General features: G+C 47.1%; 3 protein-coding genes, 1 non-coding gene and 1 pseudogene across 4 annotated transcripts; 1 reads left to right on the forward strand and 4 right to left on the reverse strand.

The window, feature by feature from the left end:
* The first annotated feature begins 35,742 nt into the window (after window positions 1–35,742).
* On the forward strand, window positions 35,743–144,572 carry ZNHIT1 (zinc finger HIT-type containing 1). The gene is made up of 5 exons (XM_063929475.1): window positions 35,743–35,992; window positions 142,755–142,922; window positions 143,175–143,254; window positions 143,968–144,137; window positions 144,446–144,572. Exons 1-5 carry the CDS (start codon window positions 35,743–35,745, stop codon window positions 144,465–144,467), a joined length of 690 nt encoding a protein of 229 aa, XP_063785545.1. The 3' UTR covers window positions 144,468–144,572.
* On the reverse strand, window positions 50,414–50,532 carry LOC134938012 (5S ribosomal RNA). Its single transcript, XR_010180685.1, has one exon. It is a non-coding gene; the product is annotated as a 5S ribosomal RNA (ribosomal RNA).
* A 50,853-nt stretch (window positions 144,573–195,425) lies between the features above and the next one.
* On the reverse strand, window positions 195,426–196,335 carry LOC134933934 (olfactory receptor 5AP2-like; annotated as a pseudogene).
* Window positions 196,336–217,535: 21,200 nt separating this feature from the next.
* On the reverse strand, window positions 217,536–220,437 carry LOC134933936 (olfactory receptor 5AP2-like). Its single transcript, XM_063929476.1, has 2 exons — window positions 219,498–220,437; window positions 217,536–217,582 (listed from the first exon to the last, which is right to left on the reverse strand). The coding sequence occupies exons 1-2, from the start codon at window positions 220,420–220,422 to the stop codon at window positions 217,536–217,538; spliced, it is 972 nt and encodes a 323-aa protein (XP_063785546.1). The 5' UTR covers window positions 220,423–220,437.
* Window positions 220,438–256,264: 35,827 nt separating this feature from the next.
* On the reverse strand, window positions 256,265–257,194 carry LOC134933937 (olfactory receptor 5B12-like). Its single transcript, XM_063929477.1, has one exon. The coding sequence runs from the start codon at window positions 257,192–257,194 to the stop codon at window positions 256,265–256,267; it is 930 nt and encodes a 309-aa protein (XP_063785547.1).
* Window positions 257,195–288,358: the final 31,164 nt, after the last annotated feature.

The raw sequence follows: 288,358 nt of genomic DNA on the forward strand, positions 1-288,358 counted from the left end.
CCAGTCAGTGTATGTATTCCCTCCTCTGCCCCTCATACCGAAAGTATTGAGAATCATAAGAAGGAGAGGAGTAAGAACTATACTCGTGGTTCCGGATTGGCCAAGAAGGTCTTGGTACCCGGAACTTCAAGAGATGCTCACGGACGAACCGTGGCCTCTACCTCTAAGACAGGACCTGCTACTGCAGGGGCCTTGTCTGTTCCAAGACTTACCGCGGCTGCGTTTGACGGCATGGCGGTTGAACGCCGGATCCTGAAGGACAAGGGCATTCCAGAAGAAGTCATCCCTACTCTGGTAAAAGCCAGAAAGGAAGTAACCGCAAAACATTATCACCGCATTTGGCGTAAATATGTTGCGTGGTGTGAGGCCAAGAAGGCCCCTACACAGGAATTTCAACTGGGTCGTTTCTTGCATTTCCTGCAAACAGGACTGTCTATGGGCCTAAAATTAGGGTCCATTAAGGTTCAAATTTCGGCCCTGTCGATATTCTTCCAGAAAGAACTGGCTTCAGTACCTGAAGTTCAGACATTTGTGAAAGGGGTGCTGCACATACAGCCTCCTTTTGTGCCTCCAGTGGCACCTTGGGATCTCAATGTTGTGTTGAGATTTCTAAAATCACACTGGTTTGAACCATTGTCTACGGTAGATTTAAAATATCTCACGTGGAAGGTGTCGATGCTGTTGGCCTTGGCTTCAGCTAGGCGTGTGTCAGAATTGGCGGCTTTATCATGTAAAAGCCCTTACCTAAATTTTCATTCTGACAGGGCGGAATTGAGGACTCGTCCTCAATTTCTACCTAAGGTGGTTTCTGCATTTCACATGAACCAACCTATTGTGGTACCTGCGGCTACTAGGGACTTAGAGGACTCTAAGTTGCTGGACGTTGTCAGGGCCTTGAAAATATATGTTTCCAGGACGGCTGGAGTCAGGAAAACTGACTCGCTGTTTATCCTGTATGCACCCAACAAGCTGGGTGCTCCTGCTTCAAAGCAGACGATTGCTCGTTGGATTTGTAGTACAATTCAGCTTGCACATTCCGTGGCAGGATTGCCACAGCCAAAATCAGTAAAAGCCCATTCCACAAGGAAAGTGGGCTCATCTTGGGCGGCTGCCCGAGGGGTCTCGGCTTTACAACTTTGCCAAGCAGCTACTTGGTCAGGGGCAAACACGTTTGCTAAATTCTACAAATTTGATACCCTGGCTGAGGAGGACCTGGAGTTCTCTCATTCGGTGCTGCAGAGTCATCCGCACTCTCCCGCCCGTTTGGGAGCTTTGGTATAATCCCCATGGTCCTTACGGAGTCCCAGCATCCACTTAGGACGTTAGAGAAAATAAGATTTTACTTACTGATAAATCTATTTCTCGTAGTCCGTAGTGGATGCTGGGCGCCCATCCCTAGTGCGGATTGTCTGCAATACTTGTATATAGTTATTGTTACAAAAAATTCGGGTTATTATTGTTGAGCCATCTTTTCAGAGGCTCCTTTAAATTTATCATACTGTTAACTGGGTTCAGATCACGAGTTGTACGGTGTGATTGGTGTGGCTGGTATGAGTCTTACCCGGGATTCAATATCCTTCCTTATTATGTACGCTCGTCCGGGCACAGTATCCTAACTGGCTTGGAGGAGGGTCATAGGGGGAGGAGCCAGTGCACACCACCTGATATCTCAAGCTTTTATTTTGTGCCCTGTCTCCTGCGGAGCCGCTATTCCCCATGGTCCTTACGGAGTCCCAGCATCCACTACGGACTACGAGAAATAGATTTATCGGTAAGTAAAATCTTATTTTAATTACCTACCGGTAAATCCTTTCCTCGTAGTCCGTAGAGGATGCTGGGCGCCCGCCCAGCGCTGCGTTTTCCTGCATTGGGTTTATAGCTCAGTGTTACCTGGTTCCTAGGTAAGTTCTGCGTTATTTATGTTTCAGCTGTTGCTGAGTTGTTCCGGCATGTTGACCGGATTCGCATGTTTGTGTGAGCTGGTGTGAATCTCACCACTATCTGTGTAATTCCTTCTCTCGAAGTTGTCTCCTCGGGCACAGTTTCTAGACTGAGTCTGCTAGGAGGGGCATAGAGGGAGGAGGCAGCCCACACTATTAAACTCTTAAAGTGCCAATGGCTCCTGGTGGACCCGTCTATACCCCATGGTACTAATATGGACCCCAGCATCCTCTACGGACTACGAGAAAAGGATTTACCGGCAGGTAATTAAAATCCTATGCCACAAGGGATCCGCAGCGCCCAATTACACAGTACATAATCACATGACTACTCTACCAAGGGGCAAACGCAGGATTTATAGGGGGGGGGGGTCTGTGTGTATGTATATCTATCTCTCTATATACATACACACACACACACACACACACATATATATATATATATATATATATATAACTCCAACCAAAAAACGGCACTCAGAGACAATGTAGCAAAAAATCAGAATTTACTCACCGGTAATTCTATTTCTCGTAGTCCGTAGTGGATGCTGGGTACTCCGTAAGGACCATGGGGAATAGACGGGCTCCGCAGGAGACTGGGCACTCTAAAGAAAGATTAGGTACTATATCTGGTGTACACTGGCTCCTCCCTCTATGCCTCTCCTCCAGACCTCAGTTAAGGAAACTGTGCCCGGGAAGAGCTGACAATACTAGGAAAGGATTTGGAATCCAGGGTAAGACTCATACCAGCCACACCAATCACACCGTACAACTTGTGATAACTATACCCAGTTAACAGTATGAAACAACAAATGAGCCTCAGTAACAGATGGCTCATAACAAAAACCCTTTAGTTAAGCAATAACTATATACATGTATTGCAGAGTGTCCGCACTTGGGACGGGCTCCCAGCATCCACTACGGACTACGAGAAATAGAATTACCGGTGAGTAAATTCTTATTTTCTCTGACGTCCTAGTGGATGCTGGGGACTCCGTAAGGACCATGGGGATTATACCAAAGCTCCCAAACGGGCGGGAGAGTGCGGATGACTCTGCAGCACCGAATGAGCAAACTCAAGGTCCTCCTCAGCCAGGGTATCAAACTTGTAAAATTTTGCAAAAGTGTATGAACCCGACCAAGTAGCAGCTCGGCAAAGTTGTAACGCCGAGACCCCTCGGGCAGCCGCCCAAGAAGAGCCCACCTTCCTTGTGGAATGGGCTTTTACAGATTTAGGATGCGGCAGTCCAGCCGCAGAATGTGCAAGTTGAATCGTGCTACAGATCCAGCGAGCAATAGTCTGCTTTGAAGCAGGAGCACCCAGCTTGTTGGGTGCATGCAGGATAAATAGCGAGTCAGTTTTCCTGACTCTAGCCATCCTGGAAACATAGATTTTCAGGGCCCTGACTACGTCCAGCAACTTGGAATCCTCCAAGTCCCACGTAGCCGCAGGCACCACAATAGGTTGGTTCAAATGAAACGCTGATACCACCTTAGGAAGAAATTGGGGACGAGTCCTCAATTCCGCCCTATCCATATGGAAAATCAGATAAGGGCTTTTACATGACAAAGCCGCCAATTCTGACACACGCCTGGCCGAAGCCAACGCCAACAGCATGACCACTTTCCACGTGAGATATTTTAGCTCCACGGTTTTAAGTGGCTCAAACCAATGCGACTTTAGGAAATCCAACACCACGTTGAGATCCCAAGGTGCCACTGGAGGCACAAAAGGGGGCTGAATATGCAGCATTCCTTTAACAAATGTCTGGACTTCAGGCAGTGAAGCTAGTTCTTTTTGAAAGAAAATAGACAGAGCCAAAATCTGGACCTTAATGGAACCCAATTTTAGGCCCATAGTCACCCCTGACTGTAGGAAGTGCAGAAATCGACCCAGCTGAAATTCCTCCGTTGGGGCCTTCCTGGCCTCACACCAAGCAACATATTTTCGCCATATGCGGTGATAATGTTTCGCGGTCACATCCTTCCTAGCTTTAATCAGCGTAGGAATGACTTCCTCCGGAATGCCCTTTTCCTTTAGGATCCGGTGTTCAACCGCCATGCCGTCAAACGCAGCCGCAGTAAGTCTTGGAACAGACAGGGCCCCTGCTGCAGCAGGTCCTGTCTGAGCGGCAGAGGCCATGGGTCCTATGAGATCATTTCTTGCAGTTCTGGGTACCAAGCTCTTCTTGGCCAATCCGGAACAATGAGTATTGTTCTTACTCCTCTCTTTCTTATTATCCTCAGTACCTTGGGTATGAGAGGAAGAGGAGGGAACACATAAACCGACTGGTACACCCACGGTGTCACTAAAGCGTCCACAGCTATCGCCTGAGGGTCCCTTGACCTGGCACAATATCTTTTTAGCTTTTTGTTGAGGCGGGACGCCATCATGTCCACCTGTGGCCGTTCCCAACGGTTTACAATCAGCTGGAAGACTTCTGGATGAAGTCCCCACTCTCCCGGGTGGAGGTCCTGCCTGCTGACGAAGTCTGCTTCCCAGTTGTCCACTCCCGGAATGAACACTGCTGACAGTGCTATCACGTGATTCCCCGCTCATCGAAGAATCCTTGTGGCTTCTGCCATTGCCACCCTGCTTCTTGTGCCGCCCTGGCGGTTTACATGGGCGACCGCTGTGATGTTGTCTGACTGAATCAGAACCAGTTGGTTTTGAAGCAGGGGTTCTGCATGACTCAGGGCATTGTAAATGGCCCTTAGTTCCAGAATATTTATGTGTAGGGAAGTTTCCTGACTCGACTATTGTCCTTGGAAGTTTCTTCCCTGGGTGACTGCCCCCCAACCTCGGAGGCTTGCATCCGTTGTCACCAGGACCCAGTCCTGTATGCCGAATCTGCGGCCTTCGAGAAGGTGCGCACTCTGCAGCCACCACAGCAGAGACACCCTGGCCCTCGGGGACAGGGTGATCAATCGATGCATCTGAAGATGCGATCCGGACCACTTGTCTAACAGATCCCACTGGAAGATCCTCGCATGGAACCTGCCAAAGGGAATTGCTTCGTAAGAAGCTGCCATCTTTCCCAGGACTCGCGTGCAGTGATGCACCGACACCTGCTTTGGTTTCAGGAGGTCCCTGACCAGAGATGATAATTCCTGGGCCTTCTCCTCCGGGAGAAACACTTTCTTCTGTTCTGTGTCCAGAATCATGCCCAAGAACAGCAGACGCGTCGCAGGAATCAGCTGTGACTTTGGGATATTTAGAATCCAGCCGTGCTGAAGTAGCACGTCCTGAGATAGTGCTACGCTGACTAGTAACTGCTCCTTGGACCTCACCTTTATAAGGAGATCGTCCAAGTACGGGATAATTATAACTCCCTTCCGTCGAAGGAGTATCATCATTTCGGCCATTACCTTGGTAAACACCCGCGGTGCCGTGGAAACGGCAACGTCTGGAATTGGTAATGGCAGTCCTGTACCACAAACCTGAGGTACTCCTGGTGAGGTGGTTAAATGGGGACATGCAGGTATGCATCCTTGATGTCCAGCGACACCATAAAATCCCCCTCTTCCAGGCTTGCAATAACCGCCCTGAGCGATTCCATCTTGAACTTGAACTTCCTTATATAAGTGTTCAAAGCTTTCAAATTGAGAATGGGTCTCACCGAACCGTCTGGTTTCGGTACCACAAACATTGTGGAATAGTAACCCCGTCCCTGTTGAAGGAGGGGTACTTTGATTATCACCTGCTGAAGGTACAGCTTGTGAATAGCCGCCAGTACCACCTCCTTTTCTCTGGGAGCAGCTGGCAAGGCTGATTTGAGGTAACGTCGAGGGGGAGTAGCCTCGAACTCCAGCTTGTGTCCCTGAGATACCACTTGCAGAACCCAGGGATCCACCTGTGAGCGAACCCACTGGTCGCTGAAGTTCCGGAGACGCGCCCCCACCGCACCTGGCTCCGTCTGTGGAGCCCCAGCGTCATGCGGTGGACTTAGTAGAAGCAGGGGAGGATTTTTGTTCCTGGGAACTGGCTGTCTGGTGCAGCTTTTTCCCTCTCCCCCTGCCTCTGGGCAGAAAGGAAGCACCTTTGATCCGCTTGCCTTTCTGAGGCCGAAAGGACTGTACCTGATAGTACGGTGCTTTCTTAGGTTGTGAGGGAGCCTGAGGTAAAAATGTCGATTTCCCAGCTGTTGCTGTGGATACGAGGTCCGAGAGACCATCCCCAAACAATTCCTCACCCTTATAAGGCAAAACCTCCATGTGCCTTTTAGAATCAGCATCACCTGTCCACTGCCGGGTCCATAATACCCTCCTGGCAGAAATGGACATTGCATTAATTCTAGATGCCAGCCGGCAAATATCCCTCTGTGCATCCCTCATATATAAGACGACGTCTTTAATATGCTCTATGGTTAGCAAAATAGTATCCATGTCGAGGGTATCAATATTATCTGACAGAGTATCAGACCACGCTGCAGCAGCACTACACATCCATGCTGAAGCAATAGCAGGTCTCAGTATAGTACCTGAGTGTGTATATATAGACTTCAGGATAGCCTCCTGCTTTCTATCAGCAGGCTCCTTCAAGGCGGCCGTATCCTGAGACGGCAGTGCCACCTTTTTTGACAAGCGTGAGCGCCTTATCCACCCTAGGAGATATCTCCCAACGTGGCCTATCCTCTGGCGGGAAAGGGTACGCCATCAGTAACTTTTTAGAAATTACCAGTTTCTTATCGGGGGATCCCCACGCTTCTTCACACACTTCATTCAACTCATCTGATGGGGGAAAAAACACTGGCTGCTTTTTCTCCCCAAACATAATACCCTTTTTAGTGGTACCTGGGTTAATGTCAGAAATGTGTAACACATTTTTCATTGCCGTAATCATGCAACGGATGCCCCTTGTGGATTGTGTATATGTCTCATCCTCGTCGACACTGGAGTCAGATTCCGTGTCGACATCTGTGTCTGCCATCTGAGGTAGCGGGCGTTTGTGAGCCCCTGATGGTCTTTGAGACGCCTGGGCAGGCACGGGCTGAGAAGTCGGCTGTCCCATGGCTGTTACGTCATCCAGCCTTTTATGTAAGGAGTTGACACTGTCGGTTAATACCTTCCACATATCCACCCACTCTGGTGTCGGCCCCGCAGGGGGTGACATCACACTTATCGGCACCTGCTCCGCCTCCACATAAGCCTCCTCATCAAACATGTCGACACAGCCGTACCGACACACCGCACACACAGGGAATGCTCTGACTGAGGACAGGACCCCACAAAGTCCTTTGGGGAGACAGAGAGAGAGTATGCCAGCACACACCACAGCGCTATTTAATCAGGGATTTACACTAACACAAAGTGATTTTTCCCTATAGCAGCTTTACATATACAGTTTGCGCCTAAATTTAGTGCCCCCTCTCTCTTTTTTACCCTTTGAGCCTGGAAACTGCAGGGGAGAGCCTGGGGAGCTGTCTTCCAGCGGAGCTGTGAAGAGGAAATGGCGCCAGTATGCTGAGGGAGATAGCCCCGCCCCTTTCTCGGCGGACTTCTCCCGCTCTTATATTTATATTATGGCGGGGGATTTTTGCCCATATATAGTTTTTTAGACTATATTATGTGCTGTTTGCCAATGTAAGGTACTCTAATTGCAGCCCAGGGCGCCCCCCAGCGCCCTGCACCCATCAGTGACCGGAGTATGTGGTGTGCATAGGGAGCAATGGCGCACAGCTGCAGTGCTGTGCGCTACCTTAATGAAGACCGGAGTCTTCAGCCGCCGATTTTCAGGATGTTCTTCTTGCTTCTGGCTCTGCAAGGGGGACGGCGGCGCGGCTCCGGGACCAGACGACCGAGGCTGGGCCTATGTTCGATCCCTCTGGAGCTAATGGTGTCCAGTAGCCTAAGAAGCCCAAGCTAGCTGCAAGCAGGTAGGTTCGCTTCTCTCCCCTTAGTCCCTCGTAGCAGTGAGTCTGTTGCCAGCAGATCTCACTGAAAATAAAAAACCTAACAAATACTTTCTTTACTAGAAGCTCAGGAGAGCCCCTAGTGTGCAACCAGCTCGGGCCGGGCACAGATTCTAACTGAGGTCTGGAGGAGGGGCATAGAGGGAGGAGCCAGTGCACACCAGATATAGTACCTAATCTTTCTTTAGAGTGCCCAGTCTCCTGCGGAGCCCGTCTATTCCCCATGGTCCTTACGGAGTACCCAGCATCCACTAGGACGTCAGAGAAAACAAACTATTATTCCCAAAGGTCAACGTTTCGAGGCTCAAAGCCCCGTCGTCAGGACAAAACAGCAGCAGTACACAAACATAAACATTACACTTACCCTCCTAAATACCCGAATGCCGCTGACGCCGCTGTCCTCCTCGTCCACGCCCGCAACTCCGGACCCGCTTCCGCATACGTCACTGCACATCCACCTCCGTTTCTGGCCGTCGCCTAGGGACAGTGGCGGTTCTTGCCACGGGCAAGCGGTACTTTTGCCCGGGGCGCCGCCTTCCGGAGGGCGCCGGCGCCATCCGGAGGGCGCCGCACCAGGGCAAGATCCGCCACTGTGCCCCCCGCAGTGCCCTGCTGTGCCCCCCGCTTTGAAGGGAACCAGACGCGTAGCGTCTAGTTTCCCTTCATTGAGAGGACCTTAGTTGTGCGGTGCGCGATGACGTCATCGCGCACCGCACAGCAAAGGTCCTCTCCATGAAGGGAAACTAGACGCTACGGTCTAGTTTCCCTTCATGGAGAGGACCTTTGCTGTGCGATGCGCGATGACGTCATCGCGCACCGCACAACATACTGGCACAGACACTAGGGGTCATAATTGACCTCTAGTGTCTATGCTGTTCTATGGGAGAGACGTTATAACGTCTCTCCCATAGATCGAAGAGAGGAGAAGAGCGGCGGCGCCGGCGGAGGCGGTCTGGATCAGGAACGGGGATGGTAAGTATAATTTTTTTTTATTTTATTTTTTCTTTCAGCGCCGTGGCCACGCCCCCATTTGAAGCCACGCCCCTATATTTTGCCCGGGGCGCCACAAGGCAAAGAACCGGCCCTGCCTAGGGAACAACCTCATGCGTTCCACCTGACTCCGGGCTGCGTTCCAAAAGGCAGGAAGAGACGCATGCTGATAACACGGGGGCGGAGGGGCTGCAAACAAGAAAGAAACAGTGACAACAGTTAAAAGGCATCAATACCAACAAATATACATACACATAGTGTCAAAGTCAGAAAAATATCTCTATGCACACTACCATATTTGCACCTCACACAGGTCCGTGCTGCGCATGCGTACGCTCTCCCGTACGTGCGCATACTCACAGTCGCGGGCACCCGCAGGCGCATGGTATGCGTATTTACGGTAGAGTTTATGTGGTTGTAGCGTGCGACTCAATCGTAACATATTTTCAGTAATAATGTATTTTGTAGATCATGGTCCCTTTGATAGATTCTGAAAGTTTGGTTAATATAGAATGTTTATGAACAGAGGAATCCCTCTTTGTTTGATACAAAGGGTCAGACAGGAGTAATACAGTGGTGTTTAGTATCCATCGGAAGAATATTTAATTAGAAATATTCCGGTGTTGGCTTGAAGCAGATCAATCGCTCGTGCGAATAGTTATGGACATAAGAAGTTTATGAACATTTACTTTATTTGCACTTTATTACCCATGCGGCGGGAAACCCAGTTTCCCTCCCACCTGAGCAGTTGGAAATCGTCACAGCCCACCTGTATGAATTAACCTATGACCTTTTGTTATAATGCGAAGCCGAATTCCTGTGTCCAATGGACGATCAGATTGTAGGGACCATTAGATTGCATTGTGTGTGGGGCATAAATAGGCAGGCCGACCACATCCAGCTCTCACTCTTCAACGGTTCTCATTGCTGAAAATCGGGTGCTGGATGTCCAGGCGCATGCGATCGTTTCCCCTTGTGCGTAAGTTTTTCTCCGTAATCATATTGTCTTACTGTGAGCCATTTCTCTCATCTCTCTCTCTCTCTCTCTCTCTCTACTCTTTCACTCGTATTTTCCCTTGATTAGATTGTATTGTATTGTATTTATAGTGTAGTTATTTGGTTAGGAAGTCTCTGTTATATTGTAGTGTATCATTTGTACTGTGATTCCTTTTTACAAGTATATTAGTTATAATACATTTAATAGGCTTTGGACCCTAAACAAGTATCTGTGTATTTTCTCATAGTGTTAAGAATTCTCTGAGCGTCGGTGACGCTCAAACAGCTTTGTAGTTAATTAGGTTACACAAGGTTGCACTTACACTTTGTCTCTACATACAGGTTTACTGTGTATTTCATTGTTAAGGGTATAGATATAAAGGTTTTGCGTTGTGAGCATCTGCGCCGCTGGTGATCTCCTCGTGGTCTCGAGCGTCCGTTACGCCATAGCGAATCATTACGTTAGTCATAGCCAATAGCGTGCTTGTCTGTGATCTCTGGGCCGTGAGCGAACGTGACGCTTGAGCGTCTCGCCTACGGCTGAGCGATCGTTACGCAACTTGCGTACCCTTACGGTACTTCTTAAGTAAACAGCGTACAGTGTTCTTAGACCTCATAAAGGGTTATATATACGATAAATATTTAGCTTTATCAATTGGCGGCTCGTCCTGTCCTTCACATATCTGCACTAGGTAGATCAGCAGACATTATCCCTCAGCAAAGGGCGGGAGGTTGTCTCGTAGTGCTGACGGGATAAGCGTCTGCTTCGCTTAGATAACGAGTGCTGAAGGAATCCGGGAACCGGAGGTAAGAACAAAACGCTTGTGTTTTTTTTTTTTTTTTTTAAACTGTTTATTTTTCTTCTGTCTTGCGTATATACGCACGCATACATATATATCTGCATTTCTTTTCCATCTGTGTATTTCATTTGTCGTATATCACCATCCTGTCTGCCAGTTTTATAGTTGATAGAAAAGTGCTAAAAGAGACTTGCTGTTATTTCATAGTTTAAGAATAGAGGTAATAGTTAAAAGTGTAGACAAACACACAGGTTTGCCTGGGAGATAAGGCAAAGCCAGTGGGGTACGCGGTAGATGATCAGGGATCGTTTACATTGATAAAAGTATATTGTGTTACGGTGGATCTTTGTTTTGCGTACACGTGTCTCTAACAAAGACTAGCGTACGCAATCCAAAGGCCGACGCACGCAGCGTTCATTACGCAACGTAGCGTCCGGTTACGCCCACGTAGCTCAAGTCACGATAAGTTGATTTTTAACGCAAAGCGGTAAATAGCGCAACAGGCGGTAAATAACGCAAGTCTATTTTTTGGAAATCCAAAAATTTAAATTAACAGATCCTGCTCCTAATTGGTAACACAGCTGGGCTAAAGAAAATTTTCTGCGCAGAAATAGAAATAGAAACAAAAGTGTACATGTGATGAGTGAGTGTTTTTACAATTTTTAAAGGTTGAACCACAAGAAAAGTCGAGTACTCGTGAGGTACATGCGTGTAAGTGACGTGCACGGTGGCTAGGGAGGCATCTCTGGTTAAATACAATTTTGAGCATTAGAGTATAGCGGACCAGGAGGTCATACTGTAACAAGACCAGGAGGTCACACTGTAACAAGACCAGGAGGTCATAACAGACCAGGAGGTCCAGGTACAGCCGACAAGGAAGTCCGCTATACAGTTCACAGGCACAACACCGGAAAGGGTTGGTGCAACACCCATATAGGCCATATAAGCTCTGGCTGAAGGAATTCGCAGTCGTAAGTTTCGATTCCATTGGTCTTTCCGTACATAAGCTTAGTTGTTTGTGTACTGAACGACTGGACCGCACGTAAGTGTGTGCAGTAGTTAGTAATCTGACCTAATACCATTAGAGTAAAGGGGTCACAAACGCTATCTGTACACTCTAACGTGATTTGTGTCATTTTTTTATTTTAAGGGAAGTTCGCTGCTCACTCAGGAACTATCCAGCAACCAATAGTTACTGGAAAGAGTAAGTGTTCTTCGGATAACCCTCACAGGTTCCAGTAAATAGAGGTTCAGGTCGCAGGGGCCCTAGGTCGAGTACGCCAGCACCATATCGGTGTGATCAGGTCGTATAGGTCGGCGTGGGCGAGTGAGTGGGGTACTCGGTAAACCGCCACCGTCAGCCTATTGTTGGCATTTGGTTTTTCGTAAAGGGTTGGCTAAATAAAGCAACACTTTCGAACTATGGGGGCCACTTGTTCAGGTAGGGGGCGATCAACCTCGGTTCGGGTTGATTCAGTGGTCCGGCCAATTGGGTCGGCCAGGTATATCATGTGTGAGAAATATGGAAGTCACACAGAAACTTTATGTGATGAATGGGAGAGAATGACTGTGCATGACGGGGAGAAATTCCCAAGAATAGGGAGCTTCAGCTCAGAAGTGTTACAAAATTTAAGGAGGAGGATATGTCTCATAAAATCAACAAAGAGACGAATTCAGCATTATGATTATTTACAGTTGTGGCAACAGGAAGGTGAGATACAGAGAGGTTTGGCTCAGGCGGCGGGATCTGGCTCTGACAGAAAATTAATTGCCACGGCCCCGCCGCCACCATATATATCAGGAGAGAAGTTGATTACGGAGAAAGACGCACTAAGGTGTAACAAAAAATCACTTAGTAACTGTGTAAATGTTAATGATAATGTTAACCCATTAACCCGTGCAAGTTGTACCCTGTTTTGAACTTTCCTCAGGAGTGTGATCAAGAGGACGAATCGGCAACGATTTCAGCGCTCTCTCTAGCAGCCACCATAGCAGAGACCACAGTAGGCACAGCTCCACCCACGAGATTAGTAAAGGCCCCTAGCGGAGGGATAGGTGAGGTCGTATCAACTGGTAAGTACGGCACCATGCATTATGCTGAAACTATTTCACCACAGCCTGTAGAATCTACACAGAATGAGGTTGTTAGAATTACACCTGTTAGAGTAATAGCAGTGCCAAATGGGAAAACAGACGCATCAGGAGCCACTCCCATTAGGAACATTGCCATGTATACTCCATTTTCCCGAATGGAATTAAGGACCATAGTGTCTGAATTTCCTGACCCTAGAAAAGACTTAGTTGCCAGTCAAAAATACATCAGAGACTTAGGTAACACTGTAGAGCCCAACAATAAAGACTGGCAGATATTGCTGAGAGCATGTTTACCCTCAAATGTCGACGCAACTCAATTTTTAGCTGATTGCGGACTAGATCATGATGTACCTCTTACAGATGTGTACAACCAAGATAATGTGAAAAGAATAAACTTGCAGCTAAAAGAGTACTTCCCAGCAGTAGCTAAATGGAATAAGATATTCTCCATTAAACAGAAGGAGTCAGAGACAGCTGCAGAGTATTTTCACAGAGCATTATTAGAAATGGCAAAATACACAGGTATAGAGGACATTAAAACAGACACAAACCATCGGGAAGTAGCAGTATCGGTACTGATGGATGGTTTAAAAGAGTCATTGAAGACTAGGGTACAGACCACGCAACCATGTTGGCGAGGTCTGTCTGTGGCTACTTTGAGAGAGGCTGCTATTGATCACGACAGAAACATCACCAGACACAGGGAACAACAAGGTGACAAATTAATGTCAGTAAGTATACAGGCTCTGACCACAAGGCAGCCTTTGTTTGTATCACCAAATCCTGTGGGTAAGTCAAGTATGGTTACTTGTTATTCTTGTCACAAACAGGGACACATGGCACGAGATTGTAGATTAAAGAATCCACGAAACTCATACCAAACCCCTAGACAACGACACGACACACGACATTGGGAGCAAGGTCCGCAGAAACGGAGTTATGAGCCACATACAGGGGAAACAAAAAGATATCCCCCAAACAGAGACTGGCATGCCTCTGGTAGTTCCCAACTATCTCCCTCACAAGTAGTTGCTGCCAGCGGGATTCAGGGAGGTCACCATACCCAATAGGGGTGTGGCCATACCTGTAATCTGCAGCCAGTAAAATTGATTGCCAACCTTGAAAGTGAACCCGAGGTCGCAATCAATGTAGCTGGTAAAACTTTAAACTTTCTTGTAGACACAGGGGCGGCCAAGTCAGTGATAAATTCGACAGTGGGCATGAGAACCACTGGTAGGACAATTCCAGCCATGGGAGTAACAGGAGTAGTCCAGCACTACCCTGTTAGCAAACCAGCCGAGATTACAATAGGGCCTTTGCATACCAAGCATTCCTTTTTGCTGGCTGCATCGGCACCAACCAATCTCCTGGGAAGAGACTTACTGTGTAAAATGGGGTGCGTCATTTATTGTACTCCTGAAGGTGTATTCTTGGACATACCTGAGAAACACGCTCAGGAAGTGCGAGACATGTTAGACTCCCCATCAAAATTAATGTCACATACCATTATGACAAATAGGAATCCATCCCAAATAGAAGAGATGACATCTCAGATACCAGAGTCACTTTGGACAAAAGACGGACAGGACACTGGATTAATGGCAAACGTAGCTCCAGTAGTGGTACAAGTAAAAGATGGTAGGATAGCTCCAAAAATCCCACAATATCCTCTGAAGCCAGAGGTGGAGTTAGGAGTTTACCCAGTAATAGAGCGCTTGCTACAACAGGGCATTCTGGTAAGAACGTCCAGCACTGCCAATAGTCCCATCTTCCCTGTTAAGAAGAGTGGGGGGAGGGGTTACAGGCTAGTGCAGGATCTAAGGGGGATTAACAAAATAGTTGAGAGTCAGTTCCCCGTAGTGCCAAATCCAGCTGTCATCCTAATGCAAATCCCTCCCACTGCCAAATTTTTCACTGTTATTGACCTCTGCTCCGCTTTCTTTTCGGTACCTCTGCACCCTGACAGCCAATATTTGTTTGCATTCACATACAGAGGAGTCCAATACACGTGGACTCGATTGCCCCAAGGTTTCATAGATAGTCCAAGTATATTTTCTCAGGCTTTGCATGATTGTTTACAGTCTTTCCAACCAGACAGTGGATCAGTATTGATACAGTATGTGGACGATTTATTACTGTGTTCAGATTCACTGGAAGCATCTCTGAAGGATACGAAACAGCTCCTGTTTCATCTTTCAGACACCGGACACAAGGTGTCCAAAGACAAGTTGCAATTATGCCAAACTAAGGTAAAATATTTGGGACACTGTCTAACACAAGGACTGAGACACCTGACCGCTGATAGAATCCAAGCAATTAGAGACATGACTCTACCACAAACCCAGCAACAGATCAGAACGTTTTTAGGAATGTGTGGGTATTGCCGTAATTGGATCCCAGGGTTTTCCATATTGGCGCTACCTTTGCAGGAAATGGTCTCCTCAAACAAACCTGATAGGATTTTGCATACAGACGAATCCGAAACAGCATTTGAGAGACTCAAACAGTGCCTAACGCAGGCGCCAGCGCTAGGTATGCCAGACTATGGGAAACCCTTTGAACTATACGGAACAGAAAGTGCTGGTTGCGCAGCAGGTGTACTAACCCAAAAACACGGTGATGCCAGCAGGCCAGTTGCATACTACAGCGCTCAGCTAGACACGGTAGCGCGATCCCTCCCCACATGCTTGCGAAGCGTTGCTGCGATAGCATTGCTAGTGACAAAAAGCGAAGACGTCGTGCTAGGCCACAACCTCACAATCCATACGCCACATGCAGTATCAGCCTTATTGAATTCTGCCCAAACCAGACACGTCTCATCAGCGAGGTTTACAAGATGGGAATTGGCACTAATGGCCCCCGTAAACATCACCATAAGGAGATGCAGTGCATTAAATCCTGCAACATATCTCCCAGGTGTGCCTGGTCAGGCACAAAGGGTGGAAGGTGAGAGTGCTGGGGAAGGAGGATTCAATACAAAGGAAGATACACATGATTGTATGGAATATTTGACCCAAAATTTTACCGCAAGGCCTGACATCAGTGACAACCCACTGGAAGATGCAGAACTCACGTTCTACACGGACGGTAGTTGTCACAGACAGTCAGACTCGGGAGACTTGTGTACTGGATACGCAGTCGTAGATGACCAAGACACCATAGAAGCGGAACCGCTAGGCCCACCTCACTCAGCCCAGGTTGCTGAACTGGTCGCCCTAACCAGAGCATGTGAGCTGGCTAAGGGTAAGTCAGCCAATATCTACACCGATTCTAGATACGCATTCGGGGTAGTCCATGATTTCGGAGCCCTATGGCGCCTCAGAAATTTCATGACGGCAGCTGGTACACCGGTAGAACATGCAGCTCACATAAAAAGGCTTCTAACAGCGATACAGGAACCCGACAGAGTGGCTGTTATCAAGTGTAAAGCACACACATATAGCCAAGACCCGGTATCACTTGGTAACAGCCGAGCAGACGAAGCTGCTAAGTTAGCAGCTGCTACCCCCATACAGACAGACACCACACAATTGATGGTATTTAATACCATTAACACACAGAAGTTGTGTAAAATGCAAAATTTGTGTTCCACACAGGAAAAGGCAGTCTGGAAGGCAAAGGGATGTAGCCAAGAGTCCTCAGGACTCTGGACGGATGGACATGGTAAACCAGTGGCCCCCAGAGCATATCTTCCATGTCTGGCTGAAGCAGCTCACGGGCTGACTCATCTAGGCAAGGAAGGGATGTGCAAATTGGTAAGAGCCTATTGGTGCGCCCCAGGATTCTCCTCTCATGCGAGTAAAAGAGCAATGTCATGCCTTACCTGTCTGAGAAAGAATATTGGAAAGGCAATACCTACAGAACCATCCCATATCCCACCTGCCGGCGGCCCTTTCCAGGTAATACAAATTGACTTCATTCAATTACCCCCTTGTCGGAATTTGAAATATGTACTTGTTTGTATAGATGTTTTCTCAAATTGGGTCGAAGCATTTCCTGCAGCTACAAATACCGCTATGTTTACAGCTAAGAAAATTGTGCAGGAATTTGTATGTAGATATGGTATCCCTAGAATAATCGAAAGTAATAGGGGTACCCATTTTACAGGTGATGTCTTTCAAGGAATGTGTAAGTTGATGGGAATTGATAGCAAGCTGCACACTCCGTACCGTCCACAGGCGAGTGCGAAGGTCGAAAGAGTGAACAGCACTATTAAAAATAAATTGAGTAAAGTGATGGCAGAGACAGGATTGACATGGCCAGAAGCTTTACCCATTGTATTGTACAGTATCAGAACCACTCCCAGGTCCCCTCTTAATCTGTCCCCTTTTGAAATCTTGTTTGGTCGACAGCCGCATGTCATGATTAACCCTCAGGATGATTTGAAATGTAACAATGAAGTGACTGTAAAGTACTTGATTAACATGAGTAAACAGTTAAGGAATCAAAATGATAATCTGAAGTTGGTGATTCCTGATCTACCTGATAGTAATTGTCATGACATTGAACCTGGGGATTATGTAATGATACGAAATTTTCTACGCTCAGGTTGCCTTATTGACAGATGGGAAGGACCATACCAGGTCTTATTGACTAGCACTACAGCATTGAAGGTTGCTGAGAGAGAGACTTGGGTCCATTCATCCCACTGCAAGAAGGTTGCTGATCCAGAGAAGTCCCGTGATAAGGAACAGACGGTAGAGGTTGTATCACTGGAGTGTCTGTTCCAGGAGGACTGAGGCGGCACCTGAGCCTTGAAGACCGAGAGCTGTTGTCGACTCCCCACTCCCTTTTATTGTTTTTCTCCACTTCCCATCCCCTCTCCCTCAAATGTATTTTTCCTCCTTCTCATTCTTCTTCATCTCCTCCTCAAAGATGGACTTGCCCCAAGAGACTGTGATCCGGATTTTCCTGTTGACCATGATGTTAACCAGAGCAGTCTGTTCCGGCGAGAGTACCATGGAGGTCGATAGAGGTTCTGGAATGGGTTCTGATGATAAAGATGGAGGCGTAGTTTTCCAAGATCAACCTAACCAACAAGCAAAGGCGAGTATCAGAAAACGATCCGATAGCATTGATCATAGAAGAAATTGTGACGGATTGTTAGCTGAAGAAAACTGTATCTGTAGGCTCTGTAACAATGTCATTGAGGATGGGTGCATAAAGAAATGCCAATCCAGTTTTAATATCCATATGGACCGGCATCCATTGAGTGACTATCACTCCTTAGTGGGTAACGTATTAAACAAAACAGATTGTTGGGTATGCTCTCAAGTACCTCAGGGTCATAGCAAATCAGGGCTAGTACCATTTCCTTTAACGATAGGGGAGGTACTTGAGTTAAATGGTGGGAGACCGGTGGACCGGAGGTTTAATATCTCCAGCCCTCCTAGTTTGAAGCTCCACCAATACCACGTGGATAGGTCCCTATTATGTTTCAACATCTCCAATCCCAGAAAGCCGGGAAATTGGGAAGTGTCATGGAGTAACCACACCATGACCTTTTCACATAGAGCTGATAGAATGCCTACAGATACAGAGCTTGTACGCCACATAGCCAGTAGAGGAAAATCTTTCCGGTATAGATACACCTTAGGAAATAGGATTACTAGAGTTGGAGAAGTATCACCAGGATACTGTGCACATATCGTACAACCTGATACGTGCATTAAGCAGATGGAAGAATTAGGGCTAGGAGATTTCACCTGGAAGGTGTGTAATATGGTAATGTCTTTCTCCGTCCCATATGTTCTCCCCGATGATGCATATTTCATATGCGGGAGAAAGGCGTACAAGTGGCTTGCCCCAAACTCTGAGGGATTGTGTTATATTGGAAAAGTATTGCCTGAAGTGATGACTGTAACACATGACAAAATGAAAGACATACACCGTGGTGCCCAAGCTCCTTATACTCACACTCATTACGAGCACCGAGTTAAAAGACAACTGTCAGAAAGGTTAGAGCATCCGGCCTCTGATCTGATCCATGAATCCACCGGGATTCAGGTTCTGGTGGCGTTAGATTTCACTCGCACCGCTCGAGGAGTGATGAATTATAGATACATTTCCGCACTCGCCAATTTGTTAGATAATATCACTGAAATGTATGATGACACGTTTAGATACACTGGAAGAGAACTTCAAGCTTATAAAACAGAACTGGTACAGCATAGAATGGTTCTTAATTACCTCACAGCAGTGACAGGCGGATATTGTGTTACATTGGCAACACAGTACGGCGTGAAGTGTTGCACGTATATCACGAATAGCACCGAGGATCCGGTAGAGGTCATAGACCAAAAGATGGACGATATTCTCCAATTAAAGTGGGAATTTCGCCGAAAACACAATCTCACTCTTGCTGCTGTAGGTAATGAGCTGACTGGTTGGGTGTCATGGTTGAACCCGCGAAATTGGTTCTCCGGTTTGGGAGACTGGGCTCAAGGAGTCATAATGGATGTTGGAAAGTTTCTTCTATGTATTTTTGGTGTTGTTATATCTATTGGATTGATATTTAGATGCGGGCAGGCTTTAATGAGGTGCAAACAAAGTAAAAGAGTGATGAGTTTGAGGAGTGAGGAAACTGTAATTAACCTGGATTTGATTTACGACCCAATGATAGAAACAATGATGTAATGAAAATGCGATTTCTACGGTCCGTTTCTTTCACCTGTTTTTCTGGTTTTTCTCCAAGATAACAAGACCCCCTTGGACGAGGAAGTTGATGAGACGCTATACAGACAACGGATAGACCAAAGACGAAGTTTTGACCACTTGAGATATGGACACTTGATGAACTTTGCCATGGATCCCCAGTTTCCCTAGAATTCTTAAAATTACGCTAGCCCAACATTTTTTGTAAATCTAATGGCATTGACAAAGCTTATTGCTCACGCTTAATGAGCAAAACAGCGCAAAGAAGACGACTTTCAACTGATACCGAACAAAACTTCGACGACAGATGTACATTTACCTGACATAGAATATCATTGCATTTTCCATAAGTATTCTTCATCTTCATCTCTACAACCCCCAGGTAATAACACACATAGTATAGGGAATACAGGCACAGATATCAGCAATCACATATCCCCCCATTCATGTATCATCAACTAAAATGTGCTCCCCATTTTGTTCAAAATCCGAAAAGAGCTCGGTAAAGTTTGACAGCCCATCCACAGACCTGTACCACAGGATAAGAAGGAATTCAAATGTATACTTCGCAATACCTCGAAGCTTGATTTACAACACGTACGGCACGATGATACATGACCCCCCCAAACATGGACTCATACACACATGCTTCTGCTATCACACTAGGTCATACCCTCTTCACACCTACTCCTCTCTCCTCCCTCACCCAACCATGGAAATGAATTAACCCCTGACATATATTTTTCTCCTTTTGAAATGTTTTCAGGAAGTGGCAGTTATTATTGACTGCCAAAGGGTGGACTGTCAAAGTCAGAAAAATATCTCTATGCACACTACCATATTTGCACCTCACACAGGTCCGTGCTGCGCATGCGTACGCTCTCCCGTACGTGCGCATACTCACAGTCGCGGGCACCCGCAGGCGCATGGTATGCGTATTTACGGTAGAGTTTATGTGGTTGTAGCGTGCGACTCAATCGTAACATATTTTCAGTAATAATGTATTTTGTAGATCATGGTCCCTTTGATAGATTCTGAAAGTTTGGTTAATATAGAATGTTTATGAACAGAGGAATCCCTCTTTGTTTGATACAAAGGGTCAGACAGGAGTAATACAGTGGTGTTTAGTATCCATCGGAAGAATATTTAATTAGAAATATTCCGGTGTTGGCTTGAAGCAGATCAATCACTCGTGCGAATAGTTATGAACATAAGAAGTTTATGAACATTTACTTTATTTGCACTTTATTACCCATGCGGCGGGAAACCCAGTTTCCCTCCCACCTGAGCAGTTGGAAATCGTCACAGCCCACCTGTATGAATTAACCTATGACCTTTTGTTATAATGCGAAGCCGAATTCCTGTGTCCAATGGACGATCAGATTGTAGGGACCATTAGATTGCATTGTGTGTGGGGCATAAATAGGCAGGCCGACCACATCCAGCTCTCACTCTTCAACGGTTCTCATTGCTGAAAATCGGGTGCTGGATGTCCAGGCGCATGCGATCGTTTCCCCTTGTGCGTAAGTTTTTCTCCGTAATCATATTGTCTTACTGTGAGCCATTTCTCTCATCTCTCTCTCTCTCTCTCTCTACTCTTTCTCTCGTATTTTCCCTTAATTAGATTGTATTGTATTGTATTTATAGTGTAGTTATTTGGTTAGGAAGTCTCTGTTATATTGTAGTGTATCATTTGTACTGTGATTCCTTTTTACAAGTATATTAGTTATAATACATTTAATAGGCTTTGGACCCTAAACAAGTATCTGTGTATTTTCTCATAGTGTTAAGAATTCTCTGAGCGTCGGTGACGCTCAAACAGCTTTGTAGTTAATTAGGTTACACAAGGTTGCACTTACACTTTGTCTCTACATACAGGTTTACTGTGTATTTCATTGTTAAGGGTATAGATATAAAGGTTTTGCGTTGTGAGCGTCTGCGCCGCTGGTGATCTCCTCGTGGTCTCGAGCGTCCGTTACGCCATAGCGAATCATTACGTTAGTCATAGCCAATAGCGTGCTTGTCTGTGATCTCTGGGCCGTGAGCGAACGTGACGCTTGAGCGTCTCGCCTACGGCTGAGCGATCGTTACGCAACTTGCGTACCCTTACGGTACTTCTTAAGTAAACAGCGTACAGTGTTCTTAGACCTCATAAAGGGTTATATATACGATAAATATTTAGCTTTATCAATAGTTAAAGAGAACACAAACACACATATACATACATGAAGGAGCAGCACCATAACATGTAGATATCAAGAACATTCTAACCACACTCAAATGCATAAACTACAGCAGCATATTCCAATTGATTTTTTCATTTAGACCACCCGGAGCACAGGTACCCAATCTCAAAATCCACTTGGTTTCTTTGGTTAAAAGGGGCTTTGCCATATCACCACCCCGCAAGCTGAGAGGTACGTGGTCTATCATGAAGTACCGGAGAGACTCTAGAGTATGTCCAGTACCCTTAAAGTGTTTCGCTACCGGCTGGTCAATAGGTTTGCCCTCTAAAATGAGCTTAATGGCTGATCTATGTGCAGCCATCCTTTCTGAAAATTTGCGGATTGTCTGGCCCACATACATTAACCCGCATGGGCAGGTAATGATATAAACTACATGTGATGTAGAGCAGGTTAATACAAATCTAATATCATAGATCTTATCGCAGTGGGGGTGTTTAAAAGATTTACAATTTAACATGAATTTACATGTGACACACCCACTGCAACGATAGCATCCTGACGGTTTGTAATATACATTAGGGGGTCTGGGGTTACCCATCCCCGTAATATCGGTTCTCATAATTCTGTCCTTGATGTTCCTCCCACGACGGAAGGACATCAGCGGAGTGGTATGATGAAAGATTGGCCCCATCGTACGCCAATATCTTTATGTTTGAGCAGGAACATCAAATCTTTTTCTCTGATTCTGAGATTAGTAAGAATGTTTTACTTTACTGTCGTTTCATAGACGACATATTTTTGTTGTGGGGTGGGGGACATGATGCTTTGGTTGATCTTATAAGTAGGATCAATGGGTCGGGGTCCCCAATTAAATTCACTTATACCTGTAGCTTCACTGACGTTCATTTCCTTGATGTGAGTATTCATCTTGAAAATGGTCGTTTGTCTACTCAAGTTTTCCATAAACCCACTGATCGGAACACCCTTTTATTAGCATCCAGTCACCACCCTGAGCCCCTTAAGAAAGGGCTCCCACGGTCTCAAATGATGAGGATAGCCCGTATCGCATCTGATCCGTCTGGGATTCCAGAGGAGATAGATGCGCTCGTTTTGAATTTCGCTGCCCGTGGTTATGACTTGAATCTTCTTAATGCACAAAAGAGGAAGTATTAGGCATGTCCCGACAGTCTCTACTAGAACCTACTACGAAACATCTTAAAAATAGGATCCCGTTTCCCAGTGAGTTTACTTCCTCAAGCGCAGGGATTAGCAGAGCCACGAAGACTCTTTGGCCCATTGTGTCCTCTGACCCTGAGCTAAAAATCTTTCATCATACCACTCCGCTGATGTCCTTCCGTCATTACCTGCCCATGCGGGTTAATGTATGTGGGCCAGACAATCCGCAAATTTTCAGAAAGGATGGCTGCACATAGATCAGCCATTAAGCTCATTTTAGAGGGCAAACCTATTGACCAGCCGGTAGCGAAACATTTTAAGGATGCTGGTCATACTCTAGAGTCTCTCCGGTACTTCATGATAGACCACGTACCTCTCAGCTTGCGGGGTGGTGATAGGGCTAAGCCCCTTTTAACCAAAGAAACCAAGTGGATTTTGAGATTGGGTACCTGTGCTCCGGGTGGTCTAAATGAAAAAATCAATTGGAATATGCTGCTGTAGTTTATGCATTTGAGTGTGTAATTAGAATGTTCTTGATATCTACATGTTATGGTGCTGCTCCTTCATGTATGTATATGTGTGTTTGTGTTCTCTTTAAATTATGTGTATGTATATTTGTTGGTATTGATGCCTTTTAACTGTTGTCACTGTTTCTTTCTTGTTTGCAGCCCCTCCGCCCCCGTGTTATTATCAGCATGCGTCTCTTCCTGCCTTTTGGAACGCAGCCCGGAGTCAGGTGGAACGCATGAGGTTGTTCCCTAGGCGACGGCCGGAAACGGAGGTGGATGTGCAGTGACGTATGCGGAAGCGGGTCCGGAGTTGCGGGCGTGGATGAGGAGGACAGCGGCGTCAGCGGCATTCGGGTATTTAGGAGGGTAAGTGTAATGTTTATGTTTGTGTACTGCTGCTGTTTTGTCCTGACGACGGGGCTTTGAGCCTCGAAACGTTGACCTTTGGGAATAATAGTTTGTTTTTTGCTACATTGTCTCTGAGTGCCGTTTTTTGGTTGGAGTTATATTCATTTTTTGTTTCTGGCACCTGAGCACATTGGAAAAGGTTATGGGAGTGCCGGCTGTTGCTGTATATATATATATATATATATATATATATATGTGTGTGTATATATATATATATATATATATATATATCATACTTGCCTACACTCCCGGAAGCTGCGGAAGGCTCCCGTTTTTTGGGGTAGCCCCCCGCACCCCCAGAAGAGTAGGCAAGTCTCCCGCATCCTGCTCGCATACTAGTGATGCGGGCAGGATGGAAAGATACTCTCCTGAGTTTGCGGGTCCGTGGAGTGGGGAAGGGGTTAAAATTACGCGAATTGCAGCATTTTAGCCCCGCCCCCTTCCCGCGGACCGGCAAAACGCTGCGTTTTCCGAATGTGGGGAAGGGGGCCTGATGATGTCACAGCCCAGCCCCGCCCCCTGAAAAGAGAGGAGACTTTAAAAGTAGGTAAGTATGATATATATATATATATATATATATATATATATATTGCACAGTCAGCGGCACTCAGGTTAATAAATGTCAATGACACGCTGTTCTGCAGACATTTCAATGTTTATTCCACCATCGTCATCAGTGGAATGAATACAAACACATAGACACAGCTATATACCTCACACACCAGAACAACCCACTGTGGACTATATGTGGTCCCAGCATTACCATACCTACAGAAAGCACTGGGGATGCTGCCGAGATTGTAGTGAGTGCCGTCCTGTGTGGAGGTATATAAATATATCTATATATATATATATATATATATATATATCTACGTTGCAGAACGGCCCGGCACTCGTCCGCTCACCAGCGGTCACAGCTTGCTCCCGTGCCTTCCAGGATCGGAGTGTTAACTCCGTAATGCAATGTACCAAGCAGGCGGCACTTGGAGACTTGCAAACGTTTGCAAGTCTCCAAGTGCCACCTTTTTGGCACATTATCTATCTATCTATCTATCTATCTATCTATCTATCTATCTATCTATCTATCTATCTATATATATATATTTTGCATTCATTACAAAATACCACACACACTATAATAAAACTCTTGGTTTACCTAAATGTACCAAAGTCACTATTAAGAAGCAGCCCAGTAGCAGCTGTTGTGAGGCTTTTAAAGGGTACTAATATCACCACCAAAATGGCGCTGTCCATGCATTTATATAGACTACATGAAAATGGCCACCGCTGTTTTCCTTATAAATGTCCTATAGTGAGGTACAAGTTGAGTATCTCATATCCAAATATTCAGAAATATGGAATATTATGAAATACGGAATGTTTTGAGTGAGAAAGTGAAACTTTTGTTTTCTGATGGCTCAATGTACACAAACTTTGTCTAATACATAAAGTTATTAAAAATATTGTATTAAATGACCTTCAGGCTGTGTGTATAAGGTGTATATGAAACATAAATGCATCCTGTGCTTAGACTTGGCTCCCATCGCCATGATATCTCATTATGGTATGCAATTATTCCAAAATACAGGAAAATCTGATATCCAAAATACTTCTGGTCCCAAGCATTTTGGATAAGGGATACTCAACCTGTATATACAGTGGGGCAAAAAAGTATTTGGACAGCCACCGATTGTGCAAGTTGACCCACTTAAAAAGATGAGAGAGGTGTGTAATTTCCATCATAGACTTCACCTGTGAGAGACAGAATCTGGAAATCACATTGTATGATTGTTTTTTTTTTTATTTAAACTGTTTTTATTGAATCATTAGACAAATCAATAAATCAATAGTACAGCATTCAGCGTCCCCCCCCCCAGACAATAAGATCTAACGAAAAAAAACATCTCCAGACATACATATCCATTAGCTGCATTTTAAGCATTTAAAATATATAGAAGAATTGTCCGTACAACAATCAAACTTTGATAAGAAGAGAGAGGAAGAAAAAGAGAAAGGAAGTAAAGCAGGGGGAAGAGAAAGAGAGCTCTACAGAAGAAAGGTGGAATAAAACTTCCATTTGGAGATCTATGAGATACTGAGGATTCATCTGAGTGAGTAATAGAAGAAGGTCTAGTTAACTACATAAGACCAATAGACTGAAGACTCCTTAAAGTCACACCTGGGGAACCCCATGGCAGTAAAATCGACGGTTCTTCCCATCGAGAAGGAAATAAGGTCTTCCATTTCCAGGAAGTGATCAATCTTTTTAAACCATTGTTTGATCGAGTGCGGGGAGACTGATCTCCAAAGAGTCGGTATAACGGCCTTTGCAGCGTTGCTAAGTTGTCTCAGTAGGGAGCATTTGTAGGAATGCATACTTGCTGAGGTAAGGGGTAGAGACCGACCTGCCTGCGTCCCTCTAAATCGGCTATGACCCCCCCATGAATAGACGACTCGGAGGCAGGATTTTTGGATGAATAATCTGGTCACAGCTTTATTTTTGTTACCTCGTTACCTATGTTGCAGGGCACCAAAAATAAGCAGTGGGCAAGGCAAGCTTTCGTTATCCCCCTTATTATTTCCCGGGGGGTGTGCCCGCCTACCCGGTAGGCGCCACAGCCACACCCCTCTAGGGAACCCGCCCCCTGTGGCGCATCTCACGCTCGCTTGGCACGCAGCCCACATGGCCCAACCGTCCAAAGCTGGTGCCGAGCGTGCGCCCATTTTCCGAGGGTGAGTCTGCAAACCTTGACTGGTTCCCCCTTTACCTATGCCTTGCGCGCTGCTTGTTTCCGCCACCCGAGGCTCTCAGGCCACCCTGAGAACCGAAGCCCCCCACCCAGCAACTAATGCTCAACCATTGCCTCCAAAGCCTCCTGCACTGCGTTGTTAAATAAATCAATGCCTACGTCTGACAGATGCACCCCATCCCGCCTGTACATCCCCTCCCTACAGCTCGTAATATCCCTGTGTCGTATTGTGCTGCCCCCCATCGCCGTGACCAGCTTACTCACTGCTGCGTTCACTTTTTTTCTTGCTCTATCCACACCCGCCCCCCTCCAAGCTCCATACCACGTCAGCCTGGGGATGATGCTAGACCAAACCAACTCGGCCGAGCTCCAGCGGTTCTTCACCCTTGCCAAGTCTACCCCAATGGCCTTAAGCAGATCAATAGATTTTACCTTGCCTAGGTCGTTGCCCCCTAAGTGCAGCACTATCACATCTGGGCGACCCGCAAACTCTTCCGCGAGCAAAAGAGCCCTTCTTAGTTCATGCCATCTCATTCCCCTCCTCCCGAACCAGAATACCTTTCCGACCATGGCCGGGAGCCCCAGCTGCGGTCCATAGGGCCTGGCAGCGGCCCTGTTTGCCGCCCAATAAACGTAGGAATGCCCGACAATCCATATGCGCCTCCTTCCGTCGCGACCTGTTGGGGGGGGGGTGGGGTGGAATACTTATGTTAGCGAGTTTGCCGGTACACCTCCTACTATGGGCCTGATATATGTCTTATAGCTTTCGGACCGCCACCGACCTAGCGCCTTAATATCCTCTACTGGCCGCCCCTCGTTGGCTGCTGAGGTTGCAGCCCCTATCCTGAACGAGTGCGTTCCAAATTTCCGCACGTCCCGCCCCAGCTTCCTAATGCATTTCTTAAATGCCGCCGTGAACTGGAACTTAGTTAGCGAAGTCGCATCTCCGTGTACAAGGAAATTCTTTCCCGCCATAGGCCCGACGCCCAGATATTCTCTGACTGCAAGCACTGGGCACACCGCTGCTTTGTGTTGTGCCCTCAACCGAACCCATCTACCCTTGCCCCCCTGATCTGTCTTGGACTTCTGTATCTTGCACAGCACCGTGTCCTCCGTGATTGCTACGTTCTCAGTCTGCAGTCCCGAGCCGAGTGCCTGCTTGCTCTCGGCCACCAGCTCGCTCACCCTGAAAGCTCCGCTGAATGCCATAATGAAAGCTGTTCTAAACAACATAGCCTCATGCGTGTCCCTGAATATCAACGGCACCGCGCTGACCAGCTTTTCTAGCCTTTCTATAGTCACTGGCTCTCTACTGCTCGGTTTCTTCCCCTCCGCCCTGGCCCAGCCCTTCATTATTGTGCGCACCACGAAAGTCTTGGTCTCGTCCTGGCCGCCCTCAAGTTTTGTAAAAAAGGAAATACCGGCGAGTGTAGTGCTAACCTTATCCCTGGAAGCTCGCTCCTTTCTTAACATACCCAGGAATGCCAGTAATCGCTGTCCTGCGGCCTCACCCTCCTGGCCTGGCGTGCTTCTAAACTGTTGCCACTTCTGCCAGCCGGCCTCGTATGCTCTCCACGTTTTCGCCGCCAGTGATTGCTTGATGAGGTCACTCAAATTGGCTCGACTATCTGCCAAAGACGGGAGGGGCATGTTAAGCCTGACGTATGCGCCTGCGGCGCTAGTGCCTTTAAAGACCTCCCACTTCTGCCTGGACAATACATCTGCTAAAACATTTTGCTCCCCTGGTACGTGTTTTGCCCTGAATGTGATATTATGCCTGAGGCAGGCCGCAACTAGCCTCCTTACCAGCCTGATAACTGGCGGGGATGACGCACTTTGATTGTTGACAATCTGCACCACCCCTAAGTTGTCGCACCAGAACAGAATGCGCCTGTTGGCCAGCCTGTGCCCCCAGATGTCTACTGCCACTACTATTGGGAACAATTCCAAAGCTGCCAAGTTCTTGGTCAGCCCTGTGTCCGTCCACCGTGCTGGCCACCGCTCGGCGCACCACTCCCCCTGCAGATAGGCCCCGAAGCCAGTGGCCCCGGATGCGTCGGTGAACAGCTGCAACGCGTGATTGTGCGAGGTTGCTGTTTGCCACATGCACACTCCGTTGAAGTGTAGGATAAATTCCTCCCATACTTGCAAATCTTCTCTAAGCTCCCTGGAAATGCGAATAAAATGGTTCCTTTTTCTAACGCCTGCCGTGGCTTGCTCCAGCCGCCTTTTAAAGATTCTTCCCATGGGAATTACCCGGCACGCAAAGTTCAACCTCCCTAACAAGGCCTGCATCTGAGCCAGCGTAACCTTCGTTGCTTTCACGCAATGTGCGACCTCCCTGCCTAACCTCTCCACCTTGTCTGCCGGCAACCTGCATTCCCCCTTTACCGAATCGATCTCTATGCCCAAGTATGATATTACTGTCTTCGGGCCCTCGGTTTTTTCCTGCGCAATGGGAACCCCGAATTCCCTTAGCATGCTCTGGAGCTCCTGCAACAGCCGTCCGCACTGACTCGACTGCGGTGGACCTGCCAGCAAGAAATCGTCCAAGTAGTGCACTATGGCTTTCGCCCCTGTGCGTTCCTCCAGACACCATTGTAGAAATGAGCTAAATGCTTCGAAGAACGCGCATGAAATTGCGCATCCCATGGGCAAGCATTTGTCTATGAACCAGTACCCGTCAAAACGGAAACCCATGAGCCTGAAACTTTCTGGGTGCAGGGGCAGCAGCCTAAAAGCGGATTCAATGTCCAGCTTTGCCATGAGCGCGCCCTTGCCCTGCTTCCTCACCATCTGTACTGCGCTATCAAATGATTGGTACTGCACCGAACACTGACCCTTATCCAGCGCATCGTTTACTGATGCTCCTTCTGGATACGATAGGTGCTGTATGAGCCGGTATTTCCCCTGTACTTTTTTAGGGACCAGGCCCAGCGGTGAAATCACCAGCTCTGGTACTGGCGGGGAACTGAATGGTCCCGCCATCCTGCCCAGCACCAGCTCCTTTACGATTTTTTCTTGAACTACGAGCGGTTGCTCCGCGATGGACTTTAAATTTCTGCTATTAACTGTTGGTGGCACACTTTTTGATATAGGAATCCTGAACCCCTCGGCAAACCCTGCCCGCAACAGCTTGGCTTCGTCAGGCTTGGGGTACCTGGAGAGCCCCTCCAGGACCCTGCCCAGGTTGACAGGGCTAATTGCTTTTGCCAGCCCCCCTGCTGCGGGTAACTTTTGTGTGTAACTAGCCCTTTTCTTGTTGCAGTTTTTTCCCGAGTGATTCGCGTTGCAGAAATTGCAGGCATGCTTAAACTTGCACTGTGCCCGTGTGCACTGTGACTCGTTGAATGCCCAGCATTTGAATTCCTGCTTCTGCGTGCTAGGCCTCCCCGCACCGGGCTTCTGCCCTGGCAGGCCTTTCTCCAATGAGCCGCTTGCTTGCGCTCTGAGCCACTCATCTAAATCCCTGATTCCAAAGTTAATGGGCTTATCGCCTGCCACGTTCCGCCTAAATGCCTCGTCGTATGTGCGCCACACCGCGCCCCCGCACTCCTTGTACGCTGAATAAATAAGATCTGTATACTTTAGCATGCCCATGGCCGCTTCCGGATAGGCCTCCGTATAACAACCGTGTAGGCAAACATGCCGCTCAACCAATTCTCTATTGTCTTGTAGGAGTCTGATGGCTCGCCCCCCTTTGGCGTGGCCTTCTCTTTGTCCCTCAACCCTGCCACTGTAAGCGAGCAAATATCTACGAAAGCTCCTCTCACAATTTCTTTCTTAGCCTCCTTCGGCAAGCGCCTGGCCACTGACCCCAACTCGCATCCTACCACCACCCCTACTTACAGGAACCCCCCTGTCCTTTTCTTCACGTGGCCATCTGGCTACCGGCCGCATCTACCCCTGGGTTGCTAGTCTTCTTCTTTTTACTATTCTCCCTTGCTAGCTTCAGCTGTTCCTTTAACACCTTCACTGCCTCGTCCTCTTCAGATTCTGAAGAACTACTGTCCTGCGTATGAACCCGCACTGGTGACCTACTACCGCGCACGCCTGTAAACCTAACAATAGCATTGCTAACGTCATGCACAACCCCCGCATTAACCTTCACAGTATCAACATTGCAATTATTACTGATGTTCTCACCATCCTTGCGCGAAGAAGAACCGTCTGTCCCGCTGCTGGTGTCCACTGCGACTCCTGGATTGCTCTCGCTGGCTGCGGCGTGAGGAAGCTGCGTTGCTGTCGCTGAGGCCACGCTGAACAGAGCGCTGGCCGTGCCGTTTAACTCTTGAGCTGGTCCGCTGGGCTTGGTGACGTATGCGGCCGCTGGAGTAACCGCCAAGGTTGCTGGCTGTTGCGCTGCTGTGGTAGCCGCGCTGGGTGCCGCGTGGGCCGTGCTGCGATTCCCCGACGGTGTCTGACTGGACCCTGATGGCGCTCCCCCCTGCTGATGCTCCTCCTCTTGCGCTGGCCCGGCGCCGTGATGGTGTAGCCGATTGCCTTGCTGTTCGCTCCTGCCGCTGCGTAAAAATTGATGAATGTCCTCTCGCATGTCCCTATGATAGTGTCCCTCAGAACGCTCCCAGCAGCAGCGGCAGCCGTGATCCTGCATGCTGAACTCCTGCGGTGGAGGAAAAGCGTAGCAAGTGGCCCCGGCTGGCGACCTTTGCGCCCTAGTGTATCCGTAAGGGGAAGGGCAATGCGTATGCTCCTGGGGGGGGGGGGGAAGAACTGGGGGGAGCTCTGCTGCTGATATGGTGACCTGCCTGCTCGATCTTCATGCTGTCTCTGCCCCCTGCTATAACGGGTCTCAAGCTGCCCTCTGTCCCTTGGTGTAAACGGCGGTGGCTGCACCGCCTTTTTAAATAGTTGCGTGGAGGCCAGATACACCCATGCCCCCTGCGAATCTGCCGCCGGGTCATGCTCAATGCTAAGCTCTTCCGACCCCTGTTGCTGCCCCCCTGCCCCGCTTTGATGGACCCCCCTGCCCGCTGAGTATGCCGGGGAGGGGGTATGTGACACTGTCTGTGCTGCTGGGGAGCTGGGGATAAAAGGCTGCTGCTCATTACCGATCTCCTGCTCCTCCCCTCCCGCCCCAGGCACGTCTGCGTCCCTAGCCACGGGCCTCTTCTCCGCTATCCCCGGGGTGGCACTCACCGATTGCTGCCTGGTGCTGCTGGGGGGCTCCCTTGCTTGTCCCTTCTTCCTCGCCGCCTGCGCTCTGTGCTTAACCCTGGACCTCTTCTTCTTTGGGTCCTGCCGTGGATGTTCTTCCCTCCGACCACCAGGGGGAGCTCCGGCCGGCCGAGCTCCTGCTACATGCTGCTGCTGGCTCCTTCGTCCATGGTCCGCTCTGTGCTGCACGCTTTCCTGCCCGGCTGGCTCCCGAAAACGCTGGGGCAATGCTCTCCTCCTTGCTGCCCTGGCTTGTGGGATCCCTTGGACCTCCATGCTTGCGGTAATGCCCTCTTTTGTTCCCCGCCTTGTGTGATGCAGCAGCGTGTTGAACGCTGCCCGTGCTGTTGTACGAATCCTCCCGTCCCCCGCCCCCGGCTTTTAACCCCTTCTGGTCCGCCCCCTCCCTTGCGGCTTCCTACTGGCCACTTGATCCCCAGGTGTGAAAGGGGGAGTGCCGGGCATACCTGCCCGTCCCCCCTTTCTCCCGCCGTTGGCCCGCGGGCCGCACGGCGCCCCTCCCCCTTAGCCTGCTCCGTCGCCATTTTGTCTCCTGTGCTCCTGTAAGATTAAGGAGCCAAAACTCTGATTCCCTGGGGACCACGTCTCCCACTATCAACTCAGAGCATTTGAAAACGTCCGACCAAAATGTGGTTATAAGAGGGCAGTCCCACCAAATGTGCATAAAACCCCCTGGGGCTCCTCTACATCTCCAGCAAAGATTCGAGAGAGTGGGAAACATCTTATTAAGGACATGGTGGGTCCTGTACCATCTATATATGAGCTTGTAAAGAGTTTCCATTGTTGATACACATAAGGAACTCGCCTGGGTGTTACGAAATATAGAATCCCAGTTAGCCTGTGTAGCTAATCTAGGCATTTCCCTCTACCAGGAAATCTTAAAGGCAGGGGATTGAGGAAATAGGTCTTCCATAAGTGCATAAATTTGGGAAATGGCATGTGTAGGGGAACGAGTGGAAACGCATAATTTTTCAAAAACGGTGAGATCTCTAGATATATCAGAGAGATTCTTGGATGACGTTAGAAAATGGTGGACCTGAAGGAACTTCCAGAAATCAGCACTCGATATATTTCAAAGGAATTGAATATCTGAAAAGGACCGCACCCTGCCCGATCTCACCAGCTGACCGACCCTGAAAAACCCAGTCTCAGCCCACGGAGCAAAGGCCTTCCCCTGGAGACCTGGGACAAATGCGGGGTTATAAAGAAAGGAAGTTAAAGGGGACCATTTGGAGGATATATGGTTCCTCAACCTAAGCTTGTTCCAGAGATTAAGCGTGGGGGAGACCGTGGGGTGGGCGGTCGTCGGAAGGGTAGGCAACCATGGAACGATTTCGATATAATGTTGAAGACATCCCTCTTCTAGGAGTACCCACTGTTTACAGTCCTTAGCCCGCGTCCATTCCAAGACTCTATTTAACTGCACAGCATGGTAATAGCTGGGAATATGAGGGAGCTGTTGTCCTTCCTGATGTTTTCTCAGAAAGAGAATGTCGTGTTTGAATCTAGGTGTGTTTCTGCCCCAAACAAATACTCGAATGAGATTCTGAACGTCCCTGAACCACAAAGGAGGGATGTGTATGGGGAGGGTTTGAAGGAAAAATAATATCCTGGGAGGGCATTCATTTTGACTACATTGATCCTACCAAACCAGGATAATTGCAATCTCCTCCATCTCTGAAAGTCCAGGCGAAGTGTTTTTAGTAGAGGGCTGAAATTTAGGGAAAATATTTTAGATAAGTGGTTGGAGAGCATTACCCCCAAGTATTTTACTCTGTCGTCATGCCAGGTGAAAGGGAAGGAGCATTTCAAACCCGCAACTACATCCAGGGAAGCAGTTAGGTTCATCGCGATGGATTTGGAGTAGGAGTAGGCTGTATGCTGTGCATTCTTTGCACAGCATACAGCCTTGACAAAAGCGTCCTGCGCGGCGCTGAAACGTTGGCAAAGCTATGCCACTTTGAGATGTGATTTTTTCACTAAACTTTGGTACTTTTTGCATTAAGTCCCCAGAGTGCCGCCTGGTTCTTTTTCTGTTTGGGAGAGTGATATCTCTCCCTAGGGACCATAGTGACTATATCATTTACATAGGAGGGCCCCGGGGCAGTTGACTCTGATAACACGGAGTGCCGACCTACCGAAATTTATATATATATATATATATATATACACACACACACACAGACCCATATATCACACAGCCCCATATATATATATATATATATATACACACACACACATACACCCCCCCAAAGCCCCATATATTCACATACACTACCCCATGTATATACACACACAGACCCATATAGACACACACACAGCCCCATATACTGTATATACACACACAAAGCCCCATATATACACACACAGCCCCATATACTGTATATACACACACAAAGCCCCATATATACACACACAGCCCCATATAGACACACACACAACCCCATGTATATACACACATACAGCCTCCTGTATATACACACACAAAGCTCCATATAGGACACACATAACCCCATGTATATACACACAGAGCCCCATACATACATACACACACACACACACAGTCCCATATAGACACACATATAGCCCCTGTATATACTGTACACACACACAGCTCCATATAGGATACACACACAACCCTATGTATATACGCACACAGCCCATGTCCCTAACACTACAGCCACTGCTGCTGCTTCTCACCAATAGAAGAGGCATCTTCTGGCAGCAGCTCACGAGTCCCGACTTCAAGCTGACCCTCTGAGCCGGGGGTGGGAAGAGAGCTGGCGGGAGACGAGTGAGCAGGGCTGTGAGGAGGCGGGCGCATTGCCTGACCCACTGACGGCAAACCCCTCCTGCCCCTGCTGAAAGTATGACATGTGCCGCGCTGCTATACACGGCAGCGCTGATCGGAGCGCTCTCCCGCTGCGCACGGAGGCTGGAGCTCAGCAGAGGCAATGGAGACGGTCGGGGCCGGGCCAGGTGTCCTCTTCAGAGCTGGAGCCCGGCGGCGACCGACTCCGTTGCCTCCGGAACTTCCGCCACTGGATAAGCTCTCCGAATATTGCTGTCGGAGAATTCGTCAGGTCAGCCTGCTGGACACTTTCAGGAAGGCCTCTAACCCTAATATTATTCCGCCTCCCACGATTATCCATGTCTTCAATACGTGACTTGAGAAAAGAAATATCACTCCTCTGATGGTTAATCACTTCTTGAAATTTAGTTAGAGTGTCCATACTAGATGTCTCATGGCGCTTCAATACGTAAACACGAGCCGCAATTTGAGACATGTCCTGTTGGAGTGCTGCCGGTCTACCATCAAACCTCCTGTTTGATGGTAGATAGCAAGTGATTCTCTAGGGCCGAGAAATCTTGTTTTGTGGGAAGTGACATGACGTGAGATAGGATTTCGCTAATTTCTGAAGATGAAGAGGAGGCCAAAGGGGATCGCGTGGTTCCGGTACACCGACATCTCGTCCCCCAGAGTATTTAGAATCGGGGATCCCGAAGCAGCTAAAACGGTGGTAGGGCCTGTGGTCGTGGGAGTTAAGAACTGACGCAGGTCTGACGAATGACGTGTCGGCGGTTTTGGAGTCTCGTCCGGCTTGGTTTTGGCCTTTTTCTTCCGTGTGCCTCTCACCATGAGGTCGGTCTGTAAGGAAAAGTAGTGTAGTGCTCCACTATCACATATCCCTGGTAACGTATAAATGCGCTGGCCGTCGCCGTGCCATAGCCCCCCACGTGGCTTCAGGCAAGCATCAGGTAGACAGAAGCATCATCGGATATATGGACAGGGGTCCTCACATATCCACAGGTATGCCCCCGGCCGGGGACATCCACGTGGTGCTGACAGGAGAAGCAGAATGTATGGCTGCTAGGAATGGTGCAACTGCACAGTGAAAAGCGAAGGGAGCAATCAGGTTAGGTCAGAGGCAGATGCTGTCTTGCAGGGAAAGGGAGCAACCGTCGCAGGAGCCAATGCAAGGGCCAGGTGATCTGGTAATGACCGACGTGCAGTGGCAGGAGCCGGTATCAATAATGCAGCCTCACAGCCGATCGTAGTGGCGCGGCAACAGGGCACTCTCCAATCTGGATGTGGGAATGGGACGCTTTGCATCAGGGAGTTTGCGGATGCAACCCAGCTCCCAAGTCCCGAAGGCGCGCAACAAAGATGGCCGCCGGTCTTCCCGCGGCCCCGTCCAGCGCAGAGAGCTCCGGCGCCCCCGGGCAGCAGAGGTAGGCAGCGGGGTGCGTCTCCCAGCCACCGCCAGCAGCAGAGTGAAGGTCGGAGGTCTGGGAGCAGTCCGCGGCCAGATCCGGAAGTCCCCGGAGCTGCCGCCGGTCTGGGGGCTAAATCGAGGCCCCGGCTTGTGGAAGCCCTGTAGGCCGCAATCTGCAGGAGCAGTTAAAACCACTCCCCGATTCTGCGGCGCAAACGGGCTCTGCAGGGGGAACAGGAGAGACAGGGGGGCTGCTTAGGGCACCAAGGGAGCATAGAGAGGGGTCATATAAAGAAATAGTAGCCCCGTTTCACAGGAGCTCTTCCAAGGCGTGTCTGTCTCCTTCAGTAGCCAGGCCACGCCCCCATTGTATGATTGTTACACTATTTATTTGTTTATTCTTGTGGAAAATAAATATTTGGACAATCAGAAAGTTGAACCTCAATACTTTGTAATATAACCTCGGTTGGCAATTACAAAGCTCAAATGTTTCCTGTAGTTCTTGACCAGGTTTGCACACACTGTAGCAGGTATTTTGGCCCACTCTTCCATGCAGATCTTCTCTAGATCTGTCATGTTTTGAGGCTGTCACCATGCAACACGGACTTTCAACTCCCTCCACAGATTTTCTATTGGGTTGAGGTCTGGAGACTGGCTTGGCCACTCCAGTACCTTGAAATGCTTCTTACGGAGCCACTCCTTAGTTACCCGGGCGGTGTGTTTGGGGTCATTGTCATGCTGGAAGACCCAGCCACGTCCCATCTTCAATGCTCTTACTGAGGGAAGGAGGTTTTTGCCCAAAATCTCACGATACATGGCCCAATTCATCCTCTCCTTTGCAGAAAAGCAGCCCCAAAGCATGATGTTTCCACCCCCATGCTTCACAGTGGGTATGGTGATCTTGGGATGCCATTCATCATTCTTCTCCCTCCAAACACGGCGAGTGGAGTTTATACCAAAAAGTTTGATTTTGATCTCATCTGACCACATTACATTCTCCCAATCCTCCTCTGTATCATCCAGATGGTCACTGGCAAATTTTAGATGTTGCCTGGACATGTGCTGGCTTAAGCAGGGGGACCTTTCGGGCGCTGCAGGATTTCAATTCATGACGACGTAGTGTGTTACTAATGGTAACCTTTGTGACTGTGGTCCCAGCTCTCTTGAGGTCATTGACCAGGTCCCCCCGTGTAGTTCTGGGCTGATTCCTCACCATTCTCAAGATCATTGATACCCCACGAGTTGAGATCTTGCATGGAGCCCCAGGTCTAGGGAGATTGACAGTGATCTTGTATTTCTTCCATTTTTTAATTATTGCGCCAACAGTTGATCTCGTCTCACCAAGCTGCTTCCCTATTGTAGAGTAGCTCATCCCAGCCTTGTACAATTTTGTCCCTGGTGTCCTTAGACAGCTCTCTGGTCTTGGCCATGGTGGAGAGGTAGCAGTCTGACTGTTTGAGTGTGTGGACAGGTGTCTTTTATACAGATAAACAGTTCAAACAGGTGCCATTAATACAGGTAATGAGTGGATAGAAGAGCTTCTTAAAGAAGAAGTAACAGGTCTGTGAGAGCCAGAAATCTTGCTGCTTGGTAGGTGTCCAAATATTTATTTTCCACAAGAATATACAAGTAAATTGTTTAAAAATCATACAATACAATGTGATTTCCTTTTTTTTTTTTTCTTCCAGATTCTGTCTCTCACAGTTGAAGTGTACCTATGATGGAAATTATAGACCTCTCTCATCTCTTTAAGTGGGTCAACTTGCACAATTGGTGACTGTCCAAGGGGGTAATTCTGAGTTGATTGCAGCAGGATTTTTGTTAGCAGTTGGGCAAAACCATGTGCACTGCAGGGGAGGCAGATATAACATGTGCAGAGAGAGTTAGATTTGGGTGGGGTGTGTTCAATCTGCAATCTAAATTGCAGTGTAAAAATAAAGCAGCCAGTATTTACCCTGCACAGAAATAAAATAACCCACCCAAATCTAACTCTCTCTGCACATGTTATATCTGCCTCCCCTGCAGTGCACATGGGCCCTCATTCCGAGTTGATCGGTCGCAAGGCGAATTTAGCAGAGTTACACACGCTAAGCCTACGCCTACTGGGAGTGAATCTTAGCTTCTTAAAATTGCGACCGATGTATTCGCAATATTGCGATTACTAACTACTTAGCAGTTTCAGAGTAGCTCCAGACTTACTCTGCCTGTGCGATCATTTCAGTGCTTGTCGTTCCTGGTTGACGTCACAAACACACCCAGCGTTCGCCCAGGCACTCCCACCGTTTCTCCGGCCACTCCTGCGTTTTTTCCGGAAACGGTAGCGTTTTCAGCCACACGCCCCTGAAACGCCGTGTTTCCGCCCAGTAACACCCATTTCCTGTCAATCACATTACGATCGCCGGAGCGAAGAAAAAGCCGTGAGTAAAAATACTTTCTTCATAGTAAAGTTACTTGGCGCAGTCGCAGTGCGAACATTGCGCATGCGTACTAAGCGGATTTTCACTGCGATGCGATGAAAAATACCGAGCGAACAACTCGGAATGAGGGCCCTGGTTTTGGCCAACTGCTAAAAAATGTCCTGCTGCGATCAACTTGGAATTACCCCCCAAATACTTTTTTGCCCCATTGTATAATAGGGAAAGTAGAGTGCCATTCAGAACTCCTCCACACAGACCCGAGATCGGGAGGGGCCTAATATCGGGAGGGGGCGGAGCTACGATTGTGGGCTTTGGGAACACGGTAAGCTCTCTAAAAAAACATTTGGTCCATCAGGGGGAGTTTCTGGGTACTCAGAAACCCCCCCTCTGTGCGCCACTGCTACCCACCTATATACGTCAGTGACATAACTACCTCTTCCTGCATATAGGAGTGACATCACTGCTTCTGGTTGCCGGTGGCCGGGCTCCCGGCGACCACCATACCGGCGCCAGAATCCCAACTGCCGGCATACCGGCATCTTTTCTCCCTCTTGGGGGTCCATGACCCCCCTGGAGGGAGAATAGATAGCGTGGCGTGCTTAGCACGCCACCGTGCCCGCAGGGGGGTCATTTGCACTCGCCCAGCTGTCAGTATGCCGGCGGTTGGGATTCCAGCGCCGGTATGCTGGTCGCCGGGATCCCGACCGCCGGCAAACCATACTACACCCAAGTGACATCACTACCCCCTCCTATACACAGCAATGACATCATTACTCCCTCTATATACAGCTGTGACATCACTACCCCACCTATATATAGGAGTGACATCACTACCCCATCCTATACACCGCAGTGATATCACTACTCCACCTATATACAGCTGTGACATCACTACTCCCCTTACATACACCTGTGACATCACTACCCCCACCTATATATAGGAGTGACATCACTACCCCCTCCTATGCACAGCTGTGATATCACTACTCCACCTATATACAGCTGTGACATCACTACCCCTTCCTATACACCGCAGTGATATCACTACTCCACCTATATACAGCTGTGACATCACTACTCCCCCTACATACACCTGTGACATCACTACCCCCACCTATATATAGGAGTGACATCACTACCCCTTCCTATACACCGCAGTGATATCACTATTCCACCTATATACAGCTGTGACATCACTACTCCCCCTACATACACCTGTGACATCACTACCCCACCTATATATAGGAGTGACATCACTACCCCCTCCTATGCACAGCTGTGACATCCCTATTCCCCCTATATACACCTGTGACATCACTACCCCACCTATATATAGGAGTGACATCACTACCCCCTCCTATGCACAGCTGTGATATCACTACACCACCTATATACAGCTGTGACATCACTACTCCTTCCTATACACAGCAGTGATATCACTACTCCACCTATATACAGCTGTGACATCACTACCCCTTCCTATACACAGCAGTGATATCACTAGTCAACCTATATACAGCTGTGACATCACTACTCCCCCTACATACACCTGTGACATCACTACCCCCACCTATATATAGGAGTGACATCACTACCCCCTCCTATGCACAGCTGTGATATCGCTACTCCACCTATATACAGCTGTGACATCACTACTCCTTCCTATACACAGCAGTGATATCACTACTCCACCTATATACAGCTGTGACATCACTACCCCTTCCTATACACCGCAGTGATATCACTACTCCACCTATATACAGCTGTGACATCACTACCCCCTCCTATGCACAGCTGTGACATCATTACTCCCTCTATATACAGCTGTGACATCACTACCCCTTCCTATACACCGCAGTGATATCACTACTCCACCTATATACAGCTGTGACATCATTACTCCCTCTATATACAGCTGTGACATCACTACCCCCTCCTATACACAGCAGTGATATCACTACTCCACCTACATACAGCTGTGACATCACTACCCCCACCTATATATAGGAGTGACATCACTACCCCCTCCTATACACCACAGTGACATCATTACTCCCTCTATATACAGCTGTGACATCACTACCCCCACCTATATATAGGAGTGACATCACTACCCCATCCTATACACGGCAGTGATATCACTACTCCACCTATATACAGCTGTGACATCACTACTCCCCTTACATACACCTGTGACATCACTACCCCCACCTATATATAGGAGTGACATCACTACCCCCTCCTATGCACAGCTGTGATATCACTACTCCACCTATATACAGCTGTGACATCACTACCCCCTCCTATACACAGCAGTGATATCACTACTCCACCTACATACAGCTGTGACATCACTACCCCCACCTATATATAGGAGTGACATCACTACCCCCTCCTATACACCACAGTGACATCATTACTCCCTCTATATACAGCTGTGACATCACTACCCCCACCTATATATAGGAGTGACATCACTACCCCATCCTATACACGGCAGTGATATCACTACTCCACCTGTATACAGCTGTGACATCACTACTCCCCTTACATACACCTGTGACATCACTACCCCCACCTATATATAGGAGTGACATCACTACCCCCTCCTATGCACAGCTGTGATATCACTACTCCACCTATATACAGCTGTGACATCACTACCCCTTCCTATACACCGCAGTGATATCACTACTCCACCTATATACAGCTGTGACATCACTACTCCCCCTACATACACCTGTGACATCACTACCCCCACCTATATATAGGAGTGACATCACTACCCCCTCCTATGCACAGCTGTGACATCCCTATTCCCCCTATATACACCTGTGACATCACTACCCCACCTATATATAGGAGTGACATCACTACCCCCTCCTATGCACAGCTGTGATATCACTACTCCACCTATATACAACTGTGACATCACTACTCCTTCCTATACACAGCAGTGATATCACTACTCCACCTATATACAGCTGTGACATCACTACCCCTTCCTATACACAGCAGTTATATCACTACTCCACCTATATACAGCTGTGACATCACTACTCCCCCTACATACACCTGTGACATCACTACCCCCACCTATATATAGGAGTGACATCACTACCCCCTCCTATGCACAGCTGTGACATCATTACTCCCTCTATATACAGCTGTGACATCACTACCCCTTCCTATACACTGCAGTGATATCACTACTCCACCTATATACAGCTGTGACATCACTACCCCCTCCTATGCACAGCTGTGACATCATTACTCCCTCTATATACAGCTGTGACATCACTAAGCCCTCCTATACACAGCAGTGATATCACTACTCCACCTACATACAGCTGTGACATCACTACTCCCTCCTATACACCACAGTGACATCATTACTCCCTCTATATACAGCTGTGACATCACTACCCCCACCTATATATAGGAGTGACATCACTACCCCATCCTATACACGGCAGTGATATCACTACTCCACCTATATACAGCTGTGACATCACTACTCCCCTTACATACACCTGTGACATCACTACCCCCACCTATATATAGGAGTGACATCACTACCCCCTCCTATGCACAGCTGTGATATCACTACTCCACCTATATACAGCTGTGACATCACTACCCCTTCCTATACACCGCAGTGATATCACTACTCCACCTATATACAGCTGTGACATCACTACTCCCCCTACATACACCTGTGACATCACTACCCCCACCTATATATAGGAGTGACATCACTACCCCCTCCTATGCACAGCTGTGACATCCCTATTCCCCCTATATACACCTGTGACATCACTACCCCACCTATATATAGGAGTGACATCACTACCCCCTCCTATACACCACAGTGACATCATTACTCCCTCTATATACAGCTGTGACATCACTACCCCTTCCTATACACAGCAGTGATATCACTACTCCACCTATATACAGCTGTGACACCACTGCCCCCCCCACCTATATATATATAGGAGTGACATCACTACCCCACCTATATATAGGAGTGCTACCCCTCCTATACACAGCAGTGACATCACTACTCCACCTATATACAGCTGTGACATCACTGCCCCCCACCTATATATATATATATATATATATATATATATATAGGAGAGACATCACTACCCCACCTATATATAGGAGTGCTACCCCTCCTATACACAGCAGTGACATCACTACTCCACCTATATACAGCTGTGACATCACTACTCCCCCTACATACACCTGTGACATCACTACCCCCACCTATATATAGGAGTGACATCACTACCCTCTCCTATGCACAGCTGTGACATCCCTATTCCCCCTATATACACCTGTGACATCACTACCCCACCTATATATAGGAGTGACATCACTACCCCCTCCTATACACCACAGTGACATAATTACTCCCTCTATATACAGCTGTGACATCACTACCCCTTCCTATACACATCAGTGATATCACTACTCCACCTATATACAGCTGTGACATCACTGCCCCCCCCCACCTATATATATATAGGAGTAACATCACTACCCCACCTATATATAGGAGTGCTACCCCTCCTATACACAGAAGTGACATCACTACTCCACCTATAAACAGCTGTGACATCACTGCCCCCCACCTATATATATATAAGAGAGACATCACTACCCCACCTATATATAGGAGTGCTACCCCTCCTATACACAGCAGTGACATCACTACTCCACCTATATACAGCTGTGACATCACTGCCCCCCCACCTATATATATATATATAGGAGAGACATCACTACCCCACCTATATATAGGAGTGCTACTCCTCCTATACACAGAAGTGACATCACTACTCCACCTATAAACAGCTGTGACATCACTGCCCCCCACCTATATATATATAAGAGAGACATCACTACCCCACCTATATATAGGAGTGCTACCCCTCCTATACACAGCAGTGACATCACTACTCCACCTATATACAGCTGTGACATCACTGCCCACCCACCTATATATATATAGGAGAGACATCACTACCCCACCTATATATAGGAGTGCTACCCCTCCTATACACAGCAGTGACATCACTACTCCACCTATATACAGCTGTGACATCACTGCCCCCCATCTATATATAGGAGTGACATCACTACTCTTCACATACTGTACAAATAATGAAATCACCAACAATTTGTCTGATAATATTAATACTGAACTGTAAATATAGCTAGGAGACGCACTGATCTCTGACCAGAGACTGGGGCCGCAGGAAAAAACCCAGCTTAGTAGTAACATTTATAAAGTGCATTCTCTAAAATTATACAGAACGGCTGATTGGTTGCCATGGGCAACTTCTCCACTGGCTCACATCTCCGCTCTTTTCACTGCGTCATGACTCTACCTGTAAATCTCTGGGGGGTATTTATTAACGAGCTGCAAAAGTACAAAATCCCACAGCGACCAATCAGCCATTCGCGTTTGTCTAGTATCAGTGGTACAATGAAAGCAAGCATCTGATTGGTTTGCTGTGTTTCATTCTGCACTGTGAGTAAATAACCTCCACCGATTAGATCTACGGAACAGGTCCCTTGTAGCTTTGTGTCGCTTAGGGGCTATGGTCCGGTATATACAGTATATATGGTGTAGTGCAGGATCTCAGGTGTTATTCAGCGACTCTGCCTGAACAGGACTCCATTACCCTCCCCGCTACACCACACATCCTCCGTGCCCAGGCCCCAGGCACAGCAACACCCAGCCTCATTACTCTCACATTATCCTGGCTCAGTACCCACATACTCTATGCCCGCTGCCTCCCTGCTAAAGCACCTCTGAGTATGACTGACATCAACTCTCACCGACAGGCCTGCGACACTCCAACAACGCGCCTAGAGGCTGGGGGTAATATTTACTAAAGTTTTCTGAAGTGGGGATGTTGCCTGTAGCAACCAATGAGATTCTATCTATTGCCTTCTAGAAGGAGCTAGATAAATGATAAGTAGAATGATTGGTTGCTACGGGCAACAGCTCCACTTCTGAGAACCGGCACTTTAGTAAATAAACAGTACCCCTGTGTGAGAGTGGCAGATGGTGGCCTTAGCTCCAGTGAGTACGTCTGTACCTGCGGGTGTGGATTCACAGATCGTCAGTCAGTCGGTCGACAGGGGTACAAAAGATCAACAGGGTGAAAAGGCCGATGTGAAAATAGTCGACACAAAAAAAGATTTGCAGATATATTTTTGTTTTTGGGTGGGGAGAGAGAGTTGGGTCCTGAGCGCCGGCTCCTGCGTTCCCCGCAGCCGTATGACCTCTGCTTACTGGTTCAGCCCTTTGTATAAACTCCTCAAAGTCTGTTTTTGTTGTGTTGTAAACATACAAGATCTCGTATCCCCCATCTGGTTCATCGCAGCGATTGTACTGCCGCTTAGGGAGTTTGTTTACCCGGCGCCGCCTTGGACGGCGTCCAGGAGACCTCATCTCATTCATTTTCCTTACTGGACTGTTTCGTGTCAGAGGCTGACGGACGGGTTTGGCAGCTGGTTGTTTTCCCCGTCCTTCCCGGGCCTGTCCGTGTTAGATATCAGGCAGCGGAACCACAAGTCAGAGTTGGAACATGTGTGGCGGGCCAAGAGGAAAGCCATTTGCAGGATTGCCCCAGCCATATAGGACTGTTGCCTCTCCTAGACTATGCTGGATAAAAATGGGCTCAAGCTCATGCATCTGGCCGTATACTGCTATATACTGCCATATAGGTGTGCAGAATTACACATAGGGGGTGATACAGACCTGATCGCTGGGCTGGTAACTTTGCTGTCCTGCATTCGGATAGTTTCAGTGGTGCAAGTAGAAAAAATGTCTTATAAGTACTGTGTGCGCGCGCCCAAAAAAATGGGTGTGGCCAAATGCCACATGGGGCATGGCCAATGAAAATGGGGGCGTGATACACATATGGGGGGTGCAGATACACATATGACCCCAATAGTGCCAGATACACGTTGCCCCACAGTGCCAGATACACATTGCCCCACAGTGCCAGATACACATTGCCCCACAGTGCCAGATACACATTGCCCCACTGCCAGATATACATTGCCCCACAGTGCCAGATATACATTGCCCCACAGTGCCAGATATACATTGCCCCTCAGTGCCAGATATACATTGCCCCACAGTGCCAGATATACATTGCCTCACAGTGCCAGATACACATTGCCCCTCAGTGCCAGATATACATTGCCCCTCAGTGCCAGATATACATTGCCCCACAGTGCCAGATATACATTGCCCCACAGTGCCAGATACACATTGCCCCACAGTGCCAGATACACATTGCCCCACAGTGCCAGATACACATTGCCCCACAGTGCCAGATATACATTGCCCCACAGTGCCAGATACACGTTGCCCCACAGTGCCAGATACATGTTGCCCCACAGTGCCAGATACACATTGCCCCACAGTGCCAGATATACATTGCCCCACAGTGCCAGATACACATTGCCCCACAGTGCCAGATACACATTGCCCCACAGTGCCAGATACACATTGCCCAACAGTGCCAGATATACATTGCCCCACAGTGCCAGATATACATTGCCCCACAGTGCCAGATATACATTGCCCCTCAGTGCCAGATATACATTGCCCCACAGTGCCAGATATACATTGCCCCACAGTGCCAGATACATGTTGCCCCACAGTGCCAGATACACATTGCCCCACAGTGCCAGATATACATTGCCCCACAGTGCCAGATACACATTGCCCCACAGTGCCAGATATACATTGCCCCACAGTGCCAGATACACATTGCCCCACAGTGCCAGATACACATTGCCCCACAGTGCCAGATACACATTGCCCCACAGTGCCAGATACACAGTGCCCCACAGTGCCAGATATACATTGCCCCACAGTGCCAGATACACATTGCCCCACAGTGCCAGATACATGTTGCCCCACAGTGCCAGATACACATTGCCCCACAGTGCCAGATATACATTGCCCCACAGTGCCAGATACACATTGCCCCACAGTGCCAGATACACATTGCCCCACAGTGCCAGATATACATTGCCCCACAGTGCCAGATACACAAATGTCACCAGAGTGCCAGATACACATTGCCCCACAGTGCCAGATACACAAATGTCCCCACAGTGCCAGATACACATTGCCCCACAGTGCCAGATACACATTGCCTCACAGTGCCAGATATACATTGCCCCACAGTGCCAGATACACAGTGCCCCACAGTGCGAGATACACATTGCCACAGAGTGCCAGATACACATTGCCCCACAGTGCCAGATACACATTGCCCCACAGTGCCAGATCACAGTGCCCCACAGTGCCAGATATACATTGCCCCACAGTGCCATATACACGTTGCCCCACAGTGCCATATACACGTTACCCCACAGTGCCAGATACACATTGCCCCACAGTGTCAGATACACATTGCCCCACAGTGCCAGATATACATTGCCCCACAGTGCCATATACATGTTGCCCCACAGTGCCAGATATACTTTGCCCCACAGTGCCAGATACACATTGCCTCACAGTGCCAGATATACATTGCCCCACATTGCCAGATACACATTGCCCCACAGTGCCAGATATACATTGCCCCACAGTGCCAGATACACATTGCCCCACAGTGCCAGATACACATTGCCCCACAGTGCCAGATACACATTGCCTCACAAATCCAGATATACATTGCCCCACAGTGCCAGATACACAGTGCCCCACAGTGCCAGATACACATTGCCACAGAGTGCCAGATACACATTGCCCCACAGTGCCAGATACACATTGCCCCACAGTGCCAGATACACATTGCCCCACAGTGCCAGATACACAGTGCCCCACAGTGCCAGATACACAAATGTCCCCAGAGTGCCAGGTATACATGTCCCCACAGTGCCAGATACACAGTGCCCCACAGTGCCAGATACACATTGCCACAGAGTGCCAGATACACATTGCCCCACAGTGCCAGATACACAGTGCCCCACAGTGCCAGATTCACAAATGTCCCCAGAGTGCCAGATATACATTGCCCCACAGTGCCAGATACACAGTGCCCCACAGTGCCAGATACACAAATGTCCCCAGAGTGCTAGATATACATTGCCCCACAGTGCCAGATACACATTGCCTCACAGTGCCAGATATACAAATGTCACCAGAGTGCCAGATATACATTGCCCCACAGTGCCAGATACACATTGCCCCAGAGTGCCAGATACACAGTGGCCCACATTGCCAGATACACAAATGTCCCCAGAGTGCCAGATATACATTTCCCCACAGTGCCAGATACACAGTGCCCCACAGTGCCAGATACACAAATGTCCCCAAAGTGCCAGATATACATTGCCCCACAGTGCCAGATACACATTGCCCCACAGTGCCAGATACACAAATGTCCCCAGAGTGCCAGGTATACATTGACTCACAGTGCCAGATACACAAATGTCACCAGAGTGCCAGATACACATTGCCCCACAGTGCCAGATACACAAATGTCCCCACAGTGCCAGATATACATTGCCCCACAGTGCCAGATACACATTGCCCCACAGTGCCAGATACACAAATGTCCCCAGAGTGCCAGATATACATTGCCTCACAGTGCCAGATACACATTGCCTCACTGTGCCAGATACACATTGCCCCACAGTGCCAGATACACAAATGTCCCCAGAGTGCCAGATATACATTGCCTCACAATGCCAGATACACATTGCCTCACAGTGCCAGATACACAAATGTCCCCAGAGTGCCGGATATACATTGCCTCACAGTGCCAGATACACGTTGCCCCACAGTGCCAGATACACATTGCCTCACAGTGCCAGATACACATTGCCCCACAGTGCCAGATATGCATTGTCCCACAGTGCCAGATATACCTTGCCCCACAGTGCCAGATACACATTTCCCCACAGTGCCAGATACACATTGCCCCACAGTGCCAGATACACATTGCCCCACAGTGCCAGATACACAAATGTCCCCACAGTGCCAGATACATATTGTCCCACAGTGCCAGATATACATTGCCCCACAGTGCCAGATATACATTGCCCCACAGTGCCAGATATACATTGCCCCACAGTGCCAGATACACATTGCCCCACAGAGCCAGATACACATTGCCCCACAGTGCCAGATATGCCCACAGTGCCAGATACAGATATGCCCCCAGTGCCAGATACACATGTCCCCGCAGTACCAAATATGCCCCCATTGCCAGGTACACATGCCCCCCCCTTTCCCTGTTGCTTACCGTGCTACTGCTGTGCTGTGTGTGAGGGGAGGAGAGCGCAGCATCTCCGGTGGCGGTGCAGGTGTCTACCTTCAATTAGGCACCGATCCGTGAGCCAATCAAAGCTTGAGGTCCGGCAGCCAATCAGGAGCCTTGTCTGCCGGTCCGCGAGCTCTGAATGGCTTATAGGCTGGCGCCAAATTGAAGGTAGACACTGAGGGGCAGGAGAGGCGCACGCTGCGCTCTCCTCCCCTCACAGCAGCAGCACGGTGAGCAGCAGCGAAGGGAGGGAGCGGTGGCCGGGAGGCTGAAAGAGCCGCATGCGGCTCGAGAGCTGCTGGTTGGCCAACGCTGGTGTAGTTGGTGAGTGCAATGAGCGGCAGCCCGGCGGCGGTGGGTACGGAATACCCACAGCTAAATTCTTAAGGGTAGGCTGTACCCACGCGTACCCGCCCATTTGCACTGCTGGATAGTCGCCACCTCCAGGGAAGTGTAAATTTACCATGCAAGTGTGAGGTCCCATGTGTATGCCGAGCTGCAAAAATCCAGTGTGTGCACAGCCCAGGACTTACTCCTCCAGTGCGATGAGAAGAGGCTGATCGGGGGCGGAGCTGACGTCACACACCCGCCCTGAAAACGTTTGGACACGCCTGCGTTTTCCCTGGCACTCCCTGTAAACGGTCAGTTGCCACCCACAAACGGCCTCCTCCTGTCAATCACCTTGCAATCAGATTTTTCGCACCATCCCGTCACTGACCAGCGATGATCTTTGTTGCTGTCCGACGCGCGTGCACATTGCGGTGCATACACGTGCGCAGTAAGTAGTTGATCACTCGCTGTGTGAAAACGCACAGCAGCGATCAGATCTGAATCCCCCCCCATAGATCTGGTCTGACACCCCCGGTACACTACAGGGGGGGGGGGAGGTGTGTTCCTTCTGCGGCCCGCGTTTAGCTGAGCGCACAGGGCATCCATTACGTTTGGCTCAGATTAATGTTTGGATGCATGGGGGCTAGATTTCCTGGGCGGCGTTTTTGAAAGGCGCCGCGTCTTCAAGTATTTCAGCCGCTGGATTTAAAGGGCCAGTACAGTTACTTACAAAACACATATAAAAACCTAGAGCGATCCGGCACCGGATTGACTAATTAGGAATAATACTGAAATTAGAGAAGAAAAAAACAAAATTGGACAATAGGTTACCCTTAATCAGACAGGGAGAGAAGGGGCAAAAATGGCCCTTTAGGTGTTGTGTATAAAAATATACGTATAGATGTTAATTTTGTCCTCGTTGGTGGTGCACCCAGAGCCAGAAAGTATGCAAACTTTTGAAAATGGGGAGACGAAAGAAGGCTCTTGTGTGGGCGCACTCTTGTAGAAGAAATAAATTTGATATGATAATTGAGATGAAATATTTAAAACATAACTTTTATTAGTTTTTTTACAATATAAGGTTCTTCCCTGAGATCTATCCTTCAAAATGCAACATAGAAAGCATCTTGGTAAATAAAATGTTCTGGTCTCTTATTGGTAAAGAGTGTGTGGAAGGGTTGTAGACATCAGTGGGTCATACCCCCGTTCCCCTTGACCAGTGCAGACTTGCTGCATTAATGGAACCACGGGGTGGTCAAGACACAAAGATATATAGGACTATGCTCTTTGGCTTATATGAGATTAGAGTAATGATCAGAAGTCACTCCTCTAAATATGAAAATGATGATACAGAAAGATTTGCATGCATCTATCTGGATGCGAGACAGTGATAATGGTAGAGAGAAGTATTTAAAATCACGAAAATGGTGCCAGTGACCAATAGGTCTAAAAGTTACTGGATAGAAGAAAGTGGTGATACTGCTGTTGGTGTTGCTGCCACATAAATGAGGAAAATCCTGCTCTACAACACCAGGTATTCACAGGTGGTCTCCCTTCCTGGTACTGACCTGGCCCAACGCTGTTTAGCTTCCAAGATCAGACGAGATCGGGCGCTGGCAGCGTGGTATGGTAGTAGAGAGTTTAGTGTGAACCCCAATGAGAGTGCACCTATTTAAGAATGTTGAAGATTTAGGACCGACAGAAAAGTAATAGAGACAGGATCGTGGAAATGTGTGGATCTGCTTTTCACGTTAGACCCGATTCCAAAATTCCCACTCACGTGGTGCAATGTACCGGGAATCGTGAATGAGAGTCCACGAAAATTGGTGATCTATAGAAGATGAGGTTATAAGAATTGGCACTGTTAATTACAGTCAAAGAAATCCCTGACTGCTGGTATGTTATGATTTGTCCAAGCAGACAGTAAATGATAAGGAATATTAGATGAACCAGGTGAATATGTAGTCACTGTAGAGATACAGTTTTTTTCTCAAATTAAGGAGGAGGTCCCAAAACTGCACAGACATATATCTGTTAACAAAAGGCATTAACTAATGAGTCATAGGATGTTTGCCTCTTGACCTCAGATAGGATGTTAGATGCTTAACACATATGGTAGATACATGCTATTTATATTCATACATCAATTACTAAATAGGCAGAAATAGGAAGAAATAAGAGCCAAAAACACTCTTAAAAATAACAAGTATATATTAATTATATGCATAAATTGGTGAGACTTTGGATATTAACTGCTTAACTTCCAACAGGGTGCTAAATGTTAGGTATATGATAATACAGACCCCTCATAATTTACCACTATAATACACACTAAATGCAAGATAATTAAAGCAGCTCTGCTGAGATTTGCAGTGGTAATTGCTATCCGTGGCATGCAGCCACAGGATAGTGGGGCTTACGGTTTCACCAGAGATATGAGAAAGCCAAAAGGAGCAAGGAGGTAGAATTGGCTAAATGCCAAGATGCGGTTGTGTCGACGAGACCCCTATTCCTGGATGCGGAAGACGCGTTTCGCCCTAAGGCTTGTTCACTTCCGGGTTTTAGACCTATTGGTCACTGGCACCATTTTCGTGATTTTAAATACTTCTCTCTATCATTATCACTGTCTCGCATCCAGATAGATGCATGCAAATCTTTCTGTATCATCATTTTCATATTTAGAGGAGTGACTTCTGATCATTACTCTAATCTCATATAAGCCAAAGAGCATAGTCCTATATATCTTTGTGTCTTGACCACCCCGTGGTTCCATTAATGCAGCAAGTCTGCACTGGTCAAGGGGAACGGGGGTATGACCCACTGATGTCTACAACCCTTCCACACACTCTTTACCAATAAGAGACCAGAACATTTTATTTACCAAGATGCTTTCTATGTTGCATTTTGAAGGATAGATCTCAGGGAAGAACCTTATATTGTAAAAAAACTAATAAAAGTTATGTTTTAAATATTTCATCTCAATTATCATATCAAATTTATTTCTTCTACAAGAGTGCGCCCACACAAGAGCCTTCTTTCGTCTCCCCATTTTCAATACTTACAAAACACGCCTGGGCCAGTATTTACTAAAAATCCGAGTTTTGCCGATTTGTGTTTTTTTTTCTAAGTCCCAATCCGGGAATTCACTAAGCAGAAAACTCGGCAGTGTCTGGTCTATTTGTAATGGTTTGATTGGCAAAGTTCAGAAATAGGAATGAATAGACCATCGGTCAAACGCGGCTGTTTTCTCTAACGTCCTAGTGGATGCTGGGGACTCCGTAAGGACCATGGGGAATAGCGGGCTCCGCAGGAGACTGGGCACTCTAAAGAAAGATTTAGTACTATCTGGTGTGCACTGGCTCCTCCCTCTATGCCCCTCCTCCAGACGTCAGTTAGAATCTGTGCCCGGCCAGAGCTGGGTGCTCCTAGTGGGCTCTCCTGAGCTTGCTAGAAAAGAAAGTATTTTGTCAGGTTTTTTATTTTCAGAGAGCTTCTGCTGGCAACAGACTCACTGCTACGTGGGACTGAGGGGAGAGAAGCAAACCTACTAACTGCAGCTAAGTTGCGCTTCTTAGGCTACTGGACACCATTAGCTCCAGAGGGATCGAACACAGGACCCTAACCTTGATCGTCCGTTCCCGGAGCCGCGCCGCCGTCCCCCTCGCAGAGCCAGAAGAACAGAAGCAGCAGAAGCATGAAGACATCGAAATCGGCGGCTGAAGACTCCTGTCTTCACTTAAGGTAGCGCACAGCACTTGCAGCTGTGCGCCATTGCTCCCACAGCACACCGCACATTCCGGTCACTGTAGGGTGCAGGGCGCAGGGGGGGGCGCCCTGGGCAGCAATTAATTACCTTTTTGGCAAAAATAGACATATATACAGTCTGGGACTGTATATATGCCCGAGCCCCCGCCATTTTTTACACATTAAAGCGGGACAGAAGCCTGCCGCTGAGGGGGCGGGGCCTTCTTCCTCAGCACACCAGCGCCATTTTCTCTTCACAGCTCCGCTGGAAGGACGCTCCCCAGGCTCTCCCCTGCAGTATACAGGTGCAATAGAGGGTAAAGAGAGGGGGGGCATATAAATTTAGGCGCAGAGATATATTTACAATACAATTATATAAACACAGGAACGCACCGGACCCACTTTATTAGTGGACTCCCTTGCGTCCGTGTGTATACATAAATTCAGGCGCAGTCGTATATTCACATGCAGTGTCAGAAATTAGCTATTCACCACCACTTAAAATTTAGGGCATTCTGCTAGTGCCTTTGGAACAATCTGCATTGAACTGTGAGACAGACATCCTGGCCGTGCACCTGGAGGATCAAATTTACACTGCAAAGCTCTCAATTGCCTGGGTAAAGAGGAGTCAGACGGCGCCAGCAGAAAGGGAAAATCCAGCGGCGTGCTGCCGTGAGCTGAGTGCCATATGACCTAAGGATACCCCGCAGCAAGATCTACTTACTCCGTTAAGGGGAAAGCCGGGCGGCTTCAACAGTGATCATCTTTGTGATTCTCCGCTCCTGCTGGGCACTGCACGGGTGTGTACAATTAGTTGTATGTGGATTATAGCAACAAGGAGAAATCTATGGTGACCGGTCACGGCTATACACAGAGCGACAACAGTAACATCTGTGAATGGTGAGGTGAGATACATCCTCTATATCCCTTATCATCCCTGCACTACTAGACACAATACCATCCAAGTGTCAAGGGTTTTTAGAGAGGAAATCCCTGCAGGTGAATATAAGTTTGTCTATCTATGAATATAATCTACACCATTTGAATCTAACCATGGATATACCCGTTATAATAAATTCATGATTAAGAGACACAATATATGAAGTTCCACCTGTAACAATATAATATAACACTACTGTGGATAAAAAGCTTAGAATCTGTTGATGCGGGACATTGGACTGTATTCTAGCCACAAAGTGTCAAAAAAGGAACGGAGTGGATAACCCTGCAAACTAGTGGCAGGTGGTGTCAATTAATCTATTAATAATGGACACATGGTTCTAATCTATGGTAGTTTTATTGTGCTGAAATAGCAATCTTACGTTTCAAAGGCATTTAGCAATTCATGCATATAATGATGTTATATTAAAATTTTTTTATATATTTTTAATACAAAATAAAATTGTTTAAAATTTGCTTGCGCTCTCTCACATAAGTGATTTCTTCTGCAGAGATATATTTAACAGCAGCTACGGGGTAAACACTAAGGTACAGTGTAATCCCTGTGTTATATAGCGCTGGGGTGTGTGCTGGCATACTCTCTCTCTGTCTCCCCAAAAGGCCTTGTGGGGTCCTGTCCTCAATTAGAGCATTCCCTGTGTGTGTGCTGTGTGTCGGTACGCCTGTGTCGACATGTTTGATGAGGAAGGATACGTGGAGGCAGAACAAGTGCAGCTGAGTGTGGTGTCGCCGCCGACGGTGCCGACACCTGATTGGATGGATATGTGGAAGGTGTTATATGATAATGTAAACTCCTTGCATAACAGATTGGATAAAACTGTAACCTTGGGACAGTCAGGGTCTCAACCCATGCCTGATCCTACAGCGCAGAGGCCGTCAGGGTCTCAAAAGCGCACACTATCCCAGATAGTTGACACAGTTGTCGACACGGAAGCTGAATCCAGTGTCGATGACGATGAGGCAAAGTTGCAGCCTAAAATGATTAAAGCCATCCGCTACATGATTGTAGCAATGAAGGAGGTATTACACATTTCTGAGGAAAATCCTGTCCCTGACAAGAGGATTTATATGTATGGGGAGAAAAAGCATGAAGTGACTTTTCCCCCTTCACATGAATTAAATGAATTATGTGAAAAAGCGTGGGATTCCCCTGACAGGAATAATTTCCAAGAGATTACTTATGGCGTATCCTTTCCCGCCAACGGACAGGTTGCGCTGGGAATCCTCCCCTAGGGTAGACAAGGCGTTGACACGCTTGTCTAAGAAGGTGGCCCTGCCGTCTCAGGATACGGCCGCCCTAAAGGATCCTGCGGATAGAAAGCAGGAAGCTATCCTGAAGTCTGTTTATACACATTCTGGCACATAAGAAAGCGCCGTATTACCAAATGCAGTCCTTTCGTTCTCAGAAGAGCAAGAAGGTCAGAGGTGCGTCCTTTCTTGCCAGAGGCAGGGGTAGAGGAAAAAAGCTGCACCATGCAGCTAGTTCCCAGGAACAAAAGTCTTCCCCGGCTTCCACTAAATCCACCGCATGACGCTGGGGCTCCACAGGCGGAGCCAGGAGCCATGGGGGCACGTCTCCGACATTTCAGCCACCAGTGGGTTCACTCACAGGTGGATCCTTGGGCTATACAAATTGTGTCTCAGGGATACAAGCTGGAATTCGAGGTGACGCCCCCTCACCGTTACCTAAAATCAGCCTTACCAACTTCCCCCATAGAAAGGGAGATAGTGTTGGCGGCAATTCACAAACTTTTTCTCCAGCAGGTGGTGGTAGAGGTTCCCCCCCTTCAACGGGGAAGGGGCTACTATTCCACTATTTTTGTGGTACCGAAACCGGACGGTTCGGTCAGACCAATTTAAAATTTAAAATCCCTGAACATTTATCTGAAGAAATTCAAGTTCAAAATGGAATCGCTCAGAGCGGTCATTGCAAGCCTGGAAGAGGGGGATTTTATGGTGTCTCTGGACATCAAGGATGCTTACTTGCATGTCCCCATTTATCCGCCTCATCAGGAGTACCTCAGGTTTGTGGTACCTCAGGTTTGTGGTAACTGTCGTTACCAATTCCAGACGTTGCCGTTTGGCCTGTCCACGGCACCGAGAGTTTTTACCAAGGTGATGGCGGAAATGATGGTGCTCCTTCGGAAGCAAGGGGTTACAATTATCCCATACTTGGACGATCTCCTCATAAAGGCGAGGTCCAGGGAGCAGTTGCTGATCAGCGTAGCACACTCTCAGGAAGTGTTGCATCAGCACGGCTGGATTCTGAACATTCCAAAGTCGCAGCTGATTCCTGCGACGCGTCTGCCCTTCCTGGGCATGATTCTGGACACAGACCAGAAGAAGGTGTTTCTCCCGGAGGGGCTCGTGACTCTGGTCAGGGACCTCCTAAAGCCAAAACAGGTGTCGGTGCATCACTGCACGCGAGTCCTGGGAAAGATGGTGGCGTCATACGAAGCCATTCCCTTCGGCAGGTTCCATGCGAGGAACTTTCAGTGGGATCTGCTGGACAAGTGGTCCGGATTGCACCTGCAGATGCATCGGATGATCACCCTGTCCCCCAGGGCCAGGGTGTCTCTTCTGTGGTGGCTACAAGGTGCTCACCTCCTCGAGGGCCGCAGATTCGGCATACAGGACTGGGTCCTGGTGACCACGGATGCAAGCCTCCGAGGGTGGGGGGCAGTCACTCAAGGAAGAAACTTCCAAGGGCGGTGGTCAAGTCAGGAGTCTTGTCTGCACATAAATATCCTGGAGCTACGGGCCATATACAACGCCCTGAGTCAAGCGGAGCCTCTGCTTCGAGACCAACCAGTGCTGATTCAGTCAGACAACATCACGGCAGTCGCTCATGTAAACCGCCAAGGCGGCACAAGAAGCAGGATGGCAATGGTGGAAGCCACCAAGATTCTTCGTTGGGCGGAGAATCGCGTGCAAGCACTGTCAGCAGTGTTCATTCCGGGAGTGGACAACTGGGAAGCAGACTTCCTCAGCAGACACGACCTCCACCCGGGAGAGTGGGGACTTCATCAAGAAGTCTTCACGCAGATTGTAAATTGATGGGAACTGCCACAGGTGGACATGATGGCGTCCCGCCTCAACAAAAACTTAAAGAGGTATTGCGCCAGGTCAAGGGACCCTCAGGCGATAGCTGTGGACGCACTGGTGACACCGTGGGTATTCCAGTTGGTCTATGTGTTTCCTCCTCTTCCTCTCATACCCAGGGTATCGTAAGAAAAAGAGGAGTGAGAACAATACTCATTGTTCCAGATTGGCCAAGAAGGACTTGGTACTCGGAACTGCAAGAAATGCTCACAGAGGACCCATGGCCTCTGCCTCTCAGACAGGACCTGTTGCAACAGGGGCCCTGTCTGTTCCAAGACTTACCGCGGCTGCGTTTGACGGCATGGCGGTTGAACGCCGGATCCTAGCAGAAAAGGGCATTCCGGATGCAGTTATTCCTACGCTGATAAAGGCTAGGAAGGACGTGACAGCAAAACATTATCACCGTATATGGCGAAAATATGTTGCTTGGTGTGAGGCCAGGAAGGCCCCTACAGAGGAATTCCAGCTGGGTCGATTCCTGCACTTCCTACAGTCAGGTGTAACTATGGGCCTAAAAGTAGGGTCCATAAAGGTCCAGATTTCGGCCCTATCCATTTTCTTTCAAAAAGAACTGGCTTCACTGCCTGAGGTTCAGACGTTTGTTAAGGGAGTGCTGCATATTCAGACCTAAAGTGGTCTTGGGTTTCCTGAAATCCCACTGGTTTGAGCCACTTAAGACAGTGGAGCTAAAGTATCTCACGTGGAAAGTGGTCATGCTGTTGGCCTTAGCCTCAGTGTGTCAGAATTGGCGGCTTTGTCATGTAAAAGCCCCTATCTGGTTTTCCATATGGACAGGGCAGAATTGCGGACTCGTCCGCAGTTTCTGCCAAAGGTGGTGTCATCTTTTCATTTGAACCAACCCATTGTGCTGCCTGCGGCTACTCGTGACTTGGAGGATTCCACGTTGCTTGATGTAGTCAGGGCTTTGAAGATCTATGTTGCCAGGACGGCTGGAGTCAGGAAAACTGACTCATTGTTTATCCTGTATGCATCCAACAAGCTGGGTGCTCCTGCTTCAAAGCAAACCATTGCTCGCTGGATCTGTAACACGATTCAGCAGGCTCATTCTGCGGCTGGATTGCTGCATCCAAAATCAGTGAAAGCCCATTCCGCAAGGAAGGTGGGCTCTTCTTGGGCGGATGCCCGAGGGGTCTCGGCATTACAGCTTTGCCGAGCTGCTACTTGGTCGGGTTCAAACACATTTGCAAAATTCTACAAGTTTGATACCCTGTGTCACAACTGAGGGCCTGAGCTGACGGGAGGCAGCCTCAGTTGTAGGGGCTGAGATGTACCGGAACCTGGGAGGTTGTATCAGACCCCTGGACATGTAAGTAACATGAATAATAACTGCCCGAAGGCGTGACCACGACAACTTAGATAAAAGTCAATGATGTTTATTATGACAACTCCGCATCACAGCAGCAATAAAAGAAAACGTAAAAGTCAGCAAAGAATAAATACAGTTCCTGAGTACTACAGCATGGCAGGAGCCACAGGGCACTGGTAGTGTGAGATAGTTCTTATGATCTTCTAGATGGAAAGTCCTTACCAGGCCCGGCTGTAGCAATGGAGATAACCCAGGATTATACCAGCTGGTGTTCCAGGAAGAGCTGGGTTGCTGAAGGTAAAACAGCTGCTGTGGATACTGGCTGGAACCAGACTGTTGTTAGCACGGAGTGGATACTGGCTGGAACCAGTTAAATAATAAATGAACTTTGGGAGCGATGAAATGATAATTCCGGTGGAGAGTGGTAAAGTGTAGAAAGGACACCGGCCCTTTAAGGGAAGCTGTACTCTGCTGGAAGCTGAGGCTGGAAGCAGGTAGTGTTGTAGCTGGAAACAGATGAATCCACAATGGATTGGAGAGTCAGGCTACACCGCAGGTGGAATGCTGGTGCGGGTCTCTATGGTGGAAGTCTTGAGACAGGAGCTGGAACCTGGAAGACAATCATAGAAGAGAGACAAACAGGAACTAGGTTTGACAACCAAAGCACTGACGTCTTCCTTGCTCAGGTACAGCTTACTTATACCTGCAGCAAGGAAGGGGTTGGCTAGGCAATTATGCAAATCAACAACACAGACAGCAGATTGGTGGAAATGATCAGATGACAGAATCCAAGATGGCTGCGCCCATGCAGACACTTGGAGGGAAGTTTGGTTTGTAATCCATGTGGTCTGGGAAACAGTAATGGCGGCGCCGGCCACCGGAGACAGGAGACGCCAGGCTGATAGATGCACATTTAACCACGCGGGCACAGCGGAGGCCGCGGCTGATGAAAAGACCACTCTGTATGTGGAAACTCAGGAACAGCGGAATCCGGTCCTGGAACGCTGAGCCCGCCTTAGGAGGCATCTGAAGGGTAAGTAATGGCGTCCAGATACCCGGATCGTGACAGCACCCCCCCCTTTAGGAGTGGCCCCAGGACACTTCTTAGGCTTTAAAGGAAACTTTGCGTGGAAATTTCGGACCAAGGCAGGAGCATGGACGTCAGAGGCATTGGTCCAAGAGCGTTCTTCAGGACCATAGCCCTTCCAGTCAATGAGATACTGAAGTTGACCGTAACGGTGACGTGAGTCCAGGATCTTGGCCACTTCATACTCAACGCCTCGTTGAGTTTGGACTTTCGGAGTTGGTGGAAGTGAGGAATGAAACCGATTCAAGATTAGCGGTTTCAACAGGGAAACATGGAATGTCCTGGGTATTTTTAAGAAGGGAGGTAACTGGAGTCTGTAAGCAACAGGATTGATGACTTGATCAATTTTGAAAGGACCGATGTAGCGAGGTGCAAACTTCATACTGGGAACTCTTAACCTCAAATTCTTCGTGGATAACCATACCCGATCACCCACCTTGAGAGCAGGAACTGCTCGACGCTTCTTATCCGCAAACTTCTTGTACCTGAACGATGCCTTGAGCAGAGCTGATCGTACGCTCTTCCAGATATTGGCAAACTGATGCAAGGTGATATCCACTGCGGGAACAGAAGTTGCTGGAAGCGGTTGGAACTCAGGGACTTTAGGGTGGAATCCAAAGTTGGTGAAGAATGGTGTTGAAGAAGATGAAGAATGATACTGGTTGTTATGACAGAACTCGGCCCAGGGAAGTAATTGAACCCAGTCATCTTGAGAGGAGGACACATAGATGCGGAGGAAGGCCTCCAAGTCCTGATTCACCCTCTCAGTTTGACCATTGGTCTGAGGATGGTAAGCCGTGGAAAACTTTAACTTGACTTGGAGGACTTGACATAAACTTCGCCAGAATTTGGCTGTGAATTGAACTCCTCGATCTGAGATAATTTCTTCTGGAAGACCGTGGAGTCGGAAGATCTCTTGTATGAATACTTGAGCCAACTTGGAAGCTGACGGAAGACCGGTGAGAGGAATGAAGTGTGCCATCTTGGTGAACCGGTCAACTACCACCCAGATGGTATTGAACTTGTTGCACATGGGCAAATCTGTAATAAAATCCATCGACAAATGGGTCCATGGTCGACGGGGAACAGATAGTGGAACCAGTTGCCCCGCAGGCGACTGGCGGGATACTTTATGTTGAGCACACTTTGGGCAAGATGCAATAAACTCCAAAACGTCCTTTTTCAGAGTTGGCCACCAATAGGACCTAGAGATAAACTCCAGGGTTTTTTGGATACCTGTATGTCCGGCAAAACGGGAAGCATGGGCCCAATGCATGAGCTTCTTCCTTAGTGTCGGCTTCACAAAACTTTTCCCTGATGGGGGCGTAGAGTCCATCCCTACCGTGGAGAATGCCAACGGATTTATAATAGGATGCTTGTCTGAAGACTCTGACTCATTTTCTTGCTCCCATGAGCGGGAAAGGGCATCGGCCTTGCGATTCTGAGAGCCCGGACAGAACTGGAGTTTAAAGTCGAACCTGGAAAAGAAAAGTGCCCATCTGGCCTGACGAGGGTTGAGACATTGTGCGCCTTTTAGATATAGAAGGTTCTTGTGGTCTGTAAGGATGGTGATTGAATGAGAAGCTCCCTCCAACAGATATCTCCACTCCTCTAGAGCGAGCTTGATGGCTAGCAACTCCTGGTCGCCAATGGCATAGTTGCGCTCCGCTGGGGAGAACTTCCGTGAGAAGAAACTGCAAGGATGTAAATGACCATCTTTAGCCCTCTGAGATAACACCGCTCCTACTCCAACGGAGGAGGCATCCACCTCTAAGATGAAAGGAGAGTCGATGTCAGGCTGTTTCAGGACAGGTGCAGAGATGAACCTCTGTTTTAAAAGATGAAAAGCTTGCATGGCTTCTTCAGACCACTTGGACGGGTTAGCACCCTTCTTGGTGAAAGCAGTAATAGGCGCCACAATGGTGGAAAAGTCTCGTATAAACTTTCGGTAATAATTGGCGAACCCTAAGAACCTCTGGACCCCTTTGAGGGTTAAGGGTACCGGCCAATTCTGGATTGCTTGTAGTTTCTCAGGATCCATCTCTAGTCCGGAACCGGACACAATGTACCCTAGAAACGGAATGGACTTGACTTCAAAGACGCATTTCTCTAATTTGCAGTAGAGATGATTGACACGGAGACGGGACAGAACCTCCTTTACCCAGAAACGATGTTCCTCTAAATCGTTGGCAAAAATGAGGATATCATCTAGATAGACCACGACATGACGGTATAGAATGTCTCTGAAGATCTCATTGACGAAATGCTGGAAGACAGCTGGAGCATTGCTCAATCCGAAGGGCATGACGAGGTACTCATAATGTCCGTCACGGGTGTTAAATGCGGTCTTCCACTCGTCACCCTCACGGATCCGGATGAGATTGTATGCACCTCTCAGGTCCAGCTTTGTAAAGATGGTAGCTCCGCTAACTCTGTCAAAGAGCTCAGTAATCAGGGGTAAAGGATAGCGGTTCTTGATGGTAATGTCGTTCAAACCTCTGTAGTCGATGCACGGCCGCAGACCACCATCTTTCTTCTTTACAAAAAAGAAGCCTGCGCCGGCTGGAGAAGAAGAAGGTCGAATGAACCCCTTTGCTAGGTTCTCTTTAATGTATTCCTCCATAGAATGTGTCTCGGGGAGAGACAACGGATAAGTTCGGCCTCGAGGTGGAACCTTCCCTGGAACGAGATCAATCGGGCAGTCCCATTCTCTATGAGGAGGAAGGATATCAGCAGAAGCTTTACTGAACACATCCGTGAAATCTTGATATGGAGGAGGTGGAACATCAGACGACCTGGGGGAGGAAGAACAGACAGGCAACACTTTAAACAAACATGTCTTAGTACAGGAGGAACCCCATGCCAGGATTTGCGTAGTCGTCCAATCAATTGTAGGATTGTGAAGACGGAGCCATGGAAGGCCCAGGACCACAGGATGTGTGGCTCTTGGAATCACTAAAAATGAAATAAGTTCGGAATGAAGAACTCCCACTCTCAGACGAACTGGTAGAGTCCTTAGAGAAATAACTGTATCAAAAATTTTACTGCCATCCACAGCAGTTAAGGAAAAGGACGAAGGAAGTCTCTCGGTGGGTAGGGACCACCGTTTAACATAGGCTTCAGTAATAAAGTTCCCAGCTGCTCCGGAATCCAGGAGGGCAATGACGTTCTGATAACGTTGAGCAACTTGAAGCGAGACTGGGAGGTTACAATCTTGAGGAGATGGAGAGGAGATCATTACTCCTAGCCGGCCCTCTCCTTGGCGAGCTAGGATTTGGAGTTTCCCGGACGTTTGGGACAGGCATTAATGGTGTGAGACGGAGCTGCACAATACAGACAGAGAAACTCGGAGAGACGTCTTCGGCGCTCAGCAGGAGTTAAACGGGAACGGCCAATTTGCATGGGTTCATCTGTAGTTGGTGACAGTTGGCGAGGAGGAGGAGTAGAAGATTTTGGAGCAGATGATCTTCCACGCTCAGTTGCTCTCTCTCTGAAACGCAAGTCAACTTTCGTACAAAGTGAGATTAGCTCATCTAACTTGGAGGGTAAGTCTCTGGTAGCTAACTCATCTTTAATACGCTCGGATAAACCATGCCAGAATGCAGCATACAGGGCCTCGTCGTTCCATGCCAGTTCGGATGCCAGGATCTGGAACTGTATAAGATATTGTCCTACAGTACGTGATTCCTGGCGTAAACGGAGAATCTCAGACGAAGCTGAAGTTACCCGGCCTGGCTCGTCGAAGATGCGCCTGAATGTTGACACAAATGCAGTGTAAGAAGATAGCAGGGTGTCGGACCTCTCCCATAACGGTGATGCCCAATCAAGGGCTGAGCCACTGAGAAGAGAAATAATGTAGGCAATTTTTGTACGGTCACTGGGAAAATTGCCAGGTTGTAGCTCAAACTGAATCTCACACTGGTTGAGAAATCCCCTGCAGAATCTTGGAGATCCGTCAAATTTTGCTGGCGTTGGAAGATGAAGACGTGGAGCAGAAATGGGTAAGGTGGGTGGGGTTATAGCTGGAGTCACTGTGGTTGACGCACCAGACGCGCCTGATCCACGGAGAGTTGTCTGAATCCCATCCAGCCGAGTAGAGAGATCCTGGAGACAGCGGATGATGTGGCCCTGTGCAGCCTCCTGATGTTCTAGTCGGGCTGCCAGTTCTTGCATCGGCCTGGCCGCTTGATCCTGGTCTCCGGCTGGATTCATTAGGTCAGTGCTTACTGTCACAACTGAGGGCCTGAGCTGACGGGAGGCAGCCTCAGTTGTAGGGGCTGAGATGTACCGGAACCTGGGAGGTTGTATCAGACCCCTGGACATGTAAGTAACATGAATAATAACTGCCCGAAGGCGTGACCACGACAACTTAGATAAAAGTCAATGATGTTTATTATGACAACTCCGCATCACAGCAGCAATAAAAGAAAACGTAAAAGTCAGCAAAGAATAAATACAGTTCCTGAGTACTACAGCATGGCAGGAGCCACAGGGCACTGGTAGTGTGAGATAGTTCTTATGATCTTCTAGATGGAAAGTCCTTACCAGGCCCGGCTGTAGCAATGGAGATAACCCAGGATTATACCAGCTGGTGTTCCAGGAAGAGCTGGGTTGCTGAAGGTAAAACAGCTGCTGTGGATACTGGCTGGAACCAGACTGTTGTTAGCACGGAGTGGATACTGGCTGGAACCAGTTAAATAATAAATGAACTTTGGGAGCGATGAAATGATAATTCCGGTGGAGAGTGGTAAAGTGTAGAAAGGACACCGGCCCTTTAAGGGAAGCTGTACTCTGCTGGAAGCTGAGGCTGGAAGCAGGTAGTGTTGTAGCTGGAAACAGATGAATCCACAATGGATTGGAGAGTCAGGCTACACCGCAGGTGGAATGCTGGTGCGGGTCTCTATGGTGGAAGTCTTGAGACAGGAGCTGGAACCTGGAAGACAATCATAGAAGAGAGACAAACAGGAACTAGGTTTGACAACCAAAGCACTGACGTCTTCCTTGCTCAGGTACAGCTTACTTATACCTGCAGCAAGGAAGGGGTTGGCTAGGCAATTATGCAAATCAACAACACAGACAGCAGATTGGTGGAAATGATCAGATGACAGAATCCAAGATGGCTGCGCCCATGCAGACACTTGGAGGGAAGTTTGGTTTGTAATCCATGTGGTCTGGGAAACAGTAATGGCGGCGCCGGCCACCGGAGACAGGAGACGCCAGGCTGATAGATGCACATTTAACCACGCGGGCACAGCGGAGGCCGCGGCTGATGAAAAGACCACTCTGTATGTGGAAACTCAGGAACAGCGGAATCCGGTCCTGGAACGCTGAGCCCGCCTTAGGAGGCATCTGAAGGGTAAGTAATGGCGTCCAGATACCCGGATCGTGACACCCTGGCTGAGGAGGACCTGGTGTTTGCCCATTCGGTGCTGCAGAGTCATCCGCACTCTTCCGCCCGTTTGGGAGCTTTGGTATAATCCCCATGGTCCTTACGGAGTCCCCAGCATCCACTAGGACGTTAGAGAAAATAAGAATTTACTCACCGGTAATTCTATTTCTCGTAGTCCGTAGTGGATGCTGGGCGCCCGTCCCAAGTGCGGACTTTCTGCAATACGTGTATATAGTTATTGCTTAACAAAGGGTTATGGTTATGTAGCATCGGTTGAGTGATGCTCAGTTGTTGTTCATACTGTTAACTGGGTAAGTTTATCACAAGTTGTACGGTGTGATTGGTGTGGCTGGTATGAGTCTTACCCTGGATTCCAAAATCCTTTCCTTGTAATGTCAGCTCTTCCGGGCACAGTTTCCTTAACTGAGGTCTGGAGGAGAGGCATAGAGGGAGGAGCCAGTGCACACCAGATAGTACTAAATCTTTCTTTAGAGTGCCCAGTCTCCTGCGGAGCCCGCTATTCCCCATGGTCCTTACGGAGTCCCCAGCATCCACTACGGACTACGAGAAATAGAATTACCGGTGAGTAAATTCTTATTATTTCATACAACACGGGCATTCACTATTCATTTGTATTTGGGTGTTAGTCTCTGAGTGCTCAAGTGCGGATGTGTTTTTTTTCGATTCGTTAAAAAAAGCAGCAAAAAAATAGACCTGCTTTTTTCAGTCGAGTTTGGATAACCATGCACGGATCAGTGAGATCTGTGCATGGTTATCTATGGGAAAGGGTCTGTTTAGTGTAAAAACAGAAAAAAAAATTGCGTGGGGTCCCCCCTCCTAAGCATAACCAGCCTCGGGCTCTTTGAGCCGGTCCTGGTTGAAAAAATATGGGGGGAAAAATGACAGGGGTTCCCCCATATTTCATCAACCAGCACCGGGCTCTGCGCCTGGTCCTGGTTCCAAAAATACGGGGGACAAAAAGCGTAGGGATCCCCCGTATTTTTGAAACCAGCACCGGGCTCCACTACTCCTGTCAAAGAGGGTCCCTTCAGCCAATCAGGGAGCACCACGTCGTGGCACTCTCCTGATTGGCTGTGTGCTCCTGTAGTGTCTGTGAGGCAGCACACGGCAGATATACAATGTAGCGCCTATGCGCTACATTGTAGCCAATGGTGGGAACTTTGCGGTCAGCGGTGAGGTTACTCGCTACATTGTATCTCTGCCGTGTGCTGCCTCACAGACACTACAGGAGCACACAGCCAATCAGGAGAGTGCCACGACGTGGTGCTCCCTGATTGGCTGAAGGAACCCTCTTTGACAGGAGTCAGGGGGGGTCCTGGCAGTCGGGGAAAGGGGTCCCATGTGTAAACATGGGACCCCTTTCAGTGCGTGGTCGGGTTTCCGTTTTTTTGTTTTGCCAAGTACGTGGATTATACATTGGACAGAATCTACACTGGATTATGTGAGTATAATTTTTTTCACAGGTCCCCCAAGGATTCGACATGGAGAAGAGGACCGAGCCTCGTGGGAACATAGGTAAGTACCGTATATACTCGAGTATAAGCCGACTTTTTCAGCACATTTTTCTATGCTGAAAAAGCCCCCCTCGGCTTATACTCGAGTCAATGGCTGCAGCAGACGCCGTGGGCTGTGTGGGCGTCTGCTGTAGCCGGCTCCAGGACAGACACTAGAGGTCATTATTGACCTCTAGTGTCTGTGCGCGTTGCTATGGGAGAGACGTCATGACGTCTCTCCCATAGAGATGATCGGGTGCCGGGGAGCGGGCGGCCGGACAGAGCGGCGGCCGGACGGAGCGGACGGACGGACGGAGCGGAGCAGCGCAGCAGCAGAAGAAGCGGTCGGGAAGCAGGAGCGGGGCAGTGGTAAGTATTGTTTTTGTGTGTGTTTGTGTGTTTGTAAGCGGCGACGGGGGCACTGCAACAGGGGGCAAAGAACGAAGGGGGCACTGCAACAGGGGGCAAAGAAAGAAGGGGGCACTGCAACAGGGGGCAAAGAAAGAAGGGGGCACTGCAACAGGGGGCAAAGAAAGAAGGGGGCACTGCAACAGGGGGCAAAGAAAGAAGGAGGCACAACTACTGGGGGCAATGAATGGGGGCACAACTACTGGGGGCAATGAAAGGGGGCACAACTACTGGGGGCAATGAAAGGGGGCACAACTACTGGGGGCAAAGAAAGAGAGGGCATAACTACTGGGGGCAATGAAAGAGGGGGCACAACTACTGGGGGCAAAGAAGGGGCATAACTACTGGGGGCAAAGCAACGGCGGCATGTTTTTATCTGGCACTGTGGGGGGATATCTGTTACTGGGGGTATATGTGGCACTGGGGGCACAACCCTAGCAACAAGCATTACCCCCTGGCAACAAGCATAACACCTACCGCATGAAACCCCTGGCAACGAGCATGACACCCTGAGCATGAAAACCCCTGGCACCGTACATTTCCCACCCTAGGCTTATACTCGAGTCAGTAATTTTCCCCAGTTTTTTGTGGTAAAATTAGGTATCTCTGCTTATATTCGGGTCGACTTATACTCGAGTATATACGGTATGTATGTATGGAGGTGTGCATGTATGTAATAAACTTATACTTTCACGGTGTGTGTGTCCTATTTTTTGGGGGGTATTTTTTTAGTAGTAGTACTACAGGTACCAGCGGGACAGGTTTTCCACCGCATGCTGGTACTTGTGGTTCTCCAAGTACCAGCTTGTGGGGGAGGCTTGCTGGGACTTGTAGTACTGCTACTAAAAACAATATTCACATTTTTTACACATGGCTATCAGCCCCCCATCCGCCACCCTTGGATGGGGGGGACAGCCTCGGGCTTCACCCCTGGCCCTTGGGTGGCTGGAGGGGGGGGGACCCCTTGATTGAAGGGGTTCCCACTCCAGGGTACCCCGGCCAGGGGGTATGTAATGCCAGGGCCACAGGGACCAGTATAAAAGTGTCCCCCGGCTGTGGCATTATGTACCTGGCTAGTGGAGCCCGGTGCTGGTTTAAAAAATACGGAGGACCCCTACGCTTTTTGTCCCCCGTATTTTTGGAACCAGGACCAGGCGCAGAGCCCGGTGCTGGTTGATGAAATATGGGGGAACCCCTGTCATTTTCCCCCCCATATTTTTTTAACCAGGACCGGCTCAAAGAGCCCGAGGCTGGTTATGCTTAGGAGGGGGGGCCCCACACAATTTTTTTTTCCTGTTTTTACACTAAACATACCCTTTCCCATAGAAAACCATGCACAGATCTCACTGATCCGTGCATGGTTATCCAAACTCGACTGGAAAAAGCAGGTCTATTTTATTGCTGCTTTTTTTAACGAATCGAAAAAAAAACAGACCCGCACTTGAGCCCTCAGAGACTAACACCCAAATACGAATGAATAGTGAATGCCCGTATTGTATGAAATAACAGCCGCGTTTGACCGATGGTCTATTCATTCGTATTTCAGAACTTTGCCAATCAAACCATTACAAATAGACCAGACACTGCCAAGTTTTCTGCTTAGTGAATTCCCAGATTGGGACTTTGAAAAAAAAAAACACAAATCGGACAAACTCGAATTTTTAGTAAATATTGGCCATAGTGTCTACATCCCCCTACAAGTCTTTTGGTGATAGACTAACCAGAACATTTTCAAATCTTTTCTTGTGATAATAACCCAATTTGGGGTTCTTATTCATTTCTAAATAATACAAGCACAATTGTGTGTCAGTATAATAATTTTTAGCATTGAAACATGGTGGAGTATGAGAGTGGGGTTTCATTTTAAAATGAGTTAATAAAAGTTATGTTTTAATTATCAGTCATATAACATAAAAAAGAGTGCACCCACAGAAGAGTCTTCTGCAAAGTTGTTTTTCCTCTAGTTTCTCCCTGACTCTGGGTGCACCACCAAGTACAATTGATAGGAAGCACACCTATATATGAATATAATTCTGGTTCCATAAACTATTACTTGAATTTTTAGGACTGGTGCGGAGTCACACCCTTGTTTGTGGATACGTGACACTGTCCCAGCAGATGCGTCACACTTATGCCGCTTTCAGATCGCAAATGCCGGATCCCACCCGGTAAGAGAAACGTGTCCTTACCGGGTGGGATCCGGCATTTGCACTCCTTTGCTGGCTTTCCGACCCAGCAATATACCGGGTCGGTTGCCATAGCAGCGGGGGGCGCAGCAGGGGCAGGGGTGGAGGCGGCGCTGGGAGATGAGCTCATCTCCTGCGCCGCCTCTCCCTATGCTGTGAATGCGGAACGGCTCCCATTCACACTGCACCTGACCCGGTATTCAACCCGGTAATAACCCTTCTTTTTTACCGGGTTGAATTAACGGGTCAGGCGACCCGCTAATTCGGCAAAGGAGCTTTCACATCGCACACTGACCCGTTTCGACACGGCAATATGCCGTGTCGATATCGGGTTATTTGTACGATGTGAAAGGGGTATAAGTGGCTATGGGTGGGTCATTCCGACCCGTTCCCACGCAGCGGTGCGGAGGGGTCGGTACTGCAGCTGCGTGGCGGCCACATTGCACATGCGCGTTGTTGCCTAGCGACGGTCGTCGCCGGGCAAAGACGAAAGGGCCGATGAAAGCGATCGCAAGAAGATTGACAGCGGGAAGGAGGATCGGGGCGTCCACTCACCGTTTTCCCGGGCGTGGTAAGGCGAATGCAGGCGTGTCCAGGCGTTTGGAGGGCGGATGTCTGACGTCACAGCCGGGACCTTCATCGCTGGATCCGTCGCACAGGGTAAGTAACTATAGGCTAGTCTTGTTTTGCGTGAAACATTTTTAGCATAGCGGGGCTGCACAAGCGATCGCAGCCCTGCTATGCTAAAATACACCCCCCCATAGGCGGCGTCTAGTTGATCGCACCAGCAGCAAAAAGTTGCTACGTGCGATCAACTCGGAATGACCCCCCTGGACTATAGTGAATGATGTTATACCCGGAGTGGCAGGGACTGGTATTTACTGGTCTGTATTCCCAGCCCCATCTCTCTGTGGGCTCCTGGGAAGCAGATACCCCCCCCAGCTGCACCTCATACGAGCGGCTATGTTTACACTGTACGGGGTTCATGGCATTCCTCTATTCCTCAGACAGGACCCTTACGCCCTCCTGTCTGTATGCATCCGGCAGTAACGCCCTGGTGTTAGGGCTGCGGACCCTCCTCTGTTATTACTGTAGCAGCCGCATGCTGTTTGCTCATTGCACACACATACATTCTCCTCCTCTGTCACTACAGACCTCACCGAGAGCAAGCAGAGGGGGTGCAGCACCGTCCCAGGAATTTCTACAGAGACTCAAACTAAGCCTCGTCTATCACCCACCATTGGGCTGCGGACATGTTCTGCCCTAACCCTATAATTCAGCGCTGCCCCATCTAGGGGCAATATTTACTAATATTCGTGTTTGAGTCTTTTTGTGTAGTGTTTAAACTCGTTTTGTATCGGGTGCATTTTCATGCAACTTTTTGAAACTATATACGCCAAGTTACGAAGCAGTCGACTTTATGGTTTTCGTGTTTTCCGATGTTGATGCCAGTCGTTTTTTTTTGGACCATTTTCGGCCGTCATTGTCATTTGCGGACGTGTTTTGGTTGTTTTTTCCTGTATTTTTTCTAAGTTAAACGCGGCAGGGTTTTTTTAAGACCCCGGCCGCATTTTCACTTTTAGTTTCGTTTTTCATCCCCGTTCGTGATTGGTTGTGTTTCAGATGTAGGAGTGTCTGTGCACAACCATATAGATACGCCCCAAACCGTCCGCACCTCGTGGGTTTAGTTAGTGGTGAGGAGGGAGGTTGTGCTGTGGAGGTAGGTGAATTTGTGGTTTGGTGAGGAGTGTTGGTAGCGATTTCTGAGTGTGGTATTGTGTTTGAAAGTCGTCTTGTCATTCTTGTTGTCTTGTTTTTTGTGGTTTTGTCTCATTTTTTGTCCAAGTTATTTTTCTTTATAGTCCCTTGTCAGTGTGTGTGTGTGTGTGTGTGTGTGTGTGTGTGTGTGTGTGAGTGTGAGTTGTGCAGTGGTAGTGGAGGAGTGTGTTGTTTGTCTATTTTTCCCCCCTGTGTTAAGTGTTTAGACACACAATTATGTGTGACTCAGAGGTGGGTGAGGTGGAGGGTGTGAGTGAGGGGGAGGAGGTCGGTCAGGTGGAGGAGGTGAGTGAGGTGGAGGAGGTGGGTGAGGGTGCTGCAGCAGCCTCAAGTGATAGTGACAGTCAGAGTGCTCCGCAGCCACGCACCACTACTAAGACTGGGCGGAATGTAAAGTTTAGTTTTGCTGAAAATGTGGCATTGGTGCGTGAGCTGATGAAGTATCAGAGGCAGCTATTTGGGCCTGAGTCCGCCAAGGTGCCAACACGGAAGAAGACGGTGTTGTGGGCGAAAGTTGTTGCTGCTGTGAATAGTGAGGGGGTGGTCAAGCGGACGGAGGACACGTGCCGTAAACGGTACTATGACATAAAGCGACGTGTCAAGTCCAAAATGGCCAAGGAGGCGAAGTCGGCTCGAAAAACCGGTGGTGGGCAGCCCTATATTGCAAGATATCTGGAGTATGAGGAGCCCATGCGGAGTGTAATACCTCCTGAAGTAGTCTCTGCAACCCATGTCCGGGATTCAGATAGGCCCAGGAAGAATGGTGAGCATGTGTATTTGCATTTACATTCTATGACCTTATTTTTTTTATTTTATTTTTTTTAAATGTGTGTCATGTCACGTTGCATATTGGCCCTCATTCCGAGTCGTTCGCTCGGTATATTTCATCGCATCGCAGTGAAATTCCGCTTAGTACGCATGCGCATTATTCGCACTGCGACTGCGCCAAGTAATTTAACAATGAAGATAGTATTTTTACTCACGGCTTTTTCTTCGCTCCGGCGATCGTAATGTGATTGACAGGAAATGGGTGTTACTGGGCGGAAACACGGCGTTTCATGGGCGTGTGGTTAAAAACGCTACCGTTTCCGGAAAAAACGCAGGAGTGGCCGGAGAAACGGAGGAGTGTCTGGGCGAACGCTGGGTGTGTTTATGACGTCAAACCAGGAACGACAAGCACTGAACTGATCGCAGATGCCGAGTAAGTCTGAAGCTACTCTGAAACTGCTAAGTAGTTTGTAATCGCAATATTGCGAATACATCGGTCGCAATTTTAAGAAGCTAAGATTCACTCCCAGTAGGCGGCGGCTTAGCGTGTGTAACTCTGCTAAAATCGCCTTGCGAGCGATCAACTCGGAATGAGGGCCCTTACTCCCATCTTCAAGTGTGTGTCAGCAAATACATTGTTTTGGGTAATGTTTTATCCAAAAGCCAATGTAACATCTTACTTTATTGTATGTCATGTGTTTTTTTCCAGTATATTTTGGTGTGTCATTGAATTGTCCAGCAATAATGTTTTCCTTTTGGACATTTTTAATTATTTAATTTGGACTATGGGGGTCATTCCGAGTTGTTCGCTCGCAAGCTGATTTTTGCAGATTTGCTCACGATAAGCCGCCGCCTACTGGGAGTGAATCTTAGCTTCTTAAAATTGCGAACGATGTATTCGCAATATTGCGATTACACACCTCGTAGCAGTTTCTGAGTAGCTCCAGACTTACTCGGCATCTGCGATCAGTTCAGTGCTTGTCGTTCCTGGTTTGACGTCACAAACACACCCAGCGTTCGCCCAGACACTCCCCCGTTTCTCCAGCCACTCCTGCGTTTTTTCCGGAAACGGTAGCGTTTTTTCCCACACGCCCATAAAACGGCCAGTTTCCGCCCAGTAACACCCACTTCCTGTCAATCACATTACGATCGCCAGAACGATGAAAAAGCCGTGAGTAAAATTCCTAACTGCATAGCAAATTTACTTGGCGCAGTCGCAGTGCGAACATTGCGCATGTGCACTAAGCGGAAAATCGCTGCGATGCGAAGATTTTTACCGAGCGAACAACTCGGAATGACCCCCTATGTTTTATATTTAGGTTATCCATGTGCAATGTTTCAAAAACAGTGGTTGTCATGTTAGAGGCTGGAGTAGTGGAAAGTGCTTTGGAAACCACTTACATGTGTAATATCATTATTACTGAATGTAATATATTTTTTAAAAATACAGGTTGAGTATCCCTTATCCAAAATGCTTGGGACCAGAGGTATTTTGGATATGGGATTTTTCCGTATTTTGGAATAATTGCATACCATAATGAGATATCATGGTGATGGGACCTAAATCTAAGCACAGAATGCATTTATGTTACATATACACCTTATACACACAGCCTGAAGGTCATTTTAGACAATATTTTTTATAACTTTGTGCATTAAACAAAGTGTGTGTCCATTCACACAATTCATTTATGTTTCATATACACCTTATACACACAGCCTAGGGGTCATTTAATACAATATTTTTAATAACTTTGTGTATTAAACAAAGTTTGTGTTCATTGAGCCATCAAAAAACAAAGGTTTCACTATCTCAGTCTCACTCAAAAAAGTCCGTATTTCGGAATATTCCGTATTTCGGAATATTTGGATATGGGATACTCAACCTGTACCACTATTTGTTTGTTCAGTTTGAGTTTGTATTTGCACCGTGACACAACACTGCAGTGTAATTTTTTAATTTTTTTTTTTTTTTGGTTTGGCTCATATAGTGGTAATGTGTGTTTGGAGTGCCACATCACAGAGCAATTTATATATTGCATCTGTAATATATTTCCTTTCATTACAAAATGAAGATGTGTGTGTTTTTGGTTGTTAATGTATGTATTTTTACTTGTGGCCTATGTCACATACTTGCCTACTTTTGAAAACCAGTTTCAGGGAGATTCCAGGTGGTAGCAGAATGGCACACAGTTGCAGAGGCGTGTCATGCTCTGCCCAAAGGGTGTGTCTAGCTCCGCCTGTGGGCGTTTTTATTGCCACTCAGGGGTGTGTCCTGCAGTGGCAGGTGAAAGCTATAGTACTAAAAGCAGCAATAAAGAAAAAAAAATTGTAATAATAATATAGGTGCGCTATATATTAATGTACTGTGTACATTTGTTAGAAGAGATGGACAAACAGAAAATCTATGTACACTGGTTCGGGGGTGTAGTATGTCTGACCGCCGTCGCTGCGCTTGCCACGCTACGGTCTCGGGGTTCCATTCCTACTCTATGGGTGTCATGGACACCCACGAGTGGAAATAGTCCCTGTTGGTCGGCATGCCGACCATCGGGATAGTGAGGGGGCGGGATGTTGGTGGAGGTCATGTGACTGTTGGTCTCCCGACCGTCGGTCACATGAATACCACCCCTGGTGAGGGACTGTGTGTTTGTATACACACATTCATAACATATGTATATATATTTGTCCCAGGTCGGGCACTCCAGGCTCCATAAGTTACTTTGCCAGTGCCTTCTCAAAATTAATAATAAACTTGTGTAAACAGGTGTGGCACTCAGGCTTAGCGGGAGATTGCAGGGAGCGTGCATACGCATGCTCTTGCTTCCCCATATCCATGAATGCGACAGCCGGCAGCAGCAGACTGTGGGAGACAGTGATGTGTATGTGAGATACGCTGCTTCCCACAGCCAAGATATACAGGGACACATCCCTTCATGCAACTTATCCCTGCCCCCTCCTTCCCCACAGCCTAACCCTAACCCCGCCCCCTCCTTCCCCGCAGCTTAACCCCGCCCCCTCCTTCCCCACAGCCTAACCCTAACCCTCCCTGGTGGTGCCTAAACCTAACGGTAGATGCTAGAATTAAGTGGGCTAAGGGACCTTTTCCGTCTGGGGGAGGAGCCACGACACAAGGGGGAGGAGCTAGGCCAGCGGGATAGTTCCTCTACTATCCACGCCACCAACTATCACCTTTAGTAATCAGGTGGCGAGCGAAGCGAGCCACCGAGCCCGAAGTGTGGCGAGCGAAGCGAGCCGGCGAGGGTACTTTTCGGGTACCCTGTTCGCCCGTAGCTCCTCCCCCTGGTGACGTGTCTCCTCCCCTAGATACGTCAGAAGGTCCCTTCTCCCACTCCGATATAGAATCAACCGCATCCTGACTGCATCCTGAGAGGGGGTAGTGCCTCCCCAGCACAGTGCCTCCCTGTATTGTTGCCCTTGCAGGGGACCTGGGTAGATTTCAGACCTAACACAAGTCATTTTAACGTCAAAATACTGAGCCCATACACTGTCAATGTGCTGAGCACTGGACTAGTCATATTGGTGGCTGTGCTGTGGAAATGGGGACTACACTGAGCTCTTACCTATAGGAGCTCTGTGTTGGATCCTCATAGTTGGTGGTGGAGGGAAGTAATCGCGGGCCGTGGTAGGGGCGGAGCCTGTGAGAGGGGCGGGGCCTTGACTTCCAGATGGTACAGCAGCGGTAAAAGAATCAAGTAAAAAAAATATTTAACGTCTCTGAGGGGAAGAGGGCGGTCGCAGGCAGGGCCTCGGCTGTGTGTTGGCTGCCACTGCTGTACCCTGTCTCTGAGGGGGGACGGTAGGGAGATCGGCACTTGAGACAGCTATCTGCAACAGCTGATCGTTGCTGAGCAGGGAGAGCGCCTCACAACACAGCGTCTCCCTGCATTGCTAACCCCGCCCCCCTTCAGCCCTCACACGGATCCCTGATGACAGCTGCAGTGCAGAGCCTCCGCTCATTCACAGCTACCCACAATGACGGCACGGACTTCTCCCGTGCAGGTCCCGCCCCTGGAATTTCTGGACTCGCACATGCGCAGTCCAGATTCTCACAGGGAACCATAAAAACCGGGAGTCGTAGCAAGGTTTGCGGGGCAGCGGGAGGCTCAAGGAAAAAACGGGAGCCTCCCGCTGAATGCGGGAGGGTAGGCAAGTCTGCTATGTCAGTGTCCTGTACATGTTTTCCTGTGTTGAACTTTCCATAGTGCATATGTCTATTGGACAATGTTTATTGTTTTATGTAGTGGTTTTTTGGTTTCCGGTCCTTATGTTTTTATTAAAAATAAAGCAAGCATTTCTTAAAGAATAAATGTTTATAAGCATAATGGGTGGATGTATCAACAATAGCATGAATACATGAGTTTTTATTTTGTTTTTACAGTGTTTGAAAAAAGCAGTACTACTCGCCGTCCAGTAACTCCCATCACATCTGATGATGATGATGACGCTGCGGAAGCAGGTAAAGTGTCCATTGTAGTATAGGGTATGTTTGTAAAGGAATGGCCATAACAAAATTTCACTTTCAATAATAGGTCCATCCAGGGCCGGCGCTTCCATTAGGCAGCTTTAGGCAGCTGCCTATGGGCGCCAGGACCTGAAGGGCGGCCCGCTGAGGCTGTCTGGAGGAAAAATGAAGGTCTTCTTCCAGACACCCGGAGATGGCAGACTACACTCAGTCTGACGAGTGTGCGCCTGCCCATCTCTTTTCCTATTTGCCAGAGGTGGTCAGCGTGTGTAGGTCAGGTGGTCGTGTCACTCCCCCCCCTCCCAAGTACATGGCGCTCCTCCACTTCCGAGGGCAGGCTGGACAGCCACTCCCACCGACATCCCTCCTGCATGATGACCGCGCTGATGGATCCCTGCAGCTCTTCGGCCAGCACAGCAGCAGGGGCACCAACAGGAGAGCCGCGGATCTATGGTGAGTCATGTGATTATGGCAGCGCTGGCGTTTCTTCCCTGGAGCCTGGCCTGGCCTGGCTCTGTAGTGCCGGCTTGCTGTGTATGTATGCAGCAGGGCCAGATTATAGGGAAGACGGGGCGGGGCGGTCATCCAGGGGACCCCACAATGTGGCAGCAGGGGAATGCATTTCCGCGATTCGCGGGTGGAAAGGGGGCGGGGCCGAATTCCGTGACTTGCCCGCCCCCATCAGAGACATGCCCTGATGCCTAGCAAGGCTGGAACAGGTAGTGTGTCTCTCCTCCTCCCCCTCTATCTCTCTCCCCCTCTATCTCTCTCCCCCCTCTCCCTCTATCTCTCCCATCTCTCTCTCCCTCTATCGCTCTGCTCTCTCTCCTGCTCGCTCTCCCTCTATCGCTCCCCCCTCTCTCTCCCTCTCTCGCTCCCCCCCTCCCTCTCTCTCTCTCTCCCCCTCTCTATCGCTCCCCCCCTCTCTCCCTCTCTCTCTATCTCTCTCCATCCTCTATCCATCTCCCCTCTCTCTCCATCTCTCCCCCTCTCTCTCCCTCCCCCTCTCTCTCCTTCCCTCCCCCTCTCCCTCCCCCTCTCCCTCCCTCCATCTCTCTCTCTCCTTCCCTCTCTCCCTCTTCCTCCCCCTCTCTCTCTTCATCTCTCTCTTCCCCATCTCTCTCTCTCCCTCCACCCCTCTCTCTCCCTCCACCTCTCTCTCTCTCCTTCCCCCCCTCCCCCTCTCCCTCTCCCTCTCACCATCTCTCTCTCTCCCCCATCTCTCTCTTCCCCACCTCTCTCCCTCCCCCTCTCTCTCTCCCCCCCCTCTCTCTCTCCTTCCCCCCCCCCTCCCCCTCCCCCTCCCCCTCTCCTCCCCCTCTCCCCATCTCTCTCTCTCCCCCATCTCTCTCTCCCCCATCTCTCTCTTCCCCACCTCTCTCCCTCCCCCTCTCTCTCCCTCCCCCCTCTCTCTCTCTCTCTCTTTCCCTCTCTCTCACCCTCTCCCCCCCCCCCTCTCTCTCTCATTCCCTCTCTCTCTCTCTCTCTCTCTCTCGACAGAAAGAAACTCTTGTTGGGCACCCTTGTCTATGAAAAAATGGATTTAGTTAAAACGTAACTTTTTTTAGTTCTAATTAAAATAGATATACAATAGCCTCTGAGATACATTTTTCATGGGGCATAACTCTAGAAAGACATTTCTAGTGTTGGCGAAAATGTCAGGAATAATATTAAGAAATTTGAGTTGAATTACTCAATTCAAAACAGGGCGCGCTGCTAACTCTCTCCAATCCAAAGTGCTGTCATTGGATCATGTGTCAGCAGTGTCCCTGCACTGAATTTAATTCATTAAATTCATCAGGGACAATCTGACAATTTTTTTCTAATAGCAGACATTCTGTATACCCCCGTCTCCTCTCTAGAGTGCTAGCTCTGCGGACATGGTCACTCTGTCATCACTGCGACCCTTTGCATATGACAGAGCAGCAGCTGCCCTACAGAGCTCATACACAGTGAGACCTTTTCTATCACCCCTGAGTGTACCCATGCAGGGTTTTATTGATACTGTACATGACTGAATCTAAACTAATCAGTAATATTTTCACTGCTAGCTAACATATATTGTATCCATCTATGCGGCAGACTTATTTTGAACTGTACTTTAATGATTCTGATTTGTTTCTTTCATTACCCTTACACAGCAGTATTGTATCACATTAAGTTTTACATTGACACATTGTTAGCCAGTTCAGCAACACACTATTGTTTGTTACCATATAGAGGGAATCTGTTAGGTCAGTGGTTCTCAAACTCGGTCCTTAGGACCCCACACAGTGCATGTTTTGCAGGTCACCCAGCAGGTGCACAGGTGTATTCATTACTCACTGACACATTTTAAAAGGTCCGCAGGTGGAGCTAATTATTTCACTTGTGATAATGTGAGGAGACCTGCAAAACATGCACTGTGTGGGGTCCTGAGGACCGAGTTTGAGAACCTGTGTGTTAGGTTATTGAGATGGACTGCATATTAGAGATGAGCGCCTGAAATTTTTCGGGTTTTGTGTTTTGGTTTTGGGTTCGGTTCCGCGGCCGTGTTTTGGGTTCGAACGCGTTTTGGCAAAACCTCACCGAATTTTTTTTGTCGGATTCGGGTGTGTTTTGGATTCGGGTGTTTTTTTCAAAAAACACTAAAAAACAGCTTAAATCATAGAATTTGGGGGTCATTTTGATCCCAAAGTATTATTAACCTCAAAAACCATAATTTACACTCATTTTCAGTCTATTCTGAATACCTCACACCTCAAAATATTATTTTTAGTCCTAAAATTTGCACCGAGGTCGCTGTGTGAGTAAGATAAGCGACCCTAGTGGCCGACACAAACACCGGGCCCATCTAGGAGTGGCACTGCAGTGTCACGCAGGATGTCCCTTCCAAAAAACCCTCCCCAAACAGCACATGACGCAAAGAAAAAAAGAGGCGCAATGAGGTAGCTGTGTGAGTAAGATTAGCGACCCTAGTGGCCGACACAAACACCGGGCCCATCTAGGAGTGGCACTGCAGTGTCACGCAGGATGGCCCTTCCAAAAAACCCTCCCCAAACAGCACATGACGCAAAGAAAAAAAGAGGCGCAATGAGGTAGCTGTGTGAGTAAGATTAGCGACCCTAGTGGCCGACACAAACACCGGGCCCATCTAGGAGTGGCACTGCAGTGTCACGCAGGATGTCCCTTCCAAAAAACCCTCCCCAAACAGCACATGACGCAAAGAAAAAAAGAGGCGCAATGAGGTAGCTGTGTGAGTAAGATTAGCGACCCTAGTGGCCGACACAAACACCGGGCCCATCTAGGAGTGGCACTGCAGTGTCACGCAGGATGTCCCTTCCAAAAAACCCTCCCCAAACAGCACATGACGCAAAGAAAAAAAGAGGCGCAATGAGGTAGCTGACTGTGTGAGTAAGATTAGCGACCCTAGTGGCCGACACAAACACCGGGCCCATTTAGGAGTGGCACTGCAGTGTCACGCAGGATGTCCCTTCCAAAAAACCCTCCCCAATCAGCACATGATGCAAAGAAAAAGAAAAGAAAAAAGAGGTGCAAGATGGAATTGTCCTTGGGCCCTCCCACCCACCCTTATGTTGTATAAACAAAACAGGACATGCACACTTTAACCAACCCATCATTTCAGTGACAGGGTCTGCCACACGACTGTGACTGATATGACGGGTTGGTTTGGACCCCCCCCAAAAAAGAAGCAATTAATCTCTCCTTGCACAAACTGGCTCTACAGAGGCAAGATGTCCACCTCATCATCACCCTCCGATATATCACCGTGTACATCCCCCTCCTCACAGATTATCAATTCGTCCCCACTGGAATCCACCATCTCAGCTCCCTGTGTACTTTGTGGAGGCAATTGCTGCTGGTCAATGTCTCCGCGGAGGAATTGATTATAATTCATTTTAATGAACATCATCTTCTCCACATTTTCTGGATGTAACCTCGTACGCCGATTGCTGACAAGGTGAGCGGCGGCACTAAACACTCTTCGGAGTACACACTTGTGGGAGGGCAACTTAGGTAGAATAAAGCCAGTTTGTGCAAGGGCCTCCAAATTGCCTCTTTTTCCTGCCAGTATAAGTACGGACTGTGTGACGTGCCTACTTGGATGCGGTCACTCATATAATCCTCCACCATTCTATCAATGTTGAGAGAATCATATGCAGTGACAGTAGACGACATGTCCGTAATCGTTGTCAGGTCCTTCAGTCCGGACCAGATGTCAGCATCAGCAGTCGCTCCAGACTGCCCTGCATCACCGCCAGCGGGTGGGCTCGGAATTCTGAGCCTTTTCTTCGCACCCCCAGTTGCGGGAGAATGTGAAGGAGGAGATGTTGACAGGTCGCGTTCCGCTTGACTTGACAATTTTGTCACCAGCAGGTCTTTCAACCCCAGCAGACTTGTGTCTGCCGGAAAGAGAGATCCAAGGTAGGCTTTAAATCTAGGATCGAGCACGGTGGCCAAAATGTAGTGCTCTGATTTCAACAGATTGACCACCCGTGAATCCTTGTTAAGCGAATTAAGGGCTCCATCCACAAGTCCCACATGCCTAGCGGAATCGCTCCGTGATAGCTCCTCCTTCAATGTCTCCAGCTTCTTCTGCAAAAGCCTGATGAGGGGAATGACCTGACTCAGGCTGGCAGTGTCTGAACTGACTTCACGTGTGGCAAGTTCAAAGGGCATCAGAACCTTGCACAACGTTGAAATCATTCTCCACTGCGCTTGAGACAGGTGCATTCCACCTACTATATCGTGCTCAATTGTATAGGCTTGAATGGCCTTTTGCTGCTCCTCCAACCTCTGAAGCATATAGAGGGTTGAATTCCACCTCGTTACCACTTCTTGCTTCAGATGATGGCAGGGCAGGTTCAGTAGTTTTTGGTGGTGCTCCAGTCTTCTGTACGTGGTGCCTGTACGCCGAAAGTGTCCCGCAATTCTTCTGGCCACCGACAGCATCTCTTGCACGCCCCTGTCGTTTTTTAAAAAATTCTGCACCACCAAATTCAAGGTATGTGCAAAACATGGGACGTGCTGGAATTTGCCCATATTTAATGCACACACAATATTGCTGGCGTTGTCCGATGCCACAAATCCACAGGAGAGTCCAATTGGGGTAAGCCATTCCGCGATGATCTTCCTCAGTTGCCGTAAGAGGTTTTCAGCTGTGTGCGTATTCTGGAAACCGGTGATACAAAGCGTAGCCTGCCTAGGAAAGAGTTGGCGTTTGCGAGATGCTGCTACTGGTGCCGCCGCTGCTGTTCTTGCGGCGGGAGTCCATACATCTACCCAGTGGGCTGTCACAGTCATATAGTCCTGACCCTGCCCTGCTCCACTTGTCCACATGTCCGTGGTTAAGTGGACATTGGGTACAGCTGCATTTTTTAGGACACTGGTGACTCTTTTTCTGAGGTCTGTGTACATTTTCGGTATCGCCTGCCTAGAGAAATGGAACCTAGATGGTATTTGGTACCGGGGACACAGTACCTCCAACAAGTCTCTAGTTGGCTCTGCAGTAATGATGGATACCGGAACCACGTTTCTCACCACCCAGGATGCCAAGGCCTCAGTTATCCGCTTTGCAGTAGGATGACTGCTGTGATATTTCATCTTCCTCGCAAAGGACTGTTGAACAGTCAATTGCTTACTGGAAGTAGTACAAGTGGGCTTACGACTTCCCCTCTGGGATGACCATCGACTCCCAGCGGCAACAACAGCAGCGCCAGCAGCAGTAGGCGTTACACGCAAGGATGCATCGGAGGAATCCCAGGCAGGAGAGGACTCGTCAGAATTGCCAGTGACATGGCCTGCAGGACTATTGGCATTCCTGGGGAAGGAGGAAATTGACACTGAGGGAGTTGGTGGGGTGGTTTGCGTGAGCTTGGTTACAAGAGGAAGGGATTTACTGGTCAGTGGACTGCTTCCGCTGTCACCCAAAGTTTTTGAACTTGTCACTGACTTATTATGAATGCGCTGCAGGTGACGTATAAGGGAGGATGTTCCGAGGTGGTTAACGTCCTTACCCCTACTTATTACAGCTTGACAAAGGGAACACACGGCTTGACACCTGTTGTCCGCATTTCTGGTGAAATACCTCCACACCGAAGAGCTGATTTTTTTGGTATTTTCACCTGGCATGTCAACGGCCATATTCCTCCCACGGACAACAGGTGTCTCCCCGGGTGCCTGACTTAAACAAACCACCTCACCATCAGAATCCTCCTGGTCAATTTCCTCCCCAGCGCCAGCAACACCCATATCCTCCTCATCCTGGTGTACTTCAACACTGACATCTTCAATCTGACTATCAGGAACTGGACTGCGGGTGCTCCTTCCAGCACTTGCAGGGGGCGTGCAAATGGTGGAAGGCGCATGCTCTTCACGTCCAGTGTTGGGAAGGTCAGGCATCGCAACCGACACAATTGGACTCTCCTTGTGGATTTGGGATTTCGAAGAATGCACAGTTCTTTGCTGTGCTGCTTTTGCCAGCTTGAGTCTTTTCATTTTTCTAGCGAGAGGCTGAGTGCTTCCATCCTCATGTGAAGCTGAACCACTAGCCATGAACATAGGCCAGGGCCTCAGCCGTTCCTTGCCACTCCGTGTCGTAAATGGCATATTGGCAAGTTTACGCTTCTCCTCCGACAATTTTATTTTAGGTTTTGGAGTCCTTTTTTTTCTGATATTTGGTGTTTTGGATTTGACATGCTCTGTACTATGACATTGGGCATCGGCCTTGGCAGACGACGTTGCTGGCATTTCATCGTCTCGGCCATGACTAGTGGCAGCAGCTTCAGCACGAGGTGGAAGTGGATCTTGATCTTTCCCTAATTTTTGAACCTCAACATTTTTGTTCTCCATATTTTAATAGGCACAACTAAAAGGCACCTCAGGTAAACAATGGAGATGGATACTAGTATACAATTATGGACTGCCTGCCGAGTGCAGACACAGAGGTAGCCACAGCCGTGAACTACCGTACTGTACTGTGTCTGCTGCTAATATAGACTGGTTGATAAAGAGATGTCTATGTAACTATGTATGTATAAAGAAGAAAGAAAAAAAAACCACGGTTAGGTGGTATACAATTATGGACGGACTGCCTGCCGAGTGCAGACACAGAGGTAGCCACAGCCGTGAACTACCGTACTGTACTGTGTCTGCTGCTAATAATATAGACTGGTTGATAAAGAGATGTCGTAGTAGTATGTATGTATAAAGAAGAAAGAAAAAAAAACCACGGTTAGGTGGTATACAATTATGGACGGACTGCCTGCCGAGTGCAGACACAGAGGTAGCCACAGCCGTGAACTACCGTACTGTACTGTGTCTGCTGCTAATATAGACTGGTTGATAAAGAGATGTCTATGTAACTATGTATGTATAAAGAAGAAAGAAAAAAAAACCACGGTTAGGTGGTATACAATTATGGACGGACTGCCTGCCGAGTGCAGACACAGAGGTAGCCACAGCCGTGAACTACCGTACTGTACTGTGTCTGCTGCTAATATAGACTGGTTGATAAAGAGATGTCTATGTAACTATGTATGTATAAAGAAGAAAGAAAAAAAAACCACGGTTAGGTGGTATACAATTATGGACGGACTGCCTGCCGAGTGCAGACACAGAGGTAGCCACAGCCGTGAACTACCGTACTGTACTGTGTCTGCTGCTAATATAGACTGGTTGATAAAGAGATGTCTATGTAACTATGTATGTATAAAGAAGAAAGAAAAAAAAACCACGGTTAGGTGGTATACAATTATGGACGGACTGCCTGCCGAGTGCAGACACAGAGGTAGCCACAGCCGTGAACTACCGTACTGTACTGTGTCTGCTGCTAATATAGACTGGTTGATAAAGAGATGTCTATGTAACTATGTATGTATAAAGAAGAAAGAAAAAAAAACCACGGTTAGGTGGTATACAATTATGGACGGACTGCCTGCCGAGTGCAGACACAGAGGTAGCCACAGCCGTGAACTACCGTACTGTACTGTGTCTGCTGCTAATATAGACTGGTTGATAAAGAGATGTCTATGTAACTATGTATGTATAAAGAAGAAAGAAAAAAAAACCACGGTTAGGTGGTATACAATTATGGACGGACTGCCTGCCGAGTGCAGACACAGAGGTAGCCACAGCCGTGAACTACCGTACTGTACTGTGTCTGCTGCTAATATAGACTGGTTGATAAAGAGATGTCTATGTAACTATGTATGTATAAAGAAGAAAGAAAAAAAACCACGGTTAGGTGGTATACAATTATGGACGGACTGCCTGCCGAGTGCAGACACAGAGGTAGCCACAGCCGTGAACTACCGTACTGTACTGTGTCTGCTGCTAATATAGACTGGTTGATAAAGAGATGTCGTAGTAGTATGTATGTATAAAGAAGAAAAAAAAACCACGGTTAGGTGGTATACAATTATGGACGGACTGCCTGCCGAGTGCAGACACAGAGGTAGCCACAGCCGTGAACTACCGTACTGTGTCTGCTGCGACTGGATGATAAATGATATAAAAAATATATATATATCACTACTGCAGCCGGACAGGTATATATTATATATTATATAATGACGGACCTGCTGGACACTGTCTGTCAGCAGAATGAGTTTTATTTTTATAGAATAAAAAAAACAACAACACACAAGTGAAGTCACACGACGAGTGTTTAACTTTTTCAGGCAATCACAATATAAGTATACTACTAACTATACTGGTGGTCAGTGTGGTCAGGTCACTGGTCAGTCACACTGGCAGTGGCACTCCTGCAGCAAAAGTGTGCACTGTTTAATTTTAATATAATATTATGTACTCCTGGCTCCTGCTATAACCTATAACTGGCACTGCAGTGCTCCCCAGTCTCCCCCACAATTATAAGCTGTGTGAGCTGAGCAGTCAGACAGATATATAATATATATAGATGATGCAGCACACTGGGCTGAGCCTGAGCAGTGCACACAGATATGGTATGTGACTGAGTCACTGTGTGTATCGCTTTTTTCAGGCAGAGAACGGATATATTAAATAAACTGCACTGTCTGGTGGTCACTCACTATATAATATTATGTACTCCTGGCTCCTGCTATAACCTATAACTGGCACTGCAGTGCTCCCCAGTCTCCCCCACAATTATAAGCTGTGTGAGCTGAGCAGTCAGACAGATATATAATATATATAGATGATGCAGCACACTGGGCTGAGCCTGAGCAGTGCACACAGATATGGTATGTGACTGAGTCACTGTGTGTATCGCTTTTTTCAGGCAGAGAACGGATATATTAAATAAACTGCACTGTCTGGTGGTCACTCACTAGTAAACTCTCTGCACTCTCTACACTTCTACAGTACTCCTCCTAGTCCTAAGCTCCAGTAAATCTCTCTCTCTTATAATCTAAATGGAGAGGACGCCAGCCACGTCCTCTCCCTATCAATCTCAATGCACGTGTGAAAATGGCGGCGACGCGCGGCTCCTTATATAGAATCCGAGTCTCGCGATAGAATCCGAGCCTCGCGAGAATCCGACAGCGTCATGATGACGTTCGGGCGCGCTCGGGTTAACCGAGCAAGGCGGGAAGATCCGAGTCGCTCGGATCCGTGTAAAAAAAGCTGAAGTTCGGGCGGGTTCGGATTCCGAGGAACCGAACCCGCTCATCTCTACAGTGCATATGCCACTCATGTACTTTGTGACTGCATGTGTTACTAATTTATTGTGTGTGTGTGTGTGTGTGTGTGTGTGTGTGTGTGTGTGTGTAAATAGCTTCGGCCTAATAGAGTGTCAGTCTGACCTATAATTGATGAAACTCCTTATATCGAAGCATCCTTCTTTTTATTATCTATATTTCAGGTTCTGGACAATTTTATAACAGTATCAGACTGTCATTATATTTATATAGGACTGCCTATGGCCCTCATTCCGAGTTGTTCGCTCGCAAGCTGCTTTTAGCAGCATTGCACACGCTAAGCCGCCGCCTACTGGGAGTGAATCTTAGCTTATCAAAATAGCGAACGAAAGATTCGCAATATTGCAAAAAAGACTTCTCTGTGCAGTTTCCGAGTAGCTCGAGACTTACTCTGCCAGTGCGATCAGTTCAGTGCTTGTCATTCCTGGTTTGACGTCACAAACACACCCAGCGTTCGCCCAGACACTCCTCCAGCCACTCCCGCGTTTTTCCCAGAAACGGCAGCGTTTTTTCACACACTCCCATAAAACGGCCAGTTTCCGCCCAGAAACACCCACTTCCTGTCAATCACATTACGATCACCAGAACGAAGAAAAAACCTCGTAATGCCGTGAGTAAAATACCAAACTGCATAGCAAATTTACTTGGCGCAGTCGCACTGTGGACATTGCGCATGCGCATTAGCGACTAATCGCTCCGTTGCGGAAAAAAAATAACGAGCGAACAACTCGGAATGACCCCCTATATGTTTTGAATTGAGTCATTGAACTCCAATTTCTTAATATTATTCCTGATATTTTCGCCCACCCTAGAAATTTCTTTCTTGTGTTATGCCCGATGTGAAATTTATCTGAGAGCTATCATATATCTATTCTAATTATAACTAATAAAAGTTAAGTTTTAACTAATTCCATTTTTTCATAGACAAGAGTGCCCCAACAAGAGAGTTTCTCTCTGTCTTTTTTCTGTTAATACTATATTTACTCTCTGGGCGCACCTCCACCTGCTATATGAAATATACGCTAGTTATTTGATGTTATTTTGATGTGGACTGTTCTATGACCCGTCTCTAACTACTTTGACTTAAATTGCTGTGCTCGTTGACTGTTTCCCAAAACCTCCCCTCTCCTTGGTTGACACCCTCTCTCGCCCTGATACCCACCCTCTCTCTCTCTCTCTCTCTCTCTCTCCCTGACACCCCCTTTCACTATCTCACTGTTCTCTTTCTCCCTGATACAGTCTCTCTCACTCATCCCCCACTCTCTCTCCCTTGCTTCCCCCTCTTTTTCTCTCTCTCTCACTCTCCTCCCCGTTCTGTCTTACAACCACCCCTCACACACCGTGACTCACGACTCACCCCTCTCACCTTTCCTAGATGGAAAGAGGGTATTGGGAGGGGAGGGGGGGCAGTAGGCAGAAGTTTTGCCTAGGGTGTTGAGAAACTTTGCACCGGCCCCGGGTCCATCAAAAGAAGTCTGGAGCAGCAGAAGTGGGACTTCTGTAAGACACCACCACAAAAAACCTGTGGCAGCAAAGAAAGCAAGGTCTGATGTCCAGGGCTAACCACAGCAGGCTACCCCGCCACGAAGATTATCGACAGTATGTTTGGTCCCCCCACTCCAAATTTTGGACACACCTCCAAGACGTCAACCACACTCCCCTCATCTTGATTGTGAGTATCAAACTGAAATAAATGTAAACAATTTCAGATCGTAATCAAACTTTTTCTTAACCGGATTAAGTCAAAACACATCAAAATCTTATATACTTACCGAAGTAAGTAAAACATGAAATGGAATCCAAGCAAAATGGCCTTGTCCACATCCAGTAAAGATATGTATGTCCACTTGAGCCATACAGTAGCACATTGTGTGTAAGAAGCTGCAACAGAAACTCATGTTTAATTTTTTAAAATAGTAAGGTTGTTTAACAAATTTTCACATGTGTGTTTGACCTCACATTGCCAAATACATGTTAGGTGCCGCGGTCCGTGGCGTCGCTCGGTCCGTTTCCGAGCGACAACCGCGGCCGCTGCACCCTCCTGCTCGCCCGCCCGACGCCTAGCAACTAGGGACGCCGTGCGCACTGAGCCGCCGGGTCCCTAGCAATGCTAGGACGCCGTGCGCGCCGAGCCGCCGGGACCATAGCAACGGGGACGCCACAGGCGGACCGTGTTCCCCGTTGCAGGGATTGATTATTAGTGTTCACACATGTTTCTTCGGTCGTGCAGCAAGGCAGCTGCACGACATTTATTGTAATTGGGCTCTGTGCTCTTATTGGAGGGTTCCCTGTTAAATGCCTCCTCAGTGCCTCACACAGACGCCGGTGATAGCTTCCTGCATGCTGCTCATGTTTGGTGAACATCTGTTCCTGGTCTGCTGTGCCCGGTCCCTCCAGTTCTCTGAGTTCCAGAATCTAGGAGTTAGTCACCTGGTCCCAAGGAGTTCTTCTGGTCCTCGTTTACCTGTGGCAGTCGATTGAGATTCTCACTTGGTTTCGTGAGTGGCGGCCCTGCCGCGTGTTGTGGCCTAGGCCGCTTTACCATTGTTTTCTTGTATTGGAGCATTTGCGGAGGTTTCCGCTTCCATAGTCCTCTCCGATACTCGGTGGTGCCGTGTAGGAGAGTGGACATGTGGAATATTTTGGTTGTTCTTTTCCCTGGCGGTAAGCCGCGCATACTTTACTTTCAGGTTAGCCAGTAGCCCCTGGCTTTGTTGTTTTAGTTAGAGGGCCCCTTGTTATTACCATGTCTCAGTTCACTCTTTGTCTCTCATTAAGACCTAAGGGGGCATCGGAGTTGGGCAGACGTAATCCGCCCTTCAAACGCGGCTGCCATGGGCCCAAGAAACCATAGTCTCGCAAGAGTGAACTGACAGCACGGGTAAGACAACGGAGGTAGGGTGCCAGGGGCTATTCTCATTCCGTTTCCCCCTTCCCAGCATTACGTCCTGGTACTCAGGTCCCACCGTATAAGATCTCCCCTGACCTGAGTGTCAGGATCATAACATTATCACCGGCCCAAAACATAAAAATAAAAAAAAAGGGGGTTTAATTTTTTCCATTTTTTGTTTTGGTGAGAGTAAAAATTCGGCTTCATGAATCCGGCAGGGTTAGGGCCAAATCCCGGTCAGCTTTTGGTTAACCAAATTAAAGAACTAACTCAGATGGTTCAGGACCTTACTCTTCGGGTGAAATCGCAGGAAGATCTTTTGCGAGCCTTCCCGAGTGTGGTCCCAGAACCAAAAATGCATTTACCTGACCGTTTTTTGGGTAACCGAAAATAATTTTTTAATTTTAAGGAAGCTTGTGAGCTTTATTTTCGTTTAAGGCCTCGTTCCTCTGGTACTGAGTCTCAGCGGGTTGGGATTGTAATGTCGTTGCTCCAGGGTGATCCACAGAGCTGGGCGTTTGGGTTAAGAACAGATGATCCTGCTTTGTTATCAGTAGACGCCTTTTTTAAATCTTTAGGCCTGTTATATGATGACCCAGATAGAGAGGCGTCAGCTGAGAGTCACCTGCGTGCCCTTAAACAAGGTAAAAATCCAGCAGAGGTGTATTGTACCGAATTTCGCCGTTGGTCGAACGACTGTGGCTGGAATGACCCGGCCCTGCGCAGTCAGTTTCGCCTCGGTTTGTCTGAACTTATTAAAGACAGTCTCCTTCAGTACCCCGCTCCTGAGACTCTCGACAAACTCATGGAGCTTGCTATTAAAATTGATCGTCGTCTCCGAGAGCGGAGGGCTGAAAGGGGAACAACTTTTAGGCCTAATCCTTGTATTTATACCTTTCCTGAGGACGTCGAGGAGCCCATGCAGATGGGTATCTCCCGGCTGTCCCCAGAGGAAAGAACCAGAAGATTAAGTTCTGGTCTTTGTTTGTATTGTGGTGGTAAGGGACATATTGCTCGCAACTGCCCGAATAAGTCGGGAAACGCTCTGACCCAGTGAATTGTGAGGGGGTTCACTTGGGTCTACAGCTAATCTCCTCTAATGATTCTCTATTAGTTCCTGTTAAGATTTCCTTTGGCAGCCTCAGTTCATTGGTGTCGGCCTTCGTCGACAGTGGAGCTGCAGGAAATTTTATGGACTTAACTTGGGCTAAGGCTTTAGGCATTCCACAGATACCATTGGATAGACGTATCACCATGCACGGCTTGGATGGGGGTCCGCTTTCCAATGGAATAATTACTCACCGCACACCTCCAGTATTACTGACAGTGGGGGCCTTACATTCAGAAGACATAGAATTTTACCTTACACATTGTCCGGCAGTTCCTGTAGTTTTGGGTCACCCCTGGCTTGCCTTTCATAATCCCACCATAGATTGGCGGTCTGGGGAGATTTCCCAATGGGGTCCTTTTTGTGTTAAGGAATGTATTTCCCATCCAGTCCGGGTTGCGGCAGTCGTCCCAGAACTTATTCCTGTGGAATATCAGGATTTTGCCGATGTGTTCTCCAAAGGCAATGCGGACATTCTGCCTCCCCATCGGTCCTATGACTGTGCGATAGAGTTAGTACCAGGTCCCACTTTGCCTAAGGGGAGATTATATGCCCTGTCCGGGCCAGAAACCACGGCCATGAATAATTACATTCAGGAAAGACTGAAAAAAGACTTTATTAGGCCTTCGAAATCTCCGTTGAGTGCAGGTTTTTTCTTTGTGGAGAAAAAAAGATGGGTCGCTCAGACCATGTATTGATTTTCGGGCTCTGAATAAAATTTCTGTTAAAAACACCTATCCTTTGCCATTGATTTCAGTGCTTTTTGATCAGTTACGCTCCGCCGTGATCTTTTCAAAAATCGATCTTAGGGAGCTTACAACCTCATCCGAATAAGATCTGGGGATGAGTGGAAGACGGCTTTCAGCACTCAGTCGGGTCACTATGAATACCTGGTGATGCCGTTTGGCCTGTCAAATGCTCCTGCGGTATTTCAGGACCTCATCAACGATGTTCTCCGTGACTTCCTTGGGAAGTTCGTGGTCGTTTATTTAGACGACATTTTGATATACTCTGAGTCTATGGAACAACATGTTACCCAGGTGCGTCTGGTTCTTCAAAAACTACGAGAGAATCATTTATACGCTAAGCTTGAGAAGTGTGATTTTCACATCACAGAAGTGTCCTTCTTGAGGTACATTATTTCTCCCCAGGGATTTTTTATGGAACCGAAAAAACTTCAGGCCATCCTTAATTGGGCGCAACCCACTAATTTAAAAGCAATTCAGCGCTTTTTAGGGTTTGCAAATTATTATAGGCGGTTCATTCATACCTTTTCTGACCTGGTCGCTCCTATAGTAGCTTTGACTAAAAAAGGAGCGGATCCTTCCAATTGGTCGCCTGAAGCTGAGTCTGCCTTTCGGGCCTTGAAGCAGGCCTTTGTCTCGGCTCCTGTCCTCAGACACCCTAATCCGGAGCTCCCCTTTATTGTTGAGGTTGATGCCTCAGAGGTTGGAGTGGGGGCTATCCTTTCCCAGGAAGATCCGGAGTCTCAGGAATTACATCCTTGTGCCTTCATGTCCAGGAAATTCTCCTCCGCAGAATCCAACTATGACGTTGGTAATTGAGAATTACAGGCAGTTAAATGGGCTTTCGAGGAGTGGAGGCATTGGCTGGAGGGAGCTAGGCATACTATTACTGTATTTACTGACCATAAGAACCTGCAATATATCGAGTCAGCTAAACGGCTTAATGCTCGGCAGGCACGTTGGGCATTGTTTTTTACTCGTTTCAGGTTTATTATCACCTTCAGGCCTGGTTCCAAGAATACGAAAGCTGATGCCCTGTCACGTTGCTTTCTTCCGGTTCACAATAGCAATCCTGTTACTACCCCCATAGTTCCATCTTCAGTCATCCGGGCAGGCCTCACACAGGATTTATTTACTCAGTTAAACCAGCTTCAACACCAGGCTCCTAGACTTACTCCTGCTGGTCGTCTTTTTGTCCCTGAATTTTTGAGAGGCACTGTTTTAGCTGAGTTTCATGACAACAAAGTCTCAGGTCATCCAGGTATCACTAAGACCTTGGAGTTAGTCTCTCGCTCGGTGTGGTGGCCTAGTCTTTCTAAAGACGTAAAGGAATTTGTCCATTCCTGTCAGGTTTGTGCACAGCATAAGGTCCCTCGCTCGTTGCCGATCGGGCAACTTATACCTTTAACCATTCCTCTCAGGCCATGGTCTCATATATCCATGGATTTCGTGGTAGACCTTCCCCTTTCGGCCGGATTTCGAGTCATTTGGGTGGTAGTGGACCGTTTTAGTAAAATGGCTCATTTCATTGCTCTTCCCCGATTACCCTCTGCTCAAGGGTTGGCAGTTTTGTTCCTCCGCCATGTGTTCAGGCTCCATGGTTTGCCCACTGATATTGTCTCTGATCGGGGTCCGCAGTTCATCGCACGATTCTGGAAACGTTTTTGTGCCTCATTGAATATGAAACTGTCTTTAACATCTGGTTACCATCCACAGTCTAACGGGCAAACTGAACGAGTCAACCAGTCATTAAAACAATATTTACGCTTATTTTCGGCCAAACTCCAGAATGATTGGTCTGAATTTCTTCCTTTGGCTGAATTTGCTTATAATAACTCTTGTCATTCTTCCACCAAGGAATCCCCATTCTTTTCAGTCTTTGGTTTTAATCCTAGAGCCAACTCTTTTTTTCCATCATTCTCCAGTCTCCTCGTTGACCTTAACCTCCCATCTCAGAGCAATTTGGAGAAAAGTGCACCTTGCCCTGAGAAAAGCTGCCTTCCGAGAAAATAAATTTTCTGATAGGCTCCGACGTCCTTGCACTTTTAAGGTGGGAGATAAGGTGTGGATGTCAACTCGCAACATCAAGCTTCGACAACCCTCGGCTAGATTGGGACCCAAATTTATTGGACCATTTCTTATCATTAAGAAGGTCAACCCAGTTGCTTTTCGGCTACGCTTGCCAAGATCTCTCAGAATTGGAAATACTTTCCACTGTTCCCTTTTGAAACAGTATTTTTCTTCCAGGAGATTTCCTCGGAGGACTTCCCAGGGTAGATCTCCGGTGGATGTTCAGGGGCAACAGGAGTTCTTGGTAGAGAAGGTTTTAGATTAAAAAATGTCCCGGGGCCGGCTTTATTTTTTGGTTCACTGGAAAGGCTATGGTCCGGAGGAAAGGTCTTGGGTCCTGGACAAAGATCTACATGCCCCTAAACTCAAGAGATTATTCTTTCAGGAATTTCCTCAGAAACCTGGCTTTAGGGGTTCTTTAACCCCTCCTCAAGGGGGAGGTACTGTTAGGCGCCGCGGTCCTTGGCGTCGCTCGGTCCGTTTCCGAGCGACGACCGCGGCCGCTGCACCCTCCTGCTCGCCCGCCTGGCGCCTAGCAACTAGGGTCGCCGTGCGCGCTGAGCCGCCGGGTCCCTAGCAACGCTAGGACGCCATGCGCGCCGAGCCGCCGGGATCATAGCAACGGGGACGCCACAGGCGGACCGCGTTCCCCGTTGCAGGGATTGATTATTAGTGTTCACACATGTTTCTTCGGTCGTGCAGCAAGGCAGCTGCACGACATTTATTGTAATTGGGCTCTGTGCTCTTATTGGAGGGTTCCCTGTTAAATGCCTCCTCAGTGCCTCACACAGACGCCGGTGATAGCTTCCTGCATGCTGCTCATGTTTGGTGAACGTCTGTTCCTGGTCTGCTGTGCCCGGTCCCTCCAGTTCTCTGAGTTCCAGAATCTAGGAGTTAGTCACCTGGTCCCAAGGAGTTCTTCTGGTCCTCGTTTACCTGTGGCAGTCGATTGAGATTCTCACTTGGTTTCGTGAGTGGCGGCCCTGCCGCGTGTTGTGGCCTAGGCCGCTTTACCATTGTTTTCTTGTATTGGAGCATTTGCGGAGGTTTCCACTTCCATAGTCCTCTCCGATACTCGGCGGTGCCGTGTAGGAGAGTGGACAAGTGGAATATTTTGGTTGTTCTTTTCCCTGGCGGTAAGCCGCGCATACTTTAGTTTCAGGTTAGCCAGTAGCCCCTGGCTTTGTTGTTTTAGTTAGAGGGCCCCTTGTTATTACCCTGTCTCAGTTCACTCTTTGTCTCTCATTAAGACCTGAGGGGGCATCGGAGTTGGGCAGACGTAATCCGCCCTTCAAACGCGGCTGCCATGGGCCCAAGAAACCATAGTCTCGCAAGAGTGAACTGACAGCACGGGTAAGACAACGGAGGTAGGGTGCCAGGGGCTATACTCATTCCCTTTCCCCCTTCCCAGCATTACGTCCTGGTACTCAGGTCCCATTGTATAAGATCTCCCCTGACCTGAGTGTCAGGATCATAACATACATATAAAATCATTACTATGTTTGTTTTAGAAAAGCTATAAGGTAACACATTATGGATTACAATGTGTTTTTATGGTGGAGTATGTCTGCTCTACAATAAAACTAAAGTGTTTGCTTTCAGAATGAAGTAACCAGACACATTTGCCACAAACAGGCATATGTATGTATTTCAGTTCTGAGTGATGATGTTGCTAGGCAGAATATCTGAAAGCAACAGTGAATGACATGTGTTCCATGTGTAGTGATTTGTTTTCATTTATCAAACATATGGATAGCTTACAGAGATTTTTTCTACATTTCAGCTTCTAGTCCTGGAAACAGCATCCCTCCGCAACGACAGCAACACAGTGACATGGATGAGACAATCATCTTAGAAATGCAGCCATTAAGCCAAGGAATCAGCCCCCCAGCACCTGTGAGTACACCACCACAGCAAAGCACACCACCACCACCACCACAACACAGCCCAACAACACCAGTAACACAAGTCCCTGATCAGGTGTTTTGGTCCATTTGGGCTAGACAGCAGGCCACTAATGAAGATTGCCTGCGTAGGCAGACACAAATGTTTGCAAGCCTACCATGTCACCTTGGAAGAATAACCAGAAATATGTGTAGACAAAATGAACAAACCACGAGAATTGGCAATACCATGGAACTCATGCGTACAGACATTACACAGGTCATAGCCAACTTACAGCGCATAATGGAAGAACAGCAGAGACTAATGGAAGAACAGCACAGACAACAGCAAAGTTATATTAACATTTTTAAAAACAATCAAAAGATAAATGAAAGTTTATTCCGAATTGTAGACAATCAAAATGCTGCTACACGTGAACTCAATGCCACCCTCACTAACCTGAATGAAATACTCAGATCCATGCACCAACAGCAAACAAGCAGCAGTACTGGTACGACTACTTCAAATATCACGCCAGTTTCATCACCAACAAGACGCTCCACCAGAGCACGACAACATGGCAGTGCTAAAGGCAAAGGGCAGGACAAGCAGGCACCCAAAAGAAAACAAAACAATTTTTACATTTCTGATAAGTAAATCAAAATAGTAATTGTATGTTTGGCAAAATATATATAACACTTAGCTCCTTGACAATTTATACAACATCATTAATTATAAGTGGTACAAACAACAACATGAAATTTGTATGCACATTTATTCTTTACCATCTTTGGGTTTTTTTGGAGGAGGGAAATGTTGTTTGAGCTGCACATACATGTTAGCAGGAAGTAACCAGACCACTTGATTTTTTTTCTAATCATTACTCTTTCTAGATTCCAATCATTCTCCTATCCTGCACACACAATCATTGCCAGGCAGGCACAATATATTTAGCAGGAAGTAACCAGACCACTTGATTTTTTTTCTAATCATTACTCTTTCTATATTCCAATCATTCTCATATCCTGCAGCCAATACAAATTACAATGTGATTGTTAACTATTTTACCTTTCTTCTCTATACAACATTACAAGAATAACACAATTGAGTTGCGTAAAAAGCTTTTAATATGTTGTCATTGAATTTAGATAATTCAGTGACAAAATGAATGTCATTATTGTTGGGCCATGTTTGTGTGTGTTAAAAATTAGTAATAATGTTCTTACACATGATGCAGAAACAAAAAAATATGTAATTTTTAACCAAAAAACGAATAATGTGTATAATAATGTATATATGTGGCAAACTGTGTATTTACTTACAAATCAGCAAGTTTACTGCAGCAAACATTACAAAATAAATTATTTTTCTGAGAGTAAGTTTGTGTCCCTTAAATACGATGGAGCATCACACATAGGGAAACATGTATTCCTCAAGGCTAACATATTATATGTTGAGGACTGTTTATTTAGAACACAGGTTCTCAAACTCGGCCCTCAGCACCCCACACAGTGCATGTTTTGCAGGTCTACTCACAGAATCACAAGTGACATAATTAGCTCCACCTGTGAACCTTCTAAAATGTGTCTGTGAGTAATTCATACACCTGTGCTTCTACTGGGTTACCTGCAAAACATGCACTGTGTGGGGTCCTGAGGGCCGAGTTTGAGAACCTGTGCATTAGGACGTTACACACAATCATAAAGTAAAATACTAAATGGATTATGTGTACTTGTAATAAATTAGCAGTGCAAGTTTATGAACACTTATCCAGACTTAATGCATGCCACTCATAATCTGTTGTTTTGAGTTTTAAAATAAACACAATACACATGCGACATATGTTTTGCATAAAGCGAGGGTATGTTTGTATGTCTCAAGGAGACAGACACATTCTGAGTAATGGTTTTTAAAATAAAAATGGGCCAACATCTATTTATGATTACACAACAAATTAAATAAGCAAACCAAACTTACCTTAGAAATAGCGAGTGATGAGCTCTTGCCTAACCTGCCTCCCTACATCTGTACTCCAAGTATCACCAGATGTCTCTAATTCCTCTGCTTGCTGGCTGCTTTCTTCATCCTCCTACTCCTCCTGAACATGTGGCAGATGTTGTTGCAAACACATGTTATGAAGAAAGCAGCAGCAGAACACAATTTGAGTCACCTTCGAGGGACTATACAACAAAAGGCCACCAGATTATCCAGACACCGAAACCTAGATTTCAGCACACCAAAACATCTTTCTATCACATTCTGCATGGACTTATGTGTATTATTGTAATTGTGTTCAGCAGGGGTATCAGGTCGGGACAATGGAGTTAGAAGCCAAGAGAAACAGCCATATCCTCCATCACCTAAAATACAGATATAGTAACGTGATTCATGTTAAGATACAGCAACACATAAGTAACACACTGTGGGGCAGATGTATTAACCTGTAGAAGGCATAAGGAAGTGATAAACCAGTGATATGTGCAAGGTAATAAAGGCAGCGGACAATCTGTTCCTAAATGATCATTTACATATTGGAGCTGATTGGCTGGTGCCTTTATCACCTTGCACATATCACTGGTTTCTCACTTCCTTATGCCTTCTACAGGTTAATACATCTGCCCCTGTATTTGGACAAAGTATACACAGGCCTATACATATCAAATTACATACCCAGCAGCCATCCATCTGGCATTTGTCCGTCCTCAAACTTATCAAAGAGGGATGACTGACTGAGGATGAAGGAGTCATGGCAGCCCCCAGGGTAACCAGCAACAACACTCATTATTTTGAGATTTGCATCACAAACCACCTGCACATTTGTGGAGTGCTCTAGATGTCGATTAGTATATATGTGCTGCCTGCCCCTAGGTGGTCTCAGCTGAATGTGTGTGCAATCTATGGCTCCAAGCACATTGGGCATGCCAGCCAGCTCATAGAAATCTACCCTGACGGCATGACACTGAGACTCCTGGGTAGGGAAGCAGATTGAGGCATCAATGTGGGGCTGCAAAACAGCCAACACCTGTGTGCATATTTGAAAGAAAAATAAACATGAGATTTTAGGACAGAACTGGCCACCGAGAAATAAAAAAAAAAAAAAACAGAAGAGGTAGTTAGGTATGGGTTCACTACGGATTGCCGGCGGTCGGGCAACCAGCATACCGGCGCCGGGAGCCCGACCGCCGGCTTACCGACAGTGTGGCGAGCGCAAATGAGCCACTTGTGGGCTCGCTGCGCTCGCCACGCTACGGGCACGTAGCGCCACACTAGTTTATTCTCCCTCTAGGGGGGTCGTGGACCCCCACGAGGGAGAATAAGTGTCGGTATGCCGGCTGTCGGGCTCCCGGCGCCGGTATACTGAGCGCCGGGAGCCCGACCGCCGGCATACAGAAGACCACCCGTTAGGTATACATCACTTGTGTTAAGATTCTGAAAAATGAGGGCTGTGAGATTCCTATGACATCCCCAGACAGCCTGAAAGCTGCCAGTAGCCATAAAGTGCAACACAGCCAGGAGTTTGTGCAGGCCTGAGACAGAGCGAGAGCGTGCTGTCTCAGGGTCTAGGCCCAGTTTGACAAGGTCATACAGACGGAAAATGTTGTTACGATTTAGATGGAACATCTGTATGACCATATCATCGGACAATGCGTTCAAGTTTAAACGCCCCCTAAAAAAACGAGGCCTGCGCAGCCTCCGCGGAACCTGTACAACCTGCTGACCATGTTCAGTTTGTTGGCCCTGGGTACTTACAGGCTGATGTCTGAGTCTGATGAATCCCACAGCACACAAAATATCACTGGCCCACAGTCCTGCTGCCATTTCTGAGTGTAGGTGGATTGAAATGGGCCTAAGATCCTTTTATAGGCATTCTTATTCAGGTGTGAGTGATTTGTAAGTTAAAACACATGTAAACACACCTGAAAAAAGCAGGTCTATTTTTTTGCAGCTTTTTTTAACGAATCGCAAAAAAATACGACCGCGATTGAGCACTCAGGGACTAACACCCGAATATGAATGAATAGTGAATACCCGTGTTGTATGAAATAACAGCCGCGTTTGACCGATGGTCTATTCATTCGTATTTTTGAACTTTGGCGTTAAAACCATTACGAATAGCCAAAACACTGCCGAGATTTGTGCTTAGTGAATTCCCGTGTTGGGACTTAGAAAAAAACACACAAATCGGACAAACTCGATTTTTTAGTAAATATTGGCCTAGGTCTAAGGTTGATGTGATGGGCAACAGGAAGCCCCCCGGCCTCTGCCTGCTTCCTCCAGCTTATTTCAGCTTAGTGCCACATCATTTCTCCCCCCCTACTGTATGCCCCCTTGGAGTCGGACACAGCGCTTCATACTTTGAGCCCATTCGGCCGTAGCCTGGCTCTTATTGAACAAGACCCAAAGCCAGGTGTGGAGCTTGGTGGGCCATAAAGCTGAGTATATGTACATGCAGCCTGCACCAGGTGCTCTTTCTCCATCCTCCATAGGAGAGACCTGCATGGTTAGAGTGGTGTGTGCGGTGGTTTGGGGTGAGTCTAGAAGTTAGAGTGGCATGTAGGGTGGTTTGGGGTGAGTGTAAGGGTTAGAGTGTTGTGTGGGGTAATTTGGGGTGAGTATAGGGGTTAATGTGGCATCTGGGGTGGTTTGAGGTAAGTGTAGGGGTTAAAGTGGTGTGTGGGGTGTTTTGGGGTGAGTCTAGAGGTTAGAGTGGCATGTAGGGTGGTTTGGGGTGAGTGTAAGGGTTAGAGTGGTGTATGGGGTAATTTGGGGTGAGTATAGGGGTTAACATGGCATCTGGGGTGGTTTGGGGTAAGTGTAGGGGTTAGAGTGGCGTCTGGGGTAATTTGGGGTGAGTATAGGGGTTAACATGGCATCTGGGGTCGTTTGGGGGTTAGTGTAGGGGTTAGAGTGGTGTGTGGGGTGGTTTGGGGTGAGTGTAGCAGTTAGAGTGGCGTGTTGGGTGTTTTGGGGCTGAGTGTAGGGGTTAGAGTGGTGTGGAGTGTTTGGGGGTAAGTGTAGGGGTTAGAGTGGTGTGTGGGGTGTTTTGGGGTGAATGTAGGGTTTAGAGTGGCGTTTGGGGTGAGTGTAGGAGTTAGAGTGGTGTGGGGGTGGTTTGGGGTGAGTGTAGCAGTAAGAGTGTCGTGTTGGGTGTTTTGGGGTGAGTGTAGAGGTTAGAGTGGTGTGTGGGGTGGTTTGGGGAGAGTGTAGGGGTTAGAGTGGTGTGGGGTGTTTTGGGGTAAGTGTAGGGGTTAGAGTGGTGTGTAGGGTGTTTTGGGATGAGTGTAAAGGTTAGAGTGGTGTTTGGGGTGAGTGTAGGGGTTAGAGTAGTGTGGGGGAGGTTTGGGGTAAGTGTAGAGGTTAGAGTGGTGTGTGGGGTGTTTTGGGGTGAGTGTAGAGGGTAGAGTAGCGTGTGGGGTGTTTTGGGGTGGGTGTAGGGGTTAGAGTAGTGTGCGGGGTGTTTTGGGGTAAGAAGGGGTTAGAGTAGCGTGTGGGTGTTTTGGGGTGAGTGTAGGGGTTAGAGTAGCGTGTGGGGTGATTTGGGGTGAGTGTAGGGGTTAGAGTGGCATGTGGGGTGGTTAGGTAATACAGACAGTCTCGGTGTCCCCTCACTCTAAGAACACGTGACAGAGGGACATGTACATGGGGTGACAGTGGGATATGTACATGGGGTGACAGTGGGACATGTACATGGGGTGACAGTGGGACATGCAGATGGGGTGACAGTGGGACATGTACACGGGGTGACAGTGGGACATGCAGATGGGGTGACAGTGGGACATGCACATGGGGTGACAGTGGGTCATGTACACGGGGTGACAGTGGGACATGTACACGGGGTAACAGTGGGATATGCACACGGGGTGACAGTGGGATATGCACACGGGGTGACAGTGGGACATGTACACGGGGTGACAGTGGGACATGTACACGGGGTGACAGTGGGACATGTACACGGGGTGACAGTGGGTCATGTACACGGGGTGACAGTGGGACATGTACACGGGGTGACAGTGGGACATGCACACGGGGTGACAGTGGGACATGTACACGGGGTGACAGTGGGACATGTACACGGGGTGACAGTGGGACATGTACACGGGGTGACAGTGGGATATGCACACGGGGTGACAGTGGGACATGTACACGGGGTGACAGTGGGATATGCACACGGGGTGACAGTAGGACATGTACACGGGGTGACAGTGGGACATGTACACGGGGTGACAGTGGGATATGTACACGGGGTGACAGTGGGATATGTACACGGGGTGACAGTGGGACATGCACACGGGGTGACAGTGGGACATGTACACGGGGTGACAGTGGGACATGTACACGGGGTGACAGTGGGACATGTACACGGGGTGACAGTGGGACATGTACACGGGGTGACAGTGGGACATGTACACGGGGTGACAGTGGGATATGTACAGGGGTTGACAGTGAGACATGCACATGGGTTGACAGTGAGACATGCACATGGGGTGACAGTGGGACATGCACATGGGGTGACAGTGGGACATGCACACGGGGTGACAGTGGGACATGCACACGGGGTGACAGTGGGATATGTACACGGGGTGACAGTGGGATATGTACACGGGGTGACAGTGGGATATGTACACGGGGTGACAGTGGGACATGTACATGGGGTGACAGTGAGACATGTACATGGGGTGACAGTGGGACATGTATATGGGGTGACAGTGGGACATGTACATGGGGTGACAGTGGGACATGCACATGGGGTGACAGTGGGACATGTACATGGGGTGACAGTGGGATATGTACATGGGGTGACAGTGGGTTATGTACATGGGGTGACAGTGGGTTATGTACATGGGGTGACAGTGGGATATGTATATGGGGTGACAGTGGGACATGTACATGGGGTGACAGTGGGACATGTACATGGGGTGACAGTGGGACATGTACATGGGGTGACAGTGGGACATGTACATGGGGTGACAGTGGGATATGTACATGGGGTGACAGTGGGATATGTACATGGGGTTTCAGTGGGATATGTACATGGGGTGACAGTGGTACATGTACATGGGGTGACAGTGGGACATGCACATGGGGTGACAGTGGAATATGCACATGGGGTGACAGTGGGACATGTACATGGGGTGACAGTGGGATATGTATATGGGGTGACAGTGGGACATGTACATGGGGTGACAGTGGGATAAGTACATGGGGTGACAGTGGGACATGCACATGGGGTGACAGTGGGATATGTACATGGGGTGACAGTGAGACATGTACATGGGGTGACAGAGAGACATGCACACGGGGTGACAGTGGGATATGCACATGGGGTGACAGTGGGACATGTACATGGGGTGACAGTGGGACATACACATGGGGTGACAGTGGGTCATGTACACGGGGTGACAGAGAGACATGCACACGGGGTGACAGTGGGATATGTACATGGGGTGACAGTGGGTCATGTACACGGGGTGACAGTGGGACATGTACACGGGGTGACAGTGGGACATGTACACGGGGTGACAGTGGGTTATGTACATGGGGTGACAGTGGGTTATGTACATGGGGTGACAGTGGGATATGTACATGGGGTGACAGTGGGTTATGTACATGGGGTGACAGTGGGATATGTACATGGGGTGACAGTGGGTTATGTACATGGGGTGACAGTGGGATATGTACATGGGGTGACAGTGGGTTATGTACATGGGGTGACAGTGGGATATGTACATGGGGTGACAGTGGGACATGTACATGGGGTGACAGTGGGACATGTACATGGGGTGACAGTGGGTTATGTACATGGGGTGACAGTGGGATATGTACATGGGGTGACAGTGGGATATGTACATGGGGTGACAGTGGGTTATGTACATGGGGTGACAGTGGGTTATGTACATGGGGTGACAGTGGGTTATGTACATGGGGTGACAGTGGGTTATGTACATGGGGTGACAGTGGGTTATGTACATGGGGTGACAGTGGGTTATGTACATGGGGTGACAGTGGGATATGTACATGGGGTGACAGTGGGATATGTACATGGGGTGACAGTGGGTTATGTACATGGGGTGACAGTGGGTCATGTACATGGGGTGACAGTGGGACATGTACATGGGGTGACAGTGGGATATGTACATGGGGTGACAGTGGGTTATGTACATGGGGTGACAGTGGGATATGTACATGGGGTGACAGTGGGATATGTACATGGGGTGACAGTGGGTTATGTACATGGGGTGACAGTGGGTTATGTACATGGGGTGACAGTGGGATATGTACATGGGGTGACAGTGGGTTATGTACACGGGGTGACAGTGGGTTATGTACACGGGGTGACAGTGGGATATGTACACGGGGTGACAGTGGGTTATGTACACGGGGTGACAGTGGGTTATGTACATGGGGTGACAGTGGGATGGGGTGACAATGGGATATGCACAGGGTCTGCCAGTGACCATATTACTGTGCCCCAGCCCCTGCTGTCCCTCTCACCCCATTAGGCACTGACCTGAATGGCCTTGTTATAGTGGAAGCGGCTGTGTCCCCGTCGGCGTCCAGTCCTGCTGCTCCCAGGGCCATGTGTAGGAGTGCGTCGGCTCTCTAGGAGACTGCCGGTGACTGCTGCTCCCAGGGTCATGTGTAGGAGTGAGTCGGCTCTTTAGGAGATTGCCGGTGACTGCTGCTCCCAGGGCCATGTGTAGGAGAGAGTCGGCTCTCTGGGAGACTGCCGGTGACTGCTGCTCCCAGGACTATGTGTAGGAGAGAGTCGGCTCTCTAGGAGACTGCCAGTGACTGCTGCTCCCAGGGCCATGTGTAGGGGTGCGTCGGCTCTCTAGGAGACTGCCGGTGACTGCTGCTCCCAGGGCCATGTGTAGGAGTGCGTCGGCTCTCTAGGAGACTGCCGGTGACTGCTGCTCCCAGGGCCATGTATCCCCTGCGCCCCCACCATAATCTGGCTATGCCCTCAGGACACATGTAATACAGACAGTCCAGTGTGGCACTGGCACAGTGGGTACGTGTACTTGGAAACTATTTTACAACGTTGAAGGAAGGGGAAAAAAAAAGTCACATAGTATGAAGCAACTGTGTTACACAAAGTACTTCCTGTACAATCTCTTCCTGTTAAACCGTGTTACACAAAGTACTTCCTGTACAATCTCTTCCTGTTAAACCGTGTTACACAAAGTACTTCCTGTACAATCTCTTCCTGTTAAACTGTGTTACACAAAGTACTTCCTGTACAATCTCTTCCTGTTAAACCGTGTTACACAAAGTACTTCCTGTACAATCTCTTCCTGTTAAACTGTGTTACACAAAGTACTTCCTGTACAATCTCTTCCTGTTAAACCGTGTTACACAAAGTACTTCCTGTACAATCTCTTCCTGTTAAACCGTGTTACACAAAGTACTTCCTGTACAATCTCTTCCTGTTAAACCGTTTTACACAAAGTACTTCCTGTACAATCTCTTCCTGTTACCATAACGTAGTCACTGCAGATCTTGCCAGCATAGAAGAAATATACCATAGTCTACAGAAGAGGTGGCCAAAGCATTGTTATGTTCATTCTTGCACCCTGCACCTGTCACAACCCATGCAGTTCCCTCTTTCCTGCCTGAGACCTCGTTCTCTGCTCTGGTGCTTCTAGCACACTCTAGTCTGTATCTCAGTGCCGAGATACAGCCAAGAGTGTGCCAGAAGCACCAGAGCAGAGAGCGGCACCCCCTGACAGGACAGAGGGACTGCACTGGGTTGTGACAGGTGCGTGGTGCTAGAATGAAAACTACATTAATCATGAACGACCGTGAACACTTGACAAGTCAATTGCGGTGGACATCGTGTGGCAGCCAATAAAATCAGCTGTCACCTGTCTATGTAGGCTGTCACTGTGACAGCAATAGCCAATAGGAATCAGGTTGATTCTTATTGGCTGAGGCCGTTACATCTGATAGCCTCCATTTGGCAGGTGCCACTGCTAGAGAGCTGAATTAAGTGGGGGGCCCGGGGGCAGGACTGGCTAAGTGACGTAGGTACCCTCTACTGATAAAGTCTTGCAAGCATGACCATAGGCGTAGCTAACATTGGCATAGGGAATGCGTATGCTATGGGGCCCAACTGGTTTTCCTAGGGCCGCATCTCCCCCTGCACCCAATAACCGGGCAGAATGCCTCAGAATACCAACCATGGGCCACAGAGGACACGCCCTGACTGCCATCATCAGTGTCAAGACAGACCGTGCTAGGCTGCCCCCTCCTGGCAGCATCAGAGACTGACTGCAACGTGATAAGAGGATCCCACAGTCTAACTCCCCCAAGAAGCCGCAGTCCATCCTTCCAAGAGGTGAGCGATCAGCGGGAAGCCCGGCTGGGAAGATTGCCCACTCAGGGGGGAATGCTGTGTAGATAGGTGACTCTCTAGAGGCGGGCGGCAGGAAATGGCGGCAGATAGGGATGTTATGCAGAATAGCTAAATTTTGCTTTGGGGACTACAGAGATACAGTATAGTTATGCCCCTGGGCATGGCAATTATCCACCCCTCCAGTCGCACTGTGGCTTCTTCTGGAGTACCATGGCTGAGGGTAGGGAAGGCTCCTGTCTCTGACAAGTCAGTCTTTATGTGGTGGGGCTGGGGCAATTTAATGTATGGGATGTTTTTTGTGTGTGGATACAATATTTTTTTTCCTGCGGGGGACAATGTGTGTGTATTTTTTTTTTCCTGTGGGGGCCAAAGTGTATATAATTTTTTTCTGTCAAGGTCAGTGTGTGATTTCATCAAGACAGCCCCCACACCCGGTGATGCAAGATCACGCCCCATTTTTGTTACTCAACGCCCCCTTTCTTCGGGCACTGTTAATGTGCTAAGCAGAGCATCTATGGAGGGTCTCCCTACTACCCCCCCACCGCGGGACAATGCGACCAGCGGGTGGGAGAGCAGTAAAACGGGACCGTCCTGCCAAAATCGGGACAGTTGGAAGGCATGCTGCCCCTGATGGTGAAAAGTAGGCGCAATGTACTAAATATTTTCATTTTATCAATAAGAAAGTTTTGGATTAGGGGTGCCTTGAAAATAATTCTGATTCCAAAAAGTTTGGGAAATACTGCCCTACATATTACAATAGGGGGCCAGTTAGTACAATGAGCCCCCAGTCAGCTGCACCAGTGATGAGACTTCCTGCGCGGTCTCTGCTGCCATCTAGCGGGCGCTCAGCGGTGCAACAGGCGGCGGCTGCTCTCTGCCACAGATACGGCTGGTTGGCGGAAGTCCGCAGTGACCGCCAGCCGACGCTACGCATGCGGGCACAGCCTCCGGCGCATGCGCAGTTCCCGCCAGCGGGGAATGAGCTCTGAGGACCGGCACGCTGGAGAGGAAACCGTCAGGTGAGCCCGGTACCGGCAAGGAGCAGTCCCCCCACCCAGGGGACTGCCGCAGGCGGCCTGATGTCTGCACTGTGTCGTCCCCAACTCTCCTCATCCCCCGGGATCGCTGGGACCTGTAGTTCCCCCTTCCCCATACTCATATACCTGATATATAACAACCAGAGATTATATTACACCCGCCCACACATTGTATACCCCCCTACAGTGTACCCCCTTCCCCCAATATAATGTACCCCCCTTACCAGTATAGTGTACCCCCCTCCCAGTATAATGTATCCCCCTCCCAGCATACTGTACCCCCCTCCCAGCATACTGTATCCCCCTCCCAGTATAATGTATCCCCCTCCCAGCATACTGTACCCCCCTCCCAGTATAATGTACCCCCTTCCCAGTATAATGTACCCCCTTCCCAGTATAATGTATCCCCCTCCCAGTATAATGTACCAGCCTCCCAGTATAATGTATCCCCTTCCCAGTATAATGTATCCCCCTCCCAGCATACTGTACCCCCCTCCAAGTATAATGTATCCCCTTCCCAGTATAATGTATCCCCCTCCCAGTATAATGTACCCCCCTCCAAGTATAATATACCCCCCTCCCAGTATAATGTACCCTCCTCACAGTATAATGTATTCCCCTCCCAGTATAATGTGTCCCCCTCCCAGTATAATGTGTCCCCCTCCCAGTATAATGTATCCCCCTCCCAGTATAATGTATCCCCCTCCCAGTATCCTGTACCCCCCCCCCAGCATACTGTACCCCTCTCCCAGTATAATGTGTCCCCCTCCCAGTATAATGTGTCCCCCTCCCAGTATAATGTATCCCCCTCCCAGTATAATGTATCCCCCTCCCTGTATCCTGTACCCCCCTCCCAGCATACTGTACCCCCCTCCCAGTATAATGTATTCCCCTCCCAGTATAATGTATCCCCCTCCCAGTATAATGTATCCCCCTCCCAGTATAATGTATCCCCCTCCCAGTATAATGTATCCCCCTCCCAGTATAATGTATTCCCCTCCCAGTATAATGTATCCCTCTCCCAGTATAATGTATCCCCCTCCCAGCATACTGTACCCCCCTCCCAGTATAATGTATCCCCCTCCCAGTATAATGTATCCCCCTCCCAGTATAATGTATCCCCCTCCCAGCATACTGTACCCCCCTCCCAGTATAATGTATCCCCCTCCCAGTATAATGTATCCCCCTCCCAGTATAATGTACCCCCCTCCCAGTATAATGTACCAGCCTCCCAGTATAATGTACCCCCCTCCCAGTATAATGTATCCCTCTCCCAGTATAATGTATCCCCTTCCCAGTATAATGTATCCCCCTCCCAGCATACTGTACCCCCCTCCCAGTATAATGTATCCCCTTCCCAGTATAATGTATCCCCCTCCCAGTATAATGTACCCCCCTCCAAGTATAATATACCCCCCTCCCAGTATAATGTATCCCTCTCCCAGTATAATGTATCCCCTTCCCAGTATAATGTATCCCCTTCCCAGTATAATGTATCCCCCTCCCAGTATAATGTATCCCCCTCCCAGTATAATGTATCCCCCTCCCAGTATAATGTATCCCCCTCCCAGTATAATGTACCCCCCTCCCAGTATACTGTACGGTTGAGGCTAGATCCAAGTGGGCTAAGGGACCGATTCCGTCAGGGGGAGGAGTTATGACAGAAGGGGGAGGAGCTAGGCCAGCGGGACATTTGCTCTACTATCCACGCCACCAACTATTACCACCGAGTCCGAAGCGTGGCGAGCGTACTTTTCGGGTACCCTGTTCGGCCGTAGCTCCTCCCCCTGGTGACGTGTCTCCTCCCCTAGGTACGTCAGAAGGTCCCTTCTCCCACTCCGATATAGAATCAACCTATACTGTACCCCCTTTCCCCAATATAATGTACCCCCCTCCCAGTATAATGTACCTCCTCCTCCCAGTATAATGTACCTCCTCCTCCCAGTATAATGTACACCCCCCTCCCAGTATAATGTACCTCCTCCTCCCAGTATAATGTACCTCCTCCTCCCAGTATAATGTACCTCCTCCTCCCAGTATAATGTACCTCCTCCTCCCAGTATAATGTACCTCCTCCTCCCAGTATAATGTCCTCCTCCTCCCAGTATAATGTACCTCCTCCTCCCAGTATAATGTACCTCCTCCTCCCAGTATAATGTCTCCCTCCCAATATAATGCACCCCCCCTCCCAGTATTATGTATCCCCCCCTCCCAGTATAATGTCCCCTTGCCAATATACTGTACCCTCATCCCAGTATAATGTATCCCCCCTCCCAGTATACTGTACCCCCCCTTCCAGTGTACTGTACCCTTATCCCAGTATAATGTCCCCCCATCCCAGTATAATGTCCCCCCATCCCAGTATACTGTACCCTCATCCCATTATAAAGTATTCCCCCCCCCCCGATATAATGTGTACCCCCTCCCAGTATACTTTCCCCTCATCCCAGTATACTGTACTTTTCGGGTACCCTGTTCGGCCGTAGCTCCTCCCCCTGGTGACGTGTCTCCTCCCCTAGGTACGTCAGAAGGTCCCTTTTCCCACTCCGATATAGAATCAACCTATACTGTACCCCCTTTCCCCAATATAATGTACCCCCCTCCCAGTATAATGTACCTCCTCCTCCCAGTATAATGTACCTCCTCCTCCCAGTATAATGTACCCCCCCCTCCCAGTATAATGTACCTCCTCCTCCCAATATAATGCACCCCCCTCCCAATATAATGCACCCCCCTCCCAGTATGTATCCCCCCCTCCCAGTATAATGTCCCCCTGCCAATATACTGTACCCTCATCCCAGTATAATGTATCCCCCCTCCCAGTATACTGTACCCCCCCTTCCAGTGTACTGTACCCCCATCCCAGTATAATGTACCCCCATCCCAGTATAATGTACCCCCATCCCAGTATACTGTACCCTCATCCCAGTATAATGTATCCCCCCCGATATAATGTGTACCCCCTCCCAGTATACTTTCCCCTAATCCCAGTATACTGTATCCCCCTCCCAGTACAATGTCCCCTCCTCCCAATATAATGTCCCCTCATCCCAGCATTATATCCCCCTCCCAGTATAATGTATCCCCTCATCCCAGTATAATGTATCCCCTCATCCCAGCATTATATCCCCCTCCCAGTATAATGTGTCCCCTGATCCCAGTATAATGTGTCCCCTGATCCCAGTATAATGTGTCCCTTCATCCCAGTATAATGTGTCCCCTCATCCCAGTATAATGTGTCCCCTCATCCCAGTATAATGTATCCCCTCATCCAAGTATAATGTATCCCCTCATCCCAGTATAATGTATCCCCTGATCCGAGTATAATGTATCCCCTGATCCCAGTATAATGTATCCCCTGATCCCAGTATAATGTATCCCATCATCCCAGTATAACAGGCATGTCCAAACTGCGGCCCTCCAGCTGTTGTGAAACTACATATCCCAGCATGCCCTGACACAGTTTTGCTGTCAGAGAATGCTAAAACTGTGTCAGGGCATGCTGGGATGTGTAGTTTCTCAACAACTGGAGGGCCACAGTTTGGACATGCCTGCAGTATAATGTATCCCCTCATCCCAGTATAATGTATCCCCTCATCCCAGTATAATGTCCCCTCATCCCAGTATAATGCATCCCCTGATCCCAGTATAATGTATCCCCTCATCCAAGTATAATGTATCCCCTGATCCCAGTATAATGTATCCCCTCATCCCAGTACAATGTATCCCCTCATCCCAGTATAATGTATCCCCTCACCCAGTATAATGTATCCCCTCATCCCAGTATAATGTATCCCCTCTTCCCAGTATAATGTATCCCCTCATCCCAGTATAATGTATCCCCTCATCCCAGTATAATGTATCCACTCATCCCAGTATAATGTATCCACTCATCCCAGTATAATGTATCCCCTCATCCCAGTATAATGTATCCCCTCATCCCAGTATAATGTATCCCCTCATCCCAGTATAATGTATCCCCTCATCCCATTATAATGTATCCCCTCATCCAAGTATAATGTATCCCCTCATCCCAGTATAATGTATCCCCTCATCCCAGTATAATGTATCCCCTCATCCCAGTATAATGTATCCCCTCATCCCAGTATAATGTATCCCCTCATCCCAGTATAATGTATCCCCTCATCCCAGTATAATGTATCCCCTGATCCCAGTATAATGTATCCCCTGATCCCAGTATAATATCCCCTCATCCCAGTATAATGTATCCCCTGATCCCAGTATAATGTATCCCCTTATTCCAGTATAATGTATCCCCTCATCCCAGTATAATGTATCCCCTCATCCCAGTATAATGTATCCCCTCATCCCAGTATAATGTATCCCCTCATCCCAGTATAATGTATCCCCTCATCCCAGTATAATTTCTCTATCGTCCTAGTGGATGCTGGGGTTCCTGAAAGGACCATGGGGAATAGCGGCTCCGCAGGAGACAGGGCACAAAAAGTAAAGCTTTAGGATCAGGTGGTGTGCACTGGCTCCTCCCCCTATGACCCTCCTCCAAGCCAGTTAGATTTTTGTGCCCGGCCGAGAAGGGTGCAATCTAGGTGGCTCTCCTAAAGAGCTGCTTAGGAAAGTTTAGCTTAGGTTTTTTATTTTACAGTGAGTCCTGCTGGCAACAGGATCACTGCAACGAGGGACAGAGGGGAGAAGAAGTGAACTCACCTGCGTGCAGGATGGATTGGCTTCTTGGCTACTGGACATCAGCTCCAGAGGGACGATCACAGGTACAGCCTGGATGGTCACCGGAGCCTTGCCGCCGGCCCCCTTGCAGATGCTGAAGTAAGAAGGTCCAGAATCGGCGGCAGAAGACTCCTCAGTCTTCTAAAGGTAGCGCACAGCACTGCAGCTGTGCGCCATTTTCCTCTCAGCACACTTCACACGGCAGTCACTGAGGGTGCAGGGCGCTGGGAGGGGGGCGCCCTGGGAGGCAAATGAATACCTATTTTGGCTAAAAATACCTCACATATAGCCTCCGGAGGCTATATGGAGATATTTAACCCCTGCCAGAATCCGTTAAGAGCGGGAGACGAGGCCGCCGAAAAAGGGGCGGGGCCTATCTCCTCAGCACACAGCGCCATTTTCCCTCACAGAAAGGCTGGAGGGAAGGCTCCCAGGCTCTCCCCTGCACTGCACTACAGAAACAGGGTTAAAACAGAGAGGGGGGGCACTAATTTGGCGATATGCTTATATATATATTAAGATGCTATAAGGGAAAACACTTATATAAGGTTGTCCCTATATAATTATAGCGTTTTTGGTGTGTGCTGGCAAACTCTCCCTCTGTCTCTCCAAAGGGCTAGTGGGTCCTGTCCTCTATCAGAGCATTCCCTGTGTGTGTGCTGTGTGTCGGTACGTGTGTGTCGACAGGTAGGAGGACGATGTTGGTGAGGAGGCGGAGCAATTGCCTGTAATGGTGATGTCACTCTCTAGGGAGTCGACACCGGAATGGATGGCTTATTTAGGAAATTACGTGATAATGTCAACACGCTGCAAGGTCGGTTGACGACATGAGACGGCCGACAAACAATTAGTACGGTCCAGACGTCTCAAAAACACCGTCAAGGGTTTTAAAACGCCCGTTTACTTTAGTCGGTCGACACAGACACAGACAGGGACACTGAATCCAGTGTCGACGGTGAATAAACAAACGTATTCCTTATTAGGGCCACACGTTAAAGGCAATGAAGGAGGTGTTACGTATTTCTGATACTACAAGTACCACAAAAGAGGGTATTATGTGGGATGTGAAAAAACTACCATAGTTTTTCCTGAATCAGATAAATTAAATAAAGTGTGTGATGATGCGTGGGTTCCCCCCGATAGAAAATTATGGGCGGTATACCCTTTCCCGCCAGAAGTTAGGGCGCGTTGGGAAACACCCTTTAAGGTGGATAAGGCGCTCACACGCTTATCAAAACAAGTGGCGGTACCGTCTATAGATAGGGCCGTCCTCAAGGACCAGCTGACAAGGCTGGAAAATATAATAAAAAGTATATACACACATACTGGTGTTATACTGCGGCCAGCGATCGCCTCAGCCTGGATGTGCAGAGCTAGGGTGGCTTGGTCGGATTCCCTGACTAAAAATATTGATACCCTTGACAGGGACAGTATTTTATTGACTATAGAGCATTTCTATATATGCGAGATGCACAGAGGGATATTTGCACTCTGGCATCATGAATAAACGCGATGTCCATAACTGCCAGAAGATGTTATGGACACGACAGTGGTCAGGTGATGCAGATTCCAAACGGCACAGTATGGCCGTATACAGGAAGAGGACTTGTTTGGGGTCGGTCCATCGGACCTGGTGGTCACGGCAACTGCTGGAAAATCCACCGTTTTTTACCCTAAGTCACATCTCTGCAGAAAAAGACACCGTCTTTTCAGCCTCAGTCCTCTCGTCCCTATAAGATCATATCTGCCCAGGGATAGAGGAAAGGGAAGAAGACTGCAGCAGGCAGCCCATTCCCAGGAACAGAAGCGTTCCACCGCGTCTGACAAGTTCTCAGCATGGCGCTGAGACCGTACAGGACCCCTGGATCCTACAAGTAGTATCCCGGGGGTACAGATGGGAATGTCGAGACGTTTCCCCTTCGCAGGCTCCTGAAGTCTGCTTTACCAAGTCTCCCTCCGACAAGGAGGTAGTATGGGAAAAAATTCACAAGCTGTATTCCCAGCAGGTGATAATTAAATTACCCCTCCTACTACAGAAAAGGGGTATTATTCCACACTATATTGTGGTACTGAAGCCAGAAGGCTAGGTGAGACTTATTCTAAAAATTTGTTTTTGAACACTTACAAAGGTTCAAATTAAGATGAAGTCACTCAGAGCAGTGATAACGAACCAGGAATAAGGGGACTATATAGTGTCCCGGGACATCAGGGATGCTTACCTCTATGTCCCAAATTTGCCCTTCTCACTAAGGGTACCTCAGGTTCGTGGTGCAGAACTGTCACTATCAGTTTCAGACGCTGCCGTTTGGATTGTCCACGGCACCCTGGGGTCTTTACCAAGGTAATGGCCGAATTGATGATTCTTCTTCGAAGAAAAGGCGTCTTAATTATCCCTTACTTGGACGATCTCCTGATAGGGGCATAGTCCAGGGAACAGTTGGAGGTCGGAGTAGCACTATCTCGGATACTGCTACAATCAGCACGGGTGGATTCTAAATATTCCAAAATCGCAGCTGATCCCGACGACACGTCTGCTGTGCCTAGGGATGATTCTGGACACAGTCCAGAAAAAGGTGTTTCTCCCGGAAGAGAAAGCCAGGGAGTTATCCGAGCAAGTCAGGAACCTCCTAAAAACAGTGCATGATTGCACAAGGGTCCTGGTAAAAATGGTGGCTTCCTACGAAGCAATTCCATTCGGCAGATTTCACGTAAGAACTTTTCAGTGGGATCTGCTGGACAAATGGTCCGGATCGCATCTTCAGATGCATCAGCGGATAACCCAATATCCAAGGACAAGGGTGTCTCTCCTGTGGTGGTTATAGAGTGCTCATCTTCTAGAGGGCAGCAGATTCGGCATTCAGGATTGGATGCTGGTAACCACGGAGCCCAGCCTGAGAGGCTGGGGAGCAGTCACACAAGGAAAAAATTTCCAGGGAGTGTGATCAAGTATGGAGACTTTTCTCCACATAAATATACTGGAGCTAAGGGTAAATTTATAATGCTCTAAGCTTAGCAAGACCTCTGCTTCAAGGTCAGCCGGTATTGATCCAGTGGGAAAAACATCACGGCAGTCGCCCACGTAAACAGACAGGGCGACACAAGAAGCAGGAGGGCAATGGCAGAAACTGCAAGGACTTTTCGCTGGGCGGAAAATCATGTGATAACACTGTCAGCAGTTTTTCATCCCGGGAATGGAAACTGGGAAGCAGACTTCCTCAGCACGACCTCCACCCGGGAGAGTGGAAACTTCATTGAGAAGTTTTTTCCACATGATTGTAAACCGTTGGGAAATACCAAAGGTGGACATGATGGCGTCCCGTCTGAACAAAAAACGGGACAGGTATTGCGCCAGGTCAAGAGACCCTCAGGCAATAGATGTGGACGTTCTGGTAACACCGTGGGTGTACCAGTCGGTGTATGTGTTCCCTCCTCTGCTTCTCATACCTAAGGTGCTGAGAATTATAAGACGTAGAGGAGTAAGAACTATACTCATGGCTCCGGATTGGCCAAGAAGGACTTGGTACCCGGAACTTCAAGAGATGCTTACAGAGGTCTTATGGCCTCTGCCGCTAAGAAGGGACTTGCTTCAGCAAGTACCATGTCTGTTCCAAGACTTACCGCAGCTGCGTTTGTCGGCATGGCGATGGAAAGCCGGATCCTAAGGGAAAAAAGGCATTCCGGAAGAGGTCATTCCTACCCTGGTCAAAGCCAGAAAGGAGGTGACCGCACAACATTATCACCACGTGTGGCGAAAATATGTTGCGTGGTGTGAGGCCAGGAAGGCCCCACAAAGAAATTTCAACTCGGTCGTTTCCTGCATTTCCTGCAAACAGGAGTGTCTATGGGCCTCAAATTGGGGTCCATTAAGGTTCAAATTCGGCCCTGTAAATTTTCTTCCAGAAAGAATTGGCTTCAGTTCCTGAAGTCCAGAAGTTTGTCAAGGGAGTATTGCATATACAAACCCCTTTTTTGTGCCTCCAGTGGCACTGTGGGATCTCAACGTAGTTCTGGGATTCCTCAAATCACATTGGTTTAAAACCAGTCAAATATGTGGATTTGAAGCATCTCACATAAAAAGTGACCATGCTCTTGGCCCTGGCCTGGACCAGGCGAGTGTCAAATTGGTGGTTTTTTCTCAAAAAAGCCCATATCTGTTTGTCCATTCGGACAGGGCAGAGCTGCGGACTCGTCCCCAGTTCTCTCCCTAAGGTGGTGTCAGTGTTTCACCTGAACCAGCTTATTGTGGTGCCTTGCACCTACTAGGGACTTGGAGGACTCCAAGTTGCTAGGAGTTGTCAGGGCCCTGAAAATATGTTCCAGGACAGCTGGAGTCAGAAAATCTGACTCGCTGTTTATACTGTATGCACCCAACAAGTTGGGTGCGCCTGCTTCTAAGCAGGCGATTGCTCGTTGGATTTGTAACACAATTCAACTTGCACATTCTGAGGCAGGCCTGCCACAGTCTAAATCGGTTAAGGCCCATTCCACAAGGAAGGTGGGCTCATCTTGGGCGGCTGCCCGAGAGGTCTCGGCATTACAACTCTGCCGAGCAGCTACGTGGTCAGGGGAGAACACGTTTGTAAAATTCTACAAATTTGATATCCTGGCAAAAGAGGACCTGGAGTTCTCTCATTCGGTGCTGCAGAGTCATCCGCACTCTCCCGCCCGTTTGGGAGCTTTGGTATAATCCCCATGGTCCTTTCAGGAACCCCAGCATCCACTAGGACGATAGAGAAAATAAGAATTTACTTACCGATAATTCTATTTCTCGGAGTCCGTAGTGGATGCTGGGCGCCCATCCCAAGTGCGGATTATCTGCAATACTTGTACATAGTTACAAAAATCGGGTTATTATTGTTGTGAGCCATCTTTTCAGAGGCTCCGCTGTTATCATACTGTTAACTGGGTTTAGATCACAAGTTGTACGGTGTGATTGGTGTGGCTGGTATGAGTCTTACCCGGGATTCATAATTCCTCCCTTATTGTGTACGCTCGTCCGGGCACAGTACCTAACTGGCTTGGAGGAGGGTCATAGGGGGAGGAGCCAGTGCACACCACCTGATCCTAAAGCTTTACTTTTTGTGCCCTGTCTCCTGCGGAGCCGCTATTCCCCATGGTCCTTTCAGGAACCCCAGCATCCACTACGGACTCCGAGAAATAGAATTATCGGTAAGTAAATTCTTATTATCCCCTCCTCCCAGTATAATGTCCCCCCATCCCAGTATAATGTATCCCCTGATCCCAGTATAATGTCCCCCCCTCCCAGTATAATGTCCCCCCATCCCAGTATAGTGTATCCCCTTCCCCCAACATTATGTCCCCTCATCCCAGTATTATATCCCCCTCCCAGTGTAGTGTCCCCTGATCCCAGTGTAGTGTCCCCTGATCCCAGTGTAGTGTCCCCTGATCCCAGTGTAATGTGTCCCCTGATCCCAGTATAATGTGTCCCCTGATCCCAGTATAATGTGTCCCCTGATCCCAGTATAATGTATCCCCTGATCCCAGTATAATGTGTCCCCTGATCCCAGTATAATGTGTCCCCTGATCCCAGTATAAAGTGTCCCCCTGATCCCAGTATAAAGTGTCCCCCTGATCCCAGTATAAAGTGTCCCCCTGATCCCAGTATAAAGTGTCCCCCTGATCCCAGTATAATGTGTCCCCCTGATCCCAGTATAATGTGTCCCCCTGATCCCAGTATAATGTGTCCCCCTGATCCCAGTATAATGTGTCCCCGTGATCCCAGTATAATGTGTCCCCCTGATCCCAGTATAATGTGTCCCCCTGATCATAGTGTACCCCCCTCCCAGTATAATGTATCCACCTCCCAGTATAATGTCCCCTCATCCCAATATATTGCCCCGTCATCCCAGTATAATGTCCCCCCATCCCAGTATTATATCCCCATCCCAGTATTATATCCCCATCCCAGTGTAGTGTCCCCTGATCCCAGTATAATGTATCCCCTGATCCCAGTATAATGTATCCCCTGATCTTAGTATAATGTATCCCCTGATACCAGTATAATGTATCCCCTCATCCCAGTATAATGTATCCCCTCATCCCAGTATAATGTGTCCCCTCATCCCAGTATAATGTATCCCCGGATCCCAGTATAATGTATCCCCGGATCCCAGTATAATGTGTCCCCTCATCCCAGTATAATGTGTCCCCTCATCCCAGTATAATGTGTCCCCTCATCCCAGTATAATGTGTCCCCTTATCCCAGTATAATGTGTCCCCTCATCCCAGTATAATGTCCCCTCATCCCAGTATAATGTGTCCCCTCATCCCAGTATAATGTGTCCCCTCATCCCAGTATAATGTGTCCCCTCATCCCAGTATAATGTGTCCCCTCATCCCAGTATAATGTGTCCCCTCATCCCAGTATAATGTGTCCCCTCATCCCAGTATAATGTGTCCCCTCATCCCAGTATAATGTGTCCCCTCATCCCAGTATAATGTGTCCCCTCATCCCAGTATAATGTGTCCCCTCATCCCAGTATAATGTATCCCCTCATCCCAGTATAATGTATCCCCTCATCCCAGTATAATGTATCCCCTCATCCCAGTATAATGTATCCCCTCATCCCAGTATAATGTATCCCCTCATCCCAGTATAATGTATCCCCTCATCCCAGTATAATGTATCCCCTCATCCCAGTATAATGTATCCCCTCATCCCAGTATAATGTATCCCCTCATCCCAGTATAATGTATCCCCTCATCCCAGTATAATGTATCCCCTCATCCCAGTATAATGTCCCCTCATCCCAGTATAATGTCCCCTCATCCCAGTATAATGTATCCCCTCATCCCAGTATAATGTCCCCTCATCCCAGTATAATGCATCCCCTGATCCCAGTATAATGCATCCCCTGATCCCAGTATAATGTATCCCCTGATCCCAGTATAATGTCCCCTCATCCCAGTATAATGCATCCCCTCATCCCAGTATAATGCATCCCCTCATCCCAGTATAATGCATCCCCTCATCCCAGTATAATGCATCCCCTCATCCCAGTATAATGTATCCCTTCATCCCAGTATAATGTCCCCCCCTCATCCCGGTATAATGTCCCCCCCTCATCCCAGTATAATGTGTCCCCTCATCCCAGTATAATGTATCCCCTCATCCCAGTATAATGTATCCCCCTCATCCCAGTATAATGTATCCCCCTCATCCCAGTATAATGTATCCCCCTCATCCCAGTATAATGTGTCCCATCATCCCAGTATAATGTGTCCCCTCATCCCAGTATAATGTGTCCCCTCATTCCAGTATAATGTGTCCCCTCTTCCCAGTATAATGTGTCCCCTCATCCCATTATAATGTATCCCTTCATCCCATTATAATGTATCCCTTCATCCCAGTATAATGTATCCCCTCATCCCAGTATAATGTATCCCCTCATCCCAGTATAATGTATCCCTTCATCCCAGTATAATGTATCCCCCTCCCAGTATAATGTATCCCCCTCCCAGTATAATGTATCCCCCTCCCAGTATAATGTATCCCCCTCCCAGTATCCTGTACCCCCCTCCCAGCATACTGTACCCCCCTCCCAGTATAATGTGTTCCCCTCCCAGTATAATGTATTCCCCTCCCAGTATAATGTATCCCCCTCCCAGTATAATGTATTCCCCTCCCAGTATAATGTATTCCCCTCCCAGTATAATGTATAATGTATCCCCCTCCCAGTATAATGTATCCCCCTCCCAGTATAATGTATTCCCCTCCCAGTATAATGTATCCCTCTCCCAGTATAATGTATCCCTCTCCCAGTATAATGTATCCCCCTCCCAGCATACTGTACCCCCCTCCCAGTATAATGTATCCCCCTCCCAGTATAATGTATCCCCCTCCCAGCATACTGTACCCCCCTCCCAGTATAATGTATCCCCCTCCCAGTATAATGTACCCCCCTCCCTGTATAATGTACCAGCCTCCCAGTATAATGTACCCCCCTCCCAGTATAATGTATCCCTCTCCCAGTATAATGTATCCCCTTCCCAGTATAATGTATCCCCCTCCCAGCATACTGTACCCCCCTCCCAGCATAATGTATCCCCTTCCCAGTATAATGTATCCCCCTCCCAGTATAATGTACCCCCCTCCAAGTATAATATACCCCCCTCCCAGTATAATGTATCCCTCTCCCAGTATAATGTATCCCTCTCCCAGTATAATGTATCCCCCTCCCAGTATAATGTATCCCCCTCCCAGTATAATGTATCCCCTTCCCAGTATAATGTATCCCCCTCCCAGCATACTGTATCCCCCTCCCAGTATAATGTATCCCCCTCCCAGTATAATGTATCCCCCTCCCAGTATAATGTATCCCCCTCCCAGTATAATGTACCCCCCTCCCAGTATACTGTACGGTTGAGGCTAGATCCAAGTGGGCTAAGGGACCGATTCCGTCAGGGGGAGGGGTTATGACAGAAGGGGGAGGAGCTAGACCAGCGGGACATTTGCTCTACTATCCACGCCACCAACTATTACCACCGAGTCCGAAGCGTGGCGAGCGTACTTTTCGGGTACCCTGTTCGGCCGTAGCTTCTCCCCCTGGTGACGTGTCTCCTCCCCTAGGTACGTCAGAAGGTCCCTTTTCCTACTCCGATATAGAATCAACCTATACTGTACCCCCTTTCCCCAATATAATGTACCCCCCTCCCAGTATAATGTACCTCCTCCCAGTATAATGTACCTCCTCCTCCCAGTATAATGTACCCCCCCCTCCCAGTATAATGTACCTCCTCCTCCCAATATAATGCACCCCCCTCCCAATATAATGCACCCCCCTCCCAGTATGTATCCCCCCCCCCTCCCAGTATAATGTCCCCCTGCCAATATACTGTACCCTCATCCCAGTATAATGTAGCCCCCCTCCCAGTATACTGTACCCCCCCTTCCAGTGTACTGTACCCCCATCCCAGTATAATGTACCCCCATCCCAGTATAATGTACCCCCATCCCAGTATAATGTACCCTCATCCCAGTATAATGTATCCCCCCCCCGATATAATGTGTACCCCCTCCCAGTATACTTTCCCCTAATCCCAGTATACTGTATCCCCCTCCCAGTACAATGTCCCCTCCTCCCAATATAATGTCCCCTCATCCCAGCATTATATCCCCCTCCCAGTATAATGTGTCCCCTGATCCCAGTATAATGTGTCCCCTCATCCCAGTATAATGTCCCCTCATCCCAGTATAATGTGTCCCCTGATCCCAGTATAATGTGTCCCCTCATCCCAGTATAATGTATCCCCTCATCCAAGTATAATGTATCCCCTCATCCCAGTATAATGTATCCCCTGATCCGAGTATAATGTATCCCCTGATCCCAGTATAATGTATCCCCTGATCCCAGTATAATGTATCCCATCATCCCAGTATAACAGGCATGTCCAAACTGCGGCCCTCCAGCTGTTGTGAAACTACATATCCCAGCATGCCCTGACACAGTTTTGCTGTCAGAGAATGCTAAAACTGTGTCAGGGCATGCTGGGATGTGTAGTTTCTCAACAGCTGGAGGGCCACAGTTTGGACATGCCTGCAGTATAATGTATCCCCTCATCCCAGTATAATGTATCCCCTCATCCCAGTATAATGTCCCCTCATCCCAGTATAATGTGTCCCCTGATCCCAGTATAATGTGTCCCCTGATCCCAGTATAATGTGTCCCCTGATCCCAGTATAATGTGTCCCCTGATCCCAGTATAATGTATCCCCTCATCCAAGTATAATGTATCCCCTGATCCCAGTATAATGTATCCCCTCATCCCAGTATAATGTATCCCCTCATCCCAGTATAATGTATCCCCTCACCCAGTATAATGTATCCCTCTCCCAGTATACTGTACCCCCCTCCCAGTATAATGTATCCCCCTCCCAGTATAATGTATCCCCCTCCCAGCATACTGTACCCCCCTCCCAGTATAATGTATCCCCCTCCCAGTATAATGTACCCCCCTCCCAGTATAATGTACCAGCCTCCCAGTATAATGTACCCCCCTCCCAGTATAATGTATCCCTCTCCCAGTATAATGTATCCCCTTCCCAGTATAATGTATCCCCCTCCCAGCATACTGTACCCCCCTCCCAGTATAATGTATCCCCTTCCCAGTATAATGTATCCCCCTCCCAGTATAATGTACCCCCCTCCAAGTATAATATACCCCCCTCCCAGTATAATGTATCCCTCTCCCAGTATAATGTATCCCCCTCCCAGTATAATGTATCCCCTTCCCAGTATAATGTATCCCCCTCCCAGCATACTGTATCCCCCTCCCAGTATAATGTATCCCCCTCCCAGTATAATGTACCCCCCTCCCAGTATACTGTACGGTTGAGGCTAGATCCAAGTGGGCTAATGGACCGATTCCGTCAGGGGGAGGGGTTATGACAGAAGGGGGAGGAGCTAGGCCAGCGGGACATTTGCTCTACTATCCACGCCACCAACTATTACCACCGAGTCCGAAGCGTGGCGAGCGTACTTTTCGGGTACCCTGTTCGGCCGTAGCTCCTCCCCCTGGTGACGTGTCTCCTCCCCTAGGTACGTCAGAAGGTCCCTTCTCCCACTCCGATATAGAATCAACCTATACTGTACCCCCTTTCCCCAATATAATGTACCCCCCTCCCAGTATAATGTACCTCCTCCTCCCAGTATAATGTACCTCCTCCTCCCAGTATAATGTACCCCCCCTCCCAGTATAATGTACCTCCTCCTCCCAGTATAATGTACCTCCTCCTCCCAGTATAATGTACCTCCTCCTCCCAGTATAATGTACCTCCTCCTCCCAGTATAATGTACCTCCTCCTCCCAGTATAATGTCCCCCTCCCAATATAATGCACCCCCCCCCTCCCAGTATTATGTATCCCCCCCTCCCAGTATAATGTCCCCTTGCCAATATACTGTACCCTCATCCCAGTATAATGTATCCCCCCTCCCAGTATACTGTACCCCCCCTTCCAGTGTACTGTACCCTTATCCCAGTATAATGTCCCCCCATCCCAGTATAATGTCCCCCCATCCCAGTATACTGTACCCTCATCCCAGTATAAAGTATTCCCCCCCCCGATATAATGTGTACCCCCTCCCAGTATACTTTCCCCTCATCCCAGTATACTGTACTTTTCGGGTACCCTGTTCGGCCGTAGCTCCTCCCCCTGGTGACGTGTCTCCTCCCCTAGGTACGTCAGAAGGTCCCTTTTCCCACTCCGATATAGAATCAACCTATACTGTACCCCCTTTCCCCAATATAATGTACCCCCCTCCCAGTATAATGTACCTCCTCCCAGTATAATGTACCTCCTCCTCCCAGTATAATGTACCCCCCCCTCCCAGTATAATGTACCTCCTCCTCCCAATATAATGCACCCCCCTCCCAGTATGTATCCCCCCCCCCTCCCAGTATCATGTCCCCCTGCCAATATACTGTACCCTCATCCCAGTATAATGTATCCCCCCTCCCAGTATACTGTACCCCCCCTTCCAGTGTACTGTACCCCCATCCCAGTATAATGTACCCCCATCCCAGTATAATGTACCTGGGATGTGTAGTTGGATCTGCTGAGAATATATATGCATCAGTGATAGTGTTAATATAACTAGGTAATCTACACTGTCAATTTGTATATTATATGCTATATTCATTGTATTGTAGGATGAAACTGTCTTGCAACTTTATATAGTTGTTAACTGCTATCTTAGTATTTGTTTTAGCTGAGTTTTATGGCATGCTCTGTAAACGGGGGTGGGATGTTAGGCCTTGATTGCAATTACTAGAGACACATGGATACTTACCATTCATAAGGAAAGATGCCTGGCTGAACAACAGCCGGCTGAACAGGGCTTTATTATAAGGGCTTTTTTTAAAAGGGTTATGAAAATATTACAATATAGACTTACCCAGGACTTACCAGGACGAAAACAGACGGAAACAACCCACCGACAAAACAGAAAACATCATCCTATCCTTTCATTCCCAATCATCTGTGTATTTCAGCGTATGTAAAATTTTATCAACTAAAAACCTCATGACCTCTAAGAACAAAATGCAACCAATTTGGTAGACAACTATATACATTGTGATTTACATGTGATTGTACATACCTGTTTGTCACTTTGTTCTATAATGCACAGTTAACATACAGCAGAACACCACCAGTAAATAGGCACCTGCACTTTTAACTTGAACAGGTAAAACCCTACACTCTCAGCCTAGATAACACTGGTTTCATCTCAAACAAACTATGTTCCACAAATTGATTTTCTGCATTGCTCTTCATGGAGTATTCATAAAGGCCATTGCATCATTCAGTCTCCCAGCAACTCAGCCCTCTGTACATATTGCCCCCTCAATTCTACACTCCCCTCTTATTAGCACTCATGAGCTTTTTACTTCCCTATACTCATTGACAATAACCTCTACAACCTCTCACCATAAAAAACTTTCACAAACCTCTGACACCCACATTTATCTCTCTCTTCTGCTTCTGATAGCTGGTGACATTTCACCAAATCCAGGACCCTGCCACTTGCATCACTCACATTCACCTGATTCACAGCAACATAGAAATCCAGCTAACCTCATAAACATCACATGTCTTCCATCACCCTCCAGATCACTAAAATGTGCCTTATGGAATGCACGCTCTGTTTGTAACAAATTAACATCTATCCATGACCTCTTCATATCTAACAACATCAATCTGCTGGCTATAACAGAAACATGGCTCACACAATCTGACACAGCCTCCCCTGCAGCACTGGCACATGGTGGTCTCCACTTTACACACACCTCCAGACCCGATAACCATAAAGGAGGAGGAGTTGGACTTTTACTTTCACAATCTTTTGCATATACTGTTCTACCACAGGTTCCATCACTCACATTTACATCATTTGAAGTACATTCCATTAGGGTTTACTCTCCTTTCTCTCTGCGTGTTGCAGCTATCTACCGCCCACCTGGGCATCCAAAACAATTTTTGGAAGGTTTTTCTGCCTGGCTCCCTCACTTTCTATCCTCTGACATCTCCACCATTATCATGGGTGATTTCAATATTGCTATTGATTGTCCAAAATCTGCTGCGCATGCCTCCAAACTACTCTCTCTAACCTCCTCTCTTGGCCTCTCCCAATGGACTGACTCCTCTACTCATCAGGCGGGCCACTGCCTTGATCTAGTATTCACCAGACTATGCTCCATCTCTGAACTCACTAACACTCCTTTCCCCCTATCAGATCACAACCTTATCACCTGCATGCTTTCCTCTGTTAATTCAAACCCTGTGTTGCGGAAGTTCTCCAATCTTCCTCAAACTCGCAGAAATATTAACACAATTAATCTTCAAGAACTTTCCACTTCACTCCAACAACTGCTTTCACCTATTTCTGCATTCACCTCTCCTGAGATGGCTGTATCACACCTTAATGAGACTCTAGAACTAGCCCGTGATGAAGTGGCTCCAGCTACCCATCACACTCCACGTAGGCCTAGATGTCAACCATGGCACTCCAAATTAACAAGACAACTACAAAAACTCACACGAAAACTTGAACGTCAGTGGCGTAAATCTCGTATTTCAAGTGACTTCCTCACATATAAGACAGTCTACCATTCTTATAAAAATTCCCTGGACATTGCCAAACAAACATATTTCCAAACTCTTATCTCTGCTCAAGCCTCTAACCCCAAACGACTCTTTAATACATTTAAATCACTTCTGAATCCTCCCGCACCTACCCCACCAGCCACTATCAAGGCACAGGATCTTGCTTCCTACTTCAAGGAGAAGATTGATAAGATCTGAGATGAAATGGTATGCTCTTCGGCAGCCAGTGACCTGCTCCGTTCTTTACCTGAACCCTCTGGCACTCTTTCTTCATTTGATCCCACAAATGAAGATGAAGTATCATCACTCTTCTCATCCTGCTTCTCTACTACCTCTCCTCTTGATCCTTTACCCTCACAAATAAGTAAAGCTCTGTCTCTGGTGCTCATCCCTACCTTAACTAACATCTGTAATCTCTCTCTCTCTACTGGTATTTTTCCTTCACTCTTCAAGCATGCAGTGATTACTCCCAATTTAAAAAAACAAAATTCTGACCCTAATGCTCTCTCAAACTACCGCCCTATCTCTCAGCTCCCTTGTCTCTCTAAGCTACTTGAGAGACTTGCCTACACTCGACTCACACACTTTCTTAACTCATACACTTTGTTGGACCCACTTCAGTCAGGCTTCCGTTCCCAACATTCCACAGAGACAGCACTGACTAAAGTGGTTAATGATTTGGTCACTACGAAGTCTAAAGGCCACTACTCACTACTTATTCTTCTAGATCTATCTGCTGCATTTGACACTGTTGACCACTCTCTTCTCATACAGACACTACAATCCCTAGGTCTTAAAGACACAGGTCTTTCTTGGTTCCTATCGTACCTATCTAATCGCTCCTTCAGTGTTCGCTTCTCTGAATCTACCTCCTCTTCGCTACCTCTTTCAGTTGGAGTACCGCAAGGCTCAGTCTTGGGTCCTCTGCTTTTCTCTATCTATACCTCATCTCTTGGTAAACTAATCAGCTCTTTTGGTTTTCAGTAGCATCTGTACGCAGATGATACTCAAATCTACCTATCCTCCCCTGACTTGTCCCTATCTGTGCTGGGCCGTGTCACTGAATGCCTTTCTGCCATCTCATCCTGGATGACATCTCGCCACCTCAAACTTAATATTTCAAAGACAGTTAATTATATTTCCACCGGCCAATAGTAGGTACCAACCTGATATCTCTATCACTGTTGAAAATTCGACTATCTACCCTACCCCACAAGCTCGCTGCTTAGGTGTCATCCTTGATTCTGATCTGTCCTTTGTTCCCCACATTCAATCTGTCTCAAGATCATGTTACATGCATCTAAAAAACATATCCAAAATACGACCATACCTTACACAAGACACTGCTAACACTCTAATCCACGCTCTCATTATCTCCCGCATTGATTATTGCAATAGTTTCCTAACTGGTCTTCCCAAAACGAGACTCTCACCACTACAATCCATTCTGAATGCAGCGGCGAGGCTTATCTTCCTCGCTAGATGTTCATCGTCTGCAGATCCACTCTGTCAGTCCCTCCATTGGTTACCTGTACTCTACCGCATTCAATATAAAATACTTTTACTCACACACAAGGCCATTAACCAAACTACACCAACGTACATCACTTTGCTTATCACAAAATATCTCCCAACCCGACCTCTGCGCTCTTCACAAGACCTGCGTCTCTCATCCACACTCATTACTCGCTCCCACTCACGACTGCAGGACTTTCATCGGGCTGCACCCACCCTGTGGAATGCCCTACCACGCACAATAAGACTCTCCTCTAGTCTCCAAACCTTCAAGCGTTCCCTCAAAACTCACCTCTTTAGGCAAGCATATCACATTCCAGAACCGCCCACATAACTTTCATAAACCTTCCTATCAAATTACATCCACTCTGTACAGTCCACACATATCCTCACATGTCTTCTCATTCTATGCAATAGATAGCACCTTTCCTTATGTACATATGCCTATAGATTGTAAGCTTGCGAGCAGGGCCTTCCTACCTCTATGACTGTTATCACCCAGTTTGTAATTGTTATTTCAAATTGTAAAGCGCAACGGAATTTGCTGCGCTATATAAGAAACTGTTAATAAATAATAAATAAATAAATGTACCCCCATCCCAGTATAATGTACCCTCATCCCAGTATAATGCATCCCCCCCCCCGATATAATGTGTACCCCCTCCCAGTATACTTTCCCCTAATCCCAGTATACTGTATCCCCCTCCCAGTACAATGTCCCCTCCTCCCAATATAATGTCCCCTCATCCCAGCATTATATCCCCCTCCCAGTATAATATGTCCCCTGATCCCAGTATAATGTATCCCCTCATCCCAGTATAATGTATCCCCTCATCCCAGCATTATATCCCCCTCCCAGTATAATGTGTCCCCTGATCCCAGTATAATGTGTCCCCTCATCCCAGTATAATGTCCCCTCATCCCAGTATAATGTGTCCCCTGATCCCAGTATAATGTGTCCCCTCATCCCAGTATAATGTATCCCCTCATCCAAGTATAATGTATCCCCTCATCCCAGTATAATGTATCCCCTGATCCGAGTATAATGTATCCCCTGATCCCAGTATAATGTATCCCCTGATCCCAGTATAATGTATCCCATCATCCCAGTATATTACAGGCATGTCGAAACTGCGGCCCTCCAGCTGTTGTGAAACTACATATCCCAGCATGCCCTGACACAGTTTTGCTGTCAGAGAATGCTAAAACTGTGTCAGGGCATGCTGGGATGTGTAGTTTCTCAACAGCTGGAGGGCCACAGTTTGGACATGCCTGCAGTATAATGTATCCCCTCATCCCAGTATAATGTATCCCCTCATCCCAGTATAATGTCCCCTCATCCCAGTATAATGTGTCCCCTGATCCCAGTATAATGTGTCCCCTGATCCCAGTATAATGTATCCCATCATCCCAGTATATTTTACAGGCATGTCGAAACTGCGGCCCTCCAGCTGTTGTGAAACTACATATCCCAGCATGCCCTGACACAGTTTTGCTGTCAGAGAATGCTAAAACTGTGTCAGGGCATGCTGGGATGTGTAGTTTCTCAACAGCTGGAGGGCCACAGTTTGGACATGCCTGCAGTATAATGTATCCCCTCATCCCAGTATAATGTATCCCCTCATCCCAGTATAATGTCCCCTCATCCCAGTATAATGTGTCCCCTGATCCCAGTATAATGTGTCCCCTGATCCCAGTATAATGTATCCCCTCATCCAAGTATAATGTATCCCCTGATCCCAGTATAATGTATCCCCTCATCCCAGTATAATGTATCCCCTCATCCCAGTATAATGTATCCCCTCACCCAGTATAATGTATCCCCTCATCCCAGTATAATGTATCCACTCATCCCAGTATAATGTATCCACTCATCCCAGTATAATGTATCCACTCATCCCAGTATAATGTATCCCCTCATCCAAGTATAATGTATCCCCTCATCCCAGTATAATGTATCCCCTCATCCCAGTATAATGTATCCCCTCATCCCAGTATAATGTATCCCCTCATCCCAGTATAATGTATCCCCTCATCCAAGTATAATGTATCCACTCATCCCAGTATAATGTATCCCCTCATCCCATTATAATGTATCCCCTCATCCCATTATAATGTATCCCCTCATCCAAGTATAATGTATCCCCTCATCCCAGTATAATGTATCCCCTCATCCCAGTATAATGTATCCCCTCATCCCAGTATAATGTATCCCCTCATCCCAGTATAATGTATCCCCTCATCCCAGTATAATGTATCCCCTCATCCCAGTATAATGTATCCCCTCATCCCAGTATAATGTATCCCCTGATCCCAGTATAATGTATCCCCTGATCCCAGTATAATGTATCCCCTGATCCCAGTATAATGTATCCCCTGATCCCAGTATAATATCCCCTCATCCCAGTATAATGTATCCCCTGATCCCAGTATAATATCCCCTCATCCCAGTATAATGTATCCCCTGATCCCAGTATAATGTATCCCCTTTTCTCTAACGTCCTAAGTGGATGCTGGGGACTCCGTCAGGACCATGGGGATTAGCGGCTCCGCAGGAGACAGGGCACAAAAATAAAGCTTTAGGATCAGGTGGTGTGCACTGGCTCCTCCCCCTATGACCCTCCTCCAAGCCTCAGTTAGGTTTTTGTGCCCGTTCGAGCAGGGTGCAATCTAGGTGGCTCTCCTAAAGAGCTGCTTAGAAAAAGTTTTTTAGGTTTTTTATTTTCAGTGAGTCCTGCTGGCAACAGGCTCACTGCATCGAGGGACTTAGGGGAGAGAATTTCAACTCACCTGCGTGCAGGATGGATTGGATTCTTAGGCTACTGGACACCATTAGCTCCAGAGGGAGTCGGAACACAGGTCTCACCCTGGGGTTCGTCCCGGAGCCGCGCCGCCGACCCCCCTTGCAGATGCCGAAGTTGAAGAGGTCCAGAGGTCCAGAAACAGGCGGCAGAAGACTTTCAGTCTTCATAAGGTAGCGCACAGCACTGCAGCTGTGCGCCATTGTTGTCAGCACACTTCATACCAGCGGTCACTGAGGGTGCAGGGCGCTGGGGGGGGCGCTCTGGGCAGCAATGTATTATACCTTTTTTATGGCTAAAATACATCACATATAGCCCTTGAGGCTATATGGATGTATTTAACCCCTGCCAGATCTCACAATCTCCGGGAGAAGAGCCCGCCGTTTTAGGGGGCGGGGCCTATTCTCCTCAGCACACGGCGCCATTTTCCTGCTCAGCTCTGCTGAGAGGAAGGCTCCCAGGCTCTCCCCTGCACTGCACTACAGAAACAGGGTTAAAACAGAGAGGGGGGGCACTTATTTGGCGATATGATTACATATGTGAAAATGCTATAAGGGAAAACACTTGTATAAGGGGTTGTCCCTGTATAATTATAGCGTTTTTGGTGTGTGCTGGCAAACTCTCCCTCTGTCTCCCCAAAGGGCTAGTGGGGTCCTGTCCCCTATCAGAGCATTCCCTGTGTGTGTGCTGTGTGTCGGTACGTGTGTGTCGACATGTAGGAGGACGATGTTGGTGAGGAGGCGGAGCAAATTGCCTGTATGGGTGATGTCACTCTCTAGGGAGTCGACACCGGAATGGATGGCTTATTTAGGAATTACGTGATAATGTCAACACGATGCAAGGTCGGTTGACGACATGAGACGGCCGGCAAACAAATTAGTACCTGTCCAGGCGTCTCAGACACCGTCAGGGGCTTGTAAAAACGCCCATTTACCTCAGTTGGTCGACACAGACACGGACACTGACTTCAGTGTCGACGGTGAAGAAACAAACGTATTTTCCTTTAGGGCCACACGTTACATGTTAAGGGCAATGAAGGAGGTGTTACATATTTCTGATACTACAAGTACCACAAATAAGGGTATTATGTAGGGTGGGAATAATCTACTTGTAGTTTTTCCTGAATCAGATAAATTAAAGTGTGTGATGATACGTGGGTTTCCTCCGATGGAAAATTATTGGAGGTATACCTTTTCCCGCCAGAAGTGAGGGCGAGTTGGGAAACACACCTTAGGGTGGATAAGGCGCTCACACGCTTATAAAAACAAGTGGCGTTACCGTCTCCAGATACGGCCGCCCTCAAGGAGCCAGCTGATAGGAAGCTGAAAAATATCCTAAGAAGTATATACACACATACTGGTGTTATACTACGACCAGCAATCGCCTCAGCCTGGATGTGCAGCGCTGGGGGGGCTTGGTCGGATTTCCTGACTGAAAATATTGATGCCCTTGACAGGAACAATATTTTATTGACTATAGAGCATTTTAAGGATGCATTTCTATATATGCGAGATGCGCAGAGGGATATTTGCATTTTGGCATCAAGAGTAGATGTGATGTCCATATCTGCCAGACGATGTTTATAGACACGACAGTGGTCAGGTGATGCAGATTCCAGACGGCACATGGAAGTATTGCCGTATAAAGGGGCGGTCCATCGGACCTGGTGGCCATGGCAACAGCTGGAAAATCCACTTTTGTTACCCCAAGTCACATCTCAGCAGAAAAGGACACAGTCTTTTCAGTCTCAGTCCTTTCGTACCCATAAAGGCAGGCGGGCAAAAGGCCAGTCATATCTGCCCAGGGTTAGAGGAAAGGGAAGAAGACTGCAGCAGGCAGCCCATTCCCAGGAACAGAAGTCCTCCACAGCTTCTGCCAAGTCCGCAGCATGACGCTGGGGCCATACAAGCGGACTCAGGTGCGGTGGGGGGTCATCTCAAGAGTTTCAGCACGCAGTGGGCTCACTCGCAAGTGGACTCCTGGATCCTACACGTAGTATCCCAGGTGTACATTGGAAATTCGAGACGTCTTCCCCTCACAAGTTCCTGAAGTCTGCTTTACCAACGTCTCCCTCCGACAGGGAGGCAGTATTGGAAAAAAATTCACAGGCTGTATTCCCAGCACGTGATAATCAAAGTACCCCTCCTACAACAAGGGAAGGGGTATTATTCCACAATATATTGTGGTACTGAAGCCAAACGGCTCGGTGAGATAAAAAAGATTTGAACAATTACATACAAGGGTTCAAATCAAGATGGAGTCACTCAGAGCAGTGATAGCGAACCAGGACGATATGGTGTCACTGGATATCAGGGACGCTTACCTACAAGTCCAAATTTTGCCTTTCTCACCAAGGGTATCTCAGGTTCGTGGTACAGAACTGTCACTATCAGTTCAGACGCTGCCGTTTGGATTGTCCACGGCACCCCGGGTCTTTACCAAGGTAATGGCCGAAATGATGATTCTTCCTAAAAGAAATATGGACGCTTTCCTGATAAGGGCAAGGTCCAGAGAACAGTTGGAGGTCGGAGTAGCACTATCTCAAGTAGTTCTACGACAGCACGAGTGGATTCTAAATATTCCAAAATCGCAGCTTTTTCCGACGACACGTCTAATGTTCCTAGGGATGATTCTGGACACAGTCCAGAAAAGGATGTTTTCTCCCGGAGAAGAAAGCCAGGGAGTTATCCAAGCTAGTCAGGAACCTCCTAAAACCAGGAAAAGTATCAGTGCATCATTGCACAAAGGGTCCTGTGAAAAATGGTGGTTTCTTACAAAGCGATCCCATTCGGTAGATTTCACCTTTCAGTGGGATCTGCTGGGAAAATGGTCCGGATCGCATCTTCAGATGCATCAGCGGATAACCCTGTCTCCAAGGACAAGGGTGTTTCTTCTGCGGTGGCTGCAGAGTGCTCATCTATGAAAGGGCCGCAGATTCGGCATTCAGGACTGGGTCCTGGTGACCACGGATGCCAGCCTGAGTGGCTGGGGAGCAGTCACACAAGGAAAAAATTTCCAGGGAGTGTGATCAAGTCTGGAGACTTCTCTCCACATAAATATACTGGAGCTAAGGCCAATTTACAAGGCTCTAAGCTTAGCAAGACCTCTGCTTCAAGGTCAGCCGGTATTGATCCAGTGGGACAACATCACGGCAGTCGCCCACGAAAACAGGGCGGCACAAGAAGCAGGAGGGAAATGGCAGAAACTGCAAGGATTCTTCGCTGGGCGAAAAATCATGTGATAACACTCTCAGCAGTGTTAATTCCGGGAGTGGAAAACTGGGAAGCAGACTTCCTCAGCATAACCTCCACCCGGGAGAGTGGGGACTTCAGCGGGAAGTCTTCCACATGATTGTAAACCGTTGGGAAAAACCAAAGGTGGACATGATGGCGTCCCGCCTGAACAAAAAACTAGACAGATATTGCGCCAGGTCAAGGGACCCTCAGGCAATAGCGGTGGACGCTCTGGTAACACTGTGGGTGTACCAGTCATGGTATGTGTTCCCTCCTATGCATCTCATACCAAAAGTACTGAGAATCAAGGAGATGAGTAAGAACGATACTCGTGGTTCCGGATGGGTCAAGAAGGACTTGGTACCCGGAATTTCAAGAGATTCTCACGGAAGAACCGTGGCCTCTACCTTTAAGAAAGGACCTGCTCCAGCAGGGGCCTTGTCTGTTCCAAGACTTACCGCGGCTGCGTTTGACGGCATGGCAGTTGAACGCCGGATCCTGAAAGGGCATTCCAGATGAAGTCATCCCTACCCTGGTCGAAGCCAGGAAGGATCTAACTGAAAAACATTTTCACCGCAATTGGCGAAAATATGTTGCGTGGTGTGAGGCCAAGAAGGTCCCTACAGAGGAATTCCAACTGGGTCGTTTCCTACATTTCCTGAAAACAGGACTGTCTATGGGCCTAAAATTAGGGTCCATTAAGGTTCAAATTTCGACCCTGTCAAATTTATTCCAGAAAGAACTGGCTTCAGTGCCTGAAGTTCAGACGTTTGTAAAAGGGGTACTGCATATACAGCCTCCTTTTGTGCCCCCAGTGGCACCTTGGGATCTCAATGTTGTTTTGAGTTTCCTAAAGTCACATTGGTTTGATCCACTCACCACTGTGGACTTAAATTATTTCACATGGAAGGTGAAGATTCTATTAGCCCTGGCTTCAGCCAGGCGTGTGTCAGAATGGGCGGCTTTATCATATAAAAGTCCTTACTTAATTTTTCATTCTGACAGGGCAGAATTGAGGACTCGTCCTCAATTTCTCCTTAAGGTGTTTTCTGTTTTTCACATGAACCAACCTATTGTGGTGCCTGCGGCTACTAGGGACTTGGAGGACTCCAAGTTACTTGACGTTGTCAGGGCCCTGAAAATATATGTTTCCAGGACGACTGGAGTCAGAAAATCTGACTTGCTGTTTAGCCTGTATGCACCCAACAAGATGGGTGCTCCTGCTTCTAAACAGACGATTGCTCGCTGGATTTGTAGTACAATTCAGCTTGCTCATTCTGTGGCAGGCTTGCCACAGACAAAATCAGAAAAAGCCCATTCCACAAGGAAGTGGGCTTATCTTGGGCGACTGCCTGAAGGGTCTCGGCTTTACAACTTTGCTGAGCATTTACTTGGTCAGGGGCAAACACGTTTGCTAAATTCTACAAATTTGATACCCTGGCTGAGGAGGACATGGAGTCTCTCATTCGGTGCTGCAGGGTCATCCGCACTCTCCCGCCCGTTTGGGAGCTTTGGTATAATCCCCATGGTCCTGACGGAGTCCCCAGCATCCACTTAGGACGTTAGAGAAAATAAGAATTTACTTACCGATAATTCTATTTCTCGTAGTCCGTAGTGGATGCTGGGCGCCCATCCCAAGTGCGGATTGTCTGCAATACTTGTACATAGTTATTGTTACAAAAAAAATCGGGTTGTTATTGTTGTGAGCCGTCTGTTCAGAGGCTCCTACGTTTTGTCATACTGTTAACTGGGTTCAGATCACAAGTTGTACGGTGTGATTGGTGTGGCTGGTATGAGTCTTACCCAGGATTCAAGATCCTTCCTTATTGTGTACGCTCGTCCGGGCACAGTATCCTAACTGAGGCTTGGAGGAGGGTCATAGGGGGAGGAGCCAGTGCACACCACCTGATCCTAAAGCTTTATTTTTGTGCCCTGTCTCCTGCGGAGCCGCTAATCCCCATGGTCCTGACGGAGTCCCCGGCATCCACTACGGACTACGAGAAATAGAATTATCGGTAAGTAAATTCTTATTATTCCAGTATAATGTATCCCCTCATCCCAGTATAATGTATCCCCTCATCCCAGTATAATGTATCCCCTCATCCCAGTATAATGTATCCCCTCATCCCAGTATAATGTATCCCCTCATCCCAGTATAATGTATCCCCTCATCCCAGTATAATATCCCCTCCTCCCAGTATAATGTCCCCCCATCCCAGTATAATGTATCCCCTGATCCCAGTATAATGTCCCCCCCTCCCAGTATAATGTCCCCCCATCCCAGTATAGTGTATCCCCTTCCCCCAACATTATGTCCCCTCATCCCAGTATTATATCCCCCTCCCAGTGTAGTGTCCCCTGATCCCAGTGTAGTGTCCCCTGATCCCAGTGTAGTGTCCCCTGATCCCAGTGTAATGTGTCCCCTGATCCCAGTATAATGTGTCCCCTGATCCCAGTATAATGTGTCCCCTGATCCCAGTATAATGTGTCCCCTGATCCCAGTATAATGTATCCCCTGATCCCAGTATAATGTGTCCCCTGATCCCAGTATAATGTGTCCCCTGATCCCAGTATAATGTGTCCCCTGATCCCAGTATAAAGTGTCCCCCTGATCCCAGTATAATGTGTCCCCCTGATCCCAGTATAAAGTGTCCCCCTGATCCCAGTATAATGTGTCCCCCTGATCCCAGTATAATGTCCCCCCCTCATCCCAGTATAATGTCCCCCCCTCATCCCAGTATAATGTCCCCCCCTCATCCCAGTATAATGTATCCCCTCATCCCAGTAGGATAATGTATCCCCTGATCCCAGTAGGATAGTGTATCCCCTGATCCCAGTATAATGTATCCCCTGATCCCAGTATAATGTGTCCCCTGATCCCAGTATAATGTGTCCCCTCATCCCAGTATAATGTCCCCCCCTCATCCCAGTATAATGTCCCCCCCTCATCCCAGTATAATGTCCCCCCCTCATCCCAGTATAATGTATCCCCTCATCCCAGTATAATGTCCCCCCCTCATCCCAGTATAATGTCCCCCCCTCATCCCAGTATAATGTATCCCCTGATCCCAGTATAATGTCCCCCCCTCCCAGTATAATGTCCCCCCATCCCAGTATAGTGTATCCCCTTCCCCCAACATTATGTCCCCTCATCCCAGTATTATATCCCCCTCCCAGTGTAGTGTCCCCTGATCCCAGTGTAGTGTCCCCTGATCCCAGTGTAGTGTCCCCTGATCCCAGTGTAATGTGTCCCCTGATCCCAGTATAATGTGTCCCCTGATCCCAGTATAATGTGTCCCCTGATCCCAGTATGTGTCCCCTGATCCCAGTATAATGTATCCCCTGATCCCAGTATAATGTGTCCCCTGATCCCAGTATAATGTGTCCCCTGATCCCAGTATAATGTGTCCCCTGATCCCAGTATAATGTGTCCCCTGATCCCAGTATAAAGTGTCCCCCTGATCCCAGTATAATGTGTCCCCCTGATCCCAGTATAATGTGTCCCCTGATCCCAGTATAATGTGTCCCCCCTGATCCCAGTATAATGTGTCCCCCTGATCCCAGTATAATGTGTCCCCCTGATCCCAGTATAATGTGTCCCCCTGATCCCAGTATAATGTGTCCCCCTGATCCCAGTATAATGTGTCCCCCTGATCCCAGTATAATGTGTCCCCCTGATCCCAGTATAATGTGTCCCCCTGATCCCAGTATAATGTGTCCCCCTGATCCCAGTATAATGTGTCCCCCTGATCCCAGTATAATGTGTCCCCTGATCCCAGTATAATGTGTCCCCTGATCCCAGTATGTGTCCCCTGATCCCAGTATAATGTATCCCCTGATCCCAGTATAATGTGTCCCCTGATCCCAGTATAATGTGTCCCCTGATCCCAGTATAATGTGTCCCCTGATCCCAGTATAATGTGTCCCCTGATCCCAGTATAAAGTGTCCCCCTGATCCCAGTATAATGTGTCCCCCTGATCCCAGTATAATGTGTCCCCTGATCCCAGTATAATGTGTCCCCCCTGATCCCAGTATAATGTGTCCCCCTGATCCCAGTATAATGTGTCCCCCTGATCCCAGTATAATGTGTCCCCCTGATCCCAGTATAATGTGTCCCCCTGATCCCAGTATAATGTGTCCCCCTGATCCCAGTATAATGTGTCCCCCTGATCCCAGTATAATGTGTCCCCCTGATCCCAGTATAATGTGTCCCCCTGATCCCAGTATAATGTGTCCCCCTGATCCCAGTATAATGTGTCCCCCTGATCCCAGTATAATGTGTCCTCCTGATCCCAGTATAATGTGTCCCCCTGATCCCAGTATAATGTGTCCCCCTGATCCCAGTATAATGTGTCCCCCTGATCCCAGTATAATGTGTCCCCCTGATCCCAGTATAATGTGTCCCCTGATCCCAGTATAATGTGTCCCCCTCCCAGTATAATGTGTCCCCCTCCCAGTATAATGTGTCCCCCTCCCAGTATAATGTGTCCCCCTCCCAGTATAATGTGTCCCCTCCCAGTATAATGTGTCCCCTCTCAGTATAGTGTACCCCCCTCCCAGTATAATGTATCCACCTCCCAGTATAATGTCCCCTCATCCCAATATATTGCCCCGTCATCCCAGTATAATGTCCCCCCATCCCAGTATAATGTCCCCCCATCCCAGTATTATATCCCCATCCCAGTATTATATCCCCATCCCAGTGTAGTGTCCCCTGATCCCAGTATAATGTGTCCCCTCATCCCAGTATAATGTGTCCCCTCATCCCAGTATAATGTGTCCCCTCATCCCAGTATAATGTGTCCCCTCATCCCAGTATAATGTGTCCCCTCATCCCAGTATAATGTGTCCCCTCATCCCAGTATAATGTGTCCCCTCATCCCAGTATAATGTGTCCCCTCATCCCAGTATAATGTGTCCCCTCATCCCAGTATAATGTGTCCCCTCATCCCAGTATAATGTGTCCCCTCATCCCAGTATAATGTGTCCCCTCATCCCAGTATAATGTATCCCCTCATCCCAGTATAATGTATCCCCTCATCCCAGTATAATGTATCCCCTCATCCCAGTATAATGTATCCCCTCATCCCAGTATAATGTATCCCCTCATCCCAGTATAATGTATCCCCTCATCCCAGTATAATGTCTTCTCATCCCAGTATAATGTCCCCCCCTCATCCCAGTATAATGTATCCCCTCATCCCAGTATAATGTCCCCTGATCCCAGTATAATGCATCCCCTGATCCCAGTATAATGCATCCCCTGATCCCAGTATAATGTATCCCCTGATCCCAGTATAATGTCCCCTCATCCCAGTATAATGTCCCCTCATCCCAGTATAATGCATCCCCTCATCCCAGTATAATGCATCCCCTCATCCCAGTATAATGCATCCCCTGATCCCAGTATAATGCATCCCCTGATCCCAGTATAATGCATCCCCTGATCCCAGTATAATGTATCCCTTCATCCCAGTATAATGTCCCCTCATCCCGGTATAATGTCCCCCCCTCATCCCAGTATAATGTATCCCCTCATCCCAGTATAATGTATCCCCTCATCCCTGTATAATGTGTCCCCTCATCCCAGTATAATGTGTCACCTCATCCCAGTATAATGTATCCCCTCATCCCAGTATAATGTATCCCCTCATCCCAGTATAATGTATCCCCCTCATCCCAGTATAATGTGTCCCCTCATCCCAGTATAATATGTCCCCTCATTCCAGTATAATGTATCCCCTCATTCCAGTATAATGTGTCCCCTCTTCCCAGTATAATGTGTCCCCTCATCCCATTATAATGTATCCCTTCATCCCAGTATAATGAATCCCCTCATCCCAGTATAATGTATCCCCTCATCCCAGTATAATGTATCCCTTCATCCCAGTATAATGTATCCCCTCATCCCAGTATAATATGTCCCCTCATCCCAGTATAATGTATCCCCTCATCCCAGTATAATGTATCCCCTCATCCCAGTATAATGTCCCCCCCTCATCCCAGTATAATGTCCCCCCCTCATCCCAGTATAATGTATCCCCTCATCCCAGTAGGATAATGTATCCCCTGATCCCAGTAGGATAATGTATCCCCTGATCCCAGTATAATGTGTCCCCTGATCCCAGTATAATGTGTCCCCTCATCCCAGTATAATGTCCCCCCCTCATCCCAGTATAATGTCCCCCCCTCATCCCAGTATAATGTCCCCCCCTCATCCCAGTATAATGTATCCCCTCATCCCAGTATAATGTCCCCCCCTCATCCCAGTATAATGTCCCCCCCTCATCCCAGTATAATGTATCCCCTCATCCCAGTATAATGTATCCCCTCATCCCAGTATAATGTATCCCCTCATCCCAGTATAATGTATCCCCTCATCCCAGTATAATGTCCCCCCCTCATCCCAGTATAATGTCCCCCCCTCATCCCAGTATAATGTCCCCCCCTCATCCCAGTATAATGTATCCCCTCATCACAGTATAATGTCCCCTGATCCCAGTATAATGTGTCCCCTGATCCCAGTATAAAGTGTCCCCCTGATCCCAGTATAATGTGTCCCCCTGATCCCAGTATAAAGTGTCCCCCTGATCCCAGTATAATGTGTCCCCCTGATCCCAGTATAATGTCCCCCCCTCATCCCAGTATAATGTCCCCCCCTCATCCCAGTATAATGTCCCCCCCTCATCCCAGTATAATGTATCCCCTCATCCCAGTAGGATAATGTATCCCCTGATCCCAGTAGGATAATGTATCCCCTGATCCCAGTATAATGTATCCCCTGATCCCAGTATAATGTGTCCCCTGATCCCAGTATAATGTGTCCCCTCATCCCAGTATAATGTGTCCCCTCATCCCAGTATAATGTCCCCCCCTCATCCCAGTATAATGTCCCCCCCTCATCCCAGTATAATGTCCCCCCCTCATCCCAGTATAATGTATCCCCTCATCCCAGTATAATGTCCCCCCCTCATCCCAGTATAATGTCCCCCCCTCATCCCAGTATAATGTATCCCCTGATCCCAGTATAATGTCCCCCCCTCCCAGTATAGTGTATCCCCTTCCCCCAACATTATGTCCCCTCATCCCAGTATTATATCCCCCTCCCAGTGTAGTGTCCCCTGATCCCAGTGTAGTGTCCCCTGATCCCAGTGTAGTGTCCCCTGATCCCAGTGTAATGTGTCCCCTGATCCCAGTATAATGTGTCCCCTGATCCCAGTATAATGTGTCCCCTGATCCCAGTATGTGTCCCCTGATCCCAGTATAATGTATCCCCTGATCCCAGTATAATGTGTCCCCTGATCCCAGTATAATGTGTCCCCTGATCCCAGTATAATGTGTCCCCTGATCCCAGTATAATGTGTCCCCTAATCCCAGTATAAAGTGTCCCCCTGATCCCAGTATAATGTGTCCCCCTGATCCCAGTATAATGTGTCCCCTGATCCCAGTATAATGTGTCCCCCCTGATCCCAGTATAATGTGTCCCCCTGATCCCAGTATAATGTGTCCCCCTGATCCCAGTATAATGTGTCCCCCTGATCCCAGTATAATGTGTCCCCCTGATCCCAGTATAATGTGTCCCCCTGATCCCAGTATAATGTGTCCCCCTGATCCCAGTATAATGTGTCCCCCTGATCCCAGTATAATGTGTCCCCCTGATCCCAGTATAATGTGTCCCCCTGATCCCAGTATAATGTGTCCCCCTGATCCCAGTATAATGTGTCCTCCTGATCCCAGTATAATGTGTCCCCCTGATCCCAGTATAATGTGTCCCCCTGATCCCAGTATAATGTGTCCCCCTGATCCCAGTATAATGTGTCCCCCTGATCCCAGTATAATGTGTCCCCTGATCCCAGTATAATGTGTCCCCCTCCCAGTATAATGTGTCCCCCTCCCAGTATAATGTGTCCCCCTCCCAGTATAATGTGTCCCCTCCCAGTATAATGTGTCCCCTCTCAGTATAGTGTACCCCCCTCCCAGTATAATGTATCCACCTCCCAGTATAATGTCCCCTCATCCCAATATATTGCCCCGTCATCCCAGTATAATGTCCCCCCATCCCAGTATAATGTCCCCCCATCCCAGTATTATATCCCCATCCCAGTATTATATCCCCATCCCAGTGTAGTGTCCCCTGATCCCAGTATAATGTGTCCCCTCATCCCAGTATAATGTGTCCCCTCATCCCAGTATAATGTGTCCCCTCATCCCAGTATAATGTGTCCCCTCATCCCAGTATAATGTGTCCCCTCATCCCAGTATAATGTGTCCCCTCATCCCAGTATAATGTGTCCCCTCATCCCAGTATAATGTGTCCCCTCATCCCAGTATAATGTGTCCCCTCATCCCAGTATAATGTATCCCCTCATCCCAGTATAATGTGTCCCCTCATCCCAGTATAATGTGTCCCCTCATCCCAGTATAATGTATCCCCTCATCCCAGTATAATGTATCCCCTCATCCCAGTATAATGTATCCCCTCATCCCAGTATAATGTATCCCCTCATCCCAGTATAATGTATCCCCTCATCCCAGTATAATGTATCCCCTCATCCCAGTATAATGTATCCCCTCATCCCAGTATAATGTCTTCTCATCCCAGTATAATGTCCCCCCCTCATCCCAGTATAATGTATCCCCTCATCCCAGTATAATGTCCCCTGATCCCAGTATAATGCATCCCCTGATCCCAGTATAATGCATCCCCTGATCCCAGTATAATGTATCCCCTGATCCCAGTATAATGTCCCCTCATCCCAGTATAATGTCCCCTCATCCCAGTATAATGCATCCCCTCATCCCAGTATAATGCATCCCCTCATCCCAGTATAATGCATCCCCTGATCCCAGTATAATGCATCCCCTGATCCCAGTATAATGCATCCCCTGATCCCAGTATAATGTATCCCTTCATCCCAGTATAATGTCCCCTCATCCCGGTATAATGTCCCCCCCTCATCCCAGTATAATGTATCCCCTCATCCCAGTATAATGTATCCCCTCATCCCTGTATAATGTGTCCCCTCATCCCAGTATAATGTGTCACCTCATCCCAGTATAATGTATCCCCTCATCCCAGTATAATGTATCCCCTCATCCCAGTATAATGTATCCCCCTCATCCCAGTATAATGTGTCCCCTCATCCCAGTATAATATGTCCCCTCATTCCAGTATAATGTATCCCCTCATTCCAGTATAATGTGTCCCCTCTTCCCAGTATAATGTGTCCCCTCATCCCATTATAATGTATCCCTTCATCCCAGTATAATGAATCCCCTCATCCCAGTATAATGTATCCCCTCATCCCAGTATAATGTATCCCTTCATCCCAGTATAATGTATCCCCTCATCCCAGTATAATATGTCCCCTCATCCCAGTATAATGTATCCCCTCATCCCAGTATAATGTATCCCCTCATCCCAGTATAATGTCCCCCCCTCATCCCAGTATAATGTCCCCCCCTCATCCCAGTATAATGTATCCCCTCATCCCAGTAGGATAATGTATCCCCTGATCCCAGTAGGATAATGTATCCCCTGATCCCAGTATAATGTATCCCCTGATCCCAGTATAATGTGTCCCCTGATCCCAGTATAATGTGTCCCCTCATCCCAGTATAATGTCCCCCCCTCATCCCAGTATAATGTCCCCCCCTCATCCCAGTATAATGTCCCCCCCTCATCCCAGTATAATGTATCCCCTCATCCCAGTATAATGTCCCCCCCTCATCCCAGTATAATGTCCCCCCCTCATCCCAGTATAATGTATCCCCTCATCCCAGTATAATGTATCCCCTCATCCCAGTATAATGTATCCCCTCATCCCAGTATAATGTATCCCCTCATCCCAGTATAATGTCCCCCCCTCATCCCAGTATAATGTCCCCCCCTCATCCCAGTATAATGTCCCCCCCTCATCCCAGTATAATGTATCCCCTCATCACAGTATAATGTATCCCCTGATCCCAGTATAATGCATCCCCTGATCCCAGTATAATGCATCCCCTGATCCCAGTATAATGCATCCCCTGATCCCAGTATAATGTCCCCTCATCCCAGTATAATGCATCCCCTCATCCCAGTATAATGCATCCCCTCATCCCAGTATAATGCATCCCCTGATCCCAGTATAATGCATCCCTTCATCCCAGTATAATGTCCCCTCATCCCGGTATAATGTACCCCCCTTCATACCAGTATAATGTGTCCCCTCATCCCTGTATAATGTGTCCCCTCATCCCAGTATAATGTATCCCCTCTTCCCAGTATAATGTGTCCCCTCATCCCAGTATAATGTATCCCCCTCATCCCAGTATAATGTATCCCCTCATCCCAGTATAATGTGTCCCCTCATCCCTGTATAATGTATCCCCTCATCCCAGTATAATGTATCCCCTCATCCCAGTATAATGTATCCCCTCATCCCAGGATAATGTATCCCTTCATCCCAGTATAATGTATCCCCCTCATCCCAGTATAATGTGTCCCCTCATCCCAGTATAATATGTCCCCTCATTCCAGTATAATGTATCCCCTCATTCCAGTATAATGTGTCCCCTCTTCCCAGTATAATGTGTCCCCTCATCCCATTATAATGTATCCCTTCATCCCAGTATAATGTATCCCCTCATCCCAGTATAATGTATCCCCTCATCCCAGTATAATGTATCCCTTCATCCCAGTATAATGTATCCCCTCATCCCAGTATAATGTGTCCCCTCATCCCAGTATAATGTGTCCCCTCATCCCAGTATAATGTATCCCCTCATCCCAGTATAATGTATCCCCTCATCCCAGTATAATGTCCCCCCCTCATCCCAGTATAATGTATCCCCTCATCCCAGTAGGATAATGTATCCCCTCATCCCAGTAGGATAATGTATCCCCTCATCCCAGTAGGATAATGTATCCCCTCATCCCAGTAGGATAATGTATCCCCTCATCCCAGTAGGATAATGTATCCCCTGATCCCAGTATAATGTATCCCCTGATCCCAGTATAATGTGTCCCCTCATCCCAGTATAATGTGTCCCCTCATCCCAGTATAATGTGTCCCCTCATCCCAGTATAATGTGTCCCCTCATCCCAGTATAATGTCCCCCCCTCATCCCAGTATAATTTCCCCCCCTCATCCCAGTATAATGTATCCCCTCATCCCAGTATAATGTCCCCCCCTCATCCCAGTATAATGTCCCCCCCTCATCCCAGTATAATGTATCCCCTCATCCCAGTATAATGTCCCCTTCCCTCAGTATAATATGTCTGTCTTTCCCAGTATAATGTCCCCTCCGGTATAATGTATCCGTCTGCTGCATTAGCGGCGTGATGACTGTCAGCGCTGGGGGAGGAGTTACAGGGGGAGGGGAGGAGCCTGCCTCTTCTTCCCAGCAGTGTGAGTGCAGGGACCGCTCAGTCTGTGCAGTATAATAACAGGGAGGGGGGGTTTCGTGTCTTTCAGTCCGTTCCAATGACCCGTCCCAGCGGCGGGTGCTGGACTCCGCCACCCGCCAGCGCCGTCTGAACCGGCAGCTGGATGCTTTGGAGAAAGACAACTTCCAGGACGACCCCCACGCCAACCTCCCACAGCTCAAACGCCTCCCCCAGTTTGACGATGACACTGAGACTGGTGCGTATGTCGTTATTCCCGCTGAGCAGCCGTTCAGGAGGCGCGGGGTCCTGCCTGCTACCGGACGCTTCTGCGGTGCCTGTCAGTGTGAGATGCCTGATAACAGAGGACAATAGCTTGCTCTCAGCCGCATAGTAAATATACATGTCTGCGTAACACTTATTATAACGAGCAGATGGTCTTACATAGGGTAACGCTGCCACCCGGTGGCCGGATGTGAGAATGACGTTCCCCTTATTCTATCCATCTCAGGAAAGAAAAAAAAGAAAACGCGCGGCGACCACTTCAAGCTGCGGTTCCGCAAGAATTTCCAGGCGCTGCTAGAAGAGCAGGTGGGTGTCACTAGAGAGGGTCATCTGTACAGATCGCCCCTCTGCTCCTAACGACACCGACATAATGGCTGCCAGGGTTGGGGGGGAAAAAAAAAGAAAAAACTTTTTTGGGTTTAAACCAATTTTTTTTTCATTAATGTTTTAATGAAAAAACAAAATTGACTTGTGTGTTAGAAACCTCCGATCAACCATGTTTTAATGCTAACATTAATAATGTTATTGGGCCTTGATGTGATTTATTTTGCGTATTTCTATAAAACCGATTTTTTTACAGCTTATTATTCCTGTTACATCTGAATATATGTAGAGAGACCACATGTAAATCATACAAAGTATACTCAGAGATAGATACAATTGAACATAAGAATAACAAGTTAATGTTAAGCATTAGTCCTACTTATTACTTATAATTAAATACATCTGAATAGTAATACAAAATGGAAAATGCAAAAACACTTTTCAGAAAAACACACGTAAAAAGGAGGAGTTAAGCACTGGCACCGGGCATGTCACTGGCAATAAACATTTTTAATAAAAACACTTTATTTTTTTTTATTTTTTTGTATAATAGGCTTTTTTTTTTTTTTTTTTAAGTCACGGCCCCGTGCCTGTACTAACAGCATAATAAAAAAAAAAACAGAGTGGTTTTTATTAAAAAAAAACAAAAAAACATTTTAACTAATCAGGAGTTTGCTGTCTATGTCTAACTGCAGAATCTAAGCACCAGCGAGGGACCCAATTATCTGACGGCCTGTGCGCCTGCCTCAAACTTCCCCCAGCGTCACTTCTGTTCTGTGTGCGGATTCCCATCCAACTATTGCTGTGTGTCCTGCGGGTCACGGTATTGCTGTGTGAAGTGTCTGGGCACCCACCAGGAGACCAGGTAACACCTTTATCCTACGCCTTGTTCTATTACGGGGCGGCATTGCGGCTCCCAGTCTCCTACCACATGGAGAATGGGTACAACGCGGGGGCCACTGGGGTAAGTGTAATGGGTGAGGGCTGTGCGGTACGGACAGTATGCCCGCAGGGTCTCCTCACCCTCTGCCTGCGGTGCCGGCACTCGTGATATATTCGCACAGATGCCGTTTGTGTTCTGTATGTAAACCCCCCCCCCCCCCCCCCCCGAATATCTCCGCTGTGCCAGTATATGTGTGACCCCAGTAACTCCGGATCTCTGCTTTGTTGTAGGTGCCTGAAGTGGACGGTGTGACCCCTCTCCAAGCTCACTGTAATTTGTGTAAATACCTCGTTTTGTAAAGATAACTTGAACAATTTTTTATTTTTTTATTTACAATAAACGTGAAAGGTGACTTAATGTTGTGTAGTAATCCCACTGTGTGACCGTCTGCTGGGGGGTCGTTACCGCAAGCCTCAAATTCTCCACTTAGCGGCGTCACCCATCTCGAAGGTTGGTCTGAGGTACTTTTCTTTCTTCAACCTTGGCTTGTGAAGATGAACTGAGCAGCCCCCGTTATTATAATGTACCCAATATCCAGGACCCTCCCACAATGCGGCTGGGATGCACGGGAGAGTGCGCTGATTATATATCTGTGACGGAGTCTCTGAGTCTGTACATGAAGTGCTACAAAGTAGCAGCTGCGACTTTTCTCCAATGCAAGTTCTGTTCTGCTCCGTATACAGACTCTAAAAAGCAGAATCTGCAAACCCTTCTGTAGCGTGCTGTGGGCCGTCCAGCGTGCTATCTCTCGCCCCGCAGCTACGATCGCAATCCGATTGCGATGCGATTAGTTGGATTGAAGGTCGCAGCACTTGTATACGACCCCCACCAGCCGCAGCTCTTTTTCCCATCGGAGCGGCTGCGTGAGACGTCATGCAGTCGCCCCTAAAACAGTCCGCCCCCCCTTAACGCCACCATGCACCAGCCACTGTTAATGTGTGATCGCTTCCTCCTGGGATGCGACCGCACTTTGATTGCGTGCGCGCGGTTTGCAGAAAATCGATCGTTTGCGGATTTTTGGTAAATTGCGTAGCGACCTGAATGACCCCCTCTGTCACACACAGTATACAATATCGCATTAATGCGCACAGTCTCCCCGTGAGTCCTAGCCGCATTGCGTCGTGAAAAAGACGCGTTTTCAGCAAAAAAGACGCCTGACTTTAGCGTACTTGCACATGACCTGGTTATCCCCATGGAATACGGTGAGCCAAAGTCAGTACTTGCTTTTCCGTAAGAGGGTGAGGGCAATCAATGGCTATAATACCCACTCTCTTTATACTTCTCTCACCGGGGGGCACGCTAAGGCCATGAAGAGGCGTAAGGGGCAGGTCCGAGAAATCTTCAGTGAATGTGGACAAGGAAATGTTAGACAGTTTTCACGTTGGCTTTGGAATCAGGGTGAGCATAGCTACGAAGTCCAGCATTGATATCAACCTTGGCATCAGTACCAGCAGTAGCGCTGGCAGATTCCAGACTAAAATGTCTCATAAGATCCAGTCCTTGAAATTCATTTTCCTCCATCTCCGAGTCTTGGAGTCCTGTACTTGGGATAGGAAAAGGTCGGGGGCAAAAAGAGGTTTGGGTTATATATTCCATCCACAAAAGGTAGCAGGTGAGGCAGCCGTGTTGGGTGCACTACGTGGGATTACCGCGGGTAGAATAGTTTTTGCCTAAAAGAGATGACACAAAATTGGTGGTTGCAACGTTCTAATGCTCGGAGTAGGGTCCCAACATAACAGGTCCATGTATTTTTCATCCCATCCACGAGCGTACCAGATGAGGCAGCCATGTTGGGCACAATACGAAGGTTCCACTGTGGGAGATAAGCCATCTAAGGGATAAAAGGCATACATGGGAACAGCTAACACATGTAGAGGTATGATATACCTTTCAAAACTTAAAGTGGATAAATCAATGGGACCAGATGGGATACACCCAAGGATACTAAAATAGCTAATAGATGTGCTGGTTACACCTTTAACAGAATTATTTAACCAGTCACTAAATACAGGTGCCATTCCAGAGGACTGGTAAAGAGCAAATGTAGTTCCACTGCACAAAAGTGGAAGCAAGGAAGAAGCAAGTAACTACAGACCAGTAAGCCTTACATCAGTAGAAGGGAAAGTAATGGAAAAACTGTTAAAAGAAAGAGTTGTGGAATATCTTTAACAACTTACAGGATCCAAAACAGCATGGATTTACTGGTGGGAGATCATGCCAAACAAATCTTATTGACTTTTTTGACTCTGTGATGAAAATAATAGATCAAGGGGGAGCTGTAGATGTAGCATATCTAGACTTTAGTAAGGCATTTGACACTGTCCCACATCGCAGACTGCTAAATAAACTTGAAAGCGTGGGGGTGGATTATAAAACCATCATTAATTTATTAAAATTTATTACTTAACAATACATATGCCAAATAGTACAAACATATGGCTATTAAAATAATTCTCAACTATGTCTGTATAAAGTTCCATAAATGGTATTGCACACTGATATTGTTACTTTAGGGAGTCTTGGTACATCGGCACTTAATGCATTTATACTCCTTATGTCAGTCTGATGGCAACGTGAGGATCTTTAAGGCAAGCAAGCCAATTAGCAGTGTTTCCTCCGTGTTGATATGCCTAGCAACAGGAACAGCTGGAGGGAGGGCGCTGATCTGATGAAATCTCAGCGCTATGCTACACCCCCGTCTGTTCTATGCTGACAGTCTCCAAAGACGGACTTCGCAATAAGGGAAGGATACTTCTTACCGGACTATACGTGACATGTCTTGCATGGATCTGTTTATCAGCAGATTGTCATCTTTGTCACAGTTAGATGATGTCCGAGGTAGTATCGTGCAATAGTCCTTAAATGTGGAGCTTGAGCATCTCCTAGTGCCGTCCGGGTATTTCAACACCGGCTCCCAGTACAAGTGTGCAGCCGCAGACAGGTTGATGTATGGGTCTGTAAATACGGTCCTTACGCGTTTCTCCGCCCTCTTCTCACGGCGGTTTCGTCAGAGGATATGATGTTAGCCATTCTGGCTTAGTATTTAAACCCATATGCTCCAATCAAAATTCTTTAATCAGTGCAAACACCTGCGGATTTAGCCGCCTTTAAAACAAAGTCACATATCTATAAATCTGGCATATTGCAATCTTTAAAAACATAGAGAAAACTTTATTAAATAATCTCTATGTTTATTTTTTAAAAAACAAACGAGCAGAACAATGAATTCTAATTACTAAATCCAATAACACAATATAATAATATAATTTATATATATGCTTTAGATACTTAATTAGCAAAATAGAAGCACAAAAAATCATCATTGGGACTCATAGTGTAATGGTTAGAGAGTCCATTCATCATACATCAAGACCCAGGATCGAATCCCAACAATACTCTCCACATCGGAATTAAACATATAATTTTTATAGGACAATAAGAATATAGTTAGAATAACCAAATAAGAGCCCTACTCGGCTCCTTCGCATAATATATATAAGTTTATTATAAATTTTTAAACCAACATACATTTTTATATATTATATCATTTTTATTTTTATAGTACAAAATAGGGTAATATTTATTCTCAGTGAACATTTATTTATATTTTACACGATGTTAGTCAGATGATTCAACCCTTGTTACCTGATATTATTTAATTCTATATTTTCATTTAGCCCATCAGGGACTAATGTATCCAGGGTAAAGATCCAGAATGCCTCTCTGGTACAAAGTCGACCGAATCTATCTCCCCCTCTCAGGGTAGGAGCGATGAATTCGATCCCTTGTATTTTAATAGAATTAACATTCCCCTCATGTGCTTGTATAACATGCCTAGATACACTATGACTAATATTCCGATTGATAATGTTCCTTCTGTGTTCTAAAAAGCGTGTATTCAGACTACGTGTAGTTCTGCCTACATATTGTATTCCGCATACACAACTTAGAAGATATATGATATACATGTTTTGACAATTAATGAAGGATTCTATCTGAAAGCTTTTTCCTGTTCTGAATGATTGAAACGAGGTACTTCTGTGACATATAAAGTTGCATGATATGCATCTCGTTTTGCCACATCTAAAATTCCCTTTAGTTGTAGAAAGCCAAGAAGTTTTATTCATAGAATGGGTTTTATCTTCCGAATTTCGAAAGAAACTAGGTGACAAGTGATTCCTCAGGTTTTTGGCTTTTTGAAATACTATTTTCGGATTATCCCCTAAACATGGTTTTAATATTTTATCTAATTTTAATATTTCAAAATTTTTGTATAAAATTTTCTTTATCTCAGCAGCACATGTATTATATTTACTAATAAAAGGAAGTATCTTATCATCTCTCTTATTAACATACTCATAATTCTTTCGTTTGGAGGGTACAAGGAGTGATCCCCTGTCTCTTAATTCGACTTCAAGCAATGATTTATTTAATAATATATCTGGATATCCTTGATCTTGAAACGTTTTGGTTAATTCAGAAGCTTGTTCAGCAAATTTCTTAACATCTGAACAATTACGTTTTATTCTCAGGTATTGCCCTTTGGGTATATTCTTCTTCCAATTTGGATGGTGGCAACTCCTATAGTTTAAATAGTTGCCACAATCAACCTCCTTTCTATATGTGCTTGTGGCTATGTTGCTCTCATTGACAGTGAGGGCAATATCGAGGAAGTTGATGTGTGTAGGGTGACAAACGTGACTGAATTTTAAACCAAATGTGTTAAGATTAAGAAAAGATATAAAGGAAGATACTAAATCAGACCCTTCCCAAATAATAAATAAATCATCAATGTATCTGCCATAGAGCACCAGATTCGCTGCAAAGGGCCCCTCCCATATATATTTTTTCTCGAAGAGACCCATATATAAATTTGCAAAACTAGGAGCGAATCTAGTGCCCATGGCAGTACCGTGTAATTGTAAGAAAAACTGTGAATTAAATAAAAAATAGCTGTGCGACAAAATGAATTTTATGGATTCCAAAATAAACTCACATCGTTCTGGGGTCAAATCTTTATCCATTTCTAAGAAATAGCGGCATGCCTCAACTCCCTGTTGATGGGGTATATTGGTGTAAAGAGACTCAACATCACAGGTGAGGAGTACATATGACTGCCGCCATTCTATATCTTTAATCAAATTCAAAAAATGAGTAGTATCTCTTACATGAGATTTTAATCTACTCACGTGTGGTTGTAGATAGGAATCCACAAAATAAGAAAGACTAGAAGTGAGGGACCCTATACCAGAAATTATGGGACGACCAGGAGGTGCGTTGGGATTCGATCCTGGGTCTTGATGTATGATGAATGGACTCTCTAACCATTACACTATGAGTCCCAATGATGATTTTTTGTGCTTCTATTTTGCTAATTAAGTATCTAAAGCATATATATAAATTATATTATTATATTGTGTTATTGGATTTAGTAATTAGAATTCATTGTTCTGCTCGTTTGTTTTTTAAAAAATAAACATAGAGATTATTTAATAAAGTTTTCTCTATGTTTTTAAAGATTGCAATATGCCAGATTTATAGATATGTGACTTTGTTTTAAAGGCGGCTAAATCCGCAGGTGTTTGCACTGATTAAAGAATTTTGATTGGAGCATATGGGTTTAAATACTAAGCCAGAATGGCTAACATCATATCCTCTGACGAAACCGCCGTGAGAAGAGGGCGGAGAAACGCGTAAGGACCGTATTTACAGACCCATACATCAACCTGTCTGCGGCTGCACACTTGTACTGGGAGCCGGTGTTGAAATACCCGGACGGCACTAGGAGATGCTCAAGCTCCACATTTAAGGACTATTGCACGATACTACCTCGGACATCATCTAACTGTGACAAAGATGACAATCTGCTGATAAACAGATCCATGCAAGACATGTCACGTATAGTCCGGTAAGAAGTATCCTTCCCTTATTGCGAAGTCCGTCTTTGGAGACTGTCAGCATAGAACAGACGGGGGTGTAGCATAGCGCTGAGATTTTATCAGATCTGCGCCCTCCCTCCAGCTGTTCCTGTTGCTAGGCATATCAACACGGAGGAAACACTGCTAATTGGCTTGCTTGCCTTAAAGATCCTCACGTTGCCATCAGACTGACATAAGGAGTATAAATGCATTAAGTGCCGATGTACCAAGACTCCCTAAAGTAACAATATCAGTGTGCAATACCATTTATGGAACTTTATACAGACATAGTTGAGAATTATTTTAATAGCCATATGTTTGTACTATTTGGCATATGTATTGTTAAGTAATAAATTTTAATAAATTAATGATATTTGATTAAAAAGCGCTCCCTGATATATTTATATCATTTTCGTTTTTTTGGTTCAATTGATTGGTATTCCAGCAGTACCTATTTTGGGAGCAGCTATAATCAAAATATTTTATTGAAAAAACGAGCAGAACGTTTGAATATACAAGCGCTAGGAATTGTATATATTGATTATAAAACCATTAAATGGATAAGAAACTGGTTGCAGGATAGGAAACAGACAGTTGTAGTTAATGGAGTGCAATCTATGGAGGGAAATGTTACCAGTGGAGTACCCCAGGGATCTGTACTTGGTCCAGTTCTCTTTAATATCTTTGTTGGTGACATTGCAAATGGTATTGAAGGGAAGTTATGCCTTTTTGCAGATGATACAAAGATATGCAACAGGGTAGACACACCGGGAGGGGTAAAACAAATGATTGATGACCTAGGTAGGCTTGAGAACTGGTCAAGAACGTGGCAACTACAGTTTAATGCAAAAAAATGCAAAATCATGCACTTGGGTCTCAAAAACCTAAAGGCTAATTATAGTTTCTCTGACGTCCTAGTGGATGCTGGGGACTCCGTCAGGACCAAGGGGGATATAGCGGCTCCGCAGGAGACAGGGCACAATAATAAAAGCTTTAGGATCAGGTGGTGTGCACTGGCTCCTCCCCCTATGACACTCCTCCAAGCCTCAGTTAGATTTTTGTGCCCGACGAGAAGGGTGCAATCTAGGTGGCTCTCCTGAGCTGCTTAGAATAAAAGTTTAAGTTAGGTTTTTTATTTTCAGTGAGTCCTGCTGGCAACAGGCTCACTGCTACGAGGGACTTAGGGGAGAGAAGAAAACTCACCTGCGTGCAGGATGGATTTGCTTCTTAGGCTACTGGACACCATTAGCTCCAGAGGGAGTCGGAACACAGGTCTCACCTTGGGGTTCGTCCCGGAGCCGTGCCGCCGACCCCCCTTGCAGATGCCGAAGTTGAAGAGGTCCAGAGGTCCAGAAACAGGCGGCAGAAGACTTTCAGTCTTCATAAGGTAGCGCACAGCACTGCAGCTGTGCGCCATTGTTGTCAGCACACTTCACACCAGCGGTCACTGAGGGTGCAGGGCGCTGGGGGGGGCGCCCTGGGCAGCAATGTATAATACCTTTTTTATGGCTAAAATACATCACATATAGCCCTTGAGGCTATATGGATGTATTTAACCCCTGCCAGATCTCACAAACTCCGGGAGAAGAGCCCGCCGAAAAGGGGGCGGGGCCTATTCTCCTCAGCACACGGCGCCATTTTCCTGCTCAGCTCTGCTGTGAGGAAGGCTCCCAGGCTCTCCCCTGCACTGCACTACAGAAACAGGGTTAAAACAGAGAGGGGGGGCACTTATTTGGCGATATGATTACATATATAAAAATGCTATAAGGGAAAACACTTGTATAAGGGGTTGTCCCTGTATAATTATAGCGTTTTTGGTGTGTGCTGGCAAACTCTCCCTCTGTCTCCCCAAAGGGCTAGTGGGGTCCTGTCCTCTGTCAGAGCTTTCCCTGTGTGTGTGCTGTGTGTCGGTACGTGTGTGTCGACATGTAGGAGGACGATGTTGGTGAGGAGGCGGAGCAAATTGCCTGTATTGGTGATGTCACTCTCTAGGGAGTCGACACTGGAATGGATGGCTTATTTAGGAATTACGTGATAATGTCAACACGCTGTAAGGTCGGTTGACGACATGAGACGGCCGGCAAACAAATTAGTACCTGTCCAGGCGTCTCAGACACCGTCAGGGGCTTGTAAAAACGCCCATTTACCTCAGTCGGTCGACACAGACACAGACACGGACACTGACTCCAGTGTCGATGGTGAAGAAACAAACGTTTCATGTTAAGGGCAATGAAGGAGGTGTTACATATTTCTGATACTACAAGTACCACAAATAAGGGTATTATGTAGGGCGTGAATAAACTACTTGTAGTTTTTCCTGAATCAGATAAATTAAATGAAGTGTGTGATGATACGTGGGTTTCCTCCGATAGAAAATTATTGGCGGTATACCCTTTCCCGCCAGAAGTTAGGGCGAGTTGGGAAACACACCTTAGGGTGAATAAGGCGCTCACACGCTTATAAAAACAAGTGGCGTTACCGTCTCCAGATACGGCAGCCCTCAAGGAGCCAGCTGATAGGAAGCTGAAAAATATCCTAAAAGTATATACACATATACTGGTGTTATACTACGACCAGCAATCGCCTCAGCCTGGATGTGCAGCGCTGAGGGGGCTTGGTCGGATTTCCTGACTGAAAATATTGATACCCTTGACAGGGACAAGATTTTATTGACTATAGAGCATTTTAAGGATGCATTTCTATATATGCGAGATGCGCAGAGGGATATTTGCATTCTGGCATCAAGAGTAAATGTGATGTCCATATCTGCCAGACGACAGTGGTCAGGTGATGCAGATTCCAGACGGCACATGGAAGTATTGCCGTATAAAGGGGCGGTCCATCGGACCTGGTGGCCATGGCAACAGCTGAAAAATCCACCTTTTGTTACCCCAAGTCACATCTCAGCAGAAAAGGACACAGTCTTTTCAGTCTCAGTCCTTTCGTCCCCATAAGGGCAGGCGGGCAAAAGGGCCAGTCATATCTGCCCAGGGGTAGAGGAAAGGGAAGAAGACTGCAGCAGGCAGCCCATTCCCAGGAACAGAAGCCCTCCACAGCTTCTGCCAAGTCCGCAGCATGACGCTGGGGCCGTACAAGCGGACTCAGGTGCGGTAGGGGGTCATCTCAAGAGTTTCAGCACGCAGTGGGCTCACTCACAAGTGGACTCCTGGATCCTACACGTAGTATCCCAGGTGTACATTGGAAATTCGAGACGTCTCCCCCTCACAAGTCACAAGTTCCTGAAGTCTGCTTTACCAACGTCTCCCTCCGACAGGGAGGCAGTATTGGGAACAATTCACAGGCTGTATTCCCAGCAGGTGATAATCAAAGTACCCCTTCTACAACAAGGGAAGGGGTATTATTCCACACTATATTGTGGTACTGAAGCCAGACGGCTAGGTGAGATCTGAAATATTTGAACACTTACATACAAGCGTTCAAATCAAGATGGAGTCACTCAGAGCAGTGATAGCGAACCAGGAAGAAGGGGACGATATGGTGTCACTGGATATCAGGGACGCTTACCTACATGTCCAAATTTGCCCTTCTCACCAAGGGTACCTCAGGTTCGTGGTACAGAACTGTCACTATCAGTTCAGACGCTGCCGTTTGGATTGTCCACGGCACCCCGGGTCTTTACCAAGGTAATGGCCGAAATGATGATTCTTCTTAAAAGAAATATGGACGCTTTCCTGATAAGGGCAAGGTCCAGAGAACAGTTGGAGGTCGGAGTAGCACTATCTTAAGTAGTTCTACGACAGCACGAGTGGATTCTAAATATTCCAAAATCGCAGTTTTTTCCGACGACACGTCTACTGTTCCTAGGGATGATTCTGGACACAGTCCAGAAAAGGATGTTTTCTCCCGGAGAAGAAAGCCAGGGAGTTATCCAAGCTAGTCAGGAACCTCCTAAAACCAGGAAAAGTATCAGTGCATCATTGCACAAGGATCCTGTGAAAAATGGTGGTTTCTTACAAAGCGATCCCATTCGGTAGATTTCACGCAAGAACCTTTACGTGGGATCTGCTGGAAAAATGGTCCGGATCGCATCTTCAGATGCATCAGCGGATAACCCTGTCTCCAAGGACAAGGGTGTTTCTTCTGCGGTGGCTGCAGAGTGCTCATCTATGAAAGGGCCGCAGATTCGGCATTCAGGACTGGGTCCTGGTGACCACGGATGCCAGCCTGAGTGGCTGGGGAGCAGTCACACAAGGAAAAAATTTCCAGAGAGTGTGATCGAGTCTGGAGACTTCTCTCCACATAAATATACTGGAGCTAAGGGCAATTTACAATGCTCTAAGCTTAGCAAGACCTCTGCTTCAAGGTCAGCCGGTATTGATCCAGTGGGACAACATCACGGCAGTCGCCCACGTAAACAGACAGGGCGGCACAAGAAGCAGGAGGGAAATGGCAGAAACTGCAAGGATTCTTCGCTGGGCGAAAAATCATGTGATAACACTCTCAGCAGTGTTCATTCCGGGAGTGGAAAACTGGGAAGCAGACTTCCTCAGCAGGCATGACCTCCACCCGGGAGAGTGGGGACTTCATCGGGAAGTCTTCCACATGATTGTAAACCGTTGTGAAAACCAAAGGTGGACATGATGGCGTCCCGCCTGAACAAAAAACTAGATATTGCGCCAGGTCAAGGGACCCTCAGGCAATAGCGGTGGACGCTCTGGTAACACTGTGGATGTACCAGTCAGAGTATGTGTTCCCTCCTATGCCTCTCATACAAAAAGTACTGAGAATCATAAGAGGGAGATGAGTAAGAATGATACTCGTGGTTCCGGATTGGCCAAGAAGGACTTGGTACCCGAAACTTCAAGAGATGTTCACGGAAGACCCGTGGCCTCTACCTTTAAGAAAGGACCTGCTCCAGCAGGGGCCTTGTCTGTTCCAAGACTTACCGCGGCCGCGTTTGACGGCATGGCGGTTGAACGCCGGATCCTGAAAGGGCATTCCAGATGAAGTCATCCCTACCCTGGTCGAAGACAGGAAGGATGTAACTGCAAAACATTTTCACCGCATTTGGCGAAGATATGTTGCGTGGTGTGAGGCCAAGAAGGCCCCTACAGAGGAATTCCAACTGGGTCGTTTCCTACATTTCCTGAAAACAGGACTGTCTATGGGCCTAAAATTAGGGTCCATTAAGGTTCAAATTTCGGCCCTGTCGAACAGAAAGAACTGGCTTTAGTGCCTGACGTTCAGATGTTTGTAAAAGGGGTACTGCATATACAGCCTCCTTTTGTGCCCCAGTGGCACCTTGGGATCTCAATGTTGTTTTGAGTTTCCTAAAGTCACATTGGTTTGAACCACTCACCACTGTGGACTTAAAATATCTCACATGGAAGGTGACGATGCTATTAGCCCTGGCTTCAGCCAGGCGTGTGTCAGAATTGGCGGCTTTATCATATATAAAGCCCTTACTTAATTTTTCATTCTGACAGGGCAGAATTGAGGACTCGTCCTCAATTTCTACTTAAGGTGTTTTCTGTTTTTCACATGAACCAACCTATTGTGGTACCTGCGGGTACTAGGGACTTGGAGGACTCCAAGTTACTTGACGTTGTCAGGGCCCTGAAAAATATGTTTCCAGGAAGGCTGGAGTCAGAAAATCTGACTCGCTGTTTAGCCTGTATGCACCCAACAAGCTGGGTGCTCCTGCTTCTAAGCAGACGATTGCTCGCTGGATTTGTAATACAATTCAGTTTACACATTCTGTGGCAGGCCTGCCACAGCCAAAATCGGTAAAAGCCCATTCCAAAAGGAAGGGGGCTCATCTTGGGCGACTGCCCGAGGGGTCTCGGCTTTACAACTTTGCCGAGCAGTTACTTGGTCAGGGGAAAACACGTTTGCTAAATTCTACAAATTTGATACCCTGGCTGAGGAGGACATGGAGTTCTCTCATTCGGTGCTGCAGGGTCATCCGCACTCTCCCGCCCGTTTGGGAGCTTTGGTATAATCCCCATGGTCCTGACGGAGTCCCCAGCATCCACTAGGACGTCAGCGAAAATAAGATTTTACTTACCGATAAATCTATTTCTCGTAGTCCGTAGTGGATGCTGGGCGCCCATCCCAAGTGCGGATTGTCTGCAATACTTGTACATAGTTATTGTTACAAAAATCGGGTTATTGTTGTTGTGAGCCATCTTTTCAGAGGCTCCTTCGTTGTTATCATACTGTTAACTGGGTTCAGATCACAGGTTGTACGGTGTGATTGGTGTGGCTGGTATGAGTCTTACCCGGGATTCAATATCCTTCCTTATTATGCACGCTCGTCCGGGCACAGTATCCTAACTGAGGCTTGGAGGAGTGTCATAGGGGGAGGAGCCAGTGCACACCACCTGATCCTAAAGCTTTTATTATTGTGCCCTGTCTCCTGCGGAGCCGCTATATCCCCCTTGGTCCTGACGGAGTCCCCAGCATCCACTACGGACTACGAGAAATAGATTTATCGGTAAGTAAAATCTTATTTTCTCATACGTCTTAGAGGATGCTGGGGACTCCGTAAGGACCATGGGGTATAGACGGATCCGCAGGAGCTTGGGCACACTATAAAGACTTAAACTGGGTGTGAACTGGCTCCTCCTTCTATGCCCCTCCTCCAGACCTCAGTTAGACTTTGTGCCCAGGAGTGATGGGTCACACACTAGGGGAGCTCTCCTGAGTTTCTCTAAAAGACTTTATGTTAGGTTTTTTATTTAAAGGGAGCACTGCTGGCTACAGGCTCCCTGCATCGTGGGAGTGAGGGGAGAGGAGCAGGACCTACTTCTTAGTTTAAAGGCTCTGCTTCTCGGCTACTGGACACCATTAGCTCCAGAGGGTTTGATTACTTGGTTCGCCTAGCTGCTTGTTCCCGGAGCCGCGCCGTCACCCCCCCTCACAGAAGACAGAAGAAAGAAGCCGGGTGAGTATGTGAAGAACAGAAGACTTCAGTGACGGCAGAAGACATCAGTAACGGAAGTACAGCGGTCGCGCTGCGCTCCATGCTCCCACACAACGGCACTCACAGGGTGCAGGGCGCTGGGGGGGAGCGCCCTGGGCGGCAGGTTACTGTTGTTTTTAATTAGACTGGCTTTGAAAGTGTGTTCGGTGCCCGGGCACCGTGTCTCATTCCCCCCGCCAGCATGGTAGAGCGCGCTACGCGCCTTGACCCCCCGCCGCCGGCGTCCACGGGTGCAGGGCGCTGGGGAGGGTAGCACCCTGAGCAGCAAATTATATTTGTTTTATTTTGTGGGCAGAAGGGTTTGTGTTGGCGCTGCCGGGGGGCTCTGTGTCCCGGACCCCCGCCAGCGCGAGTTAGCGCACTGCGCGCCTTTTTCTCCCCTGCCGCTGGCTCCCACGGGTGCAGGGCGCTGGGGAGGGAGCGCTCTGAGCAGCATATAACATATTTTCGTTGCGGGGGATAGAGAGGAACAAGAGGCTTTATGTTGGCGCTGCGGGGGGCTCCGTGTCCCGGACCCCCGCCAGCGCGTGTTAACGCGCTGCGCGACCTTTCTCCCCCGCTGACGGCTTCCAGGGCCCCGGGCGCCGCACGCAATACCCCCAGTCATACCGGCGGACCCGCGCCGATGCTCCCACACACCAACGTTTTACCTGGGTGCAGGGCGCAGGGGGGGGGGGGGGGCGCCCTGAACGGCAGTTTTAGATAGTATATAGTGTATCTACACTATATACGAGGCCAGCCAGTATATTTATGATAAGGGGCTGCAGAGCGCAGAGAAGGGGCGGAGCTTAGCCCTCTCAGAGGAGTCGGCGCCATTTTCTTCAAGATCCCCGCCAGGACTTGCTGTATAGTAAGATGGAGGGGGGGCACTGGTTTTAATGCTATAGGGGTGTCATATAGCATTAAGTTTGATAATGGACGCATATTCCTTGTTGTAATACATAATTTCACTGTTTCCCTGTTTGTTTACCCACTATCGGTTAGTCGACATATGTCGGCAGGCGTAAGGGCTTGGTCACGAGCTGCTGTGGGGATAACTGACGGCTTCGCCAGTGCATGGCGATACTTGATTCGGAAAATTAAGTATTAGCAGATTGGTGTTTGTGTACTTAAAATAGTAAACACGATAGGGAAGATACAGTCGTTTGTCGATGCCCGTCGGCATCAACGGTATTTCTCTATCGTCCTAAGTGGATGCTGGGGTTCCTGAAAGGACCATGGGGAATAGCGGCTCCGCAGGAGACAGGGCACAAAAGTAAAGCTTTTACAGGTCAGGTGGTGTGTACTGGCTCCTCCCCCTATGACCCTCCTCCAGACTCCAGTTAGATTTTTGTGCCCGGCCGAGAAGGGTGCAATTCTAGGTGGCTCTCATAAAGAGCTGCTTAGAGAGTTTAGCTTAGGTTTTTTATTTTACAGTGATTCCTGCTGGCAACAGGATCACTGCAACGAGGGACAGAGGGGAGAAGAAGTGAACTCACCTGCGTGCAGGATGGATTGGCTTCTTGGCTACTGGACATGAAGCTCCAGAGGGACGATCACAGGTACAGCCTGGATGGTCACCGGAGCCACGCCGCCGGCCCCCTCACAGATGCTGAAGCAAGAAGAGGTCCAGAATCGGCGGCTGAAGACTCCTGCAGTCTTCTTAAGGTAGCGCACAGCACTGCAGCTGTGCGCCATTTTCCTCTCAGCACACTTCACACGGCAGTCACTGAGGGTGCAGGGCGCTGGGGGGGGGGCGCCCTGGGAGGCAAATGTAAACCTTTAAAAAGGCTAAAAATACCTCACATATAGCCCCAGAGGCTATATGGAGATATTTACCCCTGCCTAAATGTACTAAATAGCGGGAGACGAGCCCGCCGGAAAAGGGGCGGGGCCTATCTCCTCAGCACACGGCGCCATTTTCTGTCACAGCTCCGCTGGTCAGGAAGGCTCCCAGGTCTCTCCCCTGCACTGCACTACAGAAACAGGGTATAACAGAGAGGGGGGGCAAAATAAATGGCAATATATTAATATAAAAGCAGCTATAAGGGAGCACTTAATCATAAGGCTATCCCTGTCATATATAGCGCTTTTTGGTGTGTGCTGGCAGACTCTCCCTCTGTCTCCCCAAAGGGCTAGTGGGTCCTGTCTTCGTATAGAGCATTCCCTGTGTGTCTGCTGTGTGTCGGTACGTGTGTGTCGACATGTATGAGGACGTTATTGGTGTGGAGGCGGAGCAATTGCCAAATATGAGGATGTCACCTTCTAGGGGGTCGACACCAGAATGGATGCCTTTATTTGTGGAATTACGGGATAGCGTCAACTCGCTTAAGCAGTCGTTTGCCGACATGAGGCGGCCGGACACTCACTTAGTGCCTGTCCAGGCGCCTCAAACACCGTCAGGGGCTGTAAAACGCCCCTTGCCTCAGTCGGTCGACACAGACCCAGACACAGGCACTGATTCCGGTAGTGAAGGTGACGAATCAACCGTATTTTCCAAAAGGGCCACACGTTATATGATTTTGGCAATAAAGGAGATGTTACATTTAGCTGATACTACAGGTACCACTAAACAGGGTATTATGTGGGGTGTGAAAAAACTACCAGTAGTTTTTACCGAATCAGAAGAATTAAATGACGTGTGTGATGAAGCGTGGGGTGCCCCGATAAAAAACTGCTAATTTCAAAGAAGTTATTGGCTTTATACCCTTTCCCGCCAGAGGTTAGGGAGCGCTGGGAAACACCTCCTAGGGTGGACAAAGCGCTAACACGCTTATCAAAACAAGTGGCGTTACCCTCTCCTGAGACGGCCGCACTTAAAGATCCATCAGATAGGAGGATGGAAAATATCCAAAAAGGTATATACACACATGCAGGTGTTATACTACGACCAGCTATTGCGACTGCCTGGATGTGCAGTGCTGGGGTAGTTTGGTCAGAGTCCCTGATCGAAAATATTGATACCCTGGACAGGGACAATATTTTACTGTCGTTAGAACAAATAAAGGATGCATTTCTTTATATGCGTGATGCACAGAGAGATATCTGCACACTGGCATCACGGGTAAGTGCTATGTCCATTTCGGCCAGAAGAGCTTTATGGACACGACAGTGGACAGGCGATGCGTAGAGGAGTTATTTGGGGTCGGTCTATCGGATTTGGTGGCCACGGCTACGGCCGGGAAATCCACCTTTCTACCTCAAGTCACTCCCCAACAGAAAAAGGCACCGACCTTTCAACCGCAGCCTTTTCGTTCCTTTAAAAATAAGAGAGCAAAGGGCTATTCATATCTGCCACGAGGCAGAGGACGAGGGAAGAGACAGCAACAGGCAGCTCCTTCCCAGGAACAGAAGCCCTCCCCGGCTTCTACAAAAGCCTCAGCATGACGCTGGGGCTTCGCAAGCGGACTCGGGGGCGGTAGGCGGTCGTCTCAAGAATTACAGCGCGCAGTGGGCTCACTCGCAGGTAAATCCCTGGATCCTGCAGATAATATCTCAGGGGTACAGGTTGAAATTAGAGACAGAGCCACCTCGCCGTTTCCTGAAGTCTGCTTTACCAACGTCCCCCTCAGAAAGGGAGACGGTTTTGGAAGCCATTCACAAGCTGTATTCTCAGCAGGTGATAGTCAAGGTACCTCTTCTACAACAAGGGAAGGGGTATTATTCCACTCTTTTTGTGGTACCGAAGCCGGATGGCTCGGTAAGGCCTATTCTAAATCTGAAGTCCTTGAACCTGTACATAAAGAAGTTCAAGTTCAAGATGGAGTCACTCAGAGCAGTGATAGCGAACCTGGAAGAAGGGGACTTTATGGTATCCTTGGACATCAAGGATGCGTATCTCCACGTTCCAATTACCCCTCACACCAGGGGTACCTCAGGTTCGTTGTACAAAACTGTCACTATCAGTTTCAGACGCTGCCGTTTGGTTTGTCCACGGCACCTCGGGTCTTTACAAAGGTAATGGCCGAGATAATATTTCTTCTTCGAAGAAAAGGCGTATTAATTATCCCATACTTGGACGATCTCCTAATAAGGGCAAGGTCCAGAGAACAGCTAGAGATGGGTTTAGCACTATCTCGAGAGGTGCTAAAGCAGCACGGATGGATTCTGAATATTCCAAAATCCCAATTAATGCCGACAACTCGTCTGCTGTTCCTGGGGATGATTCTGGACACAGTTCAGAAAAGGTTTTTCTTCCCGAAGAAAAAGCCAAGGAGTTATCTGACCTGGTCAGGAACCTCCTAAAACCAGGAAAGGTGTCTGTACATCAATGCACAAGAGTCCTGGGAAAAAATGGTAGCTTCTTACGAAGCAATCCCTTTCGGCAGATTCCATGCAAAGGGATCTGTTGGACAAATGGTCAGGGTCGCATCTTCAGATGCACCTGCGGATAACCCTGTCGCCGAGGACAAGGGTATCCCTTCTGTGGTGGTTGCAGGAGGCTCATCTATTGGAGGGCCGCAGATTCGGCATGCAGGATTGGATCCTGGTGACCACGGGTGCCAGCCAGAGAGGCTGGGGAGCAGTCACACAGGGAAGAAATTTCCAGGGAGTGTGGTCGAGCCTGAAAAAGTCTCTTCACATAAGCATTCTGGAACTAAGAGCAATCTACAATGCTCTAAGCCAGGCGGAACCTCTGCTTCAAGGAAGACCGGTGTTGATCCAGTCGGACAACATCACGGCAGTCGCCCATGTAAACAGACAGGGCGGCACAAGAAGCAGGAGGGCAATGGCAGAAGCTGCCAGGATCCTTCGCTGGGCGGAGAATCACGTGATAGCACTGTCAGCAGTATTCATCCCGGGCGTGGACAACTGGGAAGCAGACTTCCTCAGCAGACACGACCTTCACCCGGGAGAGTGGAGACTTCATCCAGAAGTTTTCCACATGCTATTAGACCGTTGGGTAAAACCAATGGTGGACATGATGGCGTCTCGCCTCAACAAAACACTGGACAGGTATTGCGCCAGGTCAAGAGATCCGCAGGCAATAGCTGTGGACGCGCTGGTAACACCTTGGGTGTACCAGTCGGTATATGTGTTTCCTCCTCTGCCTCTCATACCAAAGGTATTGAGGATTATACGGCAAAGTGGAGTAAGACTAGTGGCTCCGGATTGGCCAAGAAGGACTTGGTACCCGGAACTTCAAGAGATGGTCACGGACGATCCGTGGCCTCTACTTCTGAGAAGGGACCTGCTTCAGCAGGGTACTTGTCTTTTTCAAGACTTACCGCGGCTGCGTTTGACGGCATGGCGTTTGAATGCCAGATCCTAAAAGGAAAAGGCATTCCAGAAGAAGTCATTCCTACCTTGATAAAGGCAAGGAAGGAAGTCACCGCGAAGCATTATCGCCGTATTTGGCGAAAATGTTGCGTGGTGCGAGCAGCGGAGTGCTCCGATGGAGGAATTTCAACTGGGTCGTTTTCCTACATTTCCTGCAATCAGGATTGTCTATGGGTCTCAAATTGGGATCTATTAAGGTTCAAATTTCGGCCCTATCAATATTCTTCCAAAAAGAATTGGCCTCAGTCCCTGAGGTCCAGATTTTTATCAAAGGAGTACTGCATATACAGCCTCCTGTGGTGCCTAAGGTGGCACCGTGGGATCTAAATGTAGTTTTAGATTTCCTCAAATCAAATTGGTTTGAACCACTAAAGAAGGTGGATTTGAAATATCTCACATGGAAAGTGACTATGTTACTGGCCCTGGCTTCGGCCGGGAGAGTATCTGAACTGGCGGCTTTGTTTTATAAAAGCCCTTATTTAATTTTCCATTCGACATAGGGCAGAGCTGCGGACGCGTCCGCATTTTCTCCCTAAGGTGGTATCAGCGTTTCACCTGAACCAGCCTATTGTAGTGCCTGCGGCTACAGACGACTTGAAGGACTCCAAGTTGTTGGACGTTGTCAGAGCCTTAAAAAAATATACATTTAAAGGACGGCTGGAGTCAGAAAATCTGACTCGCTGTTTATACTGTATGCACCCAACAAGTTGGGTGCACCTGCTTCTAAGCAGTCGATTGCTCGTTGGATTTGTAACAAAATTCAACTTGTACATTCTGTGGCAGGCCTGCCACAGCCTAAATCTGTTAAGGCCCATTCCGCAGGGAAGGTGGGCTCATCTTGGGCGGCTGCCCGAGGGGTCTCGGCATTACTACTCTGCCGAGCAGCTACGTGGTCAGGGGAGAACACGTTTGTAAATTTTTACAAATTTGATACCCTGGCAAAGGAGGACCTGGAGTTCTCTCATTCGGTGCTGCAGAGTCATCCGCACTCTCCCGCCCGTTTGGGAGCTTTGGTATAATCCCCATGGTCCTTTCAGGAACCCCAGCATCCACTTAGGACGATAGAGAAAATAAGAATTTACTTACCGATAATTCTATTTCTCGGAGTCCGTAGTGGATGCTGGGCGCCCATCCCAAGTGCGGATTATCTGCAATACTTGTACATAGTTATTGTTAACTAATTCGGGTTATTGTTTAGGAAGCCATCTTTCAGAGGCTCCTCTGTTATCATACGGTTAACTGGGTTTAGATCACAAGTTGTACGGTGTGATTGGTGTGGCTGGTATGAGTCTTACCCGGGATTCAAAATCCTCCCTTATTGTGTACGCTCGTCCGGGCACAGTACCTAACTGGAGTCTGGAGGAGGGTCATAGGGGGAGGAGCCAGTACACACCACCTGACCTGTAAAAGCTTTACTTTTGTGCCCTGTCTCCTGCGGAGCCGCTATTCCCCATGGTCCTTTCAGGAACCCCAGCATCCACTACGGACTCCGAGAAATAGAATTATCGGTAAGTAAATTCTTATTTTCCTGGGTAAAGAATTATCAGGCTGTCATTGCCTTGTACCTGTATATATATGTATATTTATAGGTATATGTGGGGGGAGTGTTATCAAAATTGTATTTATATGCTTCCCTCAGACCCCTCGGGGTTCCGTGGTTATTAGTATTTTTTGCCCACTTACTTTTCCTTGCTGTCGACATTTACTAAGTTTCTCTATCGTCCTAGTGGATGCTGGGGTTCCTGAAAGGACCATGGGGAATAGCGGCTCCGCAGGAGACAGGGCACAAAAAGTAAAGCTTTTCCAGATCAGGTGGTGTGCACTGGCTCCTCCCCCTATGACCCTCCTCCAGACTCCAGTTAGATTTTTGTGCCCGGCCGAGAAGGGTGCAATCTAGGTGGCTCTCCTAAAGAGCTGCTTAGAAAAAGTTTAGCTTAGGTTTTTTATTTTACAGTGAGTCCTGCTGGCAACAGGATCACTGCAACGAGGGACTTAGGGGAGAAGAAGTGAACTCACCTGCGTGCAGGATGGATTGGCTTCTTGGCTACTGGACATCAGCTCCAGAGGGACGATCACAGGTACAGCCTGGATGGTCACCGGAGCCTCGCCGCCGGCCCCCTTGCAGATGCTGAAGTAAGAAGAGGTCCAGAATCGGCGGCTGAAGACTCCTGCAGTCTTCTAAAGGTAGCGCACAGCACTGCAGCTGTGCGCCATTTTCCTCTCAGCACACTTCACACGGCAGTCACTGAGGGTGCAGGGCGCTGGGGGGGGGCGCCCTGGGAGGCAAATGTAACCTATATAAAGGCTAAAAATACCTCACATATAGCCCCCAGAGGCTATATGGAGATATTTAACCCCTGCCTGGATTCACTAAATAGCGGGAGACGAGCCCGCCGGAAAAGGGGCGGGGCCTATCTCCTCAGCACACGGCGCCATTTCCTCTCACAGCTCCGCTGGTCAGGACGGCTCCCAGGTCTCTCCCCTGCACTGCACTACAGAAACAGGGTAAAACAGAGAGGGGGGGCAAATTTATGGCGATATTTTGATATATATAAAGCAGCTATAAGGGAGCACTTATTATAAGGCTATCCCTGTTATATATAGCGCTTTTGGTGTGTGCTGGCAAACTCTCCCTCTGTCTCCCCAAAGGGCTAGTGGGTCCTGTCTTCGTTAGGAGCATTCCCTGTGTGTCTGCTGTGTGTCGGTACGTGTGTGTCGACATGTATGAGGACGATATTGGTGTGGAGGCGGAGCAATTGCCAAATATGAGGATGTCACCCCCTAGGGAGTCGACACCAGAATGGATGCCTTTATTTATGGAACTACGGGATAGTGTCAACACGCTAAAGCAGTCGTTTGACGACATGAGACGGCCGGACAATCAATTAGTGCCTGTCCAGGCGACTCAAACACCGTCAGGGGCTGTGAAACGCCCTTTGCCTCAGTCGGTCGACACAGACCCAGACACAGGCACTGACTCCAGTGGTGACGGTGACGAATCAACCGTATTTTCCAGTAGGGCCACACGTTATATGATTTTGGCAATGAAGGAGGCGTTACATTTAGCTGATACTACAGGTACCACTAAACAGGGTATTATGTGGGGTGTGAAAAAACTACCTATAGTTTTTCCTGAATCAGATGAATTAAATGACGTGTGTGATGAAGCGTGGGTTGCCCCTGATAAAAAGCTGATAATTTCAAAGAAATTATTGGCATTATACCCTTTCCCGCCAGAGGTTAGGGAGCGCTGGGAAACACCTCCTAGGGTGGACAAGGCGCTAACACGCTTATCTAAACAAGTGGCGTTACCCTCTCCTGAGACGGCCGCACTTAAAGATCCATCAGATAGGAGGATGGAAAATATCCAAAAAAGTATATACACACATACAGGTGTTATACTACGACCAGCTATAGCGACTGCCTGGATGTGCAGTGCTGGGGTAGTTTGGTCAGAGTCCCTGATTGAAAATATTGATACCCTGGACAGGGACAATATTTTACTGTCGTTAGAACAAATAAAGGATGCATTTCTTTATATGCGTGATGCACAGAGGGATATCTGCACACTGGCATCACGGGTAAGTGCTATGTCCATTTCGGCCAGAAGAGCTTTATGGACGCGACAGTGGACAGGCGATGCGGATTCAAAACGGCATATGGAAGTTTTGCCGTATAAAGGGGAGGAGTTATTGGAGTCGGTCTATCAGATTTGGTGGCCACGGCTACAGCCGGGAAATCCACCTTTCTACCTCAAGTCACTCCCCAACAGAAAAAGGCACCGACTTTTCAACCGCAGCCCTTTCGTTCCTTTAAAAATAAGAGAGCAAAGGGCTATTCATATCTGCCACGAGGCAGAGGAAGGGGGAAGAGACAGCAACAGGCAGCTCCTTCCCAGGAACAGAAGCCTTCCCCGGCTTCTACAAAAGCCTCAGCATGACGCTGGGGCTTCTCAAGCGGACTCGGGGACGGTGGGTGGTCGTCTCAAAAATTACAGCGCGCAGTGGGCTCACTCGCAGGTAGATCCCTGGATCCTGCAGATAATATCTCAGGGGTACAGGTTGGAATTAGAGACAGATCCACCTCGCCGTTTCCTGAAGTCTGCTTTACCAACGTCCCCCTCCGAAAGGGAGACGGTTTTGGAAGCCATTCACAAGCTGTACTCTCAGCAGGTGATAGTCAAGGTACCTCTTCTACAACAAGGGAAGGGGTATTATTCCACTCTTTTTGTGGTACCGAAGCCGGATGGCTCGGTAAGGCCTATTCTAAATCTGAAGTCCTTGAACCTGTACATAAAGAAGTTCAAGTTCAAGATGGAGTCACTCAGAGCAGTGATAGCGAACCTGGAAGAGGGGGACTTTATGGTATCCTTGGACATCAAGGATGCGTATCTCCACGTTCCAATTTACCCCTCACACCAGGGGTACCTCAGGTTCGTTGTACAAAACTGTCACTATCAGTTTCAGACGCTGCCGTTCGGATTGTCCACGGCACCTCGGGTCTTTACAAAGGTAATGGCCGAGATGATGATTCTTCTTCGAAGAAAAGGCATATTAATTATCCCATACTTGGACGATCTCCTAATAAGGGCAAGGTCCAGAGAACAGCTAGAGATGGGATTAGCACTGTCTCAAGAAGTGCTAAAACAGCACGGGTGGATTCTGAATATTCCAAAATCCCAGTTAATGCCGACAACTCGTCTGCTGTTCCTAGGGATGATTCTGGACACGGTTCAGAAAAAGGTTTTTCTCCCGGAGGAAAAAGCCAAGGAGTTATCCGAGCTTGTCAGGAACCTCCTAAAACCAGGAAAGGTGTCTGTACATCAATGCACAAGAGTCCTGGGAAAAATGGTGGCTTCTTACGAAGCAATTCCATTCGGCAGATTCCACGGAAGAATTTTCCAAAGGGATCTGTTGGACAAATGGTCAGGGTCGCATCTTCAGATGCACCTGCGGATAACCCTGTCTCCAAGGACAAGGGTGTCTCTTCTGTGGTGGTTGCAGAGTGCTCATCTATTGGAGGGCCGCAGATTCGGCATACAGGATTGGATCCTGGTGACCACGGACGCCAGCCTGAGAGGCTGGGGAGCAGTCACACAAGGAAGAAACTTCCAGGGAGTATGGACGAGCCTGGAAACGTCTCTTCACATAAACATTCTGGAACTAAGAGCAATATACAATGCTCTAAGCCAGGCAGAACCTCTGCTTCAGGGAAAACCGGTGTTGATCCAGTCGGACAACATCACGGCAGTCGCCCATGTGAACAGACAGGGCGGCACAAGAAGCAGGAGTGCAATGGCAGAAGCTGCAAGGATTCTTCGCTGGGCAGAGAATCATGTGATAGCACTGTCAGCAGTGTTCATCCCGGGAGTGGACAACTGGGAAGCAGACTTCCTCAGCAGACACGATCTTCACCCGGGAGAGTGGGGACTTCATCCAGAAGTCTTCCACTTGCTGGTAACCCGTTGGGAAAGACCAATGGTGGACATGATGGCGTCTCGCCTCAACAAAAAACTGGACAGGTATTGCGCCAGGTCAAGAGATCCGCAGGCAATAGCTGTGGACGCGCTGGTAACGCCTTGGGTGTACCAGTCGGTGTATGTGTTTCCTCCTCTGCCTCTCATACCAAAAGTATTGAGAATTATACGGCAAAGAGGCGTAAGGACGATACTAGTGGTTCCGGATTGGCCAAGAAGGACTTGGTACCCGGAACTTCAAGAGATGATCACGGAAGATCCGTGGCCTCTACCTCTAAGGAGGGACTTGCTTCAGCAGGGTCCCTGTCTGTTTCAAGACTTACCGCGGCTGCGTTTGACGGCATGGCGGTTGAACGCCGGATCCTAAAGGAAAAAGGCATGCCGGAAGAAGTCATTCCTACTTTGATTAAAGCAAGGAAGGAAGTAACCGTGCAACATTATCACCGAATTTGGCGAAAATATGTTGCGTGGTGCGAAGATCGGAGTGCTCCGACGGAGGAATTTCAACTGGGTCGATTCCTACATTTCCTGCAATCAGGATTGTCTATGGGTCTCAAATTGGGATCTATTAAGGTTCAAATTTCGGCCCTGTCGATTTTCTTTCAAAAAGAATTGGCTTCAGTCCCTGAAGTCCAGACCTTTGTTAAGGGAGTGCTACATATACAGCCTCCTGTGGTGCCTCCAGTGGCACCGTGGGATCTCAATGTGGTTTTGGACTTTCTAAAATCTCATTGGTTTGAACCACTAAAGAAGGTGGATTTGAAATATCTCACATGGAAAGTGACCATGCTTCTAGCCCTGGCTTCGGCCAGGAGAGTGTCAGAACTGGCAGCTTTATCTTACAAAAGCCCATATCTGATTTTCCATTCGGACAGGGCAGAACTGCGGACTCGTCCGCATTTTCTCCCTAAGGTGGTGTCAGCATTTCATCTGAACCAGCCTATTGTAGTGCCTGCGGCTACAAGTGACTTGGAGGACTCCAAGTTACTGGACGTTGTCAGAGCATTAAAAATATATATTGCAAGGACAGCTGGAGTCAGAAAATCTGACTCGTTGTTTATATTGTATGCACCCAACAAGATGGGTGCTCCTGCGTCTAAGCAGACGATTGCTCGTTGGATCTGTAGCACAATCCAACTTGCACATTCTGTGGCAGGCCTGCCACAGCCTAAATCTGTAAAGGCCCACTCCACAAGGAAGGTGGGCTCATCTTGGGCGGCTGCCCGAGGGGTCTCGGCATTACAACTTTGCCGAGCAGCTACGTGGTCAGGGGAGAACACGTTTGTAAAATTTTACAAATTTGATACTCTGGCTAAGGAGGACCTGGAGTTCTCTCATTCGGTGCTGCAGAGTCATCCGCACTCTCCCGCCCGTTTGGGAGCTTTGGTATAATCCCCATGGTCCTTTCAGGAACCCCAGCATCCACTAGGACGATAGAGAAAATAAGATTTTACTTACCGATAAATCTATTTCTCGGAGTCCGTAGTGGATGCTGGGCGCCCATCCCAAGTGCGGATTATCTGCAATAATTGTACATAGTTATTGTTAACTAATTCGGGTTATTGTTGAAGGAAGCCATCTTTCAGAGGCTCCGCTGTTATCATACTGTTAACTGGGTTTAGATCACAAGTTGTACGGTGTGATTGGTGTGGCTGGTATGAGTCTTACCCGGGATTCAAAATCCTCCCTTATTGTGTACGCTCGTCCGGGCACAGTACCTAACTGGAGTCTGGAGGAGGGTCATAGGGGGAGGAGCCAGTGCACACCACCTGATCTGGAAAAGCTTTACTTTTTGTGCCCTGTCTCCTGCGGAGCCGCTATTCCCCATGGTCCTTTCAGGAACCCCAGCATCCACTACGGACTCCGAGAAATAGATTTATCGGTAAGTAAAATCTTATTTTCTGTCGACCATAACGTTCCTGGTAGATCCACATCGGGGGTATGTCAGTACATGGTCATACACATTCGCAACACATTACTGTCACTAGAGACCTGACAGGTCGGGACAATCCACTTGCGTATAGGTTATATCTATATGTGTATATATATGTAGAGATAGGTTATATATGCATAGTTAGGATATGTGTTTTATTGTGTATTACATGATGTATATCCATGAATGCAGAAAATAGGATTTTGGTACTTACCAGGTAAATCCTTTTCTTTGAATCCATAGGGGGCACTGGAGTACTCTTGGGATATGGACGGTGTTAGCAAGGACTGGGCACTGAATATTCAAATTTCAGTAACTCTCCTCCCCTCCATACTCCCCGAATACCTCAGTGTTTTTTCCTGAGGCGAACAGGATAGAGAGGATGAACAATGGAGAATTACCTATAACATTATAACATAACTGACAACAATAAAGTTGACACATAACGTAACTGACAACTAACTAGTTGACACCATAACCGATAAATCGGTGAGAATGTGTTACCATAAGATCCACTGAACTTACCACAACCAGGTAAAACTGCTCTGGGTGGGCGTCCAGTGCCCCCTATGGATTCAAAGAAAAGGATTTACCTGGTAAGTACCAAAATCCTATTTTCTCTAACGTCCTAGTGGATGCTGGGGACTCCGTCAGGACCATGGGGAATAGCGGCTCCGCAGGAGACAGGGCACAAAAAGTAAGCTTTTAGGATCACATGATGTGTACTGGCTCCTCCCCCTATGACCCTCCTCCAAGCCTCAGTTAGGTTTTTTGTGCCCGTCCGAGCAGGGTGCAATCTAGATTGCTCTCATAAAGAGCTGCTTAGAAAAAGTTTTTTTAGGTTTCTTATTTTCAGTGAGTCCTGCTGGCAACAGGCTCACTGCATCGAGGGACTTAGGGGAGAGAAGTGAACTCACCTGCGTGCAGGATGGATTTGCTTCTTAGGCTACTGGACACCATTAGCTCCAGAGGGATCGAACACAGGCCCAGCCATGGAGTCCGGTCCCGGAGCCGCGCCGCCGACCCCCCTTGCAGATGCCGAAGTTGAAGAGGTCCAGAGGTCCGGAAACAGGCGGCAGAAGACTTTCAGTCTTCATAAGGTAGCGCACAGCACTGCAGCTGTGCGCCATTGTTGTCGGCACACTTCACACCAGCGGTCACTGAGGGTGCAGGGCGCTGGGGGGGGCGCCCTGGGCAGCAATGTATAATACCTTTTTCTATGGCTAAAATACATCACATATAGCCCTTGAGGCTATATGGATGTATTTAACCCCTGCCATATATCGCAAACTCCGGGAGAAGAGCCCGCCGTTTTAGGGGGCGGGGCCTATTCTCCTCAGCACACAGCGCCATTTTCCTGCTCAGCTCCGCTGTGAGGAAGGCTCCCAGGACTCTCCCCTGCACTGCACTACAGAAACAGGGTAAAACAGAGAAGGGGGGCATATTTTGGCGATATTTTTATATATTAAGCGCATATAACAGAAACAACACCTTTTAGGGTTGTTTATATACATTTTTATAGCGCTTTGGTGTGTGCTGGCAAACTCTCCCTCTGTCTCCCCAAAGGGCTAGTGGGGTCCTGTCTTCGATAAGAGCATTCCCTGTGTGTCTGCTGTGTGTCGGTACGTGTGTGTCGACATGTATGAGGACGATGTTGGTGTGGAGGCGGAGCAATTGCCGGTAATGGTGATGTCACCCCCTAGGGAGTCGACACCGGAATGGATGGCTTTAATTATGGAATTACGTGATAATGTTAGCACGCTGCAAAAGTCAGTTGACGACATGAGACGGCCGGAAAACCAGTTAGTACCTGTCCAGGCATCTCAGGCACCGTCAGGGGCTGTAAAACGTCCCTTACCTCAGTCAGTCGACACAGGTACCGACACAGATGAATCTAGTGTCGACGGTGAAGAAAGAAACGTATTTTCCAATAGGGCCACACGTTATATGATCACAGGCAATGAAGGAGGCTTTGCATATCTCTGATACTGCAGGTACCTCAAAGGGGGGTATTATGTGGGGTGTGAAAAAACTACCTGTAGCTTTTCCAGAATCAGAGGAATTGAATGACGTGTGTGATGAAGCGTGGGTTAACCCCGATAGAAAACTGCTAATTTCAAAGAAGTTATTGGCATTATACCCTTTCCCACCAGAGGTTAGGGCGCGCTGGGAAACACCCCCTAGGGTGGATAAGGCGCTCACACGCTTATCAAAACAAGTGGCGTTACCGTCTCCTGATACGGCCGCCCTCAAGGATCCAGCTGATAGGAGGCTGAAAACTACCCTGAAGAGTATATACACACATACTGGTGTTTTACTGCGACCAGCAATAGCCTCAGCCTGGATGTGCAGTGCTGGGGTGGTGTGGTCGGATTCCCTGACTGAAAATATTGATACCCTGGATAGGGACAGTATTTTATTGACTATAGAGCAATTAAAGGATGCATTTCTATATATGCGAGATGCACAGAGGGATATTTGCACTCTGGCATCGAGAGTAAGTGCGATGTCCATATCTGCCAGAAGAAGTTTATGGACGCGACAGTGGTCAGGTGATGCGGATTCCAAACGGCATATGGAAGTATTGCCGTATAAAGGAGAGGAATTATTTGGGGTCGGTCTATCGGATCTGGTGGCCACGGCAACAGCCGGAAAATCCACTTTTTTACCTCAGGTCACCTCCCAACAGAAAAAGACACCGTCTTTTCAGCCGCAGTCCTTTCGGTCCTATAAGAACAAGCGGGCAAAAGGACAGTCATATTTGCCCAGAGGCAAAGGAAGGGGTAAGAGGGTGCAGCAAGCAACTACTTCCCACGAACAGAAGCCCTCCCCGGCTTCTACAAAGCCCTCAGCATGACGCTGGGGCTGTGCAAGCGGACTCAGGGGCGGTGGGGGGTCGACTAAAGATTTTCAGCACACAGTGGGCGCGCTCACAGGTGGACCCTTGGATCCTGCAGGTAGTATCTCAGGGTTACAAGTTGGAATTCGAAAAGTCTCCCCCTCGCCGGTTCCTAAAGTCTGCTTTACCAACGTCTCCCTCAGAAAGGGCGACGGTATTGGAAGCCATTCACAAGCTGTATTCTCAGCAGGTGATAGTCAAGGTACCCCTCCTACAACAGGGAAAGGGGTATTATTCCACACTATTTGTGGTACCGAAGCCGGACGGTTCGGTAAGACCTATTCTAAATCTGAAATCCTTGAACCTGTACATACAGAAATTCAAGTTCAAGATGGAGTCACTCAGAGCAGTGATAGCGAATCTGGAAGAAGGGGACTTCATGGTGTCCCTGGACATAAAAGATGCTTATCTGCATGTCCCAATTTACCCTTCACACCAAGGGTATCTCAGGTTCGTGATACAAAACTGTCATTATCAGTTTCAAACGCTGCCGTTTGGTTTGTCCACGGCACCTCGGGTCTTTACCAAGGTAATGGCCGAAATGATGGTTCTTCTACGAAGAAAAGGCGTATTAATTATCCCTTACTTGGACGATCTCCTTATAAGGGCAAGGTCCAGAGAACAGCTGGAAGTCGGAGTAGCACTAACCCAAGTAGTGCTTCAACAACACGGGTGGATTCTGAATCTTCCAAAATCTCAATTGACCCCGACGACACGTCTGCTGTTCCTGGGAATGATTCTGGACACTGTTCAGAAAAAGGTGTTTCTCCCGGAGGAGAAAGCAAGGGAGTTATCCGAACTTGTCAGGAACCTCCTAAAACCAGGAAATGTGTCAGCACATCAATGCACAAGAGTCCTGGGAAAGATGGTGGCTTCTTACGAAGCAATTCCATTCGGCAGATTCCACGCACGAATATTTCAGTGGGATATGCTGGACAAATGGTCCGGATCGCATCTGCACATGCATCAGCGGATAACACTTGTCACCAAGAACAAGGGTGTCTCTTCTGTGGTGGTTGCAGAGTGCCCATCTGTTAGAGGGCCGCAGATTCGGCATACAGGACTGGGTCCTGGTGACTACGGATGCCAGCCTACGAGGCTGGGGAGCAGTCACACAGGGAAGAAACTTCCAGGGCGTGTGGTCAAACCTGGAGACGTCTCTTCACATAAATATACTGGAGCTAAGAGCGATTTACAATGCTCTAAGCCTGGCAAAACCGCTGCTTCAGGGTCAGCCGGTGTTGATCCAGTCGGACAACATCACGGCAGTCGCCCACGTAAACAGACAGGGCGGCACGAGAAGCAGAAGAGCAATGACAGAAGCTGCAAGGATTCTTCGCTGGGCGGAAAATCATATCATAGCACTGTCAGCAGTGTTCATTCCGGGAGTGGACAACTGGGAAGCAGACTTCCTCAGCAGACACGACCTCCACCCGGGAGAGTGGGGACTTCATCCAGAAGTCTTCCACATGATTGTGAACCGTTGGGAAAAACCAAAGGTGGACATGATGGCGTCCCGCCTCAACAAGAAACTGGACAGATATTGCGCCAGGTCAAGAGACCCTCAGGCAATAGCTGTGGACGCTCTGGTAACACCGTGGGTGTATCAGTCCGTGTATGTGTTTCCTCCTCTGCCTCTCATACCAAAGGTACTGAGAATTATACGGCTACGGGGAGTAAGAACAATACTCGTGGCTCCGGATTGGCCGAGAAGGACTTGGTACCCGGAACTTCAAGAGATGCTCACGGAAGAGCCGTGGCCTCTACCGTTAAGAAGGGATCTGCTTCAGCAGGGACCTTGTATGTTCCAAGACTTACCGCGACTGCGTTTGACGGCATGGCGGTTGAACGCCGGATTCTAAAAAGAAAAGGGCATTCCAGAGGAAGTTATTCCTACCTTGATTAAAGCCAGGAAGGAAGTGACCGCACAACATTATCACCGCATTTGGAGAAAATATGTTGCGTGGTGTGAGGCCAAGAAGGCCCCAACGGAGGAATTTCAATTGGGTCGATTCCTACATTTCCTGCAGGCAGGATTGTCTATGGGCCTCAAATTGGGGTCTATTAAGGTTCAAATTTCGGCCTTATCGATTTTCTTCCAGAAAGAATTGGCTTCAGTGCCTGAAGTACAAACCTTTGTCAAAGGTGTACTACATATACAGCCCCCGATTGTGCCTCCAGTGGCACCGTGGGATCTCAACGTAGTTTTGGATTTTCTCAAATCCCATTGGTTTGAGCCGCTCAAATAGGTAGATTTGAAGTATCTTACATGGAAAGTAACCATGCTACTGGCCCTGGCTTCAGCCAGGAGAGTATCAGAGTTGGCGGCTTTATCGTACAAAAGCCCATATCTGATTTTCCATTCGGACAGGGCAGAACTGCGGACGCGTCCTCAGTTTCTGCCTAAGGTGGTTTCGGCTTTTCACTTGAACCAGCCTATTGTGGTGCCTGCGGCTACTAGCGACTTGGAGGACTCCAAGTTGCTGGACGTTGTCAGAGCATTGAAAATATATATTTCAAGGACGGCTGGAGTCAGAAAATCTGACTCGCTGTTTATCCTGTATGCACCCAACAAGATGGGTGCTCCTGCGTCTAAGCAGACGATTGCTCGTTGGATCTGTAGCACAATCCAACTTGCACATTCTGTGGCTGGCCTGCCACAGCCTAAATCTGTAAATGCCCACTTCACAAGGAAGGTGGGCTCATCTTGGGCGGCTGCCCGAGGGGTCTCGGCATTACAACTTTGCCGAGCAGCTACGTGGTCAGGGGAGAACACGTTTGTAAAATTTTACAAATGTGATACTCTGGCTAAGGAGGACCTGGAGTTCTCTCATTCGGTGCTGCAGAGTCATCCGCACTCTCCCGCCCGTTTGGGAGCTTTGGTATAATCCCCATGGTCCTGACGGAGTCCCCAGCATCCACTAGGACGTTAGAGAAAATAAGAATTTACTTACCGATAATTCTATTTCTCATAGTCCGTAGTGGATGCTGGGCGCCCATCCCAAGTGCGGATTGTCTGCAATACTTGTACATAGTTATTGTTACAAAAATCGGGTTATTATTGTTGTGAGCCATCTTTTCAGAGGCTTCTTCGTTGTTATCATACTGTTAACTGGGTTCAAATCACAAGTTGTACGGTGTGATTGGTGTGGCTGGTATGAGTCTTACCCGGGATTCAAGATCCTTCCTTATTGTGTACGCTCGTCCGGGCACAGTACCTAACTGAGGCTTGGAGGAGGGTCATAGGGGGAGGAGCCAGTACACACCATGTGATCCTAAAAGCTTACTTTTTGTGCCCTGTCTCCTGCGGAGCCGCTATTCCCCATGGTCCTGACGGAGTCCCCAGCATCCACTACGGACTATGAGAAATAGAATTATCGGTAAGTAAATTCTTATTTTCTTTTTCATCCACTAGGGGTCACTGGAGTACTCTTGGGACGTACCAAAGCTTTCCCTGTGGGCGGGAGAGCTGTTTGGCACCTGTAACACTAAGCGGCCAAAGCTATATGCTGATGCCGCAAACGTATCAAACTTGTAAAAGCGCACAAACGTGTGCACTAATGAGCATGTAGCCGCACGGCAAAGCTGCGTCGTAGAAGCTCCACGACCAGCTGCCCATGAAGTTCCCACAGAACGTGTGGAATGAGCTGTTACTGATGTAGGCGGCTGTAACCTAGCATGAAGGTAAGCCTGACGTATGGTCAGTTTTATCCATCTGGATAAGGTCTGCTTAGAAGCTGGCCAACCCATCTTGGCAGCATGATAGAGAACAAACAATGTATCCGTCTTACGAACTGTAGACGTTCGGGATACCTAAACGCGTAATGCGCGTAACACATCCAAAGTTCCCGAATTACCTGTTCACACAGAAACTACCATTGGTGAAAAAGATGACACTACCCTTGGCAATAAAACGGAATTCGTCCGAAGTTCCGCTCTGTCATCATGAAACCCCAAAAACGGTGGATTGCATGACAAGGCACCCAAATCTGAAACACGCCTTGCCGAAGCTAAGTCTAGAAGAAAAATTGTTTTCCAAGTGAGAAACTTAATATCCACGTGCTGTAAGGGTTCAAAATATGACAACTGTAAGAAAACTAAAACCAGATTCAAGTCCCATGGCGCTGTAGGTGGAATGAATGGAGGCTGTACTCGGAGGACACCTTGCAGAAAGGTGTGTACAGACGGCAATAGAGCCAATCGTCTTTGAAAGTAAATTGACAAAGCAGAGACCTACACCTTTAGTGTAGATAAACGCAGTCCTCCATCTAACCCCGTCTGTAGAAATAACAAAAGACGGGATAACTTGAAAGATGATGTCGGGCTTCACACCAACCTATATAGGCACGCCAAATTCTGTAATAATGAGCTGCCGTAACTGGCTTCCTAGCACGTAACATGGTTGGTATAACCGATTCTGGAATGCCCTCTCTTCTTAAGAGGGCGGTCTCCACAGTCACCCCGTCCAACGCAGCCGCGCTAAATCGGGGTAAAGGAACGGACCCTGTTGTAACAAGTCCGGACGTAGTGGGAGCGGCCAAGGATCGTCTGCGAGTAATCCGCGGAGATCCGAGAACCCAGCTCTCCGAGGCCAATGAGGCGCCACTAGTATGACTGTGGCGGACTCTCTTTTGATCCGTTTTAGCAACAGAGGGAGCAGTGGAAACGGTGGAAACAGATACACGAGGCTGTACGGCCACGCGATTGTGAGAGCATCCACCGCCACTGCCTTTGGATCTCTCGTTCTGGACACATACTGGGGTGTTTGGTGATTGTGACGAGATGCCATCAGGTCCACTTGAGGGTAACCCCACCTTTGGACCAACATGTGAAACACTTCTGGATTTAATGCCCATTTTCCTGGATGAAAATCCCGACGACTGAGATAATCCGCCTCCCAGTTGTCCACTCCCGGAATGAACACTGCCGACAATATCACTTGGTGAGGCTCGGGTCAAATGAGGATTCGAGCTACTTCCCGCATTGCCATGTGGCTTCTCGTTCCTCTTTGTTTGTTAATGTACGCGACCGCCGTCGCGTTGTCTGACTGCACCTGGACAGTCTGAGACCGGAGCATGTGCACTACATGTCGTAGACCATTGTAAATTACCTGGAGTTCCAGGACATTTAGAGACAGCAATCTTTCGTGATCTGCCCAGAGACCCTGGAGCTGACAATTTTGAACCACAGCTCCCCAACCTCTGAGACTCGCGTCCGTCGTTAGAATTATCCAATTCTAGGCGTCGAACCGTTTCCCTACGGTTAGATTGTGTACTTTGAGCCACCAGAGTAGAGATACTCTGGTCCGTGGTGACAACCTCACCCTGTGGTGAATCTGCAGATGCGAGCCCGACCACTCCAGTTGAAAAGGACGCGAGTGAAATCTTCCGACCTGAAGCGCTTCGAAAGCCACCATCATTGTGCCTAAGAGGCGAATGCACAAATGTACCGAGACTGTGCGTGGCTGGAGCACTAATTGTACCAGATGAGGAATAATCTGTACTTTCTGATGTGGTAGGTAAATTCTTTGATTTACCGTATCGAGAATCATACCTAGGAATTGAAGTCGTTGAGACGGAATTAGATGTGATTTCTTGAAGTTGACAATCCAACCGTGCTGAACTAGTACATTGTACATTAGCAACGCATGTTGGAGGAGCATCTGTTGAGACGGAGCTTTGATGAGCAGATCGTCCAAGCACGGAACTATTATAACTCCTAAGGATCTGAGATGAGCTATCATCAGAGACATCACTTTGGTGAATACCCGAGGCGCTGACGAGAGGCCAAACGGTAAAACGTGAAACTGATACGGGTTCTGCCGTATTGCAAACCGCAAGAACCTCTGATGAGGCGGCCAAATCGGAACGTGTAAGTACGCATCCTTGAGATCCAGCGCAATCATGAATTCCTGTGGCTCTAAACCTGCAATAACTGACCGCAGAGATTCCATCTTGAATCTGTAGTAAATGACGTACTGATTGAGGCCCTGTAAGTTCAATATTGGCCTGACCGAGCCATCCGGCTTTGGTACCACAAACAGACTGGAATAAGAACCCTGTCCGAGAAGGGCTGGGAGCCCGTCATGCCACCGGCTTGTGGGTGACCTTAGCTTCCTGATTACAGGTGTTGGTTTGTTGAAAACCACGTCCTCGACCTCGTCTACCAGGCGTGGCTGTTCTTCTACCACGGCTTCGAAAGGGCTGAGGTCTAAAGGATTTGAAGGCCAGGCCAGAGTAGTTCCGTCTAGGTACCATTGGAGGCAATGGTAGGGAAACAGACTTCCCTCCCATGTCCTCAGAAAACCATTTGTCCAATGCAGGACCAAACAACTTCTCGCCACCGTAAGGTAACGCCTCTATACCTCTTTTGACCTCTGCCTCCGCTTGCCAAGACCGCAGCCAGAGTGCTCGTCGTGCCGTAACTAGCGACGAGGAAATGCAAGAAGTGAGCTGACAGACGTCAGTAGAAGCTGTACATAGATACTCGGCATCGTCACAGATGTGATCTGTGAGAGGTATAAGGTGATCGTCATGTAGACCAGACTTGTGTTTCGGTATCCATACCATTAGCGCCTTAGTTACCCAAATGGCAATCAAACCAGGTCTAAGCAACACTCCTGCTGCTGTATACATGGACTCTAGCATAGCTTCTAGTTTACGCTCTGACGGGTCTTGAAGCGTTGTAGCAGTTGTTACTGGAATGTTAATATTTTGAGTAAGTTTAGACACAGTCGAATCCACCATTGGCGTGTAGATGTTACAAACTGTGGAAATGGGCAACTAGACTTAAATCTGCGAGGTATAGAAACCCGGTTATCAGGTTTCTTCCGTGTTTCTACTAACATCTTATTAAGAGATTCCGAAACCGGAAAACACACCGGAGCTCCGTTTCGTCTAGTAAATACTACCCCATCAGGCATTAGAGTTTCTTCAGTCTCGTAAACTTCAGAGACTGACGCACTACCCTGGTGAAATTAATACTGCCTGGCTGAATACCCCACTATCTTGCGCAGTGAGATTTTGCTGGCGCCTTACCTATTATGTAACCAGACAAATTCCACGACTCAGTAAAATTCTGTATATGGCTGAAGAACAGTGCACGAGTGAAAATTCCTACTAACACCCCTGCGCCATCTGGTGGAGAGTGTTGTAGGACAGGAAAGTTCTAGAAAAGAAACAGGAAGCATTGTTAAAAATGGCCTCCAGCCATGTGCGTATAGTCTGTTACACAGAGCATACTACATATTGCATTTGAATGTTATAAAACGTGCCCTTATGCATATATAACACAATACAGCCTTCTTTAGCAAAAACAGTCTATTGCTGCTGCTGAGGGCACACAATCTCCCCCCCCCCCCCCCCCTCCCCCTGCAGTTGCGCTGCATGGAACAGGGACAGTGAAACTCCTGCCTGTCCAGCATGAGCCCAGTAACTACGAGGACTGTTTTTAGGGACAGACCGCGGCAGCACTGAGCGCTGTCCGCGGTCTGAGTGAGCAGAGCTGCCGGCAAACCGACCCCCCCCACCCCCACCCCAGCGTGCCCTTCTGAGTGACTGAGCTGGCGCCGTGACAGGGACAGACCGCTGCCCTGTCCCTGTCACGGCGCCAGCTCAATCACTCAGAAGGGCACGCTGGGGGGGGGGGGGGGGGAGTTGCCGGCAGCTCTGCTCACTCAGACCGCGGTCTGTGCAGAGCATCAGGGAGCGCTGACAACGGCGCTTGGAGCGGCCCTGCAGCACATCCCTCTGAGCGGCGGCCGGCCGCGCGACCTTCCCCTCACAGACGGCCCGCGGCAGCAAGCACTGACTGCGGTCAGTCTCCCCTCTCTCCTCCCCCGGCAGACAGCCGCGCCAGCCGCCGTTCGCGGCCCGGAGCTCTGAAGCGGGAGGGAGGGGGAGAGCAGCGGCGCAGGGCGCCGGACTGCTAGGCGGGGAGCGGACGTCAGCGGTAGCGGAGAGCGGTAGTTTCAGGGGAGGGGGGGCCGGGTGGAAACGTGCTTGGCTGTCTAATAGTCCTCCACACGGCGGGGCGGCAGCGTAACTGACCGCCCCGTTCAGAAATACCTTTTTGTCGGCTTCTCCTCTGCAGCACTGCTGAAGTTATGTGCTCATGGGCTCTGACGGGGCTTCTTGATCAAGTGCCGTCCAGTCCCTTCTCCAGCCTCAGCTGTTGTTAGCTGAGCTGCTTGTAGCTGTGAGGGGGCTCCTTTGTGAGGCCCGACACGCCAAGAGCTGCACGCAGCAGCTTCTGTAATCCTGGACCCAGAGCTTTCGTGTAAGCTGGGAAAGGATTGTAATAGAAAAAAGTATAAAAAATAAAAATAATCTAAAAGTAGAATATGTGGAGGAACTCCACACTTTGTGCTCCTATCCATGTGAGCACCGAAAAAACACAGGTATTCGGGGAGTATGGAGGGGAGGAGAGTTACTGAAATTTAAATATTCAGTGCCCAGTCCTTGCTAACACCATCCATATCCCAAGAGTACTCCAGTGACCCCTAGTGGATGAAAAAGAAATAATGGTATTCTTATGTGCTGATCGCTCTGTTGATTAAGCTCTAGATTGGCCGTGACGAGTTGGTTTCGATTCTCTCAAGGAGTCAAAATATTCTTCTCTTCACAACGCGGAGAGAAAATCATGACAGTCAACTCCTGGTCGACGCAAAGGATCATACACAGGCAGCTAAGTGAAATTTTATTTCTATACTTTGACCTTATTTGCACTGCATGCACTTGAAGGAGTGTAGTGTTCGGGTAGGCATCTGACAAATTACCCTACCCAGAGTGGGTAGGCTTGCCTATGTTTATTCTACCGTATAACATTACAGCAGGCTGCCAAGTGACAGCAGGAGGTGTGACCGGAAAAATGCGGAGGATGTCTCCGGGAGATGCTGGTGGGAGGTATACAGCTGTTTGGTGTGGCCTATGGTCAGTCAATCTCGGCGGATACCACTGGTAAGTCTAACTTCGTGAGTTAGCCTCCTTCGCAACGGTGGGTGACGCATTCTTTTGTGGGATGCAGCCGTTTTAACCGGTTCAATACCGTTCTTTTCTTTTCCTTTTCTGTGCAGACAGTGGAAGGTGAAAAGGTAAGAGTTCTGCAGCCTTGTTAGGTTCGCAGAAGTGGAGGTCGTTTCTGTTTCCACTACATCCACCGCTTGTCGCTGAGTCTATCGGGCTGGTCCTCACTCCGGTGAGCACTCGTCTACTAATTTTCAGTTAGTCCAGGAATAGGCTAGGACCTGTGAGTTATTTATAGAATCCACAAGGGGACATTCTGACTTACGGTTGTTTCCCTTACTGTTCTTTCTAATAGATCTTGCCGTTCCCCTCTGGAAGGGGAGGTAGTACGTGACGCCATACAAAGGTGCGTCAGGTTCAGGACATTGTCTGATTGTCCCTGTATCAAGGTGCAAATTGTTGTTTCTCTCTGACTGTTCTTCGGCACAGGGATTGACTGTTGTTCCCAACGACGCAGAGGTCGAAAGTGGGTTTCAGAGTAGATACTGACCGGTTAAGGTTCGGTGTTTTTCCTGTGGAAAGAGGTCTGAGGATCCAGAGTTGGATCGGCTTTGAGGTGACTCCTCATCAATATGTTCCGTTAATAAAACAGATGGGTGCGGCCTAAGAGGCCTTTTTCGGTAAGCAGGTCTAATACCAGAGTGGTGTTCAAGAGACCAGTTGGAAGTGTGATCCGGGTCTCACATGCGCATGCACCGGAATATAATCCTAACGGCCAGGACATCGCTCCTGTGGTGTCTGCTCTGTTCTCTCCTTATAGAGGAATGAAGGTTCGGGATCCAGGTTTAGATCCTGGTGTCCGTGCATACAGATCTCCGAAGCTGGGGAGCAGTCCTTTGCAAGGGACGTATTTCCGGAGGATAAGGTCATGTTGGGAAGCTTGTCTGTTATAAGCTTTCTTGAATTAAGAGCTATTTTCTACGAACGTATTCTTCGTGTTCTGCCCGTTTTAGTTCTGCCAGACGACTTGTCAGCAGTGGCGTAAGTAAGCCGCTATGGCGGAACAAGGAGCAAAGCAGCAATGGCGGAAGATGCACAGTTTGCAGTTGAGTGGGAAGTCTGGTAACCGCTATGTTAGCAGTCTTCGTTCCGGAGGTAAATGACGGTGAAATAGAGTTCCTCTGCTGCCGCAATATCCAGCCGGGAAAAATTCAGTCGTCATCGGGAAGCTTTCCCAGACGTGACAAGTCTTTGAGGAGTGTCGCAATTGGACATGTTGGCGTCTCGCCTCAACGAGAGGCCTCAGGGAGATTGCTCCAGGTCAAGGGACACTCAAGATATAGCAGTGGCCATCCTCGTGACACCGTGGGTGGTTTTGGTCGGTCTATGTGGCCTCTCCGCTTTCACTTTTCTGACGATGGTAAGCGTAAGAGAATCAAAGGGTTCCGGTGATCCTCTTGAATCCGGTCTAGCCAGCGAGGGTTGGCTATCCAGTTTTTCAGGGTTTACTCATAGAAGATTACTGCCCTCTTACTCTACGTGAGGTTATGTTACAACAAGATCAGGGCGTGTATCATGACTTACCGCAGCTGCGTCTGACGGCGGGGCGGTTGAATGCCATATCCTAAGCCGAACGGGTGTTCCCAGTGAATTCATTTCTTCCATTCTTCAGGCTAGGAGAGAACTAACAGCAAAGCATTACCACAGTAGTTGGAGTAATTATGTGTCTCGGTGTGTATCCAGGAAGGCTCCTATGGCAGACTTTCAGCTAGGTCGTGCTTATCCATACTTTACTAACCGGTGTGGATGCAAGCATAATAAGTTTCTTTACAAGATTTCTCTCTTGGAAAGTGGTCATGCTATCGGCTTTGACGTCCGCAAGGCGGATGTCGGAAGTAGTGGTTTTGTCTCACAAGTGCCTTGTTTGATCTTTCAGGTGGATAGAGAGGAATTGTGTACTCGGTTGGTAGTTCTACCAAGAGTGGTTTCTGGGTTTCGCAGAAATCGGCCTATTTTGATGCCGGTGGTTTATTAGGCATTAGCTGATTCAAATTCCCTTGATCTAGCCAGGGATTTGAGTATGTAGGTTGCCGATCTTGGCTCAGTTTGGAGAAACAGAGGTTCTCTTTGTCTGGTATGTTCCCAACATGGTTTGGGAGTCTGCATTCTGCAGTCTGTTACACGCTGAATCTGTGATGCGGTTTGGCATGTTCGTTCTACGGCTGGATTGCAGTTACCGAAGTCGGTGGAAGCCCACTCTAATGGAAAGATGGGCTCTTCTTGGGCGGATGCCCGAGGAGTCTCGGTGATTCAACTTTGCCGAGCGGATTCTTGGTCGGGATCAAACGCTTCTGCTATGCTCTACAAGTTTGATGCCCTGTTTTTTTGGGGACCTTTGTTTGCTCATTCGGTGCTGCAGAGTCGTCCACACTCTCCCGCCCGTTTTGGAGCTTTGGTATAATCCCCATGGTCCTTACGGAGTCCCCAGCATCCTCTAGGACGTATGAGAAAATAGGATTTTAGTACCTACCGGTAAATCCTTTTCTCTTAGTCCATAGAGGATGCTGGGCGCCCGTCCCAGTGCGTACTGTGTCTGCAGTTATTGTTTTTGGTTACACTCTAGTGGTGTTTCTTCTCTGTCAGACTGTTGCGGACGTTGTTCATGCCATGGCATGCGGTGTCTTATTATTGGTTGTGTTGCCACGTTCTGCGGTGTGTTCGTGGTGTGAGCTGGTATGACACTCACCGTGTTTATAAATTCTTTCCTCGAAATGTCCATCTCTCCTGGGCACAGTTTTCTTACTGAGGTCTGGAGGAGGGGCATAGAGGGAGGAGCCAGTTCACACCCAGTTTAAGTCTTTATAGTGTGCCCAAGCTCCTGTGGATCCGTCTATACCCTATGGTCCTTACGGAGTCCCCAGCATCCTCTACGGACTAAGAGAAAAGGATTTACCGGTAGGTACTAAAATCCTATTATCAAGGGTACTACAGGTTGAGTATCCCTTATCCAAAATTCTTGGGACCAGAGGTATTTTGGATATCGGATTTTTCCGTATTTTGGAATAATTGCATACCATAATGAGATATCATGGCAATGGGACCTAAATCTAAGCACAGAATGCATTTATGTTACATATACACCTTATACACACAGCCTGAAGGTAATTTTAGCCAATATTTTTTATAACTTTGTGCATTAAACAAATTGTGTCTACATTCACACAATTCATTTATGTTTCATATACACCTTATACACACAGCCTGAAGGTCATTTAATACAATATTTTTAATAACTGTGTGTATTAAACAAAGTTTGTGTACATTGAGCCATCAGAAAACAAAAGTTTCACTATCTCACTCTCGCTCAAAAAAGTCTGTATTTCGGAATATTCCGTATATCGGATATTTGGATATGGGATACTCAACCTGTATTATGGAAACTACTGAGGAGGAAAGGGATTTAGGAGTCACTATTTCAAGTGACTTGAAGGCAGGAAAGCAATTCAACAAAGCAATGAGAAAGGCAAGTCAGATGCTTGGTTGCATAGGGAGAGGAGTCAGTAGCAGGAAAAAAGAAGTGATAATGCCACTGTATAGGTCATTGGTGCGGCCTCATCTGTAATACTGTGTCCAGTTCTGGAGACCATATCTCCAGAAGGATATAAATACATTAGAGAGTGTACAAAGAAGGGCAACTAAAATGGTGCATGGCCTACATCACAAAACTTACCCGGAAAGGCTAAAATATCTTAACATGTATAGTTTGGAGGAGAGAAGGGAAAGGGGGGACATGATAGAAACTTTCAAATATATCAAGGGTCTTAACAAAGTTCAGGAGGGAAACATTCTTCAAAGGAAGAGAAGTATTAGAACTCGAGGACATACACTGAGACTGGAGGGGGGGAGTGTGACCGGAGAGACTAACCAGCCACACGTGTAATGGCAGCCGCGGCACTGAAGGGGTTAACCCCTAGTGCCCGGCACCATTAGGAGGACAATGGGCTCTTGGCGCCACTTTTAAACTGTGCACTGGCGCTAGTTGCCATCTTTAAATGTATTGTGGGTGCTAGGCACCGGGTATTTAAAGTATGTTTAATAAGGTGTCATATGTTCTATCGCTGCGCAGTGCGCAGTTGGAGAATGATGAACTGATGTACAGGGCACTTATGAGGAAAGTACAAGGTATTTTGTTTCTAAAAGACTTTGACAATTGTTGTTCAGCAACTTGTACATAGCCAGTCATATGTTACTTATCCTAGCTAAAGCAGGGTGTCGATTAGCAGGCCTTTTGGTCGGCAAATGTTTTCTTTCAGGTACAAATGAAGGTTTGGAAAGAAGACTGTGCCTTCAGCATCTCCTGTGGTGTGATGACTCAGAACTGGTTTTGCATGGAGACACAAGGGGCTGCTAAATCAGATTGTGTTTTATGAATGCAAACTAGTGGGTTTCGTTTACCAACAGTTTGATGTAAGATTTCTTAGGCTGCATTATGTGTGATGCAGATTATGTTTAATTTACAGTATAAGAACGTTGTCTATGTGTGAGAGGATGAATGCAATTGAAATGCAAGTTACATTTACATTTGTGAAAGAGACATGAAGATGATAATCAGATTGTGTCTGGGAAAGCCACTGGTTTGGTTATATATGAAGAGGAGCAGAAATGTGCTTTATCTAATTGTTAACTTTTGAAATGTAACTTGTATTTATTTATATTTTGTGCGATAACCTGATTGGTTAGAGAAGACAGGGATGGCTTACCCCCCTGTGGTACTGTGTGGAAAACTGACATAAAAAGGAGGCCTGTGAGCCTCCAGTATTGTAATTGTACCATCTTATTCTGCTGGAACATCTTGCTGTATGCTGTTGCCCCTAGCAATAGGGAAGAGTTCTCTTTAGAACTATTGAGCAAATAAATACCATTTGCCTCAAGAAGACCGCGTCATCTTGTGACCTACAGGGTTATGCCAAACCTAGCCCCGTCGTCGGGCTGTCCAGGGAAGCACCTAACGTCTCCACGTTCCGCCTTCCGCCAGCTACCGGTAGAGGCCTAGCCAGTGGCTAGTGGGGATTCGTCAACGCCACACAGGTGTGGTAAGGCATTGCGTCGGCACATACAGAGCAGAACCGTGGTTCCAAACGCCACGGCAGGTTAGGAGTTTGGTGGTGGCAGCATAGACCCGCCCACAACGCAGTGGGTGGAGTCAGTAACAGGCGGCTACTGACGGTAAGCGGGAATCCCCTATGTGGTCAGGCCTCGTGTGACTTGACCTTCCATTCTGTGCGCAGCCGACGGGACGCGAAAGCGGCAAGTGCTTTCGTACGGGACCATCCCGTCACAGAAATTATTGGCATAGAGGTGGGATTATCCCAGGCGGCTTTTCATCACCCGATTGGAGATGCCGAGTTACTCAGGAGAGGAGTAACTGCAGTGCAGGAGAACGCACAAGATGGCGGAATTCAGCGGAATGTCCAAGGATGATCTGGAGATCGTGTGCCAGGAGAAGGGTGTGGATATCCCTTTCAACGCGTCCAGAAGCGTCATGAAGGCGGCTCTCATGAGCTTGGAGGAGTCCCATCGGGCGGAGGTGGAAAGCACTGACGGCGTCAGCATCGCAGAGGACGGCCCAACAGTGGTCCTTCGTAAGGAACCGGTGAGACCCACAAGCCCCGCCCTCTCTCACAGCAGCAATGTTTCCCAGCAATCCCTAGCAGGGCCAGGATCCCAATGTCCCAGGGGGGGCGGCCCGGATACCCTAGCAGATCGGCTAGCGGAATTGGGGGAAAGGGCAACGGAGCAAGAACGCATGCTTGTCATCCGGATGTGGCTTGCGGAGCGGGCATCACCAGCCGTGGTACCCCGGGAGCCGTTGTCAGCTGTTGTACACAGATCAGGACGCGTTCAGTTTGCCAAGTTTGCAGACAGTGATGGGGACATTGATGGACATTTGCAAGTTTTTGAAAGGACTTGCAAACTACACTATTTACCCAAGTCAGAGTGGGTGAGACACCTTGTGCCCACTCTGCATGGAGAGGCCTTGGAGGCCTTTCGAGGAGTGGCCACGGAGGACTGTGGGGATTACGACGAAGTCGCGAAGGCCCTCCTCCAGAGATTCTTCATCACTCCAGAGTCTTACAGGAAGAAGTTCAGAGACTTGCCCAAGAATCCTAGCAGCACCCATGAGCAGTTCGCCACCCAGCTGCGGCAGTACGTGGTGAAGTGGGTGAAAGATTCTGAAGCCACTACATGGGACGCACTGATTGACCTGATCTGCAGGGAGCAGTTCTACCGCAGGTGCGCCCCAGAAGTGAAGGAGTGGGTGCTAGATCGGGAGCCACCCAGCTTAAAGATGGCTGCCCAATTAGCAGACAAGTATGTGGCAATTCGGCCACAGGGGCAGAAGCGCCCCGCCAGCAGCCAGCTCCAACAGACTGTACCACCAAGGGGACCCCCCTCTTCAGCTCATCACCCCCAAAGACAAGCATCTTCCAACCCGGGTGCTCTTGGCCAGCAACCGCACCGCAGCGTCCCTGCAACTGATCAGAGATCATCGTTGCCACGACTGGAGAAGAAGTGCTACGGCTGTGGGAAAATCGGACATCTGAGGATGAACTGTCCTGTATCCCAAGCACCCCAGACTCGTGCCCCAAATCCGAGTGCTGGAGCCCGGATCGCTTGTTTGTCGAGAGGAGATGAGCCTACAGAGACTGTTCCCCCTCCAGTCAGTCCGATGGAGTGTTGCGAGAGACCGGTGCACTCTGCGGAGAGAGTCACCTGCATGGCCAAACAGCCCCTACACAACATGTGGAGGCACCTGCAGCCGGTCCACGTGGGACCCCTGCAGGGGGAAGGCCTAAGAGACTCTGGGGCCTCAATCACTGTGGTGAGCCCCCACCTTATAGATCCTGCTGCAGTATTGCAGGGTCGCACTGCCAAGGTCACCCTGGCAGATGGAATGGAGAAAGCGGTTCCCATGGCAAGAGTCTACCTGGACTGGGGAGCTGGACCAGAGTTGCGAGAAGTTGCCGTCATGGATGGTCTCCCAACTGATGTGGTCCTAGGAAATGATCTGGGTGGTGGGATCGTCACTACGTTTGTTGGCACCATTCCCCGGAGTCAAGTTCCACAACCACCATTGACATCAGCTGCTCCAGCACAGCCCAGCCCAGAGGAAAAGACTACCGCTGCTAGACAACTGCCAGCACAGCCAACCACAGCTTCAACCAGCCCAGAGGAAAAGATTACAGCGGCTAGATCAGCACATCGACCCCGCATGCCTTTTGCCTCTGGTATGCCTACGTCCACTAGCAACGCAGAGGATGTCGGTTCCATCTCGTTTGATCCTGTGGGGGTGCCCAATGATGCTCCTGACCCCAGTGGTTTGCCAACTCCGGCGGTGAGTATGAGAAACCACACTGACTTTTCCATGACTGACCCCTACCAGACTGACCCTAGTAGTCCCCACCTAGATCCCCCTGTAGAGTGTCCCAATATAGGAGAGATTGAGGGCCACAGGCAGGAGTTTAGGGAGGCTCAACTCTCTGATCCATCCCCGAAAGGCATGATGCGCCACTCTGGCAGCGGCCTTGACAGGGTTGGGGCGGGAAGTTTGACCTGGCGGGAAGGGTTAAGGTACAGGGTAGCCAGGAAAGTGGGAGGGATAGACCAGATAGGGAATGTGTCCAACTGATCCCCCCAGGGAATGTTCCTGCGCAACCGGTGTCGGTTGCCAGCGAAACCCCTTTGGACAGTAACCCGGAGACAGACCGTACCCTGAAGTGCCTGACACAGAGCTTACCCTGGTCTGGAATGTCGGATGACGCCCAGACCAACTGTACGGCTGGTGCCATGTGTTGGCAGCTGGGGCACTCCAGCGATTGTGTTGTCTCTGGGCCTCTGCTCATAGGAGAACCCTTGCAGCAAGTTGCTGTGGACATAGCAGGTCCCCTGCCTGTGCGCAGTAGATCGGGGAAGGCACGCAGCCTCCCTGTAGTGGATGCCACACAGGATCCAAAGGCTGGTGGTCTGGCCGCCATCACTGTGGCACAGGTAGCGGACGAGGAGGGAAGAGTAGGCCTAGGTGACAGGGTAGGTTTCCCGAGTCATAGGTCGACAGAAGAGGATTGGAGGGCAGGTCTGACAGTTCGGGCAGACAGTTGCCAGATAGGTATGACGGAGGTGCAGTGCCTGGGGCACCATGTGGGAGGAGACAGGGGTAGGCCCAAACCAGAGGGGGTGGAGGCAACCAGAGGCTGTCCCCGACCCACATCACCCAGACCGGTACTGACCTTAGAACCTGTAAGGCCCTACGGACGCGTTGTCATTGACTTTAGTCCTGTAGTGAACCCCTTGACAGAGATGGCTAGAAAGGGCATTCCCAAGTCAGTGGACTTTGCACCCGCTTGCGAGTTGGCATTCCAGTCATTGAAGGAGGCTCGGGTACCCTCTCCAGTGCTGATGGCGCACATTCTTGACCAGGACTGTGTGTTACGAACTACTGCGCCACTGCACAGACTGGGATTAGTACCGAGCCAGAAAGAGCCACATGGGCAGGAGCACCCTGTGGCCTGTTTGAGCAGTATACTGCTATTGTGGGAGGTGGGGTATGCCACAATTGGGACACCGTGGGTGGCACTTGTGTGTAACTGGCCCCCCACCGTGGTGACTTACCACCCACCTGTTAGTTGGCTGCAACCTACCTTGGGGAAATTGGACAGACTTTTGTGGTGGAGCCTTGAACTTGGACTTCAGGTGGACTATTTGAACATTGTGCACCCACGAAGAGAGGCCCACTACACTATGGATGAACTGTCTAGGCCGGAGCCTACACTACCCAGGTAGCGTCCCCTTCAACTCAACAGACTGCGGGACCAGGAGTCAAATCGTTGGGACATGGCTCCCTGGTTTCCCGCTTGAATTGGGGGGGGGAGGAGTGTGACCGGAGAGACTAACCAGCCACACGTGTAATGGCAGCCGCGGCACTGAAGGGGTTAATCCCTAGTGCCCGGCACCATTAGGAGGACAATGGGCTCTTGGCGCCACTTTTAAACTGTGCACTGGCGCTAGTTGCCATCTTTAAATGTATTGTGGGTGCTAGGCACCGGGTATTTAAAGTATGTTTAATAAGGTGTCATATGTTCTATCGCTGCGCAGTGCGCAGTTGGAGAATGATGAACTGATGTACAGGGCACTTATGAGGAAAGTACAAGGTATTTTGTTTCTAAAAGACCTTGACAATTGTTGTTCAGCAACTTGTACATAGCCAGTCATATGTTACTTGTCCTAGCTAAAGCAGGGTGTCGATTAGCAGGCCTTTTGGTCGGCAAATGTTTTCTTTCAGGTACAAATGAAGGTTTAGAAAGAAGACTGTGCCTTCAGCATCTCCTGTGGTGTGATGACTCAGAACTGGTTTTGCATGGAGACACAAGGGGCTGCTAAATCAGATTGTGTTTTATGAATGCAAACTAGTGGGTTTCGTTTACCAACAGTTTGATGTAAGATTTCTTAGGCTGCATTATGTGTGATGCAGATTATGTTTAATTTACAGTATAAGAACGTTGTCTATGTGTGAGAGGGTGAATGCAATTGAAATGCAAGTTACATTTACATTTGTGAAAGAGACATGAAGATGATAATCAGATTGTGTCTGGGAAAGCCACTGGTTTGGTTATATATGAAGAGGAGCAGGAATGTGCTTTATCTAATTGTTAACTTTTGAAATGTAACTTGTATTTATTTATATTTTGTGTGATAACCTGATTGGTTGGAGAAGACAGGGAGGGCTTACCCCCCCTGTGGTACTGTGTGGAAAACTGACATAAAAAGGAGGCCTGTGAGCCTCCAGTATTGGTGGAACATCTTGCTGTATGCTGTTGCCCCTAGCAATAGGGAAGAGTTCTCTTTAGAACTATTGAGCAAATAAATACCATTTGCCTCAAGAAGACCGCGTCATCTTGTGACCTACAGGGTTATGCCAAACCTAGCCCAGTCGTCCGGCTGTCCAGGGAAGCACCTAACGTCTCCAAGTTCCGCCTTCCGCCAGCTACCGGTAGAGGCCTAGCAAGTGGCTGGTGGGGATTCGTCAACGCCACACAGGTGTGGTAAGGCAGTGCGTCGGCACATACAGAGCAGAACCGTGGTTCCAAACGCCACGGCAGGTTAGGAGTTTGGTGGTGGCAGCATAAACCCGCCCACAACGCAGTGGGTGGAGTCAGTAACAGGCGGTTACTGACGGTAAGTGGGAATCCCCTATGTGGTCAGGCCTCATGTGACTTGACCTTCCATTCTGTGCGCAGCCGACGGGACGCGAAAGCGGCGAGTGCTTTCGTACGGGACCGTCCTGTCACAGGGAGGTTCAGGGGAAATTTAAGGAAAAATCTCTTCACAGAAAGGGTAGTGGATAAGTGGAATAGCCTCCCATCAGAGGTGGTAGAGGCTAAGACTGTAGAGCAATTTAAACATGCTTGGGATAGGCATATGAATATCCTTACAAAGAATTAAGGTTCAAAAAGTGTTGAGAATGCCTAAAGGATAAAAAAAGAGGCAGACTAGATGGGCCAAGTGGTTCTTTTCTGCCGTCAAATTCTATGTTTCTACACCCTGTATGGATAGAGCCACGTGAGGGATATCCTGCACCATGTGGAGGTATAGCATACAGGCACAGCATACGCCTGGGGTCCATCAGGCAGTGGGTAGGAGAGGCCGTAGGTCGCAGTATTAGCAAAGGACAGATTTGCAGTGCAGGGGGATCCGGAAGCTCAGAGGGTCGGGCCAGGCCGCAGCATAAGGCAGCGCAGTCTCTCCAGGCCAGCAGGTATCTGGCAGCAACAGGGTCTACACAGCACACTGCTTGTGGGGAGGCAGCTGTCCAGGTGCCTTGGCACCTGTAGCCGGAACGGAGAGCGATGAAGGGGCCAGTGAGTGCTGGGAGGTGTGAGGGGGGCTCCCAGATCCCGCAGCGGCGAGACCATATTGCTGCGGTCGGCGGGCGTCTTAGTACTTCAGCTCAGGGTTGAAAGGATATAGAAAGTTGGAGAAGACCCCAGCATCTGCTGTCTCCCAGTGTGCAGAAGAGGATAGAACAGTGAACGGAGGATGAGAGTACCAGGGTGCTGCAATTTATAGGGAAACCGGAAAGAGGAGCGTCTCTGCTGTCAGTTGTCCTGTTGAATGTACAGTACAGGACTACCAGTGTTGCATGGATTCTAGTGAGAGGGCTTCCTGAGTAGAGTGCCTGGTTACTGGAGATAGAGCAGATTTGACAGGTGATTTACATGAGTGTTGCCACCATAGGTCCTTTCCATGCACAGACAAGACATTTGTGACCTGAGATGCCCGTTTCACCTCCATTCGGCTTGTTCAAAGATCTTTTATGTTGACTATATGCAATGTCTACTGAATTCTTTCGGTGCTTCAACTATTACTCTACTTTGGTGCCATCTCCTCATTCTTTGAACACACCACTGGTGAAGTTATCACAATATCAAGGTTAAGTCCTCTGGACAACCAAATACCAGGGATCATATTGCGTTCTAAGTGAATGAGGGTTGCTATACGTCAGAGTTTCCCAAACCCTGCTGTTACAGTCCAGGTTTTAAGGATATCTATGTTTGAGCACAGGTGACTTAATTAGTACCTCAGGCAATTTGATTTAACCTTGCGGACTCAAGCATGAATATCCTTAAAACCTGGACTGTAATGGGAAGCTCTGCTGTAGGTGAAATACTCATCAGTTCTGATAACTTATCTTGCACAGACTTTTGTGACAGTGGGCCCGATGCAGAATTGAACGCTGAAGTGCGGAAATCGCTATTAGGCGATATACGCACTTCTGCGTATGGCGCTGCACGCATGTACGAAGACTTAAATGTGATTGTATTTGATCTCCGTTTAAGAACCAGCAGGGGCGGCGACGCAGCGTTGGGGGGGCGGGGTGGCACGGTCCGCATCCACTGCGACCCAAAACATGGCGGACTGGCAACTGCCTTTTGCAGCTAGGGTGCGAAGGCAGGGGGCAACCCTTAAGATGCGAGCCCATCGTTTAGCAATGTGCTTGCATTTTAGTGGGGGGGAACCCAGCAATCGGAGTTGTAGTTCTGCGATTTTTCGCAAAACTACAACTCATGCTGAATCGGGCCCCATATTCAATAAAGTGCACATCGGGTATAAAACAATAGTAAATCTCATTTTCATTTAAATATTTTTGCCGCTAGTGCATGTTGTGTAATTTATAAAAGCTGGCTGAGGCAATGTTGCAATTCTAGTTTCAGCTGTGCATAAAATTCATGTACTTTTGCCGAATAACCTTCATTATTGTGATGACGATAGCTAATTCAGGACAACTATACAAATATTATTTGTGCCCTCATGATTTCCTGACATAAGTTTATTTAGTCAAAATGTTTTTCAGAAAAATACTGTATTCTCTATAAGTTTTCATTAATTATTCAGAGATGACCTGCTATCAGAAGGAACAATCAGTCCTTTTTTATTCAGTTTAGAGTTCAAAGGAAACAAGAATTCCTGGGCTAGAAATAAACATGTATTTAACAAAACTCCTTCAATATGGATAAAGGTACATTAGGATTGACCAAATACAGCATATAATGAGTGTTGGTGCAGACCATTGTATAAATGTGTCCTGATATATGTTCTCCATAAAGACCTATTGGGATGATGTATCTTTCCTAGATTTCAGTATAACAAAATCATGTTTCATACGCATTCTCCTGAGGAAGCTGGATTGTATTTGTGCCAGTGAAACGCGTTGAGCTCATTCCACATCTATCTGGACTCCACTCTCTGAACTGACCTACGAGATTTCTGTCATCCCCTGGCAACAATTGGACTTTTCTTCCAGCACTGGATGATTTGCACCAACCGGTTTGGATCCACATCTACAGCTTTAAATGGACTTGTCCTAATGCTGATGCCCATCATTTTGTGGATTCGGTAACTATTTATCAAAACAGTGAATGCATCTTGGGAGACTGTCCTAGCCCTAAGGAATTGACATTGGCAATATAGGAGAGTGGAAAATTCTTTAACCAGTTAATCCAGATAGAGAATATCAATTCACACTGCCACCTAGTGGTATTAGGAATTTATTCCTTCCTTTTAACTGTTTCACATATGTTATGTCAATAAATTTTTTAAATTTTATACACGAAGCAGACCATCATTGTATTAATTTGTCAGCCAGCGCTGGTATACACTCTTCGTTTTTTACTATTTCGTTTTTATCTGAGGATTTGACCTTCCTCTTACCAGCTGCTGTTGGTTGCGCACTTACATTTTTTCTATTTGGCATGTTTCATACGCATATGTGTAGAAAGTTATACCAGGTTTAATTGCATTATGTTATATTTTTAGTATATTTTTGGCAACCATTAATTGAATTTCCTTGGACAATAGGGCAATAAATTGGTTGTGAATTTTTTTTTGCATGTTTTGCAACACCTTTTCAGAGAAGGGAAGACTGCGCAAGAGTGAAAAAGATTTAAAAGCATATAACAGGACTAAAAGTGAGACGTACTGGTGTCCGTGTTTGCCGGAGGTGCGGGATACCAGACGAACTCGGACGTTGTTTTAAAGCGGCAGGCATTTGCAAGACATGGTTTTGCCTTGTGAATGACTGACGCTTTAAAGAAAGCCCGAGTTCAACCGGCATCCTGCACCTCTGGCAAACTCGGACGCCATTAAATCCCGCCTCAAATATTGTCAGTTTTTGTGCCCCCAAGATGTCTACCTGAGTCACGTTCCATGTGGGGGGGGGGGGGGAGAAAAATCTCAGGGCCAGAAAAATCTTTGATCTAATTCAATGAGATTTCTGCATCACTTCCATGATGACCCTTTTCACCTCTTGACTCCTCAGACTGTTTATAAGTGGATTCAACATGGGTATAACTACAGAGTAAAAAACAGAGACCACCTTGTCTTCTTTCTCAAAGTGACTGGTAGATATCCGCAGGTACATGAAGAAAACGTAGAAGATGGAGACACACATGAGATGTGAGGAACATGTACTGAATGCCTTTTGCCTGCCCATACTGGATTTCATCCTTAATATGGAAGAAACAATTAGAGTGTAGGAGACCAGAATTGTTGCCATAGAGCCAATACCACACGAACATACGAAGAATAAAGATATCATATCGCACGAAATTGTCCTAGAGCAGGACAACTTGAGCAGTGGTGGCATGTCGCAGTAGAAGTGGTCTACAAGGTTTGGTCCACAATATTGGAGACTGAATACACAGCTGGTCTGCACTGATGACTGCAAGAAGGCAAGAGATAAAGACAGGAGAACCAGACTCAAGCATTTTTTATTGGTCATAATTAAGACGTAATAAAGAGGATGGCAGATGGCGATATATCGGTCATAGGACATGCTGGAGAGCGGGAGAGACTCTATGCCTACTAAGACCGCGAAGGAGAAGAACTGAAGAGCACAACCAACGAATGAGATGGACTTTATCTTGGACAGAAGGTCAAAGAGCATTTTAGGTGTTATCACTGAGGAGTAGCAGAGGTCAACCAGGGCGAGGTAACTCAGGAGATAGTACATTGGAGTGTGGAGGCTGGATGTCCTATGGACTACAGCTATAATGCCAACATTGCCAACTAAGGTCACCAAGTAAACAAGCAAGAAGAAGAGAAAGAGGAAGGGGACAATACAGACCGGAAAACACAAAGACTCTCACTTGTGTCACTTTTATGACGCCCATTGTAATCTTTATCTGTAGTGATGAAAAGAAAGACAAATAAATAACAATTTTAACAGTACACCGTTATTGAATCATACTCCTTTCACCATTATACATGTCACAGTGTAAGTTTCCCCACCACCCAAACACACACCCTATTGGTCCGTATTTCTCCGAAGCCGATTCATTTTCTGTATGGTGCTGGACTGTGGGATGAATCTTATGCAAAAATGAAGAAAGTTTCAAACAGATTATACTGTATCCTGATCAGAATCAAACCAATGGCCCTAGCAAAGCAATGCTAGCCACTGTGTAACCGGACAATACAGGGTTATATACACACACACCTTCTAACGCATTAATTATCTATAGTTTCATCCATCCTTTACATGCAATCAATACGTACTGTACTATACAGTATAATGCAGTAAGGCATGTGTCTAGCACGGGCTCGGAAAGGGAGCTGCAGGAAGGTCCACATAGTATGCACCACGAGCCGCGTCCCCTGGGGAGACCACAGAAACTGGGGGAGATGGGAGGAAAGAGGGGAGACCACAGAAACTGGGGGAGATGGGAGGAAAGAGGGGAGACCACAGAAACTGGGGGAGATGGGAGGAAAGAGGAGACCACAGAAACGGGGAGATGGGAGGAAAGAGGGGAGACCACAGAAACTGGGGGAGATGGGAGGAAAGAGGGGAGACCACAGAAACTGGGGGAGATGGGAGGAACAAGGGGAGAGATTAGTGGACTAGAAACAAAAAAAGTCTGCAGGATGATGGGTTCAAAATACTAGTATTATTAATAACATGTATAAATGTTATTGGACCTGGATGGATTTGGGTAATCAATTTGTACAGTACATAGGGTTAGCGTTAGAGCATGAATAATAGTTATTAGTTTGGAAGAATGCTGAGGTTGGGGAGGAGTATATCACATCCCTTGATCTGGGTTCTGCTACTCTTTACAGTATGTTCTTATCAGAAACCCGGTAGAGACGGCCTGATTCAGAGATGGACGTTGAGCAGTAGTGGCTGCGGTTTTGGTCACAACCACTACTTTGCAGCTGATGGACGGTCTATTGAGAAGCCAACCAGATACAGCTCCAATCCATCATAGTGCGCAGAAAGGCACATTATCAAGCGTGCATCGGCACATCATCGCACTGCCGAGCAACCCTACGGTTGCTCAGAATGTCCGTTGGAATTTGTCAGCTGGGGTCAGAGGAGTTCCCAACACACCCGCTTCCTCGAGCCACTCCCTCTGTCACCTTCCCGGAACACCTATTGGAACTCCATGCGGCTTTGATCTGGTGTTGACCACCGGGACACATGCACATAAGTTAAACTACGGGCACTTCCTTCGACGTTTTACTTGCGCCCGGGTCAGGCCCAGGATATGCTGTGTTTAGGTTGAGTTCCTATGATGTATGGAAAGGAGGGGAGAAGTTGCTTTGGTCAAAGGATGAGCAGAGTAAACAGAAAGTCTATAATATTGTCTAAACACGTTTTGGAACTTCATTTCTGTGCCCATGTTCATGTTTGAAGAAAAAGAAGCTTGCATTTAGGTCACTGGCTCATGTCCTGTGATTGCTGGATAGTTACGCAGCTGTCTGCTCTGCAGACGGATTCCGCCCTCCCTGGACTCAGCTTAGTACACCTGTGTTGCGGATTGGCACCAGTAAAACCCCCACCCTTCCGCTGTGCCATCACATTCTCTTCTGGGTTCCTGAAATATGCTTTGCTTAAACAAGTTTTGCGTTAAAGAACGACCTCAAGGTGTATTTCAGCATCTATGGACGCTGGCAGTGGGTGTCTCTGTCCTCGCACGTTTGGACACGGATGTACACCAAGGAAGGGCTTTGTTGTGGCATTAGCATCGGGATGAATCCAGCTCAGACCGTAAGTGTGACTGTGCGAGAGAAATGGCACAGCCACTTACTGGAAGCAATATCAATGATGGGTTAGTGCAGCGGTATCTTAGTTCTTGTCTAACCTGGACACTTCTTTGTGATATCTAAGCTGGCGTATATAGCCCCTCATTCCGAGTTGTTCGCTCGCTAGCTGCTTTTAGCAGCATTGCACACGCTAAGCCGCCGCCCTCTGGGAGTGTATTTTAGCTTTGCAGAATTGCGAACGAAAGATTAGCAGAATTGCGAATAGAAAATTCTTAGCAGTTTCTGAGTAGCTCGAGACCTACTCCTACACTGCGATCAGTTCAGTCAGTTTCGTTCCTGGTTTGATGTCACAAACACACCCAGCATTCGCCCAGACACTCCCCCGTTTCTTCAGACACTCCCGCGTTTTTCCCAGAAACTGCAGCGTTTTTTTACACACACCCAGAAAACGGCCAGTTTCCGCCCAGAAACACCCACTTCCTGTCAATCACACAACGATCACCAGAACGAAGAAAATTCCTCGTAATGCCGTGAGTAAAATACCAAACTTTTGAGTAAAATAACTAAGCGCATGCGCTCTGCGAACATTGCGCATGCGCAGTAAGCGACTAATCGCAGTATAGAGAAAATTGGCAACGAGCGAACAACTCGGAATGAGGGCCATAGATTCATATTTTGAGGTGTGTCCATAAAGGGTGCAAACCAACCATTGATGGAATTGCTAGAGAGGGACGCCACCTTCGGAAGGTAAGGGTTGAATTCTGTGAGTTACGGGACTCCCTCCCTTTCCACTCTGGGATTCAGCCCACCCAAACGCTCACTTTGGAGATGATGGACTCTGCTCGCATTACAGATGGTATCTTAAACCTCACTGGTAGACACCCCAAGCACCACAATTTTCACTTTAACCTCAAGTGGAGTTAAACATTCATTTTAATACTTCAAGATATATTTTAATGGGAATGGTCATAATTACTAGTGATGAGCGGATTCGGTTTTACTCGGTTCTCAAAACCGAATCTTATTGGCTATCCAAAACACGTGACATCAGTGAGCCAATAAGATTCGGTTTTGAGAACCGAGTAAAACCGAATCCGCTCATCACTAATAATTACCCCAAGCCCCGCAAATATGCCCATTTTTACTAATAAGAAACCTGGTGGGGAAGGCTGGTGCTTGGTGGAAGACCAGGAGCTGTCAGTTCAGTAGTCCAGCCCCTTGTTCCTATAGTGGTTCTATGCTGATTTCCTGGACCCAACTGACTAGGTCTGATGGCCAGTCCAAGTAAGCTTCGGCTTCCACAGACTGACCAAGGACTGCTACCATTGTGAGTTATGGTGATCCCATGGTGCGTCCTCAGATCTCATAGATGCCGGCAGGTGCCATCTATCTCCTACAGATGCCTCATGTTGTATTTCATTTCTACTTGTTACTTCCCTGCCGCTGTGCAATACCAAACATATCAGAATCAGGCCCTGTGCGCATGGAGCTAAATGCTGATTATTGTGGACAGAGTTCTACGCATTTTTGCAAGCAAACCGCCCCTATCTGTACGCTTGGCTTAATAGCCACCATCATTATCAGTGCACGCTTGCAGAACCACTATCCTTCAAAATATGTCTATATGGAAATGCCCCAGTACTGCCCAGTTACATCCCTTCAGTCTCATGAGAAGATGTGTGGGAGGGGGAGGGGCTGGATTGCATATCCTCAGATAAAAAAAATAAAAGGTGCAACCATGCTGAGACTTTTAGCGCCACAGAAAAGAGAAAACGCAGGTGCACACTCTAAACATTGAGAACTACTGGCAATCCGCAAAGTTCTGAAAAACTCTGCAATTTAACATTCAGTAAAATTGAGGTTCTTAGCATCATTTTCGACCAAAAAATATGGGCACACCTATCACGGCCAGGTGACCTCATCAGGTGGGTCACCAACATTCCTAAGAAGTCCAGAGCACAGGACCTCCCTGGCCAGCACTGCCCAAGCGCCCCAACGCATCACACTAGTGAGAAATAGCAGTTTAAGTGTTAGCACTGAGCTGCTACTTCTTATTAATCTAAGTGTTACACAGGTGAGAAGTAGCAATTAGGGTGTTAAAAAGTGTTACATTAATAAAAAGCAGTTTAGGTGCTAAAAAGTGCTATATTAAGTGTTACAATAACGATGCCTCGAAGTGGCCCGGCCGCACCAACCCAGGGGTCCCCGCACCCTAAACCCACTCCTTATACTGACCTATTGTATATATTTATCCGGGACTTACCATTCATAGTGCCTATTCCAATATAGCTTAGGGGCAGAGCTTTGTTATAGTAATTACCAGTACTCTTTACCCTGTTGGAGGGTCCCGGGTCCCACCGTCCCCCCTTTCCCCATTGCAGACAGCGGGCAGTCAAGAGAGGCAGCAGCAGCAGTTAGCCTCTCTCTTACGTGCGGTGGGGAGGCGATCGCACCATCCCCCGCTGCCCGTCAAATCTGACATAAGCACCCCACCCTGCCGACATAGAGAATATTTTCTCTTATTGTGTAAGGAGACAATCGGCAGACATATAGCGCCAATAGGATGGTTCAGGTTGTGAGCGGTAAAGCGGCGAGTTTATTATTAATGAGGGGGAGACTGGCACTCAGCGTCATTTGACTGGCAGGATTTCGCCCTTCACCGAGTGTAAAAAAGTTGGCTTTAAGAAGAATCCCAGTAAGATACAGACAGTGAGCGTATACAGCAGAAAAGGATTATTATACTGCACCAAACAGGACGCCGTTCCCGGACATTGTTATTTTCCAGTGAGTCAGACAAATTCTGCTTAAACTGTTCCCTTCGCAAGAAATTCCCGATGAAAGGAACGAGAGATGATAATAAAGTTCTGCAGAAAGGGATTTATTCAGCAGCCAAGTCATCTCATTGTAGGAGTGAGAGACTCAGCAGAGGGAATCGCTGTACATTGGGCCCCGGCCCGGACTCAATACTGGAACTTATCTCCCGCTATAAACAATTTGCTACAGTTGCAGCTGTGTAACCCAGACGTTGCCTCAGAATAGTCTCATATTACTTTGATATGCAATAGTGGCGAGAGATAAAGTACCAACCAATCAGCCCCTAACTGCCATGTTACAGGCTGCGTTTCAAAAACGACAGGAGCTGATTGGCTGGTACTTTCTCTCTACGGCTTAGTGGTGGTAAAGGGACTGCATCAGCGGTCTTTTCACAAATATATCGGGAGCCATGGGGCACGCATGCTACAGAGGAACCCTCTCCCGGCAAGTTTTGCGCAGTGTAGCCCAAATAGCCTTCACATTCCGAAGCTTGGTAAATCTGACAGCTTCGCAAATTCCCATAGAAACCTACGGGGGTTGTGGCTGCTTTTGGAAATAGAGGGAACACTGCAGAAACTTACTATTTGTGGCATATCACCCCAAAACACCGTTTGTGGGGGGATAACCGCACATATTATGGGGAATTGGTGCAAATATGAAATAATAAATAGGCCCCCAGGTGGCTGGACATACGCAGAGAGGGTTTCCTAATTGCTGTCATTATTTGTCAGCCTTGGATGTAGTGCTACATGTGCTATGGGGGGTTGTAGGGGCTCACGGGGCCTAATTCTAGGTTGACTGCAAAATAACATTTTCCTCTAATGGGCAAAACCATGTGCACTGCAGGTGGGGTAGATGTAACATGTAAAATGTGGGATTGGATGAGTGAAAAAGAATGAAATTTGATTTCAGTTGATTCAAAATCGAATACAAAATTGAACTTTAATAAACATACCCCATAGTTTTTTTGTCATATCACAGAGAATTACCAGGACGTAACACTACTGTATGGCCGTATTATAGGCAGAGGCCCAAACTGTACCCCAGGTGGTCCGACAAGTGACTTATACTGTATAGTGATCATTTATATATCTAGCAAGCCTGGAACACTGTAGAATTATATATCCAGCACAGAGCTCAGCTTATTACAGTATCTTCCCAGCAGGCACACTTCCCGTGTCACATCTTGGGTACAGTATAGAAGGTTACAGCTCTCTGTTTGCCCAGTTACCTGCAAATATACATTGGGGGTAATTCTGAGTTGATCGCAGCAGCAAGTTTGTTAGCAATTGGGCAAAACCATGTGCACTGCATGGGGGGCAGATATAACATGTGCAGAGAGAGAGTTAGATTTGGGTGGGGTGTGTTCAATCTGCAATCTAAATTGCAGCGTAAAAATAAAGCAGCCAGTATTTAAACTGCACAGAAACAAAATAACCCACCCAAATCTAACTCTCTCTGCACATGTTATATCTGCCCCCCCTGCAGTGCACATGGTTTTGCCCAACTGCTAACAAAATTCCTGCTGTGATCAACTTGGAATTACCCCCAATGTTTCTACCAGTTCTGTCATTGGAAACAATCTATCAGATGTCACTGTCATACTCAGTCACCATTTCTCTGGTCACTAATAATAATAATAATTACAAATGATTCCTGAGTAAAGAAATGTATGTCGGTCTCTTACCTGTCTGGCATATAATTGTCTGACATCCCGGATCTTCATGATTTCCCATCACTGCAAATTAGGGAGCTTTTATATTGGTCCCGGAGACCCCGGAGTATAATTATCTGCACAAGTCATTAGCTGGGGCACATGGAAGCACATTACTGCCCTGTAAATAAGGAGTAATATTACTCTGGGAATTGGAATATATTTGTACACCGTCATAGTAACTTCATGTATTACTTATAAGCACTTAGGGGGTCATTCCAACCTGATCACAAGCTAGGATTTTTCGCTACGCTGTGATCAGGTCAGAACTGCGCACGCGTATGCGCCGCAATGCGCAGGCGCGTCGTACGGGTACAAAGCGGATCATTGCTGAGCGATGGATTTTCCGAAGAATCCATTTGCACAGCCGATCGCAAAGAGATTGACAGGAAGAGGGCGTTTGTGGATGGCAACTGACCGTTTTCTGGGAGCAGTTGGAAAAATGCAGGCGTGTCCAAGTGTTTGCAGGGCGGGTGTCTGACATCAATTCCGGGGCCGGACAGGCTGAAGTGATTGCAGCGGCTGAGTAAGTTCTGGGCAACTCAGAAACTGCACAAAACTTTTTTGTAGCGCTCGGCTGCACATGCGATCGCACACTTGTAAAGCGAAAATACACTCCCCTATAGGTGGCGACTATCTGATCGCAGCGCTGCAAAAAAATAGCTACGTTGCGATCAGGTCAGAATGACCACCATAATCATTTATACAACCGTAATCTGTATTGGATGGTATCCCCACTGTTAAGAACGCTAAATAGAAGGCTGAGGATGTATAGGGAATATGGCAAAGACACCAAGAAAACACGTGGAAAAGTTTAAAATGCATCTTTTATCTGAGTGACCTTGACGGTGTCCTTGAGGCAACCCAAGACATTGCCGTGACTGCATCGGTTACGCTCTTATTGGAACCTGTCTTCTGCATTGCTCCAAACATGGACATTAGTCACAATAAACACACAAACATATTTAAAAAAACAAATTTTTTGACCTTAGCCGTAACCGTGCCAACAGATCGGTATATAGCCGGAGCTGGATTACAGCGTGCTTATCCTTCTAATAATGCCATGTTCATGCATTCAGTATGTTCAGCATAGCAGCAAAGGTCTTTAAATTGTTGATACCTGGCTGTAAAGATTGAAATGCAAAAATACTAGATGTCCCCGTTCTTCAATTTAAAAATTTCAAATACAACGCGTTTCGCAGAAAACTTGCAGCTTCCTTAAGAAAGTGAAGAAAGGACAAAGTCATGGCTCTACATGGAGTAAGAATAAGAGGTGTTTAATGGCTTTACATTGAATTTACTGGTCCTTTGATGGATGATACAGAATTAGCCTGATGGTGAGACAAAAGACCGGATTCATCTAGTAAATCTGAATCACACAACATCAATCAAACATGGCCGCTTTGTGGCTGTTCCTGAGTCGTTTGCAGACACGTCTGCATCTTTTTCCACAGACACATCTGCGTCTTTATACTAATGTTGCTGCTGACATCACTAATACTGAGATGCTCACTTGCAGCGTCCGGCGGCGGTGCAGTTCCATCTTGCTGAGTGTTTAGATGCACCATTAAAACTTGCACCAGCCCTATGCAGTTTCTCCGTTTGACAGTAGCCTCCTGTTTAAGCTGCGGTGCGTCTGACAATAACACGCCTGCATCTGCTTAGCCACACCCTCTGTTACCCAGGAATGCCCACTGAAATCCACACACAATCGTGGCACGGGCAATGCGCTAATGGGGTGCATGTGCAGAATTAAAACATCGGCCAACTTCATGCAGCATGGACACTGCATGTGACTAAGTATTAGACCCTTTGTGTGTGACTCAAAATAAGAACCTTTGGGTGTGACTCAGCATCATGCCCTTCATGTCTGACTCAGAATCAGGTCCTTTATGCCTGACTCAGAATCAGGCCCGTTATGTCTGACTCAGAATCAGGTCCTTTGTGTGTTTGAGTCAGAATCAGGCCCTTTATGTCTGACTCAGAATCAGGCCCTTTATGTCTGACTCAGAATCAGGTCCTCTGTGTGTTTGAGTCAGAACCAGGCTCTTTGTGTCCGACTCAGAACGAGGACCTTTGTGTCTGACTCAGAATCAGGCCCTTTATGTCTGACTCAGAATCAGGTCCTTTGTGTGTTTGAGTCAGAATCAGGCCCTTTATGTCTGACTCAGAATCAGGCCCTTTACGTCTGACTCAGAATCAGGTCCTTTGTGTGTTTGAGTCAGAATCAGGCCCTTCACGTCTGACTCAGAATCAGGTCCTCTGTGTGTTTGAGTCAGAATCAGGTTCTTTGTGTCCGACTCAGAACGAGGACCTTTGTGTCTGACTCAGAATCAGGCCCTTTATGTCTGACTCAGAATCAGGTCCTTTGTGTGTTTGAGTCAGAACCAGGCTCTTTGTGTCCGACTCAGAACGAGGACCTTTGTGTCTGACTCAGAATCAGGCTCTTTATTATTATTATTATTATTATTATTATTTTTAGCCTTTATTTATATGGTGCCCCAGCGCCCATTACACATTACATAATCAAATGAGCAAACAAGAAAACAGCACTTATCGTTCAAGACAATATAGGACAGGTATAGAAAACCCGGGGTTAGGTGCCATCAAAGGGCGTATGGCGTATACGATAGTATAAGTAAGAAGAGTATAAGATAGTATAAGTAAAAAAAGGAAAGGCACATGAGGAAAGAAGTCCCTGCTCTTCCGAGCTTACAATCTAAAAGGTGAAGAGACCGGGTGACACAGAAGTGGTAGACAGTGAGCAGAGACAAGAGGGTTAGGAGGAGAGTTGGCTGGGTTTGGTAAAGAAGTGGGTCTTGAGAGCCCATTTGAAGTTCTGTAGAGAGGTGGAGAGTCAGATGGGGAGAGGTAGGGAATTCCAGAGATAAGGAGTAGCACATGAAAAATCTTGTAGGTAGGCGTGGGAGGAGGTAATCAGTTGGCAAGAGAGACAGCGTTCATTAGTAGAGCGAAGAGGATGGATGGGAATATAAAGAGAGATAAGGTCAGAGATGTAAGAGGGAGAAGAGTGGGTGAGGGCTTTATAGGTGATTGTGAGAAGCTTGAATTAGATTCTGAATGGGAAGGGAAGCCAGTAATGGTCCTACAAGAGAGGGGATGTGGATGTAGTACGTTTGGTGAAGACGATGAGACGGGCAGCAGCATTGAGGATAGATTGGACTGGAGAGAGCCATTTTTGAAAGAGATCAGATAGGAGGAGATTGCAGTAGTCCAATCTGGAGAGGATCAGTGAGTGAGTGAGGGCAGAGCCGGCCATAGGCATAGGCATACTAGGCAATTGCCTAGGGTATTTGATATGCCTAGGGGCATCAGCAGCTTCTGCTGATTAAAATGATATGCGGCATGCCTATATTCTGTGTGACTGCGGCTGTATCTGCATATGAAATGCTATGTTACAGTGTATTCCTGGAAATCACTGTAACGTAGCATTTTGTATGCAGATACAGCCGCAGTCACACACAGAATATAAGCATACCGCATATCATTTTAATTAGCAGAAGCTGCTTGTGTATCCTAGCCACATGGCAATGCAAATAAGATGCATTTTCATAAAAAAGGTGCACAGCGTTAGCATTGAGGCAAGATTTATGAGGACAAATCTGTATTCAAGCAGAGGCAGAGGTCACAGTGTTAGCGGCAGTGTGAGTGCTGTGTGCATGTGAGTGGGTTGGTTGTGCAGTAGTGTTCGGAATATGTGTAAGGAGCATTATGTGTGTCATGTAAAAATGCATTAATAATGTGCAACATATGTGTAGGGCACTATGTGTGTCATTATGTGTATAAGGGCATTAATAATGTGTGTCATATGTGTAAGGGACATTATGTGTAAAAAGGCATTAATAAAGGATATCATAATGTGTGAGGCGCATTATGTTTATAAGGACATTAATAATGTGTGTCATATGTATATGGGGCATTACTGTGTGGAATTATGTGTATAAATGCATTACTAATGTGTGGCATTATGTGTATAAGGTGCTATGTGGCGTTGCGTATAAAAAGGGCACTTCTGTGTCGTCTAATGTGAATAAAGAGCAATAGGGTGTGGTGTAATATGAATAAGGAGCAATTCAGTGTGATGTAATGTGAATAAGGAGCAATTCAGTGTGATGTAATGTGAATAAGGGGCTCTACTGTGAGAAGTAACGTTTAGAAGGTAAAGTGGTACTACTGTGTGATGTAATGTGAATTAGAAACACTATCGCATGACATAATGTGAATAAAGTTGCAGTACTGTGTGGCGTAATTTGAATTGGGGTTACTATTGTGTGGCCATGCCCCTGTCCAGCAAGAACATGCCCCTTTTTGGGCTGTGCACCAAATGTGCGAACTGTTCCTATTTAAAATATTTGGGTTACAAACACCAAAATGAGGACTGCTATGGGTGAGGGGTGATGGTGCTGGGTAAGGTGTGCAGGGTCAGAGGCGGAACCAGCAGTGGCGCTAGGGGGCACCAGCCAAAATCTTGCCTAGGGCATCATATTGGTTAGGGCTGGCTCTGAGTGAGGGTCTTAGTAGCGTCCTGAGTGAGAAAGGGTCTGATCCTGAAGATGTTTTTGAGGTGGAAATGGTAGGTTTGTGAGAGGTACTGCATGTGTGGTTTGAAGGAGAGGGAGGAGTCAAGGATTACTCCAAGACATTGCACTTGGGTGCTAGAGGAGATAGTTGTGCCATCAATGGATAATAAAATTGTGGGAGGTGAGGTTATGCTGAAGGGAGGGAAGATGATCAGCTCAGTCTTAGACATATTAAGTTTAAGAAAGCGCTGGGACATCCAGGAGGAGATAGCAGAGAGACAGTTGGTGAGGAGAGCAGGGGAGAGGTAAGGGGAGGAAAGGTAGATTTCAGTATCGTCAACGTGGAGATGATATTGTACAGTAAGTCAAAAGAGCTAATGAACTCACCTAATGAGGATGTGTGTAGAGAGAAAAGAAAAGGCCCAAGAACAGAACTTTGGGGGACATCTACTGGTAGAGAAAGTGGGGGGAGGTAGAGTCATGAGAGGAGAATGAAAAGGAACGGTCAGAAAGGTAGGAGGACAGCCAGGAGAGAGCAGTATCATGCAAACCAAGGAAGTAAAGGATTTGCAGGAGGAGAGAGAGGTCAAGGAGAATAAGCAGGTATTAGTTGCCCCTGAATTCAGCAGCAAGGAGGTCATTGCAGACTTTCGTGAGGGCAGTTTCAGTGGAGTGCAGAGGATGGAAACCAGACTGGAAAGGGTCAAGCAGTGAGTGGGAAGAAAGAAAGACAGTGAGGCGGTTGTAGACAATACGCTCAAGGAGTTTGGAGGCAAAAGGGAGAAGAGAGATGGATCGGTAGTTGGAGAGATTGGATCAATGGTAGGTTTTTTAAGAATGGGGGGGGGGGTAAGTGCATGCTTCAAGGCAGAAGGGACAGTGCCTGATGAGAGGGAGACATTGAGTAGATGGGCAAGATGGGAACAGGCAGAAGAGAGGAAGCGGAAAAGGCAGGAGGGAATAGGGTCAAATGGGGAGGTGGAGAGGGCTGAGGACCGGATGGGGACCATGACTTCCTCTCCAGATACAGGGAAGAAAGATGTCAGAGATGGTAGGAGGGAAGGAGAAGGGGGTCGGGAAATGGAGGAGGGGGGTTGTTCAGGTTCTGGTGGGATATTATGTCCTGAAGAATGGAGGAAATTTTGGATGTGAAGTAGGTAGGAAAGACAAGAGCAGAAAGTGAAGAGGGGAGTTGAGGTGGGGGTGGGCACAGGAGCGAGTTGACAGTGGCAAAGAGGCTCCGGGGGTTTGAGAATTGGGAGGAGATGAGGTTTTTGAAGTAAGATTGTTTAGAGAGGGTAAGGGCAGCAAAGTAGGATGATAGCATACATTTGTAGTGGAGGAAGTCGGCCTTAGAGAGTGATTTCCTCCACTGTCGCTCAGCAGTACCGGAGCATTTTTGCAGATATCTGGTGCATTTGGTGTGCCAGAGTTGAGGTGTCGATCTGCGAAGGTGAATGGTGGTTGGTGGGGCGACAGGGTCAAGAGCAGAGGTAGGGGATGCATTGTATAGGGAAGTAGCTTGTTCTGGGCAGGAAAGAGGGAGAGAGGAGTGAGTCAAACAGGGAGGATAGGGAAGTTGTATCAATAGCCTCAATGTTACGCTTTGTGATGGTAGTCTTAGGTGGTAGAGATGGAAAAGCAGATAGAGATAGGTTAAAAGTGAGCAGGTTATGGTCAGAGAGGGGGAACAGGGAGTTGGAGAAATCAGAAAGATCACAGCGGTGGGTGAAGACCAGATCCAGTGAGCTCCCACTCACATGGGAGGGGGAGGAGGTCCACTGGGAGAGACCAAGAGAAGAGGTGAGGTTAAGGAGTTTAGAGGCAGGTGATTTTGTGGGGTTATCAATAGGGATGTTGAAATCACCTAGGATAATGGAGGGAATGTCAGAAGAGAGTAAGTGAGGAAGCCAGGAAGCAAAGTTGTCAAGGAATTTGGAGGGCATGCCAGAGGGGCGGTAAATGATAGCTACTCGAAGATGAACAGGTTGGAAGAAGTGTATAGCATGGACCTCAAATGTAGAGAATGTAAGGGATGGTTCTGGTGGTATGAGTTGCTAGAGGGTAGAAGGAGCCCAACACCACCACCGTGGCAACCCCCAGGTCAGAAGGTGTGTGAGAACGTGAGACCCCCAGCAGAAAGAGCAGTGGGAGAAACTGTCAGAGGTCAAGTTTTAGTGATGGCTAGGAGATGGAGGGAATTTGAGATGAAAAGGTCATGGGAGGGGACCAGTTTATTACAGACAGCTCTGGCATTCCAAAGGGAACAGGAGAGAGGGAGAGAGTCTGAGGGAGTGATGTGAATGAGATTATCAGGGTTGCTGTAGCAACGAGGTGAGAGGGATTTAGAAGACAGGGATACAGAGGATGTGGTGAGGGTGCTGGATCCTTAGCTAGTAAAGAGACACTGCAGCAGTTGAGCAAGGAGGGAGTAAAGTGTGGTACAGAGGGATATGAGATGAGGTAGGTAGAGGAGGGAGGGACCAGGGCAGAGTGGTGGACGATGGGCCCAAGGTAGGGTAGTGGTGAATGACAGTGGGGTATCAGGGGAGGAGTGGAAGTGAATCAGTGGGGTGGATGGGAGACAGAGGAGGGGAGAGATGAGGAAATGTAGGAGACTAGGGGAGAAGGATAGAGGTGGGATCGGGGGACAGAGAAAGGGGGGATCCGGTCTGAAGATCAACAGTATCTAGGTCGACAATGTTTAGGTCGACCACTATAGGTCGACAGTCACTAGGTCGACATGGATGGAAGGTCGACAGGGTTTCTAGGTCGACATGTGCTAGGTCAACAGGTCTAAAGGTCGACATGAGTTTTTCAATTTTTTTTTCTTTTTTTGAATTTTTTCATACTTAACGATCCACGTGGACTACGATTGGAACGGTAATCTGTGCCGAGCGAAGCAGAAGCGGAGTGAAGGCACCATGCCTGAAGCATGGCGAGCGAGCGGACGCGGTGCACTAATTTGGGATCCCGGTCACTCTACGAAGAAAACGAAAAAAAAAAAAAAAAATCCTCATGTCGACCTTTAGACCTGTCAACCTAGCACATGTCGACCTAGAAACCCTGTCGACCTTCCATCCATGTCAACCTAGTAACTGGCGACCTATAGTGGTCGACCTAAACATTGTCAACCTAGATACTGTCGATTTGATGAACCACACCCGAGAAAGGGATCGGGCAGACAAGGAGTATTGGGGGGTGATAGTGACAGGCTGGTCACGCTGTAGTGTGGAGGAGGTAAATAGTATGATACATTTGGAAATAGGAGTGGTTGTAAGATGAAGAGAGCAGTAGGATTGCGGAAATACAGGTGAAAGGATAGTGTTGGAAGTGTTCAGTGGCATTAACATTTGGTTACAGCAGAAAGTTTATGTAGTTGTAGAAATTGAAGTAGAAGGAGGTGATAGAAAGGGTGTAGTATTGTATGCCGGAGGTCGGGCTCCCGGCGACCAGCATACCGGCGCCGGGAGCCCGACCGCCGGCTGACTGACAGTGTAGTGAGCGCAAATGAGCCCCTTGCGGGCTCTCTGCGCTCGCCACGATGCGGGCACGGTGTTGCGCTACGCGCGCCGCGCTATTTTATTCTCCCTCCAGGGGGGGTCGTGGACCCCCACGAGGAACAATAAGTGTTGGTATGCCGGCTGTCGGGATTCCGGCGCCGGTATACTGTGCGCCGGGATCCCGACAGCCGGCATACTGAAGACCACCCGTTAGAAATGAGTAGACATGAGAGGGTAAGCAAAAAGCAAAGGTAATTCAGACTGGATTTGCAAGTGTGTAAAGACAAACAGATATAGGTTCAGCATTAGCATGAAGATGTTTGTGAATACTGCAACTAAACTGCAAATATGACTCAGTATCATGCCCTTTGTGTCTGACTCAGAATCAGACCCTTTGTGTCTGACTCAGAATCAGACCCTTTGTGTCTGACTCAGAATCAGACCCTTTGTGTCTGACTCAGAATCAGACCCTTTGTGTCAGACTCAGAATGAAGCCCTTTCTGTCCGACTTAGAATCAGCCCTTTGTGTGTGACTCAGTTTCGGGACCTTTCTGTTTGACTCAGAATCAGGGCCATATGCAATTGCGGTCGAATTGCTGCAAATGTCGAAAAACGGCATTTTCGACACAAAAAAATAATTCGACAATGCAATACAGTACTTTTCGACAAAAAAAACGTCCATTTCAAATTCGACTTTTTGCAATTCGACAGGTGTCAAATGCGACATGTCTGCAATGGTAAAAATGCGGCTTTTCGACAAAAGTATATTCAATTGAAGAATGTCGATTCGACAACTGTGCTTTTCGACAGTCATTTCGTCAATTTCAGTCCGCCTCATTTTGCTGGCGGGATCTAATAAAATAAAAATAAAAAACATGGTGGTTTTTTTGTGTTTTTTTTGTTGCTAATAGCATATCTATTTATATTAGAAGGGATTATGTACTTGGTTTGTCTATTAGGAGCCACAAGTATTATTTAATATATTTTTTAAAGAATATATATATTTTTTTTACTGACTAAAACAATATGGAGAGATCAGAGCATGTTTTTCAGTGGGAAGGGGTGGGAATGGGTTAAAAACCCTGAAAAAAAATGCGTGGGGTCCCCCCTCCTAATTGACAGGGGATCCCCCGTATTTTAACAACCAGCACTGGGCTCTGCATCCGGTCCTGGTGCAAAAAATACAGGGGACAAAAGACGTAGGGGTCCCCCGTATTTTTCACACCAGCACCGAGCTCCACTAGCTGGAGAGATAATGCCACAGCCGGGGGACACTTTTATACCGGTCCCTGCGGCCGTGTCACATAAAATCCCCAACTAGTCACCCCTGGCCGGGGTACCCTGGAGGAGTGGGGACCCCTTAAATCAAGGCCCCCCCCCCTCCAGCCACCCAAGGACCAGGGGTGAAGCCCGAGGCTGTCCCCCCCCCCCTTCCAAGGGCGGCAGATGGGAGGCTGAAAGCCAAGTGTCAAAATAAAGAATATTGTTTTTTGTAGCAGAACTACAAGTCTCAGGATGCCTCCCCCGCAAGCTGGTACTTGGAGAACCACAAGTACCAGCATGCAGGGGGAAAATGGGCCCCGCTGGTATCTGTAGTTCTACTGCCAAAAAAATACCCAAATAAAAACAGTACACCCACACCGTGATAGTATAACTTTATTACATATATGCACACCGACACACACATACTTACCTATGTTGACACGAGGCTCGGCCCTCTTCACCAGTAGAATCCAAGAGTTACCTGTAAATACAATTAGACTCACCAAAATCCTGTGTAGATCTGTCCTTTTCTGCTTGTAATCCACGTACTTGGCAAAATAATAAAACACAAAACCGATCCACGCACTGAAAGGGGTCCCATGTTTACACATGGGACCCCTTTCCCCGACTGCTGAGACCCCCCCGTGACTCCTGTCAAAAAGGGTCTCTTGAGCCAATCAGGGAGCGCCACGTCGTGGCACTCTCCTGATTGGCTGTGCGCGTCTGAACTGTCAGTCAGCGCATAGCGCTATGCCGCTCCATTATATTCAATGGTGGGAACTTTGCGGTCAGCGGTTGAGGTTACTCGCGGTGTGTCGACGTGCATGTATGTAATAAAGTTAATGGTGTGTGTGTACTGTTTTTATTTGGGTATTTTTTTGCAGTAGAACTACAGGTACCAGCGGCCTGTTTCCCCCCGCATGCTGGTACTTGTGGTTCTCCAAGTACCAGCTTGCGGGGGAGGCTTGCTGGGACTTTTAGTTCTGCTACAAAAAACAAGGGTCCTCATTACGAGTTGATCGCTAATTTTTTCAGCAGCACAAGATATTCGCAAAATTGCGAACATGTTGCACAATAGCGAATATCTGCCGTATTTTTTGCTACGTCCTACACAGTATTACACAAAGTAGGCGTATGGCAAATGCCATCGCACTAATGCGAACCCATCGCATGACCACAAGCCGCATCGTAAAAATACAAACATCGTAGATTTACACATTCTTCTTAACATTGCACACACTTTTGCTGAAAAACGCACAGCAATGTTTTTTTTTTCAAGTTAAATTACACCTTTCAATTCAAACTCAACAAGCCTTCCTCAATTACGAATCCAATTAGTGTAATGAATGATTGTGGTCATGACCAATTAAGTCTTCAAAGAATACATAAAGAACACTTTGTAGGCATAATTGGCCATTACCATGTTTGTTTATAAATAAGTGAAATAGATGTGCAAACTCTGCCTGGGCTAATGTTAAATAGCATATTTTTGTGTGGAGGTGTAGTGTGTGAATATATGTGTTTACATGTTTTTCTAAACAATAAGCTCCTAATTGACATAATTTGTTTGTTTGTTTGTAAATAATAAGATTAATAATCGTGAGTTTGATGTGTGTTTTTTGTAAGGTAACCAATTTCTGCTAGGCAATATGCTGTTCCTTTATTGCATTAAAAACACAACAACCGCTTAACTGTAAACATTTTTTTTTATTTCTGAACATAATTTTTTTCTTTTTTTGTAACAAATAAAAAATAGTTTTAAATTAAAAAAATTGTTGCAGCCAGTCAACATCGCCCAGCATGGCCTGCAAATTTGACTTTAGGCTGGCAAGGATGCCAGGCAGGTTTGTGGGATCTCCAACTGCACCATCTGAAATGAAGAGCAAAAATAAAAATAAAAAACTTACTCACATTACCTATTACACAAGCAAGCCACAAAGCACACTTTATTGGCAAAGGGACTACATCATGGATGTTTGAATGTTAAAACAGTAGCATACCAACACACAAGCATGCTCAGCAATGTTTGTTATTGTTAAATTAAAAATGTAAAAAGTGTACCACACCATGATGTACATTTACTAAGATGGGAGTTCTATTTAAGATGGGACGTTGCCCATAGCAACCAATCAGAGTCCACATATCTTCTAGAAGGTGCTAAATAAATGAGAAGTTGAATCTGATTGGTTGCTATGGGCAACATCCCATCTTGAATAAAACTCCCATCTTAGTAAATGTAACCACATGCTGGGATTCATTCACATCTGGAGTGAAGCAGACTTGTCTTTTTTGGTGTTTGCCCTACATCATCATACTGCATATCAACATCTTCAGAAGGACAACATATCCTAGCATGCCCACACTCCCTGAAAGCCTGGCTTACTACATAAGGTGAAACAGGTTTTTCTTTTTAAATATTCATTTTTTGAGTGTAACTTTCACAACACAAATCACTGTGTCCTTAGCCTGGCTAACAAAGTGAAGCATGCGAGTTGAATGTGCAAATATTCGGAATACCCAGGCACAAGTGTAAAAGACCAACATACTAAACTCCACTCAGCTCTAACTGTTTCACTGACAACCTAGCACATATAAACCCTGTTGTCCTGGCAACCCTGTCGACCTAATGAGTGTCGACCTAGAGTGGACACCCTAAACATTGCATACATAGACACTGTACATCTAATGATATCCACACAAATGTAAATGCAACATCCATACCATGATGAAGAACACAAACATTTTTATTTGGGCCAAGATTGGCCACAGTACAGCACTGCATGTATTGGAATTTGAAGTTTAAGTAGGTAACAAATACATTTTAAATGTGTAAAAACGTACTCTCATCTGCCACATGCGCAGTACCCTGAAGATCCGCAGGGGCTTCTGCTGCCCATTCACTGGGTGGGGAAGGAGGCTGGATGGGGGAAGGAGGATGGATTGGGGAAGGAGGAGGGATTGGGGAAGGAGGATGGAATGGGGAGCTGTTTACAGAGGGTGGGTCTGATTGAGAGGGGGTGGGGGGCAGAGAGGGTGTTTGGGCCACAGAGGGGGAGGTGAACAGAGAGGGGGATTGGGAAAGAGAGGGGGAGGTGGGCGGAGTGGTGGTTTGGCCTACAGAGGGGGAGGGGGACAGAGAGGGGTATTGGTAAAGAGAGGGGAAGGGGGGCAGAGAAGGGGATTGGGAAGGAGAGGGGATTGGGCCACAGAAGGGGACGGGGGCTGAGAAGGGGATTGGGAAGGAGAGGGGGATTGGGCCACAGAAGGGAAGGGGGGCTGAGAAGGGGATTGGGAAGGAGAGGGGGATTGGGCCACAGAAGGGGAGGGGGGATGAGAAGGGGATTGGGAAGGAGAGGGGGATTGGGCCACAGAAGGGGAGGGGGGCTGAGAAGGGGATTGGGAAGGAGAGGGGGATTGGGCCACAGAAGGGGAGGGGGGCTGAGAAGGGGATTGGGAAGGAGAGGGGGATTGGGCCACAGAAGGGGAGGGGATTGGTCCGGTCTTCCAGCAGCAGTTTGCCATTGTGCTTGCCCTAGAATTACATATGTAATATTTAGGTTGTGGCTTTAAAAATTATAACAACAGCATTTTTCTATTACACTGTTCTGTCCCATGTTAAAGACACAGGGGTAAAATTACTAAGTATTTATTTTTTTAAACTGGTGATGTTGCCCATAGCAACCAATCTGATTCTACGTAACATTTATTAAGCTGCTTCTAGTAGATAATAGATTGAATCTGATTGGTTGCTATAGGCAACATCACCAGTTCTAAAAAGCTCCCACCTTAGTAAATCTACCCCACAAAGCAAGTTATTGGGTTCATTTGACAGCCTGTGTAGCAACTCAGTACAACAACATGCACTTTTTCAGAAGCACTTTGCTACATAGTCAGTACTGCTTGCCATAACCACACACACTGTGTCATGTTTGTTCTACAATAGTTCATTGTCAGTGTGCTAATTTTCACACTATAATAGTGAAAATATGCAAGTTTTGCATTAAAAGTTTCTGCTAATAATCTCAGTGTTATTTAATGTAATATGAAACTTACTGCGCCTACGTCTATTGCGGATTTGTTGTCGGAAATCCGCCAACAGGTCTGGTGTGCGACAGCGGAGGTCGCTCCAGCGCCTTTCAAGTTGAATAATTGAGCGTGTGGTCCGGATGCGGGTGCGGACCTCCGCGTAGGCCTCGCGCTTTATCCTATTAGGGATAAAGGGCCCTGCACGGCCTACGCGGCGGTCCATTACCGCAACCAACACGCGCAGCTTACGGTGGGTAAATGCAGCTGCGCGCATGGTGCCAATGGCGTTTTCCATATATGGGCTTATATTTATAGTGTGTGGTGGCATGTGATTGGTTGTAAATTTATGGTGTCAGCTACTAAACTTTATTGATGTGTGCATTGCTGTGAAGGACAGTGGGCACAGTTCGCAATAGCGGAAATTCGCAGCCGCAGAAGAACAAGAAAAACAATACATACACTCACAATTACACACACACACACACGTACACACACACACACACACACACACACACACACACACACACACACACACACACACACACATACACACACACACACACACACACACACACTTATAGAAAAGTAATTGTTACAATCTGTGTACTCACCACATTTGTCAATAACAATCAGCTGCATAAAGTCACAAAGTTTTCGACATTTAGGATCATATGTTGTGTCATTTGTAATGTAAACAGATGCATGGCATATAGACATTTGTGGAACAAGGGAACAATCAGAATATTTAGATAAACATTGCATATTATAAATTTCAACAGGTATGCCTTGCACAACACTTAACTGGGCATATAATTAAAAATTTAAAAACAGGACCTGGGGTTACTAGGGGCAACATTACATAATATTAGATATATACACATATTCACAACAAATGTAAAATTTATTTTATTAAGTAACATTAAGTGTAGACTGCATTATGTGGTTCATGTTGTTTGGTATGTACAAAGGAATATGTCTATGTCGATAAGATTTAGCTGATGTAGTTTATAAGTTGTTTTTTTCACACTTGATTGCATTTGCTACTATTAAATAAATAATTACAACATGCATTTAACATCAATGTTTATTTTTCAAATAAAAATAAAAACAAGATTATTTGGGAGCATGTCAGATGTGTAGGTGCTAACAATAAAAATGTTACGTGTCCAGACAGTTGCTGTTTGTAGTATTTTGGCTGAGCAGTGTTTGCTAAGTAATTGGACAACAGGTGAATTCATTGGCATAATAATTGCTAATTAGGGCAGACACACTTATAACAGTACTTCGCAAGTGCAGAGTAACTGCAGACTTACTCCTCAGTTGCGACAGGATAGCGAACATTTGTTGTGTACATTTACCATCGTATACGCATTTCTGCTCAAAACACGCCTACTGCTGGTTGCATACTCCCACACTAGCTGCCCACTTTCACGCCCATTTTGTAAGATAGTGAAGCCGTGCCTCTGTCACGCCTCCGTCACTCCCTGTTTTTGGTGGTGTAGTACGAGCAGATTTTCAGTTAGTAATTTTGCTCAAGTGTCGTATCGCTCCCTTTGCGCATGCGCAGTACAGCTGTTGCGCATGCGCAGTTGGCGGATTTTTGCCATTTTGCGATGTGATGAACTGCTGCGATCAGCTCGGAATGAGGGCCAATATTCTTTATTTTGACACTTGGCTATCAGCCTCCCATCTGCCGCCCTTGGATGGGGGTACAGCCCTGGGCTTCACCCCTGGCCCTTGGGTGGCTGGAGGGGGGGGCCCTTGATTTAAGGGGTCCCCACTCCTCCAGGGTACCCCGGCCAGGGGTGACTAGTTGGTGATTTAATGCCAGGGCCACAGGGACCAATATAAAAGTGTCCCCCGGCTGTGGCATTATCTCTCCAGCTAGTGGAGCCCGGTGCTGGTGTGAAAAATATGGTGGACCCCTACTTCTTTTGTCCCCCGTATTTTTTGCACCAAGACTGGACGCAGAGCCCGGTGCTGGTTGTTAAAATACGGGGGATCCCCTGTCAATCCCCCCCCCCGTATTTTTACAACCAGGACCGGCTCAAAGAGCCCGAGGCTGGTTATGCTTAGGAGGGGGGACCCCACGCAATTTTTTTCAGGGTTTTTTAAACACTTTTGTGCCGTCTATGAAGTCGAATCCAGGACGCACACTATCCATCAATTGGTCTGTTTTTCGACAGCGGGACTGTCTAATCCGTTTTTTATTGAATATGTTGAATTCGGGTCCCGGCAGGAGGGTGTCTGACTGTCGAATTGTGTCGAATTAAAAAATGGACGAATTCCAGCCGGAATTCGAAAGCAAATGCATATACCCCTCAGACCCTTTGAAAGCATTCAATAAAATGGCCATCTAACATAGGTACAGAGCAATAGTAACCCACTTTCCCTTTAAGTATGACTTTTGGAGCTAGCACGTTGCATTATTTATGAATGCCGCCTGCGGCAATGTTACAGATTCGGTTTCAGCTTTGCATAAAAGCCAAATTATCAACATTAGTGAAAGTAGATAATTGCTATAGGAAATACATTTATATCACCCAGATCCTTATTGCTCCACAGCTTAGTCAGAATAACCAGACAATAAATGTTCATGCTCTCATAATATTCAGAATTTATTTTAGCTAAAATGATTTCCATTAAATACCTGTGTTCTTTAAAATGTAATAAGGCGTCCATGTATAACATATAACATCATTATAGTATATAAAGAGTTATTAGTATTGATCAAATACTTCATGTAATGCATTTTGATAAAGAACACTGTATAAATATGTGCCCTCTTGAATAACACATCATATACAGTATAAATGTTCTCCGAGATTCCATTGGAATGTTGTAGTTTTCCTAGAAATCCATATCACTAAATCATGTTTCATATGTATATGTGCAGAAAATGATACCAGGTAATGTGGAGTTAACTTTGTTACTCATTTGTATATTTTGGGTTATTCTTAATACAAATGATCTTAAACCAGATGGCAGTCAATTATTTTCAAAAGAGATTTTCCCACTATCACACCTAGGAAAGCTTGGGTCAGAAGGAAGAAATTAAAAATATACGTACTGTACTGTATATCAAGGGTTAAAATGTCAGAATGTGTGAAACCAGGCTGCAATTCGACATTTATGTTTTATTTTAAAACCTGTTTTTTTTTTTTTCATAAATTGAGTTTCAAGGGGCACACAATTTGAGAAAAAAAACACCAGACAAATATATACATTGATCTCTATGCTCTGGTACACTTGCTTGTGGCTTGGAAGTAATTGCCCAAAAAAATGTCTCTTCCAACCACGTGACTTTATGAGAATAATGGCACACTACTGTATGCTGTGTTGTCTTTTTTCCAGGATGTCTTTCTTGAGTCGTGTTCCATGTGGAAAACACTAACAGACAGAACAGCTCATGTGGACATTAATTCAATGACATTTTTGCACCGCTTTCATAATGACCTTTTTCACCTCTTTGTTCCTCAAACTGTATATAAGTGGGTTCAGCATGGGAATCACCACTAAATAGAACACAGAAACCACCTTGTCTTGCTTCTCAAAGTGACTGGAAGATGGGCGTAGATAGATGAAGAAAACTGTTCCATACAACATGAAAACACACATGAGATGTGAGGAACATGTACTAAATGCTTTTTGACGGCCCTCTCCTGATCTGATCCGTAATATGGAAGAAACAATCAGAGTGTATGATATAACGATTGTCATCATAGAACTAACACCACAAGAACATGTGAAGAAAATTGTTATAATTTCGCATGGTAGGGTACTAGAGCAGGACAATGTGAGCAGGGGAAGGACGTCACAGTAGAAGTGATCTATAAGGTTTGAACCACAGTACTGGAGACTGAACACACAGATGGTCTGCAGTATTGCCTGGAAGAAGGCAATAGATAAAGAAAGGAGAACAAGACTCAAACATCTTTTATTGGTCATTATGAGGACATAATGGAGAGGATGACAGATGGCGATATATCGATCATAAGACATAATTGAGAGCAGAAGAACCTCTGTGCCGGAGAAGACCGCAAAGAAGAAGAACTGGAGAGCACAGCCAGTGAATGAGATGGACTTTACCTTAGATAAAAGGTCCAAAAGCACTTTAGGTGTTATCACTGAGGAATAGCAGAGGTCAATCATGGAGAGGTAGATCAGGAAAAAGTACATCGGAGTGTGGAGGCTGGACGTCTTATAGACAACACCCATCATGCCAACATTGCCAAGTATGGTCATCAAGTAAACAAGCAAGAAGAATAGGAAGAGGAAGGGGACAAGTTCTTCATTGTCTGTTAGTCCTGAAAGTACAAAGACTCTCACTTGTGTTACGTTTCTAATGTCCATTGTTTCTTTGATCTGTATGATGAAAAATGAAAATAAAATAAAAAAATATATACATTTTACAGATCTTGAGTAAATCATAAGACATGCAACAGAAGAGATGAAGCCAGGAAATAAGAGGATGGATCTTGCTGAGAACTTACTTCAATTGTTGATTGCTAGCGTCCCTATAGTAAAGGGCTTTCCAGAGAATATTTAATTATTTACCTCCTCCACTTTATATTTTACAGTCTAAATTCCCTATTTCAAAAACATACACACTAAGGGTTTATATATTTTGAAAGCAAACTAAACATGTATGTGTTATTGCACTATGGAATAAAACCTATGCAAATCACATGGAGACAATACAAGCCACAAACATATATTTGTCCCGGTTGGGATCTAACCCATGGCCCTGAGACCATAACAAACTTTTTTAACCATTCTATAATGCAAATCACCAAAGGACTCTGGAGAACTGCAGAAGTGTATCTTCACTCAAAGCATCATGCATCTGCAGCAATGATGGACCAAGGGAGGTCAGGAATATCATGGAGAGTGAGCGTTACTTTGGCATGATAGGCTTGTAATGTATTACAGGGGCACAGGCAGAGACAACGTGCTCAATGTCAGGATTATAATCTCACACTCAGGGTACTCCTGGTAGGCCTGCTGAGCATAGAAGCCTTGAAGGCCATAAGGTATCACAAAACATTGACCACACAGGTGGATTGCTATGCTGCAGGCAGACATCACCAGGACCTTGCTGAGAGGCTTCAGCAGAGGCCACAACACGAACATGTACATAAAAAAATGGAACACTCGGCTGGAAGTGAGTATGACCTTGAGGTGACAAATAGCAGCAACGTGGCAGTCCAAACAACACATAGAAACATAGAATGTGCCAGCAGATAAAAACCACTTGGCCCATGGCATACACCTACATACTAAGGTTAATTTCAGTCGGGAACCAATTAACCTACCATTCAAAGTCATTGTGCAAGAGCTGGCAGAGCTTTGCTGTGACCTCACTGTAGTGGGGCAGAAATTTTGAAAATTAGTTGGTCACACCCAAAAAGTACTGCATGTTCAATTATCCGTGAGGGTAGTAATGTGTTGGATAGACTGTGTCTTGGCAGGATCCAGCTGAACACCCTCTAAAGTTAGGAGATAACCAACATACTGGACCTCAGTGACTCTGAATTGACACTTGCCAGGGCTTATCTTCATGGAGGGCCTGCTGAGCATAGAAGCCTCGAAGGCCATAAGGTATCACAAAACATTGACCACACAGGTGGACTGTTATGCTGCAGGCAGACATCACCAGGACCATGCTGAGAGGCTTCAGCAGAGACCACAACACGAACATGTACATAAAAAAATGGAACACTCGGCTGAAAGAGATTTGGGTGGAGTGTGTTCAAACTGAAATCTAAATTGCAGTGTAAAAATAAAGCAGCCAGTATTTAACCTGCACAGAAACAATATAACCCACCCAAATAGAAATCTCTCTGCACATGTTACATCTGCCCCACCAGCACTGCACATGGTTTTGCCCATTAGAGGAAAATTTTATTTTGCAATCAACCTTGAATTAGGCCCAAAGTGTATACATGGTATTGACACCATTTTGTTGTCAAATATTTATTTTACAAAACTACCTGTAACATTACAAAGAGACATTGTTAGTAGTGTGTTGTGGAATCTGGTGTTGGACTCACAAATTTGTTCCAGACAGTTTTCAATTCTGGATGGTTCCAACATTTGTGCGGACATGGATCGATTACGTCTTTGTAGACTATTATTCAAGGTGGTTATTTGGCGCACTTGGGAGGAGACCCACCTGTTGGGTTTCCAGTCCTATTTTCCCATTATGGTGTATCTGGCTGCAGAGGAGGAGCAGGTACTAGTAGTGATGGCGATGGATTGACTGGGTGTTCAGTTGGGGTGATCAGAATCCAGATGTTTCTATGTTGTCCTCCATGTTGCCCACGCATCAGCATTGCACAGTGTAATTATGGGTGGAGTTTCATAAGAGTCAATAAAAAGAAGAAGAAAAACACGTCAAAAAACATATAGTGAAGAATAATGGTCACAAGGACAAGGACCCTCCAGATCTAAATTCAGAAATAAATCCACCTTCTACCTCTTCCAACAAAGGGGTTGTTTTATTGATTGTTTCAATAAAATTGTAAGTGAAGAAGTTGAATCACTTGTAAGTAAACCAAAAAGAACAAAATTGAGATGTAACTGGACCAAAAGTGAATTTGCTCCAGTAAAGAACTTCAGGGATGATAAAGATCTAATAATAAAACAAGGCGACAAGGAGGAAGGAGTGGTGGTGATGGACAAAGACAAATATATGGAGGAAATATATAAACAGCTTAGGGATGGGAAAACTTATAAAAAATTAAAAGGTGACCCAACAGATAGGGTAACGAAGTCATTATCAGCTCTAACTATGGAGTCAGTTTGATCTGCCAAAAGTCATACATGCATTTTTATCATCTCGATTAGACTACTGCAATGCCCTCTACCTTGGTCTCCCAGCAAAAGAATTGCACCGCTTACAGATGGTACAAAACACAGCTGCCAGGCTGTTACCCAACCAGCCCCGTCCCAGCCACATAACATCCATCCTCTACTCCCTTCACTGGTTGCCCGTAAGATGGCGGATCATCTTCAAGATTGGCTTACTAAGTTTCAAAGCACTACATGACCAGGGCCCAAGGTTCCTGAAGCAGCTTCTGACCCCATACTGCCCCACTCGATTACTGCGATCTGTAGATGAAGGACTTTTAGCAGTAGCTAGAATCTACCGTAATTCATCTTGGGGTGGAGCTTTTAGTCATGCAGCTCCGACTCTATGGAACTCACTTCCCCGCACAGTGCGAGAGGCCCCAACTATAGAATCCTTCAGAAGTAGACTCAAGACTTTTCTGTTACTCAGCATTTCCATAATGTCCCTTTAGTATCTCCATGCTTCTGTATTTTATGAAAAGCTTTTCTGTACTTCATTGTTTCTGTACTATGGGGGTCATTCCGACCCGATCGCAGCGTGCTTTCGTTCTCACAGCTGCGACCGGGTCACTACTGTGCATGCACGGGGGCCATAATGCGCACGCGCGTTGTTGCCCGGCGACGGACGTCGCCGGGTAATGACGAAGGGAAAGAAGAAAGCGATCGCATCGGCGATCGCTTGAAGATTGACTGGCGGTGGGCGTTCCTAGGCGGCAACATAGCGTCTAGAGCTGTTTTCAGGGAGTGGTAAGAAAAATGCAGGCGTGTTTGAAGAAACGCAGGCGTGTCCAGGGCGGGTGTTTGACGTCAGAGCCAGGACCGAACAAGCTGAAAACGTTGCAGGTGGTAAGTATGTCTAGCCCTACTTACAAACTGCACAATTTTTTCCCCCATAGCAGGGCTGCACAAGCGATCGCAGCCTTGCTATGGGAACAAACTCACCCCCACAGGCGGAGTATACTTGATCGCACGGGCTGCAAAAAGCAGCTTTGTGCGATCAACTCGGAATGACCCCCAATATTATGCTATGTATCTGTTAAGTGCCTTGAGTCCTATTGGAGAAAGAGCACTATATAAATAAAATTATTATTATTATTATCATTATTATTATGATTAACATAACATAGAAACATCTCTATACCCTGCAACAAATCGTTCCACTTTGGAGAACGATTTGGTCCATACAGATCGCGACACATGTATTCCAGTACATAAGCCTTGTGAACCACATTTGAAACGCATGTGGTTTCCGGTATCGGGAAGAAGCGCTAATGTTGTCACTCCAGCTGGAACGCACTAGAATGCGGAGCATTTACGCTAGTAACCACATCCGGGAGACATCGGCCGCGGAGGGGCAGCGCTTGTGACGCTACACGCTTTGGAACACACTGGAATACGGAGTACTTCCGACAGCGATCCAGTTATAGTCTATAAAAATTGACTTTTATACTTATTTTATTGTACAATGCGGGCAATTAGAATGTGCCTCCACTGACTGATGTACATCCCTGTTATTGTAATCCAGATATTGGCATCTTTATTATTTGTAAACACCATTTAATCCTGCATGTACTTGTTCCTGTCAATGCTCAGCTTGACAGGAAGTTGATGGGTGGGGTTTCAATTTAGATTTGTATTGATAGGGGTACTTATAGGCCCTTTGTTACCATAATCACCATGCTTCTGATGAAGAACCCAGATTTGGGGGTGCGAAACGCGTTAAGAAAGGTGAATTCTTTGGGGACCCATGTTGGATTGGAGCTGGTGCTGCTGGACAGTCTTACCTGGATTCCTGGACTGAAACCACTGTTACCGGGATGTTTTATTATATGCTCTTTTTTATACTAGTCTTGTGAGTGTAATGGATTATTACATTTTATCAATTTTTGCCATTTTGGAGTTGCACTATGTTCTTTTCCCTTTGAGGTACATGGCTAAAACAGTTTCTACCGTGTAAAGAAGAACAACACACCATGAGTTACACCATCCATTCATTCTGGTTCTATTGAAATTACTGTGATCTTAATTCAGTATTGGACTGTTTTGGACACCCTAATAAGGTTGTTGTTTATTGCTATTGTTCATTGTTGTTGTTTTTTTTTTTTAATTTGGAAATTTAATTGAATAAGTGAGAACAGTACAAACAACAGAGAGATGAGTCTCGTGAAGACATTGTGTCACAATGAGTATCAGAAAGAAAAATCAAGTTACAAACATAATGACAACTAGCAAAATTAATTGCCTATCATTTTTATTGCGTTAATGCGACCCACCCAGGAAATAAAGTACGATTGCCATTGCTGGATATCTTTATGGTTAGACCTAATCAAGGGAGGAGAGTTGGCGTGATAGAGGGAGTGGAAGGAATTTGTGATCTGGACCCCTAGGTATTTCAGCAAGCATTTTGTCCAATTAAAATCAAAAGTTGTTTTTAGAAGTGTGGTGTGACCGGGAATATGAAGAGGTAAGGCCTCAGATTTTGTGTTACTAATTTTATGACTTGAGAGGTTCCCATATAGGGCGAGTTCAAAAAATAAACTTGGAAGCGAGATTAGAGGCTTAGTCAACGTAAGGAGAATATCATCGGCAAATAAGGAGAGAATGTATTGAGATTGTTTGATTGGAACTCCAGTGATGTCTGGGTTGTTACGTATGTGGCAGGTTCTATTATGCGTGCAAAGATGAGGGGAGATAATGGGCATCCTTGCCTAGTGCCGTTGGTGATTAGAAAGGGGTCTGAAAGGAGACCTCCTGCGACCATAGCTGAGGGGCTGAGGTATAAAGCTTGTATAGTCTTCAAAAATTTCGCTTGAAAACCAAATCGTTGCAATGTTTTGAGCATGAAGGACCAAGAGACCCTATCGAAAGCTATTTCAGCATCTAGTGCAAGTACTAAAGAAGGAAGTTTGTTAACATTAATGTAATGAATGATGTCAATTGTGCGCCTTCTGTTATCCAATGCTTGCCTGGATGGGACGAAACCCACTTGGTCCGGGTGAATCAGTGAGGGGAGAAGTGGATTTAACCAATTAGCAAGAACTTTGGCAAAAAGTTTCAAGTCTGTGTTGAGCAGCGATATGGGGCGATAATTAGAAACCAATTGGGGTTTTTTGTCCGGCTTGGGGATGACTGTGATGGTGGCTTTAGTAGTGTTTGTGTGGAATGGGGTACTGTCCAAAATCTGATTGAACATCTTTGACAAGTGAGGTACTATGTAGGATTGGAATGTTTTGTAATAAGACATCGGGAAGCCATCCGGTCCTGGCGTCTTTGACGGTTTTGGCGTCTGAAGAGCAGATAACATTTCTTTGTCGGTTATGAGCCTATCGAGGCTAGAGGAGGTATTGGAGTCTATGCTAGGAAGATTACATGAAGACAAATAGTCATCCGATGAGGTAGTACTCAGGGGCTGTAAGAGCGATAGGGTCGACAGATTGTATAAGCGCTCGTAATATGCTTTAAAAAGGGAGTTAATAGTAGACGGATTATAGTGAAGAAACCCCTTGTCATCCTTAATAGCAGAGATAACCGTCAGGGCTCTGCGAGTTTTCAGTCTATTAGCAATAAGCGTATCAGCTTTATTGCTTTTTTCATAAAAGCGTTGTTTTAGTCTGCGCAAGGCTCTTTCGGTACCCTCAGACAAAAAGATGTCCTTTCAAAAGTTAGCTGCCTGAATAACACACTTGAAGGGTCTGAATTGTGTAATGTTTCAAGTCTATGGTCTTCAGCTGTTAATAATGTGACCTCGAATTATAGCTTTGTGAGCTTGCCAGACCAGGAGGGAGCAAGCGGAATCAGTGATGTTGAGGGAGAAATAGTCTGAGATAGCTGAATGAATAGTATTTTGGAATTGGGGAATTTTTAGAAGCATTTCATTTAAGCGCCAAGATGGATGAGAGGCCGTGGTGTCAAAAAGGTCAAGCGAAGTAGTTAAGATCTAGTGGTCAGACCAAGTATTGGGAATGATTAATGAACTGGAAATATATTTAGCTACTGAAGTGCAACAAAAAAAGAGAATTAGACTGATGTGGTTTCGAGAAAAATGTGTAGTCTCTGGAGGAGGGATTGAGGGCTCTCCAAGTGTCAAACAGTCCCGCTTCCTTAATATGTTTGTTCAAGGAACGGGTCGGTGGGCTGGGCCGAGTGTGTACGGTGGAGTGTGTTATATCTAGGGAAGAGTCAAGTACAGTATTGAAATCTCTGCTGACTATTAAATGACCTTTTCTTCTCTTGGATAAAAGCATTGAAAAAGGGTACTTGGACAGAGTATGGAGCATATAAATTTGCTATTATGCATTCTAGATGGCCCAGCATTCCTGTGAGAATAATATATCTACCATCATATCTATGTGAACTGAGTGAAGGGTGAAGGGGATTCTACTATGCATCAGAATTGCAACCCCGTTGTGTTTAGTTTGACTGGAGGAGTAAAACACAGTAGGAAAGCGTTTAGTGCAAAGGGATGGGTGCAAATTGATTTTGAAATGGGTTTCTTGAATGAAAACAATTACAGCTCTAAGATTTTGGATCGAACAGAAAAAAGTGGAAAGTTTTTGAGGAGTATTTAAACCTTTAACATTCATATTGGCCACAGTAATAGACATTATCGGAAATATTAAAGTAGCTGTTTTAACTGTGGAGAGGAATGGGGCTCCCAAGTCGTCGATTGGAAAATAAAAGAAAGAAGACAAAAAAAAAAAGGGTAAAGGGTGAAGGGAGGAGGTGGCTGGTGGTGGGGGGAAGGGGCTGGGTGGAAAGTCTCTTGTGACCAGCGAAAGGAGATGCACCCGGATCTCAGGACCGGAGGGTCCGAAATAAGTTGATTCGGGACTTAAGCCGTATCACCTCAAAAGGCAGTTTGGTGGGACGGGCAATTTGTGCAGACGTGCAATTGTGTGAGAGGGAACCTAGAAGAGAACGTGTGTGCGTAGTAAAGAAATGGTCGAGCCCCTCCAGTAGTGAATTAACTTGTGAACCAGCAAAACTGACCTAAAGCTAAAAGACATCAAAATTTCTTGATAACAAGGTAACAGACTATAATACAAGGGAGACAAAAATCACATATATAGCCAGTTGCATTACAGTTAAAAACAGGAACTTGTAATGGTTATCTGATATATGAGGAAAAAAAAGGGGGGTAGAAAAGAGGCGAGACCTGGGTTAGACAGACAGCGGTCTTTCAACAACGTACATCAGAAAGCCCCACCTAAACAATACAATAACAATACAAATAGGCATGTCTAAGATCCATGTCAGCAAAAAAAAAAAAAAAAAAAAGTTTACCTGCGCACTGATAACTTTCAGGAATAGTAGTATATGTGCATAGTTATAAATCAGTAGAAGGTGCAATAAGGTCTACTTGCGTGCACATGGAGACAAATGTGAGAAGAGGGACAGGGTATGTGAATCGGACACACACAAAATTGTCTCTCTATGTAGCGGATGATGACGCAGAAGAAGGACTTGAGTCTTCCAATTGTGAGAGAAAGTCCTTCCCTTCTCGTCACATTTTGGACCTTCTGGAGAGTGTCTTGACGCAATTCTAGTTTGGACGTTCTGGTAGATAATTGCGAAAGATCAGATCTAATAGACGAAACAGCTTTGTCTAATTTAGATTCCAAGGATTCTTTGAAATCCATGATGAGGGACCGTAGTGCCATAATGTCTTCCTTAGTAGATGGGGCAGGAGGTGGTGGATCTTCCTTATCCACTAGGAAGGGGTTGGGGAAGGGAGGACCCGAGTTCGGGGAAGATTTATCATTTTTAGAGAAATGGTGAGTAATATCACCTCCAACGTGGCGAGGAGTACTGCTAAGGCAGCACAGGAGCCCGGACACAGCGCCACCACCCCAGGAGAGCAGTTGCTGGGCGGGACGAAGGCTGCCTCCGGTCCCGGAACTCTCTGCAGGGGGATGCCAAGTGGAGGTGCTGGTTCCTGGAAGGTGGGTAGACCGCAACCCGCAGGGACAGGGAGGCCTTTTCCCCCGCCTCCGCAAACCTGGCCCCACCAGATGCAGACTAGTAGGGGAGTCACACAACAGTAAACTTTGCAACTAGTGCGGGCTGGGACAGGGGTTAATGCACAGTTTGTAGCAGATAGTGCAGGAGCTCCGGTTAGGCACATCTGCTTTGGCTGATAGTCAAGCCATGCCCCGTTTATTGCTGTATTTTAATAGAAATCTATGTAACCTCACATTAGCGCCATTAGATCAAAATTCCATTAATTATTTATTAGCTTTATTAAGAAGTTGTGAACCTTTGTTTTGATCTAGGCTGCTGTATGAGGCTCATTGCGCATTTTACAAGTTATTTTAATATTTACCCTTGATATATGTGACAGTCTCTATCATGTCCCCCCTTTCCTTTCTCTGCTGCACACTATACATACTGAGATTTTATAGTCTTTCTGGTTAAGTTGTGTGATGTAGGCCATACACCATTTTAGTTGCCCTTTTCTGTACAGTCTCTAATGTATTTATATCCTTCTGAAGATAAAGCGTGGCCTCCAGAACTGGACACAGTATTCTAGATGAGGCCGCACCAATGACCTATACAGTGGCATTATTACTTCTTTCTTTCTGCTGCTGATTCCTCTCCCAATGCAGCCAAGCATCTGACTAGCCTTCCTCATTGCCTTGTTACATTGCTTACCTGCCTTTATGTCACCTGAAATAGTGACTCCTAGATCCCTTTCCTCCTCAGTAGTTTCCAGTATAGTGCCATTAATACTATATTTATCCTTTATGTCACCTGAAATAGTGACTCCTAGATCCCTTTCCTCCTCAGTAGTTTCCAGTATAGTGCCATTAATACTATATTTATCCTTTATGTCACCTGAAATAGCGACTCCTAGATCCCTTTCCTCCTCAGTAGTTCCCAGTATAGTGTCATTAATACTATATTTATCCTTTATGTCACCTGAGATAGTGACTCCTAGATCCCTTTCCTCCTCAGTAGTTCCCAGTATAGTGCCATTAATACTATATTTATCCTTTATGTCACCTGAAATAGTGACTCCTAGATCCCTTTCCTCCTCAGTAGTCTCCAGTATAGTGCCATTAACACTATATTTATCCTTTATGTCACCTGAAATAGTGACTCCTAGATCCCTTTCCTCCTCAGTAGTTTCCAGTATAGTGCCATTAACACTATATTTATCCTTTATGTCACCTGAAATAGTGACTCCTAGATCCCTTTCCTCCTCAGTAGTTTCCAGTATAGTGCCATTAATACTATATTTATCCTTTATGTCACCTGAAATAGTGACTCCTAGATCCCTTTCCTCCTCAGTAGTTTCCAGTATAGTGCCATTAATACTATATTTATCCTTTATGTCACCTGAAATAGTGACTCCTAGATCCCTTTCCTCCTCAGTAGTTTCCAGTATAGTGCCATTAATACTATATTTATCCTTTATGTCACCTGAAATAGTGACTCCTAGATCCCTTTCCTCCTCAGTAGTTTCCAGTATAGCGCCATTAATACTATATTTATCCTTTATGTCACCTGAAATAGTGATTCCTAGATCCCTTTCCTCCTCAGTAGTTTCCAGTATAGTGCCATTAATACTATATTTATCCTTTATGTCACCTGAAATAGTGACTCCTAGATCCCTTTCCTCCTCAGTAGTTCCCAGTATAGTGCCATTATACTATATTTATCCTTTATGTCACCTGAAATAGTGACTCCTAGATCCCTTTCCTCCTCAGTAGTTTCCAGTATAGCGCTATTAATACTATATTTATTCTTTGTCACCTGAAATAGTGACTCCTAGATCCCTTTCCTCCTCAGTAGTTCCCAGTATAGTGCCATTATACTATATTTATCCTTTATGTCACCTGAAATAGTGACTCCTAGATCTCTTTCCTCCTCAGTAGTTCCAGTATAGTGCCATTAATACTATATTTATCCTTTATGTCACCTGAGATAGTGACTCCTAGATCCCTTTCCTCCTCAGTAGTTCCCAGTATAGTGCCATTATACTATATTTATCCTTTATGTCACCTGAAATAGTGACTCCTAGATCCCTTTCCTCCTCAGTAGTTCCAGTATAGTGCCATTAATACTATATTTATCCTTTATGTCACCTGAGATAGTGACTCCTAGATCCCTTTCCTCCTCAGTAGTTTCCAGTATAGCGCCATTAATACTATATTTATCCGTTATGTCACCTGAAATAGTGACTCCTAGATCCCTTTCCTCCTCAGTAGTTTCCAGTATAGTGCCATTATTACTATATTTATCCTTTATGTCACCTGAAATAGTGACTCCTAGATCCCTTTCCTCCTCAGTAGTTTCCAGTATAGCTGCCATTATACTATATTTATCCTTTATGTCACCTGAAATAGTGACTCCTAGATCCCTTTCCTCCTCAGTAGTTCCAGTAAAGTGCCATTAATACTATATTTATCCTTTATGTCACCTGAGATAGTTACTCCTAGATCCCTTTCCTCCTCAGTAGTTCCCAGTATAGTGCCATTAATACTATATTTATCCTTTATGTCACCTGAAATAGTGACTCCTAGATCCCTTTCCTCCTCAGTAGTTCCAGTATAGTGCCATTAATACTATATTTATCCTTTATGTCACCTGAGATAGTGACTCCTAGATCCCTTTCCTCCTCAGTAGTTTCCAGTATAGTGCCATTAATACTATATTTATCCTTTATGTCACCTGAAGTAGTGACTCCTAGATCCCTTTCCTCCTCAGTAGTTCCCAGTATAGTGCCATTAATACTATATTTATCCTTTATGTCACCTGAAATAGTGACTCCTAGATCCCTTTCCTCCTCAGTAGTTTCCAGTATAGTGCCATTAATACTATATTTATCCTTTATGTCACCTGAAGTAGTGACTCCTAGATCCCTTTCCTCCTCAGTAGTTCCCAGTATAGTGCCATTAATACTATATTTATCCTTTATGTCACCTGAGATAGTGACTCCTAGATCCCTTTCCTCCTCAGTAGTTTCCAGTATAGCTGCCATTAATACTATATTTATCCTTTATGTCACCTGAAGTAGTGACTCCTAGATCCCTTTCCTCCTCAGTAGTTCCCAGTATAGTGCCATTAATACTATAATTATCCTTTATGTCACCTGAGATAGTGACTCCTAGATCCCTTTCCTCCTCAGTAGTTTCCAGTATAGTGCCATTAATACTATATTTATCCTTTATGTCACCTGAAATAATGACTCCTAGATTCCTTTCCTCCTCAGTAGTTTCCAGTATAGTGTCATTAATACTATATTTATCCTTTATGTCACCTGAGATAGTGACTCCTAGATCCCTTTCCTCCTCAGTAGTTCCCAGTATAATGCCATTAATATTATATTTATCCTTTATGTCACCTGAAATAATGACTCCTAGATCCCTTTCCTCCTCAGTAGTTCCAGTATAGCGCCATTAATACTAGATTTATCCTTTATGTCACCTGAAATAATGACTCCTAGATCCCTTTCCTCCTCAGTAGTTTCCAGTATAGTGCCATTAATACTATATTTATCCTTTATGTCACCTGAAATAGTGACAGCTAGATCCCTTTCCTCCTCAGTAGTTCCCAGTATAGTGCCATTAATACTATATTTAGCCTTTGGATTTCTGTGTCTACCCTGTTGCATACCTTTGTGACATCTGCAAAAAGGCATACTTTCCCTTCAATACCATTTGAAATGTCACCAATAAAGATATTAAAAAGCACTGGCCCAAGTAAAGATCCCTGTGGTACTCCACTGGTAACATTTCCCTCCTGTGAATGCACTCCATTTAATACAACTCTCTGTTTCCAATCCTGCAACCAGGTTCTTATTCATTCGACCATCTTAGTATCCAATCTCATGCTTTCCAGTATATTTAGCAGTCTGCGATGTGGGAAATTGTCAAAAGCTTTACTAAAGTCTAGATAAGCTATATCTACGTAAACCCTCTTTATCTATTACTTTAGTCACCCTGTCAAAAAAGACAGTAAGAATTATTTGTCATGATCTCCCCCAGTAAATTCATGCTGTTTGGGATCCTGTAAATTGCTGCATTTGAGATAATCTACAAGTCTTTTTTTAAGAGTGTTTCTATCAATTTCCCTGCTGATGATCTAAGGCTCATGGTTTAGTAGTTGCTTGCCTCTTCCTTGCTTCCACTTTTGTGCAGTGGGACTACGTTCACTCTTTTCCAATCCTCTGGAATTACTCCTATAGCCAATGACTGGTTGAATAATTCTGTTAATTGTGCTCTTTAAGCTCTATTAGTATCGTTGGATGTATTCAATCTGGCCCCATTGATTTATCCACTTTCAGTTTTGAGAGTTCTGTTAGGAACTCCTCCTTTGTTAATGTACTTGTTTCTACTTTGTTTTCCTGAATATACCTACAACGTAACTGTGTCCCCTTCCCCTCGCTTTCAGTAGTGAATACTGAGCAAAAATAATTATTAAGATTATCCGCTATTACATTGTCTCCCTCAACAAGTCTCCCAGGGGTATATTTACTAAGGTTCGTATTTATAGTGATTTGGTGGGAGATTAAACTCGAATTACATTGTTCATGTTTTTTTTGCAACTTTTTGAATAAAGTGCATGTAATTTACTAAGCTGCCGAGTTGTCTTCTTTTGTATTTTCTGATGTCGATGTGATTAGTAATTTTTCCACTCATTTTACAGTCGTGATTTATGTTTGCGGCCGAAGTTTAATGTTTTGGATTACGGATTCGTATTTTACCTTCGCTGCAGTGTTTTAATGTCGTTCACGTACGCTTTTTTTCTGGCTTCCGTTTTTGTCACTCAAACGTGATTGGTTGTGTTTGTGCTGTAGGAGTGTCTGCTGATTAGTATAAAACCGCCCCAAACCGGCCGGACCTCGTGGGTTTAGCTAGAGGAAAGGTGAGAGGAAGTGGTATTAGTTTTGTGGAGAGTTGGAGAACATTTTTGGAGAGATAAACTGATTGGTGAGTGCTGTATTGTGTGTGTGAAAAGTCTAGTGATTATTGTTGTATAGTTTTTTTTTACAGTTTTTCTAATTTTTGGTGTTTGTAAATTCTCTTTAAAGTCTCTTGTTATTGTTTGTGTGTGTGTGTTTGTTGTGTGGTGTGTAGTGGTAGAGGAGGAGTGTGTTTTGTGTTTTTATTTTTCTGTGTTAATTGTTGTTATTGTCTAATATGTCCCAGTCAGAAGTGAGTGAGGTGGAGGAGGTGAGTGAGAGGGAAGAGGTGAGTGAGGTGGAGGAGGTTAGTGAGGCAGAGGAGGAGGGTGAGGTAGAGGAGGTGAGTAAGAGGGAGGAGGTGAGTGAGGTGGAGGAGGTGAGTGAGGTGGAGGAGGTGAGTGAGAGGGAGGAGGTGGATGAGGTGAGTGAGGTGGAGGAGGTGAGTGAGAGGGAAGAGGTGAGTGAGGTGGAGGAGGTTAGTGAGGTAGAGGAGGAGGGTGAGGTGGAGGAGGTGAGTAAGTGGGAGGAGGTGAGTGAGGTGAAGGAGGTGAGTGAGAGGGAGGAGGTGAGTGAGGTGGAGGAGGTGAGTGAGGTGGAGGAGGTGAGTGAGAGGGAAGAGGTGAGTGAGGTGGAGGAGGCTAGTGAGGCAGAGGAGGAGGGTGAGGTGGAGGAGGTGAGTAAGAGGGAGGAGGTGAGTGAGGTGGAGGAGGTGAGTGAGGTGGAGGAGGTGAGTGAGAGGGAGGAGGTTAGTGAGGAGGGTGAGGTTGCTGCTGCTGCCTCCAGTGAGAGTGAGAGTGATGGTGATGGCGCTCCACAGCCACGCACCACTACGAAGACAGGCCGCAATGTAAGATTTAGTCACTCAGAAAATGTGGCTTTGGTGAATGAGTTAATGCGGCATCATCGGCACCTGTTTGGCCCTCAGGCCTCCAAGGTGACATCTCGCAGAAAGGCTGTGTTGTGGGGTCAAGTAGTTGCGGCAGTGAACTGCGAGGGTGTGGTGACGCGGACTGAGGACACTTGTCGTTAGAGATTCTATGACATAAAGCGCCGTGTCAAGGCAAAGATGGCCAAGGAGGCAAAGTCAGCCAGACAAACTGGGGTTGGCCATCCTTTCCTTGCCACATATGCTGAGTGGGAGGAGCCCGTGTGGAGCATAATTCCACACAAAGTTGTTTGTGCCACTTATGTACGAGAATCTGATCGGCCCAGGCAGGATGGTGAGTATAGTTGTTTTGTTTATGTTTTGCTTTTTATAAAAAAAAAAAAAACATTTTAAATGTGTAAAAATGTGCTTTTAATGTTTGTCATATTTGTTGGTTTTAGGATGGGTTTGTGTTATAAATTTTCTGTGACGGATATTTTTAATTATGAAATAAGAAAGGTTTGTGTTTTATAGTGTCATAGCATTATGGTTTTTTTTTTTGGTTGTCACCATGATTTTGCTTCTATAAAAAAGAAAATTTTGTGTGACACATGGGGATCAGACCATCGTGTCATTATTATAATTTTTATGTCCCCAGTTTTTTAGTTTGATGATTCAATCTATTAATATTGCATAACGTTGTCTGGTCCAATTTGTTTATGCAGTGATGTGTGTAAAATGTTGCGTTCCTAGTTGTGATAATTAACTTTATACATTTATGTTGAATGTGCTTATCATGGATTACTATTTCAGTACCACGATTGTTTTTTCGCTGCAGCTTAGTTTTTTAAGTTCTAGTGTATGTGTAAGTATTAAGCATATGTGGTTTGTGAATATAGGCCCTCATTCCGAGTTGTTCGCTCGCAAGTGAATTTTAGCAGATTTGCTCACGCTAAGCCGCCGCCTACTGGGAGTGAATCTTAGCATCTTAAAATTGCGAACGAAGTAATCGCAATATTGCGATTACACACCTCGTAGCAGTTTCTGAGTAGCTCCAGACTTACTCGGCATCTGCGATCATTTCACTGCTTGTCGTTCCTGGTTTGACGTCACAAACACACCCAGCGTTCGCCCAGACACTCCTCCGTTTCTCCGGCCACTCCTGCGTTTTTTCCGGAAACGGTAGCGTTTTTTCCCACACGCCCATAAAACGGCCTGTTTCCGCCCAGTAACACCCATTTCCTGTCAATCACATTACGATCGCCAGAACGATGAAAAAGCCGTGAGTAAAAATCCTAACTGCATAGCAAATTTACTTGGCGCAGTCGCAGTGCGGACATTGCGCATGCGCATTAAGCGGAAAATCGCTGCGATGCGAAGATTTTTACCGAGCGAACAACTCGGAATGAGGGCCATAGTATTTGTTATGTAGTGTGTTACTGCACATTCCTTGTTTGTGCCAAAAAGCAATGTTGTAGTAAGCATAGAATTGGTAGTGAAAAGTAAGCACGTGTGGCCATGTGGATGTATTTTTTGATGTATATTATATCTTTCCCCGCTGACGACAATATAGGTAGCCCTAATTTTATGGACAATTGTCAAAACACAGGTATGGTTTTGCCTTTCCTAATGGCTGCATGGCTAATGTAGATTATCATGTTGTAATGTTTTGTTGGTATTTAATACCATAATGCTAATCTTTTTTCAGTGTCACAAAGAAGAGCATCCCGTAGTAGCAGGACAAATGTTGCACAGAAGGCTGCTGCTGCTGCTGCTACAGGTAAAGTATCCTTTATCGCACTTTTTATAAAAAAAATATCTATGAAAAGACACTAATTAAATCTGTTTCTCCATAGACCCATCCAGGCTCCACCATAGGCCGCCAATGCGCACAGGACAACCAACATCCAGCCGCAAACACGTGGCAATGAAAAGACCACGCCCAGATCTCCCGAGGGCCACATCTGCATCTCCCCCTCACAGACGCATCTCTACTGTGTCCTCAAGGCCACCATCAGAATTACCAGCACCTTCCCCAACACGCAAACCAGAATCCCCTCATCTGGCTGGTGAGTCCTTTAAAAAACCCATTTCACCGCATACAAACACAGTGTACTTTAGACAATTATGTAAACTAAACAAACACACACAGTAATGCAATGTCAGTATCATCTTTTTTGGGGATAAAAAATAAAAATAAATGTAAAGGCCGGAATACCTCCTCACTAAAGCAACCTAACTATGGGGGTAATTCCAAGTTGATCGCAGGAGGATTTTTGATAGCAATTGGGCAAAACCATGTGCACTGCAGGGGAGGCAGAATCAGATGTAACATGTGCAGAGAGAGTTAGATTTGGGTGGGTTATATTGTTTCTGTGCAGGGTAAATACTGGCTGCTTTATTTTTACACTGCAAATTAGATTGCAGATTGAACTCACCCCACCCAAATCTAACTCTCTCTGCACATGTTAAATCTGCCCCACCTGCAGTGCACATGGTTTTGTCCAATTGCTAACAAAAATCCTGCTGCGATGAACTTGGAATTACCCCCTATGTGTGTGTACACTTGAGGCATACAGTAGCATAATGGTTACTAAAGTACACACTATAATCTGCAGGGCAAGCTTCAGCACATGAGAGTCTTTGCTTATTGGGGGTTCTTCTTCTTCTTCTTATTACTCTTTATTTATATGGCGCCACAAGGGATCTGCAGCGCCCATTACACAGTATATAATCACATGAGAAAACAAGAAAACGGCACTTACAGTACAAGACTATATAGGACAGGTATAGAATACCCGGGGTCAGGTGCCATCAAAGGGAGTATGGAGTATAAGATAGTGTAAGTAAGAAAAGGAAAGGCACATGAGGAAAGAAGTCCCTGCTCTTGCGAGCTTACAATATACTTATTTAACATAACTGTGTTGGTCTGGTATTCCATTCATATATGTTTACTAACCTAGCCACTTTGTGTTTTCTGCGTCATCTTAGGGTGTACACACGGTGAGATATTTTCTTTCGATTTTGACTATATAGTCAAAATCACAGGAAAAGTTAGTGCAGATCGCAAGGTGAAAGTCACCTTGCGATCCCGATTCGATCCCGATGCGCGGTCCCGCCAGGTCGGCATCGCAAGAAAAGATAGACTGTGCAGGCAAGTCAATCCTTGCTAGATCGGTGTACTATCTAGTTCATCTCACATGTCAATGACATCTCACATAAGCCAAAATCTCACATAAGCCAAAATCGTAAGCACACATAGTACATATCTCAAGAAAAGTTACTCAAAATCTGTGCTATCTGGGCTCCGAGGAGTTCAAGGGAAATCGCAAGTGAAAATCGGGCATAGCAAGGATCTCACCGTGTGTACACACCCTTGCTTCAACAGTGTTTGTACATGATTGATTTATTTAGTATTCAATGTTTGGATAATGTTTGGAAAACAAGCAAAATCATGACCCCCCCAAAAAAATAAATAAATAAATAAATAAATAAGGGTTTTCTGTTAAAACATTTTACTCTTGTTGCTTATGTTACAAACATATGTGTGCTAATATTTATCATGCATGTTAATAAATACAAAGCTATATAATACAAGTATAAAATACATGTTATATCTTACTAAAATTTGGTACCATTATACCACACACAGATGATGACAGCATGCCCCCAGACCAGCAGACACTGCAAACTGAGGACACATTTGTTCTGGATCTCTGCCCAATACAGACAACGCCACCTAGCACGATACCCGTAGCCCCGCCTCAGCAACAAACAAGTCCGCAACCAATAATGAGCCCAAGTACACCACTGGCTCAAACTGAAGAGCAGACATTTTGGTCCAGCTGGGTGAACCACCAGAGGGTCAATTCAGAGTGTCTCCAAAGACAAAATCAGCTGCTGGCAAGTCTGCCACATTACATGCCACGCATAAGTAGACATCTGAGCAGAGAAAATGTGGAAACCAGTCGCATAGCGACTTGTCTGGAGCAAATGCGGGCAGAAAACAGCACCATGATGACCACTTTACAGCGAATTCTGGTTGAACAAATGAGGCAACAACAAAACTACCTGCATCTCCTTGAAAGGAACAATAGCCTTACAGAAAGCTATAGACAACAACACGGCCTCCAATAATCAATTAAATGCTACACTCACTAATCTAAGCCACAACATAAGTGTTTTACACTCCCAACAAGCGAGCACTAGCTCCAAAAATACAACCCCAATGCATAACCCAGTGACCTCCCCAATAAGGAGGTCAAGCAGATCCCGACCAAATGTCCCTGGCCCTGCCTCTGGAGCCTCCAAGGCTACACGGAAAAAATAAAACCAGCCTCTGCAGATGGCATATGCGTAAAAGTGGGGTTAACACTGTCTGTTTAAGTTTTCAATGTACACACTGACTTCACACTTTAATAAATAGGTTTTTGGTTGTAATGTGTATACTCGTGATTTCATCCATTTCTGAGTGTGGTATGTGAATCATGTGCTTATGCCACTTTTAAAGCATAAAAATCCTATGTGTAATTTCTGGTGAGGTTGCAACACATGTAAACACGCTTTTCAAAAGCAGGTCTGTTTTTTTCACGCATTTTTTTACGAAATTGAGCTTTATCACGAACGTAATGGACCTGTCACAGTGAAATTTACAAATACGAATTCTTGGTAAATTACCGTGTTGTATCAAATAACAGCCGAGTTTGACCGATGGTGTATTCATTCGTATTTGTTCTCTCGCTTGTGAAATAGAATACGAATGCCCTCATCACTGCCGAGATTTCTGTTTAGTAAATTCCCGAGATGACACTTTGAAAAAAACAGCAAAATCGGTCAAAATCGGGAGCCTAGTAAATATACCCCCCAGTCTCTGTCTTTAGTCTTATTATACCGCCTTTTGTTTTTCATCTTATATGCCTAAAAAAGTTTTGCCCCCTTTACCCACTGACTGGGCCATTTTCTCCTCAGCTTCTGCCTTTGCACATCTGATTACATTCTTAGTCTCCTTCTGTCTAACAAGAAATATCTTTGTCTTCATTATTTTGTGTCTGCTTATATTTCCTAAAAACCATCTTTTTTGCTTTCACAATGGGGGTGATTCCGAGTTGTTCGCTTGTTATTTTTTTTCGCTACGGAGCGATTAGTCGCAATCTGCGCATGCGCAATGTTCGCAGTGCGCCTGCGCCAAGTAAATCTGCTCAAAAGTTTGGTATTTTACTCACGGCCTAACAAAGTTTTTTCTTCGTTCTGGTGATCGTAGTGTGATTGACAGGAAGTGGGTGGTTCTGGGCGGAAGCTGGCCGTTTTATGGGAGTGTGCAAAAAAACGCAGGCGTTTCAGGGAAAAAACGCGGGAGTGGCTGGAGAAACGGGGGAGTGTCTGGGCGAACGCTGGGTGTGTTTGTGACGTCAAACCAGGAACGAAACTGACTGAACTGATCGCTATGTGTGAGTAGGTCTGGAGCTACTCAGAAACTGCTAAGAAGTGTCTATTCGCAATTCTGCTAATCTTTGGTTCGCAATTCTGCTAAGCTAAGATTCACTCCCAGAGGGCGGCGGCTTAGCGTGTGCAATGCTGCTAAAAGCAGCTAGCGAGCGAACAACTCGGAATCACCCCCAATATTTGCTACTTCTTTCACAAACCACACTGGCTTCCTTTTCCTTGTGTTTTTTCTAACCCTTCTGATACAAAGATCTGTTGCCTTTAATATTTCACTTTTTAATGTCTCCCACCTCTCCTGCACGGCTTCCACGTTCCTCCACTCTGCCAAAGCATCGCTTACACATTTTCCCATCCCATCAGCCTTCCTAAAATCCAACACCTTTGTTTTTGTATGAGGTGAGTCTCTGTCTTTATGCTGATCCATACTGCTTGATGATCACTAGATCCCAGGTTTTCATGTATATAGATTCTCACCCTGTGTATCTAAATGGGCAATAATTGTTATCCTGCCCGGAGAGATTGTCTTTCTTATAGGAATCATCACACCCAGCAATCATGGTTCCCTGATACCAGGCTTGTTAGGGGACTGCGTATCTATTATTAATGACAATGGCATAGAGGAACATTTCTAGAAAATCAATGAAAATAAAGGTTACAGCTCTCTGCTTGTCCGGTTACCTGTAACCCATTTCCATAAATGTTCTGCAGTGGGTCCTGATTGGAAACAAGGTGTCATCTGTCACTGTCATACTCGGTCACCATCTCTGGTTGTGTTTTACTATAATGTTAGCAAATGATTCCCGTGTAAGACTGTGTATCGGTCTTTTACCTGTCTGGCGTGTAATTGTCTGACATCCTGGATCGTGATGATTTTTCATCGCTGCAAACCAGGGAGCTCTTTTATACTGGTCCCAGACACCCAGGAGTATAATTATCATCTGTCCCAGAGCACAAGTCATTAGCTGGTGCACATAGAATCACATCACTTTCATGTAAATAAGCAATAATATTACTCTGGGAATAAGAATACACTTGTACACCTTCATAGTAACTCAATGTAATATTTTCTGGCATTATGTAGCCTTAACTTGTACAAGAGGAGGAAACGTGGGTGGTTTTCAGGTTTGTTAGCAAACCAAAAAAGTTAGCAATTGGGCAAAACCATGTGCACTGCAGGTGGGGCAGATGTAACATGTGCAGAGAGAGTTAGATTTGGGTGGGTAATTTTGTTTCGGTGCAGGGTAAATACTGGCTGCTTTATTTTTACACTGCAATTTAGATTTCAGTTTGAACACACCCAGTAGCGGCTCTTGGACTTTTGCCCGGGGCGCCGCTGTCCCAGGGCGCCACCGCGGTGGCAAGAGCCGCTACCAACTAGGATGGCAGCGGCGGTGGGTATGAAAAAAGGTCCTCTCGGCGAAGGGAATCTAGATGCACAGTGAGGTAGCATCTAGTTTCCCTTCGCAGAGAGGACCTTTCTGTGCGGCTCTATGGGAGAGACGGTGCTGGTAAGTATTTTTTATTTTTTTACTAGGGGCCCAGCTACTGGGGCCACAACTAATGGGGGCACAGCTGCAGGGGGCATAACAGCTACTGGGGGCACAGCTGCAGAGGGCACAACAGCTACTGGGGGCACAGTTGCAGGGGGCACAACAGCTGCAGGGGGCACAGCTGCAGGGGGCACAACTACTGGGGGCACAGCTGCAGGGGGCACAGCTCTACAGGGTGCACAACTCTACAGGAGGCAAAACTACAGGGAGCAAAACTGACCACGCCGCTTTCCTATGAAGACACACCTCCATTTTTTGCGCACGGCTGCGGCGCGCACTACCTCTATTTCGCTGTTGGGGGTGCCAAAGGAAACTTTTGCCCTGGGCGCAACAAGGACTAGAACCGGCCCTGAACACACCCCATCCAAATCTAATCTCATGAGCTATGGTTTCAATCAGTAGGCACACACTGGAAAAACTCTTTGTGGTATAACTTGTTTATATAATGAAGCTGGAACCGATCATAATACAAACTGTTAATCAGAACAGCATATCCGTGCATGAGCTGCCATCATGCATGCTCCATCTCTCTCCTTCGTGTCACCTTCAGAACACAGGAACAAACAAGTATATAAGACATACATCACAGACTGTAAAACACATAAGCACATATACGACAATTACACATCAAATATCAATCTATTGCAGTTTCTCAACACACTTTTGCCCAATTGCTTGCTTTTATGGTTTGCTAACCAACCTGAATAAGGCTCTTAATCTGTATTAGCTAGTATCCCCAGTGGTAAGATCACTAAACAGAAGACCGTGGATGTACAGGGAAGATGCCAAAGTCACCAAGAAAGCAAAGGAAAAGTTAAAAATGTATCCTTTATCTGAGTGACCTTGATGGTGTCCTTGGGCCAACCCAAGAACATGGCCGTTGATTATATGCTCTGCTTGGAAGATATAATCTGCATTACTCCAAACATGGATATTAGTCAAAATAAAACCTATATACTTTTTTAATATTTATTATATATTAGGCATAACTGTGCCTAAAGGTCTGTAAGTATCTTGAGAGGGATACAAGCTTGCTTATCATTGCAGTGGTGGAAAGTTGATGCATTGTGTATGTTCACCAAAGCCATACACTTCATTAAATTGTTGATACCTGGGTCTAAAGATCTTACAATGTAAAAATATTAGATGGCCCTTTCTTCAGTTGAGAAATAGCTCATGGCCCATTCTTCACTCTATACCAACGCGTTTCGCAGTAGACGTGCAGCTTCATCAGGAAAGTGAAGACTAGATAAAGTCATGGATCTACATTGAGCCTGCTGATCCTTTGATGGGTGATACAGAATTAGTCTCAAGGTGAGATAAAGGGCCTGATTCATATTTCATGTAGTTGAGCGATGCTTTGCTACTGTGCATTCTGAAAATCTGTAAAGAAATTTCCAATGGCGATGGTCTGTATGATGGACATGTTATGGGATGTCAGGGGTATGTTGGTGATATAGGAGGTCATTCTAGGATGGAGAAACAGTACCTGGTGCACATTTCAATGGTGCAAACGTTGGTGCATCTAAACACACACCAGTCTGTACTTCAGCATCTTCAGACCCTGACAGTGGGGGTCCCAGTCCTTGCACGTTGGGACACAGGTATGTTCACCGAGGAAGGGCTTTGGAGTGGCATTTGCAAATGGCAATGAAACCCTTTTCATTATTGATTGTGAGGCTGTATATTAAACCCTCCCATCCACTAGGCTCCCAGCACTACCGCCCCAAAATGCCCATTTCACTTTGGGGCAGATGTGCCAAGTCTTGGAGAGAGAGAAAGTACCAGACAACCAGCTCCTAACTGTCATTCTTCAAACACAGCCTGTAACATGGCACTTAGGAGCTGATTGGCTGGTCATTTATCACTCTCCAAGGTTTAGTACACCTCCCCCAAAGTGAAATGGTAATTTCGGGGTGGTAACTGGGCAATGAACATGTGGTCTCACTGTGCTGTACCGTGTCATGCGGGTATCTTGAGATCAGTGCCGTTTCTAGCGGCGGGCGAGCCATGCAACTGCACGGGGCGCCCGCCGCGGCACTTTGCAGGTCCTTTTCCCCCTCCTCCCCCTTCCCGAGTAATCCTGTTCGGGGGGCGGAGTTTCGCGAAATGATGCGGTTGCGTCGTGACGTCACGACGCAATCGCGTCATTCCGCGAAACTCCGCCCCACGAACAGGAGTACAGATGACAAGAGGAGGGGGAGCCAGCTGGAAGGAGGAGGCAGCCGGCGCGGGCCGAAGAGCGGGAAGAGCGTCTTCATACTGCATGTAAGTATTCTCTCTCTCTCTCTCTCTCCCCCCCCCTCCCTCTCCCCCAACTTGACACTTGCCTGCAATGCTGTGTAAAATGGGGACTCTTGCCTGCAATGCTGTGTAAAATGGGGACTATTGCCTGCTGTACTGTGTAAAATGGGGACTCTTGCCTGCAATGCTGTGTAAAATGGGGACTATTGCCTGCTGTACTGTGTAAAATGGGGACTCTTGCCTGCAATGCTGTGTAAAATGGGGACTCTTGCCTGCAATGCTGTGTAAAATGGGGACTATTGCCTGCTGTACTGTATAAAATGGGGACTCTTGCCTGCAATGCTGTGTAAAATGGGGACTATTGCCTGCAATACTGTGTATAATGGGGACTCTTGCCTGCAATACTGTGTAAAATGGGGACTATTGCCTGCTGTACTGTGTAAAATGGGGACACGTGCCTGCCGCAATGTGTAAAATGGGGACTCGTGCCTGTATACTGTGTAAAATGGGGACTCTTGCCTGCCGTACTGTGTAAAATGGGGACACTTGCCTGCCGTACTGTGTAAAATGGGGACTCGTGCCTGCCGTACTGTGTAAAATGGGGACTCTTGCCTGCCATACTGTGTAAAATGGGGACTCGTGCCTGCCGTACTTTGTAAAATGGGGACTCGTGCCTGCCGTACTGTGTAAAATGGGGACTCTTGCCTGCCGTACTGTGTAAAATGGGGACTCGTGCCTGCCGTACTGTGTAAAATGGGGAATCGTGCCTGCCATACTGTGTAAAATGGGGACTCGTGCCTGCCGTAATGTGTAAAATGGGGACTCGTGCCTGCCGTACTGAGTAAAATGGGGACTCGTGCCTGCCGTACTGTGTAAAATGGGGACTCATGCCTGCCGTACTGTGTAAAATGGGGACTCTTGCTTGCTGTACTGTGTAAAATGAGGACTCTTGCCTGCCATACTGTGTAAAATGGGGACTCTTGCCTGCCATACTGTGTAAAATGGGGACACGTGCCTGCCGCAATGTGTAAAATGGTGACTCGTGCCTGTATACTGTGTAAAATGGGGACTCTTGCCTGCCGTACTGTGTAAAATGGGGACTCGTGCCTGCCGTACTGTGTAAAATGGGGACTCGTGCCTGCCGTACTGTGTAAAATAAGGACTCTTGTCTGCCATACTGTGTAAAATGGGGACTCTTGCCTGCCATACTGTGTAAAATGGGGACTCGTGCCTGCCATACTGTGTAAAATGGGGACTCGTGCCTGCCGTACTGTGTAAAATGGGGACTCGTGCCTGCCGTACTGTGTAAAATGGGGACTCGTGCCTGCCGTACTGTGTAAAATGGGGACTCGTGCCTGCCGTACTGTGTAAAATGGGCACTCGTGCCTGCCATACTGTGTAAAATGGGGACTCGTGCCTGCTGTACTGTGTAAAATGGGGACTCGTGCCTGCCGTACTGTGTAAAATGGGGACTCGTGCCTGCCGTACTGTGTAAAATGGGGACACTTGCCTGCCGTACTGTGTAAAATGGGGACTCGTGCCTGCCGTACTGTGTAAAATGGGGACTCGTGCCTGCCATACTGTGTAAAATGGGGACTCGTGCCTGCCGTACTGTGTAAAATGGGGACTCGTGCCTGCCGTACTGTGTAAAATGGGGACACGTGCCTGCCATACTGTGTAAAATGTGGACTCGTGCCTGCCGTACTGTGTAAAATGGGGACTCTTGTCTGCCATACTGTGTAAAATGGGGACTCTTGCCTGCCATACTGTGTAAAATGGGGACTCTTGCCTGCCATACTGTGTAAAATGGGGACTCGTGCCTGCCGTACTGTGTAAAATGGGGACACTTGCCTGCTGTACTGTGTAAAATGGGGACTCGTGCCTGCCGTACTGTGTAAAATGGGGACTCTTGCCTGCCGTACTGTGTAAAATGGGGACTCGTGCCTGCCGTACTGTGTAAAATGGGGACTCGTGCCTGCCGTACTGTGTAAAATGGGGACTCTTGCCTGCCGTACTGTGTAAAATGGGGACTCGTGCCTGCCATACTGTGTAAAATGGGGACTCTTGCCTGCCGTACTGTGTAAAATGGGGACTCTTGCCTGCCGTACTGTGTAAAATGGGGACTCGTGCCTGCCGTACTGTGTAAAATGGGGACTCTTGTCTGCCATACTGTGTAAAATGGGGACTCTTGCCTGCCGTACTGTGTAAAATGGGGACTCGTGCCTGCCGTACTGTGTAAAATGGGGACTCGTGCCTGCCGTACTGTGTAAAATGGGGACTCGTGCCTGCCGTACTGTGTAAAATGGGGACTCGTGTCTGCCGTACTGTGTAAAATGGGGACTCGTGCCTGCCGTACTGTGTAAAATGGGGACTCGTGCCTGCCGTACTGTGTAAAATGGGGACACGTGCCTGCCGTAATGTGTAAAATGGGGACTCGTGCCTGCCGTACTGTGTAAAATGGGGACTCGTGCCTGCCGTACTGTGTAAAATAAGGACTCTTGTCTGCCATACTGTGTAAAATGGGGACTCTTGCCTGCCATACTGTGTAAAATGGGGACTCGTGCTTGCCATACTGTGTAAAATGGGGACTCGTGCCTGCCGTACTGTGTAAAATGGGGACTCGTGCCTGCCGTACTGTGTAAAATGGGGACTCGTGCCTGCCGTACTGTGTAAAATGGGGACTCGTGCCTGCCGTACTGTGTAAAATGGGGACACGTGCCTGCCGTACTGTGTAAAATGGGGACTCTTGCCTGCCATACTGTGTAAAATGGGGACTCTTGCCTGCCATACTGTGTAAAATGGGGACACGTGCCTGCCGTACTGTGTAAAATGGGGACACGTGCCTGCCATACTGTGTAAAATGGGGACTCTTGCCTGCTATACTGTGTAAAATGGGGACACGTGCCTGCCGCAATGTGTAAAATGGTGACTCGTGCCTGTATACTGTGTAAAATGGGGACTCTTGCCTGCCGTACTGTGTAAAATGGGGACTCGTGCCTGCCGTACTGTGTAAAATGGGGACTCGTGCCTGCCGTACTGTGTAAAATAAGGACTCTTGTCTGCCATACTGTGTAAAATGGGGACTCTTGCCTGCCATACTGTGTAAAATGGGGACTCGTGCCTGCCATACTGTGTAAAATGGGGACTCGTGCCTGCCGTACTGTGTAAAATGGGGACTCGTGCCTGCCGTACTGTGTAAAATGGGGACTCGTGCCTGCCGTACTGTGTAAAATGGGGACTCGTGCCTGCCGTACTGTGTAAAATGGGGACCCGTGCCTGCCGTACTGTGTAAAATGGGGACTCATGCCTGCCGTACTGTGTAAAATGGGGACTCATGCCTGCCGTACTGTGTAAAATGGGGACTCGTGCCTGCCGTACTGTGTAAAATGGGGACTCGTGCCTGCCGTACTATGTAAAATGGGGACTCGTGTCTGCCGTACTGTGTAAAATGGGGACTCGTGCCTGCCGTACTGTGTAAAATGGGGACTCGTGCCTGCCGTACTGTGTAAAATGGGGACTCTTGCCTGCCATACTGTGTAAAATGGGGACTCGTGCCTGCCGTACTGTGTAAAATGGGGACTCGTGCCTGCCATACTGTGTAAAATGGGGACTCGTGCCTGCCGTACTGTGTAAAATGGGGACTCGTGCCTGCCATACTGTGTAAAATGGGGACTCTTGCCTGCCATACTGTGTAAAATGGGGACTCGTGCCTGCCGTACTGTGTAAAATGGGGACACTTGCCTGCTGTACTGTATAAAATGGGGACTCGTGCCTGCCGTACTGTGTAAAATGGGGACTCTTGCCTGCCGTACTGTGTAAAATGGGGACTCGTGCCTGCCGTACTGTGTAAAATGGGGACTCGTGCCTGCCGTACTGTGTAAAATGGGGACTCTTGCCTGCCATACTGTGTAAAATGGGGACTCGTGCCTGCCATACTGTGTAAAATGGGGACTCGTGCCTGCCGTACTGTGTAAAATGGGGACTCTTGCCTGTCGTACTGTGTAAAATGGGGACTCGTGCCTGCCGTACTGTGTAAAATGGGGACTCTTGTCTGCCATACTGTGTAAAATGGGGACTCTTGCCTGCCATACTGTGTAAAATGGGGACTCGTGCCTGCCGTACTGTGTAAAATGGGGACTCGTGCCTGCCGTACTGTGTAAAATGGGGACTCGTGCCTGCCGTACTGTGTAAAATGGGGACTCGTGCCTGCCGTACTGTGTAAAATGGGGACACGTGCCTGCCGTAATGTGTAAAATGGGGACTCGTGCCTGCCGTACTGTGTAAAATGGGGACTCGTGCCTGCCGTACTGTGTAAAATAAGGACTCTTGTCTGCCATACTGTGTAAAATGGGGACTCGTGCCTGCCATACTGTGTAAAATGGGGACTCGTGCCTGCCGTACTGTGTAAAATGGGGACTCGTGCCTGCCGTACTGTGTAAAATGGGGACTCGTGCCTGCCATACTGTGTAAAATGGGGACTCGTGCCTGCCGTACTGTGTAAAATGGGGACTCGTGCCTGCTGTACTGTGTAAAATGGGGACTCTTGCCTGCCGTACTGTGTAAAATGGGGACTCGTGCCTGCCGTACTGTGTAAAATGGGGACTCGTGCCTGCCGTACTGTGTAAAATGGGGACTCGTGCCTGCCGTACTGTGTAAAATGGGGACTCGTGTCTGCCGTACTGTGTAAAATGGGGACTCGTGCCTGCCGTACTGTGTAAAATGGGGACTCGTGCCTGCCGTACTGTGTAAAATGGGGACTCGTGCCTGCCGTACTGTGTAAAATGGGGACTCGTGTCTGCCGTACTGTGTAAAATGGGGACTCGTGCCTGCCGTACTGTGTAAAATGGGGACTCATGCCTGCCGTACTGTGTAAAATGGGGACTCGTGTCTGCCGCACTGTGTAAAATGGGGACTCGTGCCTGCCGTACTGTGTAAAATGGGGACTCGTGTCTGCCGTACTGTGTAAAATCGGGACTCGTGCCTGCCGTACTGTGTAAAATGGGGACTCGTGTCTGCCGTACTGTGTAAAATGGGGACTCGTGCCTGCCGTACTGTGTAAAATGGGGACTCGTGCCTGCCGTACTGTGTAAAATGGGGACTCGTGCCTGCCGTACTGTGTAAAATGGGGACTCGTGCCTGCCGTACTGTGTAAAATGGGGACTCGTGCCTGCCGTACTGTGTAAAATGGGGACTCATGCCTGCCGTACTGTGTAAAATGGGGACTCGTGTCTGCCGTACTGTGTAAAATGGGGACTCGTGCCTGCCGTACTGTGTAAAATGGGGACTCATGCCTGCCGTACTGTGTAAAATGGGGACTCGTGTCTCCCGTACTGTGTAAAATCGGAACTCGAGCCTGCCGTACTGTGTAAAATGGGGACACGTGCCTGCCGTAATGTGTAAAATGGGGACTCGTGCCTGCCGTACTGTGTAAAATGGGGACTCATGCCTGCCGTACTGTGTAAAATGGGGACTCGTGCCTGCCGTACTGTGTAAAATGGGGACACGTGCCAGCCATACTGTGTAAAATGGGGACTCATGCCTGCCGTACTGTGTAAAATGGGGACTCGTGTGTGCCGTACTGTGTAAAATGGGGACTCGTGTCTGCCGTACTGTGTAAAATGGGGACTCTTGCCTGCCATACTGTGTAAAATGGGGACTCGTGCCTGCCGTACTGTGTAAAATGGGGACTCGTGTCTGCCGTACTGTGTAAAATGGGGACTCGTGTCTGCCGTACTGTGTAAAATGGGGACTCGTGCCTGCCGTACTGTGTAAAATGGGGACTCTTGCCTGCCATACTGTGTAAAATGGGGACTCGTGCCTGCTGTACTGTGTAAAATGGGGACTCTTGCCTGCCGTACTGTGTAAAATGGGGACTCGTGCCTGCCGTACTGTGTAAAATGGGGACTCGTGCCTGCCGTACTGTGTAAAATGGGGACTCATGCCTGCCGTACTGTGTAAAATGGGGACTCATGCCTGCCGTACTGTGTAAAATGGGGACTCGTGCCTGCCGTACTGTGTAAAATGGGGACTCGTGCCTGCTGTACTGTGTAAAATTTGGACTCGTGTCTGCCGTACTGTGTAAAATGGGGACTCGTGCCTGCCGTACTGTGTAAAATGGGGACTCGTGCCTGCCGTACTGTGTAAAATGGGGACTCTTGCCTGCCGTACTGTGTAAAATGGGGACTCGTGCCTGCCGTACTGTGTAAAATGGGGACTCGTGCCTGCCGTACTGTGTAAAATGGGGACTCGTGTCTGCCGTACTGTGTAAAATGGGGACTCGTGCCTGCCGTACTGTGTAAAATGGGGACTCGTGCCTGCCGTACTGTGTAAAATGGGGACACGTGCCTGCCGTAATGTGTAAAATGGGGACTCGTGCCTGCCGTACTGTGTAAAATGGGGACTCATGCCTGCCGTACTGTGTAAAATAAGGACTCTTGTCTGCCATACTGTGTAAAATGGGGACTCTTGCCTGCCATACTGTGTAAAATGGGGACTCGTGCCTGCCATACTGTGTAAAATGGGGACTCGTGCCTGCCGTACTGTGTAAAATGGGGACTCGTGCCTGCCGTACTGTGTAAAATGGGGACTCGTGCCTGCCATACTGTGTAAAATGGGGACTCGTGCCTGCCGTACTGTGTAAAATGGGGACTCGTGCCTGCTGTACTGTGTAAAATGGGGACTCTTGCCTGCCGTACTGTGTAAAATGGGGACTCGTGCCTGCCATACTGTGTAAAATGGGGACTCGTGCCTGCCGTACTGTGTAAAATGGGGACTCGTGCCTGCCGTACTGTGTAAAATGGGGACTCGTGTCTGCCGTACTGTGTAAAATGGGGACTCGTGCCTGCCGTACTGTGTAAAATGGGGACTCGTGCCTGCCGTACTGTGTAAAATGGGGACTCGTGCCTGCCGTACTGTGTAAAATGGGGACTCGTGTCTGCCGTACTGTGTAAAATGGGGACTCGTGCCTGCCGTACTGTGTAAAATAAGGACTCTTGTCTGCCATACTGTGTAAAATGGGGACTCTTGCCTGCCATACTGTGTAAAATGGGGACTCGTGCCTGCCATACTGTGTAAAATGGGGACTCGTGCCTGCCGTACTGTGTAAAATGGGGACTCGTGCCTGCCATACTGTGTAAAATGGGGACTCGTGCCTGCCGTACTGTGTAAAATGGGGACTCGTGCCTGCCGTACTGTGTAAAATGGGGACTCGTGCCTGCCGTACTGTGTAAAATGGGGACTCTTGCCTGCCGTACTGTGTAAAATGGGGACTCGTGCCTGCCGTACTGTGTAAAATGGGGACTCGTGCCTGCCGTACTGTGTAAAATGGGGACTCGTGTCTGCCGTACTGTGTAAAATGGGGACTCGTGCCTGCCGTACTGTGTAAAATGGGGACTCGTGCCTGCCGTACTGTGTAAAATGGGGACTCGTGCCTGCCGTACTGTGTAAAATGGGGACTCGTGTCTGCCGTACTGTGTAAAATGGGGACTCGTGCCTGCCGTACTGTGTAAAATGGGGACTCATGCCTGCCGTACTGTGTAAAATGGGGACTCGTGTCTGCCGTACTGTGTAAAATGGGGACTCGTGCCTGCCGTACTGTGTAAAATGGGGACTCGTGCCTGCCGTACTGTGTAAAATGGGGACTCGTGTCTGCCGTACTGTGTAAAATGGGGACTCGTGCCTGCCGTACTGTGTAAAATGGGGACTCGTGTCTGCCGTACTGTGTAAAATGGGGACTCGTGCCTGCCGTACTGTGTAAAATGGGGACTCGTGCCTGCCGTACTGTGTAAAATGGGGACTCGTGCCTGCCGTACTGTGTAAAATGGGGACTCGTGCCTGCCGTACTGTGTAAAATGGGGACTCGTGCCTGCCGTACTGTGTAAAATGGGGACTCATGCCTGCCGTACTGTGTAAAATGGGGACTCGTGTCTGCCGTACTGTGTAAAATGGGGACTCGTGCCTGCCGTACTGTGTAAAATGGGGACTCATGCCTGCCGTACTGTGTAAAATGGGGACTCGTGTCTCCCGTACTGTGTAAAATCGGAACTCGTGCCTGCCGTACTGTGTAAAATGGGGACACGTGCCTGCCGTAATGTGTAAAATGGGGACTCGTGCCTGCCGTACTGTGTAAAATGGGGACTCATGCCTGCCGTACTGTGTAAAATGGGGACTCGTGCCTGCCGTACTGTGTAAAATGGGGACACGTGCCTGCCATACTGTGTAAAATGGGGACTCATGCCTGCCGTACTGTGTAAAATGGGGACTCGTGTCTGCCGTACTGTGTAAAATGGGGACTCGTGTCTGCCGTACTGTGTAAAATGGGGACTCTTGCCTGCCATACTGTGTAAAATGGGGACTCATGCCTGCCGTACTGTGTAAAATGGGGACTCGTGTCTGCCGTACTGTGTAAAATGGGGACTCGTGTCTGCCGTACTGTGTAAAATGGGGACTCGTGCCTGCCGTACTGTGTAAAATGGGGACTCTTGCCTGCCATACTGTGTAAAATGGGGACTCGTGCCTGCCGTACTGTGTAAAATGGGGACTCTTGCCTGCCGTACTGTGTAAAATGGGGACTCGTGCCTGCCGTACTGTGTAAAATGGGGACTCGTGCCTGCCGTACTGTGTAAAATGGGGACTCATGCCTGCCGTACTGTGTAAAATGGGGACTCATGCCTGCCGTACTGTGTAAAATGGGGACTCGTGCCTGCCGTACTGTGTAAAATGGGGACTCGTGCCTGCTGTACTGTGTAAAATTTGGACTCGTGTCTGCCGTACTGTGTAAAATGGGGACTCGTGCCTGCCGTACTGTGTAAAATGGGGACTCGTGCCTGCCGTACTGTGTAAAATGGGGACTCTTGCCTGCCGTACTGTGTAAAATGGGGACTCGTGCCTGCCGTACTGTGTAAAATGGGGACTCGTGTCTGCCGTACTGTGTAAAATGGGGACTCGTGCCTGCCGTACTGTGTAAAATGGGGACACGTGCCTGCCGTACTGTGTAAAATGGGGACTCGTGCCTGCCGTACTGTGTAAAATGGGGACTCTTGCCTGCCATACTGTGTAAAATGGGGACTCTTGCCTGCCATACTGTGTAAAATGGGGACACGTGTCTGCCGTACTGTGTAAAATGGGGACACGTGCCTGCCGTACTGTGTAAAATGGGGACTCTTGCCTGCCATACTGTGTAAAATGGGGACTCTTGCCTGCCATACTGTGTAAAATGGGGACTCTTGCCTGCCATACTGTGTAAAATGGGGACACGTGCCTGCCGTACTGTGTAAAATGGGGACACGTGCCTGCCGTACTGTGTAAAATGGGGACACGTGCCTGCCGTACTGTGTAAAATGGGGACACGTGCCTGCCGTACTGTGTAAAATGGGGACTCTTGCCTGCCATACTGTGTAAAATGGGGACACGTGCCTGCCGTACTGTGTAAAATGGGGACACGTGCCTGCCGTACTGTGTAAAATGGGGACTCTTGCCTGCCATACTGTGTAAAATGGGGACTCTTGCCTGCCATACTGTGTAAAATGGGGACTCTTGCCTGCCATACTGTGTAAAATGGGGACACGTGCCTGCCGTACTGTGTAAAATGGGGACACGTGCCTGCCGCCAGAGCCGGCCTTATCCAATATGATGCCCTAGGCAAGATTTTGTCTTGTGCCCCTTATCACCACCGCTAGTTCCACCTCTGACCCTGCACCCCTTTCCCAGCACCATCACCCCCCACCCATAGCAGTCCTTATTTTTCCTTACCCCCTGTAATTTAAATAAGAACAGTGTGCACATTCGGTGCACAGCCCAAAAAGGTATGTGTTTTTGCTGGCAAGGGGCATGGCCACACAATAGTACCCCCAATTCAACTTATGCCTCACAGTAGTGCAACTTTATTCACAATTTATAATGCGATAGTGTCCCCAATACACGTTACATCACACAGTAATACCACTTTACCTTATATACGTTACTCCTCACAGTAGTGCCCCTCATTCGCATAACATCATACTGAATTGCTCCTTATTCACATTACACCACACCATATTGCTCTTTATTCTCATCTGTGGTGGGCGTGATGATATCAGATGAGGCCACGCCCATTTTAATGAGGCCACACACCCTTTCCAGCAGCGCGCGCGCCGAAGGCATTTTGAAATCTTGCACTGGGAGCCAAATTGGCTAGAAACAGCCCTGCTTGAGATGGTCGTGTATCTAGAGTCTCATGCTAATGTGAGTTGCACATGCTGTACAGCAAACAGAAGTCTGTAAATACTGATGAATCTCTCGCACTCAGCCGGATCCTGGATACATGAATTAGCGTAATGTAGTGACTCTGGATCACATGACATCAAGCAAACACATTTGTTCTGTGGTCTATTCTGAGTCCCACGCAGAGGCGGCCATGCTTGCATCTTTTGCTGCAGATGACTCTGGGTCTTTATGGTTATGCCGCTGCCAATTTCATTAATAGTGAGTCACCCACTGAGCATCTTGTGTTGGTGCCTTTACATCTTTGTGCATCTTCAGAGACAACCATCGGATGCACCATCGAAACTTGCGCCAACCCTATAGAATATGTGGTTTCTCTGTCTGACCATGGCCTCCTGTGTGACCGGACTCAGCCGCTTACAGTAACACATATGTTCTGCCGCACCCAACTAAATCGACACTGCGGGCAACTCAGCATCAGACCCCCTGTGTGGTACTCAGACTAAGGCCCTTTGAATACATTCGATAAATTGTCCATCTAGCAAAGGTACAGAGCAATAGTAAATCACTTTCCCTCTCTCTTTTTTGGAGCAAGCACGTTGCATTATTTATAAAAGCCGCCTGCGGCAAAATTCCATTTCAGTATTGCTTTAAAAGTCACATCATCAACATTACTGTAAGTAATTACCATAGGATACACTTGTATCACTCAGATCCTCATTGTTCCTCATCCATTGCTGCCATAACTACAGCTTAGTCAGGATGTGCGCACACTGGGGGTCATTCCGAGTTGTTCGCTCGTTATTTTTTTGTCGCAACGGAGCGATTAGTCGCTAATGCGCATGTGCAATGTCCGCAGTGCGACTGCGCCAAGTAAATTTGCTATGCAGTTAGGTATTTTACTCACGGCATTACAAGGTTTTTTCTTGGTTCTGGTGATCGTAATGTGATTGAAAGGAAGTGGGTGTTTCTGGGCGGAAACTGGCCGTTTTATGGGTGTGTGTGAAAAAACGCTGCCATTTCTGGGAAAAACGCGGGAGTGTCTGGAGAAACGGAGGAGTGTCTGGGCGAACGCTGGGTATGTTTGTGACGTCAAACCAGGAACGAAACTGACTGAACTGATCGCAGATGCCGAGTAAGTGTGGAGCTACTCAGAAACTGCTAAGAAGTGTCTATTCGCAATTCTGCTAATCTTTCGTTCGCAATTTTGATAAGCTAAGATTCACTCCCAGTAGGCGGCGGCTTAGCGTGTGCAAAGCTGCTAAAAGCAACTAGCGAGCGAACAACTCGGAATGACCCCCAATAAACTTCATTATTTAGGTAAGAGTTCGAAAGGACACTAAAAAATGTCTAAAAGTAGTCGGACAAAAAAAGCCACATGGATTAAACAAAAGTCATTATATAATATAGTATAGAAAGAGATATTAGGATTGATGAAATACATCATATAATAAATGTTAGTAAAGACCCCTGTATAAATATGTGTCCTCTTAAATAACACATCTTAGTTATGTGTTCTCCATATAGAACCTTTTGAGATGTTGTCGTTTTCCTAGAAATCAATATAACTAAATCATGTTTCATATGCAGAAGTGCAGAAAATTACACCAGGTATAGTCACTTTAATGACATTAGGATATTTATTTTTGCATATTTTGGTGTGTTATTAATATAAATGCTTACTATCACACTTAGAAATGCTTGGTAAGTTAGAGAAATATAGAAAAATATACATAGAAAATTACATATCTCAGGAGATAAAACGCTGTCAACAAGTGAGTATTAGGCTTCAACTCAGAAATTGTCTTCTATTCATTCCTCAAGCCGCAACATTTTCTACAAAGGTAAGTCTAATTCTGTATTTGTGTTTTATGTATGTTTACTTTTAGAACCTGTTTTCATTTTTTTTTACATTGAGTTCCAAGGGGCACACAACTTGAGTAAACATCAGGAAAGATCCAATTTATTATGTAGTTGGAAATTATTGCAAGAAAATGTCTCTTGCAAGCCACATTGACATTGTGAAGTTGATGGAACATTACACTATGTTATTAGTCTTGTTTCCAAAATGTCTTTCTTGAGTCACAATCCATGTGGAAAACCTCTTGTGGACAAGCCAAATAGTTTGTCGTATTAAATTAGTTTTTTGCACTGCTTCCATATGACCCTTTTCACCTCTTGGTTCCTCAAACTGTATATAAGGGGATTCAACATGGGTATTACCATAGAGTAGAAGACGGAGGCCACCTTGTCTTTTTGATTAAACACACTAGCAGATGGGTGCAGGTAGTTGAAGAGAGCCGTTCCGTAGAAGATGGAGACACACATGAGATGTGAGGAACATGTACTAAATGCCTTTTGCCGTCCTTCACTGGATTTCATCCGTAAAATGGAAGACACTATTAGAGTGTAGGAGACCAGGACTGTCACCATAGAGCTAATACCACAAATAAATGTAGAGATAACCATTATAACATCACAGGGAAGAGTTTTAGAGCAGGACAATGTGAGCAATGGAGGGACGTCACAGTAGAAGTGGTTTATAACATTTGATCCACAGAACCACAGACTGAATATACAGCTGGTCAGCATTAATGACTGCAAGAAGCTAACGAATAAAGACAGGAGAACCAGACACACACACTTATTATAAGTCATAATTAAGACATAATAGAGAGGATGGCAGATGGCGATATATCGGTCATAGGACATGCTGGCGAGCAGGATACCCTCTGTGCCTAATAAGAGCATAAAGAAGAAGAACTGAAGAGCACAACCAGCGAATGAGATGTATTTTACCTTGGACAGAAGGTCAAAGAGCATTTTAGGTGTTATCACTGAGGAGTAACTGAGGTCCACCAGGGCAAGGTAACTCAGGAGATAGTACATTGGAGTGTGGAGGGTGGACGTCTTATGGACAACAGCTATAATGCCAACATTGCCAACTATGGTCACCAAGTAAACAAGCAAGAAGAAGAGGAAGAGGAAGGGGACAAGTGCTTCATTGTCTGTTAGACCAGAAAACACAAAGACTCTCACTTGTGTCTTGTTTACGACGTCCATTGTTTGGGTGTGTACACACAGTGAGATCCCGGCTATGTTCGATTTTGACTATGCGATTTCCTTTGAACTCCCCCAGAGCCCAGATAGCACAGATAGCACAGACTTTGACTATCTGTGATTGAGATTTTGTCTATGTACGATTTTGACTAAGTGCCAATTTTGACTATACTTTGTACTAGATAGTACACTAGATAGTCAAGATTGACTTGCCTGCACAGTCTATCTATCCTTACGATACCGACCCCACGGGAGCGCGCATCGGGATCGAATCTGTATCGCAAGCTGTCTAACACCTTGAGATATGCACTAACTTTTCATAAGATTTTGACTATATAGTCAAAATCTCACAGATTTATCTCACCGTGTGTACACACCCTTTCTGTGATCTGTATGGTGAAAAAAAATAAAAATAAATACACTTTACAGATGTGATATAAACAGTACAACACACAAGAGATGAGATAAAGACAGGAAATAAGAGGACGGATCTGGCTGAGAACTTGCGTCAATGTTATTATTACTGTTTATTGTGTAGTTTCCCATATTAAGGCTTTCCATAGAATATTGAATTAAACTATGATTAAGTCTTCTCCTCTGATAACCCCACAAACTCTATCCATCACCTATACCTTTCTGTTCCCAAAAGACCAGAAGATTGTGTTGCACGAGTTATAGTATCAGTGGCCATCTTTGTAAGGGAATTGAAGCATCCCTTGAGGATCCATAAGCTTCTCCATGTTACACACACTTACACATGAAGCTTCTACATACTGTAGCACCCTGTAAATAAGGTGAGGTTAGACATATAAAAGACCATCAACATACCAAACAATCTTGGCTTAGCTTTCTTGACTGCAACTTTAGTAAAGTCAATATCACTCATTGTTATCAGTGTCAAGCATGATATTGAACTTACAGAAACCCACTTGCAAATTGCTTCACTTATAACAGCCCCCTTTTCCAGAAATATGCTCTTGACTCCTGATTTATGTAAAGTCTCTTTTCTCATTTTAGACTTCTATTTGTACCAATCAGTCTTTAACTTTGGCTTGAGTTACACTGAATGCAATGTTTACAGATCCATTGTCATACAGTATCTTCTGGGTGGTTTGCTTGATCTAGTAGATGATCTTTGTTGTGTTGAAACTTTCACGCTGGTAATTTCTGGTTCAGCTGCTGGTACAGTATGTCCAATCAGACAAACAATGGTAGTTGCTTGGTCATTCCTGGAGATAATTATGTATCAGGTGCTGGAAAGGGGGAGGGGTCACAGACAAATAACAGACAGAGAGGGGGGTGCAAATCCACACCCCTAAATTTCCCTTCAGCACACTAGAAAATTACATGTAACCATACCTGAACCTATCTGGTAATAGAAATTCAGAGAATTAGTCACACATGTTTGCAAACACATGTTTAGCTGCTGAGCCACTTCACGGCTTCTGCGATATCAGCAGTCCTAACACTACATTATAGCAGTGCCCACATAGGGCCATGTAATTTGTCACAGTAAGCCTCATGATAAAGGCTATTACTAAAACACATCCAGACAGAGAGCTAACTTACCCGGGAGCCACCCCCAGGATCTCCCACTGGCACTACAAGGAACAGCATGCCTTCCAAATACTGCTCCCATTCAATGCCTCTCACACACAAGCAGACAAACAATGGTAGTTGCTCGGTCATTCCTGGAGATAATTATGTATCAGGTGCTTAAAAGGGGGAGGGGTCATAGATAAACAACAGACAGAGAGGGGGTGCAAATCCCGACCCCTAAATTTTCCTTCAGCACACTAAAAATTACCTGTAACCATAGCTGAACCTATGTAGCTCTCTGTCTGGATGTGTTTTAGTAATAGCCTTTATCATGAGGCCTGCTGTGACAAATTACATGGCCCTATGTGGGCACTGCCATTGTGTAGTGTTAGGACTGCTGACATCGGAGATCCTTGAAGTAGCTCAGCAGCTAAACATGTGTTTGCAAACATATGTGACTAATTCTCTGAATTTCTATTACCAGATAGGTTCAGGTATGGTTACAGGTAATTTTTAGTGTGCTGAAGGGAAATTTAGGGGTGGGGATTTGCACCCCCCTCTCTGTCTGTTGACAGTATGTCCAATGACACATTTGCTCTGCAGCTCAAAATCTGTCTACTTTAAATTCTTTAAATACAACCTCCCTTGACGTGTACTCGGATTCCATAATCTTTAACCTTTACTTTTATGGAAATAGGCAAACATTATGAACTTTAATGATTTTGAATTCAACTTGCTTCTTCTCTCTCTATTTTGGTATCTGGACATAAGTAGTACTTCCAAATTTTCTTAGGGGCGTGTTCTTGCTGGGAAGGGTGTGGTCACACAATAGTACCCCCATTTCAAATTCCGTCACGCACTAGTGCAATGTTATTCACATTATATCATATGATAGTATCATTTATTCACAGTAGGTCGCACGATTGTGTTATTTATTCATGTTTCTCCTCACAATAGTGACCCTTATTCATGTTACACAACACCGTATCGTTCCTAGTTGACATTACCCCACTTAGTAGTGCCCTTTAAACACATTACACCACACAGTAATAGCACCTCTTATGCATATAATGCCACACAGTAATGCAACTTACACATATGCTCCATATTAGTAATGCAAGTAGCTTTTTTTTTTATAAACCTTAATTTTGCTTGCTGGCAGTCAGCGTGTCCGCCCCTGCGGCTCCCTTAGAAATACACACACACACACACACACACACACACACACACACACACACACACACACACATACACACACACACACACACACACACACACACACACACACACACACTGCAGCTTGATCCTTGCGCTGCGTTACCAGTGACTATCAGCCGGAATGGAGGAAGAGAGTGCTTCCCCCGGCCAGCACTCAAAGTCCCATGGGAACTGCTGCTTGTGAGAAAAATCGGTCAGCTGGGTCAATAGATCAGCAGACAGGAGGGTGTTTCTAAGTAATCAAGACCCCCAGCCCATGTGCAGCTCCTTGCTGAGATACCCGATAGTGATAGCCGCTGATGACCCTAGGAAGACTTGAATGCCCTAGGCTTTTGCCTAGCTTTCCTATGCCTTTGGCTAGCTCTGAATAAACAATTAGACCGGAACGCTCAATTAACATGTAGACTGTGCCCGGTGCCCCCACGCTCTTCAAATAAAACACTGACGCAGCAGAGAGGTTGATATCAGCGTTTCGATCAATAAGTGATTTTCATCAAGAAACAAAATCAAAGCAAAAATGAGCCTACCTTATACCTCAGCATCACCCACATGTAGCAACCGCCAACCGGAAAGTCAGGACCGGTCCGCGGCACCAGAAAATGATGTCAAATGACATTCACCATCACCATGGTAACATTGAAAACAAACCAATACACTGTGAAGTATTATAAAAATATCAATAAAGGTACAATAAAATGATACCACAATTGAAAGAAGAAGAAGAAGAAGAAGAAGAAGAGGAAGAAGAAGAAGAAGAAGAAGAAGAAGAAGAAGAAGAAGAAGAAGAAGAAGAAGAAGAAGAAGAAGAAGAAGAAGACAACAACAACAACTGGAATTGCTACTGGGTGTGCTTCTCCTTGTTGTTGTCTGTCCTGTCCCTGTCTCCACATCTTCTATTTGCCTACAGGGCTGGCTCTACCATTAGGCAGCTGCCTAGGGCACCAGGATCTGGGGTGGGGCATCACTGAGTCTGCTTACTACATAATGAAGGATAACTCTGACAGATGCATCCTTGTTTGACTTAATGCAGACTGTGGGTGTTGAACTTCTGAGATGCTACTTCTAGACTTTCACCTGAGGGGCTGGATAGTGTGTACTGGTTCCATCCAATATACTGTAAGTGTAATAAGTATCAACAGATGCGGCGGCACTCAAGGGTACAAACCACTAGATGTACATGCATACCTTCTACGTCAGAGGTTCTCAAACTCGGTCCTCGGGGGCACACACAGTGCATGTTTTGCAGGTCTCCTCACAGAATCGCAAGTGAAATAATTAGCTCTACCTGTGGACCTTTTAAAATGTGTCAGTGAGTAATTAATACACCTGTGCACCTGCTGGGTTACCTGCAAAACATGCACTGTTAAAGGAAATATTATCTGCGCAAACTCCTTAAAGAAAAAGGGTTTAAGGTTTAAATTTGCAGCCGTAGGACAAACCGTTGCCCTTACTGGTTATAGATTTAGAATGTAAGATCCAGGCGCAGCATTTAAATTAGAAAGTAGAAGAAGAAAAAAAAGATTATAAGGAAATACCAGACTGAATGATTAAATTAAATAAAACACATTTATTTATCCAAAAATTTATAATAATAAAAATTCTGTATAAGCACAATAATTAGGACGGTTCGTATCTAGAATCTTTTTCAGTATCAGTCCCTCTAGATAAAAATGAATCCACAAAGTCACAGCCTAATCGGCTTCAAGTGTCCTGAGACCTGATTTCCTTTGCCACCAGGGCTTCCGGTATTAAAAACCGTGCTTTTTATATATAGAGGTAATGTGCTATAGAAGTCACACTATGGTCTCATAGAGTGCTTCTGTGAAAATAAAACAAAACAGTAGGACCGTATACACCCTATTTGAACTGGTGTGTGCTGACACGGTTATTCCTGATAACAGTATGCGCTGCTTGTATTTCCTGATGGCAGTACGTACTGATCGTATACCTTTTGCCCTCCGCAGGGATCCCTGACGAAGCCCCTGAGGGGGGGAAACGCGTTGGAGCTGCACCGAGAGGATTCAATCACCCAAGTGAACGCTGACTGCACACACCCAGCACACACCCCGCTCACACCCCGGGAAGCCGCGGACCGCGAAACCGGAAGCCAGAGTGGTGCGTTCCAAAGCGTTCCAAAGCCCACCAGCAGTGCAGAACGGAGAAGCACTGCGGCTCTGGGAGGCGGCGGCCGGCTAATAATTGAGGAGGGAGCCCGGACAGAGACGGAGACCCGGCAGACGGAGCGGAGGGCAAAAGGTATACGATCAGTACGTACTGCCATCAGGAAATACAAGCAGCGCATACTGTTATCAGGAATAACCGTGTCAGCACACACCAGTTCAAATAGGGTGTATACGGTCCTACTGTTTTGTTTTATTTTCACAGAAGCACTCTATGAGACCATAGTGTGACTTCTATAGCACATTACCTCTATATATAAAAAGCACGGTTTTTAATACCGGAAGCCCTGGTGGCAAAGGAAATCAGGTCTCAGGACACTTGAAGCCGATTAGGCTGTGACTTTGTGGATTAATTTTTATCTAGAGGGACTGATACTGGAAAAAGATTCTAGATACGAACCGTCCTAATTATTGTGCTTATACAGAATTTTTATTATTATTAATTTTTGGATAAATAAATGTGTTTTATTTAATTTAATCATTCAGTCTGGTATTTCCTTATAATCTTTTTTTTCTTCTTCTACTTTCTAATTTAAATGCTGCGCCTGGATCTTACATTCTAAAACATGCACTGTGTGGGCCCCCGAGGACCGAGTTTGAGAACCTCTGTTCTACGTTTTGATTTTAATTCGCAAAACTGTCATCAGGAATACGAAGTACAAAATGTTCTCACCTTATATAGTTTCCAGCGTATTGGAGCCAGAGTGCGCCAATTCCTGACTCCCGCTGACGTCATCTGCAGCAGACAGAGCCTCTGCACAGACATCTACGTCAGCCTGTAAAAAAGTGCAACCGTCAGCAAGGAAACAGACAACGCAGTTCCAAAGTGCAAATGTCCAGACTTATACATGACTCGATGTGATAAACTCACTGCTGCATAATCAGACATCGCTGCCGCAACACTAAATGAAACTATTAAATGATAAATATTCATTCATGCCATTAGGTTGCAGAGTGTTTGACAATTGACATATGTATCCACCTTGTTTCCCATTGTAACATTAGTATATTGTCATCTCCCCCTCTAGAACTCTCAGGCAGCTGTTAGTTTCTGTCTAATTTGTGACACATGGGGATAAATTTACTAAGATGGGAGTTCTATTTGAGATGGGATGTTGCCCATAGCAACCAATCAGATTCCAGGTATTATCTTCTAGAAGGTGCTGGATAAATGAGAAGTAGAATCTGATTGGTTGCTATGGGCAACATCCCATCTTAAATAGAACTCCCATCTTAGTAAATTTACCCCATTGTGTCCTTTTTCTTTGAAGCGCTTGGCAACAGGTTGACCTATTGTGTTACCCATTGAAATCTGATGTATAGCACTTCTGTGTTGCGCCACTCTTTCTTTGAAGGTGTGTATTGATTTTCCTACGTAGGGTACGCAGCGTAGCGATCGGGTTAGAACTGCGCATGCACCGGTGCCGCAGTGATCCGGTGCATGGCTGCCCGTCGCTGCGATACGATCACCTCTGCCTGATTGACAGGCAGAGGCGCTCGATGGGCGGGAGGGGGCGAAACGGCGGCGTTTGCCCACCGTTTTGTGGGCGCGGTCCGGCCAACGCAGGTGTTGCCGGACCGTGTGGGGAGTGGCCTGCAGCGGCTGTGTGACGTCACACGCAGCCACTGCAGGCCGGGGAGCGATGACCAGCTCCTGGCCAGCACGCTAAAGCTGCACTGGTCGGGAGCCACTCTTGAAGTGCAAAGGCATCGTCGCTGTGCGATGGCTTTGCACTTCTGTGAGGGGGGGGGGGCGGCACTGACATGCGGGGTGGGCTAGCCCTGTGCTGGGCGTCCCCCCCCCATGTCTGAGTTCAGTATCGTAGCTGTGCTAAATTCAGCACAGCTACGATCAACTCAGAATGGCCCCCATAGTAAACAATATATTTACTTGTGCAGGTAAGTACATGCCTGATGGGGATTTCTCATCCTGTGTGTGGGTGGAAAAATGTGGGGTTAATAATACTAAGAGTGCATTGCAGCCACAGAAACAGTGATATAGTAGGCGGCAGAAGCGTAATCCTTTGGATGCAGAAACCTCTAGTGGAGCGGCGTCTACAAATAGTGAAAGTGATGAAAATAACACTGCTGGCAATGCTCTACTTGCCCCTTTAGGGTCCAAAAAGGGTCAACAGAGGGGCCAGGACAAGGAGGGGCAAACAATGCAAAAGGGACCAACAAGAAATAAACAAATAACTGTACATAATCTTTCTGAGGCGGAACTAAGGCCCAGATTTATCAAGCCTTGGAGAGCTCCTAACTGTCATTGTTCAAACAGCCTGTAACTTGGCAGTTAGGAGCTGATTAGCTGGTACTTTATCACCTTGTAATTTATCACTCCCCAAGGCTTGATAAATCTGGGCCTAATTGTTCTAAATAAGGGACTGAGTTTTGTTCCGACTAACAAGCGTGATGCATTTAATACCATTGTGGACATAGACTATCAAGGCAATTACGTTTACGGGGACATATTGATAATAAAGTGGGAGATCAACAACCCCAGGATCCATGTTTCACTAGGATAAAGAGTACTTTCCATCCATCCAGCTGTTGATGATGAGATTATTACACAATACCCTGCTACAGTCTTACAAAAAAAAAATAATGTTTTTTACACTATACCTAAATTACACAAGAATAGCCAGTCTCCGTCAGGTAAACCAATAATCTCGGCAGGGGACTTCCTATTCTGTGAAGTCTCTAAATATCTGGACCACTTCTTGCAGCTGGTAGTACAGGAACAAGTAACGTATTTAAAAGATACAAATACCTTTCTAGCTAAATTACGATCAGTAGCGGATCTTGCTACGGGCACATGGGATTTTTGTCCGGGGCGCCACCTTCCGGAGGGCGCCGCCGCCATCTGGAGGGCACCACCGCGATCCAGAGGGCGCCGCCGCAGCAAGATCCGCTACTGGTGGTGCGCCCCGGGGCTGTGTTGTCACAGCTGTGCGGTGCGCAATGCACCGCACGGCATTGTGGTAGCGGCACATAGACACTAGGGGTCATAATTGACCTCTAGTGTCTATGCTGTGCTATGGGAGAGACGTCATGACGTCTCTCCCATAGATCAGAGGAGCGGTGCCGGCGGCCGGAGATGGAGGTTAGCAGCAGTCGGGAATCAGGAGCGGGGATGGTGAGTATTCTTTTTTTTTTTTTTGCAAGCGGCACAAACGGGGGCACAAGTCTACAGAGGGCACAAACGGGGGCACAAGTCTACAGGGGGCATACCTGACCATGCCCCTTTATGAAGCCACACCCCTATTTTCACCCGGGGTGCCACAAGGGCTAGAACCGGCCCTGATTCCGATCTCTAGGTAAGCTTCCTACTCCTTGTTGGCTATGGCCCTCATTCCGAGTTGTTCGCTCGTTAGCTGCTTTTAGCAGCATTGCACACGCTAAGCCGCCGCCCTCTGGGAGTGTATCTTAGCTTAGCAGAATAGCGAACGAAAGATTCGCAAAATAGCGAATAGAAAATTCTTAGCAGTTTCTGAGTAGCTCGAGACTTACTTCTACACTGCGATCAGTTCAGGCCGTTTCGTTCCTGGTTTGACGTCACACACACGCCCAGCGTTCACCCAGACACTCCCCCGTTTCTCCAGACACTCCCGCGTTTTTGCCTGACACGCCTGCGTTTTTCCGCACACTCCCAGAAAATGGCCAGTTTCCGCCCAGAAACACCCACTTCCTGTCAATCACACTACGATCACTTCAACGATGAAAAATCTTCGTTCTGCCGTGAGTAAATCTACTAAGTTCTTAGTAAAAATACTAAGCGCAAGCGCACTGCGTACCATGCGCATGCGCATTTTTGCCTTAATCACTCCGTAGCGAAAATCGGCAACAAGCAAACAACTCGGAATGACCACCTATGTACGGCTGATGTAAAAAGCCTCTATACCAACATACCTCTTGACAGAGGAGCAGTGGCAGTACGTAAATGACTAGAGAATAACTGTAGCTACAAAGGGCCATTGCTCTCCTTTTTTTCTGCAACTGTTATCTTTGGCACTTAGCAGTAATTATTAGGGTTAGGGTTAGAGATTAGGGATAAGTGAGAAATATTTGTTGGAGCACTGGAGGATCGGAGGTCTGACCCGGATGTGAAGGTCATGTGACTGCTGGGACCTGAAACACAGAGCTGGAGCCGCTGCAGCCACCAGGAGCAGGTAAGTCACCACTGAGCCCCAGGGACGATATGTCAACATACTAACATGGCGACATTTCATACCCAACCCTAATTTACCATGTGATTTCTTTTTTAAGTTTAACAGTTGGGCTGGTTAGAGGTGCAAACAACCCAAGCAGCCCAATTGTGTGATTTATTTTCCCAGGTAATATCTCAGGTGCATTTACCAGAAATGAAGAATCAGGAGCAGTTTCACATAATCATAGATAAGTGGAAACATTTACCCCTGTATCATCCAGTTCTCCATTAATATTAGATATCAGACAGATACTCATTAGTTCTGCAGAACATCGTATATGTAGAGACCAGAGACTCACCCCGTTCTGCCCTCCCAGGTCATACACATCTGTGATACAACATAGGGGCACCAACCCAACATCAGGACAATGCATGACGCAGGCTCTACATGGTTTTATCACACATTAGTGTGACAAATGTATAGTAACTACACAAAATGTGTTTCCTTTGCAATGTAACATATTTATTATCTCAACTGAATTTGTAGCAATTGCAGCTGAAACAGTTTTTACTGTATATCTCCCTCAAAGTGTATAACGCCTCTGCTGCTGAGGATGAGTGGGACTTGTCCTTATTACACATGGTCCAGTATGGCCACCTCCTACATGTGATGTCGGCAGTGCATAGCCTTTGAAGTACGTCACGTGTAGTGCGCTGGCTTGGTGGGTATATAAGGAGTGTGATAGGCTATCTGCACACATATCACTCGTTGCTGGCTTGGTGGGTATATAAGGTGTGTGATAAGCCGTCTGCACACATATCACTCGTTGCTGGCTTGGTGGGTATATAAGGTGTGTGATAGGCCGTCTGCACACATATCACTCGTTGCTGGCTTGGTGGGTATATAAGGTGTGTGATAGGCCGTCTGCACACATATCACTCGTTGCTGGCTTGGTGGGTATATATAGTGTGTGATAGGCCGTCTGCACACATATCACTCAGTGCTGGCTTGGTGGGTATATAAGGTGTGTGATAGGCCGTCTGCACACATATCACTCGTTGCTGGCTTGGTGGGTATATAAGGTGTGTGATAGGCCATCTGCACACATATCACTCGTTGCTGGCTTGGTGGGTAAATAAGGTGTGTGATAGGCTGTCTGCACACATATCACTCTTTGCTGGCTTGGTGAGTATATAAGGTGTGTGATAGGCCGTCTGCACACATATCACTCGCTGCTGGCTTGGTGGGTATATAAGGTGTGTGATAGGCTGTCTGCACACATATCACTCGTTGCTGGCTTGGTGGGTATATAAGGTGTGTGATAGGCCGTCTGCACACATATCACTTGTTGCTTGCTTGGTGGGTATATAAGGTGTGTGATAGGCCATCTGCACACATATCACTCATTGCTGGCTTGGTGGGTATATAAGGTGTGTGTAGGCCGTCTGTACACATATCACTCGTTGCTGGCTTGGTGGGTATATAAGGTGTGTGATAGGCTGTCTGCACACATATCACTCGTTGCTGGCTTGGTGGGTATATAAGATGTGTGATAGGCCATCTGCACACATATCACTTGTTGCTGGCTTAGTGGGTATATAAGGTGTGTGATAGGCCGTCTGTACACATATCACTCGTTGTTGGCTTGGTGGGTATATAAGGTGTGTGATAGGCCGTCTGTACACATATCACTCGTTGCTGGCTTGGTGGGTATATAAGGTGTGTTATAGGCCGTCTGCACACATATCACTCGTTGCTGGCTTGGTGGGTATATATGGTGTGTGATACGCCGCCTGCACACATATCACTCGATGCTGGCTTGGTGGGTATATAAGGTGTGTGATAGGCCATCTGCACACATATCACTCGATGCTGACTTGGTGGGTATATAAGGTGTGTGATAGGCCGTCTGTACACATATCACTCATTGCTGGCTTGGTGGGTATATAAGGTGTGTGATAGGCCGTCTGCACACATATCACTCGTTGCTGGCTTGGTGGGTATATAAGGTGTGCGATAGGCCGTCTGCACACATATCACTCAATGCTGACTTGGTGGGTATATAAGGTGTGTGATAGGCCGTCTGCACACACATCACTCGTTGCTGGCTTGGTGGGTATATAAGGTGTGTGATAGGCCGTTTGCACACATATCACTCGTTGCTGGCTTGGTGGGTATATAAGGTGTGTGATAGGCCGTCTGCACACATATCACTCGTTGCTGGCTTGGTGGGTATATAAGGGGTGTGATAGGCCGTCTGCACACATATCACTCGTTGCTGGCTTGGTGGGTATATAAGGTGTGTGATAGGCCGTCTGCACACATATCACTCGTTGCTGGCTTGATTGGTATATAAAGGGTGTGATAGGCCGTCTGCACACATATCACTTGTTGCTGGCTTGGTGGGTATATAAGGTGTGTGATAGGCCGTCTGCACACATATCACTCGTTGCTGGCTTGGTGGGTATATAAGGGGTGTGATAGGCCGTCTGCACACATATCACTCGTTGCTGGCTTGGTGGGTATATAAGGTGTGTGATAGGCCGTCTGCACACATATTACTCGTTGCTGGCTTGGTGGGAATATAAGGTGTGTGATAGGCCGTCTGCACACATATCACTCGTTGCTGGCTTGGTGAGTATATAAGGTGTGTGATAGTCCGTCTGCACACATATCACTCGTTGCTGGCTTGGTGGGTATATAAGGTGTGTGATAGGCAGTCTGCACACATATCACTCGTTGCTGGCTTGGTGAGTATATAAGGGGTGTGATAGGCCGTCTGCACACATATCACTCGTTGCTGGCTTGGTGGGTATATAAAGTGTTATAGGCCGTCTGCACACATATCACACGTTGCTGGCTTGGTGGGTATATAAGGTGTGTGATAGACCGTCTGCACACATATCACTCGTTGCTGGCTTGGTGATTATATAAGGTGTGTGATAGGCGGTCTGCACACATATCACTCGTTGCTGGCTTTCTTGAGTATATAAGGTGTGTGATAGGCCATCTGCACACATATCACTCGTTGCTGGCTTGGTGGGTATATAAGGTGTGTGATAGGCCGTCTGCACACACATCACTCGTTGCTGGCTTGGTGGGTATATAAGGTGTGTGATAGGCCGTTGATAGGCCGTCTGCACACATATCACTCGTTGCTGGCTTGGTGGGTATATAAGGTGTGTGATAGGCCATCTGCACACATATCACTCATTGCTGGCTTGGTGGGTATATAAGGTGTGTGTAGGCCGTCTGTACACATATCACTCGTTGCTGGCTTGGTGGGTATATAAGGTGTGTGATAGGCTGTCTGCACACATATCACTCGTTGCTGGCTTGGTGGGTATATAAGATGTGTGATAGGCCATCTGCACACATATCACTTGTTGCTGGCTTAGTGGGTATATAAGGTGTGTGATAGGCCGTCTGTACACATATCACTCGTTGTTGGCTTGGTGGGTATATAAGGTGTGTGATAGGCCGTCTGTACACATATCACTCGTTGCTGGCTTGGTGGGTATATAAGGTGTGTTATAGGCCGTCTGCACACATATCACTCGTTGCTGGCTTGGTGGGTATATATGGTGTGTGATACGCCGCCTGCACACATATCACTCGATGCTGGCTTGGTGGGTATATAAGGTGTGTGATAGGCCATCTGCACACATATTACTCGATGCTGACTTGGTGGGTATATAAGGTGTGTGATAGGCTGTCTGTACACATATCACTCATTGCTGGCTTGGTGGGTATATAAGGTGTGTGATAGGCCGTCTGCACACATATCACTCGTTGCTGGCTTGGTGGGTATATAAGGTGTGCGATAGGCCGTCTGCACACATATCACTCGTTGCTGGCTTGGTGAGTATATAAGGTGTGTGATAGGCCATCTGCACACATATCACTCGTTGCTGGCTTGGTGGGTATATAAGGTGTGTGATAGGCCATCTGTACACATATCACTCATTGCTGGCTTGGTGGGTATATAAGGTGTGTGATAGGCCGTCTGCACACATATCACTCGTTGCTGGCTTGATTGGTATATAAAGGGTGTGATAGGCCGTCTGCACACATATCACTTGTTGCTGGCTTGGTGGGTATATAAGGTGTGTGATAGGCCGTCTGCACACATATCACTCGTTGCTGGCTTGGTGGGTATATAAGGGGTGTGATAGGCCGTCTGCACACATATCACTCGTTGCTGGCTTGGTGGGTATATAAGGTGTGTGATAGGCCGTCTGCACACATATTACTCGTTGCTGGCTTGGTGGGAATATAAGGTGTGTGATAGGCCGTCTGCACACATATCACTCGTTGCTGGCTTGGTGGGTATATAAAGTGTTATAGGCCGTCTGCACACATATCACACGTTGCTGGCTTGGTGGGTATATAAGGTGTGTGATAGACCGTCTGCACACATATCACTCGTTGCTGGCTTGGTGATTATATAAGGTGTGTGATAGGCGGTCTGCACACATATCACTCGTTGCTGGCTTGGTGAGTATATAAGGTGTGTGATAGGCCATCTGCACACATATCACTCGTTGCTGGCTTGGTGGGTATATAAGGTGTGTGATAGGCCGTCTGCACACACATCACTCGTTGCTGGCTTGGTGGGTATATAAGGTGTGTGATAGGCCGTTGATAGGCCGTCTGCACACATATCACTCGTTGCTGGCTTGGTGGGTATATAAGGTGTGTGATAGGCCGTCTGCACACATATCACTCGTTGCTGGCTTGGTGGGTATATAAGGGGTGTGATAGGCCGTCTGCACACATATCACTCGTTGCTGGCTTGGTGGGTATATAAGGTGTGTGATAGGCCGTCTGCACACATATTACTCGTTGCTGGCTTGGTGGGAATATAAGGTGTGTGATAGGCCGTCTGCACACATATCACTCGTTGCTGGCTTGGTGAGTATATAAGGTGTGTGATAGTCCGTCTGCACACATATCACTCGTTGCTGGCTTGGTGGGTATATAAGGTGTGTGATAGGCCGTCTGCACACATATCACTCGTTGCTGGCTTGGTGAGTATATAAGGGGTGTGATAGGCCATCTGCACACATATCACTCGTTGCTGGCTTGGTGGGTATATAAAGTGTTATAGGCCGTCTGCACACATATCACACGTTGCTGGCTTGGTGGGTATATAAGGTGTGTGATAGACCGTCTGCACACATATCACTCGTTGCTGGCTTGGTGATTATATAAGGTGTGTGATAGGCCGTCTGCACACATATCACTCGTTCCTGGCTTGGTGAGTATATAAGGTGTGTGATAGGCCATCTGCACACATATCACTCGTTGCTGGCTTGGTGGGTATATAAGGTGTGTGATAGGTCGTCTGCACACATATCACTCGTTGCTGGCTTGGTGGGTATATAAGGTGTGTGATAGGCCGTCTGCACACATATCACTCGTTGCTGGCTTGGTGGGTATATAAGGTGTGTGATAGGCCGTCTGCACACATATCACTCGTTGCTGGCTTGGTGGGTATATATAGTGTGTGATATGCCGTCTGCACACATATCACTCAGTGCTGGCTTGGTGGGTATATAAGGTGTGTGATAGGCCGTCTGCACACATATCACTCGTTGCTGGCTTGGTGGGTATATAAGGTGTGTGATAGGGCGTCTGCACACATATTACTCGTTGCTGGCTTGGTGGGTATATAAGGTGTGTGATAGACCGTCTGCACACATATCACTCGTTGCTTGCTTGGTGAGTATATAAGGTGTGTGATAGTCCGTCTGCACACATATCACTCGTTGCTGGCTTGGTGGGTATATAAGGTGTGTGATAGGCCGTCTGCACACATATCACTCGTTGCTGGCTTGGTGGGTATATAAGGGGTGTGATAGGCCGTCTGCACACATATCACTCGTTGCTGGCTTGGTGGGTATATAAGGTGTTATAGGCCGTCTGCACACATATCACACGTTGCTGGCTTGGTGGGTATATAAGGTGTGTGATAGACCGTCTGCACACATATCACTCGTTGCTGGCTTGGTGATTATATAAGGTGTGTGATAGGCCGTCTGCACACATATCACTCGTTGCTGGCTTGGTGAGTATATAAGGTGTGTGATAGGCCTTCTGCACACATATCACTCGTTGCTGGCTTGGTGGGTATATAAGGTGTGTGATAGGTCGTCTGCACACATATCACTCATTGCTGGCTTGGTGGGTATATAAGGTGTGTGATAGGCCGTCTGCACACATATCACTCGTTGCTGGCTGGGTGGGTATATAAGGTGTGTGATAGGCCGTCTGCACACATATCACTCGTTGCTGGCTTGGTGGGTATATAAGGTGTGTGATAGGCCGTCTGCACACATATCACTCGTTGCTGGCTTGGTGGGTATATAATGTGTGCGATAGGCCGTCTGCACACATATCACTCGTTGCTGGCTTGGTGGGTATATAAGGTGTGCGATAGGCCGTCTGCACACATATTACTCGTTGCTGGCTTGGTGAGTATATAAGGTGTGTGATAGGCCATCTGCACACATATCACACGTTGCTGGCTTGGTGGGTATATAAGGTGTGTGATAGGCCGTCTGTACACATATCACACGTTGCTGGCATGGTGGGTATATAAGGTGTGTGATAGGCCGTCTGCACACATATCACTTGTTGCTGGCTTGGTGAGTATATAAGGTGTGTGATAGGCTGTCTGCACACATATCATTCGTTGCTGGCTTGGTGGGTATATAAGGTGTGTAAGAGGCCGTCTGCACACATATCACTCGCTGCTGGCTTGGTGGGTATATAAGGTGTGCGATAGGCCGTCTGCACACATATCACTTGTTGCTGTCATGGGTAAAAGGGGGCGATTTATCAGAGTTGCAAAAAGGGATGATCATCGGCTTTCGGGCCAAGGGTGGCAGTATCTCTGACACAGCGCAGTGTGTGACCTGTTCGCGTGCTGCTGCGGTGAAGGTTTATCGTGACTGGACAAATGGCACCATTGCCAATAACGATGTGCATGATCCACGTGACAGGATCTCTTGCAACAAGTATAGCTACTAATAATGATGGGGGGTTACACAGATGTGGAAGAAAAGCAAAAATGCACACAGCTGGGCAGAAATGATATGGGGGGGTCATTTCAAGTTAATCGCTAGCTGCATTTGTTCGCAGCGCAGCGATTAGGCTAAAAAATGGCAGTTCTGCGCATGCGTATGCGGCGCAATGCGCACGCGCGACGTACGGGCACAACGAATGATGCTGTTTTGCACAGGGTCTAGTGATGCATTTCAGTCACACTGCTTGCCGCAGAGTGATTGACATAAAGAGGGCGTTTCTGGGTGGCAACTGACCGTTTTCAGGGAGTGTTTTCGAAAAAACGCAGGCGTGCCAGGAAAAATGCAGGCATGGCTGGGCGAACACTGGGCGGGTGTGTGACGTCAAATCCGGAACTGAATAGCCTGAAGTGATCGCAAGCGCTGAGTAGGTTTTGAGCTGCTCCGAAACGACACAAAAAATTATGCCGCCGCTCTGCGATACAACCGTTTGCACTTCTGCTAAGCTAAAATACACTCCCAAAGGGCGGCGGCATAGCATTTGCACGGCTGCTAAAAACTGCTAGCGAGCGATCAACTCGGAATGACCCCCATCGTGCGCAATTTTCTGATTTTCAAAAATTGTTCAGAAAAAAAATGGTGTAAGTTACTTTTTATGTAGAGGTCACATGTAATGTACGTTGTTATAGCTTCAGGTGCGTCCTCTAATACCTAGCATAAATGCGACGTACGGCACGAGATGCCCGGCGTGACTAAATTGCTCCTAGAGGAGTGGCGTACCATCTTTTCTTTCAGTTTTGCATCTTATTCGTATACTGACGCAGCAAAACACCACTCAGACCCCGCTACAGATGCCGGGCGGAGACTTTAACCGCACAGGAATTAGTTTTAAACACGTTCACAGTCCCAGACAGGGCAGGAATAAGGCTGGTGGGGGCCCAGGGCAATGAAGGTTGTGAGGGCCCCCACTACTAATATCACTGGCCACCCCCCCCTCCCACTACGCGACAGAGTGATTTGAACATGCGCACTGGAGATGTCCCCAGGAACAAAGCGCGAGTGCCATGTTCCCGGAGACCTGCACATGCGCAGTAGACTCTTGCAGTATGTCTACTTGTTGCCGGAGAGGAGGGGTCCCCGCGACGGAGGCTGCACGCGGGTCCCCTTCTCTCTTAAAACGCCTCTGCCCCTAACCCTTATAATAGCCCTTTTATAATAGTATATAGACACAGAGCCGTACCTAGACTTTCTGGTGCCCTGTGCCAAAGAAAACATTTTTACAATAGGGACATAAGGCGCATGCGTCGTGGGGAAGGTCCGTGACAAGATTGATCCCAAAGAAAGCCCATGCTATGATGCCCCGTCCCACTATATATATATATATATATACTGTATATGTGTATAGATAGTAGTTGAAACGATCCGGCACTCCAATGGTTAAAGAGTTGTAGCTGCTGCGGTGCCTTCTTAGGGAGGACAGCGCCTCCCACACACAGACCACAACAAGAAGCGGCACTCGGAGACTTGATGAAGGGGGTAACACCCCGAAACGTTGATTAAAGCACCTGCTGTTTTGCACCTTCATCAAGTCTCCGAGTGCCACTTCTTGTTCTGGTCTGTATTGATGGATAGATAGATAGATAGATAGATAGATAGATAGATAGATAGATAGATAGATAGATAGATAGATAGATAGACAGATAGACAGACAGATATAGCGGGTCATTCCGAGTTGATCGCTCGCTACGGATTTTCGCAGCGCAGCAATCAATAGCAGAAATGGGATAATCTGCGCATGCGTATGCACCGCAATGCGCATGTGCGTCGTACGAGTACAAAGAGCTTTGTGGTTTTGCACAGGTTCTGGCGACGATTCCATTCGCACAGCTGAACGCAAGGAGATTGACAGGAAGTGGGAGTTTCTGGGTGTCAACTGACCATTTTCTGGGAGTGTTTGGAAAAACGCAGGCGTGGCCGGGCGTTTGCTGGGCGGGTATCTGACGTCAGTTCCGGGACCTTCGTCGCAGCAATCATCGCACAGGATAAGTAACTACAGGGCTGGTCTTGTTCTACACAAAATGTGTTTGCTGCCGCTTGGCTGCACAGGCGTTCGCACTCCTGCAAAGTGAAAATACACTCCCCCGTGGGCGGCGACTATGCGTTTGCACGGCTGCTAAAAGTAGCTAGCGAGCGATCAACTTGGAATGAGGGCCATAATACCTACGGGCACACTTATAGACCAGTGCAAGAAAATGGATTTGGACACAAATCCTCTTTATACCACATTCATGCACTTAGCTTGATAGCTCCATGTTATTCAGTTACAATGCCCTTTATTAAATAACACATTTCTATACTGCCATACCCAGGATTCACACCTATTGCCTGTTACATTCTAATCAGACACCCTACTCATTGAGCCTCAGTGCACCGGCGCATGCCAGACAGCCAATGGCTGTCTTTAGCACAGCTACGCTCAACTCTGAATCACCCCCATAATCTCGACTACATAGATCTGCTTAGCCGCAATGCTGATCATTTTTATACAAAGTACAAGGTGAGCTTCAAATAGAATTCTCTAGCTTAGAATTATCTATCTTTCTATACAAGGACAGATAGCTAAATGAATAGATTGTCTGACTGCAATGCCACAGGCGATGGGTTTGAATCCCGGGTATGTCAGCATCTTGTAATGTAATAAAGGACAGTGTGACTGAATAACAAAGAAATCTCAGGTTGAGTTCATGAATGTTATATAGGTATTAGTGACAGAAGGGGTCAGCGTAGGAGACAGGCGGTCAGGAGATGCTGGGCTTCAAAAAGGGGGGAAGCTGCAAGTGAAAGTAATTGAAACAGATAATGGACAAGTGCTGCCAACAACGCCCCCTACCCTGCAGCGCTATGTGCGGTGCACCCTCCGTACACACCTAGTGACGGCCCCATATTGACACATAGGGGCTTATAAAAGTGCCTATAAGATGCAGGCTGTGCGGGATTTCCAGTGAGCAAGCCCTGATTTTTAAAGCGGCAATCATTGGCTTGTAAATGGTTGACACTTTAAAAATAGGGACATACTCACTGGAATTCCCGCACAGCCTGCATCTCACAGCCTTTTACATAAGCCCATTATTCTTTAGACGCAGCCACTGTCAGCAACACGCCCGCGTCTGCCTAGCCACCCCACTGTTACGTCCCGGGAACACCCACTAAAAACCATACTTCCGGCATCCAAATTTGTTCTGCGTCCCGGTGCGGTAACAATTGGGATACACGTGCAGTATTGAAAGCATTGTCCACCGGCTGTTATGCGATGATGGCCACTAGTCGCGTGCTCTTTGTAGCCAGTCATATGGCGGCGTTTGTGCTATACTAGTAACGAGCCTGATTCCTGCGTTAGGAGATGTGATTCCGTCACTTACCTGCCTGGTGCATCATTGTCTGACATCCGGGATCCTAATGGTTTCTCATCACCGCGAATCATTGCGCTTTATTATATCCCCCCCAGTGACCCCGGAGTATAATTATACTCAGTCCCAGCGCACAGACTGATATACATAGACACAAACAGTCGTCACGTAATTGCTGCAGTGACATTGCTCTGGGGATCAGAATACAGCTGCTGGCTTTCATAATAATTGAACGTATTAATTTGTCACATTATGTGCCTAGAAAACTTATACAGGAGAAGGAAACAAACATAATGTGTATAGTATATAGTATCTCCATTGTTAGGATCGGGATCCGGTCTGAAGATCGACAGTGTCTAGGTCGACAATGTTTAGGTCGACCACTATAGGTCGACAGTCACTAGGTCGACATGGATGGAAGGTCGACAGGGTTTCTAGTAGAGATGAGCGGGTTCGGTTTCTCTGAATCCGAACCCGCACGAACTTCATGTTTTTTTTCACGGGTCCGAGCGACTCGGATCTTCCCGCCTTGCTCGGTTAACCCGAGCGCGCCCGAACGTCATCATGACGCTGTCGGATTCTCGCGAGGCTCGGATTCTATCGCGAGACTCGGATTCTATATAAGGAGCCGCGCGTCGCCGCCATTTTCACACGTGCATTGAGATTGATAGGGAGAGGACGTGGCTGGCGTCCTCTCCGTTTAGAATAGATTAGAGAGACACTTGATTTACTAATTTTGGGGAGCATTAGGAGTACTCAGTACAGTGCAGAGTTTTGCTGATAGTGACCAGTGACCACCAGTTTTATTTTTTTTTTTTTAACGTAATCATTTTATTGTCAATGCATCACTTCACAGTACAAAGATGTCAGGTTCATTACTATAAAGATATATATACATGCAGATATTAACACCAGGTCTTCATTATATTATCACAAGTAGTGTTGAGCAAAGGCATGTACACATCATAACTTAATTGAGTATCCTTTAGTGTAAACAGGTTATAAGCGCTAGCACCCCTGAATAAAAATAAGAATAAAATTAGAAAGATTCGTGGAAAAGAGAACAATTCCCTGCTAGTCTCCATACCATGGGGTTATGAGGGGGCCGGGACCATACAACGCCACTAGCCGTCAATTTGCTATTGCTATGGGAGGGTCACCAACTGCCAATCTAGTCTCATACCATAGTGTTTCTTTCAATGAATTTTTTATTCTAATTTGGAAATCAGTAGGGAGGGTGGCGATATAGCTCTCCCAAGACTCAAAGAATTGCCCCACTAATTTATCTTTTTGTATAGTGGTTTCTATCCAGTGCATTTGAAATAGGTGGTGTAACTTTCCTTTGAATAGAGGTAATGTAGGTGGATCTTCAAGGATCCAGGCCTGTAGAATGGCCTTTCTCGCAGCCGCACTTATCGCCAGAAGTAGCCTTTTGCATCCCTTCGTAACTCTCTGCCCTGACGGAAGAATTCCAAAAATTGCCCATTCCGCTGTAAAGGGAATAAAATTAATCAGCTCTGCCATGGCATATTGCCGTACTTGCAGCCAGAAATGGCGGATCATCGGGCATGTCCAAAAGCAATGCATGAGATCGGATTCGGGTGTATGGCATTTAAGACACCTGTCCGAATCAGTCATGCCTGCCAAATATTGCTTATATGGGGAGAAATAAGTCCTATGGGTGATATTATAGAACATTTCCTGATACTGTGCCGAAGGTAATAGTTTGCATGATTGAATCAGGCTGTTTAAAATTATTTCACACGTAAGCCTAGGGAAATCAGATATCCATTTCTGCATCCCATATTGTGATGCAGAATGGTCGAGTAGAGTAGTAAGTTTTCTATAATGTATTGACATAGCTCGTTTCGTGGCAGGCACAGTCAATAGCATAGTATCTAAATCATTAGTGAAATCCGCCTCCGAAAGAGACTTGAGCACTGAGCTAGCATAATGTTGCATCTGAAAAAATGCTAACGGGAAATCAGAGATAAATGGGTATATTTCCCTCGCCTCTGTAAATGTCAATGGCTTCCTTCTACCCTCATCAATTATGTGACGTATGTTTTTCAGGCCCTCTTTGTTGAACAGCGTGAATGGAGAGACCGCCTCCCCATGTTGGAACTCCGGATTGCCCAGGAACGTCAGGAACAAGGACTTGTGCCCACCTAAATTCCTAGCGCGTCTAAGAATATGCCATAATTTATATATCGTCCATAGAAGTGGGTTATCCTTCAATTCCTGGTCGAATTCCGCTTCCACCCCGTGAAGGAAAGATATTAGGTTTCTGGACCCCACAAATTGTGCCTCCAGCTGTGTATTAGCATAAGTGTTACTATTGTGTAACCAGTCTTTTAAAAATCTCAATAAAGAAGCATGGTTATATTTCTGGATGTTTGGAAAATTAATGCCCCCGTTAGCTTTGGGTTGCTGTAATTTGTGCATTGCAATGCGCGGTCTTTTGCCCTTCCATATGAATTGTCGGAACAGTGTGGTTATGTATGTTACGTCAGCTCTACTAAGCAGTACAGGGAGGGATTGCAGGATGTACAGCAGTTTGGGGAATGTGCACATTTTAATTAAATTGGCTCTTCCTAAGTATGAGAGCAGCAAGCTTTTCCAAGCCTCCAACTCCTTTGCTATGTTGTCGATCGCCGCTTTAACATTTAGCCGATACAAATCCGCTGGGTATTTGGGGAGTTTGATTCCCAAGTATGTGATATATGTGGGGGCCCATTTAATGGGTAATTGGCGGCCCCATCCTGGACTTTTTATTCCAGTTTTTAAACATAAACCCACTGATTTGTTAAGGTTAACTTGAAAGCCCGATATTTTACCGAAATCATCTAATAATCTCAATGTATCCCTTAAGGACTCCTTAGGGTTCCCCATATATAATAGGACATCATCCGCAAAAGCCGATATTTTTATCTCCATGTTTCCAATGGGAATACCCTTATAAACTGTTGAGTCTTGAAGAACTCGAAATAGGGGATCTATAGACAGATTAAAAAGAAGAGGGGACAGTGGGCAGCCCTGCCTAGTGCCCCTTTGCATGATTATTTGATTTCCTCGTTTGCCATTAACCAGTAACGAAGTTTTCGGGGCAGTATATAGATACTTTATGAGGTTTACAAATCGGTCGCTGAAGCCCCTACACTCCAACACATTAAATAAATGATGCCACGCCACAGTGTCGAAAGCTTTGTGTGTGTCTAGGCTTAAGAGAATATGTTCTGATAGGGGTGAGTTCCTGGACGCAATTGTGGCCGCTATGGCTGTTCGGATGGCTTTAACCGATTGACGGTCCCGAACAAAACCATATTGATGTTCCGTCAATAAGTCAGGGAGAATCAATTGTAACCTATTGGCCATTATTTTCGTAAAGATCTTAAAATCAGAGTTTAATAGAGTAATGGGTCTATATGAGTCAGCAGACATTTAGTCCCTATCCGGTTTGGGAATCAGTGTCGTGTATGCTTGTGAAAAGGAAGAGTAGCTTGGGTGCTCCCTGTAGATGTTATTAAATAATTCTAGTAACGTCGGTGTTAGTTCTCTTTGTAACAATTTATAGTATGCCCCTGTGAATCCGTCGGGTCCCGGCGATTTGTGTGGCTGTAGAGAGGCAATGACCTCCCGTATTTCTTCTTCCCTGATGTCCCCGTCAAGCGCCTCCCGTTGGTCGGCACTCAGATGAGGTAGGTTCGCCATAGATAAGAATTCCCTCTGTAATTCCTCATGTGGCGATATGGGGCTATAAAGGGCAGTGTAATAATCACTTAAATGTGTTAAAATGTCAGCTGTCGTTGTGTAGGTCTTGTTCTGGGAATCGTCTCTCAACGCTGTTATAAAGGAGCGTTGCCGTCTCGTTTTAGACATAGTGGCTAGTAGTTTACCAGTTCTGTTGCCCCATTTATAATAATGGAATTTGGTGTAGTCTAAGCGTTGTTGAGCTTGAGCCGTCAAGAAGGCATCAAGTAATTTTTTATCCCTGACATATCTCTCCAAATGTTCCTCTGTGGGAATGGCTTTATAAATGTTGAAGCTATGTGACATAGCGTCATGTAATGTATGATATTGCCTTGAGCTGTCTTTCCGCAGTTTTGCCACATAACCTATTATGTGTCCTCGTATCACCGCCTTTGACGCCTCCCAAAAGAGCACCGTATCATCCCAATGTTCTATATTGTCATCTACATAATTGTGCCATGAATGTAATAGAAATTTTTTAAAATCTTCTGAATTGGAAAGGTGATCTGGGAAACGCCAAAGGCGGTCCACGCCCCCCCGGGAGTCCACATATAACTCTAACCGTACAATAGCATGGTCCGAGATAACGATATCGTCCAATGTCGTATTTTTCACCTGGTCCAGTAGATGATTGGCCAGCAATATGTAATCTATTCGGGACATAGTACCATGTACCCTAGATAGGTGACTGTAAGACCTGTCCGTTTGATTTAGTAAACGCCATGGGTCGCTCAATTCTAACAGTTCCTTCATTTCCTGTATAAATTGCCAACATGGGGAGGTCGGTCTGGCGACAGAAGATGACTTGTCTAGTGTGTGGTCATCAACCGCGTTAAAGTCGCCTCCAACTATTAAAGAGTAATTGGTTCTGCTGGCTAAGATCTGCATAAGGTGACGTAGAAATTCCCCGGTTGCCACATTGGGTGCATATAAATTTACTAAGGTAAATTTTCTGCCCTCAATTTCCACGTCAAGAATCAGATAGCGGCCTTCAGGGTCTGCTAGTGTGTGTAGAATCTTGTATCTCAAGTGTTTATGGAACAAGATTGCCACTCCTCTGGATTTTGAGGAGTGAGAGGCCTGTATGCATTCCGCTAACCAGGGGGCTCGTAAAGTAGATTCGTCACCGAGCCTCCAATGAGTTTCCTGGAGGAAGGTGATAGAGGGTTTTTTCCGACGAAGGTGAATGAGTACTTTTTTTCTCTTAATTGGGGTGTTAAGTCCGTCCACGTTCCAAGATATTATAGAACAGTGGGCGGTCTCCCGGCCCGTAGATGTGCATCTATTATCATCCGCCATCATTTGTGGTAAAGAGCTGAAGGAGATGCCCCGATGTATCCCAAACATTCCCAATTGGCAGCAACTGTCCCCCATCGGAGAGTAGAACAGCATGGGTCCTTAAATTTCTAGCGCTTAGGTCCCGGCCCTCTCCCCCCGCTACACAACCCCAGGAGGCTGATGAGGAGACAGAACAGGCCATCGCATTCAATAAATTCAGGTGAAGTAATGCATTTCCATTTTTTAGAACTATAACTAAACGTGGGTCATCTGATTGACCCATGTCAACAAACTGAGGATTCCCGACCGTAATGGAGGGAATGCTCCGTTTTTTAAACAAAAACAGTACAAACAACAAACATTGTAATGCAGGTGTAGAAAACCTACTAAACATCCTTAATGAAGAACAAAGAATATAAAGAAAAAAAAAAGAAAAGAAAATTTTTTGCCTTCAGTCAGGGTCTAGATAAATGATACAGTCTTGGGTAAGACCTAATATATGGGGGAAGTATGTCTGGCCCTCCACCCCCCCAGAGCCCCCCTATTCATGACCACCAGTTTTATTTATAATCCGTTCTCTGCCTGAAAAAAGCGATACACAGCACACAGTGACTCAGTCACATACCATATCTGTGTGCACTGCTCAGGCTCAGGCCAGTGTGCTGCATCATCTATTATCTATATATAATATTATATATATCTGTCTGACTGCTCAGCTCACACAGCTTATAATTGTGGGGGAGACTGGGGAGCACTACTGCAGTGCCAGTTATAGGTTATAGCAGGAGCCAGGAGTACATAATATATTATATAGTGAGTGACCACCAGACACACAGTGCAGTTTATTTAATATATCCGTTCTCTGCCTGAAAAAAGCGATACACACAGTGACTCAGTCAGTCACATACCATATCTGTGTGCACTGCTCAGGCTCAGGCCAGTGTGCTGCATCATCTATATATATTATATATCTGTCTGACTGCTCAGCTCACACAGCTTATAATTGTGGGGGAGACTGGGGAGCACTACTGCAGTGCCAGTTATAGGTTATAGCAGGAGCCAGGAGTACATAATATTATATTAAAACAGTGCACACTTTTGCTGCAGGAGTGCCACTGCCAGTGTGACTAGTGACCAGTGACCTGACCACCAGTATATATAATATTAGTAGTATACTATCTCTTTATCAACCAGTCTATATTAGCAGCAGACACAGTACAGTGCGGTAGTTCACGGCTGTGGCTACCTCTGTGTCGGCACTCGGCAGCCCGTCCATAATTGTATATACCACCTAACCGTGGTTTTTTTTTCTTTCTTTATACATACATACTAGTTACGAGTATACTATCTCTTTATCAACCAGTCTATATATTAGCAGCAGACACAGTACAGTGCGGTAGTTCACGGCTGTGGCTACCTCTGTGTCGGCACTCGGCAGCCCGTCCATAATTGTATATACCACCTAACCGTGGTTTTTTTTTCTTTCTTTATACATACATACTAGTTAGTTACGAGTATACTATCTCTTTATCAACCAGTCTATATATTAGCAGCAGACACAGTACAGTGCGGTAGTTCACGGCTGTGGCTACCTCTGTGTCGGCACTCGGCAGCCCGTCCATAATTGTATATACCACCTAACCGTGGTTTTTTTTTCTTTCTTTATACATATATACTAGTTACGAGTATACTATCTCTTTATCAACCAGTCTATATATTAGCAGCAGACACAGTACAGTGCGGTAGTTCACGGCTGTGGCTACCTCTGTGTCGGCACTCGGCAGCCCGTCCATAATTGTATATACCACCTAACCGTGGTTTTTTTTTCTTTCTTTATACATACATACTAGTTACGAGTATACTATCTCTTTATCAACCAGTCTATATATTAGCAGCAGACACAGTACAGTGCGGTAGTTCACGGCTGTGGCTACCTCTGTGTCGGCACTCGGCAGCCCGTCCATAATTGTATACTAGTATCCAATCCATCCATCTCCATTGTTTACCTGAGGTGCCTTTTAGTTGTGCCTATTAAAATATGGAGAACAAAAATGTTGAGGTTCCAAAATTAGGGAAAGATCAAGATCCACTTCCACCTCGTGCTGAAGCTGCTGCCACTAGTCATGGCCGAGACGATGAAATGCCAGCAACGTCGTCTGCCAAGGCCGATGCCCAATGTCATAGTACAGAGCATGTCAAATCCAAAACACCAAATATCAGTAAAAAGCCTCTTTTTTTCTTTGCGTCATGTGCTGTTTGGGGAGGGTTTTTTGGAAGGGACATCCTGCGTGACACTGCAGTGCCACTCCTAGATGGGCCCGGTGTTTGTGTCGGCCACTAGGGTCGCTAATCTTACTCACACAGCTACCTCATTGCGCCTCTTTTTTTCTTTGCGTCATGTGCTGTTTGGGGAGGGTTTTTTGGAAGGGCCATCCTGCGTGACACTGCAGTGCCACTCCTAGATGGGCCCGGTGTTTGTGTCGGCCACTAGGGTCGCTAATCTTACTCACACAGCTACCTCATTGCGCCTCTTTTTTTCTTTGCGTCATGTGCTGTTTGGGGAGGGTTTTTTGGAAGGGACATCCTGCGTGACACTGCAGTGCCACTCCTAGATGGGCCTGGTGTTTGTGTCGGCCACTAGGGTCGCTTATCTTACTCACACAGCGACCTCGGTGCAAATTTTAGGACTAAAAATAATATTGTGAGGTGTGAGGTATTCAGAATAGACTGAAAATGAGTGTAAATTATGGTTTTTGAGGTTAATAATACTTTGGGATCAAAATGACCCCCAAATTCTATGATTTAAGCTGTTTTTTAGTGTTTTTTGAAAAAAACACCCGAATCCAAAACACACCCGAATCCGACAAAAAAAATTCGGTGAGGTTTTGCCAAAACGCGTTCGAACCCAAAACACGGCCGCGGAACCGAACCCAAAACCAAAACACAAAACCCGAAAAATTTCAGACGCTCATCTCTAGTTTCTAGGTCGACATGTGCTAGGTCGACAGGTCTAAAGGTCGACATGAGTTTTTCAATTTTTTTTTCTTTTTTTGAATTTTTTCATACTTAACGATCCACGTGGACTACGATTGGAACGGTAAAGTGTGCCGAGCGAAGCGGTAGCAGAGCAAATGCACCATGCCCGAAGCATGGCGAGCGAAGCGAGCCATGCGAGGGGACGCGGTGCACTAATTTGGGATCCCGGTTACTCTACGAAGAAAACTACACCAAAAAAAAAAAAAATCCTCATGTCGACCTTTAGACCTGTCGACCTAGCACATGTCGACCTAGAAACCCTGTCGACCTTCCATCCATGTCGACCTAGTGACTGTCGACCTATAGTGGTCGACCTAAACATTGTCGACCTAGACACTGTCGATTTGATGAACCACACCCGTTAGGATCACTTGACAGAGATCCCCTGGCTGGGAAGGGGAAACCTGGCGAATGCATTATATAGAGGTCTGGAAAAGTTATAAAATGCTGTAGATTCTTTACTAGCCCTTTTGCCCGGTTCCGGTATGAATGGTCGACCATGTGAACGGATACCCTTGTGCCCACCCAGGACATTACCCTGGCTGCAGCCGCTGATGATCTGATCTGCTGGTCATCTGTCATCTGCATTGCTCCAAAACTGAGCACCAGTCATAATGAAACAATTGCTCTGATTCACATTTTGATCATAATTCTGTTTAAAGATCTGTGTGTGTCACTGGAGATACAGAAGGGATTTAATTATTCCACAATTTATCTACTCAAAACATTTCCCATAAAATACCTGAATAGATGACACCGCTCCGTGACCACAGGACTGGCTTATATAATACACACAGTAGAACAATAACTACATCATTCTGATAACTTTCTTGCCTTCACTTCTAAATGAATACCAGCAGGGCCATTTCTAGGACCAGGTGAGCCGATTGCACGTCCAGTGTCTGCAGAAGTATTCCACGCGATCTGGCTGTCCGCATGGAATACTGTTGATAATGTCCCACCCAAAATGGCTGCCACCTCAGAGGAAACAGATGCTAGAGGACCAGTAGGACCTCTAGCAACAGAAAGGTGTGAACAGCAGAACCCTGAAGTGCCGGGACCGCTGACCCGCCGGAGGCGATGCTGGCATGCTGTGGTAATCCTAGTGAAGAAACCCCTGCCAACGAGCAGGACGTTTAAAAGTAGGTTGCCTTACTGTGGGGCATAATTTGTAAGGTGCATTACTGGGTGGGGTATAATATGGTGTTAGGGGCATAACTGTGGGACATAATCTGGTGTCCTGGGCATTACTGTGTGGGGCATAAGATGGTGTAAGGGGCATTAGTGTGTGGAGCATAATAAGGTGCAAGGGGCATTATTATGCGAGGCATAATATGGTGAAAGGGGCATTTCTGCAATGTGCATAATAAGGTGTCAGGGGTATTACTGTGTGGGGCATGATATGGTGCAGGGGCATTACTGTGTGGGGCATAATATGGTGCGGGGGGCATTACTGTGTGGGGCATAATATGGTGCAAGGGGCTTTACTGTGTGCATAGCCGAAACTAGGTGTGGGCCAGCGGTGCGTTGCCCACAGCGCATCTGCACTGTGGGCGCATCTGCTGGCACACCCACATAGTGCCATGCCGCAGAAGGGAGACCAGTGTGCAACCGACAAGCTGCAGCACCCGGCAACCTTGTGAGCGTGTGATATTGATTGGTTGCTGGTCACTGTAGCTTGTGGTCTCCATGCTGTGGTCACCTCCATTGGCACTGTGTCAGGAGTAACTGCTCCCCCCGTGCTTTTGACCCATGGCTCAGGCCTCTAGGAGCAGAGTGGTGACTCCCCCTGTGCTGTGGACACACTGGAAGAGTGGCGGCTCACCGACAGCAGGCAAGTCTCTCTCCCTCTCCCTCTCTCTCACCCTTTCCTCTCTCTCTCCACCTCCCCCCTCTCTTTCTCACCCTGCCTAATGTGTAAAAAGTGGGACTCTGTGTGTCTAAAGTGTAAAAAGGGGGACTCTGCCTGCCATAATGTTTTATAAAGGGGGACTCTGCCTGCCGTAATGTGTAAAAAATGGGTACTATGCCTGCCGTAATGTGTTAAAAAGGGGACTCTGCCTGTCTAATCTGTAAAAAAGGGTGACTCTGCCTGCCTAATGTGCAAAAAATGGGACCCTGCCTAATGTGTAAGAAAGGGGACACTGCCTGCCTAATCTGTAAAAAGGGGGACTCTGCCTGCCTAATGTGTAAAAAAAGGGGGACTCTTCCTGCCGTAATTTGTAAAAAAGGGGACTCTACCTGACGTAATGTGTAAATAGGAGGACTCTGCCTGCTTTAATGTGTAAAAAAGGGGTACTCTGGCTGCCTAATGTGTAAAAAAGTGGACTCTGCCTGCCTGATGTGTAAAATAGGGGGACTCTGCTGTAATGTGTAAAAAGGGACTCTGCCTACCGCAATGTGTAAAAAATGGGGACTCTGCCTGCTGTTCAAAAAAGGGTGACTCTGCCTGTCTAATGTGTAAAAAAGGGGGACTCTGCTGCCGTAATGTGCAAAAAGGGGAACTCTTCCCGCCGTAATGTGTACAAAAGGGGGACTCTGCCTTGCGTTATGTATAAAATAGAGGGACTCTGTCTGCCTAATGTGTAAGAAAGGGGACTCTGCCTGCCATAATGTGTAAAAAGGGGGACTCTGCCGTAATGTGTAAAAAAGGGGAATCTGCCTGTCTAATGTGTAAAAGAGGGGGACTCTGCTTGCCGTAATGTGTAAATAGGGGACTCTACCTGCCGTAATGTGTAAATAGGGGGACTCTGCCTGCTGTAATGTGTAAAAAAGGGGTACTCTGGTTGCCGTAATGTGTAAAAAAGGGGTACTGCCTAATGTGTAAAATAGGGGGACTCTGCCTGTCTAATCTGTAAAAAAGGGGGACTCTGCCATAATGTGTAAATAGGGACTCTGCCTGCCGTAATGTGTAAAAAAAAGGGGACTCTGCCTGCTGTGTAAAAAAAGATTACTCTGCCTGTCTATTGTGTAAAAAAGAGGGACTCTGCTCCTGTAATGTGTAAAAAGGGGACTCTGCCAGCAGTAATGTGTAACAAAAAGGGGACTCTGCCTTGCGTTATGTGTAAAAAGTGGACTCTGCCTGCCATAATTTGTAAAAGGGGAATCTGTCTGCTGTACTGTGTAAAAGGGGGCTCTAAGTGGCGTAATGTGTGATAGATGCTCTACCTGGAGTAATGTGTAAAATGGGCTTTGCCTGGCATAATGTGTGACAGTGGCTTTACCTGGTATAATGTGTAAAAGGGGGTCTACCTGGTCTTGGTGTAATGTGTGTAAGTGGCGCTACTGTGTGGCATAATTTGACTTCTATACAGCATAATACTGTACGGATTGGTATTATTTTGTGGCCTTGCCCCTTTCCCATGAATCCATGCCCCTATATTTTTGTCACTAATTTGGATATGGAGAGGGGGGCGCGTTGATGCTGTTTCTTGCACACGGCGCTAAAATGTCTAGTTACGCCACTGCACTCCATAGTAACTTCACGTGGAACTATGCTGTCCCTGCAACACTCCTCCCCCCTTAGTTTCAACCACCCTGGTGAAACTGAGAACTTTTCAGGCGACTTCCCTGCCTCGCCCAC

Source organism: Pseudophryne corroboree, chromosome 6 (assembly GCF_028390025.1).
Source record: "Pseudophryne corroboree isolate aPseCor3 chromosome 6, aPseCor3.hap2, whole genome shotgun sequence".
NCBI classification, from domain to species: domain Eukaryota; kingdom Metazoa; phylum Chordata; class Amphibia; order Anura; family Myobatrachidae; genus Pseudophryne; species Pseudophryne corroboree.

Coding starts and splice junctions, on each gene's coding strand:
- ZNHIT1 (XM_063929475.1), top strand. CDS start 35,743: ATGCAACCCAGCTCCCAAGTCCCGAAGGCGCGCAACAAAGATGGCCGC. Junction 143,255..143,967: donor AGGCGCTGCTAGAAGAGCAG/GTGGGTGTCACT, acceptor GTCTAACTGCAG/AATCTAAGCACCAGCGAGGG. Junction 144,138..144,445: donor GGCACCCACCAGGAGACCAG/GTAACACCTTTA, acceptor GCTTTGTTGTAG/GTGCCTGAAGTGGACGGTGT.
- LOC134933936 (XM_063929476.1), bottom strand. CDS start 220,422: ATGGACATTAGAAACGTAACACAAGTGAGAGTCTTTGTACTTTCAGGA. Junction 217,583..219,497: donor GAAAGCGGTGCAAAAATGTC/ATTGAATTAATG, acceptor TACTAACTGAAA/ATCTGCTCGTACTACACCAC.
- LOC134933937 (XM_063929477.1), bottom strand. CDS start 257,194: ATGGACGTCGTAAACAAGACACAAGTGAGAGTCTTTGTGTTTTCTGGT.